Source organism: Leucopleurus acutus (assembly GCF_964270905.1).
Source record: "Leucopleurus acutus genome assembly, chromosome: 10".
Lineage (NCBI taxonomy): Eukaryota > Metazoa > Chordata > Mammalia > Artiodactyla > Delphinidae > Leucopleurus > Leucopleurus acutus.
Window position 1 is genome coordinate 71349137 of NC_139153.1, and position 274647 is coordinate 71623783.

Genomic DNA, 274647 nt, shown 5'->3' on the forward strand with positions numbered 1-274647 from the left:
AGTCCATCCCATACACTCTAATGCCTAGAACACCGCCCACACAAGATAAGCCCTCCATAAAGGGCCATTTAATTAGTGAAATGCAAAAAAAAGAAAGTGAGCATATGTGAGGAAACAGGTTAAACTCAATATAGAGAAAGATGAATATAGAGAAAGATGGATTTTTCTGAGGCTGTTTTCTCACAGATGTAGTTGGGCTCAGTGGGTTCAGATGGGTTGCCACTTACTCCATTGTAAGTGCAAGAAAAGATGAAGGTCCAGATACATGGGACGGACGGTCTCTCCTGGGAGAGAGACCCCAGGAATCCCTCACAACTGTTCACTGCTTATCCTTGGCAAGCTGGCAGAGCTTGTCTGGGGGCAACAAATATGGTGAGAAGTTTCAGAGAAACACATCCAAACAGAAGAGGGAATGGTACGGGACTCACCCCGGAGCCACTATGTAAAACAGAGAGCTGCAAAGACCTCCTCCGTCTTGGCCTTTGATTTAAATCAATAAAGTCAGGAAGCATCTGGATGACTCTCTTGGTTCACTGTGGAGTCCTGACGGCCACCCTGGGGCTTTCCCGTTTATTCACTACCAGCAGCTGGCACTAACTCAGCAGACACGGGGCACAGCCTTGCTCTTTCTGTTGGATCCACCAATCCATTTAGACCAATGGGGATCACTGATCCACCACCCAGTGTCGCTCATGGACCCCAAGGGAGTCGGGATGGTACCTTCTAAAATGCACCCCAATATTGCAGACCAGCCCTCAGCCAAATTACAAGGTCTCCTGAGATTTATCTCTGTGTCCCTCCTGCCTTCTCCAGCACCATTCCTGGCTGTCTTTTGTGGGGCCCTATATGAAATTGTACATTAGCTCAATGTTCACTCTAAATTTCCCCATTAAAAGTCTGCACTCAGAAAAAGTCTTAACATCAGCCAGTGGCATGCTAGTGTGAATTAAAGTCTTTGTCAAGGCTATTTGCTAACTAAATCTCATTGTCCCTAAGGCACCCTTGATGTGTTCATTTTACAAGCTTTGTGTCAGGTCTTAACCATTGTTTTGCACTGTTTCTCTCTTAGTATTATTTCATTTTCATTGATTTCTAGTTCCCCAACTAGACCATAAGTACCTCAAGGACAAAGCTGACATCTTCTACCCATACTTGGGATTCAATTATTTGTTCATTCATTTATTCAACAAACAACTATTGGGTATATCCTAGGTACTGGGCTCTGTGCTAGGTCTGAGGTTTCCAACATGAATAAAGCATAGTCCCTACTTTCAAGCTCTTACAGTCAGTCTATGCGGGGCAGACAGTTAGGTCTTCTCCTCCAAGATGTCCAGGAGTCCAATCCTCCTTATTGCTTCCGCTTTTATCCTTGCCACATCCATCCGTCACCAGCCTGTGTTTGAACAAGTCTGAGTAAGTCTGTTTCTTGCAACCTAGAGAAACCAATTACAACATCCCCTAGGGCAAGAAACGTTTGAACTGCCTCTTAGAGGATCAGTGTAAGGGAAATGAGGGCACGGGGAGGATATTCCTGGCAGAGGGAACAGCACAGATAGGAGCACAAGGCCAAGAACAGCTTGTTGCAGGCAATGCCAAACACATGTGCATTCACTTCTATTTTGGGGGCCTTCATTGTGGAATGGAAGGCTTTGTCCACAGGAAAGCAATCCCAGACATCACAAGCCTGATAGAGGAGGTATTTTGGGACATGCGTAGGGGAGAAAGTCCCTTCCCTGGAGCCTGCGAAAACACACTGGGTAGGCAGCTGTCTCCAAAGACCAATGCTGAAGGCCGATCCTGCTGATTCATAGGAGCTCGTTTGATGGCCAAGGATGCTTAGAGGGGGCAGCCTATCTGTGGCAGCCAAAGTCCTGCAAGAGAGAATCGTTCTCGAAGGGGGAATGGCCAAGCTGAAAGGGACCCTAAGAGATTGTTGCACTCAGCTGATTCCAAGGGCCTCACATCAAGATGGGAGGAATGTGGCACCAGAACCCAGCCTTCCATCCCTTGAGAAATACCATTTCCCCCGCAAGTTGGTGTTTACACATCAGAGGAATTCAGACTCCCGAAGCTCGGGAGTGTAGGAGTTTGGGGAGTATTAATAAGATAAGCTAGGTTTGAGCCACGCTAGCTTCCCAGAAAAGGCTGGCTCCAGCGTACAGAGCCAAGTGACACGGGCACTAAAATAATCCCATGCAGCCAAACAAGGCAATGTCATCCCCCTTCCCCTGCCAGGGCTCCACTGGGCTGCCAGCTAGCCCTTCCTCTCCCAAGCACACCTTCTGGGGAGACTACATCTTGATAAGAGGCTGGTAAGAGTCTACTTAATTCCACAGAAAATTGGAACTAATTGAAGACCTACCATGTAAGGCCCTGTTATTGGAGAAGTGTGAAGAGCTCAGATTTTCTTACTTGGGACCCATCCCAACCATCCAACGCCACAGGATCAGATGTGCTCAACAAGGACATCCTTCCCCCATAAGGACATTCACCCCAAGCTCTGGCTTCCCTCCAGCCCCAAGGATTGTCTTTCCATGACCTAACATGGCATCCTGCTTGCCTTTCATCTATCTGAAGCCACAGACCTCGTTAGCTTTGGTTTTTTAATATAAATTTGTTTATTTATTTTTGGCTGCGCTGGGTCTTTGTTGCTGCGCGTGGGGCTTTCTCTAGTTGCGGTAAGCAGGGGCTGCTCTTTATGGTGGCTTCTCTTGTTGAAAAGCATGGGCTCTAGGCATGCGGGCTTCAGTAGCTGTGGCACATGAGCTCAGTAGTTGTGGCTCGCAGGCTCTAGAGCACAGGCTCGGTAGTTGTGGCGCACAGGCTTAGTTGCTCTGCAGCATGTGGGATCTTCCCGGACCAGAGATCAAACCCGTGTCCCCTGCACTGGCAGGTGGATTCTCAACCACTGCACCACCAGGGCAGCCCCTCATTACCTTTTAAAAAGCAGTGCCCATTTGCTTCCATCCAGCTTTAAAGATGGCTACTTAAGGGCAGAACGTGCCCAATGCCCATTCATATGCAAGTTTAATGAGGGCGGAGTCCTATCTTGTTCATTGTTTAACTTCCAGCACCTAGGACAGTGCCCAGCACACAGTTCAATAAATGTTTGTTGAATGGGTGAAAGAATTTGTTGACTGCCTTTCCCCACTAAGCTGTAACCTTGTTGTTTATTGTGTCCTCTTTGTTCAGAGCAGTACATGGCACATAGTAGTCACTCAATAAACATTTGTTAAATAAATGAATAAGCATGCAGATCACTGATTTTTTTGACAAATAATTTTTCTTACAGTGTCATCAGCATTCATTCAATGAATTATTGAACCTCTTCCACATGTCAAGCCCTGGGCCAGGCTTGAAGATCCAAAGCTGCCCAAGACAGAACCCCTGCTTCTAGGTATTCACCATCTAGTGGAGGAGATAAATATGTAAACAAATAAAGTAGAAGCCCTCCAATCTGGCAGGACTGGGAGTCACTCTTTGTCAACAAATTGAAAATGTCAAGTGGAGAATTATGTTTTAAAAAATGATACCATGCCGGATGTCTTCCTTTTGACCCCTGATCCACTGTCCATTCCCCATTTGCTGCCCACCCTGGGAGTTTTACCTGCATAGACTATACCAATGGACTCCTTTGCCTTCTTTCTCTCTATTGGGTTTGGCCAATGGGAGACACTGGCAGGAGATCGGAGGGAGGGAGAAATTAGAAACCAGGATATTATTCCCTAGCTCCCTCTCTTAACCCCAAACCCAGCTGCTGTCCAGAGGAACCCTGGGTGCCCCTAACCTGTGGCCCTCTCCCTTGTGGTTTCCCTAACTTCTGCTCACAGTTTTATAAACAGTCCTTTTATTAAAATCTCTTCAAAGTATCTCATTTGAGCACACCAATTTTTTCCTGCTGAAACCAACCAACACACTTCCTTTTTTTATCTTAAAACGTACAAATGTACTAATTCTCCTCTTATTCAGTGCAGAAGCCAAGCCCTTTTCTCAGAGTGTGGGTCTGCTGGCTGAAGTTCCACATCATCTTTCATGTATAAACAACATCCATCACATAGAGACTAAGATTTTGCCAGTTTCTTCTTCTTTCAATTGGACCAAGAATTTAAGGACCCTTGTTAAAGCCATCCAAGTGCAGAATCCTTCCAGATTTTTACAGGTCTTTTTCTAATCTATAGTTGTTTCACCCACACTTAATTTTCCAGCAGCTTGTTTTCATGACTCACCTGTAGGGACCCTTGTTTTCCCTTTTAAAACCTCAACATTTATTTCTTCTTCTTCTTTTTTTTTTTTTTTTTTTTTTTGATCAAACTACATTCATTGACTCCTACTCTATCTCAGGTCTTGGGCTGGAACTCAAGGCACAAAGATGGGGTCTCTGCCCTCGAGTTCAGTCTTGGGTGGACACAGATGTGACCAGATAACAGCCTTTCATTAACATCAGTTCATTCAAACCCCTTCAAACATCAGCTTCTTCATATCTTTCTGAAGCTTTCAACATAGACTCTCCCTCCTCTCACACATGTATTTCATTGGTTCGTGTCATACTTGATTAATTCCTGTAACTACTGTAACAAGTAGAATTAGCCTAAGTGGGTTTTGGAGCAAACACAACCAACTCCCGGTGAGTGTGTGAATCAGTAGGCAGAACTAGAGGGTAGCCTCGCAGGCAGATGGGCTCAGGGGGCCTCAGGCACTGATTAGTGTGTGTCACAGAGGGGAGCAAACTCTACTTTAGTCCAGCAGAGATGGTTAAGAGAGGCATCACTATAATTAATGTATAGAGTGAGAGCTATTTGCAGTATAAATGTTAGCTTTTTTTTCTTTTCTATCATGCAAGTGCCTGACTTAAGCTTTGACTGCCTTCAAAGAGGCATCCACTTCAAAGATGATGATCTCAAATAAACACACAACTAGAGATGCAGCATCACAACTAGAAAAAGAGCCAGGCCACCTCCCCGCACTGAGACATTTGTTTGTTTTCTAGATCTTGGTTGATTTTGATAACTGACCACTTGGGCCATTTGTGTTTCCTCTTCCCGTGCTTTAAATTCTGCTCTTAGGTTTTAAATTCACCAATAAAGAGTGAGCCTGCAAAGCCCTAGCCCCCAACCCTCAACCACAATATATGCCATACCTCAGGCCCCATGTGTGTGCTCTCTGCCCCCACTTCTTGCGACCTCACTGTGTGGCCCCAGGTGTGCTGTGGTCCTATAAGTAATAAACCCTTATTTTTTCAAAGTTTCCTGGTGGTTATTGCTGAAGGGTATCTTGCAATCATAATAAGAACCAGAAGGACCCGTCCAACCACAACATGGATTCTTGATAGGCTGAGACCAGCACAAAGCAGCATTTCAGTGGCAGCACAGACAAAGCAATAACATGGAGACTTGGGGAGGAAGATTCGCAAAGAAGATGTGATAGGAGTTGGCCTTAAGTTTAGCAGACAAGAGAAGGGCAGTGAGGAGGAAAGGCCAAGCTCAGGGAAGAGCATATAGAAAGGCCCTGAGTGTGAAAAGGCATGTGGATGATGTGCACACCTATGGCCCTCCTGCAGGTACATGTGCCCCAGGAGACCTGGACAAAATGTTCATGGTGGCCCTGTGTGAACAGGAAATAAAACCAACCAACTGAAGCAACAGCAGGACACTATCCTTAAAAATATGGTGTAATTATACCCTCGAATACTACACAAGAGTGAAAATGAATGAATTATAGCTACATATATTACGGATGAATCTTGGGAATATAAAGTGGATCAAGAGAATAGCAGAAGAATTTGTACAGTATGACTTTACTTATAAGACATTCATAAAATTGTGCAAAACAATGTATTTTATTATTGTGGACGGAAGGAAAATGGTAAAGAGTGAGGAAGCCATTCTCTCTGGACCCGAGAGAATGGCAGTGAGAGAGGAAGAGGTGGCTTGAGGGGCTGATGGGGCAAGCGTGATGAGGCCCACAGGCCTCTAGAGACCTTGGGTTTTCCTCTGAGTGGGGTAGGGAATCGTTGCAGAGTTTTGAGCAGAGGAGTGAAAGGTGTAACACATGCATGCATTCATTCATTCATTTATTCAACAAGTTGATCTACCGTCCACCCTGCGCCTTGTGCCGGTTCTGCGGGAGGGCCGCGGTGCAGTCCCTGAGGCTGTGAAGACCCAGCACTGCAGCGTGATGGATGCAAAAGAGAGGTGGGCATCCAGCGCCCTGGGGCACAGAAGAGGGGTGACTGGTTCAGTCTGAGGAGCCCCAGGAAAGTTTGATAGAGAAGAAATCATTTGATCTGAGATCTGAGGGAGGCATAGGATTATGCTTGATGAAGAACAACGTTCCAGGCAGAGAACGCCTTGTGCAGTAGAGGGCTTGAGAAAAGTCACGGTACACCATACACTTGGATGATACAACACAGAACAGGCTGATCTGATGCAGGACGAGCCGACAAGACGTGTGCGTGTGTATGTGTGTCTGTGATCTCCCTAAGCCTCTCCACACCCCGGGTGTGAGGATGCACAGAGAAAATCTTCGCGGGCTGAACCCTGATGTCGGCAAGCATCGCGTCTGTGGTTCCTAACCGGAGAGCAGTCTATCCTTCTGACCAAATCCACCTGGAAAATGCCAAACAGAAATACTGGGCTCAGAGGTAGACCCAGCCGTGCTTGATTCACTCCGAAATACCTTGAACTGAGGGAAAGAAGACAGGCCACCTCTGCTCTTAAAATACTGTTGTGATGTTTCAGGGCCTGGATCTGAAGAAACAGCTCCCTGCTTTGAAGGAATGACGTTCCCCAACATCACCTCCAAGGCAGAACTCTGACACCAGAACCGTCTTTTTCTGCATTCTCCCACCTTCTGCTTCTTGGGATCCCCCTCTGAAATGGGAACTAAATAGAGATTCAAGCGGTTATGCCCCAGCAGTCCAGATGAAAGACAGATACATTTCGGAAAGACTTGTGGAAGACGTGATGGAAGAGACCCATCTATGCTGGACCTGGGTGGGCAAGAGGGTCTTAGGTATAGTCTAGGAAGAGGACAGCTGGGGACAGGGAGATGACACGAATGAGTGTTAGGAAAGGAGGACAGAAAAGAAGTGGCCCAAAGATGGAAAACAGGGACGCATTTAGTGGGAGAGAAGGTCAAATAGACAGAACTCCCAGACAGAATGAGACAATTTCCAGAGGTGGTATATTTGTTTCCTAGAGCTGCTATAGTAGAGTGCCACAAACTGGTTGGCTTAAAACAATAAAAGTGAATTCTCTCATAGTTCTGGAGCCCAGAAGCCTGAATTCAAGGTGTTGGCAGAGACATGCTCTCTCTGAAGACTTAGGGGAGGATGCATCCTTGCTCCTTTCAATTTCTGGTGGGTTTTGGCAGCCCTTAGTGTCCCTGAGATTGTAGACACTCCAAAAACTCTGCCCTTGTCATCACATGGCAAACCTCTCATATGTCAACATTTCCCTCTTCTTATAAGGACACCAGTCATTGGATTTAGGGCCCACCTTAATCCAATATGACCTCGTCTTAACTACATTTGCAGAGATTCTATTTCCAAATAAAGTCACATTCACAGATACTGGAGGTTAGGACTTCAACACATCTTTTTTGGGGAACACAGTTCAGCTCAAGACCGACGGTAAATAAGATGGAGACCGCAGAGATTTCCTTTCAGGAGAATTCTGGGGCTGCTTCCAAGCTCAGAGGAAAGAAAGGGATCTGCAAGGCCCTCCAGCGTCACGGCAGGGGAATTATGCCAAGTGTCTGCCATGCCTGGTTTAGTCTTGGGACACAAGTAACGGGAAGTGATGGGATGAAATGTGAATTTCATCAAAGGGTAAATCCTGTCCCTTTGGGGACTATTCTTCTGCTGTTCCCAGCTCCAAGAAATCTTCAGCTACCCTCCAACTCAGCCTGCCTTCCCCAGGGCACCTCACCCTGTGCATCTTTTTTCTCCTCCTCCCTCAACCGCCCTCACTTTTCCCATGTGATGTGCCCTCAGGCTTAACTCCCTGATAGAGTAATTGTTGCCAATGGCACAATTGGTTTCATGCCTCGCCTCTGCAACTGGCAATTAGCCTCTTAATAGGAGCTTCCTGGAGATACAATTCCTTGACACAGAGGCGAGATGGAGCCCCCTGGGACTTTACCGTGTTCCTTCCTTCAATCACTGAGCATCTGTGAGAAGTGGGACCTGGTCCTCAGAGGAAACCTGTCCTTTAGGAATTGGCTTCCAAACTCCATGTTGACCGGCTTACCTGGAAAAGTTGCGTTACCTACTCTTGAAAATGGAAAGAATGAGGTGGCCCAGGAATTACCAGGATTCAGCTGCAGCCACCAACTCTGCTCAGTTGCTTTGTGATCTAGGGTCTCTCATGGGCTCTTGTGTCTGCAAACTCACTCTAATAACTCCCCGTGTGGCCAACAGCAGGCCCCATGTCCTCTCTGGAACTCGGTCTCTCCCTCCTTTCAATGGGGGAATAAACAACATCACAAGGTCTCTTTTGACTGTGACACTTATTAGTGGTTTTTACAAGCTGGTTTGACTCAAATTATATTTTTCAAAATCCAATCTGTGTTTGGACACTTCAACTATTTTATTACTAGGTCTACAGTACATAACTCGGTAATTGTGTAATTAAGAGATAATGTTGATGTTGTAGAACAATGTTGACAAGATAATAGCGTTCTGACACCACATAAATGCCAAAGCAAGGGAACACATTTCTAGGTGGAAAAACAGAAAAACAAGTGGCAAACAGCCCGAAGACTCTTTGTGGTCCAAGTTGGTTCATTTGCCTCACAGCCCAGTTTCCACCAGGACATTTGAGGGCTGGCCCACATCATGCCCCCAGGTCCCTGCTGTGTGACCCGCCCCGCCCCGAGCATGGGGGTCAACACTGAAGATGGCAGGGTCATCTGCAGAAGCTGGTCCTCACCACTCCACATGCAGACTCTCGGAAATGTAGTCACATGACTTCCAGTCCTGGTGAGACTCGAGGTCCTTGCGTTCAAACACTAGGAAGTGCCCCACCATCGCCAGATGAAGAGGTTGAGATGCAGATTCAGGAAGATCTTCTCTTGGTAAGGAAGGAGGATGGGAGCTCTGGAGGCTTTTCCCAGTTTGCCACTTTTCCTTGCTCTAGCCCGAATGCCTTACTTAGATCTGGTTTCTCAAGGGAGCAGGGAGATGGAGGCAGAGGAGGGACAAAACACGTGACCTTGAGACCCAGAAGTGGCTCCTCAGAGCAGATGGAAGGGATCAGGCACTGGACTGCCTACAAAGGGGAAGTTGGGGAGGATGGAAGCATGAAGGTTGTGAGTAAGGAGGAGGGCTTGTCTACAACACCTTACAGTGTTGGGAAAGGGCTGCTTGACCTTGAAGTTGAGGAGAGGTAAGAATAGAGCAAGCAGGGAAGTGCTGGTTCACGGGAGGGAAAAGGTTAGGCTGTTCTCCGCAGGAAGGGCGACATGGGTGAAATAAAGAGCACTGGCTTTGGAGCCAGAAGAACCGAATTCAAGCCAGTCAATTGCTAGGTGACTGATACATCACTGACTTCTCCTCCCTGGGCTACAATTTCCTCGCTCCTGAAATGAGGCTGATGAACCTGATCTGTAGCACCCAAACACTCTGAACGGAGGCGAACTTCTATTTCCAACTAGCTTCCTGGGTGATGGGGACGTACAGAGGGTCTAGGAGCTCATGCTCACATCCACAGAGCTTATGAAACTATCAGGTGGATTCACATGATTCTGATAAATTCCTGAATGCCAGGGTTATGATGGGATCCTAAATACAGTTATGGGGTTGAGGCACCCCTGACCCATGAGAGTAATGTCAGGTGGAAGTACAATCCCTTCACTTCCCTGTTGGACCCAGAGCCCAGGAGCCAGTGGACCACAGGTCCAAAGAGATGTGAACCCCATTCTCCCACATCTCCTCGCCTTTGTACATGCTGGTCCCTCCGCCTGGAACCCTCTTCCCCTCCAACTGAACGCTTTCCAATTCAACCAGTGGGTTACCAATTAGGGAAGCTTTGTTGATTCCCCTCAGCAGTTAATTACTTTCCTTGTCACATTGAATAATTTATATTGTGACCTGTCGAGATTATTTGTTTGCAGATTCATCTCTCTGGTTAGACTTCTTGAGGGCAGAAACTGTCTCTTCACCTCTCTAAATTGGGTAATGAGCATAGTGTCTGCACAGTGTAGGAGCTCAGTAAACTGCTGTTGAATGAAAGGAAGCGAAAGATAAGGAAGAAAGGAAGGAAGGAGTGAGGGAGGGAGGGAAGGAGAAAGGAAGGGAAAACAGCAATAAAAGAAGGACAAGGGATGCTACTATATTCCTGTGTCTGTTCATAGGGATGTAGTTTTGATTAGTTGCAATCACTGTGTGATCCACTTGTTTATCCTGTTTTTCCATTTCATATTAATCTATAAGCATTTTCCATCTTGCTACACAATCCTCATAATTATCACTTTAATGGCTGCTTAATATCCCATCAGGTTGATGTACCATAAGTTACTTAACCACGTCCCTCTTTAGAACACAGCCTTTTAAAACATTAAACAGAAAGCTTGACAAGGTTTTAAAATAGACGGGGAAGGTGGTTTCTTGGCAACGCATGTGGCATTTCTGAGGCGCGCGTGCCTGACCAGGGCTTGGAGAAGCAGGGATGGGAGCTGAGGCCTGACTCTGAGTGGGTGAGAGCAGGGAAGGAGAAGGCGAGTGGGGGGTGGTTCTGCTGCCAGCCCCCGCTCTCCCTTAGCTGGCAGTCTGTGCCTTAGCTCTGCCTCTGATGAAGGAAAAGCAGTCACTGGCCATGCTTGGGAAACTATAGTAGTAGCAGTAGTAGTAGTAGTAGTAGTAGTAATGGCTAGCCTAGATGGAGCTCTGCAGCAAAAACTTTACAATATTTCTCACTTAATCTTCACAACCAGCCAATAAAGTAGGTTCCATGATTTGATTCTCCATTTTACAGCGAAAGCAACTGAGACCCAGAGGTCACAGAGCCAGTGGGTGGTGGTCCTGATGCCAGACAGTCTGGCTTCAGACTCCCTCCCAGTCCCTCCCAGTCCCTCTCCTCCCCTCCTCTGTGACTTCTGTCACTCAACGATCCCCACTCCCCAAGCTCTCTCTACCCAGCCTGGTCAGACTTGTCCTTACCAGGTTGGATCTGGAGCCCTGGGGGACTTCAAAACTTTAGGCAGCAACCTGGACGAGGATGAAAGGGACCCACCGAGCCCACTGTTTGTGGGTGACTTACAACTGGTGACAGGGAACATGCGTTGGTGACAGGCACTGACTCTGGCCTCCAGCAGATAGCAAAGAGTGCAGAAACATTTAGATCTGGGTTCGCATCCTGGGCTCTGGGATTCAGCAGCCCTGTAGCCCTGGGCCACTCATATCTCTCAAAGACCCAGTTGTCTAGTCTGTACAATGGAGATAATCATACCTACCTCCCAAGGCTTCTGTACAGATACAAGAGGATGATGGGTAACACATGCACAGTGCTCAATAAAGGGTAGCTGTTTCTGTTATCCCAACAGACCAGATGGGAGCCAGGGAAGAAGAATGTAGACACCAAGGGAAAATAGAAGGCTTTCATTTTCCATTGGCTCCGAAGGCATGGCTAGTAGGATGATGATGGGGATGGATGGGGTTGGGGATGCTGATGATGGCATTGATGGAGCACTTACTGTGTGCCAGGCGCTGTGCTGTGCACTTTACATGGGTTAACTCATTCTACCTTAAAGCATCCCTATGAGGTAGGAACAATTATTATTCCTATTTTATAGAGGAGGAAACTGAGATACAGCAAGGATTTCGTGGCTGCCTGTGGTGTTCCTATGGTCTTGTCTGGGTGGACACCAGCAGAGCATCTAGCATAAGCCCACTCTGCTCTGTGCTGGGCAGAGCCCCTTGGAGGATGGCTCTCAGTGTTCTAGGAGCCATCTAGGGGGTAGAAAGAGGAAGGGAGAGCTTCTGACTGGGCAGGTCTGGAAAAGAACAACCATGATGAGTCCCTCTTCGAAGGGACTCCCAAAAATGAGGGGCTCAGCGTTGTCCCATCAGAGAAGGGGGATTTGGAGAGGGGCTGAATGCCCTCCTCAAGGATTGGGGCCCCATCTTTGCTGCTGGTGCTGTGCCCGAGTCTTATCACTCCCCCAAAAGTCTGCTCCTTACCCAGCCGACAACAGGCATTCAGTAAAAGTGTGCTGAGTGAATGAATGTGAAGGACGAGAGTCTGTGAGGCCCCGAGGGGTAGTATTGTCCCAAGTATAGAAGCTACAGGGAAAGATGTCAACTCCTCATCAGGAGGACGTGTCCATTTGAGTCTCCAGGATGGGCTGCTTCTGTTGATAGGTAGTGAATCTACTGTCTCTGGAATCATTCCAGGAGAGCTTGGCACCACCACCCCACCCAGAGGCTGGCCACAAATGGGAGGCTGAACCTCACGACCTTCACGGCCCCTCCAGTCCTGGGCTCCTGGGCTCATGTCTCCACAGTCTCCCCTTAAAACTTTCTTCTTCATTTCCCATCCTGGAGCTGGAAAGGAACTGAGAAGCTGAGAAGCCGCTTCCTTTGTAGGAGATAATAACAGAAAATTAGCTCTGCGTGTTTAACGGTGAACTCCTAAAGACTGGTAGTGCCTGAGCTTAATCCAGAGTGATACATCTTAAAAGCTGACATAATCCCTGGAGTATACCTCGTATTGGGGCGGAGATAGCGTGGGGCCACAACTGGCCTCGGCCATCTGGTTAAGACCTGAAGACTTCCATTGTAGGGACCAGATTAGCTGTGGACATCAGATCGGAGTTCAGCTCAGGAGGAGACCTCTGATAAGGGGAGACCGCTGATGCCTCACAGGCCCATATGGGGGCCCGGCCTCCCCTCTGTTTGGAAACTCGCAGTCACAAACCGCTCTGGAAACAACACATTCCTGCCCCCCAGGCCCCCCTCGGCACGTGCCACGAGCTTGCAGCCGTGATCTCGGCACAGGTGAGGCTGAGTCGTTCCTTGCCAGCTTCTGCTTTGGCCTCAGCCTCTGTCCTTATAGTGGAAACAAGGGAGAAATCCAAGGGGTATGTTGTCCTGTGTCAGAAGCGCACATGCCAGACAGCTTTCCTGCTTCTGTGCTGTTCTGACCCACTGTGTTCATTTTCTACGCTGCAAATGGCCACAAATGTAGAGGCTTAAGACAGCACCCACTCGTTATCTCACAGTCTCTGTAGGTCAAAATTCTGACGACTTGGCTGGGTTCTCTGCTTAGGGTCTCACAGAGCCAAAGTCAAGGTGCTGGCGAGGCTGGGTTCTTATCTGAAGCTCAGAGGAAGCCATATCACCCAGACAGCAAACTTCCACGTGAAGGTGCCCTCCAGAATCTGCCCAGCCTCCTGCAAGCTCCTCACCTGGGTCCCCAGCACCCCTTCCCAGGGCCTCCTGGTGATATTTCCACCATTGGCCGGGAGCCTGACCACACAGACCCTGGAGCGGTTTGGTCTGCGTCTGGTTATCTCCCACCCTGGGTGTGCTTGACCCACAGGATGGTGCCTCTTGGTGCCCGTGCTCACCTAGCAGCAGAGCATGTGGCCAACTCACCGGTCCTCCATAGTGTTCGGCACTCACCCAATGCCGTAGTTCATCCTCAGTTTTCACCTGCAGAAACTCTGAGAAGCTTCCACTAGACCTTCCTCTGCAGTGGAGGAACGCTGTACCTGCTCCACCTTCCCCATCCCAATCTCCACGCTCCAGCGTCCACAGAGACACTCTAAAACACATCCGTGTAGCCTTTGCTACACTGCGAGCAGCCTGAGAGCAGAGACAGGGCCCTTTTCCTCTCTGCATCTTGAGCACCGGGGACAGTGCCTGGTGTGGGGTAGGAACTCGGAGATTCTGATCAAGTACATGAACCATTCACCTGCAGGATGCAGGAGGGGAAACGGTGGTTCCTAGAAGCCGCCTCTGGACCAGGCTGACAGAATTTGGTAGACCAGTCAGATTCAATGACACACAGGGTACCTCCTTCCATTTCTCCATTTCTACAAAAGGGCAATGGCAGCTGAAAAGGGTAAGGAGAAGCCATGACTCTAATATTTCATGTCCCAGTTCAAAGCAGTGGTGAATTCGTGACTTGCTGCCTTCTTTCTTGTTGAGTCTTTATTTAGAGCCCATATCATGGAAGCCAACAAGACTTATGGTAGAGGAGTTGGAAATTATAAAATTTTGAAGTAGCAGGAGTCTAGCTAACCCTGCCCTTGAGTTCTCTTGGATTGGCTCAGAACCTGGGACGGGAAGGCAGTGATGGAACCATGACCTGGGACCCTGATGTTCCTGAGTGGGGAGAGAAATGCCACACACTACCTCAAGTGTCATCCTTTCAACAGCAAGGGGAAGAAAACCTTTACCCCTCCCTAATTAAGTCCAATTTATAGGGAAGCTGCAGGCAGACAAGCCCGCCTTAACTGAGTGCACCGCCGCTGGTGCCCCTGTGAGAAGTGGTGTCAGAAGTTGGTGGGCTCGTTTCGGCCGCTCACAGCTGCGTCAGCAGCAGGGTGAGTAAAAAGGGTTCTTTAGCTTGTTCTCTCTGGCTTCATCACAAAACGTCTCTTGAAATGCTCCAGGAATCAGGCTGGAATTTATCATACATTCGGGGTAAATAAGTCAACCCAGTGAGAAGATTTGCTGCAACCGCTGAGAGTTACAATCGCACTAGAAATGGCCTCGCAGATACAATGATATAAAACCTGAAGTTTTACAGAGAAAAAATTGTAGGTGAACATATTTACTCAGACCGTGCACGCAAGCTGGAAGATTTGGGTGCCTTAAACACCTCACTTGTCCTCGTCGACTTTCTCGCGATTTTTATTTGTTGCCTGTGTCATTGTCTACTTCAGGCCTCACTCCCCTTCTGACTACAAGCTCCATGAGGGCAGGATGGTTTCTGTCTTTGCAACATCAACTCCACCAGCAAGCTTAGTCCCTTACACAGGAGGCATTTATTAACTAATTGTTGAATAAATAAATATGTGCATAAAGTTTCTTTTAAAGCAGAATGGAAAACCAGAGAACCACTGAGCAGTAATTGATAATGTTTGGAATGGTGGAACACTATCAGTTGCACTTAGATGGGTATTTGTGTTTCCTTAACTCTAGCTCACAGCTATATCACAAATGTTAGTGAATAGGTAGCATTTTTAATCCAAGAATTGATTTCTACAGAAAAAATATATAATAGCTTATAATCAAGGGCTATTAGAGCTGAGATGTTGCTAAGCCTCCTGGGAACCCTGATCATGGGGCCAGGTGAGCACGATCCAGTCCCATAGGCATGGTGCCCAAGGCAAGTGGCAGCGAATGTCAAGCCAACATAGTCTAGCCCTCCAGGCATAGGAAGACCCATCCAGGTTTTGCCAACATGGTCTACCCTCCAGGCATGGGAAGACTCATCCAGGTTTTTGGAAGGAGTACCAGCCTCAAGGGAGCTGACATTTGCTGAAATAGGAACACACTCCCATGAGAGGAGGCTGGCAGTGAGCCTCTTCATTCCTGACTTGTCTGTGAACTGACCCTTGACCTTCTCAGCCTGGCTGGAGAACGTTACTTTGCAGCCTCAAGAAGGAAGTCCGTCCCAACTGATTCAAAAGACATCAAGGACATTGTCCCCTTTCCCTTTTCTAGCTTCTCTTCAAAGAACTTTGAGGGAACTGGAATTTTCAATAGAAGTGGGTGACAGCCAATGCCCAGCCACTTTAAAGACCATAATGATGTACATTCATCTCACTTCCTGACCCTCTTGACAGAGCCAACTAAGTTACTTAATATTCTAGTGTCCTGAATCCCTTGCTCAGAGAACCTCATTGGTTTATATAAAGGGAAACTGAAGCCATACACTAGGCTTCATGAGAAATTGCTAGAGCTCATGAGTTAGATTCGAAGCAGGACACCCACGACCAATACTCCCTCCCCCAACAAATTAAAAACCAACACCGCTCCATGAAAATGAGCTTCCCTGATTCTTCTCACCCGGCACAGAGTGTCAAAAGCATGGCCCTTCACGCTTTCCTCCTCTACTTCCTTACGCCATGTCCACGATAAATTAAGTCCTCTCTGCCTAGTTAGAATCTCCCTTTCAGGCGTGTCACCCACCCCACGAGAAGGTGGTGTAGTACAAGGATTGATAGTGTACCCTCCGGAGTCAGACTGCCAGATGCACTTCTTAGCAGCTGATTGACCTGCAGCTAATTATCTAACCTCTCTCAGCCTCAGTCTCATCTGTAAAATGAGAATAAAAATAGTTGCATCGTCACAGGTTGCTATGGTGATCAGAAGACACAATCCTTAGTAAGCCCTCAATAATTGTTAACTATTATTAATTCCAAAATGACCTGGCCAAAACCTAATTCTTTCTGCTTACAAATAAGCCCGGTTTTTTTTCTGCTTCTATGCCTCTAATTCCACCATTTTTTCCACCTTTTCTTCTTCTTTCAGCTCCTTCACAGAGCAGACTAAATGCTTCCTTTGCCAGGATACCCAAGCTGGTTTCCCCAGATGGAAGTTTGCCTCCCTCCTTGGAAGCCCCCTCTGTGCTGTGTCTTTTCTTCTCTTGGTGCAGAAGAGCCTGGCCTAGGAGCCAGCTTGCCGACCTTGGGATTCTGGCTCCATTTCTGCCCAGCCATAGGGTGTTGGCAAGTTTCCACATCTGTGTAATGGGTATAAGATCAGTAACCACAGGAAGGATTAAATGAGTCACTTAGCAGAGTTGCCTGGTACTTAGAAAAGATATTCTCTCTTTGTATTGGTCTTATCACCATGTCATTGTTTCCCATCTCATTTACAGGTGTCTCTGTGCGGCAGGTAATTATGTCTGTCCTGCATGAAGTCTCGCAGGTGTCACTAAGGTGACTGTACATCTAGGTTTGCCCATTATCCCAGTATAGATATTAACAGTGACCTCTTTCACCCTAAAAAGTGCCACAGTTTGGCTGTAAAATGATCCATGCTCTTACCCGCTTGATGAATGTGTGTTGAGTAAGTAAACGAAGGTAGGAAAGAGGTTTGTTGATCCAGGTTCCATGGCTCTGTTATTCCCCTCATTGCAAACTCAAGGCTGACCTGAAGACTGTTCCTTCACATTCCTCCTGCCCGTGACCTCCAGGCACCCTGATTCTTTGGACCATTCCACTCCATCAGCGTGTCCTGATTAGTCGTCTCCCTTCCTCGGCACCCCCTCCCTCCTCTTGTCATCTGCACACTTGAAAGCCCATAGAAACTCACACTAAGATAATAATATGTGATCATAGTTTAATGTGATGGGTGGAAAGAGCCTTTAGTTTAACATGAAACCGTGCTTTAATTCCAAAAGATGAAAATTCTGGCATCAGAGATAGGCTGTTGTAGGGATGGTCATTTGCCAGGGAGAACCACCATAAGACACCCTTTTAATGGATTTGCATTTATTTTCTGAGATGAGATGTAGATGTCTATCCCTGGCAAACCTGTGCCCCTCCTTAGCTCATCGCTGATGGCGATGGGGTCTTGTAGCCTAATGACATGGTCATGGAGGAACTCCACTCTGAAGAGCAGGATGATAGCCCAGGGAAAAAGGACTTGCTGGGGCACATTCAAGGAGCAGTGACAAATGAAACTCAAGCCTGGGGCTCAGTGATGGAAGAGGGAGCTCTCAGGTGCACACCTGCAGATGGAAAGGTAACACGGGGGAGGGTAAAGACCTGTTCCACTATGATCCCGACTCCTGGTGTAATTCTCATCAGTCGGGAGTAAGATGAGTTTCCAAACACTAATGGCAGAATTAAATGTACACATCCTCTGCTTGTGCAAACTTTTTTTTTTTTTGGCTGCGTGGCTTGTGGGATCTCAGTTCCCCGACCAGGGATTGAACCCCGGGCCACGGCAGAGAAAGTCCAGAATCCTAACCACTAGGCCACCAGGGAACTCCCAGCAAACTTCATATTGAGTGCCAACTATGTACAAAGCACTGGGTGAGGTTCTAGAGTGGGAGAGGGTGATGGACATTAGTGTGGCAAAAAAAATATGGCCCTTTTCTCCAAGGAATTAGCTGTATAGATAGAGCAGAAACAAATAAAACAAAACAAGGGTCTGTTGGTATTATACAGGGAATGAGTATGGAACTAGCAAGCACTAAGATTCCAAGTCACCTGATGAAAGACTGGAAAGGACTTCAGGTACTGTCCCAGGGTTCTCAGTGCTGGTAGGAAGTGAGATCCTCCCAGTTTAGGAGGCAGGAGAGCAAGTGCATTGGATAGGACTTTTGTAAACCCCTTTCTAAAAACAGGCATGAGCACAGAGTATGGTTCAGGGTTGACTCTACCCCAACTTTCGTAGGAAAGATAGGGAGAGGCTATGAAGGTTAAATCTACCATCAGTTTTAGAGGAGGCAAACCCTGTTCCAGAATGAACAGAGCAAATAACCTGCAAAGCTGCAGAAACACACACAACCTGGCAACTTTCAAAACATGTGATTTATCCAATTAAACATTTTAAGCCACTGTCAGCCACAAAGGGTTAGTATCTTAGTAACCCAAAATGTCTCTACTTCCTAGGCCCTTAGGTTATTTAATCTTACTTCCCGGATACATGTGCTTGTATAATTATATCATCCAAAGCATACTATGTGATATTAGTATATGGAATTGTATTTAACTCTTTGTTTCTATTCTATGGCCCATATACTGTTCATAGTTTACATAAGGTGCTTGGAGATGGTGTTCCAGCTTTTAATAAAGCCTCCTTCCTTTCCTTCTCACTCACACACTCTTTAAGTGCATGACACAAGCCCTCTTGTCCATGAAGTTTTCCTTGACCAACCCAGTCCGCAGTGACTCCCGCCAAGATCCTAACCCCGCGTCACTCCTGACAGCTGCCTCACGTTTGTCTTGCACCCAGTAGAGCATAAACTCTTTGAGGGGAAGGATCAAGTCTTCTGTTTCTGTTTATCGCTTATGGCACCTGGCAGAACGCTTGGCGCCTAATGGATCCTCAGTCCACAATAGAGGCTAACCCACTGGGGCCAGCACAGCAGCCTGCAGCTTTGCAAAGAAAGACACAAGGTTGACAACTAAGCACGCTCCTCCCGCCAGCCCAACCCAATCAAATCTGTGCACAAAGAACGGTGTTCGAGTCTGTATCACTTAAGAACTTACAGGTGGCAGAAAACCCAATTCAAATGTCTTAAACAGAAGACAGAATTAATTCTCTCAGATAACCACAAAACCCAGGGATAGCCGGGCTTCAGGGATATTTGGATTCAGAGCTCCAACTGTGTCATTAGAACCGGTCCTCCCCAATCTCAACTCCATCTTCCCACATCCTGGCTTTGCTTCTACTCTCCTCCTGGTGACAAGATGGCCATGGTGGCAGCCTCAGACCTAATGATGTCTAAGCCAAAGGAAAAGAGTATCACCATCTACCCTAAAGTGTCTCATGGGATCTTATCAGCTCTGATTTGCTCACATGCCCATCCCTAGACCCATCATGAGGGCCATGGGAACGCAGTGCACTGGGTGGCTTAAGCCTAGATCCCGTGCTCCACTCCTACAGCCCAGGAATTTGTGCTTTTATCAAGCTATCCAGATTGCTCTAGTGTACATTAAAGCCTGAGAACCACTGGTCTAGGGTCTGGCCACATGAGTAGCTACCCAAGAGAGTGGAGGTGGGAAGCACAGACAGCATATTGTCTGACATCTATAGAGCTATGGAGTTGCTTAAGACAGTATCAGGACTTGGGTGGGGCAGTGGGCAGTGAAACACTATCAGCCAGAGGTGGTCCTGCCTATCAAAGAGTAACTTGCATTTAACAAGACTCAAAGATGCTTTGAGACTTTGGTCTCCCATTTATATCTGTCTGACTCGAAGTCGTGGACTTGGGAAATTTCAGCTTAGAAAAGACCTTAAGGGTCCTTTAATCCAGACCCAATCACCATTTGATCCCCAAGCCCCCTGAACATTATGCCTTACCACCCAGCCACTGCATAAATACGTCCCCCGACAGAGCAGCCCTCACTCCTTGAAGCAGCCAAACCATCTTCTAATGCTCCAGGTGCTTAAAATTTCTTAAGCTATTTGGCAGAAATCTATCTCTTTGTAAATTTCTTCCATCAGTCTTGGTTGTATCTCTTTCGATGATACAGGACATTTCAATTCCCTGTTCCAAAAGGCAGCCCCTTTGCACATGGCATTTGAAGAGAAGTTAATGCCTGCTCTGTTTCCTCTAGCCTCCAGGATAAATAGCCCTGGATCTGTCCGTCCTGCCTCCGATGACGTTGACTCTCACTCCCTTACGCTCCTGGCTGCCCTCCCTCCGGAAGGTACTCTAGTTGGTCTGTGTCCCACCCGCCTCCCCTTAAAGTATAATGCTTGGAACTCAACAGTCCAATGATGATTTGATGAGAGAAGAATAGAACTACTGTTTCCTTCTAGACACTACATTTTCATTACCCTGTCTTAACATTGCTGTAGCTTTTCTAGAACCACCTCTCAGTGTTCTAAGACTCAGCGCTCCCAATGCAGGGGGCCCGGGTTCGATCCCTGGTCAGGGAACTGGATCCCACATGCATGCCGCAAATGAGAGTTCTCATGCCACAACTAAGGAGCCCGCCTGCCGCAACTAAGTCCTGGCACACCAAATAAATAAATAAATATTTTTAAAATAAATAAATAAATAAATAACATCTCAGGATGTAAAAAATAAAATTGAGCCAACGTCAAGCACTTACCATGTACTAATATTGAAAACATGAAGATGAATAAAGGGGGGGAAATTGCTTGCTTTTGGTGGGGCTCACGTTCTGGCCAAGGAAATGGAACTCAACCACCAACCTTAGCGGCAGGTGGCAGGTGCCGTGGTGATGGTGTGCAGAAGCCGTCCTGTGTCTCTGCCCAGGGACTTTGGGGTCTTACCCATGAGCTGACATCAGAGCTGGATTTGAAAGGATGTGATTTCTGCAGTCAGCAAAGGAGAAGCCAGCCATTCCAGGCAGCAGGAACAGCACACAAAGGTCCTGAGTGGCGGGAATCTAGAGAGAGTGGTGAGGGAGTGAGGCTGGAAAGTTAGGTTCCAGCTAGATCATGAGGGCCTGGAATGCTCTACCAAGTCTGAATTTTATCCTGTGGTCAATGGAAAGAGGGTAAACATTCTTGAAGAGGAATTGACAAATGGAGATGGTGGAAACCAGGAGACCCGATAAGAGATAACTGTAGTTAACTGAAGAGTGGCATCTAGAATAGGTATCAATTTCCTGCAGATCAATAAGATAAAAACAGAATAGGAAAATAGCCAAGGCTATGAACAAGCAAGTTGTAGACTGGAAAACATGAGTGGCCCCTAAATATATGTAAACCTCATTAACAATCAAGGAAATTAAAATTAAGACCACAATGTGCTGTCTTTTCACAATTATCAGATTGCTAAGAGTCTGACAATACCAAGCATACACAGAATCCTATAGGCCTGCTTTGGAAAGCAATTTGTCAACATCTAATAAACTTGCAGTGTGTACACCTTTGCATCCAGGACTCTACTTTCCAATATTGGTCCCGAAGAAACTCTCCCATGGGTTCACAGAGACATATACAAAGATGTTTATTACAGAATTGTTTATAAAAGAAATAATAATAGCTGTTTGGGATGAACTGCATCCCACACTCCAAGGTCTGTCATTGAAGCCCTAACCCTCCAGTACCTCAGAATGTAGCCGTATTTGGAGATGGAGTCTTTAAAGAGGCAAATAAGTTACGGTGACGTCAGGAGGGGGGGCCCTTATCCACTGTGACTGGTATCCTTATAAGAGGAGGAGGTAAGGACACAGACAGGCACAGAAGGCCATGTGAAGACACAGGGAGGAGATGGCAGCTGAAAGCCAAGGAGAGAGGCCGCAGAAAAACCCAACGTTGCCGACACCCTTAATCTTAGACTTCTAGCCTCCAGAACTGCAAGGAAATAAATTTCTACTATTTAAGCCACCCAGTCTGCGGTATGTATTATATGCATATAATGTATACAGGTATGTAATGTATACGTATATGTACATATATGTTAAATTGTGGTGGTAAACACATGTTTCGTTTTTGCGCTGTATTTTTTTGTAGTTCAAAATATTTTCATCATCTTAAAAAATCATTTGAGGGGCTTCCCTGGTGGCGCGGTGGTTGCGACTCCGCCTGCCAATGCAGGGGACACGGGTTCGTGCCCCGGTCCGGGAAGATCCCACATGCCGCGGAGCGGCTGGGCCCGTGAGCCATGGCCGCTGAGCCTGCGCGTCCGGAGCCTGTGCTCCGCAACGGGAGAGGCCACAAGAGTGAGAGGCCCGCGTACCGCAAAAAAAAAAAAAAAAAAATCATTTGAAGAGGCAATTCTAAGAGTCTGGGAGAGAAACGATGAAGACCTGAGCTAAGGCAGCAGCTCAGAGAGAAACTCAGCAATCTCACACTTTCAGGGACTATTTTTTCGTCTGCTCTTTTTATATATTCCTTTTCTTCCAGGCGATATTGTAGTTGTCTTGTTCCAAAATGGCTATACTAGCAGCTTTCTTCCCAGTACAAGTCCCAGGAGCTGCAGTTTCCTGAGACCTGGTTCATGTTCTCCTTTTAAGTTCTTCCAGCTCAGGGAAATGGAAACATTTCCTAGGTGTACTTCTAGCTAAAGCCTTTGCCCAGGTGGTCCTTTCTTTAATAAGAACATAGCGTGTCCAGACTGTGGCCTCGGTGTGGAGTTTTTAGGTATCTAGACACGACACGTATACATCCATTTTGCCCAAAATGCCGCAGCACAAGGTCCAGGGACAGACATGAAAAGGCCCAGGTGTACTTCTGGTGGCCTCTAGCCAGATCCCTTTCCCTGGCTGATTTGCCTAGCCCGGAGGCTGTTTCCCCTTCAGTGAAGCCACAGTTTTGGACTAGATCTCGTCCATCCTCTGCCCCTCCCATCTGCTGTGTGGTGGAAGCACAGGTCTCACACAGGCCTGGCAGCCACCGAGGCAGGCTGGGCCCTTCGTCTGCACAGTTGCCCATGAAGTTGTTAAATACTATTTATCTTGTCCTGAAGAGGCAGGTGTGGTGCTCACTGTAGAATCTTAGCGTATCAATCAACACCTCCAACGGAGGCACTGTGAGATCACAGCCAGGAGATCAACCCAGCCTTTACGTCTCAAAGCCTGCTGTGGCTACAAGGACTGTGCAGTTTACTTGCAAAGCAAAGCGCTCAGCTCAGTGCGGATCTCTATTTGGTTCCAGCTTGAAAATTTTTATTACTAAAATCCTAAATCCAGAGAGTCCGGCACCTTGGGTTCTGTTTCTGAAGCTAAAGTAGGATGTGTCAGAGGAAATCAACCAACCAGTCGATCAATATTTGTTGACTCCTTGTCCTGCGCCGTCAGCTAAATTGTGAACTGGGCAGAATTCGCTTTTGGTGGTCCTGCTGTCCCATCCCCCCCACCTCTGCACCACTTCTGGGCCCCCTGCCTTGTTCCAATACCTAGCACGCTCCTCCTCCCTCCCTTGCCTGATCCAAACTGTCTCAGGAAAGAATCCAGCTCAGTCATTGAGCTCTTGAGCCCACCCTGTTTAAAGGACAGCTTTGTCTCTTCCTGGGGGACATACAGGCCTCAGGGAAAAGCACGTGGCCAAGTGTAAGTTTTCTAATCTGCCTTCTTTCCTCCACTCTTCCACCGAATGGCTCTCCATCCATAATGTAGTGGGAATGAATTCTGGCACCAGCACTTTCTAGCTTGAGGCAGTTTGCCCAAAACTCTGAGCCTCAGTGTCCTCATCCATAAAATGGGCAAACAGTGCCTACCTTTCCAGGCACTTTCCCAGATTAATGTATTCATGCACTGTAAGCCCCTAGGGCACTTGGAGGACACTCAGTAACAACAGCTCTCATTAAAGTCATGGGCTTAGTGGTGGGCAGGGCGCCTCCCCAGGGTCTCCCACTCATGTCACTTAACGCATTGGGTTACGCACTGGGAGTTTCAGAGGAAGAAGCCCCAGTTCATGATCACGAGGGCTCCTGGTCTCTGGGGGAGCTAATGCCACATTAGAGAAACAGTGACTAACGGAGGGTAAGCTAACCCCCAAGGATCACAGAACTAGAGATTAGAACTCCAGGAGGTCTGGGACGATTAGCTGTGGAATGAACCCCAAACTGGGGCCCTGAGACTGGGAGCTTCCAATCCCAGCTCTTCATCTAACTGCCAGGGGGCCTCTGGGCCTCCATTTCCCCACATATAAAACAAGAGACATGGACTAGATTAATCTCTAAGGTCCGTTTCTGGTCTTACATTCTAAATTATTTTTAATTCTCTCACTTCAAACAACTGACAGCCTTTCCACCTTTCTTCTTTCCATGACCTTTTTTTAACGTAATAAACAAACTGAAGATTTCTGCCCACACAGAGTACGCATTTAAGGGGGAGGGGGGTAGACAATCACGAGGGGCGAGATGCACAGGTTGCCAGGCGGTTAGGAGCTCTACAGAGAAACGTCAGGCAGGGGATAGGGGCGGGGTGAAGAGGGATGGAATTTTAACCGAGAAAGGCCTCCCCAAGTGGCAACAAATGAGTGAGGGCCAAGAAGAGGAGAGAGAAACAGAGGCGGCAGGAGGTTCAGGGGCCCGGTGGAGGGCGGGCCCCAGAAATGTGGACAGTTCACCTGCAGTAACAGGAGGGCAGGAGGAGAGCTGAAGCACGGGTGCAGGTGGGCAGGTAGATACAGTGGGAACACGTGAAAGCTCCTCGTCCCGTGATTTCTGTGTTCACAGTAAAAGAAGAAGCAAGGTCATCAGCTGAGTGTGAGGAGGGGGATGGAGATGTTAGCACCTGGAGGAGAGGGGAGAAGCTATGAAATATTTATATAGTAGAGGGGAAACGAGAATGGACAAGAGAAATGTATAGTCTTTCCTGTGCCATGAGAAACTGGTTCATGTGTCCTTGCTGGGGTACAGTGTAACATTTTTTTCCCCATTCATACACTCATTTGACAAAATGTGAGTGAACGCTCTTGGCTAGCACCAGGCTAGGCAGTGCCAGGCCAAGAAGCCTTTACCACCATACCTCACTAATGGCCCAGAGGTATGGTGAGGCCACCATACCTCACTAATGGCCCAGAGTTTCCCTGAGACAAAGATTTGAATGCAAATAGTTGATTTGGGAGGTGAAGGTAGGGGAGTGGAGAAATGACACAGCAAGGGAAGAAGTCTATCCAGGGTCTATTAACAAGCAGATTACCGCTTCGGGGAGCCCCACTAGGGGCCTCTGGGTGACTGTGTAAAGGAGAGCCGTCCCAATGGAGGAAGCTGGGTCTCCCTCCACACGCCAACTCCTGTCCATCACTGGCTGTGGGCTGCTTCTGGGTTGTAGGTAAACCCTGGCCTTTCCCGCCTGCTTCAGTGAACAGAGAAAGGCCTCAGGCTCGCAGTCAGAAAATGTCAGCATGTGTAAGAACGGCGAGTGTCAAGAAAATATTAGCAGGCATCGGCAACACCTATACCACTCTTGGAAGCATCTGGGTTTAGATGAAAGATCTATGTCACCTTAAGTATAAGACACAGCCCTTCCTTTCAAAGAAAGAATTTATTGGAGGAGGCTAAGAATAGGTTCAAACCTGAAAGAAATAAAAAAGAAAAGATATCTAAGAGAAGAAACAGCAAGCACAGGCTAAATACCAAGTGAGACTAGTCTTCACAGGGTCACAGGAGGAAGAGACCTAGGCTGGGATGGAAGGCTTTGCGGAGGAGGGCGTGCCCAACTGGGGGGCAAGTGGATGAACAGAAAAAGCAACAGAGGACCTGGATGCGGACCTGCTTTACTGGGATAGGTATATCCTGCCTTCATGGCCAAAGTTGACACAAAGACAGGTGGCTGCTGCTGAGTTGGGGACCCCAAGGTGTGGCAGAGAAAGACTGATGATCGTCCAGAGCCGCCTCTGGCCACCTGCGTCCTGCAGGTGCAAGACTGCCTTGATTTGCAGCCTCGACTGCTGTTTGGGAAGCAGTCGTGGTTCAGAGGCCCTGCTTCAGTGAAATGTAAAACAAAGAAGGAGATTCTCACGGCTTGTTATAAAGCAGCCTCAAAAAGATATCTCTGATATCCAACCTTCCTTCACAGGGCACCTGCTGAAGACACAGCCATGATTCACCACAGCAAATGTGTCCCACATCTTCCTTGCTGCAGTGCCACCGAAGTTTGGAAAGTTTGGCCTAGCAGTTCATCCACCCCTGGTCCCCAAACTCTGGTTGGGGTGGGGGACACTGGGCATCTGGATTGCTCCTTCCAATGAGGATGAATTAATTCGTACAAAAGCACACAATCACAGACAGCCACTTGGGCTTAGATGTTCTAAGGAGGGTGATGATTGGAAGATGCTGAGTCAGGTCAGCATGGCCCGGGGCCTGATTGCTGTTCACTACGCCTGGAGACCAGGACCCGTGGTGCCCCTCAGGTTAACCCCCTCCATTCTTGAGCACCTCTTCCTCCCATCCCCACACCCTGAGTTACAAACTCTCGCCCAGTTTCCACCATCAGCCTCGCGGTCCAACCTCTCTCCCCAGAATTAACAGAGGAACCAGGAACCTATATCCCTGCTTCCAAACTCATCTTCCTGCCCTATAGGCTGATCATCCTCAAACACAGCTGTGTTCATTTTGCCCCTGGGGCTCAGGAATATTCAGTAGTCCCTTATGACCTATAGAATAAAACCCACATTCGAATGGAAGACCCCCATCGACCATCTCCGGCCCCCTTGCCTTCCACCATGTCAGCTCCTCACTTCTCATCAAGGCTTGTCTGCATTAGCCAAATTCCTCCCTTCGAGCCTTGCCATTTCTGGTCCAGATCATCACTTTTCCACTCTCCCCACCTCGAAGACCGTCCTCTCATCAGCGAATCCGTTCCCATGGCTGAAGCAAAAGTACCCACTCTGAACCTTCCCAGACCAAATATCACTGTGATGAGTGATCAGTATGTCCTTCAGGTCAAGACTGAATAAACAAATGAAGGAGCCCATCCTGGTCAGCACCCCCTGAGTCTGATAATCCTCCCTGATGTGGTGGAGGCTTGGCAAGAGCAGGTATAACTTCCTGTTTGAATCATTTGCCCAAATTGGTGGTAATTTGCGATTTTGCAGAACAGATTTTAATACCTTGTGGTGAGGCCGGTGTTTTGGAATTGAATGACTTTCCTGCAGAGAGAACCTGGCAGACCGTCCAACACCCAAATTTAAACTCAGTTTTTATTTCACTCTGCTCATCTGCCACGTATGCAGTGGTCGTCAGGAAGTGTTGTTAAGAAAATGTTATTTCCTACTGAAAATGACCACTTTTCCCCACCAAGGGAAACAGAACACCTTAACGATGGTGCAAACGGCAGTCCCTTTGCAGGGTTGGTGGTGTTGGCCTCCTCCCCAACTTGACTGTAAGCTCTCTGCCTGCTTGGTTCATTCCTGGGTTCCTGGGGCCTAACACGCGGCAGGAGCTCAATAATCAACAAAATTAGATACAAAAGCAAATATTTCAAATAAGAAAAGAAATCGTAACAAATGACAAATTCTAAAGAGCTGACAGATACTACCAATGTCACACAATCCAGAAAAATACATTTGTATGCATTAAATTATTTAATTATTATTATTGATTATAATCATTTAATAAAATAATTTAATTATTCTTATTAACCAAAGAAATTGTCATACCCCTCTGATACTAAACTTTTTTTTTAATTGTGAACAAAACAGCTCTTTTAATTTTGAGATGATTCAGTTTTCTAAAGTAATCAAAGACAACATGAAGCACAGGAAATTATTTTGATAAAATACAAAATCTTTGCTTTCCAAGAAGATTAATTAAAAGGTAAAGAAAATCCTTTTGTAATCTCTTATCAGGAGCTGACCAATAGTTCAAGAAAACTTGCCTTTCAGCAGACGAAGGAAAATTAAGTTTTAGTATTACATACGTACACAGTTGATATTAAAGCTTATTTAAAACAACTATAACAAATTCATCCAGGTTTAGTCAGCTAAAATTACACAAGGTTAAATTATACAAGGTAATATTCTCTATCTCTCTTCCTAACTCTCTATATCCATTTACATCTATTTAATTTGTTTGTTCTTTTTTTCTTTTCTTTTTAAGGTGCTTTATTTTTTTTAATTTTATTTACTTTATTTTTTTAATACAGCAGGTTCTTATTAGTCATCAATTTTATACACATCAGTGTATACACATCAATCCCAATCTCCCAATTCATCACACCACCACCCCCATCCCCCGTGGCTTTCCCCGCTTTGTGTCCATACATTTGTTCTCTACATCTGTGTCTCAATTTCTGCCCTGCAAACCGGTTCATCTGTACCATTTTCCTAGGTTCCACGTATATGCGTTAATATATGTTATTTGTTTTTCTCTTTCTAACTTACTTCACTCTGTATGACAGTCTCTAGATCCATCCACGTCTCAACAAATGACCCAATTTCGTACCTTTTTATGGCTGAGCAATATTCCATTGTATATATGTACCACATCTTCTTTATCCATTCATCTGTTGATGGGCATTTAGGTGGCTTCCATGACCTGGCTATTGTAAATAGTGCTGCAATGAATATTGGGGTGCATGTGTATTTTTCAATTATGGTTTTCTCTGGGTATATGCCCAGTAGTGGTATTGTCGTATCATATGGTAATTTTATTTTTAGTTTTTTAAGGAACCTCCATACTCTCCTCCATAGTGGCTGTATCAATTTACATTCCCACCAACAGTGCAAGAGGGTTCCCTTCTCTCCACACCCTCTCCAGCATTTGTTGTTTGTAAATTTTCTGATGATGCCCATTCTAACTGCTGTGAGGTGATACGTCATTGTAGTTTTGATTTGCATTTCTCTAATAATTAGTGATGTTGAGCAGCTTTTGATGTGCTTCTTGGCCATCTGTATGTCTTCTTTGGAGAAATGTCTATTTAGGTCTTCTGCCCATTTTTGGATTGGGTTGTTTGTTTACTTAATATTGAGCTGCATGAGCTGTTTATATATTTTGTAGATTAATCCTTTGTCCGTTGATTCATTTGCAAATATTTTCTCCCATTCTGAGGGTTGCCTTTTTGTCTTGTTTATGGTTTCCTTTGCTGTGTAAAAGCTTTGAAGTTTCATTAGGTCCCATTTGTTTATTTTTGTTTTTATTTCCATTACTCTAAGAAGTGGATTAAAAAAGATCTTGCTGTGATTTATGTCACATATGTGATTTATGTCAAAGAGTGTTCTTCCTCTAACAGTTTTATAGTGTCCGGTCTTACACTTAGGTCTCTAATCCATTTGGAGTTTATTTTTGTTTATGGTGTTAGGGCATGTTCTAATTTCATTCTTTTATATGAAGCTGTCCAGTTTTCCCAGCACCACTTATTGAAGAGACTGTCTTTTCTCCATTGTATATCCTTGCCTCCTTTGTCGTAGATTAGTTGACCATAAGTGCATGGGTTTATATCTGGGCTTTCTATCTTGTTCCATTGATCTACATTTCTGTTTCTGTGCCAGTACCATATTGTCTTGATTACTGTAGCTTTGTAGTATAGTCTGAAGTCAGGGAGTCTGATTCCTCAGCTCCGTTTTGTTCCCTCAAGACTGCTTTGACTATTCAGGATCTTTTGTGTCTCCATACAAATTTTAAGATTTTTTGTTCCAGTTCTGTAAAAAATGCCATTGGTAATTTGATAGGGATTGCATTGAATCTGTAGATCGCTTTGAGTAATATAGTCATTTTCACAATATTGATTCTTCCAATCCAAGAACATGGTATATCTCTCCATCTGTTGGTATCATCTTTAATTTCTTTCATCAGTGTCTTATAGTTTTCTGCATACAGGTCTTTTGTCTCCGAGGTAGGTTTATTCCTAGGTATTTTATTCTTTTTGTTACAGTGGTAAGTGGGAGTGTTTCCTTAATTTCTCTTTCAGATTCTTCATCATTAGTGTATAGGAATGCAAGAGATTTCTGTGCATTCATTTTGTATCCTGCAACTTTACCAAATTCATTCATCAGCTCTAGTAGTTTTCTGGTGGCATCTTTAGGATTCTCTGTGTACAATATCATGTCATCTGGAAACAGTGACAGTTTTACTTTTTCTTTTGCAATTTGTATTTCTTTTTCTTCTCTGATTGCCATGGACTTCCAAAGCTATGTTGAATAATAGTGGTAAGATTGGACGTCCTTGTCTTGTTCCTGATCTTAGAGGATAAGCTTTCAGTTTTTCATCACTGAGAATGATGTTTGTTGTGTGTTTGTCATATATGGCCTTTATTATGTTGAGGTAGGTTCCCTCTATGCCCAGTTTCTGGAGAGTTTTTATCATAAATCGGTGTTGAATTTTATCAAAATCTTTTTCGGCATCTATTGAGATGATCATATGGTTTTTCTTCTTCAATTTGTTAATATGGTGTATCACATTGATTGATTTGCATATATTGAAGAATCCTTGCATCCATGGAATAAATTCCACTTGATCATGGTGTATGATCCTTTTAATGTGTTGTTGGATTCCATTTGCTAGTATTTTGTTGAGTATTTTTGCATCTATATTCATCAGTGATATTGGTCTGTAATTTTCTTTTTTTGTAGTATCTTTGTCTGGTTTTGAGATCAGGGTGATGGTGGCCTCATAGAATGAGTTTGGGAGTGTTCCTTCCTCTGCAGTTTTTTGGAGGAGTTTGAGAAGGATGGGTGTTAGCTCTTCTCTAAATGTTTGATAGAATTCACCTGTGAAGCCATCTGGTCCTGGACTTTTGTTTGTTGGAAGACTTTTAATCACAGTTTCAGTTTCATTACTTGTGATTGGTCTGTTCATATTTTCTATTTCCTCCTGGCTCAGTCTTGGAAGGTTATACCTTTCTAAGAATTTGTCCGTTTCTTCCAGGTTGTCCATTTTACTGGCATAGAGTTGCCTGTAGTAGTCTCTTAGGATGCTTTGTATTTCTGCCGTGTCTGTTGTAACTTCTCCTTTTTCATTCCTAACTTTATTGATTTGAGTCCTCTCCCTCTTTTTCTTGATGAGTCTGGATAATGGTTTATCAATTTTGTTTATCTTCTCAAAGAACCAGCTTTTAGTTTATTGATCTTTGTTATTGTTTTCTTTGTTTCTATTTCATTTATTTCTGCTCTGATCTTTATGATTTCTTTCCTTCTGCTAACTTTCCTCTGCTAACTTTCCTTCTGCTAACTTTCCTTCTGCTAACTTCTTTCTCTAGTTCCTTTAGGTGTAAGGTTAGATTGTTTATTTGAGTTTTTTCTTGTTTCTTGAGGTAGACTTGTATACCTATAAACTTCCCTCTTAGAACTGCTTTTGCTGCATCCCATAGGTATTGGATAGTCGTGTTTTCATTGTCAGATTTCCCCTTTGATTTCTTCAGTGATCTCTTGGTTATTTATTAACATATTGTTTAGCCTCCATGTGTTTGTGTTTTTTACGTTTTTTCCCTGTAATTCATTTCTACTCTCATAGCGTTGTGGTCAGAAAAGATGTTTGATATGATTTCAATTTTCTTAAATATACTGAGGCTTGATTTGTGACCCAAGATGTGATCTATCCTGGGAATGTTCCACGCACACTTGAGAAGAAAGTGTTATCTGCTGTTTCTGGATGGAATGTCCTATAAATATCAACTAAATCTATCTGGTCTGTTGTGTCATTTAAAGCTTCTGTTTCCTTATTTGATTTCATTTTGTATGATCTGTCCATTGGTGTAATTGAGGTGTTAAAGTCCCCCACTATTATTGTGTTACTGTTGACTTCTTCTTTCATAGCTGTTAGCATTTGCCTAATGTATTGAGGTGCTCCTATGTTGGGTGCATATATATATATATATATTTATAATTGTTATATCTTCTTCTTGGATTGATCCCTTGATCATTATGTAGTGTCCTTCCTTGTCTCTTGTAACATTCTTTATTTTAAAGTCTATTTTATCTGATATGAGTATTGCTACTCCAGCTTTCTTTTGATTTCCATTGGCATGGAATATCTTTTTCCATCCCCTCACTTTCAGTCTGTATGTGTCCCTAGGTCTGAAGTGGGTCTCTTGCAGACAACATATATATGGGTCTTGTTTCTGTATCCATTCAGCAAGCCTGTACTTTTGGTTGGAGCATTTAAGCCATTCATGTTTAAGATAATTATCAATATTCCTAATTAATGTTCCTATTACCATTTTCTTGTTTGGGGTTTGCTTTTGTAGGTCCTTTTCTTCTCTTGTGTTTCCCACTTAGAGAAGTTCCTTTAGCATTTGTTGTAGAGCTGGTTTGGTGGTGCTGAATTCTCTTAGCTTTTGCTTGTCTGTAAAGCTTTTGATTTCTCCATTAAATCTGAATGAGATCCTTGCTGGGTAGAGTAATCTTGGTTGTAGGTTCTTCCTTTTCATCACTTTAATCATATCATGCCACTCCCTCTGGCTTGTAGAGTTTCTTCTGAGAAATCAGCTGTTAACCTTATGGGAGTTCCCTTTTATGTTATTTGTCGTTTTTCCCTTGCTGCTTTCAATAATTTTTCTTTGTCTTTAATTTTTGCCAATTTGATCACTGTGTGTCTCTGCATGTTTCTCATTGGATTTATCCTGTATGAGACTCTCTGTGCTTCCTGGACTTGGGTGGCTATTTTCTTTCCCATGTTAGGGAAGTTTTCAATTATAATCTCTTCAAATATTTTCTCTGGTCCTTTCTCTCTTCTCCTTCTGGGACTCCTATAATGCGAATGTTGTTGGGTTTAATGTTGTCCCAGATGTCTCTTAGGCTGTCTTCATTTCTTTTCATTCTTTTTTCTTTATTCTGTTCCACAGCAGTGAATTCCACCATTCTGTCTTCCAGGTCAGTTATGCGTTCTTCTGCCTCATTTATTCTGCTATTGATTCGTTCTAGTGTAGTTTTCATTTCAGTTATTGTACTGTTCATCTCTGTTTGTTTGTTCTTTAATTCTTCTAGGTCTTTGTTAGACATTTCTTGCATCTTGTCAATCTTTGCCTCCATTCTTTTTCCGAGGTCCTGGATCATCTTCACTATCATTATTCTGAATTATTTTTCTGGAAGTTTGCCTATCTCCACTTCATTTAGTTGTTTTTCTGGGCTTTTATCTTGTTCCTTCATCTGGTACATAGCCCTCTGCCTTTTCATCTTGTCTATCTTTCTGTGAATGTGTTTTTTTTTTTCCACAGGCTGCAGGATTGTAGTTGTTCTTGCTTCTGCTGTCTGCCCTCTGGTGGATGAGGCTATCTAAGAGGCTTGTGCAAGTTTCCTGATGGGTGGGACTGGTGGTGGGTAGAGCTGACTGTTGCTCTGGTGGGCAGAGCTCAGTAAAACTTTAATCCGCTTGACTGCTAATGGGTGGGGCTGGGTTCCCTCCTTGTTGGTTGTTTGGCCTGAGGCAACCCAACACTGGAGCCTACCTGGGCTCTTTGACAGACTCTGGGAGGGCTCACACCAAGGAGTACTTCCCAGAACTTCTGCTGCCAGTGTCCTTGTCCCCATGGTGAGCCACAGCCACCCCCACCTCTGCAGGAGACCCTCCAACACTAGCAGGTAGGTCTGGTTCATTCTCCCCTCGGGTCACTGCTCCTTCCCCTGGGTCCCAGTGCACACACTACTTTGTGTGTGCCGTCCAAGAGTGGAGTCTCTGTTTCCCCCAGTCCTGCCAAAGTCCTGCAATCAAATCCCACTAGCCTTCAAAGTCTGATTCTCTAGGAATTCCTCCTCCCGTTGCTGAACCCCCAGGTTGGGAAGCCTGACATGGGGCTCAGAACCTTCACTCCAGTGGGTGGACTTCTGTGGTATACGTGTTCTCCAGTCTGTGAGTCACCCACCCAGCAGTTATGGGATTTGATTTTACTGTGATTGCGCCCCTCCTACTGTCTCATTGTGGCTTCTCCTTTGTCTCTGGATATGGGGTATCTTTTCTATTGAGTTCCAGTGTCTTCCTGTTGATGATTGTCCAGCAGCTAGCTGTGATTCTGGTGTTCCCACAAGAGGGAGAGAGAACACATCCTTCTCCTCCACCATCTTGGTTCAGGATCCAATACTAAACTTTTAAGGACTAATAATTTTATGCATTTGATGAGTGGAAGAATTTCCATAGACCAACTTCTGGCTCCACGTTTCAAACCTGAGTTTTCTCCACTCCCCACACACTTCTGGTGCTGGTTGCCATGGGCTCTCTTCACGCAGTGACCTGACTTTGGCCTACACTTTTGTGTCCCATTACAAGGTGAATGGACACAGAGGGCAGTAGTAGCATCCCTGGAAGCCATTCCTCCACTGGGGTGACTAGCAAAATTTAATTATAGGTGGGAGTGGCCACAAACCATACATGTATCCCACTGAACCCCAACTATCTACATTGTCAACTCAAATGCCCTTTATCCAGGTCTAAGAATGCCGTGTGGCCACCCGAAGGCCACATGACGTGATGGAAAGTGTGCTGGCTGGGAAGCTGCCATGAAGAGTCAGTAGTCATAACCCATAAGCATCATTTGCTCATTTTACAGAAACATGTGACTATGTGGAGACATCACAGACGGTCCTGCCAGGGTTCTGGAAGGGCCGGTGTAGCTGAAGGCCCTGAATAAGCCTCACCAGCTTCACAGGAAATCTTCACCTTCTTTGCCCTCCCCTACCTCAGGAAGGAGAATGACCAACTGAGATAACACAGAAGCAAACCACTTTAAATGTGTGTGTATTAGTTTGCTGGGACTGCTGTAACAAAGTGCCATAGACTGGGTGGCTTAAACAATAGCAATGTATTGTCTCACTGTTCTGGAGGCTGGAATTCCAATATCAAGGTGTCAGTAGGGTTGGTTCCTTCTGAGGGCTGTGAGGAAGGGATCTGTTCCAGGCCTCTCTCCTTGGCTTGTAGTTGATGGCTTCTCTGTGTCTCCTTATATCATCTTCCCTCTATGCATGCTTCTCTCTATGTCCAAATTGTCCCCTCTTCATAAGGGCACCAATCATACTGGATTAGGGCTCACCCTAATGACCTCATTTTAACTCGACCACCTCTGAAAAGACCCCATCTCCAAATAAGGCCACATTCTGGGCATTAGGACTCCCAGCATATCATTCTGAGGGGACACATTTCAACTCGTAAAGGTATAAAATACAAGCTGGTATGTGCATCTCTGCAGAAAATTGAAAGAAAGGGAGAGAAACCCAGAGAGACTCAGAGAGAGGGAGGGAGCTGTTATCTTGTTTACACTTTGCATTTAGAAAAATTACCTCATTAGCTGTCTGTCTGCATCCAGGCCCAGCTGCAACCACTAAATCAATCATTTGGGGATCCGTTTGGCTTTCTTGGACACCATGAATGGCACGTTTTTGAATCTGCTTTGACTTCAGTGGCTGTCTCAAATGTCAAAAATGATGGAGGGGGTAGAAAGGCTGAAGTCTGAGGACAGAGAAGATGGGTCCTCATCTGGCTGAAGGATGAAACTGAGAAGAAGGTCAAGCATCCCAGAGAGGCTGGGACAGGGAATAAGGACAGGTGCCTAGTCCTGGAGTAGCCTGTGATAGTTGCCCACTTTGCACTTGAAAGAGTTAGGGACAAGCAAGCCCTACTTATACAGAAGGCAATAAATCTAGGGAACTTCTCAGTCCAAGAAGTGATGTAAGATGAAAATACAAATTCAAGACAAAGTTAGTTAAATTATTGGATAACACCATCTTCTCCAATTTGTTTCTGGGAGTCCTGAGAGGTGCCTCTTAGGTCTTTAGAGCAGCTGGATGTTGGAGAAGCTCTGCCCTTGCAGGAGGTGCACACAGCCCTTCGTAGATACCATTCATGGACTTGGAACTCCAGTTCCTGCTTCCTGAGGACTCAGGAACAACCATCATGGGGAAAAAGCAGAGGTTAGCTGTCACAGCCCTGCCCTATGTCCTTCTCCCAGCAACCAAAAGCTCCCAGAGTTACTGGTTCTTGCAAACTGAGCCCTGGAGGGAGCCCCAGGCCCTGATTCAGCTGCACCCTGAGTCCCAGCCTAGGCTGAGCTGGAGACCCGACAATGACAAAGAGGAATGTGGTTAAGTAAGTGCTATGTGAATATAAGCCCTGGTAGCAGTAGAATCAGAAGGCACATTGGAAAAAGATGGAGACCAGGCTTGCAACTCCAAACAATCATTATTACAGCAAAACTCTGGAGAATCTGCCATGTCTACTGGATAGACACATAGCCTGCTTAGGCCAGGCTTATTACTAATGGTACAGTGTGACCCACTGGTGAATCATAAAATCAGTTTAATGAGTTACTATCAGCCTTTGAAAAACAATAAAACAGTATAGAAAATTCAAAGTGCAGCCTACATCAACGGTAGAGTCTGATGAAACTTCTGTTTCCTCTACAGATTCATATGTGTGTGTAGGAACAGAATGTGAACATATTTCTTACTATGACTTGAGGCAGGAAAGGCTGAAATGCACTGATCCAGACCATAGCCCCTAGAATAGTTAAACCTATAGGTCCATGTTCAGCAGAACTGGCTGGGGACCTCATAAAAATGCATATTTCCAGGTACCACTCTCCAGGGATTTTTTTTGAGCTCATATCACTTAGTTGGGCCTGGGAATCTGCATTTAACAGGCTCCCCTGGTGGTCCTGATATTTTTGTTCTGTGGAATATGATGCAGGGATTGCTGTATTTGGGGGGAAAACAAGTAAGTGGCAGGACTGTGTTATAAGAAGCTTTAATGACATAGGACATGCTTGCTTCATCTTAACCCAGAGTCTTGAGAAATAGAGGGCCTAGGATGGGGATATGGGGCAGGGGTTGGGGGAGTGATATCCATCCTCCCTTTGTAGTGAAAACTTTAGTATCTTGGGTACCAGTAGACCATGCTTGGTTGTAAACTGTGCTTGCAGGATTCAGAGCCAGGCATACAAAAGGGCTAAATAATTCCTGAGTAAAATTATCTACTGAATAGAATTGTCTACCTGGAGACCCAGATGGCTTTAGGGGCAGCCCTTTGTGAGACACAGCCCTGGACTGGGTGACATCTTGAGATTACCTCTCATCTCTTTTATGTCACAGATGCTAAGAGCAGCAGGATAGAGGGAGAGGTTGGAAAACAGATTGTCTCAAACACATCTGCCATTGATTAGAGCAGCACTTTTCAAATTGTGGATCATGACTCATTAGTAAGTCATGAAATCAATTTACCATCTTGACAAATAAGATAGTATTGAATACAATAGAAACTACCACTGTGCACTGCGTGTAGTTAGAATGTTACCTATGGCTGCATAACAAACCTAACCCAAAACTTGGCGGGCTTGAAGCAACATTTATTTGTTCATAATTCTGGAATTTAGGCAGGGCTCAGTGAAGACAGCTCTTCTCTGCTCCATGGGCACCAGTTGTTGTGGCTCAACTGAGGCTGGAGGACCCACTTTCAAGATGCGTCATTTACATTGTTGGCAAGCTGAGGCTGGCTATTGGCTGGGAGCTCAGATTGGGTGTCAGCTAGGGCCTCAGTGCTCCAACCAGTGGCCTCTCCGTACTGCTAATTTGGGCAGCCACAGTATGATTTCTGGGTTCCAAGGGAGTACATCACAAGAGCAAAATTCCAAGAGGACAGGCCCCATTGTGCAAGAGCTTAGCAAGCCTCCCCTTGCATCACCCTTGCTAATGTCTTGCTAGTTGAAGCCAGTCACTGGGGGAGGGACATGAATACTGGTAAATGTGGCTCATGGGGGACCGTAAGGTAAGCATTAGTCCCTGAAAAAAAAAAAAGGTTTTTTCCAGTTATATATGTGTATAAGTAGTGAGTAACAATGGAAAATATATTCCTAATAGTTAATCACATTTTGAGAAACACAGTAGCAGAGAGCCTTGGGAAACGAGTAGAAGACAAACTTACTTTATGCCAATTGGTTTCTATTTTCAAGATACTTCTCTGTATATTTACCCCTATCTGTCCATTTTTCTAATACCTCCCCCCAGCTTTTTTTTTCTTCTTTGTTTCTTTCTCTTTTATTTCTCCTTCTCCCCTTATCTCTTCCCTTCCCAGCCTTAGTATCTCTGCCACTGAATCATATTTTTACACCTTATCTTTCACATTCAAACATCTTCACTTTAAAACACATGCGTACATAGCCTTCATATAAAATGGGGTCCCATGTAACCCATTTTCTGCACAGCATCACATACAAATGAGCACAGTTCAGCAGCCAAAAGTAATTTTACATTTGTGTCAATGTTCCCTGCATCTCTTTAAGAATAGTAAGAGAGATCCAATTTAAATCCAGAGACAAACTCTGTGAAATCCCACTCTCTTTCTTCTCCCAGTTCCCACCCGGCAGCTGCTCTGGGGTCTCCCACTTGCCAAACCCACAAAACTTTCAACACTCAGCCCAGAAGGCATTCCCCAACCACCTCCCCTCCACTTACTACTCCCTCTTCTGAATGTAACTCAGCTTCGCCTCTGGTTCCAACACTCTTCCAAGTACCTTGATTCTGTGTCACAAAGGATTGAAAACCTGGATTGAAAAAACTGAACACAGAGAGAGGAGTCAAGACAGAATCTGAAAGGACCAAAAAAAAATTCTCTTAAAAAGAGTTACAACTGCTTGAATAGTTATAAATTTCACCCCAGCTGCACACCCAAAATATGTGTAACTGTGTCTTCCGAGTCCTGAATGGGGAGTCAGGAGAAATTGATTTTAGTTTTGGCTCTGCTGCTAATTAAATGCACAACCTTTGACAAATCATTCAGCTTCTCAGCCCCAAGCTTCCTGATCCACATGATAAGTAATAATACCAATTTCTGCGGGTTGTTGTGAGGTCTAGATGAGCATCTTTATGGAATGTGTCTGGAACACAGCAGGCAAGGAAAAACGTTAATTCCCCTTGTGATTCCTCCTCTGTAACATGGGGTGATGATATATGCCTTGCTCACCTCCCAGGGTCTCTCTAAGGATCAAAGTAGAAAATGCATGTGGAAGCCCTTTATAAACTACAAAGCGCTGTGCTAATAATATATAGTATTTTTCGTACTTTATTGAACCCAGCAATCTCATCCCAGTCATATTTCACAATGCCTTGTTCATTATAACGCTCATAAAGAGCTAACTTTTTTGTGTGCAACTATAATAAGAATGTGAGGAAGCTTCCCTTCTCCACTCCATCCCTCTCCCCAACCCAACGCAAGCTTTGCAGTCAAGAGAATCCTGACCCCAAGTTTGAAGAAGAGGATTTTGTGGCTGGGGGAGGGGCTCAGTGGTTCTCAAAATGTGGTTCCCGGACCAGCAGCATCAGCATCACCTAGAAAGTGTAAGATGCAAATGTTAGGCCCCACCTCAGACCTACTGACTCAGAAATTCAGAGCCCAGCGATTTATGTTTTAACAAGCCCTCCAGATGATTCTGAGGCACATTCAATTTGAAGCATAATAAAGTCAGAGTAATGGCAGCAGGGGGAATGTGAATCTCCCACGTAGACCTGATCATGGTTTTTGGCAGAGAAATCAGCCCTTGTGGTGCAAGATGGTCTACGTGTATTTAGACACTTGAGGACAAGAAAAAAATTCCAACTATAGCACAATATGAAGGATAGCCAGAAGGGTTTCCTTCCTGTCTGCCATGGACCAAGTGTTTGTGTCCCCCCAGAACTCATCTGTTGAAATCTTAACCCTAATGTGATGGTTTCAGGAGGTGAGGCCTTTGGGAGGTAATTAGGTCATGAGGGTGGAGCCCTACTGAATGGAATTTGTGCCCTCAGGAGAAGAGGCAAAAGAGCTTGCTTCTCTTCTCTCCGTTCTGCTCTCTGTCGTGTGAGGATACATTTAGAAGAGAACCATCTGAAACCAAGAAGAGAGTCCCCACTAGACACCAGATTTACTGGCACCTTGATCTTGAAACTTCCAGCCTCCAGTACCTGTTGTTTAAGCTACCCAGTCTACAGTGTATTTGTTATAGCAGCCCAAACTGACAGAGACACACTTTTTCTTTGGGGCTCAATGCTCTCCCCACTTTCCTTGGCTGGGGAGAAACCAACTGTTGCCTAAAAAATGTCAAGAAGTGAAGGAACAACGTTGATTCACAAATCAAGACAGTTGGTGAATATATGCCAGCCAGAAGTGAGGTCAGAAATAGGGTGAGGCATCTAGGGCACAAAATTTTAAAAGGCACTCACTTTGATGTCACAGAAGTACAGATTCATCAGAAAAGGGAACTTCTTCCTAATAGGTTAGAGGCCCCTAAAACCTGGGAGGTTGACCCTGGGGAAGAGTGGTTGCATGAGGAAAGAAGGGGGTGTATTTATGGGGCACTCAGAAAACCTAGGGAATGTTCATCATGGGCTGTCCCAAAAGAATGGACACCAAGGCTCCCCCTGCATGGTGCAGGGAGATAAGTCCACTAGATCATAGGGCCAACACCCAGTTACCCCTGTGTGTTTGCATTCATCATTGGATCCCCTGAGTAAAGAGCAGATGGTTCTTCTCTGAGTATGTGTCTGTAGATGTGTTTCATTTCAGCCCAGGCCATCATGGCAGCAGGCTCGGTTCCTGGGTCACGGATGGGCAATAGAGACACCTTCCTTGAGACAAAACAGTCCATACTGCTGTGACCCCCCCAGAGTCATCACTCGGCTCTGAAAAACTCAACTTCCCACCAACACTACAACCACACCCTATGGGTCAGAGGGGAAGGAGGATAGCACTCTTTACGCAATAATAATAATAGTGATGATAATAAAACAACTCTCAAGATTGCCACTTAAGTGCTTATTAAGTGCCCAGTTCTAAGTGTATGTTCTAGGAATTTTACACATGTTATATTATAGTCATCCACCCAGTAGTATTACCACCTTCATGGGAGGAACCTGAGGCAGGTCACTGCATTGCTCAATCCAAGAACGCCATGGGACAGGCTGCATAGTCTGTAGTTGTGCAGTGCCCAGCCTGGGGGCCCTGGGTGGTCTCCCTGAGGCTGAGACTCAGAGAGCTTAGGTGACTTGCCCAAGGTTACAGAGCCAGTAGGTGACAGAACACCAACTGCATCTGCTACAGAGCCGTGCAGAAGAGAGGCCATGCAACTCTTTGGGTGGGGTGGGGCTTGGGAAGGAAGGGAGAGGAGCCACCAGCTCTCTGAGGATGGGTGAGTCAGGAGGAGGAAGATAGAGCGGGTTTTGCAGTGGCTTTGTACAGAGAGGTAAGAAGCAGCAGGCAGCCTGCAGCTCTCGGGTGGAAGCTGGAGAGGGGACTGGAGGGTCCACCCTGGCCACTTCCACCCACAGCAGGCCGAAAATGGAGAGAGGGAAAGTAGGTTCACATCTTGGACCCTGAGAGGTTGGGTTTCTCCATTCATTTTATAGACACGTGGGTGCACATACGCACGCGCGCACACACACACACACACACACACACACACACACACACACTGAGCTCTACTCACAGTGCCAAGTGTCAAAGGTTCAAAATATATATAGCCCAACCCCTGCCTTTGAGGAGCTCATGGTCCAGAGGGGGAGGCAGGTGATTACAATGTAGTGTGACTCGTGAATTGTGCTGGGAGAGGCTAACAGGTGCCTCAGGGCGGCACAGAGGAGCAGAGGAGGGAGGCCTGATGCTGCCCCACAAGGGACAGGAGGATGGAGAGGCTGGGAGGCAGCCAAGGGCCGGCTCATGAAAGGCCTTGTGTGCCAAACTGATGCTACAGAGATTGGGTTTTTGTCTTAAGAGCCATGGGGAACAAGGGAGGAGTTTCAAGCAGGACAGCGACATTACTGACTTTTTAGTAGTCAGGGTTTTCCACAGAAACAGAACCAAGTACATATATATTATATATTTATATATATATATATTTAGAACGTGACTCATTATAAGGAATTGACTCACATGATTACAGAAGTCCCACGATCTGCCGTCTGCAAGCTGGAGACCCAGGAAGGAAAGCCGGTGGTATAGTTTGAAGGTCTGAGAGCCAGGGAGCCCATGGTAGAGACTCCAGGCTGAGAACAAGGACATGAAGGGCAGGAGAAGATGGATGTCCCAGCTCAGCAGTCAGCCAGAGACAATTCAACCTTCCTCCACCTTTTCGTTCTATTCAGGCCCCGGATGTATTTGTTGGACAGTGCCCACCCAGTGGGAAGAGTCATCTGCTTTACTCATTCCCCATTGCAAATGCTAACCTCTTCCAGAAACGCCCTCAGAGACACACCCAGAAATAACATTTCACCAGCCATCTGGGCATCCCTTCCCTGGCCCTGTCAAGTTGACACGTAAAATTAACCATCCCAGAGTATTATTTGGAAACGCCATTCCGGCTGCTGTGTGGATGACGGATTAGGGGTGGATGGCCAGTAAGGGCTCGGCAGTTATCACTCAGCCAGTTCAGCCAGAACAAGGGGAAAGGAGGCCAGACCCACCTCGTCCCCAGACATGCCCTACTATAATGGGGAGACACTTCCTGTCCTAAACAAACTACTTCACTCTCAGTTCAGCCCCTCACCTGGCAAGTTCAGCCTCCATTCAGACCCCCAGGCAGCCCCCGCGACAGCGTCCAAGAGAAAGGGGTGCACATGGGAGGGTAGGACATGGACTTGGGATGGACACAGGTGGCACAGCTGCCCCGGTGTCAGAGTCACAGAAAGAGGGGCCACCCAGCGGAGGAGGCAGGTGAGGGGCACAGACCCCCGGCTGTGGGAAGAGGGGTCAGAACACCTGAAATGGCTGGAGGCCACAGGTCTGGGAGAAGGCTGGGGGATTGCGGTTGCATTTTGCTTTCTTGCTGCCATTGTTACATTGACTCCCACTCCCGGGTCCTTACTCATTAGGTTAGTGGGTCCTTACACACACACACACACACACACACAGACACACACACATACGTGCATGCACGCGCCTTCCTGGGGCGCAAAGAAAACTATTATAGACACTTAAAACTTCAACTCCAGGGTTAGAGCAAAATAGATAGAGGCCAGTGGGCACAGACTTCAGGGGTGCCTATTGGATCGTAGGAATCCCAGCTTCTATCCATTCCAACAGATGATCAGGGCAAATACAGCTCTGACCCTGGCCACATTTTCTTCCCAGTAAGTGATCCCTCAGCTGAGAAAGCCAGAAGCTCCATCCTTTCATGGCTGACAAAGGCTGGGGATGTCCCAGGTCTTAGAACAGCTTCTCAGAGGGACCTCTTCATGATGCCAGAGATCAAGGGCAGGAACAGGACCTTGCAAATCACTCAGTGTGGCTTCTCCCTGATACTGAGGACCAGAGAAGTTGAATGGCTCCCTCACAACCACATCCTATCGTACGTGTATTTATCCTTCCGCAAATACCTACCACCTGCCAAGCTTTGTTGTGATGGTGGGGATATAACAGTGAACAAGAACGGTCCCTGCTCTCAAGGAGCTTCAGTTCTAGTTAGTTATAACCAAGTAAAGTACATGGATGCCAGGTGGCAATAAGTGTCAGAGAGAAAAACAAGGCAGGAGAGAGGGATAGAGAGTGCTTTGGAGGCGAGGAAAGTAGGAAAACATTTGAGTAGAGACCTGAAGGAGGTGAGGGAGCCTCTTCTGGGGCAAGAATGTTCCAGGCAAAGGGGACCACGAGTGCAAAGTCCCTAAGGCAGGGGCACAGCTGAATGTTTGAAGAGAAGCAAGGAGGACAGTATAGCTAGAATAGAGCTAATCAGGAAAGGAACAGGCGTAGTTGAAGTCAGAGGTACAGAGAGGTTTGGGGGCAGTTCTGACGGGGCCTGGAGGCCATCGTAAGGCCATTGTAAGGACGTGGTCTTTACTCGAGTGGGATGGGAGCCACTGGAGGGCTCCAGGCAGGGAAAGACCTGCTCTGACTTGGGTTTTCATTGGCTGCTGTGTTGTGAGTAGAGAGAAGGGTAGCAAGGGTGAGACTGGGGGACCAGTGTAAGAGATTTTGCTACTGCACAAATCTAGGCCACAAAGAAAGATGGCTCAGAAGAGAGAGGCAGCAGTGGAGGTGGGAGATGTAATCAGACAGAGATTGGAGGGTTAAGGCAATAGTATCTACTGAAAGATGGGATGGGCGTGTGAGAGGAAGACGGGAATCAAAGTGACCCTAAGGGTTTTGTCTCAAGCTACTAGAAGAAGGAGCTGCCACTAACCATGATGGAGGAGACTGAGGGAGAGCAGGTTTGGGCCAGCGTGTTACGCAAGGTGCCCTTAGACATCAGGTGACAGTGGACAGGAGGTAGCAGATACAGGAGTCAGTGTAGAGATGAGGTCACGGGGCAGAGCCAGGCCTTGAACCCAAGAATCCACAGACCACACAGCTTCTGAGGGAAGTGCCAATTCCCCGAGCTCCAAAATGAAAACTCCATCATTTAGAATCATAACTGAATACAGTATTAAGCTTTCAAATAGGTTTCAAAAATTCTAATAAATGCTAGTTTATCTGGCATCTTTCGAACCAGAAATTCTCTTAGCTAAGACTTTCCTATTTATTCCTTCAAGAATGAACAAAAAGAAAGAAAGAAAGAAAAGTCTATCACTTGAGAAAGGCTGGGCTGGTGATGAAGAACCGCCACGCGGTCCTTGGGGCAAAACTGCACAGAGGGATCACAGCCACGGAAGAGCTAGCACGCTAGAGCACTGACATTCAACTTGAGCCCATGCTGTGTCCAGAAAAAAGTGAAGGTAAATTCCCCCCCAAGGTGCATCCATCCTCAAAGACCCCCAGGAGCTCACAGGAGAACTTGCTTTGCAATGAGTGATACGGGTTTGCTTAAGCCTCGCTCAGACAGCAGGACGAGCACATTCGACTAATATTCTCTAGATCCACAAATCCCAAAGGCCCGAGCTACAGAGAGGAGAGACGAGCTAAGGAGGAAAGCTGCCTGCTGGTATTTGCAAAGCATCACCCAATCCATCAGCAGGTACACAAGGGCCGCTGGGTTGAGAGGGAAGAATATTTTAAGGGAGGTCTTAGTGGGATTCCCCAGAAGCAGACACAGAGATAAGGATGTGGCTGGAAGTAGTTTATTTGGGAAGTGAGCCCAGGAAGCAGCAGCAGGAGAGTGGGGAGGTAAGACAGGGACGGAGTGTTTTAGTGAACTCGGTTCCAATGGGTACCCTCCAGGACACTGCATAGAACATGTCACAGGTCTGTCCCACCTGAGAGGCAAGGAACTGGGCTATTTATCCTCTAACTCTCATTTGTTATTGGTTGAGAGCTCCTCCCATAGACTTTAACTCCCCACCACTTCTGGTCTGTCCCCTACCTGAGTCGCCTACTCTCTAGCAGCCAGAGAATTCCCTGGAGCAGAGAGCAGCAGTGTTTGCAATAGGAAGCTGTAGGTGTGAGCTGAAACCAGAGTACCAGGGTGAGTGGGCACCACGGTGGGTTCCACAGGGACTGCCTGGGCTCTCCATCCTTAGTTCAGACTCCGAGAACCGTCTTCATTCCAGAAAACAGGACTGAGATGAATGATTCTTCTCATTCTTGTAAGAAGAGCTAGAAAACAGAGCAGAACAGAGTCTCACTGGTCCCAACAGAGAGAAGGCACCCTTGGGGCCTGTCAGATTGGAGATCAGGGCCGTGGCAATGCCCAAACAGAGTCAGAATTTTGCAGTGTGTTGGGGAGAGGCAACCCTCCCCCGGAAATAGATTGAGATCCAGTTCTCTGGGCTCTTAGTGGAGCGTTTTAAGAAAGTGCATAAGCAGTGGCTGAGGCTCAGGAAGGAGGGTTCTGGAGCACAGAGCTGCAAGCCAGACCACGGAGTTAGCATTCTAGCGTTCTAGTTAAGGATTACCCCGTTCCTTAGTGTAGGGACCCGGAGACTGACATCACACCCTCTGTATCCTTGTCAGTTTATCCTATGTGCATGTGTACTATACATCTGCCTGCATCCTTGAGAAAACACAGACATTCACATCAACAACTCATTTTGTCATCTTCATAAAGTCCCAAGTTTAAGAGCCCACCCTAAGTATTGTCATTCACAGACCTCTGGATGGATAGATCCTATATGACTACTGGACCCCATTTTCTCTTGCCCATATTGGATAAAACTAGATAAACAGCACCCAACCCTCCCTCCCCAAAATTCAATCTGAATGAGCAGTCCCTTATGAAACAGCTCAAACTTGTACGGCTGACCATTTGTCAGGAAACTGTTACTTGTAAGGTGGTTACAAGATAAATGAGAGAGGATCCCTGCCTTTCAAGAGCTTCCAGGTCCTGCAAACAAATACCTGCTCTTTAGTCAGGTACGTGCTGAAATAGTTCCATAAATAGAATGTCAGAACGGCAGTGGCTCCACACACAGCCCAGAGCTTTGGGGACTGGATTTTTAGACCCCTGGAGCTCCCTCCATTGGAGGCCCTCTCCTTCCCTCCTCTTCAGATCAGCCTCCCAGGTGCTCATACACTGACCACTTTTCAGCCATCAGTATCGGCCACCCCATTCAACTTGCATTTGCAGCCTATGTTTGCATGGTTTTGTGGGGGGTTTTGTTTTTCTGACGACGCTGCGAGGTGTAAAATAGGCTTTGGAATTGTATGGCCCTGGTCTGACCCAAGTACCTCTACCTGTAACAGGCTGTGTGACCTTGAGACAGCTGCTTAACCCCTCTGACCTGGTCATTAGAAAAATGGAGATGATAATAATAACCTTAGGGTGAACCCTATGAAAAAGCCTTTTTTGTAGGTTAAAGATGGTTGAATATTGGCACTTTCATATTAGGTTCCACCTAATACCTACCTTGTAGGACTGTAGGAACAGTTTAGTGAGAAGAGTATATGTGTCACTGCTGTGGCCCCATAACTAACTAGCTTAGGACCACAGAGGAAGGTCACCTTCCCCTTAGTACCCGAATCACTACTCCTCTCAAATATCTGCAGGATGAGGGTCCAAAGTCTGTTCTTCTATAGAACTCCCAGTGATTTCTGGAAATTCTTGTGCTCCCTTGTTCCCTCCACCGTGTTCCCTCCATAGTGAAGGTTGATGTTAATTACACATTTACTCTCTGCCAGGTATTGTGCCCAGCACTTTGCACGAATACACCCATCTAGCCCTCCTCTCCACCCATGTGAGCTAGGTACTGCTACCATCATCCCTTCACAGATAGGGAAACTGAAATGTGGAGAAGCAAAGTATTTTGCCAAGGTCACGCAACCGGGAAGTGGGAGCGTCAAAACCCAGCCATCAGCTCCAGCCACCTGCCTTCACCTGCTGGCATCCTGCCACTGCTGCCATCAGGAATTGTTCCATGCCAGCATCCTGCAGGCGTCCCTCTCCATGAACCTATGGGTTCCGGGCGGGGGCACTGGCCTTTCTATTTCTCCAAAGTACTGAGATCAGGCAAATTTGTTAGGAGACTGATTAAAGGGAAAGAAAGAGAACAAAATCAAGCAGAATTAAGAATGAGAAAGGAGACATAAACCTAGATGCACTCGGGATTAAAAGGTTACAAAGGAAATCTACATCAACTCAGCAGAAACAAAATAGGAAATCTAGAAGTGGATATTTACCTAGAAAAATACAAATTACCTAAATTGACCCGAGGAGAAGTAGGAAATGAGAAGGCCAGTTACCACAGAAGAGACTAGGAAGGTGATTAAAGATCTACCATTATAAAAGGCACCAGGAACAGATGGTTTCACAGCTGAGTTCTAGGTAACCTTTAAAGAACAAATAATTCCAATGTTATTTAAACTCTTCCAGATCATAGGAAAAGATAAAGCACTGCAATTCACTTTATGAAGCCCACTTCGCCTTAGTACGAAAACCTGATGCAGAGTGCTTAGAAAAAGGAAACTCTAGACCGATTATTCTTCTGAAGAGAAACGTAAAAATTTGAAATAAAACACTAGTAAATGAAATCTGGCAAAATGTCCTTATGATCAAGTGGGATTTATCCTAGTAACACAGATTTATAACAGGAAATCAATTAACATAATTCATTACACTAACAAATCCAAGGGAAAAATATGATCATATCAATAAATGATGAAAGCGTTTGATGAAATATAAACTCCAAGGAAAATCAAAATAGAAGAAATTCATTCATTCTTTCAATGAGTATGTACTGAGCGCTACTATGCATCTAACTGGGTTCCAGGGATTGTAGCCGTGACCATATCAGACAAAGATTCCCTGCCATCAGGGAGCTCATATTCTAGTAAGAGAGACAGGCAACATACAGGGTGTATAAGGAAAGAATATACGATGTTAGGGATATATGCAAAATAGAAAAATTATAGCAAGGGTAGGAAGTTAGACTGTCAGACAGGACGGTCAGGGAAAATGTTACTAAGAAATGACAGCTGAAAAAAAGAGCCAGGAAGGACATTCTAGGCATAGGGAGCAGCAGTGTGACAACCATGGGGTGGGCACCTGTGTCCTGGAGAAACAGCTCAAGAAGGCCAGTGTTCCATGGAGTGATGGAGGATAAGACGTTAATTAGCCGGTTGCTGCGACCAGATTAGAGGCGTCCAGCAAAGCTTCACTGAACACCTGTGGCCTAACAAGGACAACACAGGAGGTGACTTACGCTGCTGCCCTAGATTGCTACTCTTGTGCTCACAGGCCTGGCCCTCAGCTCAGGGTTTCTGCCCGCCCTTGGCAGGCACCATATGGTGGGCTAGCTGAGCACCCTTGCATCAGAATCACTGGACTCCACCTTCCCCTGAGTTCCCAACAGAACCTTCAGACCCAGTGAAAGCTGAGATGATGTCATTTTTCAAGGGAAACCCCACACCTGAACCCACAGGGCTGGGCTGACTCCCAAGACCAGACAAAGCCATCACAATAGCTGATAGATCCTCTCCCACAATCCGGATTATTCAGCCTGAAACCACACTATGTCAGGAACTCCAAAGGTCTGTGTAATTAGAGAAACACGTTTTCTAATTCCTCAAGGACACAGACTGGTGAAACACATCAAAATTCCATGACTAGACAGAACACACCCTCTGTCTGTTGAAAGAATGGATGTCCAAACTTGGGTGACATCACCATTTTCTCCAGGAACAATGGCTGGGTGCTTGGTCTCCATTTCTCTACCCAATGGCCCAGCCTGCTGGTTCTCCTAAAACAAGGGAAGCAGGTCTGTTGAACCCTCCTTGGGGAATGACTAGGGGTAACATTTCCTGGAAAAAGCTGGGAATAGACACAATATAGAATATACAAACAAATCACCCTTGGGTCAGGGGGCACTTGAGTTCTCTAGAGGTTAATACCTACGATTGTATGATTGTATATTGAGAATGAAAAAGAAAAATAGTTTAGACACCTGGCTTGGCCACTACTAGGTTGGCCCTGGGCCCTAGTTGTTCTTTATTTTATTTTATTATTATTTTTTTTTTGTGGTATGCGGGCCTGTCACTGTTGTGGCCTCTCCCGTTGCGGAGCACAGGCTCCAGACGCGCAGGCTCAGCGGCCATGGCTCACGGGTCCAGCCGCTCCGCGGCATGTGGGATCCTCCCGGACCGGGGCACGAACCCGTGTCCCCTGCATCGGCAGGCGGACTCTCAACCACTGCGCCACCAGGGAAGCCCCCTAGTTGTTCTTGTTGAAATAAACAACTTCACACAATATCAGCATGAGACAAGGCCTCTCTGTGACCGTGATAAACACAAGCATGTTATGCAAAGGATGCGCGGATATCCTTTTCTTTCAGCGGACCAAGGTGACTCCTCTTTCTTTACCACTGACAGCTCTGGCCTTGCTTTATTCCTGTTGTCTCCTAGATAAGAATGATGATGATACCCAACTGGCAAAATGCTCCTACCTCCTGACAGCACCCACTCAAGGACAACTCTTGTTTCCTCAACCCTCTCTAAAATCATGCAAAACAAACCCTACAACGGCCTCTTACTGAGGCTGCTGCACGGTTGCCCATGGCCCACACTCTACCTCGTGGCAGCAAGTTCAGAAACCGAACTTTATTTGACTCTGTGAGGGATCCTGGTGATGTCTGGGCAACAGGCTTTATCAACGTATTTATCGGTATTGAAACATGGATGAGCGAAGTGGAGAGAGAAGTGTCAGGTGATGAGGTGGGAAGGGGGAGAAACACAAGAAAACCAAGCCCTGAGTCCCATGGAGACTCAGACGCTTTTAATGTGATACGTGGCTCTTTAAGGTGGGCCCTGCCGTGGGCACTATTTCATTTTCTCCTCTTAATAACCCTGGTGGAATATTAACATTCCAGACCAGAATATGGAGGCTTCTAGCAGCTAGCGAGGAGACAAGGCTGGGAACGAGCTGGTCTCAGGTGCCTGGATAGACAGAAGGGTCTCCAAAGCTTGTGTCTGGACGGGAGGAGGCTGGCCTCAGTCTCTGCTCTTCCCACCTGTGTTTGCCAGACCCAGGCAGTAAAGAGAAATCCCTTCCTGGATAATCAGATAAGTTGCTTTTCTGCATCTCCGTTTCCTCATCTGTAAAATGGGCTCCTCCGGGGAATTTGGCGAGCTAGTATATGCATGCATGAAATACCAGCCCCGAAGCAGTTTCTTGATAAGGGTTAATTGCTAACCGTGTGATGAAAATTATGACTGATTCCTACAAGACCACTGAGGGCGGGACAGGGACCTTTATGCCCCCTTCATGGGGGGCAGGGGAGGGGGTGTGGAACCCAGGCACAGGGAGAGGAAATGGTTTGCCCAGAGTTTCAGGAAGAGTGAGGCAGAGCCCAGGTCGTCTGGTTGAGGCCTCCCCTCCCCCACCCCTCCAATCAATCCCGGCCCTGGTCCTCATTTGTTTTCTCTGGTGTGTGGAGCTTCCTGTCTGTGTTTGTGAGTTTTCGGCATCTGTAAGTACACACAGCCGCACAGAACTCGCTGGCACAGACATTTGTCAAAGATGACAAGCCAGTCATCCATGCCACCAGAGGCAGGGACAGATGTGCTCTCTGGTGCCGCTGTCCAGGAAGCCGAGGATGGATGGGGTCCTGGCACCCGTTCAGTCCGCCTGTGCAGGGAGCCGCAGACCAGGCCAGCGACAAATTGCAGCCTGGTCGGCGGTTGGGCGAGGAGGTTCAGAGCCTGCCTCCCCGCTCTGCTCCGAGCCAGAAACCCTTCCGGGCCCTCCCTGCTCTCTCCCTGACCCTCCCGCACCGCACACACACGCCTGTCAGACCTGACACGCACTTAGGGCTTGTGTGGGGTCGTAGAGAAGGAGGAGGATGCTCATGAGATTTTGGTCCTTTTCATAATAATTATAATAGTAGCCTGCACTCATATATGCTGCACTGTCCTAAATTTGAACATTTGTCCTCAGCCATCCCCTAGTGCAGGTACAGGACACTGAGACCAGAAAGGTTAGGAGACTCCTCCAAGGTCACACAGCAAATGGCAGAGGCAGGATATGAGTCCAGATAGTCTGGCTCCACCGTCCCCTGCCCCTCGGGACTTCTATTTGAGGGTCTAGGGTGGAGGGGAACTCACTGTGGGCCCAGGACAGACAACAGGAAGAAGAGACAAAGGATCCAGCTGCCCCACCAGGCTCACCACTAACTTGCTGATCAGTCAGAAACTACCATCCTGTCTCAGGTTTCCACCTGCAAAATAAGTAGCTGCTGCTGCTGCCCCTGCAGGGTCTTGTGGAGCCAGAGCCGCTTTGAGGCCGGCCCCTCTCTTCTTCTGGGAACCCCAGGCCCTGGTTCCTCTGCCTCCACACTCTTGCTACTGCCGCCCCATAACTTCAACCCCGATTCCCCCCCTGCAATACCATCTTACAGCTCTTTAAACTGTCACCTCTGTGTCCCTGAGGCAAGCTCACAGTCCTCTGAGATTTTGTAGGGATGTTTATGGCTAGTGACGGCCAAAGGGAACAGACCACATAAAACAAAAAGAAGAGAAACAGAAGAGAGCTCTAAAAAACTTTCCAAAGTCTTGCTCTACATCTCCCCATGGGAATTTCATACACACAGGATGACCAGCTTCCTTCTCCTTCTGGATGAGGTTTAGAAAGACCACAATCTGGGGTCTGGTTCAGACCATCCCTTGCTGTGGGGCCTTGCAGAAGCACCTTCCTTTCTCTGAGCCTTAGTTTCCTCATCTGTAAAATGGGGACAATGATAGCACCTATCTCATTAAAATGATTGCAAGGATTATAACCCCCAAAAATACTGAGAACAAAGCCTGATACAGAGTGAGTGCTCAACAAATGCCAACTGTTGTTATTCCCCGGTTTTCAGTTTCCTCAATGGGAAAATGAGGGTGGTGGGTATCACGCTGGGTATGGACTTCCAGCTGGAACTTTCTGTGATTTAGTGACATACCTGTGATGCTTCCTTATCTCCTCCTACTCACAGTTCTACTTGGTATCTATTGAGCCCCAGGCAACTGCTTGACATAAATGAGAGGCATTACACTCTTACTTACTCACGGTGGGAAATTGTTCCAACTGCAACTTTGCCATCAAATGAGCCACCTCCATGGGTTGACGCAGCTGGGGAATCTGAGCTATGTGGCCAGGTCCCTGCTGACCACACCCTGCAATGACGGACCACAGGACCTGTCCCAAAGCTGTGGGGAAAGAGTCCCCACCATCCCGCCTGTGTAGACCCGGCCCCATCAACACAATGTTTGCAGAAATAAGTAGTTACAGTTTCCCTAGGATTCATGCAGAGTTCACCCAAGCTGGGAGAGAATTTCTCTTGCTGTTCAAGCTCCGTAAAAACTTGAAGAGTCATTTTATTTTTCAATCTGTGGGCAGGATGCCACCAAATCAGGAAGCATCATTGAAGGATTTTTTTTCAGCGTTTTGGGGGGGATGGGGTGGGGTTTGGTGATGGGTTTTTTTCTCGCTGATGCTTTTTGGATAAACACATAAATCAGCATCATCTATATTTATTAGATAACGTGGCTTGTTCAATACGAAATTATCCCTGTTTTGCATGATTCCCCCCCACCTTGTGATTAATATAAATGACTTAAGTTAATTATGTTTCTCTTCACGGAAAAATGTATTTGTCAAAGTGCTGAAACATCAATAAAAAATAAGCAGTGTCGTTTGCAGAAGGGCAGGATTGCAAACGAGCAGTCAGGGTGTGGGGAAGGGAACGAACTCGCTGTCTGGGGAGTGTCATTCTGATTGAGTGGGCATACTTTATATTTACTAATAGTGACATAAGCATTTTTCTTAGTTAAGCACTTGTGGGTCTGATGAGGTAGATTGATGTCATCATTATTAACAATAATGACACTTCAGATGTAGAGAAAACGGCTTTCTCCAGGTTCCCAATGAATGCTGCATGGATTAAGCCTCACCTCTCATTACCAGGGACAGCTAAAGCTGGGTATCTTACCAGCCAGCCCCCCAAAACTGGCCCAGCATGCGGACTTAGAGAGAGAGAGACAGGGAGGCAAATGCAGATGATTAAAATGAATGAGGGGGAGAGAAATGAAGAAAAGCAAACCGTGAGGCTGGAGTCCCAGAGCAAGAAGGAAGCTTCAGCCCAACCATTTCATTGGGCCAGTGACTAGACTAAGGTCCAGAGAGGGAAAGGGACTTTGCCAAGGGCACACAGCATGTTAGTAGCAGATCTGAGACAGAGCCCAGGACCCTTGACACCCGGACTTTTGCCTTTTCCCTGCATTCTGCTGCTCCCTGCCCCACCCCCAACTCTACCTCCCTACCAGGGATCAAGGGCAATGGTGCCAGCATATTGCTGGAGAGTCAGGACCGCAGGAAAATCTCTGGGTTACTGACTTTTTCTATAGTATTGGAAATGCCTCTATCCCACCCTGCCTACCTTGGTTTTGGTTTCCTGAAAGCAGACCCAGAGACCAGATCGTGGGTGCTGGAGGTCTATTTGAGAGGTGATCCCCAAGACACCAAGTGAGGCAGAGGGGAAATGAGATGAGGAGGGGAAGAAAACCCACCGTGGCTGGGGGCAGGGGCTGCTAACGAGGGGGTTACTGCTGCAGGTACCTGCGCTCATAGCTCATACCCACCAGGAGACACTGTAGAGAATTATGCCGTCCAGTGCTGAACAGGAAGGCAGAAAAATACGCATTCACTCACTCCCAGGGGCTTTCACCTCCAGCCCCACTGGGTCACTCTGTACCCAGGCTGAGCAAACTCCCATGGTACCTGAAAAACCCAGAGAAGTGGACTGGGCGTGTGAGAAGGGAGAGCCAGTGTGCCTGGTCACGGTCTACCCCAAATGCAGGTGAAATGTATCTAACCAAAACAGCACCGGCAGGAGATAGTAACATTTTCAAATTAAGGACACTTTGAAGTTGCACAGCATTAACACATAGCACAGGCCGTTTGGACATCAGAAGTTTCAAAGTGGGGCTTCCCTGGTGGCACAGTGGTTAAGAATCCACCTTCCAATGCAGGGGATACAGGTTTGAGCCCTGGTCCGGGAAGATCCCACATGCCGTGGAGCAACTAAGCCACAACTGCACCACAACTACTGAGCCTGTGGTCTAGAGCCCGTGAGCCACAACTACTGAGCCTGTGTGCCACAACTACTGAAGTCCATGCGCCTAGAGCCTGTGCTCCGCAATAAGAGAAGCCACCGCAGTGAGAAGCCCATGCACTGCAACGAAGAGTAGCCCCCGCTCGCCACAACTAGAGAAAGCCCATGCGCAGCAACGAAGACCCAATGCAGCCAAAAATAAATAAATAATTTTTTTAAAAAAGAAGGTTCAAAGAGAGCTCTTAAAAACTTGTTTGTTTTAATAGATGAGTTGTGCATGTACACACGCACAGACACACACACACACACAGACACACACACACACACACACCTGAGAGCACTCGGCTCTCACACAGTCCTCTGCCTCTGGTGCTGACTCCTTTATCACCATCTGTCCTTTTCGGTGCCAGAAAGCCGTCGGATGCTGTTGCTGGGGCAACAGGAAATCTTGGGTACGAGCTGCATCGTTAGCCTGGCCCCAGCCTCCCCTCCTCCTGATTAACCCCAGCTGACAGAACATGCCCTTCTCCATCTTCCTCACCTTACTGGATTCCAACTCCCTTTTCACTTTCTAGCTCAGGTTACTTGCTGCCTGCCTCTGGCCATTTTCCAAGTGTGGGAACTCACTCTCCATCCAAATGCACTCCAAGCTTCCCACAGTGGGAGGGACCAGGTCTCTCATTTCTTGTGTCTGAGCCGCTTTCTTGTAGCTCTTCATTCTGTGGGTGAGCTCATCCAATCCCATGGGTTAAGTCCCACCTGTGTGAGGACAGTTCCCACATTTCCATCTGTAGCCAGAGCCTCTCTGCTGAGCTCCGTTATCACAGAGCCAGAGGCCTGGTTGGCTGACCATGTCTCTCTCAAGCTTCACGTGGCCAGAATGCAGCTCTGGTCCTCCGTGTCCTGTTGTATCCCTCAGGTCTTAACTTAGGCATCACTTCCCCAGAATTTTATATATATTTTTATATATATTTTAAGTATCATATTTTATTTGTATAAAGGAGGGGTCCTTTTATATCTACATCAAGGAGTAGTATATATATACTCTCTTTTATAAACACCCCAGATTTTCCTTCACAAACCTTGTCACCCATCATCAGGGTATCTTTTCCATATGGATATTTCATTAACAGTTACCTGTCTTGCTGGAATTTAAGTCCCACGGGGCCTAGATCAGCCCCATTTGCTCACCACTGTCTCCTGAATGCTCAGCACTGGGCCCTGTATACAGTAGACCCTCAGTAAATATTTGCTAAGGGCAGGAATGGCTTCCCCCCAACCCCATCCTGGTGCGGGATCTGTCTGTGCGTGCACCCGGCGTACAACGTACGGCAAGGGGGCTGCATGGTGACGAAAGCTTGAACACTTTCTTCGTGTCAGGTTCTGAGTTAAGCCCTTTTCTCACATTACATCGTCTAATTCTTGCTACCACCTGGGAAGGTAGGTTTTATTGCTGCTCCTATTGAAAATTTGACCGGAGGGAAGCCACTTGTCCGAGATCACACACACATCCTGGGCCGGGGGGTGGGGGGCGGCGGGGAGGGAGGGCAGAATGCTAACCAGCCCCTCATTTCACAAAGGACACCCAGGGTGCTAATACTGAGGGTCTCTCAGCAAAAGGCCCCTGGCCTGGTGTCAGAAAACCTGAGGTGAGTCTCAGCCCTGTGTTGCATACGTAGCTTTGGACTTTAAGCCACCTCCCGATTCCTCCAAGCCTCAGCTCCCTCGTTCTTGTCATTCTACTTCCACAACCAGGTGTGAAATGCTACAGGTAAAAGCCCCTGGAACAATTCTACACACAGGGGCCGACGGCTGCTGCCCTGGGCTGCCTCATCTGAACTTGAACTACCTCCCTACCTTCTGGCAGAACCAGATAGTAGAGGCTGCAGACCGAATGGGGACACAGAGGTATTTTGTTTGACTTGCAGAGCGCTTACAACACGTTTTCCATTTGTTGTGTGAACATTACGAGGTTCCATCTAAGAGTCCAGATGTCTACCTTCTCTGGAAAACTCGGAAGCTCCTGCCATGTTGGTCCCACGGTTCTGTGCAGCACCCGCTGGCGTCAGTTGGCTGGAGCTGCCATCTCTCCAGGGTGCCAACCCTGGGAGGCTGGGAGCCAGGCGTCAGGTGTTGCCTTTGTTCTTCCAACAGTGAGGACACGTGTTTCTGTGTCGGTGTCTGTATCAGCACCAGGAACACCAAGCCTGGACCACAGGACAGCACAGTATGAGATCATATGAGTGAGTGCAGTTCTTGGTGGAAGAGAAGGATAATTGCAGGGGTTTAATAGGCTATGTGTGTTTCAAAACAATACAGGTCAAATAAGGGTCAGCAAAAATACAACCCCTCCCCCAGCGCTACCCTTTATGTTACCTCTCCGGCCCTTAGGAGATTTTGTGTTTCAAATGCCTGCTTTGGTTAAACAAGGAGTTTTCTGACCAAAAGTATGCACTTAGTCTACAACACTCTGCCACTGCCTCTTCTCTCTCAACTGATCTATGTGTTCAAGACCTTGCCCAGTGACTACTAGTGGATGGGTCCCAAGACCCTAAACATCTTGACAGAAAGCATCAGATCAATGAACCAGACCCAAGGTGTTCTGTACCCTCCCATTTCTGAGCTACAGGAGACTCCCCGAAAGAAACTGAGAGATGACAACTAGTAATAGATAATAATTCTGCCAGACTCCTGGGTTGCAGTTATCAGTTTGCAAAGCACTCTCATTCACTCAGCATTTACTTGATAAATATATGTTAAAGCTCTGTTACAGACCAGGCACAGAGGTAGGCACCGCAGGCATGACGTTATACCAGGTAGTCGAGATCCCGCCCTTAGAAATCTTCCAGTCTGGCAAAGAAACATTTTTAGAACCAACATTTCCATAGCATTTTACCATGAACCAGTTGCTGTTCTAGGTGCTCTACCTAGAGTAACTCATTTACTCTTCAGAGTAATTCTATGAGGTAAGTACTGCTTTCGTCCCTATTTCACAGATGTGGAAACTGAGGCTACAGAACTTAAGTACCTTGTTCAAGGTTAGTGATGGAGCCAGCTGTCTGATTCACAGCAGCACGTTGGTAGAGGGAGCCCTTTGTGACCATAGATTGGGAAGCTGAGACCCTCACTAGTGGAGATTGCCAAGGCCAAGACCACAAGGCTGGATCACCCCACCCCATGGCCCTGGACACTCCTCCCACTCCACTGCAAAACTCAGAGACACCTATTCATAGGAGAAGAAATCACTACACTGGTTGGTCTGGTCTGAGAATGTCAGGGCTGTGCTAGCAGGATTTGTAGGTCCCGAGGCAATTTGCATCTCCTGTTGGAAGTTTTCCTCATCAAAGCAGCAGAAATCAGTGCAATAAATATAGTTAGAATGAAGTGGCCTTCTCACACTCCCCGCGTCTTCCTAAGGAAGAGAATCGTGAGAGACGCATATTGGCTCCCGCTCTATCACATCCTTCCCACCTCACCCAGTCCTCCCACTGGGGATCTTCCTTGCTCCTGTCGACAGCATTTGAGATGTTGGGGGGCTTTTACTGGATGTTCTTTGTCACTGCATCTGTGAGGATTCAGCACAGCTAAGATTTAAGAGCCAGAAAGAGTTTAACTTCTTCCAAGCATCAAAAGGGAAAAAGTTCTGTCTCATAAGCAAAGAAATGTAAAACAAAGCCGTGAGATTTTGGTTCTCATCCATAATATTAACTATGAGCTTGAAATATAATATTCAATGTTAGCAAGGGTGTGGTAAGATAGACACAAATGCATACTTCTTGTTGGAATAAAAGCTGGTGCATCTGTGGAATGCAGTTGAACAATATGCTCTTTAGCCCAGCCGTTCCACCCTTATGCTTAGAACAGAGCCTCAGACAGGTGTTTATGGTATAAAGTTGTCCATTTAACGTTTTTTGTATGCGCCAAAAATGGAAACAACTTCCAGGTCCTTGAAGAGGGGAATTGTTACATAAATTATGGTATAGCCATAGGCTAGAATACATTTTTTTTTTTTTTTTTTTTGGCGGTACGCAGGCCTCTCACTGCTGTGGCCTCTCCCGTTGCGGAGCACAGGCTCCGGACGCACAGGCTCAGCGGCCATGGCTCACAGGCCCAGTCGCTCCGCCGCATGTGGGATCCTCCCGGACCGGGGCACGAACCCGTGTCCCCTGCAAGGGCAGGCGGACTCTCAACCACTGCGCCACCAGGGAAGCTCTAGAATACATTTTGAAGTAGTTGACTGGTGTGGGAAAATGCTCACAATCTGTTACAATTAAAAATCAGAGTCCAACATCAAGATGTAGTTAGTTTCTAATTATATAGTCTTTACCAATTCATAGAAATATGGCTGGAAAGAAATACCACGAGTGCTGTCAGTAGTAGTTTCTAGACTAGGCTGGCCAGTAATGTATGTTTCCTTCTTTATTCTTTCCTAGAATTTCCAAATTTCCTCAAATGGTCACGGATTGGGTTTTTTTTTTCTTTTTGCAGTATGATTATAAAAAAAGAAAGCAGTCAAAGGCATTAAGTCACCCTGAATTCTGTTTATTACCAGCCAAGTCTTCAGAGGCTTGGTTTGTAAAATGAGGACAACTGTACCTAAACTGCTTCACAGAATTGCTGTGAAGATAAAATAAGAAAACATATGTGACATGCTTTGTAAATTGTAAAGCGCTGTACAAATGTTAGCTGTTGTTAACACAAAATTAACTCCAACAATGTAAGAGAAAAGAAATCCATAATAAGATACCTCAGGCTTTGACAGAGGAGCGAGGAAAATACAAGAAGGAGCTAAGAATGGAAAGAAGGAAAAGGCCACAGGAATCCTGAATAATGTTCACCAACATCTCTCGGGAAGCCCAGGGAAAAAGTTTAACAAGAAGCCAAAAAAAACCCTTACAAGGCAACCAAATGCTAACAGCACTGCTTGACTAGCAAGCCACATAAGATGTTCTGTCTTCATTTAAAAAAAAGAAAAATGAAAACAGAGAAATGTTCCAATCAGGAGAATTGGGGAGCTCACTCATTGTGACAGGCAGGTGAAAATCAGACTTGACTCAGGTCACAATGTATTGGAAAAGTGTCTTGTAGGATCTGACTTAACTTCAAAAGTAAAAATAAGCACCCCAAGGGAGAAAACTGGAGAGAGGGAGAGGAGACTTAATTATCACAGGGCCAGGGCTGGATGCAGAAATGATAAGGACCCAGAGAAAGGACTCAAATTCTTTACCTTGTGAAGGAAGACACTTGGGGTCTGCCACTACTGGCCATTCCCTCCTGTTTGAAACACTCTCCTCTTCTAGTTTCTGAGCCCCTTGACATGTCCTGTAGCTCCTTCTCCAACTTTCCTTCCTCTTCCCGACCTCCACACAGCGCCTGCTCCAAGGGTCCTTTATTTCTCTCTGCTCTTTCCTACCCACACTTTCTCCCCATTCCCAGCTAACACCTACAAAGTTCCACCTCCACAGGGGGTCTTTCCTTAACTCTCACTCCATCTCTCCCACTGCCTCGTGGACACACCTCTGAGTAGAAGCCCTTCCTACTAAGATGGCCTAAAGCCAAATGCAGCTTCTTAAAAACCAAACAAACAAACATTGTTTCAGTGGATCCTCATCTGCTGTTCCTGATAATATATCTGAATATATCTGCTAGAAACACTGGCTTCCTCTTGTGCTTCTTCCTCTCTTCCCAAACTAACGCATCATGTCTCAAATCCTATTGACACACCCTTTCATATTTTTCTTTTATCCAACTGTTCCCCTGCCCCCACCCAGTCCAGATCTTTATAGGCTACTCCAGCAGCCTCCTGACTGGTCTGGTCATCCTTGTATCCCCTCTCCCCAATCCCTTCTAAATGCCACTGTCAAAGAGAGCTTCCCAAGACCACACCCCCTCCTGACTTGGATTCTCCCAACTGAGGTTCTCAATGACTACCTTGTGTCTATTACATAAAGAGCAAATGCTTTGCCTGAAATTCAAAGCTCTTGAGCCCTCGCGAAGGGCTGGATGAATGGCTTGGCCAAGTCCAGTTGAACGGTTGGGCCAAGATGGTAGCCAAGATTAGATTTCAAGCGTGAAGTTAGGTTACCAGTTGCCAAGAGGTAACTGAGTGTGGGCAGGGTTTTCAATGGTCAAAAAAGGTCGAGACTGAGGAGGGAGTGTAATTGCCAACATCTGAGCACAAGGGGCAACATCCCAAAGTGGGTCAAGACAACAGAATCATTCTAGAGATAGAAAGTAGTACCGAGAGGAGAAGCAAGAGACTGGGTCCCAGAAACAAGGACCACATGGGCAGAAGTGCTGGAGTTGGCGCCCAAAAGGCCCTTCGGCATGAGCTGTGAGAAGCGTGTTCGCTCCGAGTCCAAGAGGCTGATGCTGGGCAACATGACGCATCTGAAGCCACCTTTGCTGGGCACTTGCTCCCCACGCAGTGCTTACTCTTCTCCATGCGTGTAAGGCAAGCTGCAGCCTCTGACAAAGGCAAGAGTGCAGCTCCTTGAAAATTAACCAAAATTAGTTCTTTTGGTATGTTCTCTGTGTGAGTCCACCATTCCATGCTCACTGTCCTTCAAAACAACTATGTATCCCCATCTCTAGTCCTTTCCGTCATTTCCCCAGCCTAGAATGTCCTTGACCCAACCACGTTTAATTCTCATCCAACCTTTCTGGCACAGCTCAAGTCCCACGTCTACACCCAGTTCATGAGAAATTTCCTTCTTTCTGAATTCCATGTAAAAAAGAAACCAGGGGAATAAAGGATTTGCTGGACCTGGATCTGTGCTACTCCTTTGTCAGTGAAACTGCCTTAGGTTGTCAGTGACCTTTGAATGTTTTTGGCTTCCCTTCTGAGGCAGATGCTGTCAGCTGGCTAACTACCACCCATTTCCAACCTTGTCTACCTCCACCACAGAGGCCAGAAAGCCTAAACATTCATGTTCCCAGCCTCTTTTAATGCTAGGATGCCCATGTGACCCTGTTGTAGCCAATGATAGATAATCTCAAGTCTTACACCATGGGGTTGGTGGGAGTGGGATAGGTAGGGGTAAGGGGTGCTTCTGAAAAGCATTTTTCCCAATAAAAGAGACAGGAAAATTTGGTATCCTACCTTTCCTTTCTGTTCTTGCCTCAAACATTGGCATGATGCTTGGGGCTGCAGCAGCAATTTTGTGACCATGAGGAAACAAGCACAAGGATGAGAAGCCAGTTGCAACAAATGGACCTATAGGGCCTGGTCCCTAAGGACATGTTAAGCAGCTAAACCAACATCAACATTCACTCACCTTCAGACTACTTATTATAAAAAAAAATTTTTTAGGGGCTTCCTTGGTGACGCAGTGGTTGAGAGTCCACCTGCCATTGCAGGGGACGTGGGTTCGTGCCCCGGTCCGGGAAGATCCCACATGCTGCGGAGCAGCTGGGCCTGTGAACCATGGCCGCTGAGCCTAAGCGTCCGGAGCCTATGCTCCGCAACAGGAGAGGCCACAGCAGTGAGAGGCCCGCGTACCACAAAAAAAAAAAAGAAAAAAAATTTAATCTTACTTGTTTAATCTACTTTTAGCTAATTTTTCTGTTACTTGCATCTAAAAAGGATTCCTAACTCAAATCATCTTCCTTACCAGACTGAGAGCTTTCTAGTGGCAGGGACCATATCTTCTACATCTTTGCTTCCTCCAGCATGTAATATAGGGCATAGCCTATAATCAACCTTAATAACCATCTGCTAGCAGTTGGGAAAGGACCGAGGGAGTTTTCTACCCCTCAAAGTGTCTATTGAAGCAGACAAGACATGGGATGAAATAGATGAAATAGTGGTAAACTAATGAGATGCTCTAGACCTAACTGAAAATTTTGATGTAAATAAATCCTGCCTACCAGATGGCATCCACCCAAGAGCTCTGAAGGGTGTAATTGCAGAAATGTTGGCCAAAATGTGTGACCTATTAATATAAAAGGCCTCAGGTCCCAGAAGCCTGGAGGATGGTTAAAGTCCTTCCCACCTACAAAACTGCCTGCAGAGAAGCCTGAGAACCAGAGAGCAATAGGTCTGCATTCTATTCCAAACATGCTGATAGAATCTGTAAGCGAGATCACAGGACACCTATAGAACATGAACTTGGTGGAAAGCTGGCAGGGTTCTTCCTAAAGGAGACTCAGGAAAGGCTAATCTGCAAATTCTCTTTTCAAAGGGAGCAGTTAGAGAGGCCTGACGGGAGGGAGAAGGAGGGGACCAGTGGACAGGTCATATGTGGAATTCCAAAAAATCTGTGGTGTGGTTTTAAAACACAGGCTCATAAACATACATCTACTCTGGGATCGGTGAGACTGTGGCCTCAAAACTGGAGGTAAGATTAAATACGCACATGACTTAATAGAGACTTGCTGATGGTGGGCTCCCTCAGTAATGTCACTGAGACCAACAGGAAGTGAACAGTTCGGGCACTGTTTAGAAGAGGGAGTATTCACACAGCAACCCTTCATCTACATACGACCCCAAGCTCAGAAAACAGGGATAGGGTTGCCAGATAAAACACAGGACTGCAGTTATATTTGCATTTCAGAGAGACAACAGACAGTTGTGTCGTGTAAGTAGATCTCAAGTATAAGTATGCCCCATGCAATAGTGGGGACATACTTACACTACAGAAGTATTCACTGGTTCTCTGAAATGGAACTGATACTGGGTGTTCTGGTTTTCTGTGGGTTTTGTTTGTTTGCTTTGATGTTTTTTGTGTATCTTTAATTTTGGTTTTTGCTAAGTCTTATAACCTGAGACAGGGAGATACAGAGGGAAGCTGGAAGAGCCATGTGAGAAGGCCGAGGGGCGGCAGAGAGGGACACTGGAGGAGGAGGAATCTCACCTAAATCTATGAGACAACGTGCCCTGGGTCCTCAAGACTTTGGGGGGTGAGGCGGGGGGGGGGGCAGAGAGCAGGGAACAACAGTTAAGAGACAACAGTACAGCCTAGCAGCGAAAAGCACCAACTCTGGAACCAGACTGTCTAGGTTCCAATTCCTCGCTCTGGCATTTACCAGCCAGGTATTTTGGAGCAGTTGCTTTACCACCCTGTGCCTCAGTAGCCTCGTCTGCGAACTAGCATGAAAAGAGAATCCACCTCGTATGTTACTGAGGATTAAATGGATGGACACACGTAAGGTGCCTAGCAGAGTGCCTGGCACCTACGAATGTCAGTTCCCGTCCTGTGCAGCGGTGAGCCAGATCGGGTCCGCATGTTGGTGTTTACCTTTATCTAGTGGCTTCTCAAAGGCCACGCTGGCCGGAGCCACGGGGTTTGCCACTTCTCTGTCAGTCGGTGTCCTGTTGGATAGCCACACAGCACGCCTGGGGGCTGATTGCCTGGGGCGGAGGTGCAGGAATGTGGCATGGGGTCTCTTGGGGACAACCATTCTCCCCAGCAGTCACACTTCTCCATCCCCGACACCCCAGGTCCCCTCCCTCTGCCCCTGCCAGTAGCAACAAGAGGCTTCCTTCCCAACATCTGCATCCCCAAACCCAGCAGCCCACAGCTGGGTGTTTAATCAAGTCGGGCTCCAGGGCCAGCAGCCTCTGTGAAGTACTCTGCTGGGGCGGCACGGGCCTGCCCGGCCTCCCCGGTGTAGACCATGGCCTGACCTTGCTCTTTCCTGGCTCCAGGTTTCTGGCTTGCTGCTGACCACAGGGCAGCACATCCTTTGGCCCCTCCAGACACTGCCTGGCCTCCATGTCTGTCCTGGCTTGATCTTGAATGATTACGAGGTCCTCAACCTTCTGCTTGCCTGCCCAGTTCACCCTCTCCTGCCCACTGGACTCACCCAGAGTGGACTCTGTCTACCATTGAGCAAGAAGGAACCAGTCACTCCTCTGGGGCCAAAGAGGAAGCTCAGTACAGCTACTGGATAGACCCCCCCTCCCTTTCTCTGCTTTCTAAGGTCTTTCCTTCTGCTCTCCAGAAGTGAGTACTGGCGCGGTGGCCTGTGGATAACACATTTAAAGTTTAAAAATAGACACATTTTAAGACTTCTGTCCAGGCCTGCTACCAGACAAGTAGCAGCTGAGGCCTGGGTGACTTCAGGAGGATCACAAGTCCAGGGGCAGCAGAGTGATGAGCTAAGTGGGTGATTCCAGGATGAGCATCTTGGGGGAAAGTCTAATTTTAAAAGCAGGAAGATGAGAAATTGAAGCCCTCATACACTGCTGGTAGGATTGCAAAATGGTGCAGCCACTGTGGAAAACAATTTGGTGGTTCCTTAATAAGTTAAATATAGAATTAGCATATGACTCAGCAAGTCCACTCCCAGGTAGACACCCAAAGGAATTAAAGACAAGTTTTCAAACAAAAACCCGTACATGAATGTTTGCAGCAGCTCTGTTCACAATAGTCAAAACATGGAAACCACCCAAATGTCATCAACGGATGAATGGATAAGCAAAATGTGGTGTATCCACACAATGGAATATTATCTGGCCATAAAAAGAGAGGAAGTACTGATCTGTGTTACAACATGGATAAACCTTGAAAACATTATGTGAAATGAGAGGAGCCAGACGCAAAAGGTCACATATTGTATGATTCCATTTAAATGAAATGTTTGGAATAGACAAATCTATAGAGACAGAAAGTAGATTAGTCACTGCCAGGGGCTAAGAGGATGGGGACATTGGTGAGTGGCAACTAAGAGGTGTGAAGTTTCCCCTTGGGATAATGAAAATGTTCTAACATTGGTTATGATGTTAATGCACAACTCTATGAATATACGAAAAGATATTGAACTGTACACTTTAAATGGTGAATTGTGTGGTATGTGAATTATATCTCAATAAAGCTCTTTTTTTAAAAAAGTTGGCAGATTGTCCAATATGGACTTCGAATCTTTGAAACCAGGCTAATAGAAAGAATCAAAAAATAATTCACTAAGGAAGAAGTGAATTCTATAATACCCCCATCCTCGTGGGTGTGGACTGCTAAAAAGGTGGGTTATGGACCCTTTTCTGTCTCCACTGCTAGGTTATCTCCTTCTCTCCACCCCTTGGTGTTACCGCTGCACCCCACACATATCTCTATTTCTCCTTTAATAAAACCAGATTATAACTGCTGGCCCACCTGGCTGCTCCCCTGCTAGACCGTGGGATCTCAGAGAGCTGAGACCATTCCCATTGGTTTTCCTATCCCCAGCGCTTGGCATCTAACTGATGCTCAATAAAGAACTGTTGAACTGATATACATTTCATAACTCCTGGTCCCGTTTATGTAAAGATTTTACTATTGCCTAAGAAACTGGTAGCACTAATCGTCTGGGGGAGAAGAACCAGGTGGTTGGGGAAAGGGATGGTAGAGACATTTTTCACATGCCCTTTCGTACCTTTTTGTTTTTTGAATGTTACACATGCCAACACATCACCCATTCCTAACAGCTATAATTTGAAAAGAAATTAATTTGATTTTTAAACCTTGTTTTAAATTGCAACATCTTTTAGCAAAGACACAGGATTCAAGCATTTGACAAAATGGAGAAGAGTAGAATATGACAGAGGTCTCAGGTGGGCAGGCTCAGGCAGCAAACCCCTCAGTGGGAGGCTCAGGGGAGGGGCTCAAAGCCCCTGGGAGAGAGTAGTGTGAGATTTCTGGTTCCCTTCCCATAACTCTAAGGAGGCCATCGTATCTCTTCATTTCCTCTTGGAAATGACATAAGGTGTCCCTGGGCACTGCCAGTCTCAGCCAGCAGACCACTGTCAGTCCCAGTGTCAGCAAAGGTTCACCAGGATCGTGTGGCGTTCACAGACTCACCATCACACCCTCCTGCCCACTTGAGAGACCCACCAGAGCTGCAGTGGCCAGAAACCAGGAGAGAAGACCTCACCACTGCGCCTATTATGACCCAACCAGTACAGGATGTGAGGTCCAGCCCTCATCACCCCAGGGGACCTTGGGACAGAAGCAAACCTCATCTCCCATGCCCTCCCCACCTTCCCTTGTAGGTTTTGCCCCTCTCTCAGGCCCCCTCCCACACAAAGCTCCTGGACCCTCATGCTACGCCCCCTTAGACCTGGGCAGTGACCCCTGTGGCTGTGAGAAATTAAGAAGCAATGAGACTCTGATATCCCGAAGGACCCCAGCCCTCACAGTGCGCCAGCACCTGGTCAAGGGATGCTTTGAAGGGGCCTGTCAACGTCCCAGCCTCCCTGCCTTCCCAATAAGTGCGCTTGAGGCGGGTGGGTGTCTCTGAATCATCCGTCACCAGCACAGACCTGTGTTAAAAGACAAACTGATATGAAAACTTCAGAAATGTATTTGAGCAAACACCGATTCAAATAGGGCAACGCCAAGCTGGAAGTAGTTGGAAGTGCTCTGTTGGGGGAAGCTGGGGGAAAACTTAATTTAGAGAAAAGGTGGGAGAAAAGTAGGAAATTCCTGATAGCCTAGAGCTTAAATCCTAGCTGGCTATTTGTGATTGGCTCTGCCTGGGCTTCAGTTTCATAACCCTAAGGTATTGACAGGCTTAGATTTTGGTTGGCTTATGTAGATGCCAGGGCATCGGAGCCACCTCAGTCTAAGGGCCTCCTTGTTTGATTAACATTCCCCCCCCTTTTGGTCATCCTCTCGTACATGAAAGATTGACCAAAAATGTGGTATTGATGCCACTCTCAGTCACTATGAGAGTCAAATGCTCTCGTTTCATTGTGAAACTCATAGGTTATGATGTCAGACCTGTGGAAGAATTGCTTGCGCTGTTTATCCCATTGTTCATCTTCTTTCTGTTTCTCCAAGTGCAGTGAGACCATCTGATGTGCTGCTGATGGCCACAAACGTGCATTTAGGATCTTTGAGAGAACACAGCACACCAGGGAGACTATAATGATGACTATTAGAAGGATAAAACCAAGAAAACCAAGTATACTCCTTAGCCAGGCCCCCATGAACCAAATCAGCTGGTATCAAAGAAATCAAAGGGTGCCCCGGATGAGGTATCAACCTGTTTTAGCCAAGTAGCTTGTGTGTTAGTTTCTTGTATTTGAGTGTCTGCAATACCAAGGTGCTGATCCAGGTAGAGCAGGAAGTATTTGCTACGGCAAGACTCTTCCTTGTTCAGCCAACAAGGAATCTAAAGCACTTCTATGATCTACAGCCATCTTAGCAGGAGAGCTTAGGGACTTTTGTTGTGCAGCCATGGCCTTAGCAGTAGATTCAGCAATGGTTGCCAGAGTTAAGGATAAGTTTCCAGTCATACGTTCATCTGTACTAACTCCAAGCCAAGGAAGAAGGGATGGTCCAAATGACACCCATCCAGAGATGTTATCATCTGCTGGTAAACTTCTTATTAATTGATAGTGTACATTCAAGGGATTGGACCAATGTTGAGTTTCTGAGGTAGTGTGAAGGCACAATGGAACAGTAAATACAGCAAGAGCACATTGTCCTTTCATCCTCTAGCTGTCAAGACAGTGAGTTGCCCAAGCATAGGAACCATTGCCAAACCCTCAGCATAGAAAGGAGTAGCCAGGAGGTGTACAGAGGGCTCCCTCATAAATATTACATTCATGGACCCATCCATTGGTATAGAATTCTTAGCATCATTCAATCCAAACTTAAATACTGTGTTGTTACATATTGAAAAACCACCTAAATATATGAGCCTGACAGCAAGCCTACGAATGGTCTGATTTGCTCTACAGTGTCTTTTATATATATATTCAGTGGATCTCGTTTTCCCATCCCAGGGGTGGGTTAAATTGAGGCAAGGAACGGGGATATGAGGGTTTAGTATTTGAACTTTACAAAAGGAAACTATAATTTAGGCATACTAAATGGCATTTGGTATTCCAGTGAAATTGGAATTACTTATAGGGTGAACCATGAGGTCTCTCCATTCACATACTGACTTTGGTCTAGCATGACAAATCCAGCAGTTACTTAAGTTTCCTGCAGCAGCTATTGTTTGTAAAATCCTAATTATAGCGTTGTCTTCCTATGCAGTAACAGAGAGAAAAAGCAGCTAGCAAATAGGCTAAGGAGGTAAAGATTTCATATTAGAGATGATCTCGATTCATCGTCTTGGGAGAACTGTTCACCTCAAGATGTTGCCTGCTTCTGGGGCGGAATCTCCCTGGTCAATCTTAACTTTAGATCTCCAGCAGGTATGCAATTCCAAGAATTTAGAGGAACACTTTCAATTGGAAGATATGGACCCAAAGTTCAGGTCCCTAAAGTTTTGCTGCCTCCTGGGTAGCGAGGAGAGCATGGTATGGTCCCTTCCAAAGAGATTTCAGGGATAGCCTTTCTTAAGTGTCATTTCAGAAGACTCACTCTCCAGGTTCTAAGTTGTGGAAGGTTCGACCATCTGCAGGAGGGTCACAGAAAGATTCCTTTACCTGGTGGAAATACACTTTGGCATAATGCATTAAAGCTTTACAAAACTTTACAATGAGTACAGGAGACACATGTGACTCTATCATCAAAGGCATAGGTCTTCCTGTTACTATTTCATAAGGTGTTAATTTATGCTTTCTCATAAGTGTTGCTCTACGCTTTCCCCTAAGTGGTGATCTGTCATCAAAACCAAAGGTAGAACTTTTGGCCTTGGCAGTCCAGTTGATTCTTTTAATTTAAATAGCTTTAGTTTTAAGTTACCATTTGTCCATTTGACTTTACCAGATGACTGAGGATGGTAAAGACAATGGTAATGCCATTGTGTCAGCAGCACCTTATTTAATTGCTTAATTATTTGTCCAGTGAAATGAGTTCCCTTATCACTGGAGATTTCTCTGGGGATGTCCCATAAAGGAAATATATTTTCTAAAAGTTCTTTAGCCATGACTGTGGCGTCAGTCTTTCTGCACGGGAAGGCTTCAATCCATCCTGAGAACACACAATTACAAGAATGTATCGGTAACCCATTGCAGGAGGAAATTGAATGAAATCTGTTTGTAAGTGTTCAAATGACCCAGTAGGTGGTGGGAATGCTCCATCTAACACCTTACTGGTCTTTCCAGGGTTATGGGCTTGACAAATCAGACATTGGTCATAAACCAATTTTGCAACCTTGAAGCAGTCACTGCACCAATACTTTTTCATAATTTGGATGATTTTATCTGTGCCGTGATGCACTGCAGAATATAGAGCTTTTAGTAGTCGCATTTTTAAGGACTCAGGAAGAACCAGGTGGCTGTCTGGGCCTTCGGTGTCTCCATTTAATATTAAATTTCCACCCTCACTGGTCTCAATATTGTTGCTCCAGCTAGGCTGCCTGATTTTGTCTTTTATATAAAAGACCATAAATAATTTGATTAGAATCAGTCTTATGGAATTCATTCAAGTTGCATATTGGAACAGTGTAAGTGCTGGCTGATTTAGCATGAAAGTCTGCTACAGCATCTCCCTGATGCTCGGGTTCTGTCTTTCTAGTATGAGCTTCCGTTTTAATAATTGCAATTCAGTTAGGCAATAGGGTGGCAGAGGGCTATTCATTTATTTGTGGCCCATTTTTGATTTGGGTCCTGTCAGAAGTGAGGAGCCCTCTCTGTTTCCACAGCATACCAAAGTCATGGACCCACCCAAAGGCAGATCTGCTATCGGTATAAATGTTTACTGAGTTTGCTCTGGATAGCTGACAAGCCCAAGTGAGGGCATGTAGTTCCGCGGGTTGAGCAGTCTTAAACTGGGGCAGGAGTCCCCTTTCCAATAGTTCATATTGAGCTGTAACCTCACATCCTGTCTGATATTTCCCTTCTGCATTCTTAGCATCAACTAAGAGTATCACATCTGGGTTTTCTAATAGTGTCTCCTATAAGTCAATGCTGGGGGTCAATAGCCATGACACCACGTCTATAAAGTTACAGTGATCCATACCATCATCAGGCTAGGGCTAGGGCAGCAGGGTTGAGCACGTTACAGCGCTTAAGATGAAGGTTAACTGGTGAAAGAAGGATCTCATAAGATGTTGGTCTGTTTGCTGAAAAATGTTGGGTCTGATCAGAATTTAATGGACTCAACAGTATGAGGTACTTGTAAATATAAGTCATATCCTAATAACCAACTCAGCTGAGGCTTCCACCAGTTTAGCTGTTGCAGCTACTGCTTTCAAACAGTTTGGATGTGCTCTGGCTACTGGGTCTAACTGTAAGCTACACGAATAAGCAATAGGTCTATGCTTTCCTCCACGCTCCTCTGTTACAATTCCTAGAGCCTGGTTACCACGCATGTGGACAAATAAGGTGAAAGGCTGAGTGTATTTTGGGAGCTCTAGGGCTGGAGTTTGTTGCAGGGCTAATTTTACGTGGCTGAAGGCTGGCCTATGATTATCTTCCCAGGGTAAAGGCTCTGGAATTGAGTTCCTTGTAAGTTCATACAGGGGAGTTACAATCGGAGAACAATTTGGAACTCAAGATCTACAACGTCTTGAAAGTCCAAGATAACTCCTTAGCTGTTATCTAGTTGTAGGTCTGTGGAAGTTTTGGAGTGTCTTTCTTCTTTCAGGTGAGAGGGAAATGCCTTCTGCAGTCAAATCATGTCCTAAGCATTCTTTTTTGAAAATTAAAGTGTTTCCTTGGAGGCCTTATGGCCTTTACAAGCTAATAGCTAGAATAGATAAATCACATCTACTTCTGAGTCCTACCCTGTAGGGGAACATAGAAATAAGTCATCTACATATTGAATGAGTATAGAGTCCTTAGGGAACTGTAAGTTTGCCAAGTCTTGATGTAAAATCTGTGAAAAATAGGATGGGGCTTCAGTGAACCCTTGTGGCTTTAGAGCCAGGTATATTGTTGGTTTTTCCAACTGGAAGTGAATAAATATTGATTCTCCTTGTCAACTGGAATACTAAAGAAAGCAAAGATCCCCCACTGTGAGTCATTTTGAGTCTGTAGGTACATCAGATAACAAAGTAGTGGGATTTGGACCTACAGGGAAACTTGGTATCACAAGTTTCTTTTTTTCTTTCTTTCTTTCTTTCTTTTTTTTTTTGGCAGTCCTTCGTGGCACGTGGGATCTTAGTTCCCCAGCCAGGGATGGAACCCAAACCCCCTGCAGTGGAAGCGCAGCATCTTAAATACTGGACCACCAGGGAAGTTCCAGTATCACAATTTTCTTAATTGCGCTTAGATCATGGACAAATCTACAACCTCATTCATTTGGTTTTATCATGGGTAAGATCAGAGTGTTATAGGGACTAGTGCATGGGATTATAAGTCCTTGCTTAATTAAGTCAACTAAGTCTTCTACAGTTGGTAGCTTCTGGAGAGTGGATTGGTAACTTCTAGTGTAGCTTATGGTTTTAGTGGATATGAAGGCAATTTAGGCTGGGGTTTGTAATGATCTATTTGGATTTTTATGCATTCAGCACTCTTACTTTCCTCTGTCAGATGAGGAAGAAGCCCATAGGCATTCAGGACCCTTGGAGAGATTAGGGCTTTCATGCATTAGAGCCTCAGTTTCATCAAGTCCTGTTTGCTGAGAGCAGAGCAGCTCAGGTTCAGGAGGGTCAGGAAATTCTACTCCTGACCTGTTGGCACAGTGGTTGAGAATCCGCCTGCCAATTCAGGGGACCCGGGTTCGAGCCCTGGTCTGGGAAGATCCCACATGCTGCAGAGCAGCTAAGCTCGTGTACCACAACTACTGAGCCTGTGCTCTAGAGCCTGTGAGCCACAACTACTGAGCCCGTGTACCACAACTACTGAAGCCCGCGTGCCTAGAGCCCGTGCTCTGCAACAAGAGAAGCCACGGCAATGAGAAGCCCTCACACCGCAACGGAGTAGCCCCCACTCGCTGCAACTAGAGAAAAAGCCCACGCGCAGCAATGAAGACCCAACACAGCCAAAAATAAATAAATAAATTTACTTATTTATTAAAAAAAAAATACAGGAAATTTAACTCAGATAATTTTCCCTCTGAGTTAAATTTTATATGACTCCTCAATTTAGAAAGCAAACTTCATCCTCACAGGTTTACTGGGGCAGGGTCACACAGAAGGAAAGTACAGTTTCCCCAAAATGGCCCTCGTGTCATCCTGACTGGTTTAGACACAGGTACACTCAAAATGCCATTAGAAACCCGCCCCCCCACTACAGAAACATTCTCTTTACTCTTAGGGATTTGCTATTTTATGAAAATGGGGCTTAAAGTAGATAAATTGGCTCCAGTATTCACCAATACGGTACAGGATCCCCTATGGGTTGTTGTTGGTTTTTTTTTGTTTTTTTTTTTTTTTTGCAGTACGCGGGCCTCTCACTGTTGTGGCCTCTCCCGTTGCGGGGCACAGGCTCCGGACGTGCAGGCTCAGCGGCCATGGCTCACGGGCCCAGCTGCTCCGCGGCATGTGGGATCTTCCCGGACCAGGGCACAAACCCGTGTCCCCTGCATCGGCAGGTGGACTCTCAACCACTGCGCCACCAAGGAAGCCCCCCTATGGTTTTTTTTTAAGTATTCTTTTTATATTTATTTATTTATTTATTCGTTCATTCATTCATTTATTTATTTTTGGCTGTGTTGGGTCTTCATTGTGGTGTGCGGGCCTCTCGCTGCAGTGGCCTCTCTCATTGCAGAGCAGGGGCTCCAGGAACGCAGGCTCAGTAGTTGTGGCGCACGGGCTTAGTTACACCACGGCGTGTGGGATCCTCCCGGACCAGGGCCCGAACCCGCGTCCCCTGCATTGTCAGGCAGATTCTCAACCACTGCGCTACCAGAAAGTCCCCCTATTATTTTTTATTGTAGTTTCCCTCTGCTCCTTTAGAGATATCATGAGGAGCAATTTACCAGAGGATCCCTGAGTCCCATTAATGCTTCTTATTATTTCAGTAATCAAATTTTTTAAGACTTCCCCCCAAAGACAAACAGTCTGGATTAGTAGGTGGAAGTCTATTAATGTCCCATTCAGCAGGGGGCGTTCCTTTTTTCCAGTGCCCTCGTTGTTTACAGTGAAGGCAGACATTTCGGGGTGCAGGATTCCTGATTGGAGGACCTCTGTGTTCTGGGTGGAAAAGTGTACCTGAAGGTCCTCCCAGCTCTTAGAGCTGCTATAACTGCAGAGCCATATGTTTGTTGGCTTTTGAATTTTATCTTGCTCCAAAGTTTTTTCAACATGCTCAGCGAGGGCTGTTAATTCAGCAAGAGGGGTGGCTTCCCAGCCCTGCTGTGTCACTTTCTCAGGCTCCTTATTTTGGTCCAGAGGCCACTCATGAATAAGGACTTCAGGGCATCTTCTGTGCCGGCATCTAATAAAGAAAGCCTAGAATGTTTCACAAAAAGGGTTTCCGACCTCGTCTTACAGTCTGACTGGTTGGTCCTTTTTTTGTTTGCAAGATTGAAGGATAGACCAGTCAGTCTTTTGAGGAAATGCCTTATCAATACTTTCAAGTAGATGTTGGGCTACTTTTTCTAGTGCACTTTGGGCCATCCTTGGCAGAGCGATTATTATGTGGGTCGTTAATATCATTCCCTGGATCTTCCCATTTGGCTTCAGCCATCGGTGTACAGGCATCACCAGATCCTAACGCCATATGAATGCATTGGGAAAGATCCAGGAGCCCCAGATCATAAGCTCCAATTAGAATTCTAAATTCCTCATAAAATCTTTGAGGATTCTCTTTAGGGTTTGAAAAATATCAGATTGAACCTAAGATCAGCCTTTGACCATGGAGAAGAGATGGTTACATCTGATATTCCAGGCTCATCGAAGGGCCTCATTTTAAAAGCCATTTGTTTAACATCTGGCTCATCTTCAGCATGAAAGGCAGTGAGTAAAGGGGTTAGTAGATTCTGAATATTTTAGGGAGAGGAAAGGAAGGAGCAGTCGACGGAGGGAAGTTGGTCAGTGTACATGTCTTTTTAGATTCACCCATGGTAAGCTTTTCATTTGCCTTTTGTAAAGAATCTTTAAAGAGGCAATTTTTAATTCATTTGGTTTCTTAGAAGCTTTTGCATACCAATAAAAAATGCATCCCGGGCTTCCCTGGTGGCGCAGTGGTTGAGAGTCCGCCTGCCGATGCAGGGGTCACGGGTTCGTGCCCCGGTCCGGGAAGATCCCACATGCCGCAGAGCGGCTGGGCCCGTGAGCCATGGCCACTGAACCTGCGCGTCTGGAGCCTGTTGCTCCGCAACGGGAGAGGCCACAACAGTGAGAGGCCCGCGTACCACAAAAAAAAAAGGATCCCATTGTTTTGGGGAAATTCAGGATGGTTTTCTTTTCTAGAACACCTCATAAATAGATAAGCTTATCTAGGTTAAAAACTTCCCCACTGTGGCCACTGTAATTCAAGGTTATCTTTGGTGAAGGTGGGCAGGGGTAGAAGAAAGATAGAGAAAGAAGAAGAAAAAATGGAAGGAGGGATGGAAGGTGGAGGGAATACAGAAGGTCCCTAGGTCCCAGGCATTTGCTCTCCACTTGGAAAGGCAGCAGCTCTATCTGGTCAGTGCCTTAGAGGTCAGAGGTCAGAGACTGACCCAGGCTGTGTAAACTCTCAATAGACTGATGAATAAGTCAGAACATCATTTCATTAGTTCCAGAGAAAACCATAACTTCTGAGAAAACCAGAACCTCGTGTCCACTGGTGGGAGGCCAACGTACAAGAGAAATGAATTATTCTCATCAGAAGGCCGCATGGTAAGCAAGGACTTCACGCCTAACAGCAGCGAGATGATCTTAATGGCTCGTGTCTGTGAGTTATGATTGCCTGATGCTCCCGGCATCTCTCGGGCCCGCCTGTCAAGCAGAGCGGATGTTTCTGTCAGCCAGACGGGCACCCTTGCTCTGAACCACGCTGGAAAAACACTGACAAATCACTGTTCCTTAGGGTCCTCTTCCTCGAGACAATGCACAGACCACCCCCCCTTTAGTTAACACATTTGTTTCCCAGACAAGGCACATTGTGATCGATTATATTTCACAATTGGTTAGGTTTCACAATCACAGATGCTAAACTCTATTATGCGTGGATTCTTCTTACTAGTTTTTCTCTCAGAGGACAGCCAAGTTCTGAGAAAAAAAAAAAAAAAAGAGAGAGAGAGAAAAAGAGAAAAAAAAAAAACACTACTCTGACCTATGGGTTGATTATACCTTATTCTCAGGCCTGTCACTGCTTTTGGCCCCCAAGTAAGCTGTGACTCCCCGTCCCAGAAAAAGGTCTCATTTGTGTCCTCACAGTGTGAATATACTAGCCCTGGTTGGAAGTGGAGAGTAATGGGATGGGGTCGAAACCGTGCCCGGAGTGAACAGGCAGGTGCTGATGCCAGTGCAAAAGAATGAACTGTAATTTAAAATATATAAATGACTCCACTTAAGCAAGTCTGATTTAATCTCGGCTGCACATGAAGGCCATTGATCGTCTGCCTAGCTTAGAGATTTTCTATGTATAGGACAAGACCCCCTTACCAATGGCAGAATTTTCCGATACCACTGCTAAGAGAAATATTTAAATTTACTGAGCATCTTCTATGTTCTAGGTGCTGTGTCAAGCTGCTGCATGCATGTATTTGTATCCATTTCTGTGTAACAAATTACCCAAGGACTTAGCAACTTAAAACAAAACACATTTATTGTCTCACAGTTTCTGTGGGTCCAGGCACAATTTCGCTGGGTCCACTAGCTCTCATAAGCCTGCAGTCTCATCTCAAGCCTCGACTGGATGGACCTACTGCCAAGCTCACTCACGTGGTTGTCATCAAGACTTTACTTCTTCTTGAGCTGTTGGATCCCGTTCCTCCTGGAGCTCTCACTGCTGGGATCCCCACAGTCCTTTACCATGTGGACCTCTCCATAAAACATCTCATAACATGGCAGCTTGTTTCATCAGAACAAGCAAGTGAGAGGGCAGGAGAGAGCCCTAGCATGATGGAAGTCACAGCCTTTTATAATCGGATCATGGAAGTGAGGTCCTATCACTTTGCCGTATTCTATTGGTTAGAATCATGTCACTAGGTCCACACTCGCTCAAAAGGAGGGGATACACAAAGGTGAACACCCAGAGGCAGGGATAATTGGGAGCTCTGTCAGAAGCACATGATCTCTTAAAGACATGGTCTCAATACATGATCTCCTATGGTAACCGTATGAGATAAATGCTATTGTAACTCTCTGCATTTCACAGATGGCAGAAGCTGAAAGGTTAAGGAAGTTGTCCAAAGTTATACAGCTCATTGACGGTGGAAGCAGAATTCAAACACAAGCATATTTCTAGAACTATTCACTGGAATTCAGCATGCTCAGGGAGGTTTCTGGAGTGAAGTGATTTGCTTATAGTGGTCCCAAGATCCTACCCTCCAAAAGAAGACCAGCCATTCTATCATTGGGTAAAGTTGGTTGCCTCTAATTTGAAGGGAACACAAATATTAGTGGCTATAGCATTAAGACCATCTGAACCTTTCCCATTCTAGGCTTTTTACCCCAGGCTTGCTGCAGAGACAGCGCATGCTCTTTCCCCCCAGCTTTGTCGGCACAAGGCAGCACCTCAGTTTTGGTCACCGCCTGGTTCCCTAGCCTGTCATTATAGCTTGTGATTGTTTTTCAGTTTATTGTCCTTGGCAACCTGTCCAATGACCTGACTTAGCTCAATAATATTTCATAAACATTTCTTAAACACTACTCTGTGCCCAGTACTGAGTGACGCAGAGAAAAACCAGACACTGTGCAATGCGTATCCTCAAGAAGTTCACGGAATCTCTTGAACCTAGCGCTGCGCTGTTCAGGACAGTAGCTACTGGCCACAGATAGCAACTGAGCACTTGAGTTGTGATTAGTCTAAAATAAGATGTGCTCTTACTATAAACTAACAGTGGGTTTCAAATGCTTATATGAAAAAAATAAAAATAGCTCATTAATAATTTGTATATTGATTAAATGTTAGAAGGTATTTGGAGTATATTGAATTAAATAGAACATACTATTGAAATTAACTTCACTTCTTTTTACCTTTTTAATGTGGCCATAAGAAAATTAAAAATTGCATATGCGGCTCACTTTTGTGGCTTGTGTTCTGTTTCCATTGGGCAGTGCTGGTCTAGAGATAGCAAGTCAGATGATAATAACTACCACGCGTGTAGCATGCTCTACGCATGGTCTACGCTGGACACACATCATTTCATTCAATCCTCATAATAAACTCACGCAGCGGGTATCATTATCCCTTTTACAGCTAAGGCGGTGACCCACAGGACTGAAGCAACCTGCCCGAAGTCTCACGGTAAGTGAGTGAGCAAAGTCCCGGAGAGAGAGGAATACATATCTGTACCATTGGTGATGGGGGCTGTAAGGGCAGAACAGGACCAGGTGAGGGCGCCCAAGAGAAAGCACTCACTCCACCCTGGAAGGCCGAAGAGACCCTCCAGATGGAGATGAGCTCTTAGGCTGAGTGAGCCTGGAATAAAGACATCCAAGTAACCAACATGCAGAAGGGGCTTCCCGAGCACAGCAAGAGCGGTGTGAAGTCGCAGAAGCATGAAACTGCATGGAGTGTTCAGGGAATGGCAGAGGAGGAGACGGCTTGAGCTCCGGGAGCAAGCAGGGGGAGATAAGTCGGGCGAGATAAACAGGAGCTTTGCAGGGAGAGAGGCCTGCACGCCATGCGCAAGAGTTTGGACTTCATCCTGTGGGTCGGCAGTCTCAACTCTGGCCACACACCGGAAGCGCATTTTAAAGGTAACCAATGCTCTCCTGGGTCCGGAAGGAGAGTTCAAACAAGTGGTTCCCTGTTGCCTCTTAATCTCATCCCATTCTTCACCCTGCCTCTGACTTATACGTCCCTGTACTATCCCTGGGCAGTCTATACCCTCTTCCTGTTTCCTGGCCTACAAAGTTTTCTCCACCCCATTTGTTGTTTTTGCCCCTTTAGCCTTTAACCCATATTCCTCACCGGGCCTGGAATGCACTCTTCCAGCCCTCTCTACTCCTGGGGAAACCCTGTCCCTCCCTCAGGCCCATGTGAAATGACACGACTTTGGAGGAACTTCGGAGGATTCTCTCCCAGCTGGACAGACGCTGTGCCTCCTTTCAACCCCACAGGGGCTGTGAGCCTCTCTTCCAGTTCTCATCTTTCTGGCCTTCTGTTACCGTTCTCCCAGGCTTGTCTGGTCCCTGCTACTAGAATAAAAGCTCACAAAAGCAGGGACCACCTGAGACTCCCTTTTGTCTCCCTTTCAGACCCGAGCACTGTTACTCACTGTAGCCGTCATGATGGCTTTCCGCCCCCTAAATGTATTTGAACATCCCGGCTGCTTTTTCCAGGCCAAGGAAGATGAGCTGGCCCTGCTGTGAACTGCACCACCACCCAACTATTCCATTTTGTTGCTATCTTAGATGCCAGAAGAAGAATGAGGTTTTCATGTCACTGGAACGGATGTCATTTGTTGAATCAGCCAAAGGGCAAATAGGCAACACACAACTCTACCGGGAGAACGTGTTTGATTGGGAGTGTGCAAAATCCTGTAGTCCTTTGCAGAACCTCCAAAACAGAGTTCTGAGGATGGATTTCAGCTTTGCCTGGATACCTTGGTCCATGGGGTAGTTAGGTTGGTGCCTGGATTAGGCTGGAGCTCTCGACCCTACTGGGCAGTACAAATATCATTTTCTATGTATTCACAACAATAAAGGGCTGAAATGCCCTGCTTTAGGGATGTCAAATTCCTAGACCCCTAAGGTCTAGTGTCTTGAGACTTTGATCCTATAAAGGCTTAGACTGTCATAGGGATGAGCGCCTAATAAAGAGATTTGTAAACGAAATGAGAGAGGATGAAAAGGAGTCGAGATGGGAATGGGCTGGTTGAAAATTGGGATGAAAGGTTGTGCTGGATTGGGACTCGGTGGCATGGATGAGAGGGGATGAGCATGGAGGCAGGTCCAGCATGAATTGTGCCGAGAACAGGGGGCGATGGGTTAGAGAGAGTGTGGATGGGATTCGTGTGTGCTGAGAACAGGGTGGATGGGGTAGGGAAGCCAGGTTCTTTCCAAAAGCCCATGTGGCTTCCTCTGTGTTTCCTTTCCTCCATCCTCCCAGCATCCATCTGTGGCCAAGCACAAATGAGCCTTATTCCAGGTCCATGTTCAAACAACATGACAAAATCAGTCCTGGCCGGTTGACTCTGTTTAAGGCCGTGTTTGTGACAGATCCAGCTCTGGGAAAGCCCATTTATCATGAAGAGTCAATGCTTCATGGCCTACTCTCTATTTTCTTTTCTTTTTTTTTTTTTTGCTTTATTCCCCAGCACTAAATATGACTCCAGGCTCCCTCTGCTTTGAAATGGCCAATGTCCTGTTATATTTCCACACACTGAGTTTGTCCCTGCTCTCTCAGCCTTCCTAGGCTGCAGGGAGCCACGTGGCTCTTTTTGTCAGTTCTTTTTTTGTTCCTGTTACCATGGGCCCTTCTGCCTTCCCATCTCCCTCTCTCAGCAGCTCAACGTCCTTTCCAATTTAAGCTGAAATCAGACTCCTTCTCCCCTGCCTTTGCTTCCCCACCTCCAGTGGCCTCTCTTGTCATTTATTATTTAACTCAATCACCTTATTATATATGCACAGGAGCCATTTCTGCTGGCTGCTGTGAAAAAAATTTCTGCTGGCTCCTGTGCATATTATATATGCACAGGAGCCATTTCTGCTGGCTGCTATGAAAAAAATTAGGATCCAAACCGGAAGCAAACTCACCTCTTTTCTCAACCTTCCTCCTAATTCCACTGTCATTCTGCACCAGTCCCGGGCCAAGGCCCCGAGAGGGGGCAACCAGTGAGCATGGACCTGGCAGATAAACCTTCACGCCCAGTTAACAACTACTCAGATTGGACACAATGGAAAATTTCCAGACGGCTACTTAACAGATAGCCCTCAGTTTATGTAAGCGATGTCTTCCTGAAGGTGGTTATTTGAATGAAATTTCGTACATAATTCCAAATATAATAAGGTAAGTGAAAAGCACAGAGGATGATTGGCTCAGGGGCCCAGGTTCTATTCTTTAGTTAATGCCCATCATTATATTACTCCTGGACCTTTAGCCTCTCTAAACCTCAGTTTCCCTAGCTGTAAAACAAGGGAGTTAGACCAAGGTTCCTCAAGTTTCCATCAGTGTGAAAATTCTAACGATCATGTCTACCCAGTGATTCACATGATTCAATTGGAGAGCCATTCCTATAATTAAAATTCAGCTCACTCGGAATCAATAGATAACAAGGAGCACTCGCTCTGCTGCTGCTCCTCATGAGAAGGGACTTCAGATTCACCTGGAGAACCCCTCCCAGTGTATAGATGAAGAAGCCAGAGCACAGAGAGGAGAAGCAGCTAACCCAAGGTCACACAGCAAGTGAGGGGCAGAGTCAGACAAGAAGTTAGAAATCTTAGCTCCTTGTAGGGTGATTTCAGCATGACTGCAAATATTTTGACCCTCTTTCCCTTGAGAGGTGGGTCTATGTCCCCTACTCTTCATCCGGGTGGGTCCTTGATGCATAGGGTGTTTGGAAGTGATGCTATGTGACTCCCAAGGCGAGGGCAAAAAAGGCCATGCGGTTTCTGCCTCGCCCTCAGAGACCATCTACTTGCTCTTAGAGCCCTGAGCCTCCAATCCAACAATCCTGAGAACTCCATGCTGAAGAGGCCACATGGAGACATTAGCCCAGTCCAGCCCAGCTGCCAGATGTATGAGTGAAGAAACTAGATTCGAAGTGGTCCAGCCCCCGCAGTTGAAGGTACCCCCCAACCATTCAAGTCCTCACCCGAGGCTCCAGACACCATGGAGCAAAGAAGAGCCTCTGCCTGTGCTCTTCCGACTCCTGACCCACAGAATGCAAGAGCATGATGAAACGGCGGGATTTTATACCCTTAAGCTTTGGGGTGGTTTTTTTACAGAGCCATAGGCAACGCCAAGAGTCAGTCGGCCCTCACACCGGCTAATAACTGAGCTTGGGGCTTCCTGCCCCTGAGCGGCCAATGCCAGGAGTTTGGGAGTTCGGGACTCACAGCACACTTGCTGCAGGTGGAGAGAGGTAGCCCCCATCTCCTCACCCTCCCCACCCCCCATCCTGCCTCCAGTGCAGTCACTCGCGTGGGCTTTCACCCCACTCCCAGGCCAAGTTCTCTTCTGTCCTCCAGGAGTCCTTGTTTACATCGTGAATGTCAGACTGAGCACACTGGATGGTAAGTGATTTATTGATGTCTCTTCACTAGACTGTGAGCTCTACAGGGCACGGCTGTGTTCTGTGCATTTCTCCAGCCAGCGCCTCACAAATACTGGGCACGAAATCGATGTGTGAGGAGTGAAACTGGAGAAGACCACGTGATCAGTCACGCTAGGGACCTCCTCCACCTTGTCCTCCTCCAGGGAGGGCATGGTCGTTTCCTCTCCAGGCAGGCTCCCTCTACTTCACATCAGCCCAGGAGCAGAAATGGGGAAATGCCTTGCACTGCAGCAGAGGATAAAGAGAACTCAGCCAGCTGGGACTGGGACCAGGGGAGACATTCCAGAGAGCCCGACGTGTGTTTCGTCAGTTGTCGCCTTAAGGAACGTACATGTTCTGAAACCCCGGTTAATTTTCTTGTTCAAACATTGGTTTAACATAGTTGGCTCTGGGAGAGATACTGTCCTTCAGCAGGTTCTGCTCTAAACTTTGCAACTCCAAGGTCTGATTCAGTGGCGAGCTGGAAAAGTTCCTGGTTGCTAAGAGACCAGAGAACAAATTACCTGCTCACAAAAGACCCAGCTAAGGCCGGTAAGACAAAACAAAACGAAGTAGGAAATAGACCTCCTCAAATCAAACATAAGGTAAATATACTGGCTGGGGAAATGTCTGATTGGAAAAGACAATTATAAATATTCTTCATGCTGAAATGTAACGAGGCACTGTTGGTTATGCTTTTTGTGCTTTGTCACTTCAAGGAAACAGCAGGGGAGCCCCTTTCCAGTCCTGAAATTCTGAATCTTTGAGTCAGAGGGAAAAACAAACTCTCCCAGCTGATAAGGAGGCAAAGAAAAACATGAATAAGGCTGTCTTTTTCATGAGCTCTCCCCACTAGGTGGGTGAACGGGCTGCCTGTGGCCGTGGTCCAGAAACATCTCTGCAAGAAAACAAAACCTTCCCCCCAGGAGAGCTTTCTGGTCGCCGCTGGTGAAGGGTCCCAGAGCCACGACACAGGCTGGTCCCTCGGGAGTAGGACAGACACTTGAGGATTCAATCTGGGCGTACATCCAGGGTGGGCGTTAGATGGGACTGGCCCAAAGAACAGTGACGAAACACCAAACGGGTCCCAGGTATTTCTTTCCTTAAGGTGCTTTGACAACTATGATTTTTAGTCATTGCTTTTCTGACCAGATGATTTAATAAAATCTTAAAATTGTTGGTAATGATGATGAAGAGCAAAAAGCATGCTAATCTCTCTCAGTGAATCACGTCTATAGTGGAAATTCAGCTCCTCAGACAGAAAGACTTCCTAAGACTCCACTGTTCTGCTGGACAAATAGTAGGAAAATCCCATAAGTGGAAATTACCAGCCTCTTGAGAGAGGAGTTTGAAATTCTTAGGTGATCTCAGAGGAGTCACAGTCATCTAGGTTTTGGAGCTCAGAGAAGACATAAAGTGGGCCCAAAAGGTAGGGGATCAGGGAGATAGAAATTAGGAGGAATTTCAGCCAGCCAGTAAATGTATGCCAGGGAGTTCTGGAGAGATATGGCTAATAGCTGTGTGACCAAACAGTTTCTACTTATCAATACTTGCTGGACGACAAAAGGATTTCAGAATATGATGGATCCAACAAGCATGAAATAATCTTTAGGGAGAAAAAATACAATTCCCCACATGGCAGCCTCCTTCAGATCTTTTCTGACAATCTTTTTTGTCAGATTTCGAACAGCATGCAACTGCTGTTTTAGGCAGAATTAGAAAAGACTGTATTATTGTCCCAAATACTCAGTGCCCCACCCTGTGGGAGAAACATACACCTCCACTCTGTTGTACATAGACGTGACCATATGACTTGTAGCCCCGGAAATTGAGCAGAAGTCCCATGTGTCAATTTTGGGTACGTTTTAAGAGCTAGCATGTGGCCATCTGGCTTTGCTTTCCCCTGCTATCATGATGACCATTAATATTCTAGAAAGGGCCTTATCCAACAGCCATCGTCCCCAAGAGGAGAAAACATGGAACAGAGCTGCAACTGGATTGCAGTGGACATGTAGTACTGGTGAGAAAATAAGGCTTCATCGTAAGCCGCAGAGTTGTGGTTATTTGTGCTGTGATTCCAGCAAAACTTAGTCTATCTGACTAATGCGTCTCCCATGGGACTAAAATGTGGCAGAGTCTTCCTTACCCAGACTTTCTCACTACAGGGACGCAGTCTTACCAGGAGGAGAAAGTCATTGGGAATTCCCCAGTGGTCCAGTGGTTAAGACTCAGCTTTCATTGCCGAGGGCGTGGGTTTGATGCCTAAGATCCCGCAAGCTGCGTGGTGTGGTCAAAAAAAAAAAAGTCATCACCCTCCTGATAGCCCACTTAGAGTTCAGACATGGTAACCAGCTGATTCTCTTTTCTAGGGAGTCAGGGCTGGAGGCTCTGAGACCCTAATGCTTAGTGTGATTCAGAAACCACACTGTGCCAGAAAACGGCACGGTGTCTGGAGCCAAGCGGGAAGAACATGAACTTCATGTCTCAAAATGCCACATTGGAGCAGGCTCGCTAGTTCCAGTTTAACCCAAAACTAAACGAAACAACAAAATTAGACCTTCTTGTTCATCTACCTTTAGGACTCTAGAGGTTCCTGATTTAAAAAAAAAAAAAAAAAAAAAAAAAGTCTGGCTCCCAAAGACATAGGAAATAACAAAAGGTTTTATTGAAGAAACTTGGATTCTTCCCCGAAAGCCTCTTCATCCCTCCATAGCCCACAACATCCCACTCATCAGGGCTGCTCTCCTTGCCCAAGCTCTCTCTTCTCTCTCTTTCCCCAGAACTCCATCCTATGTCTCAAACCCCCAGCATCTATTTTCCCAGCTCGTTTCTTGTCATTCTCTTCCATATGATACTACATTCACCTTCTTCCCATCCTCCTCACCTATCCTCCCAATCAGCAGGTGAGGTCGCAGGAACTGGGCTGGTCCAACATACATCCCCCTTTAGAGGACACCAGAGAGGATAAGCTCTGAACTCTTCTAGAATTTTGCTCCTAACAAACTTGGTAGGCACAGGAAAATGGGGAAACCCAGGTAGGAAATTTTCCTTAATAGCAGCAGAGAGGGAGTGATGAGAGACGCTTCCTGAGAAACCGTGGAAAGGCAGGGTCAGGAGCAATCCCTAACCCCGGGAGCAGCCGTGGCCACAGCTCTTTATCTGGTTCCTGTGGCCACTGGAGAGGGCTGTCCCGAGCCAGGGGTTGGCCTTGGCCTTGTTATGGTTATGCCTTGGCAAGCAGGTCCTGGGTTCCCCCAGACAAAGAGGAAGTTTGAACACTTAGTGGGGTGTTGAATGGGAATTTTCCCGCACTAGGAATTTCTGCTAACACCCCAGCGAGGAGTTAGCAGAAGGCAAAAGTGCTCCCACATTCTAAAGAGGAAGTGATCTGAACATACCTGAAGAGTTTATTCAAGGGTGCATCAGGCAGCCCTGTCACCTCCACCTCCAGCACCCCAAGAAAAGTTGAGGAGTGTAGGCAGAATCCCCTGAACTAGGGGCATTTCTAAGAGTAGGGAGTCATCAGCCTAGCAGTGAGAAAGGCTGGGATGTTTCCCCATCCCTCCCCTCCCCACGAGGCTTCTGCCAGCCTTCAGGAGAGGAAAGGGGGTCCGGGAGAGCAGCTCGGATGCTGGGACGCCTTCAAAGCGGAGAGAGTGAGTCCAACACCGAAGTGGATGCTGGTTGAGCCACAGAAACCATTAGTCTGACACAGTGTTCCCACTGGACAGGGCTTGGGGAGCATCCTTGTCCTTGCCCTCCAGGCTCTGGAACAGGGAGGCTGGCAGCCGCTTTGTGCCCAGAGAGCTATGAAGGGATTGGGGGGTGGGGGGGCTGGCCAGAGTGGCCTGCGGTGGCAGAGATGCAGAGAGGACATGGGGGCGGCTCTCCTCTGATCATCTGTTGTGACACCTGGGCCACGTGGCCTCTGCAGAATGTATCCCTCCTCTGGGAGTGTGATGAGTCCTCCACCCAAAGGGGAAGCCCAGAAGGTGGGGAACAGGGTGGCAAAGAGCAGAATATCCTGCCTCTCCAAGGCAGGTCCCCAGCTCGGGCACGAGCTGAAGGATGGGGAGGGGAGAAGCCTTGAGTTGGGTGTGAGACTGAAGTTTTTATTTAGCCTGGGCTGAAACTTTCAATGCCTGAGAGAAAGTTGAAACAGCCAAAATAAGGCTAGTTATTATAACTGAAGGTGGCCAAAAAGTTGTAGCCTCTGCCTGAGACTATATCAAGGGCTGAGGAAGGGAACTGCAACAGAAAGCTTGAAAACAGGAGGTGGGGAAGAAAAACAAACAAAAAATGAAGCCATTTCCTAATTGTACCTCATTGAGTCAAACTGGTAAAAAAAAAAAAAAAAACAACAACAGGACTTCCCTGGTGGCGCAGTGGTTGAGAGTCTGCCTGCCAATGCAGGGGACGCGGGTTCGTGCCCCGGTCCAGGAAGATCTCACATGCTGCGGAGCGGTTGGGCCCATGAGCCATGGCCGCTGAGCCTGCGCATCCGGAGCCTGTGCTCCGCGACGGGAGAGGCCACAAGAGTGAGAGGCCCGCGTACCGCAAAAAAAAAAAAAAAAAAAAAAAAAAAAAAAACACCACCAGGAGGGGAAATGCACCTAAGAGAGAAATGTACACCTTGAGCAATTATTACTGAGGAGAACTGCCATAGGGCATGCCATCCTCCATCCCATTAAAGCATGCATTCTCAGGAACAGTAGAACACCCCCAAGAGGGTGAAAATTGGCTCTTAGAGGGGGACACCAAAAAAACTTAGATATTTAAAAGTTTTATGATTCTCCAAAGGTCAATTCTACCCAGCAAAAAGTTTTTGAAACATTGAATTTGAGAGATAGACTGCATCCCACCCCAACTCAGAGTTGGCGCTTAGACATTTTTCTGACCCCGAGTAGAATTGCTTTCACTGAATTTGCTTTGATACCCTGGCTTTTTGAGGTCTTCATCCCCTGCTTCATAAGGTGTTCTTTTCGTAAGCACGCAGGGGAGAACTTTCTTTCAGGTTTCGTTATAAAGAAAACCATGCTTCTACTGGATAAATGGTTTCTATGTCCTTTATGTATACTAAAAACTCTCAAATTAGATCAAGTTTCCCTGTTTGCTTCAGCCACAAGGGAGCTCAGGGGCCCTCTTGTAACATCTGCGGAACTGGGTGATACACATGTTTCGGATTTCATCTTAACTGTGCTGTTAGTATTTTTCTACTTTTAATTCTGCCTCAATTCTCTCAGCTATGTTTTAACTCTTTTCCACTTCACGAAATTTTATAATCCCCCTGAAATCCTTTGTGGAATAAGTGAGGTATAAATATAGAAAGAGGAATACTTTTTCCGTCTTCTTCCAAAGTGTTTTCTCCACCCACTGGCATTTTTTTCTTAACTCAAGGTAGAACTGATGTATTTCAATAAGTTTTATTTTCATCCTAGTTTTCCAGGATATCAGGATCCTCTTGCAAACTGATTCTGTGACCTGATGCATTTTCCAGCCCTCTCAGCTTTGTGTTTTCCACAGCATCAAGAAGCACGCCTTCTATGTTTTCGTCCAAGTCATTGATAACAATGTTGAGTGGACAGAGCTAACGCAGATCCCTGTGGTATGCCACTAGAGTCACCTTTTTCCTTTGATGTGGTCGAATCCGTGGAGAGTCCATCACATTCCTGACATCTGTCCACTGGAATAGCCAAGAGACTTGATCAAATGCCTCTCTGGACTCCAAAGAATCTCTGCCCACAACATTCCTCAGACCTGTCACTCTTAATGCCTTTCCACGAAAGGAAATAGATGGGTACTGAACGCCAGGAACTCAACTCTCCTGCAGCTGTGCTATTGCCACCTATGCCTTAGGAATTTGGCATTGTATCCCAAAAGCGAGAAGCCTAGGCTGCCAGCAACACCAGTAAAGCAATGCTCCCCCCAGAGCTTTGTATTTGTTTCTGAGTGGAAGTCTCGTGTAGGTTCTCCTGACTGGTGCAGCCTGAGTCGCATGCCTGGCCCCAGCTACAAGGGATGCTAGAATTCCCAGTTCTCTGGGTTCTGCCTTGGGAATTCCAGCAAGCATTAGAACAGTATTCGATAGGTGCCACGTGGTCAGACAACATGACAAATGTCCCTGGAGCCCGAATAGTGGAGCATGGCTGTCGCACAGAGCCCAGACTCCACCCTGCAGATCTCAGGCTCTGCTCCAAGTTCCCAGGAGAGGGAAGCTGATTGGCTGAACCTGGCCGACCTTGGATGGGTGCTCTCCCCAGGCTCGGCTCGTCCAGCCAGGGCTGTGGGGCCAGGCAGTGTGTGAAGGCTGTCGGCGCCCCACCCACGTCCCCTCAGAACCCTTGTCCAGCTCCTGGCATGCAGCCACCTGAGTCAGCCAGCACCTGAGTCTCAGTCAGGGGCTGATCTCAAGCCGCCTCATGCCTGGGAATTTACATCCTCCTGGGGCATCCCTTCATCACTAAGTGACAGTATGAGGAGTAAACATACTGCTGCCTCCTTCCCAATAAAGACAACTCCAAAGTGAGACTTTCACTGTCCAAAGTTACCCTTGGGACTTGCTGTATACTGCCTTCTCTTCCCCGTCCCCTTCCCCACACCCTTACTGATTTTTCCTGGGGACACTTCCTGACACTTTTACACAAACCCTCATCTCAGGGTCTGCTTCTGGGGAACCCAGACTGAGACAGACAAACATGGCTGCCAGAGGTCCACAGCGGTAAGTCAGGTATCACTAAAGAAGGAGCAGTGAGAAAACCTCAAAGCATCCACCTTCCCCCTGGTTTGACCCTTTTCAGACCATCCTGGTCCTGTTCTTTTTTTTTTTTTTTTTTTTTTTTTTTTGGTCCATGCTGCGCGGTTTGCAGGATCTTAGTTCCCAACCAGGGATTGAACCTGCACCCTCGGCAGTGAAAGCACAGAGTCCTAACCACTGGACCGCCAGGGAATTCCCCCATCCTGGTCCTAAACGTGGGGATATAACCTCCAAATTTCTTCCCCAGCCCTGCCCTAGGCCAGGAGCAGAGCTGGAACTCAAAACCAACTCTCTGGAAGGCACACACATCTTCTCATAACCCTGAGGTGAGAACGTCCCAGCCCACGTGCTATGACTTCCAGAATCCACTCTTTTCCACTTCTCGAATGTCAAGAGCACATATGCCCATCTCTTGTCTTTGAGCACAAATCTCCTCCTCTATAATTTATCAAAGATTAATGACAGTGGCTCTGAAATTGCTTGTCAAGTCCCTCCAGGACCGCAGGACATAATTCACCAGGCTCAGAGCCCCGAGTTCATCACAGCTGCTGTGCCCGGCTTTCCAGCCTCCTCACCTGTCCTTGATTTCAATCCCCTCTTTGCAATGCTTTTCCCACCCTTTCCGATTGGAAGACTTCTTCCCCCCCTGGAGAAAGAGGAGGTAAAATAGGAAATCAGCAGCACAGCACTCACTTTGTCTTCAGCCCCAAACATTACATCATTTTCTCTAAGCAACGCCTGCCCTTAATCTTTGCATGCTCAACAGAGATAAATAGGATTCTTCATAGAGTTCATAACTCTTAGCTCATTCAAGGCATCAGACTTCCCACCTTGGTTCTTACAGATGGGGATGCACTGCTGGATTCAGCCCTCCCCCTGTGTCATCAGGGGACCCTGTGGACCCTTTTCCACAAACCTAACCTCCATGGCCGCTTCTGAATCCCAGGCCAACTGTTTTGGGACCCAGCCTGCTGCTTCTTTTGCTGACAGCTGTTCCTCCTTCTTTATTCCTTGTCATCTCCCTCCTTAAGAGCCTGACTAAAAAGTTCTCAGTCATCTTCCTTGGCCCATACTTCCAATCTTTTTGCTTTTATTCCTGAGGGCAGAGCTCATGACATTGCCCCCTTCCATCACTTTGAGAGGAGACCCATGTGACCTGCCCTCAGGAAGCATGCACTTCTTGCAAGGCTGGCCCCCAGGCAATTGTCTTTAGGGTCCTCTGAATGTTTGAGACTTTCTAGCCCGAGTGACCCCCTGGTTCCCAGCTTCGGCCTTATGAGTTCCCCCATTTCCTACTACTATTTTTCCTTCCATTTTTGTACTATTCTCTTTTAACCTAGACACTAAGAGATTCACCTAGTTCTTTAGCTAAAGTCCCCTTTTCCTCTTCAGCTGGATCATTGCTATTTTAAAACAACGATGCCAGGAAGAGTAAATGAGAATCTAACGAAAACAGTTATCTGCAGGAAGTGGGTAGAAATGCAGTGGAACTGGTAAGGATGAGACTTCGCCACATTTACACTTCTTTATGTATTTTTGAGTTTTCAATTAGTTAAATGTTTTACATGTTTCAAAAATAAAATTAAAAATCAACAACTAACTCTATATTAAGTCATATAGGAACAAAACATAATTCAAGTAATTTTGGACACAGTATTCTGACTATACATCCTTATTAGATATTTCTAAAGTGAAAAAGACCTACACAGGAGCCTCAAACCTAGGCTGATTTGGTAGGTTTGTTGTTAGTAGTATTTCTGTGGTAGTAATTCTAAAATGACTTTGTGTGTATTTTAGAATAGAGAAAATTAGTAAATAAATATATTGATATTGCTGAGAAGCAGGTTCTCACTGTGAGAGAAAGGAAACATCAATATGGAATGCAGGAAGCGGAGGAAGAGCCCGTGGTGTTGGATCTGATTGGAAATATCAAAGTTAATTCAAGATTTGTTTTAGAAAAACAAGAGTATTTCCTAGCACTGAAAAGGCCTAGAAATAACAATACCCCCAACAATAATGAGCATACCAAGTCCCCAGATCTTGGTTTTTAAATACCATTCTCCATTAAAAGAAAGCAGGCAGGGCTCTTTGGAGAAATGACTAATTCAATTCTGCAGCAGAGTACAAGATGAGCCTAGAATATCAGGCTATACTAAAAATCAAGAAAGTGCTTAAATTCTAATTTAAGACATGTCACAGGAACACAGGAACCAATCTGAAAGGGGCTCCCATTGGCCAAATTTGGGACAATTTGAGCTTTAATATTTGTAATGAATTATGATACACTGAATTTTTTTTAAGTCCTTGAGTTCATGGTGATATTCAAAAGAGCGGAGAAACTCTACAGAAGAAAGTCTGTTAATGAAGTAGAAGGAATAATCAAATTAGGAAGATTACCATTCACCCTATCACAGTGTAGTAATCACTCCACTAGCGGTCATCAGTGTACTCTCTTACGACCGGGTAAGAGGTTGGTAGGATATTCAGACAATCTAAGTACAAGTCCCTCAGATTAATTATTAATTAGAAAGGTACAATGGAGAAATATGATGGACACCACTTGACCAAAGGATCATCTAAGCATGACTAAGGGCAGGACCAACTGACATGAAGCGGCCCCCAATGTGCTACAGTGGGAAGCACACCCCATCCTGGCAGTGTTCTTACCCAAGTTTTCACCTGAATTCAATCAGAGGAAACAATCAGAGAAACCCATACTGAGGGACACTCCACAATAGAAGTTACATGGATTCTTCAAAAATGTCAATGTCAAGAAGGACCAGAAAGTTGGAGGAAACTATTCTCTATTCAAGAATAATAAAAAAAAAACCACGATCCTTGCTTTGGCAGGAAAAGGCTATAGAGGACACTCTGGGGACAATAGGGGAAACATGAATATGGATGATACATTAAATAATGTTATATCAATATTACATTTCTTGGGTGTAATAAGGTATTGTGGTTTAGAGTATCTTTAGGAGACATGCTGAAGTATTTAAGAGGAAGTATGATGATGTCTACAACTTATACTCAACAATTTCAGATTTTTTTTCAGTACATACATAGGAAGTATATATGTAGATATATGTATATAAAAATATATGTGCATATAAGTGAAAGGTACTAAGTGTTCATTGTACTCGTCTTTCAACTTATCTACAGATTTGAAGTTTTTGAAAGTTACAAGTTGAAGTAGGGGTTGCCTGGGTCCCACCTCAAACCGTTTAAATCACAATCTAGTTCTGCAGAAGCTTTTACTGTGCGGCCATGGTTGAGGACCTGCTGACCTACATGATTCATGATGGCATCTTTCACCCCCACCATCTGCCCTCAGCCTCCAAGGACTCTAGAAATAAAGTCACAGGGGCATCTTAAGGACCTTAAAGGTCACAGGGGCATCTCAGTCTCCAGCTGGCCTCGGCAGCTCTGACTCAGAAGCTCAGTCGGAGGAGGAGAGAGTGAAGAAGTAGAACTTCCTTCAATTTTGTTGAAGTTTCCACTTAACACAGGAACCCTGACCACTTTTAGGTCCTTCTGGTTCCCTCTAGCAGGACGGCCTATCCCGTCTAGGGCCCCCTGCCCAGCACCTCTGCCCTCTGAGGCACAGGCTCACCCTGCCCTTCAGCTCTGCCTTCGAGAACCCCTAGGCCAGAGGCCGTGTCTTCCTACACTGTGCTCCCGTGGCCTCCAGCAAGGGCTTTGCCTCCTGGTTACAGCTTCTGCCAACATCTGCCAGGTGGGCTCACTCACACTGTGTCCCCCACAGTCACCCTCAGTGGGAGAGATGAAAAAGCACATGATCTCAAAGAAAGGATTTCCCTTTGCCAAGAAAAGCCCAGAGGCAGAAGATCAAAGAAGAAAAGAGAGGAAGCGGGAAGGAAGACGGTCTTTCACAGAGAGCAGGGTCACACTCGCTCACACGGGGCCTTTCTAGGTGCAGGCGCTGCAGTTGTGCTGCACCCACTGTATCTCATGAAATCTACCCAACAGCCCAGCCTCATGAGGCAGGTGCTACTGTTGTCCTCATTTTATGCCATGACATATGAGGCCCAGAAAGGTTGATTAACTTGTCCAGTATCACACAGCTTGAACCCTAGTAATCTGGGATCAAAGCCCACAGTCTTAACCACTGTGCTGTACCTTACTGCCTACTTGGGGGCTCGAAGGAAAGGGAAGGGAAGCAAGAGCTAATATTTATCAAGTACCTACAAAGATGTTATCTTGTTGAATTCTTTCTGCAGCCCCATGAAGTAGATCTTATCTTCTCCTCTAGACGAAGCTCAGCAAACGGACTCTGAGATAAAGTGATTCTGTTCCATCATGTTGTCCAAGGCTCAAAGGCACACCATCTGCATTGTGTTCTGTGTGAATGGCGCCCAGAGTCTGTTGAGACCGAGACCACCCCCCCAGAGTTATGCAATATAGGACCCGGAGTGATGTGCCCAGGGTTATACTGCCAGGACGTGATGGCCCCAGGATTTGAAACCGGAGACTCTCGGACCAGAGCCCCTTTCCGCTGCACTGCCTCCCCAGGAAAGCCCTGCTGCCCCTCAGCCTCCAAGGAGGCTAGACATCTCCTGGCAAGAAACAGAGCCTCCCTTTGTGCAAGGCGAACAGTACGCGCCCCCCAGGGTGGTGTCAGCGGCCCGAGCTCTTCTACACAGATCTCTGCTACAGAGGCAGAGGCTTCCTGAACTAACACCTGACTGTGTCAGTAGCCTCTCAGACAAGCTTCTCACAGTGGCAGCTGCTCAGTGTGATTTAAGAGGACAGAAAACACACACACACACACACAATCACAAAACGACCTCTCCCCAACCCACTGGCTCATCTCAGTACCTGAAATTCCCCAGGCTTAAGTCCAGTGGAGACCGATGTAGTTGTTATTATTTGTATCAATATAAACATGGCCCCTCTGGGAAGCTGGGGGTTGGGACAAAGAAGAGATCAATTGTGTTGGAAAAGGGAGAGGGAGGTGGGAAGCTGAGTCTTGCCAGAGAAGAGGCAGCCTTGGGGAGGGTGGGGTGTCTCTTGAAAAGATGGAAACTAAGCATGGAAGAGGGGAAGATTCTGAAAGGTCATCCTCTGCTCTCCTGCGTTGTGCTTTGGGGCAGTGATTGAGAGTGAAATCAAACAACCAGGGCTCAAACCCCAGCGGTGTCATTGCTAACTATGTGGTCTTGGGAAACGTACTCAATCCCGTTATCTCCATTTAGTTATCCTTAAAACAGGGATGATGACAGTACCGTCTTGCAGTGTTATCTGGAGGCTTCAACGAGGTAATCCATGTAAGGTGTTTCGCACAGTTCCCAGCCCTGAATTAAGGCACAGTAAATGTTTAATATTATTATTAATATTTAAATTAAGCCTGTAGCCTACCTCCACCACCAGCGTCTCTAGCCGTGAGCTTCCTTTGGAGTTGGCCAAGGGTCTTAGGGTTCACTGATACTCTGGGTGTGAATCGCTTGTAAACTGCAACTGTAGAAAAATAAGAAGAAATTTCTATAAACTGATTGCGAAAAGGTCTCAAGATCCATTGTCAAGTGAAAAAGAAAAGCGGAGTATGGAAGAATATGGGAAAAGTGAGAAAAAGTAATATACTCCCACATCTAGTTAACATGCTTAGAATAACTCTGGAAGAAAACTCAAGAAATGGTAATATTTTCTCTGAGGAAGCAAACCAAGGGTCCAAAAGACAAGACAGTCACTGAGTTCCCTTTTACACATTTTGAATTTTAAACTGTTAAAAATATATAGACTTTTGCTTAAGAGCACTGGACTTGGAGTCAGACAGACCTGCGTTCAGACAAACCCAAATCCACTGGTTGTGTGATGTTGGGTAGGTCGCTTCAATCTCTGAGCCTTGGTTTCCCCATATATAAAGCAAGGGTGAGAATAATACCTATATGGCAGGGTTATTGTTAGCACTCACTGAGAATGTGTTAAAAAAAAAAAAACAGTGTGGAAGTGGCTACAACAAAGACGGTTTTCAATCATGTACGGTGAATCTGAATGTATTTCTTCCTGTGTGCCTAGGAGAGCATTGCAGGTGAGGTTAGGGACAGGAGACGGAATAAAAGGGTTGTAAAAGTAGGGAGTGTCTCTCCTACAAGTAGTGGAGGATGGCAGGTCCCTTCACGCATGCATCCTGTTCACTGTGCCATGGTTTTCAGTGGGCTGTTCCCAACACCTGTCATTGGATCCTCACTAAGGGTCCTGTGACATAAACAAGACAGAGACGCATAGCACCATTTCACAGACATCACTATCCAAGGAAGCTGCGTGAGGAGTTTCACGTTATTAGTCAAGCAGACATGGAGGGAGAGGCAGCCTGTCAAAGTGGAGAGTGCATCGGTTCTGGGGAGAAAACAGAACAAGCTCTGGCTGGTCATTGAATCATGCTGAGCCTCAGTTTCTGCATCCACAGAATGGAGATCATCCCAATACCTACTTTGCAGGATGTTAAATGAATTAGAACTTTAAGCACCATGACAAGGACATAGTAGGGGTTCAATGAATGGAAGCTACCGTTATTTGTGTGGGATTATTATTTGGGAGGTTAGTGTTCATGGGCGCCTGATATGTGCCTGAACAACTCAAAGAATCTTTGCCTTCAAAGAGCTCACAGTCTAATGAGAGTGAGAGTGAGAGAGAGTGAGAGAGAGAGAGAGAGATCCATATGGGTATAGGAATCTCTCTCCAGCCAAGTTCCCCTTAAATAAAATCCTGGTTTGCATATGTGTATTTCTATATGTGATGTCTCATAAATACAATGTAAGTTGCTCCCATTGGCCGTGATTTAAAAATCAGGAGGTGAGGGTAAGGATGGGGGAAAAGGTAGTAAGGCAGATGCAAAGCAGAGGAGAGGTTTTGCAAAGATACTTGGAAGGATAAAGGAAGATGGGGGAGAGTCAAACAGGGCTTCTGAGGAGCTTCCCTTATGGGGCATCTGTGAGGAGGGGGTAGAGTGGGATGTGTGACAGTGAGGCTGATGCCAGGGACCCTGGCATAGGGTTGTCACAGGCAAGAGTCTTAAGGAGGGGATTTGAGAAGTGTAGCCCCAGTGGGCTGAGTATGTCACATGCAGCTTCAATTTTTTTTTTTTTGTCTTATGAACTAAATTATTCTAGAAGCTGAGTCAACAGCCCTGAGTCATAAAGTCAAAAGACATTGACACCGGGATACTGATAATAGAAGAACATATACATGTGCTCTGCTGGGATCTCATTTCATCTTTAAGACGATCCAGAGAGCAGGTACTATTTTTATCATCCCCATTCTACAGATGGGAAAACAGGCTCAGGAAGATTGAGTTACCACCCCTGCCCGAGGTCGCACAACTGCCCAGTGGAGAAGCCAGGATTCGAAATCACGTCTGTCTGTTGACAAAACTTCTGCTGTTCCTCACTGCATTGTAGGTTTTTAACACACCTGTTGCTGCTATGAAGCAAAAGGTATTTAGATGTGGCGGTGGTGGTCTAGGAATCTATACATGTGATAAACTAACATAGAATTATGCCCAAAGACATACCCAAAACATGCGTACTTGCAAAAACTGGTGAAATCTGGGGAAGGCCTGTTATCTAATACATCTGTGGGTTGTACTGTGCCAATGTTAGTTTTCTAATTTTAATGATGCCCGATAATTAGTAACATGCCACCATTGGGGGGAGTGGGTGATGACTTTATGGGAGTTTTCTGGACTCTTCATGCAACTTCTGATAAGTCTATAATTTGTTAAAAATGAAAGTCTAAAAACATGTATACATATATAGAAACATCCTCTTGAAGATATAGGGCCAGGGGTGGGGGTGGGGAAATTCTAAATAGCTCCTAGCAAGTAAGAAACAGCCCAAGAATATTAAGAGTGCAGTACTGGCCCTCATTCTAAACACAAGTATAAAACATGATAGCTTCCCCTTTACTTAGCAGACTCTTTCATTTTAGGGTAATTTTATTTTAGGGTAACCCAAGTTTTCCAGTCTTACCTGTCTACCCAGGGACTCACAATTACATATGTTGCCCATGTTTCACCAGTTTTTGCCCCTACTTACTATTACAGAGCTTCTACCCCAAGCCAGATCTCACCCGGTCATTGCTGGGAATCTCTGGAGGTTCTCCCACGAGCCCACTAGTCTTCCACTGTCTTCTGCTTCTCACTCCCATCCCATCTGCAGCTGTGCCTCATTGGGGCCCCTCTAGCAGGCATAGAGGTCACCAGGGCCTGGGTTCAAGAAGCTACCTCCTGATATCAGCAAACCCAGAAGCTACCTCCTGATATCAGCAAACCCAGCTAAGTTCACTGGACTCCCCTTGCCTGAAGCTTCTCAATGTTCCACGTGGTATGAAGGAAGATGCCACTCCAGGCCACATTTGGTCACCTGGCACTAGCGCAGGGCAGCCAGGTCCAGCAGAGCCCTTGTGAAAACCACTCCTGAATTCTCCACTCAGAGACTCAGAGATGAATGCAAAGTTCTGAAACTCAAATAGCGTCATAGGCAGAGCTAACATTTACTATGTTCCGGGCCCCATGCCAAGCATTTCATGTGGGTAAACACATCTAATTCTGACAGATAGGTAGGCTGCTGTAACAAAGAGATCCAACAATAGCCCAGTGGCTTAAAAAAGTCAGAAGTTTATTTCTCTTTCACGTAACATCTGAGGGAGTCTTCCTGGTCAGCGGGATGTTCTACTTCAGTCAGAGAGTCAGTGACCCTGGCCCTTTCCGACTCGTTTCTCTGCCATCCCTCAAGACATGGTCATCCTCCCAGTGGAAGCTGGCTCGTTGCCAGGTCTGTCTGCAGCCAGTGGGGAGGAGAAAGGGGGCAGGGAAGAGGCATGCTGATTGCCCTAAGGACCCGGGCCTGGGAGTCTCATGCCCCACCCCACTCACATTCTGCTGGTGAGAACTTTGTCACCCAGCCTCACCTAATCGCAGGGAGGCTGGGAAGTGTGTGCCCAGGGCAGTTCTTTTACAGTGAAGAAGAGGGAGACGTGTTCTGAGAGACAGCTGTCAGCCTCCACTCAGTTACGCTCAGAGATGCTTATATGGATAAATGTTCACTCTAAGTAACAGCTATCCAATCTGACAAACTAATTCTAGCCATCGAGGTAGAGCTGGGTCCCCTTCAGATAAAATGTGTGTTTGCATGTTTTACTAACAGGGATCTAATGCAGGTGCAAGACTTAACCCAGAAGTATAGCTCTAACGGGGGTGGGGATTTGGGCAGACCTTTCTGAGCAACATTATAATCCAGGTTTTAGCATGAGGAGGCTTGGGTTTGAGTCCAGGGCCTTCACTTAGGAAAAATCACTAAACCCCTCAGCCTTCAGTTCTCTGTAGAAGACAATCCAGGGAGACAATGGGTGTCACATGGCCTCTTAAGCTGAGAGTTGCTGTCACATGTCTGGGATTATTTTTGGTCTGAGGGGACCTGTGCATTCTACCACCAAAGCTGCCTGTGGAAACCCTGTCCAGGGTCTGGGCTTCAGATGAGTAGATTTCCAAAGGTGAGCCTGGAGGAGCATGGCAGGAACACCTCTGCCTCTGTGTGTGGGTGTGGGCGTGCGTGTGTGTTTGTGCAGGCGCGCATGTGCGCTGCTTCAGCCAGCTGGACAGCTAGTCGTTTATCCACATGGATGACTTGATTTTTGATTGAGTTAACAAGTACTTATTGAACACAGTTTCCTGAAAGCCTGCAGTAAATTGGATGCTATACAGGAACCCTATAAATTTTTACAACGCCGCATTCTTCAAATATTGGAATAGTACAAAAGATAACTGAGGAGGAAGGGGAAGAAAGAGCAAACACTAGAGAAGGGAGAGGCTTCTTGTTCCAAGCGTCAGTGAGTGTGTTCACAGTGAGATGAACCAATCCACTGTGCAAGTTACTAAAATATATAATCTGTCTAGATGAAGCTGATACTCGTTACAAGAGCTCACGTTTGGTGAGGGCTTACTGAGTGCCAGGCACAAAGCTGAGTGTTTTCTATATGCTATCTCATTTAACCCTGAAAACCGTGCACACTGGCGCTATTACTGTGGCACTGCTGTTAGTCCCATTTCACAGATGAGAAAATGGAATCAGATGGATGTTAATCAACTCACTCCAGGTCACACAGCTAGTAAACAGCAGAGTCAGGCCATATTTCCAGTCTTCCAAGACTTGGCCTCAAGGGAATGGAACCACATTATGCTTTGATAAAAATCGAATAACATTAAAAGTTCATTAAGGGAGAGAAACAAAGGCTGAAGTAAAAAAGGTCACCTGATCTTCTCCCCAGGATGGAATGTACCTTCTGACCATATCTGACCAGCTTGGCCCAGAAAGCAGAGGGTAGTCGTCGGCAGAAAGGACAGCACAGACACACAAAGAAGGAGAGTTTCCAGAAATTGAAACTTCCCAAGGGCTCAGGTTGTGTGCACTGAAAGCAGTCCGCTTCTGCCACCTAGCCACAGATGGCCTCCTCAGCCAGAGCTCAAGAGCCCCAACTTTGGGGAAGCCCCGTGGATGGGCACAAGCAAGATGTGAAGGTTTTCCTGATAGATCTCCAAGATGACCAATGCCACTGGGTCCCCTTCTCTGTCACACACTCTCCTTATGTTTTTCTGGGATTCCCAGGGGCAGGATGGCCAGCTCCTCCCTGGATCAAGTGTTAGACTCTTCCCTATTCCCATCTCTACTCTCTACCCAACTAAGGAATTTTCTACAATCCCATCTTCACCCACTTCAGCATTTCATAAATATTATTCTAATTTTTGGAGTGCATCTTTCCTAGTTTATTTGGAAAACAAATCCATTCCCACCTGAGGGTTGATAGCTAGTATGAAGCATATTCCTGTCCTCAGGCTAATGTCTATATGACATGACACTAACCAGCTAGTACGGATGATAGCTTTTTGCTGGCCAGGAGCCATAACATCTCTACCAATAAGAAACTAGCATAGATTAGAACAAAGCCAGTGCCAGAAAGATTACCTGAAGATAAGGAAATAAATGAGCGATTCTAAGCACATAATAAATAGTCAAAAATGTGCTGAGTAGATGAATAAACATACCTGTGTAAGGCTTTAAAAAGGGTGAATAAGGATGACAGTTCTCATAAAAGAATATTCCCAGGCTTTTGAATTTCAAAGACCAATAAATTTATTTGTTTTGTTTTTTAACTTGGGAAGAGCAAAATAAACATAGGATCACTACCTTCTTATTTTGACAAGTAAGGGCATTTTAATAAAACTATCATCTCCATTGCTATTCTTTCATAAGCTAATAGGCCCTTTTACACCAGCAAAGAAGAAAGGGTATGATCACAGAACAAAGGACAGTCTTTCCAGAGAAAGACTCATGGGCACATTGGATAGGGGTCTTAGCTGTACATGATAGATTCTCTCTCGAGCTAGTTTAACAGAAAGCAATATATTATGGAGTCTAGATACTTCACAGAATCATTGGAAGGGCTAAAGGAATAGACTCTAAGTAGGACTTCCAGTATTGAGTCCCCAAACCACACCACAGAACCACGCCACCGAGAAAGCTGCCACGTCAGGAAGGTGTAGCCACAGCTGCTGGTTCCTGGACCGCTTCCATCCACTCCTCAAAACAGGCACCAGCCTCTTGCCCTGTTCAACTCCCCCCATTATTCAATGCCAAGTCAGAGTCCGACCTGAGTTCAGCTGACTGGAAGAACCTAAACACATCTAGGTCCCCATCTGCCAGGGAGTCTGGGAAATGTAGGTTTAGTTTTCAGCCTCTGCAGTATAGGAAGGCGAGTGGGGCTGGAGAAGGCAATGAGTAAATCAGTTCACTACTGCTGGTGAGCTTTTGCTGTGTGCTCATGAAACGTGTCCAAGTCTGATCCTGGATTGTGCAGGGATCGGAGGGATGTATGCAGTTGTGCTTTATTGAGAAGATTCTGCAAGTCAGGGAATAGGGCCGACACCTGCTGAGGGCATTTTGCTCCCTGGAACCACAGCATTAACCACACCTTAGCTATGGTGGACATCTATCATATTCACAGCTGTCCATCACCTTTTGAGTAGTTTCTTCCATATTTGGGGATATCTGCAGGTAATGAGTCCCATCTTCCCAGTATTAAAGTCAGAATTCAAATTTCCAGACTCCCTTGCAGCTAGGATTCACCATGTGATCTGGGCTCTGACTCTCTGATGTTCTCCCCCTCCACTTGAGGTTTGATTCAGAAATGGGTAGTATGAAAATGTGGGCAGTGCCTGGAGCTTCCATTTCGGCCGACATGGATGACAGCAGAGGCCTCAGCTTTCAGAGGTGGTGGTGAGGTCTGGTTCCCAACTCAGAAGTGGCAGAGGTGGTGGCAGGAGGGGCTGCAGTAAAGTTGAGGCCCTGCTCTCCAGAGCCTGGTAGCAGCAGCCACAGTAATACCAGTTTCCCCCCTTGGGATGATGCTACCACACAGTTTAGGGCATCATTCTGGAAACTTTAGCTCAGTCCTGTTTCTCAGCCCTCCAAATTATTCTTTATTCTTCAGGGTAAGATCTCCTGTCTGTAATCCCCAGCAAGAGTGGATTCTGTTGTCAGCAACTGAGAACCCACCTGGTGTGCTGGGTGAGCCAGGAACACCTGACTCTAAATCCATGCCTCAGTACCACGCTGCCGTCTGAGCCATTTCTGCAGCACAGAGCGTCTGCCTGGGCCTCATCCCCTATTTCCTTCTTAAGTCAGGTGCAGAGAGGGATGGAAGGCAAGTGCTCTTCTCTGACTCCCACCATCCCAGGAGCTTCTAACAGAACAAGAATGCTCTTCTTCATTGAAGTTTTATAACCAACACTTTTTGCAGGGCAGGTGTTCAGTAAATGTTTGATGAATGAATAGGCGAGTATACTATAAAGTTATACCCAACTGGGTCCATAATCCAGACTTGCACTGTCTATCACGGTACCCACTAGCCAGACATGCCTACTGACGACTTAAAATGTGGCTAGTGCCACTGAGGGACTGAATTTTTATTTTATTTCAATTGATTTAAATTTTTAAATTCATACCTCATTTCATTTTTGGAAAACTTTCAGCTTGCTTAATTTGTGTATGTAAATGTACTTTTTCAGCTATAAATTTTATGAAGGCTAAGTACAGATCAAATATTTCCAATGAAAATTTAGCACATTTTTGATACAAATCGAGATGTGCTGTAATTGTAAAATACACACCAGATTCCAAATACTTTATGAAAAAAGAATGTAAAATACGCTATTAATAAATTTTACATTGGTTACATGTGGAAATTATAATATTCTGGATATATTAGGTTAAGCAAAATATATCATAACCTGACTTCACCTGTTTCTTTTTACATTTTTTGATGTGACTACTAGAAACTGTAGGCTTCACTATGTGGCTTTCACTGTATTCTGATGGACAGCTTGGATCTGACATTGGCATGAATGTCACTCGCAGGCAGATGAGGTCCCAAGTACATGTGTTACCTCTGGGCACTGGAGCCTCTAACCTTGCAGACCTGGACACAACCTTTACTGTTCATTCTCCTCCCGGCTCTAAACACAACAGGTGGAAGTTTAGGCATGGGCTTCTGCAACATGCATAAGAGAAGTCACAAATTTGGTGTCTTTAGGGACCAGGGAGGTAACCTACTGGGGAAAGGGCTGGAGGTAAGGCCACAAGCAGTGACCAATTGCTCTATTTAAAGGCAATACACAAAGAAAACTCCCCAAGTGGATCATCTGTGTCCCATCTCTGCACAGGCCCATAAGACCAAAAGAGGCCCTTGGAGAGCCTTGAACATGGTCCCTTCATCCCAAAGTAGAGACTGAAGCCAGAAGGGAAGAGCCAGGCTAATTAGCACTACAGTCAGGGCTGACCACTAAGTGTCCCGATGCCCCCGGAACACGCCATCTCTTGGCTTTAGGTGCTGGCAAATGTGTGCCAATCAGGTTTGATTTGAGAAAGGAAAGATCCACCTTACAGGCATCAGGGAGCTTGCCACCTACCTCAAGATATCCAAGACTTCCTTTCCCTGCACTGTGAGCCCATTCTGACGGATTAAGGTGGGGGGCAGAAGGTAGTCCCTCCCATCCTAGAACCCCCCTTCCTCCATGGCTTTTTTTGGCCGCGTTGGGTCTTCACTGCTGCGTGCGGGCTTTCTCTAGTTGCAGCGAGCAGGGACTACTCTTCGTTGCGGTGCGCAGTTTTCTCACTGCGGTGGCTTCTCTTGTTGCAGAGCACGGGCTCTAGGCGCACGGGCTTCAGAAGTTGTGGCATGCGGGCTCAGTAGTTGTGGCGCACAGGCTAGTTGCTCCGCGGCATGTGGGATCTTCCCAGACCAGGGATCGAACTCATGTCCCCTACGTGGGCAGGCAGATTCTTAACCACTGCGCCACCAGGGAAGTCCCTCCTTCATGGCTTTTATTTACAATTCCAAAAGACTTGAAACTCTTAAAGTGATTTGTTCCAGGGTAGGGAGTAACACAAAATAAAGATGACTCTCGCTGGCATGGAAAGCAAGGAAGAGACAATAGGAGAAAAGGGGAAAACTGTACCAGACTCCAGGGGAGAACGATGCTCTTAGTAGTTCAATCTTGAGCTAAATGAAGAGGGAGAAGGCCAAGGTACCAGCCTGGAGGGACTGGCAGCCCCCGATGCGGTGGGAGGACTAACAGAGAATGGATGGGGTTAGGGGAAGAGGGGAGGGTGAGAGGGCCCCACCCCGAAGGCTTGCTTCTAACAGAAAGGGAAGAGAACCTCCCTGATTTACCACTCTGGAAGCACAATCTACAAAATGCTTCTCTCCAGCCGGCCCCCATCGGTACAATTTTACCACATAAAACCATTCATACCCACGTTCAAATGTATCCGTCTGAGCAAAATACAGCTAGTAACAAAGAAAGGCAGTTTTCATATTTTATTATACAATGTTGTTCATCATAGAAAAAGCTTTAATATTTTTAATTAAATACAGAAGACATTGTTAGTGTTGCCAGAGAGATCATTTGTCTGCCCTTGAAAAAATTAACAACACCTGTTTGCAAACAAAAGGATTGCTTAAATTGAGTCAAATCCTTTGTTCTCTTTTCAGGACCCAGCCTACTGATTTATTTTCTATACAGTGTCTAACAGGCAGTAGGTACTGAATGAAGAGTTGACTGAATGGGATGTTCTTTAATCCCTATCCTCTATTTCCTGACCCTCAAGTGGATCTTGACTCATGGGGTAAAATCCCCGCCCATCCATTCCTAGGGGAGACGGGTGTCTTTCAATAGCCTTTGATACTTAACCGTGGTTTAGAGACACTTACCTGAGGGAAATGACTGAGGATTTCAGAGAAAGAAAGAAACACACAAGGGCAGGTACAGCAAGTAGGTAGAGACAAAAAGATGCTAAGACAAAAAGATGCTAAGGCATCTCATCTAAAAGAGAGACAGATTCAGGGATGGAGCCACTGCAGGGGCCAGCGACAGCAAAATGAAGTCAGAGAGACTTAAAACTCACACAGTTCAAGATAAAGAGATTAAAAGGTTGGACAACAATAATAATCTTGAAGTTTCTTTTCAGCTTTGATGTTTTATGACAGAGATAATGGCACAGAGAGAGGAAGACAAGGCAAGGATGGGAGGATAAAGAGACAAAGGAAGTCAAAGGAGACAGGTGGACAGCCAGCTATGACTGTCCATCTTTAGATCTGGCCTTGAACCCCTGTCCTGCTCTCACCTCACACCCAGCACGCTGGGCTCCTTGATGACTCAGCACCCCATGCTCACCGGGCTCCTACTGTAAGTCCAGTCACATCCCCGCCTTCCCCCACCTTAAGATCTCACTCTCTGTAAATCATTTCTCCTACATCCTCCATGATGGTTTCTCACTGCTCCAGCCCGTACTCAGCTCCCTCCCTTCCCAACTCCTAATGCAGGTGTAATTCATACCACATCCACATCCCCTAACCACAGGGCACGTGCTGCTGGTTTAGCGTTTGTCCTCAGCTCCTACGAGGGCATCTTGGTTCCCACAAGAGAACTGTGGTTTCCACAAGGCTCCAAACCCGACCTCATATATTCCAGGAGTCCCCATGATACCCAGTCCAGTGCCAGGTATCACTAAGTGCTCAGTGAATACTCGTGGACTAACCAGTCCCCAAGGAGTGCCAACAGGGCAGCCTAACAGTCCATTGGTCTATTAAATAGCTTCCCGGAGGCTGGCCACGTTGGGGCCATCTCCTGGGCTCCTGCGCCCCCTGCCGGCCAGGAAGGGATCTGCACGCAGGACGACGCGGGCCGAAAGGGTGGTCCTGACGCGAGGAGGCGTCTGGACTCGCGGTGGCCCCAGGCACCGTCCAAGGGTCCTGATGAGGTCGGTGGGCACAGCCAGGAACTGCAGCTGTTTTCTTCCTAGGTGTAGGGGTACATCCCGGTAGACAGAGCTCCACCCTGCCCCATAGCGGGGCTCTCAGAGCTTCTCATCCAGCTCCAGGCCCTGGTTCTCCTGGGCGACCCAGCAGACCCGGGGTGGGCTGCCGCTCTGCGTCCCCTTCAGGTAGTTCTGGATGACGGAGGCGCAGTCCAGCCGCTCCATGGTGGTCATGAGGTAGTGCAGCTCCTGTAGGCTGCCGTTCTGCTCCTCAAACAGCTCCAGGATGGCTGCCGCGGGGCTGCGCTGGCAGGACAGGAACCTGGCCGGGAGCGTGCGGGGAGGAGGTGAGGGGGAGGAGGGGCTCTGCAGGGAGATCCACCCCCTCCCCCAGCTCTGGTCCTCATCCTGCTCTTAACTGCCTTCCAGGACACTCTGGGATGCTGGGAGGGCCCAGGACTTGAAATCGGAGATAGCCCTGGCTCAAAGCCTACTCCCCTCTAGGCCTCAGTTTGCTCTTCTTACACGAGGGCTTGGGTGAGAGGACCTCTAAGCTCGCTTCCAGCTCTGATGTTCTGTATTTGCCTTCTCAACCCCCCACCCCCAGCCCAAACACACTCTCCCCTTCCCCCCATCCCAGGCCCCATCCTGCCCACCACTAAGGAAACAGTTGCTCCCAGGCAGGACCCTCCCCTGCTCAAAAACCTTCCAGAGTCTCTTTCACCTACTAACCAAGCCCCCTCCCCTGACTTTCTTGCTTACCCACCACCTGGCCTTGCCCTGTTTTTTCTGACCTCTTCTCTCTGCTCCCATCGCGCAGCTTCCTTCTCACCTTAAACACACCAGACCCACCACCTCCTCTGCTCCTCCCCCAAAACAGGAAGGTGGATCCCCTACTTCCCCAACACCTGTTTCTGAAGCCCTCCTTCCCACCTCCCAGGTGGAGGAGACCATTCTGCATCCCTCAGTTCAGATTTCCGGTCATAGCTCCCACAAGTCTTTATTATTATTTTTTATTTAATTGAGATATATAGTTGACCCTTGAACAACACCACTTTGAACTATGTGGGTCCACTTATATGTAGCGTTTTTCAACAGTAAATACTACACTGCTACATGGTCCCTGGTTGGTTAAATCTGTGGAGGCACAACCGTGGATACGGAGGGCCGACTATAAGTTATACTACGATTTTCGACTGCATGGAGGGTCACACCTCTAACTCCCACATTGTTCAGGGGTCAACTGTAATTGACGTAAGTCTTCATTATTCTTGCTTCAGCCATTTCGTGTCTCTGTTTTCAACTTGCTATGCAATATGGGATACATACAGTAAGGTCAAAGGAGCACTTGCCTTGATTTTTTTTAAGCTTTCTGTATCCCTTACTAGAGGGTGACCTCCTTGGTTCTGGGACCATGTCTCATTCATCCTGTGTACCAATGATTAGCATAGTTTTTCCAGGACTTAGAAGGTGATTTTAAAGTCTACCCTGTTTTCCAGATCCAACTCTAGTCCCATCTCCTGGGCGAAGTCTTCCCTGACCACCCGTCATCCTCCGGGCGCTAAGGCTTAGCTCAGAATTGGTTTACTGATCTCTCTTGGGACCATGGCTGCGCTGTCCCCACTAGTGCCAGGCACTCAGCTACATGTTTTATACACATTATCCTATAGTCCGCCGTTCTGCCCCTCAGGGCACAGCATGTCAAGCACTCAGTATGTACCAATGACTTACATGTCAACCGATCCATTTTTGAATATTTATTGAACCAATATTTATGTATTGAACACCAGCCATGAGCCAGGCATCATTCTAGGTACCAAGAACAGTGATAAAATAGAAAGATGTCCAAAGCCTTCCTGTGGAGTCCCTTTCACTTCCCCTGCTCCTCTCCCCTGGCCTCTTCCTCTCTCACCTGCCGTTTCCTCTCCTCTTTGTAGCCATGAGAACGAGGACTGCTCGGCCCAAACCAATGAGATCATTGTCAATGAAATCAACCCTGTTCTGAGAAATAGGGTGGGGAGTAGCCACTCCCTGACTTTTAAGTCACTCTTTTGTGAATGGTCCAGTCTCCAAGCGGTCCTGAGAACACCCATCCCGGTCCACCCTCCCCCACCCACCCGTGCACACCTCATCCCTCTTACCGGATTTTCATACCACAGAGCCCCAGGTGGGAGGCCAGTCGTCGCCAGTCATTGCCAGTGATGCTGTTTGGCTCCAACAACATCTGCAGCCGCTCGAAGAGCTCTGGGGGCAGCCTGAGGCAGGGGGAAAGCGTGGCCTTGGAGGCGAGGATCAAGAGACCCAGCCTGGTTCCACAGACACCTCAATGCCATGCTCGCCCTGCAAGCCCAGGGGCAGGAATCCCAAACATGCCCCGGGCAGCAGCTCAAGCAACCACCACCTCACCTGTTGCATGGGGGTGGCTGGGTCACAGCGGGTGGCGCTGTCCAGGATTCTTCCTCCGATGCCTGGAATCTGAGGATTTCCATGTACTTGGTCTCCAAGCCCTGAGCCAACAGAGGGGCAGGGAACACACTTAGGGATCATGAGACACCCCTCTGAACAAGAAGCTGGGGCACCCATCTCCATGCCTCGTGTTTCTCCTTCAGCCTGTCACCGGAGACACTTAACCAGGAGACACAGTCCCACCCCAATCAACACCCTCTACCCTCTGCTTCCCCAACCTCACAGCCTTCAGCCTTAAGTTTGCTCAGAGCTCTTTGGGACCTGGGACATGAAGACCAAACAAGGTACATCCTAAGACACCAGGAGAAGTCCTGGGTGGGGTCAAGGGCAGGGGAGGTCATCTAATAATAGAGACACTAAACTTGGGCATACGTGCCCCCTTCCTCCATTCCTCCTCTCCTTGGTTCCTCCTCCCCAAGTGATACCCCGAGGGGTATCTGCCTACTCTCCAGTAAGATGCCACATGGTTCCCCAAAGACTCTCCAATCCTGATTTCTTCATGTCTTCCCTCGGGAGAGTGGGAGCTCTAACTCCCATCCCACCTACTCAAGACCCCCTTCCTGGGTCACTCTCCACCTGAAGATACACAGCACCATCTCTCAGATGTAGACAATCTGTCCAGAAAGAAACCACTTCTCTTTGATGCCCAATTTCCTCCAGGTTGGAAGAAAGGGTTCATGTAGGGTTTGGTTCTTCTACCCTCCTGCTAGATTCATCCAGGGATAGACAGGAGAGTCAAAGATGGAGGGTAACTTGGAGGCCAGGCAGTCCCTGCCCCTGGAAGAATGCCCTCCTCACCTGCTTGGTTATGTGATTAGAGCCATACTTCCTAGGCCCCAGACCCTCGCCCACTTTGCCCAGGACTCCCCCAGGGCCTGCCCTTCCTCTGCCCCTCAGCTCCAACTCACATCCTGGAAGGTGTGCATGGTGACAATGATCTCATTGGTCAGTGCTGAGCAGTCCTTGTTCTCATTGGCTACAAAGAGGAGACGTAGAAGGTGAGAGAGGAAAAGGCCCAGGAGAAGACAGCAGGAGAGCAAAAGGGACTCCAATGTAAGGCTTTGGAAATCTGAAGCAGCTGCGTAGCCCCCCATCTTTCTCTCTGTAGAGATCTGCTGCAGCCCCTAACCTTTAAGAGAGGGTCTGCAGGCATGGCCAAATGAGGAGCTGTAGGGCTCCAGGGTGACCAGGAGGGGAGAGGAGAGGGCAGGAGGTAGACACGGGGCTCCTGGGCTACCTGCTTTTCTCCGGAAGCAGAAGGAGCGGAAGGGGCACTTTCCGTGCCAGATGTGCAGATGGGGAACCAGCTGGCAACTGCTGTCGTCCACGTTCTCCCAACCTGGGGAGGGGGCAGAGAGACAGAGGGCCTCAAGAGGGGAGACTTCCACAAGGGCTTAAGGAGGTCACCCTGTGGCAGGCACTGTGCAGGGCGCTGAGGGGAGGGATGGGGAGGGAGCAAAGGCAGGAGGGTGACTCAAGTGGATGGGAGGCCCCAGAGCCTGGGTGGGGACCCTGGGAGCGGTCCTACTTCTACCGGCACACAGACTCCTCCCCCCACCTCTCCACCCTCCCCTTCACCCCTCTCCCTCCCATCCACTAGCCCAGATGCAGCCACGCATGCGCCCCTGTCCGACACCCCACAAACACCCTTAGCCCCACTGTCAATTCCCGCAGCCGACCCACAAAGGAACGAGGGAAGAGAAGACTGGGCCTCCCCCTCCGACACCGGCTCCATCCAGGTGGGACAAGAGAAGCCCCTCGCTCTCTCCCTGCCCCTGCTGGTGCAACGCCTCTCCTCTCACCACCCACCTGACTCGGCTGGCCTCCCACGGAAGGACCGGGGCTCCGTGGGCAGCAGAGGGAGGAAGTGGGAAAGCCGGGGTCTCCAAGAGGCAGCAGCAAGAGCCAGAGGGCCCCCTGGAAGCTGCTGCCTGCCCAGGAATCTCAAAAAGAAACTCAACGCCCCAGGTTTCCACCACGGGGGAGGCGCAGACCCTTCCCTCCAACGGGCTCCCCGACGCGCCATGCCAGGCCCTGTCCCCCTCACCCTCGGAGATGTATTTGAGTTTCAGGCACTGGTCCCCTCGGGCCCCGGTGAAGTCGAAGAGCTGGCAGGGCCCACGCAGGCGCCCGCCGTGCGGCTGCTCATTGGTCACAGCCCACCGCAGGGCACAGGGCGTGTTGTTGAGGAAGTAGACGCGCAGCTGCAGGTGAGACTGCCCGGCGGCCAGCGGCGAGCAGAACACGGCCAGCTGCAGCCACTTCCGGGCTTCCCGGTGCACAGCTGCCTCCAGCACACAGGTGTAGAGGCTGCGGGGAGAGACGGTGGCAGGGACCGCGCACAGTGGGGCAAGGGAGGCTGGGAGACCAGCCCACCTTCCCCCGGGCTCCCACCGCACCAGGGGCCTCTGTGTGGGCTCCCAGGCGAGGAGAACATCCCAGGGCATGTAGGGAAGAACTGGGATGGAGGGGTGAGCTAGGGGGAAGGAACGTGAGTCATGGCACAGTGACTGTCACTGGGTCCGGAGAAGAGCCAGCGTGGGAAAGAAGGACGCCGGGCTCAGGGCCACCCTGCATCGCCCTGCTCTGGTCAGTGGGTGGCAAGGAGACTGGGAGGCAGAGGGACCTAAGACCCTAGAGAGACATAGCTAAGGACAGATGTGCCATGGGCTAGAGTCTCAGAGAACTGGAGGGGCAAAGTGCCCTAGACAGCTTGGGGACAGTCCTGAACTGGGCCACAGGGAAGAGACAGACAACTTTAGAGACAGAGGTGGAGATGGGACAGGCCCCATCTAGACACAGGACCAGGGTTGGGCCAGACCCTTCTAGACAGGCAGAGGGACCACGGTGGGACACACGGTCCTGGATGGGGTTGGAGCAAGATAAGCTGCCATAGGCACCAGGACAGAGGGACTGGGGAAGGACAGGGGGACACGGGGTTTGCAGGCCTTCTTGGACAGATAAAGGGGCACTCCCCTGCAGAGAGGTGAGGGTCAGGCAGGCAGAGAAAGGGGGCAGGAAGTACAGGCTGACGGGCTGGTGCCTACCTGAAGTGGGAGAGGTGGATGCGGCATTCATCCCGGGAGATGTGGTCTCCCGGCCGCCCCAGCGGCTTCCAGGCCTTGGCATCCAGCAGGGTCGTGTTGCTGCTGTAGGTACGGGCCTGACTGGGCTGCTGGGCACAGTGCTTGAAGGTGAGGGTGCAGGGCTTCAGGAAGGAGGCCCCATGGGGGCCACACGCCACCACGGGGCTCACCAGCCCCTGGGCTCGGGACAGCGACGGGGCGTCTGACAGATCCCACACCAGGATCAGTGCCACCCGCTCCTGGCGGCCCACAGACACAGCACCTGGGGAGGGGGAGAGCTGAGATGGGCCCAGCAGGCAGGCACAGCCCTGCAGCAGAGGAGGCCAGGCCAGAGTGGGAGGGGAGGTGGGGCGGGAGCCCAGGAGCGGGCGTGCAGCAGGGCACGTGGAGAGGCAGTGCGGGAGAACAAGGTGACTGTGACTGACTTGGGACGTGGCCCTGAGCAAGTCGCCCCCTCCTCCAAGGGCTGCTGCCAGCTCACTCAGGGCCTTGTGTGAATTTGCAAAAGGTGCTCTTCCTCCAGACATTTTACTTCCCTTTATGGGAGAATCGTCATAACACACTGTTCACTAAAACAAGGCCGTTTACCTCCACCTGCCACAAAACTGTCATAAAAAATATGTAATGTATCCATCTTTGGAGTCAAAAACGTCATACTAAACATAGAAGCAATTTTCAAAATTATGAAGATGTCTCTGAATGGTGCTCCCTTGGAGTTGGTGCCCTTGTCCAATGTGCAATGTGAACAACTGTATGCTAAGAAGGAAGCCGGGTGCCGTTACCTGGCGGGATGAGCAGGGAAATGCCCGTATCCTGGAGTATCAGGCAGCCACCGCGGTGGTCCACCTCTCGAGCCGAAAACACCAACAGCTTGTGCATCAGCTGTCGGATGACAGTCTGGCCTTGGGTGGGCGTGTGCAGTTCCTGGTAGAAGGCGGCCATCTCCTGCAGCGAGGCTGGGGGCGCCTCCCCGGAGGACTCACTTTCAGGTAGGGGAGTGGGATGGGACGCTGGCTCCTCTTGGCTTTCCAGCTTCCAGCAAGCGCCCAGCAGCCGGCGGGGACAGCGCCATTGAAGGCACTGGGCCAGAAGGACAGCACTTGCCACTGGAACCCCCACCAGCAGTAGGAACTGGGCGAGTTGGAAGGAACCCTCATAGGAGCACATCCGCCTGGTCACTTGATGCTGCCAGTTCCCCTGCACCCCTGTGCCAGCCGAGGCCAAGGGCCTGGGGGAAAAGGAGGTCAGTGTCAGGTAAGCCTTTTCAAGGTCGTGGAGGCTAAGACTTGACTTCTAAGCGGCTGCAATGAGGGATCGAATTGTCTTCATCCCAGTGCACCCATGCACCTCGGTCAGATCAATTTCTTTAACAGAAATTAAAGAAATTAATTTCTTTAGTAATTTCTCTCCCTCTCTCCCTTCCTTAAGAAACTGCCAGGCTCCCCATGACCTAGTACATCAAATTTCTCTCTCATGAGACAGAAAGAGCTTGGGTTTGGAGTTAGAGAATGTGAGTCACCTTGGTCACTGCCTGAGTGAGCTTGTCCTATTGTTTAATGTGCTTCAGTTTCCTCATCTGTCAAAACAACTCCCTTGATCTACATGGGCTGACATAGGAAAATCTTAAAGTAGAAAAGCAAGTCACAAAGAGCTAGAAATCCTCTGATCTCATTAATGTAAACAACAAGACTATATACAACTGTAGCTACGTATTTATGGGTGTATAGATGTAAATGATAGAGAAAGGTCTGGAGCAGTGCTCTGTAATAAAAATATAACGTGAGCCACAGATGTGGCTTTCTTTTTAAACTTTCTAGGGGCCACATTAAAAAAGTAAAAAGAGGAGCTTCCCTGGTGGCGCAGTGGTTGAGAGTCCGCCTGCCGATGCAGGGGACATGGGTTCGTGCCCCGGTCTGGGAAGATCCCACATTCCGCGGAGCGGCTGGGCCCGTGAGCCATGGCCGCTGAGCCTGAGCGTCCGGAGCCTGTGCTCCGCGGGAGAGGCCGCAACAGTGAGAGGCCCGCGTACCGCAAAAAAAAAAAAAAAAAAAAGTAAAAAGAAACAGGAGAAATTCATTTTGGTAATATATTTTATGTTACCCAATATATTCAAAATATTATCATGTCAACAGGTAATCAATATAAAATTACTGGGATATTTCACATTCTGTTTTCTTACTAAGTCTTCGAAATCCATGTGTATTTTACACTCACAGCACATCGCAATTGGGATTCTCTTTACTTCAAGGACTCAGTAGCCACGTGTACTAGTGATTCCCGCCTTGGACGTGCAGGTCCAGGAGGACACACCCCAAACTATTCCCATTGGTCATTACTGAAAGATGAAAAATTAGGGGACTGGAAGGTGTGAAAGAGGACATTCTATTTTCTTAAACTCTTTTTTCTGTACTCTTTGAATCCCCCCACCAAGCGTGTCTGTATATTAACTTTGTAATTCTTTTTAAAAACGAATAAAAGTGAAAAAAAAAAAAAACCCCAGCCTCTCAGAGTGATGGTGAAGATGGCATGAGGTCATGTGGAAATCATTCTGTAGATGATAAAACCCTGTCCAAATATGTTTGTTTATTTATGCCCCTCCTTTTGCCAGAAAAGTTGGAGCGTAGTTCACAGGGATATGTAAAATACAAGAGTAACAAAAGTTAAAAGTGGAAGCAAAAAGAGAAAGAAAACCAAAGGTGGGGGCCTCCAGTGAGGCTCACCCAGTTCCCAGCATCAGACTGGGGCCTTCCAGCAACTTTCCCGTGAAGATGTCAGCTCTTCCCCAGGCCCTCTGGGATCCACTGCCTCCCCCTCCTACTTTCCCTCTTCCTCCCTTAATTTCCAATATCCCCACCCTCGGGCAAGACCAGGCTCCTCACAGCTCATTAATTCTAGCCTCTGGCCTTTGGTCCTGCTGTTCTCTGTTTCATGCTCTCCTCACCTGCCTCATCTACCTGCCTGGACCCCTCCTGCTCGGGAGTAACTGCCACCCACCGTCCCGGCCCCCATTCACCAGCCCGTGACAGTCTCGCCCTCTGAAATCTCTCACTGCTGCCTCCCACCATACTAAGTAACTCTTTTTTTTTTTTTTTTTTTTTTGCGGTACGAGGGCCTCTCACTGTTGTGGCCTCTCCCGTTGCGGAGCACAGGCTCTGGACACACAGGCTCAGTGGCCATGGCTCACGGGCCCAGCCGCTACGCGGCATGTGGGATCTTCCCGGACTGGGGCACGAACCCGTGTCCCCTGCATCGGCAGGCAGACTCTCAACCATTGCACCACCAGGGAAGCCCCTAAGTAACTCTTGACCATATGCTGTCACGTGTGGCTTTCCCACTCAAATGAATAATTTCTGAGCACCAGCTGTGGACCAGGAACTGTGGGAAGTTCAGTCCTGCCAACAATGATGTCTTATTCGGCTCTCACGGAGCTTCTGAGGGCATGGGGTTCATTTACTCCGAGGCTGATTTCTGTGAGACACCATATCCTCCTTCAAAGTCCCCAGGGTCCCCATGGTTGATTCACTAGGATCTGCACTAGTGAATCATCCCTTCACTTATGCCACCCACCAGGAGCTGAGGCTTTGCCCCACACCCCTTGGTCCTTCCTTGCCCAACTTCTTCCTTCCTTCTCAGGACCCATGAAACCTAAGCCCCCTTCCCATCTCCCCCGCCAATCCCCAACAGGGGTCACAGCTCCTCTGTATCGTCAGGATGGAGCACTGAGGCGGGATCTGTTTCCCCCATGTCCTCATTGAAAATGTAGAAGAGAAGGGAAGGCGTGGCATTGCTCGCTTGGCCTTAGCATGCAACCCTGCAGACTGTGCCCCTGGCTGGGGACACAAGTGAAGTAAGTGAGCCGGTGACGCCTGAATCTGGTGGGGATGGGGGTCGGAGCCACAGACTTCCCTTTACGTCCCATCCAATCCTTTCGGTCCTTCCATAGTAAAGACAATTGGAATTATAACTGTAGTAATAATAGCTAACGTTCACGGAGATTTGCTGAGCCAGTGTGTTAAAGCGCTCTGCGTGGCTAGCTCATTTGATCCTCACAGCAGCTTTATGAGCTAGCTTTTATTTTTATGTCCATTTCCCAGATAAGGAAACCAAGTTTTCTCCCCCAGGGAGGACAGAGGGTAGATTATTAAGCTACAACTGAAAGCAGAAGGGGAGGATGAGTGAAGATGACAAGAGCTTCCAGAAACACTCCCTTTCTCTCCCTGCCCCTTCTTTTTCCCCAGGGTCTCTTCGTTTCCACTTCTAGAGGAAATGAAGTTGGAAGAGAAAGAAACAAAAATAAATACGAGGAAAAATAAACATAAGGAACTAAAGGCACATCCTTGGTGCTACAACGAGTGATGCTTCCCCCCACCCCCTGCCCACCAAGGCACCAGCCGCAGGGGATGGGCTACCTATTGGGAAAGAAAGGAGGGGCTTGCCCTATTTCTACAGCAACAATCTTTCCAGGGCTTCCAAAGACCAGAGTCCAAATCTCCTCCACCCCATTGGGTGGCCCAGAAGAGTTCCCTTGCCCAACCTTCCAATCTGGAGGGCCTCTCACAGGGGCCCATTCATTACCTAACCAGAAGCAGGTTAACTCCTCCCCCAGCTCAGCCCCCTTTCTCCCAGGTTGACAGCTCTCCAGGCTGCGTTGGCCCTCACTCCATTCTCCCCTTTGCCCCAGGAAGGGGAAGGATCCCAAATCTATTAGCACAGCAACTAGGTAAATGCTGACGGAAGCCTCCCAACCCCATGGCTGACCCTTTATTACCCAGGCCTCTGGTTTGTCTTGCCCCAGACCCTTGATCATGCTGGGTAGCACTTCCCCAAGATGAGGGTCTTTTAGGATGCTGCCATCACTTGTCCCTAGGGAGTTGCCTCCTCCAGCACAAGGATCCAGGCTCCTGCTGCAAAGCTCTGCTCATATCCTTTAAGGAAACTCTCAACCCTTCTCCCACGTCACTGGTTCTTATTGTGTCTACTCCTTGAAAGATCTCCAGTTACTGAAGCACATAAAAGGTACCAGGATGCATGCGTCCAAACCTAAGTCATGGGCAGCATTCATGAGCATAGTTTATATTTCCATAGTGCCTCCCCTTGGTCCTCACACCCGCTGGGCAGTGGCCCTCTCCCAAGCCCCTTCCGCCTCTCCTCCTCCAGCACAGGGTCTCCACACTCCGCCAGGCCCAGCTCAGCTGGGCCTGGCTCCTCCCCTGAGCCCCAGGTGGCCCCATCGCAACACTCACCCCACCCCCAGCTGCCCCAGAGGGTGTTCACATTACCGTGTAGGTGCTCCCAGAGGCTGCCGGCTTGTCCAGGAACAGTAGTTCCTTCTCTGAGAAACAGAGAGGTCAACCAGACCCCGTCGCCAAGCCAGCAGGCAAGTGGAGGTGGGCGGGGAGTCCAGGCAGGAGTGACCTGGCACTTCCGTTTCCCGGCAAAGTCCTGCCTCTCAGCTGCCCTAAGGAGGGGTGGGGAGTCTGTCCCTGTCTATTGGCAAAGTCCAGCCAAGGTGAGGGAGGATCGCAGGAGTCAGTGGACTAGGTCTAGGACTAGTAGTCTAGGTCTGGAAGGGAGGGGACAGAGGGAGACAACCTGGGTACAGGTGAGACCTCTCTAGAGTGCCCTCTGCTGGTCAGTGGCTGTCCCCCACCAGAGACTATTAAAACGGAACAAGGTAAGAGGAACCCTAACCAGGGCTCCTCAAACTATAACGTGCACGAACCGCCTGAGCGACCTTGTTAGAATGCAGGTTCTGATCCCGTTGGTCTGGGGCGGGGCCTAAGGTTCTACATCTTAGAAGCCCCCAGGTGTTGCCATTGCGGCCCGTCCAGGGGGCTTAGACAATACCTAGTTCTACACCCTTCCTGCACAGATATGACGGTGGAGGTACCGAGTTAATGGCCCACAGCTGCTGGCGGCATTGGGGCACAGCCATATCTGCTCCCTACCCGGTGCCCTTTCCACTGCCCACAGGGATGCTGCCACTTGGGGGAGAGTTGAACTTCAGGCCGTTTGCCAGCCTGGTCCTTCCTTTGACACTCTGCCCCTGGAATGAAAGCTCCCTGTGCAGGAGGATGTTTTTTCAGCCATTCGCTCTGTATCCTTAGCTCTCAGTACAGCCCGATCCAAAGTAGGTGTTCAATAAAGACTCGAATGAATGAATGGGCCAGCTGAGAGAAAAGGGGAGGCATTTTGAATCCAGACTGCCAACACTGAAACCAGCGACCCACCTGCTGGCTGTGTAATCATAGGCTAGTTTCTCAACCCCTCTGAGCCTCACTCCCCTTGTCTATCAAATGCACATAATAATATTTACTTTGCGAGGGATAATGATGGTCATTATTGAGCTAACAAATACAAAGTGCACACCGCGAAATGGTTACTCAGTAAGTGGTAACTTGTCCCTGTGCTCTGGCCTCCTGCAGCGGAGGTCACTCCCCCAGGCCCGAAGTGATCGTCTACCATGGAAAATAAGTAACTGCTGCTGCTTTCGTCTCAGTTAATGATTCTCTAGCCTCTTGTCCCGGAATGCACTCCCTTCCCCTGGGCTGCCTTCCCCGGGAGGAGGGGATAAACACCTCCCAGGGGTGCCCAGGTCCCCAACGTGGAAAGATGGGGCAAAGGAGTGGTGGAGAGCAGCCAGCCTGGGGAGAGGACCTCATGTCTAAAGGACAAGCAAGGAAGAGGTGCTCAGAACTTTGATAGGAATGAAGAGCAGACGTGTTGGACTTTGCTGGACAAAGCTCTGTCTGAGTCACACAGGAGGTTGGCTGCCTTTTCCCCTGAGTCATGAGGTTCTAGGGGTTTGTGAAACAACTGTCAAGCTCAACTCCAAGCCAACTAGCAGGCAATAACTAGGGGCTGTGTCCATGTCTCATGAGATCATTTCTGAAGCTGGTGCTTGCCTCACTGGGGACAGCCCCAGTTACAGCCCCAGTTCTGGGGAAATCTGAGGGTCCCCACCACTGCCACGGACACAAAGCTGGTTCATGGGATGCAGTGACTACAGGCATGAGTAGCCTGGCAGCCTGGGGCTCAGCCGTCGCAAGAGGTCCGGGTCTCACAGCACCAACACCTCAACAGTTCCACCAAGGGGACTTCTCCAGATGCCGGGTCTAGCAGACCAGGGCCTGCCCTGCTGAGACGAACGCTTCCGGGCCATGCAGGCAGCAGCCTGGACTCCCCAGCCAGTGTCACCACCCTTGTCACTGGAGAAGGGCAGGCCAGCTAGGAGCCCCCCTCCACCCTCCTCCCATCCCCAAGCCTCCTCTGCCCTCCACACATCTTACATCCCCGGCACTCCGTCTGCGAGGTATGCTGCCTGAGGTAAGGAGAACACAGGCCTGGGAATACATAAAGGGGCGCCAGGAGTGGGGAGGACAGGAAAAAGGAAGGGGGGTCGGGGGGACCTCCAACACTGGGTAGAAAAGTAGAAAACACAGACATAGAGACACAGGAAGGCAGAAGGTGAAGAAATGGACGGTGAAAAGCAGAGAAAGAGAAAGATGCAGAGGCAGACAGGGTGGTTCTCCCTGTCTCCAGAACCTCCAGGACATGTTCATGGACCCTTGACAGGAAAGGATGGAGTAAGCAGTCACTCCAGACACTGAGAATAACCACATTTTCTTTCCTTCTAATCCTGTCAATCATGGGGTGGAGGCTGAAATATCACGGGCGAATGAGAAGCATGGTATTGGGTGGGGGCCTTGGTTGGAGGAGGGTCTGTGCATCATCCCACATGCAAAGGACATGCAAAGCTACATGCAAATGAGTATGGCAGTGTTTTAATCAAAGACCAAGCGGTGGTTTCCTTGAGAAGTCAGGCCACAAAAAAATCTGGGTGGTTGTGTTTGTGGCCCTGACCCTCTGGAAGCAGAGGGATGGAGGGGGAACCTCCCCCAGCTCCTGAGGGGAAGATGAGAACTTTGGAGAAAGGAATCTACAGTGTCACTCGGCTGAGTTTGCATTTGGGCGGGAGCTCGGGTAGGGTGGGCCCCTGGGGTTTGCTGGTCTGGTATAGCGAGATAAGCCCGGGGCAGTTGGGCAGGCCAGTTCTGGACTAGAAAAGACCCCCAAGGATCTCTGGCTCCTGCCTTCCAAATGTGGTTCTTCCAGGTTGGTTATGCCAGCTTGGTTGAGTTCAGTCTGAGACACTGTCCCCATCGAGGGACTGCTATGCACCTGGCCAAGTGCCACCCACTGAGAGAGGCAGAAAAGACGGGCCTACCTGGACCTGAGATCCAGGAGCCAGACACACGCTGGGGGAGAGGAGCCCTTCACTGAGAAGCAGTTATCAATACTAGACAGTACACTCCCAGTGCCAAATAAGCAGTGTGGAGAAAGGAAGTCCATGGAGGGTGGAAAAGGGGGAAGGCAGTGTGGGCTCAGAGGAGGAGGGTGTTTGCTCACCCAGTGGGGCTTCTATGAAACATAAAGAGAAAGACACACAGGCAGACAGGGTGGTTCTCCCTGTCTCCAGCACCTCCAGGACATGTTCATGGACACTTGACAGGAAAGGATGGTGTAGGCAGTCACTCCGGACACTGAGAATAACCACATTTTTTTTTTCCTTCTAATCCTGTCAATCATAGGGAGGAGGCCCAGGACAGGCCTATGAGGGGCCCAGGCCAGGGAAGAGTGGCAGGTAGGAGGAGACAGACGGGCAGACACGGGGAAAGGACTAGGAGAAGGCCACCGTCAGTGTGTTCTCTCCCTCCCCAGGCTGTACCTCCTCAAGGAGAATGTGGCCTCAAGGGGCCGCCTTTGTGGCCCTGCCCCTCCTGGGGCCCACCCTGGTCTGGCTGCTCACCCATCATTGGATGTCTGGTTGGTGTGACAGCCTGAGAAAGCTGCCCTGGTGCCCATCCCACAGAGTCTTGTTGCTGGTGTGGACAGCCATCTACTCTATCACGGGGTGAGTGTCTGTTTCTCATGCCCTGGGGTGGGAACAAGTCTCCTATCCCTGAACTGCTGCCGTACACTGACCTCTAAAGGGATGGTACCTCATCTTGCCTCTTCTGGGGTGTCCCCTCTGTGCCTGCCTCGGGTTCCAACCCCTCCCTCTTCCTCTACCCTCTCCCAGTATCCCCATCCCTTCCCCCACCTCCCCACCCCCGGCCCTCAAATGATGCCTAGACCCACTTACCCCGATTTCAGCCCATAAGGATTCCCTCTTGGTAACCAAAAGGCCCTAAGCCAGAGGGCTTTCTCCTTTTACCACAGAACACCCTCCTCTGAGCGTTTCTGCCACCATCTCTCCACAGATATGCCTCCTACCTTGTGTGGAAGGACCTGGGAGGGGGCTTTGGGCGACCCCTGGCCCTGCCCCTCGGCCTCTATGCTGTGCAGCTCGCCATCAGCTGGACTGTCCTGATTCTCTTGTTCACAGCCCACACCCCCGGTCTGGTAAGGCGCCAGTGCTCAGCAGTGGAATAGGGTAGGGGAAGATGAGGCCACCAGGCCCCAGAAGCTGATAGCACAGCAGGTCAATGAGGTGTGGGCAGGTAACGGTTGGGCAGACTTCTCTGAGCTTCCGTGGCATGCACAGAGCGCTGGGAACTTGGCTCGCTAGGTCCAGGGTGCTGCAGAAAGGTCGAGGGCCGGTTCCCAGGGCAGCCTGCCTGACCGCCCTGCCCCTGCCCAGGCCCTGCTGCACCTGCTGCTGCTCTTCGGGCTGGTGGTGAGCACGGCACTGATCTGGCACCCCATCAACAAGCTGGCTTCCCTGCTCCTGCTACCCTACCTGGCCTGGCTCACCGTGGTTTCTTCCATCACCTATCGCCTGTGGAGGGACAGCCTTTGTCCAGGACACCAGCCCCAGCCCACATGGGAGAAGAGTGACTGAGGCAGGGGGCAGGGGAGACGAGAGAGGGCCAGGGTGGGGATAGAGGAGACCTCAGGCAGGGCTGTGGAGCTAGGGTGGGGACGGGGGGCGGGGGGGGAGGTGGCAGGGCTTGATGAGTCCCTGAAGGTGACTCGCTCCAATGTGGCCACTGTCCTGGGTCCCCTGGTGCCACTTTCCATTAGGATTCAGAGACATGGGAAAGGAGGGAAACTTATTTCACACTTAATATAAAATAATAAATTCTGTGTTAAAAAGAATTAATTTAGTAGAATCAATAAATAAAATCCTAACTATCTTTGAGGGTATGATGTGAAATGTATACTTGAGTGTATGAGGTCCAGGGCTGCAGGGTGGGAATAGACGTGTCTGTACATCTGTGTGCATGTGCACATGTGAATGAAGGTGTGAGCGCACGTGTGGAAAGAGTGGGCACACCATTTCCGCTCACATGCCCTCACAAACCTGACCCCAAAATTTAGGACTCGGATTTTTTTTAACAGATTTTTTTTTTGGTCACACTGCAAGGCTTGTGGGATCTTAGTTCCCCAACCAGGAATCGAACCCTAGGCCCCTGGCACAGAAAGTGGCAAGTCCTAACCACTAGACCACCAGGGAATTCCCAGGACTTAAATTTTTAATTACCTGAAAAGTAAAGTGTTTTTGAAAAGTTACAGAATATCAAAACCAAAAAGTAGATAAAGTAAAAAGGATACCAATTATACTTGTCAAGCTATATATTATATTGATTATATATTTTGTATTATGTATCATATATAAATATAAATATATATTATGTATCACATATAAAATATTATATAGTCTACAGTATATAAATTTTATTTAATTAATTTATTTTAATTACTATTAAATATTAATTTTTAATTAATTAATTAATTAATTTTAATTTAATAAATTGATTTTAATAATTAATTATTAATTTCACTAATAACAGTATCATAGTATATATTATGGTTCTATGATATATTATACATTATATTTGTCATATTAAGACCTTCTGTCATTATCTCTGATAAGATTATAGATCTTTTTTATTTTTGTTTTCATATACTCATACTATTAGTTTTTTACATCAATTAATTATTATTGTAATAAGAAAAAATGTTGAAAAAGGAGAGCTGTAAGCCTCGGTGCTGGCTGGTGAATTCAGAAGGAGCTTCTTGTCCAGCCTTCTCTCTTACTTCTCTTTCTAAACTTTCTTATTGGCTTTTTTTATTTTCCTCGCTGCCCTCCTCTTGTTTTCCTCTCCTCTTGTCTGAAAGCCCTGATGGTGGCAAGAAGTGACTGCCCCGGGGCTGGCTCCCCAAATCTTAAACAAGGCCAGCTGGAAGACCCAGGCGCCTTGCGGAAGGAGCTTTTAAAAATACCAACCAGACTCTCTAGGGAGGGGCTTGGGCATCAGTGTTTTTAAAACTGCCAGGAACCCCTCATGTGCAACCCACTTGAGAAACACTGCTGAGGGTGTCCCAGAGCCATCTGGGAGCTTATTAAAAATGCGTATTCCTCGGACCTCACCCAAGACCTAGGAATCAAAACTTTGGGGGTGGGCTCCAGGCATCTTTAGATTTAACAAGCTCCCAGCACTTCAGTCAGCTGCTCGGTGAAATCTCAGAGCTCCAGGCATGGATGGTCTTTCAGGGCCTTTTTTGCTTTGACAACCTTTGGTTCTGTGAGCTGAGTTCTGGGTCTGGAACCAAGAACTACACAGCGGGAAGAGACAGAGGACATCATCATTTGAGAAGGAGATTGGCTGTTCCTGGAGCTCACCAAGTGAGGACAAGCGAGAAGGAATCTGCAATCTCCCCGCCTCCACTAAGGGTGTGTTCTGCCCAACTGGGCACATTGGTAACCGGCGTTCCTGGAGGGCACACACAGTGTCCCACCCACCTCTGTGTCCCCAGCTCCAGAGCAGCACAGAGCACAGAGCACAGAGAAGGTGTTCATACATCTATGCTGATTGGTCGATTGAATAAATGAACACATGATCCCATTAAAAGACAATGCTGACCAGCACCCCACCAACACCTACACCCCACTCTGGACCAATTGAAAAAGCCTCTCTCTTGGGGGAGGGAAAGGCATTAATAGTTGTTGAAATTTCTCAGGTGGTTCTAATGTGCGGGCAGATTGAGAACAGCTGCCGTGGGGCGTTGCTTCTCAAAGTGCGGCCCAGTGATCTCCTGGGGCCCTTGTTGATGGCCTGGACTCCAGCCTGGCTCCAGACTCACGGAATCAGATCAACTTGAGGAATGCGGGCCATAAGGTACGGTGGTTTGCAGTTCCAGCCTTGGAGACAGAGCGACTTGGGCTCGGATATTGACCCTGTCAGTAACTGGTAACTGGGTACAACTTACTTCACTGTGCTTCATTTTCCTCATCTGTAAAGTGGGGACCTCAGAGAATTTGGGGTAAGAGTAAACGTGTCTGGCACAGAGGAGGTGCTCAATAAATGTTAGCTGTCCTAGGAGGGGACCCCGGGAGGCCACCTGTTTAATGAGCACCCATGGTTCTTTTTTTTTTTTTTTTTTTTTTTGACTGATGAGTCTTTTAATAGAAAAACACACGTGTTAACAGTAGCAACACAGTCTCTCGCGATCCTGATGGCGCTGGGCTTCAGTTCTTCACCTTGGGGGGTGGCCTGTACACACCCACGACCACAGCGTGGTCTCTTTTGTATGGCTCTAGCGTCAACTGCTCCTGCACCCATGGTTCTGATTCACACTGCAATGGGGACCCACCCTGCTCTGAGACCCCGGAAGTACTTCCCAGACTTACTAAGGGCCGGGAGAGTAAGTGACTTTCCCCGCAGGTCTGTGGGCCAGCCTGACCAGTGTTACACACACAAAATGATGGGCTCTTTTTCTTACACATTCACGTGGATTTTGACTTCCCCTCAATCAGATTTTTTAAAGCTTTCAGTTAAATTGATAACTCCATTGATCCAGGTAACTGTTTTAAATTTATAAATGTAATCTATAAATACTGATCGAGGACAGGCTCGGGAGCCACACTGCATGGGTCCTTATCCTAGTTCCACTTAAACAAGTCTACACCCAGAAGTATTTGTCATTGTCATTACCATCACCATCTCATGTAGGCATTGCAGATACTTGCTACCACATTTTATTCATGTTGCCAACTAATTCTAGAAATTAAACTGGCCCTCCGAGAGGATGCACCATGCCTGTCACGTGACTGTGACCTCCGCAGGGCAAGCTGATACCACAAGTCCAGGGGTCCAGATGCCTCTAGTTTTGGATATTGGCCCTAGAAGGAAGCTTGATTTGGGCAGTGTCCCAAGCCCTGGGATAGCATGACTGCCCGGTACAGCTTCCTGGCTTTGTGCAAAAACAGCTGGAAAGGGCAGGATCTCCAACCCCAAACTCATAACCTCTGACCCCAAAGTCATCCTTAAAATCCCCCTCAGCCCCAGCTCCTTGGTTCCTGAGTGGGAGCCTCTAATCCTCCAGCCTCCCCACCTGCCTGGCCTCTTGCCCTTCCTCTACCCCACCTCCCAGTTCTGAGCCCGGTCTGGAGCACACACTGCCCTCAGCCCCTCCTCTCTTGTTACCTAGAGTTGTGCCCAAATCGAATGGGAGCTGCCTTCTCTCTTTGCCAGATGTGTCCCGGGATTCCACCATCCAAATCACATGTGTGTGCTTCTGTGTCCTTGGGCAGTGTTTTTCCATTTGCCTCTGAGTGGGCACCTGGTGTCTGAATATGATTCACTCGGTGGGTAGGGGAGAGGCAAGGCCTTCACCAGTGTCTGGAGAGGTGGGGAGCAGCTCCAGGTGAAAAAACAACCCCAGGAGGCAGTGTGATGTCTCATTCTACTGTATCCTAGTTCCCTCTCTTCTCCCCTGATCCCTTCATTCTTCTTCCTTTTGCCAATGTCTGCAGAATGGGGATACATAGGGGCAGGTGAGGTGGGGCAGAACGGTAGGTGTATGTCCAGTGGATAAATGTCGGTTGGCTGGGCTGGGAGGCGGGCAGAGTGCAGGAAGTGTTTTCTCTGTGCATCTCTGGTCCCTCCTACCTACGGGCAGGTAGAGGTGATGCCCTAGTGGAGGCGTAACTGTCAGGCCCGGGCCAGGGCTCCAAAGTCTTGCTTCCCTTGTGGTGGCCACCATCCATTCTATTTCCTGGGGTTTCCCTGCACTCCAAGCCCAGTTTCAGAGTCTTCCCAGAGATCCCTTTTCCCGTTGTTCCAGAAAACAAGCACAAGACTCTTTTGTTTTAAAGACTTATTGCTGATCCTCGTCAGTGACGAACTAGTTACCCATCCAAACAAAGCCTGACTTTGGGGGGATCCACTCAGATCTGGCACCCCTGCCACTTCCATCCTCAAGCAGAGTCCACCGAGGCCCCTCCCCCCTACCTAGATTTCAAGGACCCTTCGTAACAGACGTCCCCTCTTCTGGCGTGGGAGTTAAGAGAAGCCCTCTTTGTCACGCCAGGAGCCTCAGTGGTATGTAATCAACCCCATTTGTCCCTCTAGTGTCTATACCTCTGAGGTCCCTCAGCCTGCCCAGAAATGATCTGCTCAGAGGAGCACCCGAAAAAGCCCCTCCCCCTCCACCTTCACCTACCCCAACACATTTCTAAGGGCTGAAAGTCTCCTCTCAAACGTTGATTGTTAAGTTTATCGCTTTCTCCCAGTAGGTTCTTCAAACACCCTTTCAAAGGGGGACACTATTAGTCACCTTAATGGGCATGATTCTTATCAGATCGCTCTCCTCAGAGACTCAAAGCACCAGCTGCGGGAGCCAGGCAGTGCCAGGAGTGGCCACTGGAATGGAAGACCGCGCGGTGACCGGGAATAAAGTCCCAGGTGTCACCATTTTCCCCAGGGTGGTGTGTCCTGCATGGCCAGCCAACCGTGATGTCCCGCACAGGAGGAAACTGGAAACTCCCGCCGGCCCTGTGACCCTAGAGCCTCCTCCCTTCCTGGCCTCAGACTCTGGAGGCCCTTGGCCCCCATCCCACACCCTGCCAAGGCTCTTGGACACCCCTGTGTTTATGTCAACAGAGCGGTTGCTAGTGGGGTCAGGCTCCTGCCCGCCAGGGCTGTGCCTGGTGCCCGTGGCCCGTTGTTTGTGTACCTCGTCTTGGCAGTGACCGAGGGGCAGGCACGCCAGGGCTGGGTCTCTGAGGCAACGCATTGTTGGGGTCCCAGCTGTCCCTGCACATAAAGCACCCACTCTGTCAACGGGCTTGCAAGGTATCTTCCTTCGCAGAGTGAGAATGTAAACCTTCCCCTGGTGAGGCCGCTATTTTCCTCCAGCCCACCACCCCATCCCGGCCTCTCTACCCCCTTCCCCGTGATGGCAGCTCGGCAGCCCGCCGAGACCCAAGGAATAGCCGTGCCTGACCCTGTCTCCTCCTCTCAGCCACCTCCTAGAACCTTGGAATATTTTCTGAAATGACCGTGGGAAATGGGGCAGGGAGAGGCAGGCCGCAGCCTACCCTGGGCCTAACCCAGCTCCTCCCAGACACAGAGAGGGGCTGGGGCCTACGGAGACAGATTGGGAGAATTCCCTTTTGGGTTTCCATCCCCACTCACCCGCTGTCTGGTGTCTCTATACCTATACCCCCTACACACACACACACACACACACACACACACACACACACACACACACACACACACACACACACACACACACACACACCTCATATACTAATTGCTTCCAGAGCCCAATCTCCCTGCAAGAACTCCTTCTGCCCCTAGTCCCCTTCTTGCCCCTCGTCCCTGAGAGCCTGGCCTCAGGGGTCCTGGTAGCAGTAGGGACTCAATGGTAAAGGAGTTAAGACTCTGGAACCACAAAGCTCTGCTCTCACTAGCTATGTGACTTTGGGGGCAAGTCACTTAACCTCTCTGATCTCAATTTCTTCACCAATAAAATGAGGATAATAATAGTACCTACTCCAACATCCTTATGAGGAGTAAATGAGTTCATTTACGTGACCTGCTTAGAGCCACGTCAAGCCCCAGGGAGGGTTGGGCCCGTGTCAGCTCTCATGTTACTGAATTCCAGGCAGCATAACCCAGTGGGAAAAGCATGGAACTCGGAGGCTGACAGACTTGGGTTCAAATCCCAGCACTCCACTGACTCCACTGAAATAAACAGATACCTTATTTCCCAGTTTCCTCTTCTGCAAAAGGGGTGTATTGATAGAAACGTACCCAGCAGTGTTAACACAGGGTGGTGGGGGGGAAATGCCTGCACTAAAAAGAGTATAGTGGCAGCTGCAGGAGCAGGAATCCGGCTCCTGGCACCTGATCCCACAGATTAGCTACTGCGCTCTGGGGCCAGCAGGGGAGACTGGACTAACTTGGAAAGGAGAGCCACGGACCAGGCAGGAATTTGTGCCCCCAAGAGATGCCATAAATAGTCAGAGGGAGTCAGAGGGCCTCCAGGGAAGGAGGGTTGGAAAGGAGCAGTGGAAAAGGAAACTGTCAGTCATCAGTCCAGGGAGCGTCCAGGGCACTCTCCCAAATGTCAAAGGTAAAAGTGTATGGATGTGGTAGGAGTAAGTGGTCACATCTTCAGAGAGGACCAGCTTGGGGACCATCTCCCAACATCACTCAGAGTCAGAAAATTTCCACACTGTTCATCTCCACCCTGCAGGTCTTTAGGAGCCAGCCCTGCTTCCTCATTTTCATCCCTTTACCATCCTGGAATAGAGAGCAATAACTCAGCCTGCATCGCAGGTGGGAACACTGAGGCCCACCCAGAGATGCTAAGTGATTTGGCCAAGATCACACAGTGAATCAAGGATTGAGATGTGGATATGAACATGGATTTTTTTTTTTTTTTTACTCCCAATCTAGGGTATACACTACAGCCAAAATATAAGAACCTGTCCTCAGGGAGGAAGTCTTCCCCACGAGGGAACAGTGAGCTGAAAGGATCCCTTCTCCCCACTTTCCTCCCTGCAAGACATTTTACTCTTCCTCAGTTGATCCAAGCACATCATTGTAGCTGCAGCTGGAATGCTTTAAAGATGTATTCATCAGAACTAGCTGGGTGCAGCCCCGGAAATAAGAAGGTAGGCTCAGAAGACCTGGACTTAAATCTTTGTGTGATCTTATACAAATCACCTTTCTGAGCTGCAGGGCCCTGACCTGCAAAATGAACACAATAATACACACTGCGTGAGACTGGCATGAGGACCAAAGGCGATAATGAGAGCCTGAGTGCCTGAATGACCCCAAACGCTATAAAAGCTGGGAGCTGCTCCTGGTGAGGCAGCACCTTATTCCTCTCTGGATTCTTGGTGTTTACTACAGTAGTGCCTGGCATGTAGGAGCCCTAGATAAGTGTTGATAAAATAAAAGAACAGAGTAAACTCTTTGCATTTAAATGCTGTATGTTTGTGTGATGATAATAATAATGTGTGTTTGCTATTTATCAGTTATCACTGCCTTTCTTTGTGGGCACAGGCACTACTACGGCTACCCTGTGCTTTACATCCCTGGAAAAATGACTGAATTAAAAAAAATAACTTCTGGATAAGAATGCTTTTAGTAATAAGCCTAATAGGTAGGGTGACCATATAGTTCACCTATACTGGGGCACTTTGGGAGTGAAAGGGAAGGCAGTAGTAATTATGCCTGGACAACAGATATAAACTATGATTATCCTGGGCAAACCAAATTGCTTGGACATCTTACTCATAGGACGCAATGCTGCTCAGAACTCTCCGGAGGGGAGAGCCCCAAATCCTCCAAATCATCCTAACTCCTATTCTCTACCCCGATCACGGAAGGGGTCCCCTACCTTCTCATTCCCACCACCCACCTGCACTGGGAGCTGTGTTCAGATCAGGTCCCCAGCGTTCTTAGGTTCCTCATTTTCAGCATCTAGGTGACTCTGACCCACACTTCTGCTGCCCTGAGAATGTCCTAGAATGTTTGCACTGCCCCAGACACGAAAACCCATGGCCCCAGCTAAGCACCCACCGTGTCAACTGCAAAAATCATCCAGCCCCTCCCGATGCTGTCCCAGCTCAGGGATTATTCCAGGGGCAACAGTCATCTCTCATTAGTTTCAATAGTCTTAAAACCAGTTCTTCTGCTTCTGCTCTTTCTCACCTTTGCTCTGTTCTCAACAAAGCAGCCTGGGTGATCCTACAGAAATATGTCAGACCATGTGTCCCATCTTTTCAAAGATAATGGCTTCCTATCTCACTCAGAGAAAAAGCCAAGGTCCTTATAACAGTCCCTAAGGCCCCAGCCTACTTAGCCTTTGTTTATCTCTCTGACCTCATCTCCTAGGACTCTCCAGCCATGTGTATGTCCTTACTTGTTCCCCAAACACACCAGGAAAGCTTCCACCTCAGGACCTTTGCACCTGCTTTGCCCCTCCCTTGGAACACTTTCCCCTTAGATAACCCTATGACTATTTCCTTCACCTTCTTCAGATCTTTTCTCAATTATTTCCTTCTTCAAAGTTCTTCTCTGGCCACCCTATAAAAACATGTCACTCTGTCCCCCTTCCCTGCCTTTTCTCCTTAGCACCACCAAATAGACCATATATATTACTTATCCTGTATATTATTCAACCCCCTCAAGCTCCGTGAGGGCAAGGATTTTCATTTGTTTTGTTCTTTGCCATACCCCAGTACCTGAAACAGCCCCTAGCATATAGTAGATGCTCAATAAATATTTGTTAAATGAATAAAGGACCAACTGAGAGGGAACATACATGGCAGTTGGACATTTGGCCTCAGGAGTGAAAAGGCCTGGTTTTAATCCTGGCCCTGCCATTTTGGGGCTTATGACCGTAAAAAGGCCCTTAACCCTTCTGTGCATCTTAGTTTCCTCATGTGTAACATGGGATAATCCACATTGCCTCCCAGGACTATTGAGAGCATTAAGTCCAATTTCACATATAAAACACTAAACTCACTGCCTGGCCTCTTTCCAAAACTAAGCTTAGTAAATGGCAATAGTGTTACTTCTGGAGGCGCCCAGTCGATGTGACATTGCTTATGCATCATAACAGGTAAATCAGCATCTACTCCCTTTGAGTAACAACTCACAGTTTCTTTCCCAATTTGCACTACTCATCACCCCCTGTCTCAGGACCCTCTTTCCCTGAACCCAAGTCTCCCCAACAAGCTGGCCTGGGTCTCTTTGCAAATGCCCCTTTCAACACAAGCCTTGTCCTGCTTAAACATCTGAGAGAGCTTCCCTCCGAAAACTCACCCACCCTAGGTCCCTTCCACGATCTCCCCAGGCGAGCTGGGTGGGAAAGAAAGGTGAGGGATACATGGTGAGGGAGGGTGAGAACAAAGAGAATATGCATACATGTGTGACCTGGTGTGGGGAGGGAGAGCAGGCCAAGCCATCCCCACCTGCCAGCTTCCTGTCTGCTGCTGATAAATAGGGGATACCGATGGCCAGATTTTCCATTCCCCCCATCCCGGCACCCGCCATCACTCAATTAAAAAAAGACAGAGCGAGAGAGCCTGGGGGAGGGGCCTCTGGTTATAAAGCCTGTGGGCCAGCGGGTGAGCACACTCCCGGACGGCCAGATCCTTTTCCTGTCACCCCCAGGCAGATTTAGCTGCTGACAGCTGCTTGGGACTCTGCCTCCAGGCCTTGGCCCAGACCGCCGTCTCTCCTCTCTCTCAGACTCCCAAGCTTCAGCCCCTCCATGGCCCAGAAAGAAGAGACAGCCGCGGCCACGGCGCCTACCTCGCAGGATGGCGAGGATCTGGAGAACCTGGAGGACCCCAAGAAGCTGAAGGAACTGGAGGAGCTGCCGCCCTTTGAGATCGTCACAGGGTGAGAGCTGGGTGTGCGCTGGGTTCCTCCTCCCTAGAAGAGCACCAGCTGGGGACAGGCTGGGGGGACTTAGGATGGTAAGAGTAGGGATTGGGGTCACCATGCTGCAGCCATGAGAGTGCACAAGTGTGCACAGCAGGGGCTGCAGGGGACGCAGCAGCAAATCTCTCTTGGCTTCTCAGACACCTCCAGTCAGGGGAGGTGGGGAAACTCCGTGGAGGCCAGGGCCCAGAGGAGGAAACTACCCCGGAGGCATCCCTTGCCTCTCTGGGTAGAGGTTGTTTAGTCCCAGGGAATTTGGTAAAAACATGGGATGCCACCGGTACATTTCAATATGGTCCCGAAGTAGCCCCTCCCTCAACGTCTCTCTCTGCTTCCGAGTGGGCCTCTCCTCTACCTGTATGTCTCTCACTCTTTCTTTAGAGCTTCTCCCTGGAGTAGAAGATCCTAAGACAGGAAAGACAGATCCATCCTTTCCCAAGCTAGAGTGAGAAGCGTGTTTTTTTTTGCTTGCTGAATCATTTCTGAGTCTCCCCAGGGGCTGCCTACATCCGCCCCCCAGGGAAACAGAGAAGTAACAGGCCAGGCCCAGAGCTTCTGGGCAGAGGAGGGGTTCCAACACCCTCAGCCACAGCCTGCAGGAAGCAGGATCTAGAGCAAAGAGCGTTGAGGCTCCAAAGAGGGGGCTGCACACAGGGTCCCCCTGTCTTCTCCAGATTATGCCACTTCCAGGAATGAAACCAAGCTGTCTTCCTCCTCTTCCCTCTCTGTCCCTTTGGCAGAAGATTCTGCTAAGTTCCTAATCAAAGAATAAGAAGGGAGTACGTGGGACCACTAGGATTCCTTCACGGGAGTCTCCAACAATGCCCACAGCAGATGAAGGGCCACAGGAAGAGAAACTTCAGGAAGAACGGAGGCCTGATGCCTTCAAGGGGCAGAAGGGCCCTGGGAGGCCATTTGGACTTGCTGTTTGAAGCTGGGCAAGTGCTTTTCCAGTCCTGGCTGCAGTTTTTTCATTCGTAACATGAGGAAGTTATGCTAGTTGATTCCCAAGGTCCCTTCCAACTCAGATATTCTCCGATTTCTAACAGAATCTGAGGGAAATGCATCCTAGTTCCTGAGGCAAGGCTTAAGGAAAGAGCCCTGGAACTTGCACTCACCCATGGCCAACCAAGTAATGTCCCCTTCAGCCCAGGATTAAAGGAGCAATGGGGCACAGATTAATACATTCACAGGGAGAGCCTAGGGCCACCGGGACAGGAGAATCCTTGATTCCGGTGGCTCTCTGTGGAAGGAGATCCTTCTTCTAACACCTCAACATGCTGGTCCATGCTGGCCTCGGTCACATACACACACACACAGGCACATGCACACCCACTCTGCGCAGTGTCGTGATCTTGTGATCTCCCCGGCACAGGGGCAGGGTTGCTTCAGAACAGAATTAGAGTTTGTTTGTTGAGTTGAACATGCTTTGAGGTCTCAGCGTGGTTGGTTTTGAAAGGTTAAATCCTCTGATGTCACTTACATGTGTCTGGAGCTTTATAATCTCGGCACACTTCCATAGGCCTGAGTGCCTTCAAGCCTCGGCACAAGGCCAGGAGAGGAGCTATATCATTGCCACTCTACAGATGGAGAAGCTGAGAGTAGGGGAGATCCAGTCACGGCTCCAAGACCACAGAACCAGTAAGTGGCAAGTTTTCTGACTCCACCCTAGCATCCTTTCCACTGATCTCCCAAACAGAGCTCCAGCTCTCTCCATCCTCGAGATGGTGATGCTCAGAGGCTTCCCTGACCCAAGGCTCAGAAAAAAAGGCACAGTAGGGCAGCTTTCTGGGTGCTCTGAGAGCAGTTCAGGAGGGATGTGGAGCCCTTCGTGTTTCCCAGCCACAAGGAACAACTGTGGCGATCTGTCTCCTGGGCCCCTCCAAGTAAACAGACAGCTTAAAATAGCCTAGAGGTGTGGCTGTGTCTGTGCTGGGACAGGAAGAGGGAACAGCTCTCCTCTCTCGCTCTCCAGGCGCCCTGGCATCAAAGGACCAGCAGAGCCTGGACTTCCACGGGGGAGAGGTCTAGCCACACTGACCCTTAGAACAGGGCCCCAGACTAGAACCGCAGATGGCTTTTCAGGAAACAGTCTGAGGGGAGGAGGGGGTACTGGGTAGGAATAAGGAGAGACATGCCCACTTATCGTGATTCTTGTTTGAATACGGCACTCGGGATAGAAAGCAGATCTAAAGGAATTCCCTGGTGGTCTAGTGGCTAGGACTTGGAGCTTTCACTGCCGAGGGCCCAGGTTCAAACCCTAGTCAGGGAACTAAGATCCCACAAGCCTCGTGGCATGGCCAAAAAAAAAAAAATAGAAAGCAGACCTAAGAACATTAAAAATAATGTGGTAGGGCTTCCCTGGTGGCGCAGTGGTTGAGAGTCCGCCTGCCGATGCAGGGGACATGGGTTCGTGTCCCGGTCCGGGAAGATCCCACATGCCGCAGAGCGGCTGGGCCCGTGAGCCATGGCCGCTGAGTCTGTGCGTCCGGGGCCTGTGCTCCGCAACGGGAGAGGCCACAGCGGTGAGAGGCCCGCGTACCGCAAAAAAAAAAAAAAACACACACACACACAAATAATGTGGTAGAAAGTGCTAGAGAAAGGTCTGTAACTGTGGCAGTGTGCCCAGGCCCGCTCATGCCTCTCAGCTGAGAGTCAGTCGGGTGCATCTCTTACCAAGTCTGTGTTCACTAAATCCTGCTGGTTTCCTGAAATCTATATAATGGGTGTGTTTACAGGAATCAGCAAATGTTAGAAATCAGGGCTTTAAAAAAAATTTTCTTTCAGAGAGCTGTTAAACCAGCACAGCACTGAAAGAGAGAACCCTCTGAACAGGAGGAGAGCAGAGGAGGGATGTGCCTAAGGGGTAAGATCTGAGGCCCGGAGAAGGTACCATCCATCGGTACCAGGTTTAATTTCTCGAGTGTCGACTGCTGTCCAAAATCTGAGAGGTTGGATTACTCAACCTATCTTTCAGATGAGGAAACCAGTCCTCAGAGGGAGAAATAATTTGCCCAAAGCTAGTGGATGGAGTAGGGTGTGAACCCCAAGACTCTCTGATTTGCATCAGACAGTGATGCAAGTGCATCTTAAAAGGCCATAAAGAAGAGTCTTTTATATTCAACAAATATTTTCTGAATAGGAGACATTTGTTTACTGCCTGTTTCCCCCAGAAATATTTAACCTCCATGAGGACGGGGACTCTGCCTTTTAGATGCTTTCCCTAGCACCAAGAATGGTACCCAGCTCCTAACTGGTACTCAATAAACATTTGCTGAATAAGTGAGTGAACTCATGATCGAGCACCTATTGTGTGGTAGGCTCTCTGCCAGACATTCGGGTAGGGAATTAATTGCAGGGAGGGCTTCTTGAGGAGAGAAGTTCAGGAAATATATACGAAGATCCAGCAGCGCTAGGCTCACAAGAGAATTCCACTGGATCATGCCTGCCTCTTAACTCAGCATGCTTGAGGGGAGCTCTGGGGCACCGGAACGGGTTGGCTCCCCATGTCTCCACCCCAGCTGCAGCCCTGCCTGGCAGCTCCCCTTGCTGTGTGTTTGTCTTTATCTCTAGTTATGTTGCGTACGATTTTACATAAGCTGAACCTGCTATCAAAGGGATTATTCTAGAATGGAGATAAATGGCACAGGCGACGAGTCTCCTTCCAACCACTTCTCTAGCCCCCAGGAGTTTACTCCACCCATGTGAGGAATGGAGAGGAGAAGCAGGGTTCAGAGAAGGACCAGGCAAAGAGTGAGGGGCCTTCGACACCACTGTTAATGCCATGGCCCCTCACCCCTCACCTGGAGTCTGGAGCAGGCTGGGAAAGTTTGTTCTATAAAGAACAGAAGACGGCCACTGACTCTGGCCACCCTGGCCTCCACTGAGGGTTGGGGGAAGGTGGAAGCTCATGTGCAGAGATGGTGTTTCCCCGGGAAACAGGGCGGGCCCAGGGCTTTGGGAATCCTGTCCAGAACTGTCAGTCAGGAGCCAGCAGTTCCTCAAACCCCTTCTTAGCTCTAGGAAGTCGGGCTGTTAGAACTCTCTGCTTCCCTACACTCCTCCTCTGACGATGCCCACTCCTAGCATCTTCTTTGAAAAGTGGTCTGGAAAAGGGAAAAGGAAACTGAAACTGGCAATTCTGCCTCTTTCAAGTAGGTCACGAAAGGTCTCGTGAGCAAAGCGGAAACGAGTCAACACTCAATTACCTGTGAGTAGATTTTCTGCTCCATGGATTATTTGGGGGCAAATGTTTAAACTTGGAGTAGCTTCCACTGCCCTCCAGGTTGCTTCCTTTCACTGTCTAGATTTATGCTTAGGAAATGCAAATGTTTTTTAATGTGAAAGTGAGTATATATATATATATATATATATATATATATATATATTGCATTGACTCACATCTCTTCTCCCTCCATCAAGCAGACCTTTGTCCCACTTTTTCCTAGATATAAGGATCCTCCACTTCCTGCCTAGAGAATTGCCCAGAAACCGGGGTCTAAGCAGATGAAGTATGAATGGCCTTGTCTGCAGAAAGTATGAGGAAGTGGTGCCGAAAGAGGTGCTGAAGTTGGCAGGAGGGGGTAGGAATCATGCTGTTGGTTTCTGTGCTTGAAGAAGGGACTGAGTCCAGGTGAAGGAATCTACCATCAGCATCTCTCTCCTGACCACCACTCCAACACACACACACACACACACACACACACACACACACACACACACACACACACTTTAGCAGTAAAATATCTGCTGGGGTTGACAGCAACGGGCTATAATATAAGTAAGTGTGGTACTTGGGCATATCATGCTACTAGAAAATAAAACATGTTTGTGATTATCTACGAAATCACTGTCACTATTTCCTTCCTTCCACTAGTGGGCATAATACTGTTATGTGATTCTATAATATAACCCAAGATGGCCATGTTGGCTAGCTCTCTGGAGAAATTTCAGACCTCTGCTGCCTCTATTCTCCTGGTAGCCCTCCAGGGCCGAGCTGTTTCAGTCTGTGGGAAGCCCAAAGAACCTCATTCAACCTTTATGCTCCTTCTAGAAGACCAAGAATCCCACTGGGAAGCCAAGCACGCTCAATCTCTGAGCGAGCCCAAGGAAAGACGGGGAGCCAGGACCTTCCGTGACTTTCCCTTTTGCCCCTTGGATGCACTTCCGTTCCTGAGGTCCCTAGTCCAGAAGGCCCTGCTGAGGGACAGGGTAGACCATGGGGCTGTTGGCCCACGGCGGTGGAAACTGATATTTACAGAGAGGTGAACATTCTTCCTCTCCCTTGGGTTTCCAGTTTCTCTGGGTCCTCTCCTCTTGCCTAAAGAAGAGGAGGATGGGCTGAGAGAAGCATCAGTTGTAGACCATCCAGCCAACCTGCAACTGCACACTGGGCCACACATGTCCTCTCGGCTGGGCTGTACTTGGCAGAGTTGGAGCAATACTTCGGGGTTTCCAGAAGGAAACCTGAGGGACCAACAGGCAGCTATTGTGGAAGCCCCCAAGCCAACCAAGCAGCCATGAATCCTTCCAAAAGTTTTTACCTGAGAATCCATCCTACAAGTAGCTCTGGATTGGACTTGGGGAAGTGGTCTGGCAAAAGGCCTTGAAGAAAGGAAATCCAAAAAAGAGGGGATATATGTATACATATAGCTGATTCACTTCGCTGTACAGCAGAAACTAACACAATATTGTAAAGCAACTATACTCCAATTAAAAAACAAACAAACAAAAACAGTTTCAGCAAGGAAGGTAAGCTCTGTGCTTCTCGGGAGAAAAAAAAAAGCCACTCTAGGAAGTGAAGGGATCATTTAGCAACTGGCTGAGTTCAGGAGTGGTCTGGTGGGGTGGGTTTAATGGGGGAAAGCCCAGTGTAAGTGAATTCCCAGCAGGGATTGAAAGAGGACAGGGGAATCATCTGGCCGTCCATCCTCCCCAAATGTTAAGTAAATATAAACACATTCAACCAGGGACAGAGGGACTTAGGGAGCTAAAGATAGTACCCGAAGGAATCCCAGGGCTGGGTCCCCAAACACATCCATCTCCACAATGGAAACTTAACCTGACAGCAGGGGACATGGAAAGCTGGCTGGAGAAAATGTGGTGATGGGGGACGGAAGGACTGCAGGAAAATAGCTCAAGTTTCCTCAGCTCTTTGGCACCTGCTACTTACCCCTAAGAAGCCAAGACCCTGGGATACCAGGGATCCCTCTGCAGCCCAGGGAGTTGGGTGACCTCTCTGGGGGAAGGGAAGTGGTGTAGAGAAGCAAGAGCAGAGTTAATGGTTGCCATAGGGTATCTTCTGGGGCAACCACAGAGATTACATTTTTTAAAAGAAAACATTCAGCCTCTCCAGCTGGTCCTCATCCACTCCCCTCCTTCTGACCTTTTCAATCTCTCCTGTTGCAGCCTCTTCATTCTCCTTGGACTTTGAACCTGCACAAATGGTCCCTATTTTAGAAAAACATGCACATACACGTAAAGATGAAACCAATCTTCACCTCTGATGCTTTCTTTAGGCCCTCTCCTTTTTTCTCCCCTTATTACTACTAAACTTTTCAAAACACCTGGGCTTTTTATGCTGCTTTCATTTCCTAATCATCCATCTCCCCTTGGACATATTCATTACCAAGTCTGGGGCTCTAAGACACCAAATGGGCTTTCTAAATTTCACGCTTTTCCCCCAGCTTCCCTCTCTCTGCCTAATGCCACCCCGGTACTCCTCCATGGACCTCACTTTCATTATACCTTTCTTTCCTCAGGAACCTGTAACAATTCTCTATTGGCTACTGAGTCAAGGCTAAACTCTCAAGAACCTTCATCACATGTCCTCCACCCTACCTCTTCATTTTTAGTAGTCCTTTACTGTTCTCAGCTGTCTTCTTTACATCTTTTCTTTCCAGCTATAATCTAGCTGCTAGATTACAAGCATCTGGAAGGCAGAGGCCAAGTCTTTTATGGTTTTGAAATGTGTCAATACTATACAAGTTAATTCATATCAAGGTACCCTTAGGTAGTCTGGCCTCAAAGATAAACATTCTTGGACACTTACATGACAACCCTTCTTTCACCTGAGGGAAAAGACAGACTTGAGAAAAACAGTCCTTGGGAGAGCCTGGGACTGCAAGTTTTAGGCCATCCTGTACCTAAGATGCAATATCCGTGACTGACAAGGAGAGATATGAAAGCATGAAATGTTCTTGCTCTGTCATGAGATATTTTACAGGCTTGCTACTTTGTAAAATTACTATTTGAACACTGCTTTTCAAACCTGGCCACATAGAATCATCTGGAGCACTTTTTTTTTTTTTTTTTTTTGGCGGTATGCGGGCCTCTCACTGCTGTGGCTTCTCCCATTGCGGAGCACAGGCTCCAGACACGCAGGCTCAGCGGCCATGGCTCACGGGCCCAGCCACTCCACAGCATGTGGGATCTTCCCGAACCGGGGCACGAACCCGTGTACCCCTGTATCGGCAGGCGGGCTCCCACCCACTGCGCCACCAGGGAAGCCCTGGAGCACTTAAAAAATGCTGATGCCTGGGCCTCCTCCAAATGTTCTCATTTAATTGGCTTGGCGTGGGGCCTGGGCATGGACATTTGTAGCTCCTCAAGCGGATTCTAACGTACAGCCAGGTTAAAGAGTCACTGATTTAGAAATGTGAGCGTGTGCTGTGTGCTGGGAGTGAAGGTGGAGTGTTTGGAGACCTGTGCTAATGAGATGTCCAGGATGCACACCTCACTCCAAATTCTCTCCTCTCCTTTAGATAAACATTTGAATTCCTTCGTGTCTTTTTGTCACTGCTGTCAGCGTAGGCAAGTCCTGTTTCGGTATTGAGAGTGAATGCGTCTCAGAGGTACTTATCTTGGAGAGCCATCCACTCCATGCTAGTCCTAGAACAAGAACTCATCATTCTCTCTCCTTCCCTGTGCCTTTGCCTCCTTGACCCACAGGGAGCGGCTGCCTGCCAACTTCTTTAAGTTTCAGTTCCGGAATGTGGAGTACAGCTCTGGGCGGAACAAGACCTTCCTCTGCTATGTGGTTGAAGCGCAGAGCAAGGGAGGCCAAGTGCAGGCCTCGAAGGGATACCTAGAGGACGAGCATGTCGCCGCCCACGCGGAGGAAGCCTTCTTCAACACCATCATGCCAGCCTTCGACCCGGCCCTGCGCTACCTGGTCACCTGGTACGTGTCCTCCAGCCCCTGCGCGGCTTGCGCGGACCGCATCGTCAGGACCCTCAACAAGACCAAGAACCTGCGCCTGCTCCTCCTGGCGGGGCGGCTCTTCATGTGGGAGGAGCCTGAGATCCAGGCGGCTCTCAGGAAGCTGAAGGAGGCTGGCTGCAAACTGCGCATCATGAAGCCCCAAGACTTCGAGTACGTCTGGCAGAATTTCGTGGAGCAAGAAGAGGGTGAATCCAAGGCCTTTGAGCCCTGGGAGGACATTCAGGAGAACTTCCTGTACTATGACGAGAAGTTGGCCGACATCCTGAAGTAGGCGAGTGGGCTCAGCCTCACGTGAGTCTTTTCACTGTTAACTTGGGTAGAAGGTCAGGTGGAACGAGTGGTCTCTTTGATTTTCCTTTGATAGGATTTCATCTCTGTTTTTGGTTGGTTGTAAAAACATTCTTAGAAGATCCCTCCTTCTTTTCTCTTTCTTCTCAATTCCTCTCCCTAAATCCTTTTCTCTCCTACTCTTTTATATCAAACTGATTTTCCCCATAACTTGGAGTGCTCAAGGGTGACAGGAATCCAGAAGCTTTGATGAGACAGAATGACTTTCATAGTAAGATTTAGACGGTGCAAGGACCTGTTACTGAACAGCAAAGATATTTCAGCCCCCTAAGCATGTCCCCATGTCCACCTGTTCAGACTTACTAACTCTGGACACCTTCTAGACGCCCTGCCGCCACCCCATTTGCAATCTTACCATTCCATTTTTCTCTAATGTAGGTTCTGCATTCCTACAGGGGCTTTTTTTTTTTTCCATTTTTGGTACTTTTGAAAGTCCCCGAATGGATCTGTATTCAACTTTTTGGGGGCCAGAGAAGCTTTCATGTTTTCAGACAAATGGTTCTGCTTTGAGGGAGACCAATAATTGCTGTTTGAATGTACAATACAAGAACATTTCCCTAATGTTGAGAAGACCTCATCAGAACTCGCAGAATAATGATGAATGCGGGGAATGAGGATAATATAGCAACAAGTTCTGCTATACAGCAATGTTTAAAGGTTTAAAAGATGTTTGTAAATGAGGCAGCAGCTCAGAAGTAGCCTCCTACAGATATCAAGATGTGATAGGAGAACTGGAAGTAAAGATTAGCTATTTAAGCAAATAATTAGGACACGATTAAGGCAAATTTGGCCTCTTGCTGAGGGTAAATTAGACTCTTAGAGAAACAGGCCGATTGCCCTCAGGAAAGAGGGTAAAGGATCCTTTACTACCTCCTTTTGAATTTCATCTGATCTAGTTTGCTCCCATAGAAGTGCAATGACTAAGTCTCTTTACAAGACCTGAGTTACCGATCAAAATTTTCCCATAACAGAGAAAGGGTCTTCACCACCCTCTTATCCAACTTTAATTCTGGAACACCTCACTTATTAATAAAACATGAAAGCAGCATGCTTCCATGAAGATATTAAACTTATTTTTGGTGTCTCTCACTCGTAATAGTCTAAAGAGATGTCGCTTCATGGACACGTTTTGGAAACGTAAGTGTTCCAGGGCTTGATGTTGGCAGGTGTTTGCTATTAGACATGCAGACAGGGTGCCTGATCATTCTCCAGCTGAGCGTTCACCAATCCATGAAGACAGTTTTTGGCCATTTCTTACAAAAAGCAGGACCCATTCACTGAATTCAGTGAGACTATGGTCAGGTAATGCCACATGGTACTTTGCTCACACAAAATAAGACCACTCTGAGTGGTGGTGAGTAGTAATACAAACAGATTTCTAAGGATGGCCTCTGCAAATACAAAATTAACTTAAATTCCTCGAAGATTTTATTAGTATAGGGACTGTCACTCGTAATTATAAACCCTACATAGATTATGTAGAATGATGACTGGTAGCCTAATTTTAACTCGTGTACTTTCTTCTTAAGCATCTTTCAGAGTCACAGGCCACTTCTTCCAGCTGCCCAACTAACCAGACGTCAGAGATGGGTGTGTGTGAGATGGGTGTGTGTGTGTGTGTGTGTGTGTGTGTGTGTGTGTGTGTGTGTGTGTGTGTGTGTGTGTTGTCCATTAAGTCAAATAATTAAATAGCTAGGGCTTTCCTGGTGGCGCAGTGGTTGAGAGCCCGCCTGCTGATGCAGGGGACACGGGTTCGTGCCCCGGTCCGGGAGGATCCCACATGCCGCGGAGCAGCTGGGCCCATGAGCCACGGCCACTGAGTCTGCGCGTCCGGAGCCTGTGCTCCGCGACAGGAGAGGCCACAACAGTGAGAGGCCCGCGTGCCGCAAAAAATAATAATAATAATAATAATTAAATAGCTAAACCTGCTATAAAAATTAAGCATTTCAAGGAGGATTAAAAAGAGCCTTTAATTTTGGATAACTGAGAGTTATATCTTTTGCTAATCTAAATAAACAAGTAAAATAGATAAATCACTTTGAGGGAAAAGTCCATTTCTAAGTCAAATTATTTTTAAATAAAATATTATTGGACATGTTCCACATTATAAGCCTCCTTCCATTAGTGTACATAACCGTATTATCTGGACCCATTAACATGCTTCCCTGTACTCTACTTTAGTTGCTCATATTCCTGAAGGGAAAGGTTAAAATGTACCAAGTTAAAAAAAAAATTGGCATGAAATCAAGTTGTCATCTAAAAGCAAAGAACTCTGCTTAATTAAAATACTCTCAAGAAATGAGCATTTGTTAAAGAAAATTTGTCTCATATTTCTTATTTCGTCTTTTTGAAAAATGACAGAATAGGATTTAACCATATATTTAACTCAAGATAACATATTTAAAGCAGATCTCTTCTGGGGCTTTCTCTGTGCGAACCACACCAAAACATGAATGAAACAAATCCAGTCCTGAGTAAACCGGAAATCACAGGAGACTATGGAGAAATTCAGGCACTTGCTGGCGAGGGCACAAAGAAACCCTAACTCAAAAAGAAAACCCTTCACTGCTTAGGGCCAGCAAGGCTCTCAGTAACATGCTTTCTGTTTTCTCACTAAGGTCTGTCTGCTGCCACCAAGAGACAGCAATGACACATGTGGCCATCTGGGACATGCCTGACTTCCCAATACCACTTGGAGCTGGACAACATTTGACACGAACCAATCCTACTGCACAACGCCCTCCGAGGACTCAAAATACACTTATGCTGTAAATCATTTAAGCTGTGCCTCTCTCTCTAAGGCTGCTCTTGGGAAAGAGGAAAATGAGCTGCGAAGAGAGAAACGGCAACCATATACGGGCACCAGGCATCCACGGGGCTGAAGGTCCGCATTTCCCTCAACTGGGCTGCTTAGGTCGAAGAGCCTCAGACCCAAAGTCTGCACAGATCTTTGAAATATGTCCAAAAATGCATCTTAAGTTGGGTTCTTTTTTTAAGAAAAACAGCAACATTAATAAAAGAGGTGGTGTGGTCTTTCTGTGACCAAGTTTTTTAAGGAACTTGGACATTTAGAAGTTATTATGGACAGTAAGCAAGTCCCAGGAATAGGGATGTCCCAGGCTATGAACCAAGCCATGACAATATATAAAGTGGGAGGAAGGCTTAAACCAGAACTTGCCTAGGCAACACGGAATGTACTAACTCTCCCATGCAGACTTCACACCTCGGTCTTGACCTTCATGAAATATTTTCTTCTGAGATTAGCTGTAAATGAGTATCTTTTCCCTCCTCTGAAGACAAGGAGTATGGCAGAGGATGAAACAAAAGGCACAAGAAATGTTTCTAAGGTATATAAACATCCCAAGTGCCAATTCATAGGCAATTAGCACCTTGATTAAAGAGCAAAGGACAAGAAGTAGGATTTCAATGTTCAGATACACATAATGTAAGAATAGTCAGTATGTGGTACTCGATGGCAACGGCAGGATGGTGTCAAAAGTCTCATTTCTTAAAAGGCTTGTTTGAGTCCTATGTAGAAGCAAAATTTCACATGTGAATTTCTGGGTGTCTCCCAAACTCTAACTAGGTTTCCAGGAATAATGTGTCCATTCTGAGTATCAGGCCATGCCTCCTTTCCCCAGGCTTCAAGTGTGGTAAGTCATTGGAATTTGACCCCAAGACTATCTGCAAATGACAAAGCACTTTATCACATCCCTGCTGAATTCCACTCACAGCCAGACCGCCACAAGACTAGTTTTGTTAAAGAAATATGAACGAGGCTCATACTCCATGAAAAAAATTAACCCTAATCCCTTAAAATGTAGAAGCAGCCTAGAAAATCAATGTTTTGACCCAGTGATAAGATTTATTTGCATAGTTAGGCAAAATACTTGAATTCTGAGTTTCCTCTTATCACTCCACTCTCATTTTGTTTTGTATAGACATTCTCTCCCTTTTTTTTCCCCTTCAATTTTACTGTGTGTATGTGGACAGAAACAAAGCTCCAAAAAAGTCTTAGTCTAAAAGTTTGACAGTGAACTTGCCCCCGGCACTGCCCCTACCCCCAACAACATGGAGAACTTGTCTGTTACACATAGATACAAAAGAAGTGAAATACTTTTTGAAACTGCTGCCTCATTCAGGCTGAGATGCAATAAAAACACAAGTCTAAGGTACAAAGACTATATTTAACCAGTGCTTTCCTGGTGTTTAACAAGCCGCTTCTAAAATCCAGTTCTTTTACACTTGGGAAAGCAGCGAGTCCTATGACAGACCCAGAATTCACTCTAGGGAGAAAATCAATAGTAGGTCTGTCTCTTTGAACTCAACACCACAGTAAGGGGGTGGAGGGTTGAAATACTCTACTAGTTTTCCCCATACCTCTGATACTGAACCACTGGCTAAATCCATGAACCTTATTCTTCCACCATCGAAATCAAGAGTGGACAAAGCACTGCTCTCTTAGCTTAGAAGAAAAGGGGACTAATATTTACTGTTTTCGATCCCAGGTGGCTACACATCAGAATCCTCTGGAGCTTAAAAATACAAAGAAACCTGGCCACTCTCCCCCGCCCCCCCACTACCAAATTAGAATTCTTTTTGGAGGAAGTGGACCTTTATTTTTTTTTAAGGAGATTCATATGGGTTTTGTTGAGAACTACTGATTTATTGACTCATTACTCCACACTAAGAACTTTGCCACATATTTCATAGTATTTTATTTGTTTCATGGCTGAATTCAAACAGGTTCAATCAATCACAGAACCTATGTGGTGGACAAAAGAGAGCAGGAGTTCACCACGGGGAGATTCTAAAAGCCTGCCTTTCCAGTGTGCTGACCCACAGTTCTTGCCCATTCTGATGTCTTATTTCTCACCTTGCTGCTCTTTGTACTGGACCCTCTATCTGACTCCTCCGGATTAAGTTACAGGTGAATCCTCCATTACCCAAGTCCAGAACAACACAGACATGTGCACAGAACCTCACTGCCCGCCCCCCCCACAAGAATTTATTTTTCCATTCTTGTCACCACAAATTCCTTGTTAACAACATAAAACTCTTTCTTGTAATTTAAACAAAACTGAACCCATAATTCTCTCCTAGGATGAATATTATGACATAAGGATAATACCAGGTAAGTGCACAAATGACAAAAGATGCAAAATTAACTGAAATGTTCATCCTTCCTGAAATTTCTCTTAAACAGCAGAAGTAGAAGCAATGCTGACACCTAGTGGCAACCCAAACAAATCAAGTAGCATCCCTAGCAAAACAGGGGTCATAGGCCCAACATTTGGCTTCCCCACCTAGTATCAGGCCATCTAGGCCTTACCTTCCTGGAAAAAAAAAAATTCCCAGCAACACTTCCCAAGCAATCCCTCCTCCAAATTCCCAGCCCAATCGTGAGAATACAGCAACCAAAGTCTGGCCTGTGAAACAGACTACTTCACGTGAAACTTTCCTCTGACCATTTTAAGGTCAGTTTGCTCAGTCCTAAGGCCCAGATGACACAGAAGGTAGACGTATCCAAAATGCTCATCTGATCAGAGTGTGTACACAGTAATTCTGATGTCTGTTGCCTCAAAGATCTCCTCAATCATCGCAGATACATTTTCCCATTGCAGACGATCAAGACCACATCCAATCCTGAAAAAGACAAAACATCCCCACTGGTTGTGACGAAGGTATCTGGGAAAACACTCCTTCCCTCTTCCTCCAGGCTGCATCCACCCAAAGCCTAAGGTATCATCTGGTCTCACACCTATAGGCAGCCATGGTGGGAGCTGGGAAGTTAACTCCTATTGTGAGTCACCTAAGGCTGTTTCCTAGGGCGCCCTAACATCCAACAACTGTCACTTCTCTTTTGCCTAATAAAGTACCACTTCCCAGTTACTTCAGGCTACGTTTAGAAATGTATAACTGCCGTGAGATGGAAGAACTTACTTTCCTTCTATTTCTACTGATGAAAACTAGCTGTTGGTGGATGGCAAAAGGTTGGTATTTTTAAAATACACTTATGATAATGAAATGTTAGGAAGATAAAAAGGAGAATGACAAAGGACAGGATCTCTGCACACAGGAAGTCAAGAGGGAATGTTGGGAAATGCCAAGCTGATTGTAATTCGGATCTTTGCAGCACTCTGGTGAGAAACCCCAATCGGCCCACAAAACTCTTACTACCTGGCACCTTTCTTCCAAGATGTTACTTAACTGATCCTCAATATCCCTAGGGAAAAGAGATGCTTAAAATTGATAATTTTCTATAAATGTGGTTAAGTACCTGACAAAATTGTGATTAAAAAAAAGTTTCTGGTACATAAGCGATGAACATATTAAAGACCAGCATAAGATAAGGGACCATGTAGCCACGCTCGTAAGTAACTTGGACCTTGGAATAAACCTGCATGCATGCTCAGCACTGACAAAACTAGTCGGACAAGAAGAGAAGAAGGGACCCCAAGCCTATTTCCTGAAAAGGAAACAAAGGGGATATTGAACCCCTAACGTCAGTCCCTTAAATTCCCAATATCTAGGGTCTAAGACATTACACAAGGGACCTATCCTCTGGCTATTGTCCACACTGAACACAAACAAGCATGCAGTTTAAAAAGCAGTGGTAACTTACAACTTTCTTCACACAGAATTAACAGGTTTGGGACACCTGAAGTGGCCCAGAGAGAAATCACAATTGCTCAGTCTTTGTTCTTTAGCTGTATTGCTTCAGAAATAGAGGCCAAGCTTCAGGTAGAGGATGCCCAGAATTCAACTAATGTCTGTGAACAATGGTTCCTCCCTACTAAGTAGGCTGAGGCAGGTCTGTGGTTTAATCATCCTGATTCATTCAGCCCAGGCTAAAAGATGAGCACACCTTAGGCTAAGATCTGACAACTTATTTACTGATGATTTTTAAATGTTTTGAAATTTTTCCACCTTTAAGTCTGTATTTTAGGTTACATTAAGCTTTTAAGTCACTTGTCTTTGGGTAAGACAGTAAACCCCACTAATCAAGTCTTCATTTAGGGCCCTGGATTTCCTTGCCTTGGCATGGAGAGGTCGGTGACTCCATTCTTCAGACAGTGGGACTTCATGGCCTCTAAACTCTTCTGTAAGTTTTCATAAGTTGGCTTGTGTGAAGCCCTTTTCTTTGTAATCTAAGTACAAAGAACGAATTCAAATTTCCATTAGTCCAAAATGAGAGCCAAAGAAAAGTCATCATATTCTCCCAACATCCTGATAATTAAAATAATAAGTATATTTTTATAGAATAGTCTAAATGACAAATGTCATACTGTCCCTTCCAGTTACGGGAGCTCCTCAGGAATCCACTACATAGAGCCTGAGAAACCCAGACACTGCCATATAATAAGCTTTCCTTTTCCCAAGAAAACCAGATTAGCAGGTATGCCTATTGTCTACTGTTTTTAAGCAAAGTAGGTGAAAGTTTCTGTGCCACTTCCAAGAGATAAGCCGCATATCTGTAACAAGGAAGAATCCATAACAGCTAAAAATTTCCTGTTAGGTTTATTTATTTAAAAACTGTGCTTGCCTTTTATTTCCCTATAAAAGAACAGAGACAAACTGGTAGCATTCCAAACAAGACTGGAAGTCACAGTAGCATTAAGGACATTCAAAGAGGATAGGACATGTCCCCACTCAGTGTGCTGTCCAAATCAGGCTTGTAGTGACTTGGCTATAAGTCATCCAGCACCATCGCCAAAAAGCTGCACTCTTTCTGAGGCCAAAGACCTTTTGGATAGTGGAAGAATCCCACACTGAGGAAGCAGGCAGGAAAGGAGATGAGTATTACTTGGCACTGCATTTGATTGGGAAGACTGAGAGAAAAACTCCTTTGGGCAATCTATCTCTTGAGACTTTATTGTCTCTATCTTACTATGATTAGGAAGGAATTAAACTATGGGAGGCATCCCTAACTTTTCCAAGTCTCACAGCAGAGGTCTTTGGTGAATATCACTACTCTTTCCCATGGAGCTGGGATGCAGCCTCATGTTCCTTTCTAATCCAGTGCACCAAATGGCCACCACTTCCGGATCTGAGTTGGCATGAGGTCAGCTTTTTGACATCTCTGGTTGTCTGGAATGAAACACTGTGATCGACATAAATGCAGGACAGCCCACTGGTTTACCAATCCTTAGAACTTACTGAGAATTGGCCCCATCTTACCAGGTAATATATATATCGCCCATCTCTCTTCAGAACAGCCACTTCTCCAGACTTTTTTTCTAAGAAAAACAGTTATTTAATAGTAAAAAAGAAAAAGAAAACCGAAACACTGATCTCCATTCTTAGATTTTTAAAAAATCTTTATAAATTTGAGGCTACTTCAGAACTAGAATCAATTTTCAACCCTGAAGAACACTTTGATCCTTATCAGCCTTCCTAAATACTGTATTCCTTAACTTCCAGCTTTCTTCTTAACGTTTTCTGAATCATGTTTTCCTCACACCCCATCTTTGGTCCTGCTGCATTTTCAAATATACCCTTACTTGTTCACTTAAAAAACTTTAATGTCTATTGCCGTGAAATGTTTTAGAATGCACAGCACTTTTTACTTGCCAAATGTGCGTTTAATAATAATCCTTTTACATACAAAAAGAGCTAATGCGTTAAGCATTAAGGGGAACACAGATGTATTAAAAAGTTCTTAATTATTAAAGAGATTTCAATCAGGAAAACATGTCACGTTTATAAATAAATATAATACAAAGCAGTAAGAAGTTGCTTTCTTAAAGGCTGGGAGTAGAATCACCAGTGGAAACTTTGATTCAGTAAAAGCCCGGACTGTGCTTGAGCAACTGTTTCAGGAGCCCACGTGTGATTCTGATACACATCTCTGGTTTAAAATCACTGGTAGAAAGTGATGGGAGGAGTCTGTAAGGAAAAGGTTCTAAACTCTTTGAAGCATAGCACAATATGGGTAAACAGAGGATCTTGAATGTCAAGCTAAAATCTGTGGACTTTGCTAAGCACTTCCGAGTTATTAAAGGTTTCAGAGAAACGGAGTAATATTATCAAGAAAGATTTATAAAAGACGGGGAAGAAATTTAAAACTTTTACAAGAATTCAGGTTTCTTGTGATCAGGACCCAAACTAGAGGCCATTTTTGGAGAGGAAAAACTTAATCTGCAGAGTTAAAAGGACTCAGTAGTTAGGAACCCCATCTGTGCATGTATATCTTGTTTAATCATTAAGTATAACAAGAGCATCAAAAGATGCTCTAGCCAGGGCAGATAAGTTCAGCTGTTTTCAAAACTCACGTTGATTTAACAGTTCCTGCACCCCTCCAAATTTCTTCTTGAAGTGGACAGCTATCCCAGCGCCCATTCGACAGTCCTCACTGATACAGTGGGCTAAGGAGTCTGTTTTCGGGCATGCAAAAAGGTCTCCTTTCACATAAGTAATCTAAAATGTGCAAAGGGAAAGAAAAGTTTCATTAGTGACAGAAAAATACTAAGCTATTTCTTTTCCTTTACTATGCCCACCACCACTTCTCCGTCCCTCCTTCATTTAAAGACAAATCCTCAGAATTTAAGGGGTTATCTAAAGCGAATTAAAGCATGTGCATAAGAAAGTGATGGGTGGTTTCTGCCTAGGACTGTATCAGCCTTTCTAAAGTAAATCAGCAGGAAAGAGAAAGACAATTCAATTATTGGTTTAATTAAAAAGTGTTCACGCTTTTGACTTCAATTATTCTGAATTTCAGTTCACCAGTAAATTAATAGTTGTTACGCACTCTGCTTCCTTCTGAATCTTCATTAGGGCTGCCAGCCATGATACTGAGTCGCTATTTCCAGAATTTAAGTGTTTCTTCAACTATAAAAAGGGGAAAGGAAGTAAAAATACTTAGGCAACCTGAATATATTACGTTCAGACTGCCCTGACCACCCACGTACAAACATTTCCCCTCCACCGTTTATCGCTGAAAGTATGTTCGCCTCTAGGAAGTAATGCAAAACTCTTCTGGGGTTAAGAAAAAGAAAGAATGCCTGGTTTCGGAGGCGGACGGGGCCCGCTCGCATTTCGCGCTTTCCTGGAGCGGAAGAAAGGCGGTCCTAGGACCCGCCTCCTCCTTTCCCCGCGCCCGCGCCGAGTAAGGCTGATTCAAGACAGTCTCCTTTTCCCTGCAAGATGCAAACGTATTTCCCCATAGGATTTGGCCCAGAAGCAAAAAGGTGGAACTTGGCCACAGTCCCATTAAGCCGCATCTAGGGAGTATACAGGCCTGGGGGCGTGTACTGCCGAGGCGTGGGCAGGTGGAGAGGGAAGGCGGCCTCTCAAGGAAGGCTCACCCCCATCTTTTGGGGGGAGCTGCGGGAAGAAGTCTAGAGAGGCCTCCCATTCTCTGTTTCCTACCCTAGGGCGGATCAGCGAGGGCGTGGGGCCTGTCCCGGGGTCCCGTGGTAGGGAGCGGGGAGGCTCGTGCAAAGCCCCAACGTACCGGGGTTACCCTTCACCTGGAAAGGAGTCGGCCGTTAGGAGGTCCCGCCCCGCGAGGAAAGGCTCTGGTAGGTGGGGAGCAGGAGAAGAGCCCAGATGTGGAGCCAATCCCGCCAAAGCTCTTAATTGCACGCACCTAAGATGGCCGCCCACCACCTGGGAGCGGGGCGGAAACGAGCCCCTCTAGCTAGCTAGCCGAACCTGCACTCTTTGGTGATGGCCGCCGAACTTCCGTTGGTAAATTCCATAGAGTAACCCGCCGCCGCCCGGGCATGCGTAACGAGACAGCGAGTTGGGTAGAACGGCGCTTGCGCATTAGCCCCAGGAGCGTGTCTCCAGGGGCCGCATAGACGGGGGAGGGCAGTTGGCAAAGGAGTAACTTAGCGCCTGCGTGGTACTATGCTCAGGGCGGTGTTTGAAGGTTGAAGGGTTGAAGGGTCTGGCGTGTCTAGAAGGCGCCTGCGTATTCCTTCGGCCGGGGGGTGTGATCCAATCAGGGAAGTGGGCGTGGCTTCAGGGGACGCCTGAGCAGTGCTCCTTCAACTGGGGGTGGGGCGAGCCCGAGCTCGGGTTAGGGGGCGTGATCTCAGAGGCGCCTGCGCGGAGGCAGTTGGAGGGAGGCCCGATTCCCCTTTGTTCGGCTTCGCCATTTTGCTAGGCAGCGGCAGTGGCGGCGGCAGCGGCGGCTGGAGCCTCTGATTGGGTTTCGGGGTCCGGTACTGGAGCCAATCAGCGCGGGCAGCGAACCGGGGGAGCGAGGCACGGTGAGTGTGAGGAGCCAATATCCAGCGGCCCAGAGCCGGCCCCAGCGCCCCGATTGGCGGGTCTCGCTGACCACTCAGGAGAGGCCCAGGCGCCCGTCGAGCCCGGGGAGTCAAGCTGAGCCTAGCCGAGCTGGGCTCCCGACGGCCCAGGCTGGAGCCTGCGAGCGCCCCAGGGCTCTCCCGGCCGAGGCCTGCAGGGGGCCGCCCCGCGCGGGGATGGCGCCCTCGGGAGCAGGCATCTCGGGGTCCAGAGCCTCGCAGGGTGCCAGAGCCAGTTGGGGATGCGATGCGTCCCCGTCCCCCCGACCCTTAGGCACAGCTTCTCAGGCCCCAGGGTGTTGGGTTTGCCTGCCACCAAGGCCCCTAAGCTCAGGTATACACACACACGTGGGCCCGGGGCCTTGGCGGTTTCCTCCTGGTCCTTCCGGCCTCACAGTTAAGCCCGCCCTTGCACTCAACACGCTCTGGCCCTCGGGACGGGAAGTCTCCCCCCGCGGGGCCCGCGCACCCCACCCCTCCGTGAGCGGGTCTGTCTGTCTGCAGCCCTTCTGGGTCGGGAGGCAGGCCCGGGGAAGACGCGCGCCGCAGCCATCGGGCCCCGCGTGCAGCGCGGAGAGGGGGTGGGCCGAAAGGGGGGCCCCGCCCACCCCGCCGTCCCCGCTGTCCCCCTGATCGGTGGAGGGGATCCATTAGTGCACCCACTCCCCGGCCCCGCTGCGCCCCACCTCCCAGCACGCTCGTCCCGGGTCTCCGGCCCGGCGCCGTTACCGCCCCCTTTTGGCTCGTCATTTCCTCTCTTCCCCGCCCCGATCGCCGGGCAGAACTGCACACCTCCGTCTTGGAGCGCAACCAGGCGGTCACCCGTCCTTGCCCGGGCTGTAAGGCCTGTCCATTCGGTGCCTGGAACCTCACTATAGAAGGTGGCGAGCCCTGTGCATTCCTTTTCCCGGAGGCTGCACAATTTGCTTTCATTAGTCTTATCTGTTGTTTTTCATCTTGTGAACTCTCGCTCCCTTGGGAATGCACAATTATTTTCTTTTAACCTTTCTGTGTCACTTTGAACGTGTCAGGTTTCACTCATTAGCTCAGTCCTCAGCCATCTCTTGGTTTGTTTTTTTCCAGTATGTTGATGTTTTCTCAGCAGGTATTTATAGAAACGTAACAGTCTTGTGGGGTTTTGGTTAGGGTGAAAGGAAATCTCCGTTGACAACCAAGTATCGAACAGTTAGTATGTACCAGGCGTCCATCTGTGTGCTGGGGAGGGAGTGGTTAGAGGTCGGTAAGAACCTTCCCAGCCTGGTGGAGATTGACAGGTGAACAGTAATTAATATCTCACGGTTAGTGCTGTAACAGGGCCAAGTTCAGTTCTGTGGTGCACTGATGTGTGAGCTACCAACAGCCCCGGTGGAAGGCCAGCATTGCCACACTTTTGATTGGCCTTGAAGGATAATGGGATTTCTTCGGACAAGAAAGAATGGAAGGGCATTGCTCACAAAGCGAAAAGCAAGTGCAGAGGCACCAAGCTTTGCTGTGTGTTCAAGGGGGAAGAAAGTACAGGGCAGTGGGCAGTTGCCGTGAGAGTTTAGGCTGGAAAGCCCAGTTGGTAACAACACTTGTATATCTTGCTAAGGAATTTTTCGGAAGCAGTTATTTTGTGGAAATTCGGATAGGAGAAATCTAGAAACACACTTTTTTCTAAGATTGGAAAAATAAGTTTCTGGCTTATGGGGTTCTGCTCCACAATAGCAGCTGACTTTGGGGGAAAAAGGAAGATTTTTCTCCTAGGACTTTAAAAGTTTTTACTCATGTGAAGCACCGAGTGCAGCAGTCCTTGCCACATAGAGTAGGCCTTTAGTATAATCACAGTCACTAAGGTCATACAATTGGTAGGTTGCAGAAAACTACTCCTGAGGAGTAGTGCTCTTTCCACTACTAAAAATTTGAGGACAGTTTTTGTTTTCACTTTTTGTAATGAGTTTTTCATTGTTTAAGTCATTTTTAAATTTTATTAAATTCTTAAAATATCTAACAGATGGAGCACTGGTTTAGATATTTTTTAGAATGTTTACATTTGCCTTTGGACTGGATGAATACCTTGGTCCTTAAAAATGGTTATATCTAGTCACTAAAACACCAGCAAACATTTTTGCTAGACTTCTTTCTAAGCGACAGTTATAGTCTGGTCACTTTTTTGCTAAACCCTTCTAGAGACTCCACCTATCTGCAGAAAAATTTAGCCTGGAATGTTGAGATACAGTATCTGGCCTTAGCTTTCTCTTGACATATGGCCTTGTATATACTGTTCATATGTGGAAATTTTTCTCTCCTTGTTTTTATGCTCTATCCTCATTTGGAGCACTCCATTCCCTCCCACTTCATCACATATATAAATCCTGCTCATGCTTAAGACCAGGTCAGATGCCCCATTTTTCTAAAGCCTTTTTATCGATCCCCAATTGGAAGAACTCTGTGTCCTCCATACTCCCATATTTGTTTTTCTCTTAGGGGTTCAGTACAGATTTTTACTCCTTTACTAAATTTAAAGACTCTTTGAAGTTAAAATCTTAGCCACAGTTTTACTTTTATTTCTAAAACCTTCAGGACGGTGTCTGACAGGTGGTACATCATTAGTGGAGATTAAGAAGCAAGTTAGGAACTGCAATCCAGAACCTTTTGGATGATGGGGAAGCTGGACAGCCCTTTGTTCTCTAGTCTTTTATCAAACACAGATCAGAACCTGTTTGTTGAGTTGTGAAGTCAATTTAGTGGGCCAATGCTGGTAATTTTTTACAATAGAATAGAAACTATCACAGTTCATCTTATGTTATGAAGGTAAGTATTCATGAAACTTTTGTTTTAGTTACTTTTTTAATATGTTGCATGTGCATTTGTGATGTGAAATGTTTTTCTTACTGTGAGTTGTCAACAAAGTTTGAAAGCTGCCATTCTAGTTTTTACCTGGTAGTGATTGTCAAATATGATAATTCTGTGGGGTTTTTCACTTGCTTATAGTTGAGTTTCTGGAAGTTTTAGCTTTAAAATAAAAATGTGTGTGGTTCCACAATGAATGGATTCCTGAGTAGGTAGCTGCATTTCAGGTTCTGCAGCTTGAAGTGAAGAGGAAGGGAAATTTTCTTGCTAACCGGAATAAACATACTCACTTTCTCTCTTTGAGGAAAAAACATTCAAACTTTGAGTTAGGAGTGAGAGCTAGACACACTGAAGCTGGCTGGTTTAATTCTGTCAGAATGTGGCCGAAAGGCACTTGAGGAAAGACGACGATGTTTGCAGTTCTGCTAATTGAAGCTCACAGTAATGGGAACACGTGGCTTCATAGAAGCCAGTTGCGTCCAGCCTTCACCATTAGCAGTCTCAATATCATGCTCCCTGCTGAATCGCTCCCTCGTTAATATGACAGAGAATTGCTGTTAGACTTGAAGCTGCTTCCTTTTGACCCTTCAAAGTATAGTGGATTTAAGTGTTTTTAAATTGCAGCATTTGTATTACCAGGATAAACTAGTTAAGAAGAAAATCTGCATGACGTTTTATTAGTCATTTCCCTGCACTTCCAGTGCGATGTAAACTTCTGGAAATTAGCGGTCAAGGAAAAAATCTTATACAGGAAGGGGATTTGGGGTGGGGTGGGTTGTTAAAATATAGAGGACATTCCTTCCTGATCCTTATCTTTTTTAATCAACTCTTTTGAGATATAGTTTAGACATAAAGGATAATCATTTTAAGTGTACATTTTGATGAATTTTGACAAATTTACACACCTATGCAACCACCAGCACAGTGAAAATATAAAACATTTTATCGCCCCAGAAAAGTTCCAGATGCTCTATTCCAGTCAACTTCCCACCTTCCCCTCTTCCCCCTTTTCCATTTCCAGGAAACCACTGATCTGCTCTCTGTCTCTAGATTACTGTTACCTTTTCAGGGTTTCATATAAATGCAATCACACCACTGTTTTGTGTCATGACCCTTAATTTTTAATTTTATTAGTTTAGAAATATAAATGTATTGTGTGTATTGCAGTTAGAGACAAGATAGAGTTCAGGGAAGACCATTCGCTTCCCTGGAAGAGCCACTTCGTCTGGCTGCAAATCTGATTTTCTGTACTGTTCCCAGAATCTCTCAGGAGCCAACTGAGTCACCCAATTGAGAAGAGACATAAAAATCAGAAAGCCAGTTTTTCAGTATGCAATGAGAAATAACTATCAAGTTTACTTGTGTTTCTGATCGTATCTGCTCCCTGTCGGCTACTGTATACGTAAATCCAAATTATAGCTAGGTGTGTGCTTGGTGAGTATTCCATTAGAGCAAGGGTAGTGAGTTGAAGAACCACATCGCCACACACCATCATGCTGTGATGACATAGTCATCCTGTCACTTGTTTATAACTCTTACACTCTTATACTACATACCAATTTGGTTATGAGTAATAGGCTCAATCGATTTTTATTAGATTTTCCTATCAACATTTTAGTATAAAAATTTTCAAACATACAGTAAAGTTGAAACTGTTTTACAATAAACACCTGTATACCCTTCATCTAGAGTCTACTGTTAATGTACTATACTTGCCTTTTCAGAGAGATACCTATATATGTCTATCTCTCCATCTATTCATCCATCGATATACTTCTTCCTAATATTTGGGCCCGCACTTGAATATGTTTTGATTTCTTCACATCACATTGAGACACCTGACAATCATGCTGGGTGATTCATATCCTCCACCATGTGTGGATTTGTGGAGAGTGGTGCACTGCTTTGCTGCTGTGATGCGCAGACCATGTAACTCACATAACTTTGTCATTCAAATTTTAGAATTCATGAAGGCCTGGAGAAAAGTTTGGGGAAAGATTTATCTACATTTTGCTTATATACAGCTGTACCTCCCCCATGTTTCCAAGGTGAATTACCCTTTGATAATTTATATAATTTTAAATTTTTGAATCAGGTCTTCATTCAAGGTTCTCAAATATCACTTCAGTTTATCTAATTGTGTGCTTATTTCAAAAAGGAGCTTTCAGCTGTTAAAGTGTATGAGAATAGTAAATTTGGGCATTGACTGCATATTTGATATTAAGAGCTTACAAATTTTTTAATGTTTTGAAGTAATTGTAGAGGCACAATGTCATTGTGATAAAACGATAAAGAAAAGAATCTACTCTTTGGACATAGATGCTGACGTATTTTTGGAGTTTGGAATAATAAAGTGTCTGGGATTTGCTTCAGAATAATGCAGGGGTGGGTGGAAAGTGGATAAGATATATGTGGAATAAGATTGACCATGGGTTGAAAATTGTTGAAGTTGGGTAATGGCCATAGGGGTTCATTATAATGTTCTCACTATTTTGATACATTTTTGAAAATTATCATAGTAAAAGTTAAAATTATACAATAAAGGGTGGGGTATTATTAGGCATTCAGATTCATGACTGAGGAAAACTTAAACTCTTCAGAGAAAATCATAGTCTGCTGTTTCTGTAATTCCTTTTTATTCCTTGCTCTGGATTAAAACACAAACTCCTAAACCTTTGCTCGGTCTTTCTTACTTAACACTACTTAATGGAGATTTTGATAAGCAACGTGTTTGACTTCAGGTCTGGGTAATTACTTACTAAATAATAAATCCTGAAATTTTAAATTGCTTGCCATATGTAGTGCAAATGTGTTACAAATTAAAGAAACTGTTCTCTAAAGTACATGTGCAGACCTGAAAATCAGTGTTAAATAGGCCTTGTAACAAAGTGATGTTGTAGCTTAATGAGAATTTCTTAAGTGTTGCTCTGGTAGTTTTGAAAGGAAAGTTTGCTGATGAGAAATGACAAAGCATTTTTTACATATGTTAAATAGCGTTATCAAGGTTAAGCATCTGGTGAAGCCTTTATTAACAATCTCACTTTACTTTTCCTACCTTTCTAATAGGAGTGCATCCTGAAGTCTTCTAGGATCTCCAGAGTGAAAATCACTGTGGTCAAGACTCTAACTTGGAGGGACGATGGAACAGTATACAGCAAACAGCAATAGTTCAACAGAGCAGATTGTTGTACAGGCTGGACAGATTCAGCAGCAGGTATGGAAGTAAAACTGCTTTAAACATCACAGCAAAAGAGCTGATAATAGCACTGCTCAGTAGCGGAATTGAGAGGTCTCAGATCTTATAAGAGTGTGCTGAAGTGCTTTTCAAAGATTGGATGTTTTGCAGTTTCTCTCATTTTCTCTGTTCAGAAGTCTATATCCAGTCCCTAACCACTTAGAATTTGATTTCATGGGAGCCTGGTTTAATAGTAAATTGCCCCCTTTTATCGTATTAGAAATCAAACACCTAGTCTGTTTTCAGATGGAATTATGCAGGGGTTTTTTTGTTCTTCCTGGATTCAATTTGGTTGTTTCTCTTATTGATTAAGCTACCTTGTGGTCTAGTACGCCTTTGGCCACAATAAACAAACCAAGATAGCTTCTAAGAAATCCACTGTCCTTTGATTTGATCCATCACAGTGCTTATTTTGAAAAGCTCTAGTTTAACATGAGGATAATATTTAGATAGCCACACTTATGGATAAGCACATATTAGAAAGGAATGCCCTGCTGCTGGTTTATCCTAATTAATATAGGTTGCCTTCTTGAATTTATACACAGATTACATTTTCTGATGATTTATACCTGGCTTTATTTTAGGAAAACTTCACTGGTTTTTTCTCCCTGGAAGAAAAGAAATTTATTATGCCTTGATTTAACCTTAGGCCAAGATTGGGAATGTTTTATTTCCAAAATGGAACTTAGATAATATAGAAAAGTAGTTAGTAGGGAGGGCAGAAGATGTTTTGATGGTGAGTTGTTCCATCTAATGATCAAAGAAAGGAGCTACCCTTGATTAAAAGAGATTAATTATCGAAATTCCTTTGCTGGCTTTTCCTTCCACGTAACCGCAGCTTCCTTCAACTGCCTTGGTAGAAAAGGGGATTCCACAGAGGACCCTCCATTCATACCAATGCCCTGGTGGGTGAATTCTTGTTCTGTCAGAACTTACTATTCGGAGTAATAAAAATTAGGTTGAATCTGTGAAAACATTGCTTCTAAGGTAGTCTAGCTGAGTAGGAGTAATCCTAGTTTGGGGACACAAGAGCAGTGACCTCTTGAAGATGATTTTTGGCTCTAGTGATTACCTTCATTCTTCCTTTCTGGGGATTGCATTTCAGTTCCAGAAATTCTTCATTGTAGCTTCAAAGCTGCTAAAACCTGATTAACTTTTTGTTCTTGTGAATTCAATTGAGGAAATAAAAAGAGCTTTAAAATAACTTCACGAAGAAGGATCAAATACCTATTTTTGGAGGGAAGGACTGTGTTAAAAATGTTTTTGTTAATGATGTCAGCTATATTGGGTTTTTTGAGTCATGGAAGTGTGTTTTGAGTTCCACTGTGGGGACAAAGGGCTAATATCTGTAATCTGTTACTTCAACAAAACAGCTTCAGTATAGGGAGTCTACAGTTTGAAAGTCCTGTGTAGGGTGGGGCTATTGAAAGAAGACCCTCCCTCTCCCATAAGAGGTAAGGTGACCTCATGTCTTGAACTATACATTTCCTTCCTGACACATTTCAAGCTCTTCCTGTTCCTGTTCTCAGCAGCAGGGTGGTGTTACTGCTGTCCAGTTGCAGACTGAGGCCCAGGTGGCATCCGCCTCAGGCCAGCAAGTCCAGACCCTCCAGGTAGTGGTGCCCTCTCTGATTCTCTGTAAGCACTGCATGAACTTCTCCTCTCCTCATGTTTGGTGCTGTTTGTGGTAGGATCTCATGGAGAAATGGCAAAGTCAGTTGCATGTCTTTGATGCTGCTAACTTGTCTTTGAAGCTTAGAAGATGCCAGTTTCCTAATGTTTCATGCTAAATCATGTAGTGACCCCAGTATCAATTTTCAGAAAAGTGCCGTTTGGCTAATGTTTCTTTGGGAATGTCTGGGAAAGAATCAGTATAAGGGACAGGAAGAAATTCTTACAAGTGGCTTTAGAACCTATTTAGAGATCAAACTGTAATAAGATTGCATGGTAACTTTTCTTGAGTTTGTATTATGATAGTGGAGAAGAAAATATGTACATTTTACTAGGGTAGATTGTGCTTTATTTTTATTAAAAGGACAACTTGGCTGTCCTGTCCTGCAATAATGATTGCACTTGACAAGATTGATCTAATCTCTGAATCTTGTTAATCTCTTAACTGCTATCTTTTCATTACCTTTCTTGGGGAAATAATGACTTGTCTTATTGTTAGATCTGCAGAGATTGCCCCATAGCTCTTGGACAGAGGTGGAATATGCTTTCTGTAAGTCTTAAGTATTATAGCCACCATTAGAATTCCTACTTAAACAATGCAGTTTCCTAACATTATGTATGACCAAGTTAAATATGTAAATTGGGGTTATATTTTGGCCGGTTCCTATATAAAGATAAGTGAAGAAGCATAAGTCTTTTCTGAGTTTATAGGTTACTTTAACTAAAATGACCATATTTTTGAGAAATTGACAAGATTTGAGTACCCTGCCTTTTTCCCTCCATTGAATGGAAATGATTCAGAGTAGGACCTAGAATGTAAAACTGGCATCTCACTTTATTATTAGTGCTGCTTAGCAAGTATCCTGCAGTGAACTACCCCTTATTGTAATCATTTCACTTTACCCTTTCAGCCCCACTCCCAAACCTGCCACTAATAGTGTTTGATGATGATGTACAGCCAATTCCGCACATAAATTAAGCTGAAATAAGCTGAGCTCATAGGTACTCCCAAACTATATTCAAATCTCAGTTCAGCAGTTTGTTATTCATGTTTCTCATGCTTGCTTCATCTTATTGAAATATAAAACAGTACTGTCATTAACCACTTGTGGAATGGGAATGTAACCTGCTCTTAATTGTATGGCTTCTTGTCTGATGCATGTATGCTTGTATTCATTCACATGTTGTAAAAACAGTGGGTTCCTTGGAGTCTCAAATAGTTCATCGTGTGCATATATAGGGAAAAGTGTGTCAATGAAGGGAAAAGTTAAGATGATGGATAGCCAGAAAATTACTAATAGCTGTGCCTTAAAACTTGTGTTTCCTACTTAGGCAGATTTTATTTAAAGAAAGGGAGGTACTTTATGAAAATAATGGAAACCTTTCCTCTAGCACTCTCATTATTTTGGAGAATTTTAAATACTTCTTTCAGTTAGTCATGCAATAAATATTCTGGAAAGTCTTTCCTCATAGAGCATATGCAAGTCTTTAAAAAGTAAAGTGGAATTTCTCAATGAACAGTTTAACAAAATACAGGATTTGAATGTTCCTGAAGATTATGATATGCTTGGGGGTCGGGGGAGGCTTAATATCCAATCTACTAATCTAGGACAGATCGGTCTTTTAACTAATTCCTCTTATTTGAACATACTTTCACTAGCATTAAGAATGATTATTTCAAATATACGGATTTTCTTTTGATCTGTTACAAATAATTCCTCAAAACAAAGATAGAAAGTTTGGACTTTTAGCTATTCTGTTGAACTAAAGTGGCTTATTTTTTGGCTTTCAGAATGCAGTTGGCTAGATATTTTTATATTGAGACTCAAGATGTCACAGAGCACTTACAATGCCCCAGCTTCTGGAGTAATCCATTTACTCATTGGAGCTTGAAAGTTGGGAGTTTTTGGTGCACTTGAGCGCTTTGTATAATTTTCATATTTGTTAAAGCTAAAATAACTATGCAGGTATTGCAGGGTCCAGTGTGAGAAGTTCCACCACAGAGACTGCAAACTGACCAGCAATATATTTCTAGGCATTTTTGCTAGTGGGCTCCTTGAGCAACCACAGGATTAGAATTCTTAGTGAGGTGAAGAGGGTAAAAGATATATGTTTCATTTATGCTTGAGAAACTGTAGGGAGGAAGGGCATTCTATAAAAGCTCCCAGAGCTGCCCACTACCCAACCTGGAGTGGTTGCTAGGTTCAGTTTGATTTACTCCTTACAAGTTACTTAGAATTTATTTGCAGTGAACCACCATCCCCACCATCAGCCCTCCCTCTCATTGCCTCCTCTCCAGCCTTCACTAGAGAGTATTCCTGGATATTGGTCTAAAAACAAAAATAATAGCCTTGATGATTTGATTAAATACTTCTCATGGGTTTAGCCTGTATTTGATGATAAATGCCTTGTATCTATTGAGACTTCCCAAAGACTGCTTATTCTCCATTATATCTGACCTTAAAGTATTCAGCTTGGCATTTAGTCAAAGATACTGTATTTTCAAAGAAGACTACTTGAGGATGAGGACTTGAGACTTATTTTCTTAGTGTCTCTCCTACCTTCTCCTCCTCTAGCAAGGCAGCAGAGTAGATGCAGTGATTGTCTTTTGGTAAAAACCATTTTGTGTCTTATGTTATTTCATTGTTCTTATTTTACTTTATTTTAGGTCCAGGGGCAGCCATTAATGGTACAAGTCAGTGGAGGCCAGTTAATCACATCAACTGGCCAACCCATCATGGTCCAGGCTGTTCCTGGTGGACAAGGTCAAACCATCATGCAAGTACCTGTATCTGGGACACAGGGCTTGCAGCAGGTGAGTGGTATTTTTAAAAATGTTTAGACAGAATAATAGGATACAGGTTTTAAGAAATAGGTTGTTGCAAACTGAAAATTGATATTGCACTTAATTGTTTCTTACCTTCTGTTCGCATTTAGTCGATTTCCCACCTTTGTAGTGTCAGTGATATAAAGCAGAGCTATACAAAAATTGGACATCTCTGGTAAGGACTAAGGTATTAGATGTGATCTCAAATCAATGTAAAGAATATAAAAAGAATCTAGTTTAATAAAAGTAATTCATTGGTGTGATCTCAGTTGGCACTTCTGGGCACTGGGGGAGGGAATTTTATAGTCTTCATTTCCTTCCATGTAATCTATAACTTGAGTTATCTAGGAAGTGATGGAAATATTTGAGTTCAGACCTGTCGCACACACCTCAAGCTGTACTTAGAGCAAAATTTATAAACTTAAATATTTCAAAAGAACTGCAAATAAACAATGGTATTTCTCTTAGAAAGTTAGGAAAAGAACAAAATGAGCAAAAGATTGGTTAAAATTAATGAAGTAGAAAACCAACAAATGTAGAAAAGTAAATAAAAGCTGATTCCTTAAACAGACATATAGTTAGGTAAATCCACTGGGAAGACTGATTTGGAAACAGAAAACAAAAGTAAACAGGACACACAACTCTGTGGCATCAAATTTTTAGAGGGATTTTTATCTTGTTGGCAAAAATTTTAAACAGTAATTATATCCAGTGCTAGAATGGGTGTGAAGAAAATGAAACACTCATTATTTTTGGTAATTTTCAAATTCTAAAGTCATTTTGGAAAGGTATCTCACTCTTAAATACATAAGCCTTTTGATCTACCTGTCCTGCTTCTGAGAATCTATTCTATAGGAACAAAAGCATCAATATGTAGGGAAAAATATACAAAGACATTTGTACATGCAGCATTCTAGTAGCAAAAAAATAAATAAAAAATTGTAGCCTGAGTGTCTGTTAATAAGGATAAAGAAATGGTTGAATACATCATACTCTATTCATATGGAGTGTTATGTCCTTGTTAAAAAGGATGAACTGTTGACTTTGGGTGAGGGGTTAATATTGAAGTATTGTTAGTGAGAAATAATTTTCAGAGACGTATATACTTAAGTCGTGAGAAATAATTTTCAGAGACGTATATACTTAAGTCATCTCACCTTTGTAATTAATAGCTAAATCCCAATGAGTATATATGTTTATGAACTTTTTACTAAAATTTTCTAAAGCTGTTTACATCTTTAATTTGTTTTAACAGTTACAATTATTTCATTAATGTCTTCATTTTTCTGGAGGAATGTAATATAAGTTTAAAAAATTTGGCTATGCTTGATAAATCAAACTTTTAAGTTTTGCATATTCCCTTGTAGTCTCGTGCACACCTTTCAGACATAGTTATACACATGCATATAGTTTCCATTGTTGTGTGTTTGGTGTTTTTGTTTGTTTTACTTTGCTTTTTTTTATCCCCCACATGATTTTCTTATCATTTTTAATTCCTTCATAATGGTCAATTTGATGAATCAGAATTTCTGATTTACAAAGTGTATTTAGGGATTTTTGTTTTATTTTTCTTTTTTTGCTTTTATAGGTAAGATTACTATAAATGTATTTGAATTTTATAGCTTTATTTTTTCAGTTGAATTTAATCTTATGGTAATTTCTTTGGATTGGAAGAATTGGTTGGGCAAAGGGTAAGACCATTTTTAATGCTATTGGCATATTTTTGCCAAGATAGAGTTTTAGTTAGGATTAAAAATAGTTTCCATGTTTCTCCATGCATAAATGTGTGAGCCTTTAAATATATTTTAGTGTGTGTACTTGCCTCAGTTTCACACTGCTGTTTCATTTCTGTCCTTGCTGTCATTGCCTCGTCTCCAACCCCCCCTTGCCACTCCCTCTTCTCTGTTGAATAGAAATAGTGTGATTCAGTGCTAGGAACATTGTACCACGAGTGCGATGACCTGACTTCATTCACAGGTCTGCCATTAAACAAACTTTCTGATCTTGGCCAAGTCATTTGAGTGTCAGTTTTCTCATTTGAAAATGCAGTTTATATCAGGTGATTGCTAGGGTTCATTTAGCTCTAAATTCTGTGATTTTTCAGCTCTAAATTTTGAGATTTTTTTTTTTTTGGCCTTTAAGAGACATTGAAATGGTTATTTTATTCCCCTCCCTCCAAGCAGGACTGTAACTAATCAAACCATCTTGGAAAATTTATTTTCTGTTAATGTTATATAATATGGCTCTAGGTAAGATCCCATAGCCTCCCTTAGAATGCTTAAAATTTCGATCCATTTTTATTAGAGGTTGCTTTAGTGTTTTTTGAATAACTGTCTTTTAGAAGTGTACTTAACCTCTTTTTTGGATTGCATCTTCTGTTTTAGAATTCCAGTGAAATCTATGCTCTCAGATTAATATCCCTGGCTTGATATAGACAATGGAACTAAAGTAGAGAGCCAAAAAATAGATGCAAGAATATTGGAAATTGGTATATAACAAAAATAGTATAAAGTATCAGTGAAGAAATGGTTTAAGAATGATATCAAAAAAGAAAATTATTCTGTACCTCATGCTATATCAAAAATACTTGCTAGATAGATTACAAATCTAAATGGAAAAAAGCATACTTGGAAACATTTATATTCTCTTTACAGGAATATTTTCTTTATGCTGTGGGGTAGAGAAGGATTTCTTAAAGACAAAAAAAATTGATTTGACTACTTTAAAATAAAAACTTGTATACATCAAAATATATCATAAAACAAAGGTAGAAGACAAAATTTGGAGAAGGTATTTTTAACACTTAACTGGGTTCGTATCCAGAATACATTAAAAAAAAATTTTATGTATTGATATGAAAATAACAATCCAGTAGAAAAATGGGCAAAGAATATGAATAGATAGAAGAGGAAACCCTATTGACCAGTAACACGTATTCCTTGCTATCCAAAACAGGTAGAAAAAGATCCAGATAACCAGATAAATTTCTTTACTTGTTTATTTACCAACACTTTCTAATTTAATTTGTTAAATCTCAGTTTTGACTGCAGGGATGTCTGATATGATAGTCTCAACCTTTCTATACAAAATCTTTTAAGGATTTTATATATGCATATTTATAGACTCCCAGTTGGGAAAATTAGGAATTACTTAATTTTTTTTCAATATGTTATTATAAAAAACTTCAAACAGACAAAAACAAAGAGAATGGTATGGTGAATCCTCATCACCCATTTTAACACACAAACTAGTATTATGTTTAAGTAAATCCATTTTCATCTGTATTCCCCTACTCAAGGGTTATTTTGAATATATGTAGTACCATTTCATCTATTAAAAATATGGTATATTAGGTATATTTAGTGTATATTTTTAAATGAACATGCTTTTAAAAATATATACACATGCCAGCCTATCATCGTTTTAAAAACTGACGTTGATTCCTTAATATCATCCAGTATCTAGACAGTGTTCAAAATTCCCCCATTGTTTCATAAATAGAAAACAAGTTATCTCTAATTCATAATAGAGCAAAACAGGACTTCTTTTTTTTCCTCTTTAGGGCATTCCCTGCCTTCTAGAGGAATTTGGGTAACTAACACTCCAGAACCATAGGAGGCCAGTGTCAGCAGGATACTAATCTTTTATGTTCTGTTCTGCAGATACAGTTGGTCCCACCTGGACAGATCCAGATCCAGGGTGGGCAGGCTGTGCAGGTACAGGGCCAGCAGGGCCAGACCCAGCAGATCATCATCCAGCAGCCCCAGACAGCCGTCACTGCTGGCCAGACGCAGGTAATTCCACTGTCCACTGTGTCAACACAGGAGCACAGCTGCTTTGGGAGGGTTAGACAACTGAGTCAGATATTTCACATGTAGTAGAAATGGGGAAGAAAAATTTCTTTTTCTTAAAGAGGACTACATAGTCCTTTTCTTTGTGGTGTCTTTGGAATGCGTTCAATTGTGGCCTTATTTATTTCCTACAGACGCAACAGCAGATTGCTGTCCAGGGGCAGCAAGTGGCACAGACTGCCGAGGGGCAGACCATCGTCTATCAGCCAGTTAACGCAGATGGCACCATTCTCCAGCAAGGTACGTGTGCCCGTCATTTCTGTGGCACTTTGGGGGCATCCTTCTTATCCTGAGCAAATGACTGCTTTCGAAATTTTGTGGCGACCTCTATACGACATATTTTTGAAAAACAACAAAATTTCCTCTAAGTCTCCATTGATTGTTAGTTCCTTGTCACCAATATGCGACCAATGTTGATTCCATTTGTAGAACTACAGTGGTTGTTAAAGACAACCACTAGGACCCTACGGATTGTATAAGCTTTTTATTCTTTCTGGGGAGAAATGTTTTCTAAATAGAAGATTAGAAATATGGAGTTTCTTCAGTGGTAGAGACATACATCATAAGTCAAGTTGGCATTTATTGCTATTGCTGCTTTTTTTTTTTTCTGGGCCACTCTTCATTATTAATTTATTCCAAGAAGACTTATATGCCCACTGTGTATATGTAGCACATTACTGAAGTAGTTTTCTTCTCAAAGACCCTCTAGTCTAGTCAGTGAGACATGCATGTGACCAAATAAACACAGTGCATAGCCCTTATTAGAGGTCTGTATTCTATGACTAAAGGTTTGACCTGTGATTAAAATTTGGCAGTATACAAGATCCAGTGAGTGCAGTAAGCGTGCTCTCCCATGACTCGGGCCTGAACTGGCCGGAGCTCAGAGAATGATGAACAAATTCTCAAGTGCTGCTGTTGATAGCTTGGGGGCTTGGAGTACCTGGTTTAATTGGAAGTTTTAGTCCTGCAGCTGTTTGACTCATTGTCAATTTAGGGTAGACAAATTAAAAGTTTATAAAAATCTTCATCCTGAAGCAGATTATTCATATATATAAGAACGGTTGATATAGCTGGAGTCATACTGACCCATAGAAAGGGAAGCCTCCAAACTTTCTGGTCACCCATTGAAAACTATTATTGGAATACCCAGTGAAGTATCCACTTCAAGGGTAGTTTTATTCAGAACTGGAACCCAGATAGTTGATAGAATTTCTAAGATTGTGATTACTTGGATTATATACAGCAAACCAGGGAGAGAATGGAGGAGAGCTTCTTTTCCCCTTGTGCTATTGAGTATGTTTTTCCAGGGTGCATAAGTGTGGGCCACATAGAAGAGGGACTAACTGTGTTCCCTCCTTTCTGTGTACCTGTTTTTTGTTTGTTTTATGTTTTATTTTCTTAAAGTTACAGTCCCTGTTTCAGGCATGATCACCATCCCTGCAGCCAGTTTGGCAGGAGCACAGATTGTTCAGACCGGAGCCAATACCAACACAACCAGCAGTGGGCAAGGGACTGTCACTGTGACACTACCAGTGGCAGGCAATGTGGTCAACTCAGGAGGGATGGTCATGGTAAGAAAATTGATTTTCATTTCACTGTTCTCACCTGTAATTTGTTTTTCCATGTATCTTTGTCTTTGAAAATTTCTTCAACTTGCAATTTGATATCTCTCATAAAGCTTGTTTATAATGCTGACCTCTTGGGATTGCAATTAATCCCTTAAGACACTTACAGAGATCTACTTTTACAATAAACATTACAACAAACCATAATTCATTCTGGGCACCTACTATGTGCCAGAGACTATTCTAGGTGCTAGAGATATAGCAGAAGATAAACAGATGTATTTGCTTTTCTGTAATCTTATTCATAATTCAAATAATGAAGGGAGATACAAACTACTGCTCTTCGGGAAGTGGAAAGTATATTGCCCAGCGTGGGTAAGACAAGAAGTAAGTTCAAAATTAGAAAGATTGTAATCAATAGAGAAACCAAAAACTGTGGTGTAGATATATTGGGAAAATAGGGAAGGAGAGTTGGGTGGTGTGAGTGAAAGCTAAATCCTCATATATGTCAAAATAGGGTGTCAGTATACAGTACCTAAAATGGATAAATTAAGAATGAGTAGTAGAAACCTGCACAGAAGTAGAGGAACTACCAGAAAAAACAATACAACCATTCAAAGTTGTTATAGTTGGGAAGATAGTGGGGCACGGGAGCCCGTTACTTGTTTCCTCATACATTTAGTACAGTGTTTTGTTTTTGTTTGTTTAGGAAAATATGGGTTGAATTATATAGTAAGTTAACAATTTAATTAAATTATTTATATAACTAAAAGCATTTAGTAGCACTTGGTCAATCTGAACCTATGTTCCTTTGTGTTTTCCTTGTGCTCTTTTATTGCCTTACGATTACCATTTATGACCATTAGATGGCAGCAGACATTCCTAGAAAATGGAGCAGTTGTGTGGACAAAAATTTGGTCATGGTTGTGTCATTTCTCAGTATGGCTCCTTGGCCCCTATTACAGAATCATCTGGAATGTTTGTTGAAAATGTAGGCCTTCATCATCAAAAAATCTATAAACTAAATGCTGGATGGGGAGAAAAGGGAACCCTCTTGCACTATTGGTGGGAATGTAAATTGGTACAGCCACTATGGAGAATAGTATGGAGGTTCCTTAAAAAACTAAAAATAGAACTACCATACCACCCAGCAGTCCCACTACTGGGCATATACCCTGAGAAAACCATAATTCAAAAAAGAGTCATGTACCACAATGTTGATTGCAGCTCTATTTATAATAGCTAGGACATGGAAGCAACCTAACTGTCCATCAACAGATGAATGGATAAAGAAGATGTGGCACATATATACAATGGAATATTACTCAGCCATAAAAGGACATGAAATTGAGTTATTTGTAGTGAGGTGGATGGACCTAGAGTCTGTCATACAGAGTGAAGTAAGTCAGAAAGAGAAAAACAAATACCGTATGCTAACACATATATATGGAATCTAAGAGAGAAAGAAAAAGGTCATGAAGAACCTAGGGGTAAGACGGGAATAAAGACACAGACCTACTAAAGCATGGACTTGAGGATGTGGGAGGGGGAATGGTAAGCTGTGACAAAGTGAGAGAGTGGCACGGACATATATACACTACCAAACGTAAAATAGATAGCTAGTGGGAAGTAGCCGCATAGCACAGGGAGATCAGCTAGGTGGTTTGTGACCACCTAGATGGGTGGGAGGGAGGGACACGCAAGAGGGAAGAGATAGGGGAACATGTATATGTATAACTGATTCACTTTGTTATAAAGCAGAAACTGACACACCATTGTAAAGCAATTATACTCCAATAAAGATGTTAAAAAAAGATACCATATGTTAACACATATATATGGAATCTAAAAAATAAGGTCATGAACCTAGGGGCAGGACGGGAATAAAGATGCAGACCTACTAGAGAATGGACTTGCGGACGTGGGGAGGGGGAAGGGTAAGCTGAGACGAAGTGAGAGAGTGGCATGTACATACATACACTACCAAATGTAAACCGATAGCCAGTGGGAAGCAGCTGCATAGCACAGGGAGATCAGCTCGGTGCTTTGTGACCACCTAGAGGGGTGGGATAGGGAGGGTGGGAGGGAGACGCAAGAGGGAAGAGATATGGGGATATATGTATATGTATAGCTGATTCACTTTGTTATAAAGCAGAAACTAACACCATTATAAAGCAATTTGACTCCAATAAAGATGTTAAAAAAAATAAAATGCAGGCCTTTGGTGTAAATGTTCTCCAAGAATCTGCATTTAACTAAGTGTCCTATAAAAGCTGCTTTTTGTAGCATTCAGAAGAAAACTAACAGGGACCAATAAACTGTCTCCCATGTCCATACTTCATGTCACTAGTTAATAAGCTCTGATTTTCTTTTCACACAGATGGTACCTGGTGCTGGCTCTGTGCCTGCTATCCAGAGAATCCCTCTCCCTGGGGCAGAGATGCTTGAAGAAGAGCCTCTCTATGTGAATGCCAAACAGTACCACCGTATACTTAAGAGGAGGCAAGCCCGGGCTAAATTAGAGGCAGAAGGGAAAATTCCAAAGGAAAGAAGGGTATGTATAACATTGGGAAGGATACAGGATGAGAACGGCAGGGTTCTACTTTTGAAATTACCTTTTATGTAGTTTGTTTCCTTGAGTACCTTCCAAACATTGAAGTTAGATAGCTGTTACCTTTTGTAAAAGCATTTATTATTGCTATATGGAGCTGCAACTGCAATATTTAAAAAATATGACATGAATAGGGTGTTTTTTTTATCTTACGTAAAAGAAGTCCAGAGATAAATTGTCTTGGGCTGTGGTAGCACATTGCCAGTCCTCAAGACCCATTCTCCTCCTTTCTTACTGTCCTGATATTCTTAGTATGCTGTCCATAGTCCAAGATGACTGTCTGGGCTCTAGCCTCGGAGCAAAGGGAATAAGAAAGGCATTCTTTCACGGAAACATTCAAGAAGTTCCATACATCTCACTAGCCAAAATTTAATTACATGGCCACACCTAACTGCAAATAAGTATAGGAAATGCAGTCTTTTTACTGAGCAGCCAACTAAAATTTGGTTTGTTATTAAAGTGAAAGAGAGGATATATATTGGGAGGTAGGTAGTGATCTCTCTCATATCTTTGGGGAATCTTTGTTTAGTTATTACTCTTTTGGCATTTACATTCTTATGATAGTTAGATATGGTTAGCTGCTGTTTATGTTTTCTCCAAAGATTTCTCCATAATACAAGGTCATAATTGCCCCCGGTGGCTTTGATCACAGCTGTCCTAAACTTTTGAGCATTAGACAGCTATGCTAGTTTCAGCTAGTAGTTTTATTTTTCTTATTTTAGAAATACCTGCATGAGTCTCGGCACCGTCATGCCATGGCACGGAAGCGTGGTGAAGGTGGACGATTTTTCTCTCCAAAGGAAAAAGATAGTCCCCATATGCAGGTAAGAAGATTTATACCATTTATTCTTGTCTTTACTGCCTTGTATTTTCTTGGGTGGAAGCCTTCGCATTGTCCTCCTGATATTTTCAAACTAGGTACTGATCAGTCTCTAAACTAGATGCAACATTGTGTGTCTTAGAGCCCTTTTCACCTTAAAAGAACTAAGGTCTTTAATCAGTGGCCTTTTTTCCTTCCAGTCTTTGCCAGTTATTACTATTAATTCCTTCTTGAAATTCTCACTTTTCTTGATTTTCAAAGAACAAGTTTGTTTCTTAGTGTAGTAGTAGCAGCAGCAGCAGCAGCTAACACTTAACTGCTATGTGCCAGCCGTTATGTTAAGCACTTTTCTTTTGTAAGCATTTTTTCATTGAATCTTTACAACAAGCTCAAGCCCCATGAGGTAAGAATTATAGTTTCCATTTTACATTTGAATCTGAGGTTTAGAGGGGTTAAGTCATTTGCCTAAGGTAAAATATTTAATAAAATGGTGCAACTGAAATTCATACCTAGGCAGTGTAATTCCAGAACTTAGTCTGTAACCATACTGGTTCTTACATCTAATTTCACTGATTATATCTTATTGGCATTTCTAGTCAGTGTGTCCAAAATAGAACTGTTGGTTTTTATTTTATTTTTTTATGACTAAACCAAACACTCATCTCAACAAGTGACATGTCCATTCACCCAGTTATTAAAGCTACAATTGTCCAATTCTTGAAGTCTTCTTGGTTTTAACTCTAAAATATACTCTGAATCAGCTTACTTTTTTCCCTGGTAACTGCTGTCAGCCTGGTCTAACCTGCTCTTCTTTGCTTCAGTTACAGCAGCTGCCTCGTCTCCCTTCCCCTCTTGTGCCCCTCTAGTTCACTCTCCACATCTTAGTGTGATCTTTCTAAACGTGTATCATATCACCTCACCATCCTGCTTAAATCCCTTCTACTCCCACCCTTTTCCATTTGCACTTAGTCTAAAATACAGAGTTCTTACCATGGCCAGCAAGGCCCTGCATGATCTCGCTCCTGGCCACTTCTGGCTTTATTTCCTCCTGCTGCTTGGTCTTTATGCTCTTGCTATAGTGTTCAGGAACCTTTGACTTCAAAATAGTAGCTGGTCTGTAAAGCTTTTCACGCCATCCTTTCGCTTGGCTATCTCCTTTTAGGTCTTGGTTTAAATCTGAGAGGCCATATCCAGAGGTCTCTTCTACCCCATTATTTTCTCACATCTTCCTTTTCTTTTGAGTGCAGTATTGATAATAATCATATTGTTTTATCTGTGTGATCGTGCAGTAGTTGTCTCCTTCACTAGACTGTAAGCTGTGTAGAAAGTCGAGCATTGTTGTTCTCGATTGTACTTAGCGTGATGCCCACTTAAGAACAAGCACTCAGTAAATGTTTGTTGAATTAATGGGTTCCTCCCATTTACTGATGCTTTATTCTGTATACCCATCACATCCCACCTGCACTACTGTCAAATCTGTCTTTATAAGATGGTGCTTTCTTAATCATGTCAGTCCCGTGCTCAAGGATGCATGCTAGTTGCTCATTGCTTTCTGCAGCAGATCTTAAACTATTTCTGTAAGTTACTTAGCCTCACTTTCTTCACCAGTAAAATGGGATGCTGTTGATACTTTATAGGAATGTTGGGATTTCATGCAGTAAGTCACATTAGGCACCTGTTTAGCACAGTGCTTAGCGCATGGTGAGAGCTCAGTAGAGGCTGGTTATTGTTCATGCTCACTGATCAAGACCCAGCCTCTGGTCCTACCACCTCCAGAAATGTTTCAGCTTTTTCTTGGATCACACCAGTTGAGGCTTCAGAGTGTTGGTGTGGAGGAACTGAAGGTGGTTATTGTGGAGTGTTGCAAAAAGCTTCCAAGGACTGATCCCCTCCCCCCTTTTTTTGCCACACTGCACGGCTTACAGGATCTTAGTTCCCCGACCAGGGATTGAACCCAGGCCATGGCAGTGAAAGCGCCAGATCCTAGCCACTGGACCGCCAGGGAACTCCCAAGGGCTGTTCCTTGTCTGAACACTGCAGGTGTTTTGTAAAAGGCAGGCAGTAGGCAGAGTTTAATGGAAAGAAGATTAAATCGGAGCCAAGAGATTTGGGAGTTAGTTCTTGCTGGGCTCCTCACTAACTTTTTGACTCTAGTCCAGGCAAATCACTTCACCCATCCAAGCTTCAGGTTTATCTACAAAATGAGTGCATTAAAGTAAATAAATTCCAGCGTCCTCTCCAGCCCTGCTAAGTGCTCAGTATTTAAATATGATGATCAGAAAATATACAACATGACTTGGTTTCTCTGGGTCTTTTACTTAGCCGCCTAAGGACCCTTAATCCTTAAGCATAGAGCACAGCATAGGTGCTTAGAAAAGAGAGATACTCTCAACTCTGGAGTGTTTATTAATGGAATGCCAGGCCAGACTTGGAATCTTTTTAAGAATAAGGTGTATTGTCTCTTCTTTGCTAATGGAGCTGCGTTTCAATCCGTGTATGCAGACTTAGATACATCACAAGCCTTTGGTTTACTTAGTTTGTGTATTTCCCTTGGTGATTAGTAGTGAGAGCCATGAGTTCCCAGTTCTTTTGCAAAGGACTTTAATTGTTATGCTTTCTTTGTAGGATCCAAATCAAGCAGATGAAGAGGCTATGACACAGATCATCCGAGTGTCCTAACCCCAGGCCATGTGACGGAACTGATTAAGGTCATGTTCCTCGCACTGTTTCCCACTGTTCCAAGGAAACTGATCACCTCTTCCAATGGGACACTGACGATTACATTCTGCCCTTTTCTACAGGACAGAAACCACTTAGTTTTTAATAAGTGGCTTAGTATTATAATGGCAAGGATGTCTGGCAAATTGAAGTTGCAAGCCTTTGACTCACCCTTTCAGTCAGGACTTATTTCAGACTGTTGGTGACATTGACATTTCATGGATTGGGATGATGCCGGGGACCCATGCCAGCCCAGCAGTACCACACCTAGCACTTAATGTTGACTGGTAATGCCAGCCAGCCATCTCAGCAGAGGAGAACGACCTTCTCAACCTAAACTGCAGTCAGGGAAGCTGCAGCCCACTTCTTCCCATGGATTCCAAACAGCACCCATCCCTCTGATGGGGGATCTCAGGCTGACTAATGGACACTTTGTATTCAGAGATGGTTTCCAGGCAAGGAAGCTTCATCTCATGATATGGAAACAATAAATTCTCTGAGATACATGCATCTAATCTGTGGTAATAATAAGAATCCCTTCTACCCAGATGATAGGTTGGTATTTTTGGACTCCAGCCAAGAAGAAACTAACTCTGGGGATAGACTGATAAAAGACTCAAGCACTAAAAATATAGATGAATCTCTTAGCTTTGACAAGTTGTGGTCTGCTTGTCTGTCGACAGGTCATATGGACTGTAGTTCTTGCTGTGGTTACTTTTAAGACAACTTAGAGTGTGCTGGGCCTTGACACTGCCTTTCCTAAGTAGAGAACAAAATTATAGAACTTCTGTGCCGAAGTGCTGAGGACATTTGTGGTAACTCCTTAACAGAGCAGAACTAGAGATTTTCAATCACAGGCTTTGTGACAGCATTTGGGGAATAGAAAGGTTCATGTTTGTTTCCGTCTAGAAGGACAAAGGGTAGTATATATACTCTGATGTTGTCATAGCACGATTCACCAGTGGATGGATACCTAGGATGGATCATTAAGATGAAGAGAATAATTTACATTTATACTATAACCTTTTAACAAGCACGGAAAGGGAAAAGTCTGAGATTTGGTCCTTGACAATTTCTGGAAAGCACTGTTCAATCAAGCTATCCTGGACATAGTCCAGGTTTGCCTACTAGAGCTCGAGATGTATGTTGGCTTCACTCCTGCGCTTTGTGCTGGCCCTGGAGAGCGAGCATTCTCATTCTTCCCATGGCAGCTGATTCTTTGGTGCCAGTTTCCGTTTGTTTCCCCTTTTCTCCGTAGGCATTGTGCGGAAAGGTTTTCACATTGCATCCATGTTCTGGGGATAAACTGCGGACTGGAAATAGAGATTCCTGCAGGGTCAGGAACAGGACCACAACTCCCAGAGTGGATTGTGCCTCAGTAATCTGTTTCTTTTCTAAACGTGGAACCCTGGGAGAACTAAGATGATATTTCAGAAGAGTTGCTGTTTTCTTGGAAACAAAGAAGGAAAACAATCCTTTTGAAGAACATTTGGGTTTGATTTAAATACCAAGAGTAGAGATTGGCTCTTTCTTTGATTTCACTCTAGCTGTATTAAGAAGGACAAGAAATTAAACCCTCTAAAGAAAACATCACAAAGGGAAATCACTGTAGTGGTACAAAATAGAGGTACAGAGCTATGCAAAGAAAGCAGGAAGTGAAGTATCTCCCTAGTCCCTTGAATCTAGTCATCTGTCCTGGCTTGCGGATGTTAGGCAGGGTTGACCTGTGGGCTCACTAGAAACTTCTGACTCTTTATGTGAGTTTCAGGTGTTAACTTTATTCAGTAAGCCCCAAGTTCTTCAGATGATAGATTACTAAAAACAATGAAGAGTTTATATCCTTTGGTTTGTTTAGGAACCGTCAAGATGCAGAGTTCAGAAAGAAATTCCTCAGACCTAATTTCTAGTACTTAAGCCAACAACAGTTCTAAAATGCTATTTATTTGTGTCTGTAAGTTTGTACATAGTAATACCAACCTCACATTGTTGCGGATTTTTGTTTTCACGAGTTTGAGTTTGGTTTTATTTGAAATGCTTCAGTTGTCATTTTGTCATTGCCATTTCAGGTAGCTCATGGCCCTTTTATTGTGGTCATTTTAGCACATAATAACCCACAAAGTGGGGGTGAGGTTTGGATTCTTTTGTTACTAGAAGTTCTTTTATTCATTTGTCCTTGTGACTAGTGATGGCTTCATAGATGCAAAAAGAGTGAATGGATGAGTGAATAACTGGTTTAATGCATAGTTCACTTCTTGAGTGCTTTTTTTCGCAGGATAATTGTAAATATATATTTTAATTGCACTGGTACATTGAACATGTCAGTGTCTATACCACTGGACCAACAGCATTTTTCTGGCTAATGGGTGCCTGGTAATAATGTCTTGATTTTCCTTTGGGACTCAACTATACAGAAGGTTTTTTCCCTCAGCTGTAGGGGGAGCACAGGTGATTGATCATTGATGTCATTTCAATTGTTATTTTTTAAAATAAATTTATGAAATGATTTAAAAGTGTCTTGAATTTTGAGGAGTCTACATCCCCTGGGTTCTGGGTTGTGTTTATAATGCTGATATTGTGAACTCTGTAAACACGCATGTAAGCTCTGTGGACAGTGTGTCAAACTTGAGAGTGTCCAGCCTTTCAGCTGTGTCTCCCCTTGATCTCTTTTCCTTCCCTTTTGGCCCTCCCACCCTACTGAGGAAATATCTTCTGTCGCCTGTGGACTGATCATACATTTGGTCTTCCCACTGTAAGTGTTCATGAAAACACGATGAATTAATTCCATGAGTAAAATTAGCCCTTCAGTTACCAACAAAACAGCATTGTTATATGATATATTGTAGAACTAAGAATAGTAAAGATGTAATTTTTAGATTTATTTATGCAGAAAAACATAGATGCATTTCTGATTGTTAAAAATCCACAACACCAATCTGAGCCACAGACCAGCAGCCTCAAATGGGCCATTACCACACGAAGTGTGAGAAAAAGGGCGCAGGGGGAGTACTCCCATGAGACCAAATGACCTGTCCTGGCAGACAACAGAAGTGGAATAAGTTCCCTAACAAGGAAAAAGACTTCCTGTGTTAAACGGCCTTAGTCTAACGGTGTTAAATTTAAAAACCATCCAGAGTTTGCTTTAGTCAGATGCCAATGGAACTTGTCCTTAGAAACTAATACGAGGAAAAGATCACCCTATTGATATTTATCCCAGGTGATCAGTTTTATCGTAAAAGCAGCTTCACGTTTGAAAGAGATTTTAAAACGTCAGGCTTTGCTCCTTCGAACGCGCCGCCCTGCCCTCCTTCCGCCCCTCCGCCCCCGGAATCCAGAGCAAGCGCAAAAGCTTTGAAAACAGGTGGGCGGGGCCCCAAGGAAGCCCGCACTGATTGGTTGGCGGGAGGGACCCGTCAGGGCCGTCGTTGCGGATTGGCTACTACGCGAAGAAACGCTGTTACAGGTCGTTCGGCGAAAAATTTCGCCGCTGCCGTCGCCGCTATGGCGACGGGCAAGGGGGTGGCGACGCCGCCTCTGTGGCCAGTAGAGGCCCGGCTGGCGGCGCTGCTTCCAGACCTGCTGGTCTTCAGAAAGCCCCGGGGATCGGAACACGAGCTTGCCACGGCCCAGGGCGTCCTCCTTGGCGTCCACGTGACGGGTGAGGGCGAGGGGAGGTGCGTCGCTCTCCCGACCTGCCGGAGGGGCGGCCGTTGGGCCACAGCTGGTAGAGGCCGCGGCGGTTACGGGCCTGGCCCCGGGGCGAGCTAAAGGCACGGTTTCATCCCAGTCGCCGCCGCCGCCGCCGCCGGAACCTGAGGGTCATTTTCCGAGCAGGAGGACGCCTTTTCGGACGACCTGTCGTAGCCCTGGAGTTCACTTCAGCGATGATGAAAATTGAGACTCAGAAAGGGGAAAGGGCTTTTTCGGGGCCATATGGCAGGCTTTGAACCCAAGTTTTTCCCCAGTCCCGAGCATTTTCCAGTAAGCATTCTGCTTCATCCAATGATTTTGTTTAGTTATTTCCTTCTTTGGGCCCATAAGTAGGTGCCCGCCATTGTCCTAGGAGTTGAGACCTAGCAGCTACTATGAGAGTCGTTCCTTTAACAGGTATTTGTGGAGTTTACGTGTCACGGATATGAAGATGAGTGATTCGGGTGCCTGTCCTCGGAGGAGCTCGCCATATGAGTTCTCCACAAAGCTTTCATCCATTCTCCTTGTCAGTGGTTTCTCTATCCCTCACGTGGGTGGGGAGAGGGGAATCCTACAGGTTGCCTTGGCCAGGGAGCCTTAAGAGAGTATGATGGGAAAGCAGTAGTAGCTGGATTGCAATGAAAAGGGCACTTGTGGGTGAATCTTCACCATCTGCAGCTTCTAGAAACATGGGGAAGGTAGCCCCCTGGACTCCCAGAGGCGGCGGCAGCCAGCCTGGCCCTGAGTGCTTGCTAAGTAACACCACGTTAAAGGATAATGAAATTACTCATCTTGAAGAGATCTGCTTCTGTTCCACTGGCCTGATGTGTGGAGGGAATAGAGCCTAAAAGTTTAGGATTTGCAGCTAACATAGTAATTTTTTCTTTGTTGGTCAGGGTTTACAGCATTAATGGACAGGTTCAGCCTGAGCTGCAAGTCGGAACATGACATGGACACATTGGCCCACATCTTCAGTTATTACATTAGTGACATCGTGGAGCGTGAGTGACCGTTGTAGGGGAGCAAGGAGGTGTGGTGATGGGCTCTTGAGGGTTTGTAGCAGAAGGGGGCTCGGGGGCACTTTAAAACATACTAAAGTGACATCCCTTTAGTGTCACTCATCCTTTATTTCTTCAGGTTGCCTCTGACGAGCTAGATCTTTGCCTGTATCTGCCATTCTACGCAGTCGCACATCCTGTTGACTCGGTGTTCAGAAAGGGGGGGAAATGCTGATTTTTACTTTGCATGTTTGTGTTTTATTTCAAAATAAAGTATTCCTCAGGTTGTGTCTTCTAACAGTAATATAATGTGCCTCGTGTGTATACCAGATATAATTTACAGAACACCTTCCCATTGTATTACTGCATTTTGATCCTGTGAAGTAGGACTGAGTTTTATTTTCTGCCATGTATCAATACTAAGCTTGTGGATATTTGCCTAATCTGAGGAGAAAAAAAAAAAAAACACCTTTTCATTTGTACAGTAAACATGTTTTGAGTACCTACTCTGTGACATAACAGTGTAATAGGTGCAGGGAGTGCAAAAACCTATTCTTCGAGGAGTTTTCAGTCTAGTTAGGTCTACCTAACAGAAATTACTCTGGCCCTATACCCTTTAGTACTAATATAACATTCCCTTCATGTACTGACAGTATCCTGTTGAGTTATGTCCATCATGCTGAGATTCACCAGAATGATTACTTTGTGGCATCTTCTTTAGCCACATAAAGTGTCTATGTGACTCACCCCTTGCCCCTGAGGAACAAGTATAAAAAATATTTTGGGAATTCCCTGACGTTCCTCTGGTTAGGACTCTGCGCTTCCAATGCCGGGGCCAGGGTTTAATCCCTGGGCCAGGGTTCAAACTAAGATCCTGTAAGCCAAATGGCACTGCCAAAACTTTTTTTTTTAATTTAAAAATAAAAAGTCTTTCAATTGATCTCATCAAGTGTAGATGAAAGAAATAGAAATTATGTATCGTGTGTATGATACATAATCATGTGTATGATAACACCAGGAGTTGCTGGGTACTAGAAATACATGGAAAAATAAGAAAGACACAGTGTCTGCCCTCATGGAGATTGTATTATTGTGATCTGATGGAGGGTAGGTGGTAAGAATGAAAGCTGGAAGAGGCATTTGGAGCAGCTGTGGAGAGATGATGGAAATTTCATCTAGGTTAGTGATTCTCAACCTTGGCAGCACATTAGATAACCACTTAGGAAGCTTTTAAAAGTCCTGAGGTCTAGGCTTCACCCCAGTTAAATCAGAATGTCTTGGGTTTGCCCCAGGAATAAGGATGTTTACAGTTTCATAGGTGATTTCAGTGTGCAGTAAAAGTTGAAACCATTGGTCTAGATACATGCAATGAAGGGAGCTGTATAGAGATGAATTGATTTGGAATACATTTTGCAGTTCAGCAGACGGGATTTTCTAATGTGTTGGATTTCAGTGGGAAGTGGTGAGGAAAGGGACCCTCAAGTTTTTTGCCTTTCATAACTGAATTTATGGTGATGTCACTTATCAAGATGGGAAAGATGGCTTTGAGAGAAAATCAAGGGTTCTGTTTTAAGTATGTTGAGTTTAAGATGTTAATAAGTCAGTCAACTGGAGAAATGAAGTTAGTAGGTATGATTGAGCCTGGAGCTCAGAGAATAGATCTGTTAGAGATGAAAAGTGAATTGATGGCATAAAGAGGTTACTTAAAGAACTGATTGAGTCCACGTGGAGAGAGTGTAAATGAAGAAAAAGAACCTAAGACTGAGGAACTCCAGGGGAAGATTATGATTAGGAAGAAAGAACCTACAAAAGAGACTATAAAGCAGCCAGTCAGGTAGGATTCTGTGGTATTCCTGAAGCCAAAGGGGAGATAGTGTCTAGAAGAAGAGGGCCATTCTAGCTGGGTTGAAAATGAAAAGTGTCAAATATAGTGATGTCTGAAAAATACTGAATTTAGCAAAATGAATGCTGTGATGATTTTGATCATTTTAGTGAAGTGGTGGAAATGGAAGTCAGATTGGAATAAACTGAGAAGAGAATGGTAGAGGAAAAAAAAAAAAAGCATGAATTTGATAGGAGGAGAAACTTGTAGATCGCCAGCTCTTTTGAGTATTGTTTTGCTGGGAATGTAACAAAAATTGAGCTGGTAACTAGAGAAGAAGGCAGAGTCCAGACTAGGTGGGTTAATTTTGATGTGTTTTGTTTTCTTTTTTTAAAAAAAAGATATTAATGGGAATGATGGAGTAGAGAGAAGATAAGGAAAGGAGTGAAGTTCTTGGGAGGGTGAGAGGGACTAAGATGCAGAGCACCAATAGGGGGATGGCTTTGAAGATAACAGGAGGACTTCTCTTACATTTTAGAGAAGATGGATAAAGGAACAGACAGATTTGAGGAGAAGCTAGGGGAAAGGAAGAAGGAGTCTAAGCCTTGGAGTGAATAAATTGACCAGAAAAGATATGAGGAAAAACTCTGTAGGCCATTCTTTTCATCATATATTATTCTGCCATGATCTGGCATGTCTCTGATTTCGACTCATTTTCCTCTCTCTCCCTTACTTGATTTCAGATGTGCTCTGTTTTGGAGGGGATATCCTAAATATCACAGGTATTTTTCTTTTTTTCCTGAATATTTAAAGCACTGTAAGCAAGGAAGACTATAGGTGGAATTTGGCATGTTTGTTTATTCAGCATTGTTTGATTATTTAGTATGTGCTGGGCCCTGGGGAAACAAAGATGAGGAAGACACAGTCTCTGCCTCACATGATCTCCCAGTCTAATGGAAAAGCCTTGTCCATATTAAGCTCCCAAGTACTTTACATTTTGTTCACATTGAATGACAGGAAAATAAGTGCCTATAAAGCATTCATGAGAAAACTAATGAGAAACTTGGTCATTAATAGCAGAAGCTAAGTAGGGAAGAAGTCTAGCTTGTCTCCTATCTGGAAAACTCTTAGGATTATTAACAGCTATATGCCATAGAGTTGGCCTATCTCTTCATTTAAACGTAAACCACTTAAAATCTTAAAATTCAACTTGAATGTAAACCTACACTTTGTGAACCTCTTAGATCTGTTAGTATACTGATGGAGAGAAGAGTACCAAAAATAGCCCTAGGTTTTAGGAACATTTCAGCTTCTACTTAGTTATGTTTTTATATGCTGAATAGTTTTAAGGATCTAAGGCCGTATTTTAACCTAGTATGATGTATAGGGCCAAGATACCTTGTCTGACACCTTGCATGATATCTTCTGCATTATTGGGGGCTTTGCTCTGGCAAGTGAATCCAGATGTTTGATCTCTGTCAGCCTATATTGTGTCTCTACAGGGAATGTGCTCCTGGCACTCTGGACAGTGGAACAGGATCAACTGAGTGACATCATTACCCTGGTGGCAAAATGCAGTCTGGAGATACAGGAGAAATTTGGGATCTACCATACCAGAGAAGGCCAGGACCTGCAGCTAAAGATAGGTATTAGCTACTAAAAGAGTGATCAGTTGGAAAAACAAAAAACAAAAAAAAACAGTATAAACAATTCAAAAGATAAATGACAACCTGGAAAAAAATATTTGCAACTTATATCACGTAGACAACAGGTGAATTTTCCTAACATAGAAAAAACACCTAGAAATCAAGAAAAGACTAACATTCTAACAGAAAAGTGAGCAAAGCACATGAATAAATAACACATAAACAAAGAAATCATCCCTTGTAACTTGGGAAAAACTGGTCAACTTCATAATAAGAAAAATGCCAATTGAAAGTACCAATTGAGATCATTTCTTACCTAGAGCTATGGAAAAATTCAGATGCTGAACACACTGTTGATAAGGTTGTGAGGAATAAGCCTTCTCACACAGTGCTGGTGGGAGTCAAGTGGTACAACTTCCCTGGAGGGTGATTCAGTAATCTCTACCAAGATTACAAATGCATTTTTTCTTCAACCCAGCAATCAACATTTATCCTTCAACCCCAACGTTTATCCTATAGGTATACCTGAGTATTTATAAAATATCATATGTATAAGACTATTGATTGCAATATAGATTGTGATAAAAGGTTGAAAATTATCTGTAGGAGACTGGTTAAATAAACAATAATAGGTCTACCCAATGAGATTCTCTGCCACTTTACAAAAAGTTGTTTTGATATAGCAATATCTCCAAAATATAGATGAGAAAAACCAAGATGCAGAGCACTGTGTTTAGTATGCTACCTTTTGAGTAAGGAGGAAAAATAAGAATTTTTCTTATTTGTTTATATTTGTATAAAGAAACACTGGAAAGATATGTAAGAAACTAATAAAAGTTACCTATTGGGGGAAAATAGTGTAGATAGGTATATAGGTGGAATCAAGACTTTTCAATGTATATCCTTTATATAGTTTGGTTTTTTCATTATGTTACTGTATTACATTATCAAAAATATAATGCCATAGAAATTTAAAAGCTGTACACAGAGGCCATAGTTTCAACAGGGTCAGGATTGAAGGCGAAGCTCTATACGAAAAACTGCTTCACAGGAGTCCAGAAACCTCAAGGGGTTTCTGAAGTTAGGGCAAAAGTTGGCTCTAGCTATTCATTTGTATTTTGAGGAACAGAAGTGAAGAATCATATTGTGAGTTATATGGCATCTCTCCTATCCTACCATCTTTTTTTTGTTCTGGTTTTTGTTTTATTGATAGGTAATTCATAATTGATACTGTACATAGACATATTTATATACTTTTGAAACCATCACCACAATCAAGATAACGAACATATTCAACACTCACTAAAGTTTCCTGTGCCCCTTTATAAACTCTCCATCCCACTACTCCCCTCCCCATCCCCAAGCAACCACAGATCTTTCTATCATTGCTTTTTTTTTTGGCCAGCTTGCGGGATCTTAGTTCTCTGACTAGGGTTATTTGTACACTTTTTGATCTACAATAGGATTATTGTCAATTTTTGGCTATTACAAATAAGGCTGCTATGAACATCTGTATACAAGTCTTTGTGTAGACTTATGCATTTATTTCTCTTGGTTAAATACCTAGGAGTGAAAGGGCTGAGTCATAACGGTAGATGCATGTTTAACTTTTTGAGAAATTGCTTATCTTTTTTCCAAAGTGGTTGTACCATTTTACATTTCCACCAGCAGTGTGTAAAGGTCCCACTTTCTCCATGTCCTAGTCAACATTTATTATTGTCTGTTTGTAGAACTTCCTTTGACATTTCTCATAGTGTGGGTTTGCAGGAGATGGGTTAGTTTAGCTTTTGTGTGTCTGAAAAAAACCTTTATTTCACCTCTGGTTTTGAAAGGTATTTTCCCTGGGTATAGAATTCTAGATTGACAGGAATTTTTTCCTCTTACATGAAAGCTGTTGTTCTGCTGTCTTCTAGCCTGCAGTATGTCCAACAGGAAATCTGCTTTCATCTATATTTTTGTTTCTTTGTATATAATGTCTCTCCCCTTCCACCCCAGCTGCTTTTTGATTTTTTCTTTATCACTGGTTTTAGGTAATCGGATTGTGATGTACCTTGGTACAGTTTTCTTCATTTTTCTTCTACTTGGGACTCATTGAGATTCTTGGATCTCTAGGTTTCTAGTTTTTATAAAATTTAGAAAATGTTCTGCCATTATTTCTTCAAATAATTTTTTCTCTCTTCCTCCTCCTCTGTGTAGTTACACACATATTAAGCTGCTTGAAATTGTCCCACGACTCACTGATGCTGTGTTCATTGTTTTTCTATCTTTTTTCTCCCTGTGTTTCATTTCGGATGGTTTCTGTTGCTATGTTTTAAAGATTACAGATCTTTTATTTTGAAAAGTCTAATTTGCCTTTGATCTAATATATTTTCTTGTGTACTTTTGTAGTGTATTTTTCATCTCAGGCCTTGTGGTTTTCATCCATATGAAGATACCATATCCTCCATGTCCCTACTTGTTTAGTATCTCTCTAGTTCTTGAATATATGGAATATAGTTATAACTTTTAATGTCCTGTCTGCTAATTCTTTCGTCTATGTTATTCTACATTGGGCTTGATTGATTGATTTTTCTTCTCATTGTGGGTATATTTTCCTTTTTCTTGGCATACCTGGTAATTTCTGGCGGGTGCCAGGTGTGAATTTAACCTTGTTGAGTGCTGGATTTTTAAATATTTCTGTAAATATTCTTGAACTTAGTTCTGAGATGTGGTTAGCTTAATAGGTTTTGCTTTCAAATTTTGTTGGATAGGACCAGAGCAGTGTTTAGTCCAGAGCTAGTTTTGCCCCATTGTTGAGGCAGACCACTTCCGAGTACTGTACCTAATGTCCTGTGAAGTATGAAGTTTAATACACTGGCTAGTGGAAATGGGAACTATTCCCAGCCCTGTGTGGTACTAAGATTGTTCCCTCTAATCTTTTCCGGGGGCTCTTTCCCTAGCCTCAAGTTGTTTCCTCACACTGATGCACTTAAAGACCTGAGGGGGACTCAGTTCTCTGGAGTTCTGTGCCGTTTTCTCTCTACACACTCTCCTCTCCAGCACTCACAGTGCCCTGTGAGCTCTAGCTAGCTTGGCCTTCTCAGACTCCTACCTCTGTCTCCTCAACTCAGGGAGTCCTCCGGGCTGCACCTGGGCTCACCCTCCCTGAGATGTGTACTGGAAACTCTCTCTAGGCGGTGAGCTGGGGTATCAGAGGGTTTGCCTTGTTTCTCATCTCTCAAGCATACTGTCCGTAATTACCTAATGTCCAATATCTTGAAAACTGTTGTTTCTGTTGTTTTGTGTATTTTTCCAGTTCCTTGGTTGTTCCAGGCATTAAAGTAAATTCACTGCCTGTTGCTGCACATTGGCCAAAAGTATATGTCTCTGCCATTCTTTTAAAACTGATTTTTCCCTTGTTTTTAGTGTGGATTGGGTGACTTACCTAAGGGCATACTTCTCCTGGTTATAGTAATTTCTTCCCTGGCAAGCAAACCCATTTTTCAGCTGTTATTAGCAGTAAGAAATCCCCCAGGACAAGAAAAACAGGAGGCAGAAATAAAGGATATGGCGAAGCCCGTGTGTGGTAAAGTACTGATTGTCTACTCACTGAGCCCTGGTTACATGTGAGGAGAGCTGGTGTGGTCATGGTGGCAGCAGCTTCTGAGCATAATCATTTGGTCTCTGCCATCAGGACCTAGCTGTCCATTAGAAGAGCAATTTAGAGACAAGACTCTTGGATGCCTAGGATCCAGGAGTTTCTTCCCTCATACAACTCAGGCTTGTCTGAATGTCTGTCTCTAGGTGTGTTTAAGACAGAAGGAAATCTGGGGCAAGGTATTCTTTTTGAGGGGGAGCTCACCTAATATTTCTGCAACTGTGGGTAATAACGAGATACGGCGTGATGCATAAAGCAGTGTGAGGATTCCAGACCCCAACCTTTGCGTAGTTTTCCAGCTGAGTTTGTCTATTCACCACTTGTCTCCTTTTCTCTGGATAGGTCTGTCTGCAGGTCGGATTTCCCAGGTTATTGTTGGAGACGAGCAGCGACAGTACCTCTTGGTGATTGGGCGTGATGTAGATGGTGTCCAGTTAGCTCAGCGGTTGGCTCAGGCAAATGAGATTGTCTTGTCCTGGAACTGCTGGAAGCTCTGTGAGCAGTACATGTTTGAAGTGGAAATCATGAGGGAGGATGAAGCTGTGAAGGTAGGAGGTTGGTCACATCCACTGAACGTCCTGAAAAGGCCTTCCTACTGCATAGGGCAGTGCTCTGGTGGTGCTCAACACCAGACCAGACCAACCACTGGAACTTTATTTTGGAGGGAGGTGAGGGATCTTCTCCCAGGAGGACAGACGAGGCAGAATAGTAAGGCTGAAAAGATAAGTGATAAACAAGGGAGATGGCATCCTTAGCCCCTCTATTAAGGAACCAAAGGTAATCCAGTTGGTGGGTGGGCATAGAATTGAGCAGTTTCCTTTCTATAGTTAAGAGATTTGCGGATCATTGACCCATTTGATTTTGATGAGCATTTTTACAAGTGCCTCGATTACCTGCCACATTACCGGACAAGTGCTGGTAAGTTATTTTGTCCTTTATTATACCCATGCCCAAAATTTCAAAGATTAATTTTCCACATGGCTGGAGACATTTTGTTTGCTTTCCTTCTCTCAGACATTCTAAGAACTGCCCTGGAGTTGGATCCAGACTCTGCACTTGAGCAAACCCTGCGGAAGCACATAATGAAAAACCTTTTGAAGAAGGTTATTTCCTAGCTCTTGAGTCATTGTGTGTAGACTGTGTGTGTGTTTGTGTAAACAAGTGTACATGTACAAATGTGACAACCATTTGATTGATCCAGTTCATCTCCCGCTCCCCATTGTAATACCAGCAGATTTTCCCATCTGCACCAGTTACTGTGATGACATGTCCTATAAGTTTAGATTTCTCAGTCCTAGAAAATAGAAACCATATTTGATTTTTGTTTGTTTGTCCCTCTAGAAACTAGTACACTGTAAGCAGGGTATAGAGTATGTGCTTGGTAATTAAGTGTTGACTGATTGTTTATATGTGAATCCCTTAGTAAGTGATATAATGACTAATAGAACTGGACATATCAAACTGTGTCTTAGAGAGGAAATATAAAAGCTTGGCAAATTTCATCAGTGAATTAGGTTTAAAGTCAAACGATTTTAACTCCAAGTGCACTGGTTGTATATCTTCTATACCTCTTGAACCTGAATTTTAAGTTTTTTGTCTGGCATCTATAAGTCATTTTCTCATGTTTACCATGGAATATAGAATTTAAATGCCTAAACATGATACTGTAAGTTGAAGTTACAGTCAAGGTAACTCACTGTGTCTTTGTAGATTGATGAAGGCCAACCTATGGAGTATATATCCGAATTCCGTACTGTGACTATGGTTTTGGTCAGCCTAGAATTCCACAAGACAGCATGGATGTTGCATTTGTGTCATCTTATCCAGGAGGCTGCCTTATACATCTCGACAGTGATAGAGAAAGGGGGTGGCCAGCTGAGCCGGATCTTTATGTCTGAGACAGTAAGTACAAGGGAACTTGACATATCAACATTAAAGGTGAGTGAGGAATAATAGTCTTAAGACAATTATAATAGTCTTATGTTATTATTATAACATCTTATGTTATCTCTCACATAACACAGGCATAAGTCAGACTCTCTGCTTCTTATTTTGTAATAAGCTATGTTACATTAAAACTTCAAGTAATAATATTTAAGGAACGGGATGTTCTAGGTAGTTTAATTTTCAGGGTAACTGAGTGTTATCCTCCATATCTTTTTTATTCTCTTCTTGTTGAAAAATCCTTATGAAAGCATGAAGAATGTTTTTCTGGCTCTATTAGTAAAGTAAGTATAATCAGATCCTTCTGAGGTAATTTAGGAGCTTGAAAAAGAGCAGTATCATACTTGACATTATAGGTAAACAAAATATAGGCAGATGGACTTAGCTGAAGGTAGACACTAGAAATTGAATTTTTGAAAAGTTCTTAACATCGATTTTTCTTATGTTTTAGATTTCAGTTCTTTAAATAGTTAAATCAAGATTTTTTTTCTTTTTTTTTTTAAATGTCCATGTTGATGTGGCCTAGAACGTCCATTTCATGAATCTTATAGAATCCTCCATTCCTAATAGAAAACCAGCCAGGAAGGGGTCTGGCTTCATTTAGGGAAGTTGGTTCAGTTGAGGCGAGCCATATTTCTTTCCCAGGTCAATTTCCCTTTTCTTTCTTTGTCACCTATCTCAGAGCTGCATGTTCCTCTGTGTTTTCGGCCTTCCTGGGGATAAGAAGCCAGATGAGTGTGCACATGCCCTGGAGAGCTCCTTCAGCATATTCAGCTTCTGCTGGGAGAATCTTGCTGAGACCAAGTGAGGAGGAAGGTGGGGCAGAGAGGAGCTTCTCAGGCCCAGGGGGCTTTTCAGGCAGGGTAGGAAGCAGTAACAAGTAGCAGGGGTTGAGGGCGTCCAGAGTCTGCCTATAGGGGTGAGAACATGCTGAGGGAAGTCAGAAAACAAGATATATTAAGAAATTACTAGGTACAGAACTATGTACTAGATACCCAGGGGAAATGGATATAAGTTTCTGTCCAGTGGGGTGGGAGAGGGGGAAGTATAGAATACGCATAGCAAGATTCAAGCAACAAGCAAACATATAAATTAATATGCACATAATACATCTGTATGTGAAGAGACGGCTGCCTGTCTATGGGGAGGGTAGGCGTGGGAAGAGATGTTGTGGGACAGTTGCCTAGATAGGAAGGGACCACAGCTGGTTAGTGCTCCCCTTGGCTTTCACTCTTGGTCTTTCCCAGTCCTGTTGATTTTTTTGGAATTCACACTGAACTGATCTCCTGCCTCCATATTCACCCCACCCTCCCACCTACAAAAGCCTAGCCCTAATGAAGTTATAGAAAATTCCATTTTCTGTAGTGCAACTATGACATGATTTGGTTGGAATTTTTCAAATGCCCTTTTTTCTTTTTTCACTAGAAAGCTATGAGGAAAGCATGTACATGAACAGATTTGAAAAATGCTCATTCCTCATGTCAACACTGAGTCAAAGATTTGTTTGCTTGCCATACTTATTCAAGATGAATACAAATTATATCACATATTTACATAATGCTTTAACATTTTTAGAATACTTTAGTATATGCTACCAGTGTGAACAGTTATTTGTATCTGTTACACATGAGGAAACTAAGACCACAGAAGAGTAGTTAGTAGCATGTAGCAAAGCTGGTAATGAAACCCAGAACTTCTGTCCTCAAATCCTGTGTTATTTTCATTACCTCACAGCTGCCTCTTTTAAACTACAAATATTCCCCAAAAGGGATAGCATATATTACTATTGTGATACCATTGTAGAGGCATACTCATAGGACATTAGTACTGAAAAGGAACTTAGAGATTATCTGATCCAACTCCTTATTTTATAGATAATAAAGATGCTACAGTTGCTTCATAGATACTCAAACTTTTAGTCCAAAGCAGATACGTGGTGGCACTTCTTTCAGGCTCAGTGAGATCTGCAGATACTCCTACAGCCTACTTTCCAGTCGTATCTCCAGTGTGAGTGTGGCTAAGCCATTCCTTTCAGTGCTGGTCTATTCTGTTTTCAAATTTTGCCTTGACCTCTGGTCTTCAAGAGTCCTGCTGTTAGCCCTTACTCCTGAATAAGATAGTCATTTCTTGGTCATTAGAGGCTATCTTACAGTGCCTTTAAGGATGCCTTCTATAACTCTTAGACCATAACTTGGTCTTTTTTAGTTGAGAATATAGTAGATGTTAGGCACTAGATAGGATCTTAAGAGTTCATCTCATTTGGCCTCCTTAACTTAAGGAAAGTAAGATCCAGAGGTTACGTTGGAAAGCCAAATAGTTTGACAGTGTTAGATCCTAAAAGCTAGTTTCCAGGTCAGTGTTTTTTTCCTTGAAGATAATGACTAATTTAGTAATTTCCCGAAGTGTGTTTGGTAGAACATTAGTCCCTTAAAAAATCCTGAAAAAAATATTTTCATGGCCAAATATGTTTGGGAATTGATGCAACTATATTTCCTTCTTAAAGATTCACAATATACATTAACATCAAAGTTTCTGAGCAGTCTTACAGTAAAGAAATTTGTTATATTTGGTTTTATTCAACATTTCCCAAATTTACTTGATCACCAAACACCAAGACCTGTAAACACCCAGAAGAATGAATGTTCTAAGGAGCATATTTTGGGAAATGCTGCACTAACCAGATGCTGAAGCTTGCCTTCTTCACCTGTAATTCAAGTTTAGAGACAGAGTCTCAGAGGTGCCTGTGTGGCGTTGGTAGCAGATACTGTTGCATCAGCCTCACCCAGACCCAAAACCACATCCATGTCTCCTTTCTCAATGACCCTGTTCACCTTGGGTCATCTTCTAAGTTCCTCTTTCTAGTCTAGGAAATAACCTTCAGTTTTCAGTTCATTCACAGAAGAAAGATGATTCCCTGTGTCCAGTGATTGATCAGGCTTTTCTGGTTTGTGACTATTTCTCCAGGATATTTTTGAGACCCAGGGAGTGCAGTCTCCATATCTCATCATAACAGTTTGGCAGCACCAGAAATACTTTACATATATGAGTAAATAATATATATTTCCTCAATGAAGAACCCTTTTTAAAATATTTTTTGGAAAGGATAGAACATGGACCACCAGGAAGAGCAAGGGGGAATTATAAAGTACAACAGAAAGAAATAAGAAATAACCAAGTGGAAAAAAGTATTACTTGTTTCATTATCTTAGTCTTGCTAACAGCTGAGTTTCTGGCATGCATAAATGCATTCATTCAACAAGCATTCATTGAATAAGCCTCAAGCCAGGCACTGTGCTAGGTGTGGTGGACATAAAGAGAAATAAGACACTACCTCCTCAGCTCTGTAAACAACTCATTTTAATACAGTGAAACTTAAATGTAGGAATAAAACGCCATAGGAGCTACAAAAAAGTGCTATGGGAAGAAATAGTTCTCCCCAGAGGTACTAGAGAAGTCTTGACTATAGAGATGATTTTTGAGCCAGTTGTGAAGGAAAGGCGCTCAGCAGGTGGAGAAAGTGGGGAAGAGTATTTTAGACAAGGAAACATTGTGAAACATTAGCAGATTTTCAGTCATTCTTGGGGTGGTAGCAGGACCAACTGCCTAGTTCTTGTCTTGAGTGTCTCTGATTCACTCTGGGCAGTGGGCCCAGTGAGTGAATATAAGAGTCCTCAATCCTGTCCTTAGAGGAAGACAGGAAAATTTGGATGGTCTGGGAGACATCAGTGTTAGGATTGTTGCCACTTTTTGTGCTCTCCGTGAACAACTGAAAGTTGTTCATTTGTAAATTTAGCTTGAAATTAATTATGCTTCATTGCACCTTCTCTCTCCAGATGTATATCTTGTTACCTGTCACATGAAATTTTCACGTCAGTCAAGTAAATCTGCTTATTCTGTTATGCATGAATTGTTCATTGCCATCTTTGAGCCTTTGCCTCACCTGGAATAGTATATGCCCTTTTTAAAAATAATTTGTATTTCTAGTGCTTTTCCATCCATGGCCTAGGTAGGACCACTTTTCCTTCTGCCTCTTCCTATTTCAAACACCTTCTGTGTTCTAGCCATCTTGAACTACTTAGTTTTGCACAAATACACCAGGATTGCTAAAGCCTGTGCCTTTTCCCACTGGACAAAATGCTGTTGCCTCACTTTGGCAGTACTCCAGGTTTCAAGGTCTGATCATATGTCCTCTCCTTTATGAATACTTTATTTCTAATCTCCAGTATCAGTTAATGCATCCCTTTGTTTGCTCTGTTAATTGCTGTATTGATCTCTAATATGTAGTATTTTCTTGCTAACTTATGAATATATCTCTTCTCCTCCCTCAATCTCCACCACCAGCCCAGACTGAACTTCTCCAGGACAGGGTATTATAAACATCTAGCCCAGTACTTGGTACTGTACATGCTTCTCAGAGCTTATTAAGTGAGTGAATGTATGCATGTGTGAATGGATGAATGAAAAAATATTACTCCTTTTAAAAAATTTATTTCAAAGACTAATTTGCTTCAGCAAGCCTTCCATCAGCAGCCTGACATTCTGAGTATTCCTTTACTCTCACACTCTGGCATTATTTGATCCATTAACCCTGTATAGATCTGTTGATCTACTTTTCATTTTGGGGTTTCATGTGAAGCAGCATGGTGTGGTGGAAATAACATTGGTCTGGGAGTCAGGAGGCCTGGATTCTCATTCTGGCACTAATATTAACTCTTGTATAACTCTGGGAAAGTTAATTAACTCCTTCAGTTTTTTTTTTCTTTTGTTAAATGGGTTTTAAATATTTGCCCTACGTACCTCACATGTTTGTTGTTAATTATCCCTCAGAGAATCAGATGAGGTAATGAATTTGAAAATACTTCAAAAAGCACATAAAGAGTATCTGACAGATATAAGGTGTTTTTAGTGTTTTTACTAATAATAGCTCCTCAACTATAATTCCTAGAGTAGGGGGACCATTTTGTTCCTTTTGACTATTTCCCTAATATTCAGTACTTTGTACTCACCATGTGATGCAAACTGACAGCAGCCTCTGGCCTTTTGCATTCTGAGCTCTAAAACTAGACTTCTGGATCTAGGGAGTGGCAGATCTAGTGCTGGACTTGGTGGCTTCTGAGTGCATATTTACCCACTGTTGCTTTTCTGATCCCCAGGCTTGTTTCCATCAGTATCACCAGTGGACCAGTATTCTGTGGCATGGTTGGGGCAGTAGCAAGACACGAATATGCAGGTAGAATAGGACATTGGACTGTTCGCTCTGTGACTTAGGGGGTGATGGTAAAGGAGGTGATCTAAAAATTCTCCATCCTTTTCTTCTCTGTCTCCCTGATACAGTTATTGGCCCAAAAGTAAGCCTTGTGGCAAGAATGATAACTGCTTATCCAGGTTTGGTGTCCTGTGATGAGGTAACATATCTAAGATCTATGCTACCTGCTTACAACTTTAAGAAACTCCCAGAGAAAATGATGAAAAACATCTCCAACCCAGGGAAGATGTATGAATACCTTGGCCATAGAAGATGTATGTGAGTGTCATTATGTGATAGTTCAGTCCCATCTCTTTTATAGAATCAGGGCATAGGAATAATGAATGCTTGATTATATGAAATTAGAAAGAAAGATGCTTCTAGTACTGGCCTGCTGGAATAAGAGACATAAGAGGAGGGTTTCATATCTGAGATCTTTAGCTTTTATGTTTAGCTTTTAGCTAGTTCCTCAGGGAACAACTTCTGTCCTACAGGAAGAGAATAGCAATAGGTCACTAGTCTAGATGTTCTTTTTTCTATGTGTACTTCACAATTTATTTACTTCCCTGAGCCTGGAACAATAAATAGTTTGTCTCCCCTTCCAAAATTTTTTAGTTTTTTTAAAACTCTTTGATACAGAACTCTGGACCTCTTTAGTTGTCTGAAAGTACTTATTTATAAGGACAAATCCTCTATCTATTTAAAAACATATTATCTGTCTATCCCAATCTATTTTTAATTAACACATTTCCCTTTGTCCTTTTTCCCAGAATGTTTGGGAAGAGACATCTGGCCAGAGAGAGAAATAAAAATCACTCTTTGCTAGGTAAGTTTTCTTTTTTACCTTAAATCATATCGTTTTCAGCTGTAGATGGTTAAATGTGATTTAAAAAGCAAAATTTGAGACTAAATGCTTCTAAGCTTGTATTAAAAAATAGAGAGCAACCTTCTTAGTGAATGTGTGTTAATTTTGAAGAGGACTTGCCATTTCTTTTCCATGTTGAATGTTTAAATTTCAGGTTCCAACATTTAGTAAGAATCTTTGTAAGGGTTCTCATCTTTAGAGAGAAATCTTTAGAGGGAAATTCCTCATCCTGAGATAGTGACAGTAGCACCGAGACTGTTCCACCCACGCTATATATTCCCTATCTTTATATTTGTTTTATCTAGATCCATTAGTCCATTATTTTCACATAGCAGTGACAGACTTTGAACACTTAATTGTTATAATGGAAATTTTTACAAAAAGCTAAGAAGATGTAGTAGCCCCCATGTCCATGTGGTGCCTAGTTGTTCTAAATGTTATTACGTAGGCTCTGGAGCAAGCCCCCAAGCCCAGCATACATTTCTTTATAGTCCGGAGTTGATTTTCTGGAAAAAGATGTGAAGGCTTATCAAATAATGGAATTCTGTCAAGGATTCTGGGGAAAAAGCCGTTCTGAGAATTACCTTTACAAATTAATTCAAATAAATAAGTGTCTGCTAAAAAGCACAGGAGTGTTAGGTTCTCCTTGTCTCTTCACAGACCGGGAGAAAGAACTGGAAGCCTTCCGAATGGCACAGCAGGGAAGTTTGCAACAAAAGAAGGGCCAGGCAGTTCTGTATGAAGGTGGAAAAGGCTGTGGAAAAAGTCAGCTGTTGGCTGAAATAAACTTCCTGGCCCAGAAAGAAGGGCACAGGTAAAGACTCCTGCTTTCTGACTTGGCGTCTGTTTCTCTTGGGGCTCCTTTCCCTTGTTGGTGAGACTCTTGTATCGTTAGATTCAGCATCCTTGGGCTGGCGGACTGAGTAACCTCTCTGGATCAGGGGACTCCCAGTGACCATAGTAATGTTTACCAGGGTGTTGCCATTGAAGCTGAAGGAAGCAGATTCCAAGCAGTGCTTCTATGCCATCCAGACCCTCATGGCCATCTTCTTTGAGATTGATATGTGCCCAGCCTATTACCGGCAAGAGCGCCTCCACAAACAGCTCCATGGGATGGTGGAGGAATCGCTTCACTGCCTGTTTAATGACCTCTTCTTTGTGAAGGTAACAAAGGCAGTGGCTTTCTGAACTGGATTACTGATATTTTTGGTGGCTAGTTGGACCCAGGATTGTCTTCGAATCTAAAACACACACACACATATACATATACATATACGTATACATATATGGCCTAAGAATACACAGTCAGCAGTGGCAGGATTGAGATTTGAAAAGTCTTTGACACCAGACCCCAGGCTTTCTCCTATTTGAGGAGAGTGGATTCTAGGACTGACTCTGAAACTTGCTAGTTGTATATCTTGGTACAAATCACTTGGCCTCTCCGAGCCTCAATTTTTTTCACCTGTGAAATGACAGTAGTAGTACTTTATATGGGTTTAGCATGGATTTTAGAGGATGTAGTATATAAGAGACTGCATCGTAAATGTGAAAGTACTAAAATCTGTCACTGTGATATTGACCAGATGTGCATATCCAGCAATTATAAGCATGTGTTCTTGAGTTGGTTGCAGCATTTTATTCTTTAACCTTACCTTTCCATTCCTGGGTCATGGAGTATGTCACTTGAACCAGCATCTGAATCTCAGACACTTCCAGTGGTCTAGGATTTATGTGGTACCCAATAGCGAGTAGGCTAAGAATTCCCTGGTCCACAGCTCCATTTGTCCATCCTCCATCACTTCTCCTAATCTACCCAGCATGCAGGGCATTGTATCTAATGAAAAATAGAGAAAACAAAAATCTGTCCAGTCCCTCAGCATAGCCCTGTCTTAAGACAGGCCTTACCTGGGGCCCTGGACAAAGTGGTCAAGGAGTAGCCTCACTTTGGCTCTCAGGTCCATCGTAGCTCATGTGCCTTAGCCTAGCACAGTGTTGCAGATGTCCATTGCAGTTCTTTCTCACAAGTCTCATGCACACATTCATTCTGGTATACTTGGAATAACTGGGGTACTGGAGTTGTCCAAAGTGACATTGCTAACTCTGACCTGTCACTTTATTCCTTAGTCATGATCCTTTAAGAGTTTGCCAGAGTCCAGTATGGAAAGGAGCTATCTCTCTCTAACCACCAGTGGACTTTCAGTCTCACCCTCTGAACTGTATATTGACGTTGGATTGGTATTTGTAACCCTATGCCTAATCCTGTAGAAATCCATTCTCACTCAAAATAGAATAATTTTCTGTTCCCTTTTGAGAACCTGTATATTTTTATTAGATTGTCATTTTGAATGATAATATATGAATAATTTTCCCGGTCAGTTTCCCTTATCCTTCGAAGTTTCGCACATGGATGACCTGACCAGACAAAAGAAGGTTAAAGCATGTTTTTTTCAAGTGCTGCAGAAGGTGGGTACTTTTGCTACATACCATTAACTCTTAATATGTGGAGATGGTTTATGCTCATTTCAATCTATCCACATCTTACCTTCACTTGGGCATTTCTCGGCCTGCCTATTTATTGATATCTTCATTGTTTCTATCTACCTTTAAGCTTGAATCCATCCTACAGCACAGCATACAAGGAAAGGTCTTTGCTCTTTCCTGATCCTGTTTCTTAATGAAATTTTAGTAACCTAGAACAGTAGCTTCTGGATGCAGGTTGATAGCTACTTTACCTCCTATTTATTAAAAATACAGATACTCAGGCCCCAACCTAGGATTACAGAGTCAATAATCTGTACGAGGAGATGCTGATGTAGCCATTCGGGAAAGCTATCTTGAAGTAACTAGTCAAATTTTAATAACATTCATCCTCTATACCTAGCACTTCCACTCCTAGATATATATTGCAGGGAGTCTGTTCATTGCAGCGTTTGTTTGTGGAGGTTAGGGAGGTGTTGGCATGAATTCATAGATGAACACTATGGAGTGTTTATAGTGCAGAAGTTAGAAGTAAGGCAGTAGATGAAAACATAGCAACATGGAGTAATCTAAAAACAATCCTGAATATTTTATCTTTTCTTGTGGCTCAGTAATATTCCATTGTGTATATATATACACCACATCTTCTTTATCCATTCATCCATCAACTGGCACTTAGGTTGTTTCCGTATCTTGGCTCTCCTAAGTAACGCTGCAATGAACACAAGGGTGCGTATATCTTTCTGAATTAGGATTTTTATATTCTTCCAATGAATATCCAGTAGTGGAATAGCTGGATAAAAAAAAGATGAAATCTTGCCATTTGTGACAACATGGATGGACCTTGAGGGTACCATGCTAAGTGAAATAAATCAGATGGAGAAAGACAAATACCATATAATTTCACTCATATGTGGAATATTAGTAAATAAATAATCAAACAGGGACTTCCCTGGTGGTCCAGTGGTTAAGACTTCACCTTCCAATGCAGGGGGTACAGGTTTCCCTGGTCAGGGAGCTAAGATCCCACATGCCTCATGGCCAAAAAACAAAAATATAAAAGTATTATTGTAACAAATTCAATAAAGACTTAAAGAAAAAAATAGTCCACATCAAAAAAAAAAAAAATTCAAACAAACCAAACAAAAACAAACACATAGTTACAGAGAACTAAGTATTGGTTACCAGAGGGGATGGGGGGTGGGGGGAGGGCAAAATGGGTAAAGGGGGTCAACTGTATGGTGATGGATGGAAACTATACCTTTTGTGGTATAATGTAATGTATACAGAAGTTGAAATATAATATTGTACACATAAAAAGTATATAATGTTATAAACCAATTTTTTAAATCCTGAGTAAAAAGAGAAATAATGAGACCTGTTATACAGTACCATTTACATAAAAACAATTTACATGACAAAACAGCAATGCACATTTTATAAGAACATAATACAGGCAGAAGGTAATATGATAAACACATTGGCATGGTTACCTGTGGCAGTGAGGAATGGAATGGGAGTAGGGAATGTGGATAAAAGAGAATACATTTTTTTTAAAGTCTACATGAGCAGGCATTATAACTGGTAGCTTTAGCTATAGCACTCCCAGGTATTTCTGATGTGCAGCCTGGTTTGGAAATTACTGGTTTAAAAATACTGTGAATTCCCACACAGTTTGAATCTTTTGCTAAAATGAAATATTTGCAAGCTTCAAGTTTGATTTGGAGAATATTTTGATGCTTATTTCATATTTCAGTTAGAGTATTTTCTTGTTCAAAGAAACTCAGTACATTTCTTTAGGAATTAGATATATAAGCTGTGTTTTATATTTATAAAGTAAAATATTACCTGGACTAAGAATACATTTTACTCTGAAAATCCCAGCCTTTGTTGACATTTTATTTAAATTGTTGATGGGAAATTCATGGTAGATTTGAAAATCAGATGACTTCATTTCTAATCAGAGCTTGTCATTGTTTCTTTACTGTTATTTCCAGGCAATGAGGGAAACACCACTGATTTTCCTCATTGATGAGGCCCAGTATATGGATGCAGACTCCTGGGAGTTTTTGGGAACTTTGCTCTCCAGTGTGCCCATCATCATGGTGATGACATTGACCCCTACCTTCACCCTTTGTGGCTGGGCCCAGCACTTCCTGCAGAGCCCTCAGGCTATCTTTGTGCCCATTTCGAAGTTGGCAGCGACCTCACTGTTGAGAATGGCATGTTGGGAACTGGGGGTGGTGAGCATCCCCCAAGAGCTGCAGATGTGAGTGGCTAGGACTAGCTGGGCACTTCATTAAGGGAGGAGCCAGTGCCATAGTATAAGAGAAGGCTCAGGTCTCACACCGGAGTTGGGGGAGAGTATGGCATTAGAAACCATGATGAGGCCCAAAACTAGGATTTAAGAGTAGACAGTCTCCTAGTAACCCAGTAAAGGACTGTCTCCCCTGGGCTCTTCACCCAGGTTTTCACAGGACAGTTAGGACTTGGATGGCTTTCTTAATAGGTCCAGTATGTGCGGTCAGGCCAACTTCTGCCGGACCCTTTAGCAAGGGGATGCTAGTTCCTTTTAACATCAACAGAAGCAAAATAGTTGAGAGAAAAGTTACTGCCAAAACCAATCAGAAACTTCTTTTTACATTTCTGTGCTGCTGCTTCCCTCTGTTAGTGTATATCATCAAGAATTGACTTTAACAAAAGAAGAAATATTCCTCAGTATGAAATACCTTTATGCTTGGCTCTCTTCAAGTGGGCATCTTTAGTCAGCAATCCCCTGCTTACCTCTCCACAGCTACCTTCTCCGCAGGTGCTTTGGAAACCCCCTTTACTGTGAGATCTTATGCCAGGACCTTCTCTCTAAGAACATATTGCTCTTTCATGACCTCCAAAAGGAGGAGGGGGAGAACAGCAAGTGGGAGACCCTGTCAGGTAAGCTGAGCTTCCCAGGGTTATACCCTGATCCCACTGCTGGAGTTCATTCTTGAACATGGCATCACCTGGTCCTAATTAGGCATGTGCCTCTTCCCTGCTGCCATCATAAGCAAGATTCGGCCTTCCTGGCTAAGTGTACTATACAAATAATATGCAACTGTGTTGAAAACACTAAATACGTGCCTCAGATAAAGTAATTGAGTCAATCTACTTTAGTTCCTTTTTGAGCAGCCTAGGAGGCGGGGATAGGAAAATAGGATTTATAAACATCAGAGAGGATTGATAAACATGACAGTCTAATAGAGAATTGCACATTACTGATGAGAAAGATGACTTGAGGGTTTGAGTGGGGGAGGGGAGAAGGGAGGAGGAAAGAGATAGAAGTATGTGTAAATCCAGAAAGGCATCCTAGAGCTGTGATGTAATAGAAGAGAGGGCTATTGAAAGGTAAACAGGAAGAGTGAGAATGTTAGGTACCGTGTGGTACAGGAAATGTTCGTTCCTAAGAGAAAATGAGAGGACAGGCAGGATGGGTGGGGTAAACCACTTTAAACGTGTATGCTCCATTTATCTTAATCCTTTCAGTTTCTTGACTAAATGTGTTTTTGTGCCTTTAAAACTACAGTCACTGAGCATGGTGTTTTCCTCAGTCATAGTCTTCTTTCTCTACAGCCAATGCCATGAAATCCACAATGTATAGTATTTCTCCTGCCAGCTCTGAAGACCAGGAGCTTTATGTCTGCACAGTCAAGGATGATGTGAACTTGGATACAGTGCTTCTTCCACCGTTATTAAAAGGCAGGTCCCTTGAAGACCTCAAGTGAATCAATTACAGGTGTCATTGCACTTAGTAATTTGGTGGATGATTGCGTATAGATCCCTCATTATCATGCTAGCTTCATTTCTTCAAAAAAGAAATCTGCCTTCCAGAAATAAATTCTGGCACTGCCCGAAGAGTTCTTAAAGACTTGTAATGCTACTTGAGTAATGTTTTATGTAAGTGAGCCCACTGTTCTCTTTGAGGCTGACTGATAACCTGGGAAAGTTTTCTAGTTGTTTAATAAAAACTATGACCTGAGTTTCCCTTTGTGCATATCCCTGTGCTGGAGGAGACAGTAAGCAAGGGAGATAATGCTGCTGAGATTTAGGAAAATCCATGGTGCTGGTGAAGAGACAGTATTAGGGACATAGCAGGGGTTTAATAAAAAGAGTGCAAAGTAAGCTTATAATGACTGATGAGATAGAGAATAAAGTCGTCAGAATTGGGTAGGCATAATTAGATAGGCGGTGTTCTTTTTAGAGATGAGGATGGTTTTTTTAATGTTCTGTTCAAATGTTTGGTGGCCAGGGTACTTTATTAACCCTTCTTGAGGAATGTTATGATGGATAAGCATGCCTTCAAGTCAAGCATGGTCTTACTGAGAATATAAGACACGCATGTGAAACAGCAGTACAGAACACATTGGTAATTAAGAGCCAGGGCTCTGGCATCAGAAAAATCTGGGTACCATTGCTTCCTCCACTTAGTAGCTGTGAAACGTTAGATAAACTTATCTAAGCCTTAGTCTTCTCATACTCAGATGAGGATAATGATAGCCCCTACCTCATGGGGGTAGTTGAAGATTAAATGAAATAAATCATGGTATATAATTAATAGTCAATGACTGTTAGCTATTATAAGCTGTCCACTCTGGTGGTTTTAGGTCCACCTGGACAGTTCATATTCCTACAACTGTGATAGGCCACACTTGGCATTGGCTTTACTAACTTAGAAGCGTATAGGTCAGGAAACACAGCACTGTAGCAGGACAGGAGCAAGTGGTTTTCTTCAGTGGGGGTCCTCACGGCAGTTCCCACTGCTATTCTCTGGAGCCTCAAGGAATAGCTTACATGTGATGGGATGAGACCATGATGGATGGGTGCTTAGATGCCCCATTTCCCAACAAGGAACTGGTATCTCTTAGAATAGTCCTGGAGGCATCGTTTCTAGGCACTGTGACCTGTTACAAGAATTACTACACTCAAGGAACCCCAAAGCTGTGGCTTACCACCAGGTATTTGTAGCTTATTCACAGTTTTCCTAGTCCAAATTCAGTTTCCAATCAGGGATCACTCTTTGCATAAGCAGTGTTACCTGGTAACTCAGCTGATATTCTAATTTTATAAGGATCCTAGGAAACAGCTAGAAAGTTAACCCAAGATCAGTATTGTCCACAGGGAAGGAAAAAGGATTTAACTCATAAGTTAAAATGAACAGTCCAGTCAGCAAGGCCTTGGTCTAAATGAAAGGCCAAAGCTACATGGTAAAAGGCCATGTAAGTTATACAAGTATTTAAGAAGGGGGCTGACATGACTATATTTGTACTTTAGGTGTGCAGTTCTACCACTAGTTAATGTGTTATTGAGATAAGAATGAGAGGAAATTGGAGATGTTCAGAACAGGGTAGCATAGTGATCCAGGTGAAAATGACTACTTATACTAAAATTGTTTAGGAGGAAATATATTCAAGAACATTTAGAAAGAGAATGAGTGGGTGACAAGTTGGTTGTGAGGGAGAGGGAAAAGTTTAGAATTATTCCTAGATTTTGGGCTTGGTGACTTACTGGTTCAATACCAACTGCTTTAATACATGGGTCAGAATATGGAGAGATTTACTAAAATGCTTGGAGTTAAGATCTTTATACTAATTAGAGTTCTGGGACCAGGAAGCCCAGCCTCCATGTTTAGTTGAAAGTAAGAAGAAAATGGACCTACCAGCAAAAGGTTTTGGTGACCATGAGGAACAGTTTCAGTGTTGTGCTGAAAACCTGATTGTTGGTTGAATAATGAATGGGGAATGGGGACAAAAGAGGACATGGAGATACGGCTCTTTCAAGAGATTTGGCTGAGTGGAGAACAGATGCACAAAAAAGCAAACGCTTTTTTTTTTTTTTTTGAATGAACGGATTGTTAACACAGTGTATTCTATGTTAGTAGAAAGCCTGTTCATTGCAGATTTTTTTTTTTCTTCAGAAATAGCAGTGAACCAACTGGATCAACTGAGCCCAGAGGAACAGTTGCTGGTTAAGTGTGCTGCAGTCATTGGTCACTCCTTCCACATAGATCTGCTGCAGCACCTCCTGCCTGGCTGGGGTAAAAATAAGCTACTTCAGGTACTGAGGGCTCTTGTGGATATACATGTGCTCCGCTGGTGCAACAAGAGCCAAGAGCTTCCTGCTGAGCCAATATTAATGCCTTCCTCTATTGAGATTATTGAACAAACCAAAGAGGAGAGAAAGTCAGGTGAGGCAGAGCTGCTCCCTTGTTCTCAGGACTGAATAGAGAGCTTTGGGTGAGGGTATCTGTGTTCAGAAAGAGTATCAATATCATATATCATGGGCCTCAGTCTCTTAAAGCTTATGTCTAAGAGATGGGGGAAATTAATTATTTTAACCATGGAAGACCCATGGTTATAGTGAATGAAGAGCCTGTATTTTTCAGAATTGTCTTAATTTCAAGAATTCTGGCTCCATGTTAACCCCATGTGTTAAGTATTTGTATTTTGATTTTTGGTTCAGAAAATATTGCCATAGTCTTTTATTGGCTTCTTAGGATAAATAATAAGAAAATAGGATAAACTGTTTCTAATTTTAGAAATTCACAAGGATGTTAAACACATGATATTTAAACATATGAACAAAGCAAGATATAAATTACATAGCTGCAATCTCATATTCTCCACAAAAAAGAATAAAATTGTGACATAGGCTACCCAAAGCATATATAATCCACAAATAATTTGACTTTGAAATATATTTGGACCTTATATTTGAGCAGAGCCTTTCTGTTATTTGATGTTTATAATAATTTGCAGTAAAAAAAGCTCAATTTAGGAGGAAAAACTAAGAAATCTATCCAGTGTAGTTCTCTACCACTAGACATTTCTTCCCTGTTGTACTTTATACTAGATACAGTCAATATCACTCTCAGATTGGTATAAAATTTTTTATACAAAGGAAGCCATAATACCAAATAGGAATTATAAATAAAATTTTCTTATACACTAGCAGCATGTGCTTGGGAGTTTGCTACCTGGTAGCATAAAAGGACTTTAAGGGAGACTCTCATTTAGGTTTTCCTATATTTCAGATGCTGGCTCTCCTCTCAGGCTACAAGAGAAACTATCCCTACCTCAAACCGAGGTGCTAGAATTTGGAGTGCCTCTATTGCAGGAAGCGGCTTGGGAGCTGTGGCCCAAGGCACAACAGACAGCCCTACACCTTGAATGTGCCTGGTTTCTTCGAGATTTGGCCTGCCGCTGTGGGAGCTGTCATGGGGGGGACTTTGTCCCCTTCCACCGTTTTGCCATCTGTTCTACTAAGAGCTCCAGTGGGACCTCCCGATTCTGTAGCTACAAAGATACTGGCTCGATACTAACACAAGTGATCCCAGACAAATTGCAGCTGCCTTCTCCCCAAGGTAAATCCAGGGGGCAGAAAGAAGACACGTGGGCAGCACTTCTCTTTATTCGTGTACTTGGAGCTCTTTATTCAAAAGGTTAAATCAGATTAAAAGAGAAAAATAGGTGGAGAGAGCCATCTCTCACTGAAGTACCAGAAATAAGAAAAGTGTGATCTCAGAGTTAAAAGGAACTTTAGAGATTATTCTTGGTTTGGTTGGCAATCTTGGGCAAGTTACATAACCTCAGTTAATTGAGGAAAATAACAATACACACTTCATAGGTTGTTGTGAGGATTAAATGAGTTAAAATATATAATGTGCTTTGAATAGTGCCAGGCACGTGGTTAGTGCTCAATACGTTTTAGCTATTGTTTTTATTATTATAATTATTCAGCTCAGTAATTATTCAGCTCAGTACACATATATGGAGCCCTTATGTGTATCAGATGCTGCAGTTAGGTGTTAATAATGCAAAATGAAATTATCAGTTTTGGGGGGGGTAATACAGACATATAAATAGAGAATTCCAATATGGCATGATAAAGGTGATGAAAACGGACTACATAGGAGTTGGGGTACCTAGAGAAGGGGCCATTAGCCCAGCCTGAGAAAGGAGTAAGATAAGACTCCCTTGAGTGAGATTTGAGGGATAAGTAGGAGTTAGCTACTTAAAGAAGTTTGGATTAGTGGATAGATGTTCCCCAAAGCCTATAGCCCTCTACCACATCCCAGATAAAGAGTTCACCCTCGGGAATTCCCTGTGGTCCAGTGGTTAGGACTCCATGATTTCACTGCTGAGGGCCAAGAGTTCACCCTCTTAGTTTTAACATTTTCAGTTAGCTTACCTTGTAGGGCATCCCATTTCATTCTCAGTAGCTGTTAGAAAGATTCTTTCATCAAGGCGAACTCTACCTTCCTGCAACTTTTTCACTCATTTTTCAGAGTTGTGCCTTCTTTCATATTTGAAGACAGCTGTCAAGACCCAGGCAAATCTTCTCTTTTTCTACTTTGATAAAAGAGAAGTTGGTGTTGGTGTTAGCAGGGGAGAGGGATATGGGAGAGATGGTGAATTGGTGGTGGTAAAAGACTAAAATGAAGATGTTGATCTATGATCCTACCTCTTCTGGCCAGAACATTCTTATGACTCTATGAAGGTGGACCAGTGACTTGGAGAAATTGGTCACTGGCTGATGAGCTCTACAGTCATTTGCACTTTTGTACTTTCTGAGGGGAAAGAGGAAAGTAGTAGTGAATGTCCTGGTTGGTATTATGAAGAAATCACACTGTCATTCATATTTCCTATATGGCCTTTTGTTTTTGAGAGGTCACTGTCAGCTGTAGATTCGACAGCCTGGTCAGTCTAGCTGTGAGAGAGGCCCAAGACCTTTCCAGCACATCCGAACCCTGAGTAGGCTTCTCAGACCCAGGGCCGTTGTGCATGACCATGTAGAACAGAGGGTGTTATTCACACGGGCTATGCTATGATGATGCCCTGAGAATTGTGCATTGCAGTAGTGCTGCCAAATTCCAGTTTCCTTAGTTACCTTAGCCTTGCTTTACCTTACCTCAGGTGACGTAATTAAATAATCAATAATAAACTTGTGTTTACTTAACAAACACAAGTCCTCCCTATAATTATTCTCTTAGACTTCTTTTCAATCCCACCACCTGTGCTCCTGAGCCCAAATAGGTAACATCCCCACATCCTTCCCAGTCTTTTCTTTTTGGTCAGAAGACAGCTGCAGAGAAAAAGGCAAATCTAGAGGATAAAGGTTATTTAAGGCCAGCTAGGTAAAGCTGAAAATCTCTGCTGGTCGTTGTGACTCTGGTGGGATGTGACATCTTGTGCCCTCATGATTTTCTTCACTAGGTCTTAGGATCTGTGGTTCGCTCCCATCTAGTCGTAAATCTGATCTAGATATATTCTTGGATTTTTACTATTAGAATTAGTCATCAAACCAGATGGACACATTCTTTATTCATTTCTTTTGCAAACAGAATTAGGAATTGGTTTGGGAAGTTTGAGAATGAAAGGAGTTACTATTTGAATCACAAATAGTTGCATTTAAGGAAAAAATTAGCACCCTAATCTTGTGTGTAAGGCTAATTTTAAACCTAAACTTATCATTTTTATAATGGGGGAGGCAATTAGGTCATGAACTAAGCTGCAGTGGAAAAGTAGTCAGGAATTTTAAATATTCTCAGTTAATACAAATATGGGCAATTAAAGATAATCATCTCTTTCTCCCTACAGACAGTTTTCAGTTCCAGACAAAATCACCCAGAAGTCAGGAGGCCTTCACAAGGGAACACTGCAGGTAGGTGGAGATGCTGAGAGTGGGCATGGAGGAGGCCAGGAAGTGAGACACAGATAACCATTAAACTAGGGCACTCACCTTACCTGCAGACAAGGAAGGCATCTGACCACCCAGGAGCAGTGACTCTTGTACTCAGCCCAAAATTCAAGTTAACAGAGAATCAGAAAGGCAATTTTTGATTGTTTGTAGGGAAATTATTTTTTAGTGATTAAGAAAAACTTTATTTAATAGCTCTCAAATGTATTGTACATGTAGCAGATTGTTTTCAGCTAGAAATTTGCCTTCTCAATTACTTTTGAGCCCAGATGATATTAAAATGATTTTACATTTCATAACTATGTACCTCCTGGCTTTCTAATGCCTGTCTTAACAATTTTACATGTTCATACCTTGAATTCATCAGCCACTCTCGTTTCCTATTATACTTATCCAACCTGATTTCCTTCATTTTTCAAACAAAAATCTATATTCTACATGAATCACCCCCATACTTATTGTGTCTCTGCTCACACAGTTCTCCCTTTTAAACATACTCAGTGGCATCCACATCCTTCCAGTTAACAGAATGGTCACCATCCTTCAAAGCCCTCCTCAGTTCCCACTTTTTTCAATCATTCTATCTCAGAGAGATCAGACCTCTTTTGAACTCGTGGTGCCTGTAGAAAGTGCATTGGACTAGTAGTCAGTAAGGTGAACTCTAGTTTTTGTTCTCCTCAGTAGCTGTGAGGTCATACATAAGTCACTTAACCTCTCTGAGCTTCAGTTTCCTCATCTGTAAGAGGGAGGTAATTTTTGCCTACCTGAATGGCAGGGTTATTGTAGGATAAGGTGGTGGTATTGTATAAAATAATATTCAAATATGCCATGATGGAGTTCAAATGTGCTAATAGATAAAGGTATTATTACTTACTGCTTTGTATCATTTTTATGTTTGCATGTAACAGTGTTAGTTTACTCTTCAGGTGTGGTCGTTTCCTTTAGTTTGTGAGGTACTTTGGCTTTAGGTTTTTAAAACTCCCTAATAGGGCTTTGCCATTATAGACCAGGTCCCTGACTTTCAAAACCTATGGAGCAATGGAGGAGAAAGATAGACATAGAATTAATGAATTATAAAGGAAAGCTTCCTGGACAAAGTGGCTTTGAGACCTGGTAATGCCTCAGCAAGAGTTGCTACTGGGTGGCCACTCTCAGCTCTTCATCTTCTCTCCACAAAGAACAGAGGAAGAGTTCCTGGATCAAGTGAACAGGAAACTGGCTCAGACCAGCCCTGAGAAAGACATGTTAACCACGAAGCCCTGCCACTGTAAGGAAGTCCTGAAGTTAGTGCTGTCACCTCTCACCCAGCACTGCCTGGTCATTGGAGAAACCACTTGTGCGTTTTATTACCTGCTGGAGGCTGCCGCTGCCTCCTTGGACCTGTCATATAATTACATGGTGAGCAAGCTCTGCTCTCTGCCCCTGAGCTGAGCCCTATGACTAGGGGAATTTTATAGGGATTTCTTACCATCAAGTAACTTGCAATGAAAAGTGGAGGAAAGTGGGAGAGAGAGGAGCTGTAAGTGGTCTAGGAGAAAATATGAAGTGAGAGTGAAGGAGCACCATGTGCTGCCAGCCCTGCCCCAACTCCTGCACACACAGTCCAGCTCCCCATTTCTAACTAAATCCTGCCCCAGTTCAAATTCATCATAACCTTGATCTAGCCCTCGCCCCAGTCACACGCTTAGCAACATCCAAATCCTAATCCAGTTTCTCCATCCCTTGTCTTGTTTGGAGGCCTTCCTTTATCTGAGGAAGGCAAGCAGCCTTCTGGGCCAGCCCTCAGCATTCTCGTTTTATAAACAGCACAAGGTGAAGATCTGTCAGTTTGAGGAGGCCACTTTCTGCTGTCTTCGGTCAGAGGTGAGGGCAGGGGTAACCTTGAAGTTTGGGTTGTTTCTCCTTGAGGAATATCCTGTTATTTCCTTTAAAAATCTCTTTTTTTGTGTGCAATTATAAATGTGATTCAAATTCAAAACAGAAATACATGTAGGAGGTGAAAGAGCGCTTGCTAATCCCATGTCACGCCCAGCATAGTTAATAATTGGTGTGAATTCCACCAGCTATACACACATAGTCATATCATTATTGTTATCCATTATTTTTAAAATAGAATCATAATTCTACATTGTCTTTTTTCTGCATCTGGTTTTTATTCTTAAAAATACAGATTGAACATATTTGCATATTGACATACATCCAATCATAGTTACAGGTGCCAAGTACTACGTTATATCCATATATCAAATTTACTTAGCCATTTCCTTCTTCATGTACATTTAGATTGTCTCTAAGTTGGGGTTATCATAAACATTTCTACAGTGAATATTTTTGTAAATATCTCTTTACTCCCTTGTGAGAGTGTTTCTGTAAGAGAAATTTTCAGAGGTGGAAATGCTGAGGCAGACAATATGAATGATTTTACAATTAATAAATATAATGCCAAATTGTCCACTACAGTATTATATGAATTTGAGTTTTTCTCACTTCTTCACATCCTTACCAACATCAGATATTATAAGTCTTCTTTAAATGTTTATTGGTCATTTATTTCTGTGAATTGCCTGTCATGTCCTTTGCTCACTGGAGTGTATATAAACTAATTCAGGGGGATGCGGGGGTGAACAAAATGGGTGAAGGTAGTCAAAAGGTATAAGTCCTGAGGATGTGATGCACAGCATGGGACGGTAGTTAACAATACTGTATTGTATATTTGAAATTTACTAAGAGAGTAGACCTTAAAAGTTCTCGTCACAAGGAAAAAAATTGTAACTATATGTGGTGATGGATGTTAATCAAACTTACTGTAGTGATCATTTTCCAGTATATACATATATTGAATCATTATGTTATACACCTAAAACTAACACAATGTTGTATGTCAGTTATCCCTCAATTAAAAAAATCATCCCATTGTACACCTTAAAGTTACACAATGTTATATGTCAAATATATCTCAATAAAGCTAGAAGGAAGAAAAGAACATACGTTTCAAAGTCTCTCCCCGCAATCCTACCACTGAGCCACTGTGTCCTCTCTTTATGTATTCTACCAGAGGGGCTCAGCACACATAAATGTATATAATCTTTCCCCTTCCTTTGTTATATACAAATAGGAGCTCACTATACTCCATTCCACATCTTGTTTTAAAATAAATAAATAAATATACCTTGTAGATCATTCTATATCATTTATAACAAATTTCCCCAGGGAATGAGATTTGTATATCAAATAGGAACTCTGGGGAAAGCATGCCATGAGACATTCCATTTTCAAAGGACAAGTAGGGGTAAACTTACTTATTCTGGATGAATAACTCATAACAGCAACTTCTCCCGGCCTCATTACTGTTAAATCCAACAGAACAAAGTATGTTGGAATGATTATTTATCAAGTTATAAATGATGACTTCATAAAACCATGGGGGATGTTTTGTTAGAGAGCCGAGCTTTCAAATAAAATACATAAATAAAAACTAGTTTCAGTGTGAACCTTAAGATACCTTGATTAAGAGAGTAAACCTAATGTGTATAAATGCCTTTGAATACCAAAGGGAATATTAGAGTTGTCCAAGGTATTGCATTATTTGTGTTTCAACCAAAAGGTCTTTGGAGCAAAGTTAAATAATTATTTCTTTCCCTTTAAAAGAAAGAATTATTGTGCAGTCTTCCTAAGCTTGTTCAGAAATTACCATAGACTTTATCATTTTCTTGGAGGATTTAGCCATAGAACAGGCAGGTATATGATAACCTCAAGGTAGTTCCTCAGATCCTACCCTCAAATGCACTATGGTGGTACAACTTGTTTATGAAGAGGGATACGGGATTTGGTGATATCTCAGATGCTTTCCATGGCATCTGAAGCATCTCAGTTTCTGCCCAAATGATAATCCCATCTGAGTCTAGCAGCATCACTTTCTAAATCACAGCCTTCCTCTACTACTCACTGGCAAATGTGTGGGAGATGAGAAAGGAGAGTGCTTTCTCCGTAATTCTGTTTTCTCACTCCTTTACTTGGCTCGTGGCCCTACTGGTGCCTGGTAGTGTGGCCAGGCTCTGCTCCAACTCAGCTCACTCTAGTACCTCAAGGGCCCCAAGTACACATTCCAAAATAAAAGCCAGTGTGTTATATGCAGAACCTTGTCCTTAATAATCTTCCCACATTTACATTACTGTTTCTCATTTTACCATCTCCAGGTCTGTTTCAACATGGGACAGATCACCTTGGCCAAAAAATTGGCTAGGCAAGCCCTTCGTCTGCTGAAAAGGAATTTCCCTTGGACCTGGTTTGGTGTCATTTTCCAAACATTCCTAGAGAAATGCTGGCGTTCCTGTTCCCTGAGCCAGCCCCCAGACAATCCTAGTGAGAAGTGAGAAGCCTAGCCAACTTGTCCTGTTTCCATTTAGGGCCACAGAGAAGTAAACTAGGACCCAGCCTGGGGTTTTGCCTATTTGACTATAAAGACTGCTCTTTTTACAGCCAATTCAGTGTAGCTGAATGAGGACTTCTTTCGTTTTTGGAGTATGGTATTATCCTGTCTCTTTCAAATAAAGATACATATATGTGTATTGTGTGTACACATACACATATATGGCAATTTAATATCAATATTATTTCTCTGATATATATACACATAATACTAAGTTGCTACCTGGTTATTGAGCTATAATAATTTATAGGAAATGTATTCAACCAAAAGAGCAATTCAAAGAATGAAACCTTTTTTAAAAAACATCTCTGAAAACTTTTTTTTCTGGTTGAGAGGGATGAATTTAAAAGGCATATTGGGTTAGAAGTAGTGGGATCCCAGGAACCTTTCTGAGTCTGAAAGTCTGGGTGAGTAGACTCAGATTTCTTGTGGGGAAGGATAGCGGACACTGGTGAAGAATAAGGGCATGCTAACCACCCTTTGCTTCACACCAGTAAGAAGAAGCTGGCAATCCTGCAGCAGCAGGTGCAATGCCTCTCCCTGCTCTGGCAGCTCTACAACCTGGAGGCCACGGCCAGCAGCCGCAGGTTTGCCTGCCTGGCCACTCTTATGCAGGAGAATTCAGCCAAGGAGTCTGCCAGTGAAGCCCAGGTAAGCCACCCTTGGTTTACCTCTGTCCTCACTCAGAAACTTAAAATGCTAGGGGGAGAGACCCTGCCAAGTCCCTGGTTAAGTGTGGTTCCACGGTAACCCAGACTTAACGGGACACCACTGATCTTGTGTTTGAGCAGGGTTCTCAATTTGCAGTTTATAGATGGGCTTCCAGGTACGAAGCTATCTGTGAACTCTCTTAACTGAATGTTGACTTGTGTGTGTATGTTCAAAAGAGCATTTGGGGAGTGATAGGAAGTAGGGAAGGGATCATAGCTTTCATCAGATTCTCAAAGCCAGTGGTCTAAAAAAAGGATCAGAATTGCTGACTTAGGAAAAAAGAAGAAAGGCTTCCTAATTTTAGTGTCCATCTGTCGATATCTCTCTTTTATCCATCTGTTCAACAAATATTTGACGAACACCTATTCTGTGCTAGGCACTGATCTTGGTTCCAGGGAAACAGATAAGTGAAATATGTCGTATGTTAGGTGATAATAAATACAATGAAGAAAAATTACATGAAGACCAGAGGACATGGAGTTCTGGGAACTGGGTGCGGGGCGGGGCGGGGGGGGGATGCAATTTTAATAAGATGGTAGGGAAAGCCTTACTGAGCAGTTGGCTTGTGGGCAACTATCTGAAGGAGATGAGAAAGTAAGCCACATGGCTATCTGGGAGAAGAGTGGAGAGGAAGAGGGCATAGCGAATGCACAACGCATGCCCTCTGTGTTTGAGGAACAGTGTGACTAGAGGGGAGGGAGGAGAGGTGGAAGAGCCAGGAGATGAGTCAGAGAGTCTAGGGAGGGGGATGGGAGATGGTGCCGGCCTTGTAGGCCACTGTAGGGGTTTTAGCTTTTACCCTAAAGAAGGTGGGAAGCTGTTAGTGGCTTCTTAGAAGTGGAGTAACCGAGTCTGCTTATATTTTAATAAGATTATTCTATTGGAAACCTAACGAACACGGTGTTTCAAGAGTGTCATCAATGATGTCAAATGTGCACGCAACTGATAACAGAGATCTAGGCAGCAGTTCTGAAGAGTTCTAAGGGGCAAGAATCAGAGGACTTAATTAGAGAAAACATAGAAGAGGTGCAGTTTGGCCAGCGTTTTGAAGGGGAAAGTCTCGGATTGGGGAGAAACAAGAGGTGCAGATGGAGAAAGTGGTTTGTTTCAAGAACAGGCAGTGAGAATGACCAAATTAGAAGTGTAGGAGTGAGAAGGAGTGTGTTTTCATAGCTGGAGTTGAGGTGAGTGGTGGGGCCCCCAGGAGTGCTGACTGAGTGAGCAGCAAAGCATACAGGGGGCTCTTATGCAGGAAAAGGACGAGATGGAGATGCATGCAGCCTGACTGTACAGCCAGAATATTTACCCCATGTTTGTTGCCCTGCAGGTTGTCTCTACCTACGTGGCCCTCTCCCAGTTCTCCCAGAACATGGGTGACAAGGAGAAGTGGCTGCATTGTGAGCAGATGGCCATTCAGAAAAACAGCCTGTGTTGGTTCTCCAGGGAGGGATTGTTGGCCACAGCCCAGCTCATGCAGGCCTTGGCCTACACCAAGCTCTGCCTCGGCCATCTTGACTTCTCCATCAGGCTGGGTAATGGGGCCTGACACTGGTGGGCCTAGGGCTTTTAGAGAGGCCAGGTTCACCTCTAGACCTCACATGATGCTCTTTAACCTCCTTAGGTTTTCAAGCTCGTGAGATATGCAGACACCTCAAGAAACCAGCTCTGGAGAATCTGGTTCTCTCAGTTCTCTTCAGATCTGCATTTCTGAAGAAAAAGTATTAAGATCATTTTCTGTCCTTTGTATTTGTTGCCTTAGAAGGGAGGGTATGATCTTCCAGAGAAGCTTAGAGTGGAGAGGGAGAAACTGTTCCCTCTCCACAGCCAGGACTGTCCCTTCTCTAGTCACTCCAGGAAGCATTGTCTTAAGTTTGAGGGGTCAGGAGTAGAAATGCAGAGTCTGAGCTACCAAATATTCCTTTTTTCCCCCATTTTTCTGCAGGGAGGTAGGTAATTGATCAAGACCCTGGAAATTGTCTCAGAGTCATTTTCCCACTTCCTTTGCCTTAGAGACAGGTCTGATCCCAGGCACAGATGCTCTCTATATAAATAGAGTTATGGAGAGGAGATTTAGGGGTTATTAGGCTGCTTTGAAGGTGTAAGATCCCCTCCTCTCCTATACCGTCCTCCCCATTCTCTAGCTGGTCCCAGTGGCTCTGTCTCTCGGCAGATTTGATCTGTGTGTCCATGTGCTGGAGAGTCAGTGGGCGCTCATTTCCCAGGGTCATGATGTCCTTGGCCTGGCCTGCTTCTATTCTGCTTGCTTAGATCTGCTGCTCTATGGAAAAGGTAAATTTGTGCCGGACTCTGCTGTACTCCTGAGGGATTCAGACCTCAGGTGGGGCCCTGGGTTTGGAACATAGGCAGTCATGAGCCTGTCCCTTAGGCATGGCCTCTGCTCCTGGCCTCTGGTTCCTTAAGGTCTAGGAACCACGTTGTGATTCAGGGATGTCTGCCTTTCAGGTGCTGTCTCCTCCCCTGTACCACACACCTTCTATACCACTTCCTACGTGGACAACTTATACTAACCTGGTTACTTTCTCTCTCCACAGGATGGCTGTGTCGGCCCTTTGGGGAATGTCTGCATTTCATTCAACATTACGAGCACAGCTGCATTCTAAATTCTCAGAGCAATGTCATGCTGGGGGTCCACTCCTCTCTGGCCATGTGGTAATGTGGGGTACCAGCATGTTACTCAGGGCTGTGGGAAAGGGTAGAAATTTGAAGACACCATGAACTCATTGAAACTATTGCCTTTTGCCCTTCCAGGCAGGACTGTTCCACATCTCCAACCCACTTCTTTGTTTTTGTTTTTTTTTTAATACATTTATTTATTTTTTTAATTTGTTTTTGGCTGTGTTGGGTCTTCGTTGCTGCACGCGGGCTTTCTCTAGTTGCACCGAGCGGGGCTACTCTTCTTTGCAGTGTGTGGGCTTCTCATTGTGGCGGCTTCTCTCATCCAACCCACTTCTAAAGACCACCTCCCATTTACCCCCCATCTTATTTGTAGGGTTCTTCTTGTCCCTTAACAGGTTTGGGCTTATAGATTAAGGGTTCGGTTTAGAGTTACATTTAAGTGCAAGATAACCCATGGCAAGACTGAATATCATTGGTTTCCTTTTAAGTCTCCTTACATATGAGTTAGTAGCCTTGGCCACTTACCAGAATCACAATTCTGACTGTCCAGGAGATCTTAGAGCCTTAAAAAGTGACAGTTCTGTGAGAGAGCCATGGTTGGTAAGCAGGGGAGAGAGCTGAGAGCTGTGATTCTTCCCTTTCAGGTTTGCCCAGGACTCACAGTGGAAGCTATTTGAGCACCACTTCTCCAAGGCTCACCAGTTGGTGAAAAGAACCAATGCCTCACTGTTTGGTTCACATGGCTTTGTCCGATTCCTAGAGTGCCATGTGCTAATGTTACAGAAGATGCCAGAGGGTGTCTTCGCACATACTGCCTCAGAGACTCCCCGCCAAACCCTCAAGGTACCTGTCTCCATTACCCCTCAACTAACACCTAAGTTATGGTACTCTTTCTGCCACCTGCATCTCTCCCTTACTCTTCTCCTTGCTGCCTCTGTCTCTTTTTCCCCCTTGAACCCTTTTTTTACTCTGCCTAGAAAGTCTTTCCACCTACCTCATGTATCCTCCCAGATATTCTTGCATGGTCAGGACTGGATTCCTTAACTTTCTGGATTTGCACAGCTACTACCCAGTACCATTAAAATGTTAACACTTAGCCCTTCTCAGTGGACCACTCTGGCTCAGTCTATACTGTCCTCCCTGCATCCCTGCCTTCTGAGTTTGACACATCTCCCTGCATCCCTGCCTTCTGAGTCTGAAACATTCCAGTCCCTCTGTATCTCAAAACAGACTTTCTGGGCCTACTTTACCATCTGGGCCTACTTTAGTCCTTTCTGTTACCCCAGCCCTGAGTGAGTATGCTGAGTGGGGACTGCTGTAAGTTCTGATGGAGTGGAGGAAAGAAGGTACTAATCCCTGAGCTAACGGACCTTCGCTTCCTTTCAGTACTTTAAGGAGTTCTTCTCTCGATGTGTGACCTGCCCTGTCTATCACCAGTGGGTCTCTGAGCTTAAAGCCTCTGTAATGAGATGTGGAAAGAGAGAGTCCATGTCCTTGACTAACGTCATCAGACCTTTTGACACCTGCTTGACCAGGATTTGGATAGAGGGAGAATTCCTGGAGGAAAATAACTCCTTTGAAGGAAATTTGCAGAGTAAGCATTCCTTCCTGGAACCCTTGTCTGAGAGACATAAAGAACAGTCTCAAATTCTTACTCACAAGCAGTCAAAGACTGTACCTCCAAGTAAGAAGGGACATGCAGATAATTAGGATTAGTCCTTGCTCCAGAGGTAATTGTCCTTCTCTCACAGTGCCGGACCCACCCTAGACAGAGACCCCTTATATTGTTGAACAGTGTAAGAGCCTCTCTTGGCCCTTTGTTTCAGCATCTATAACCCTGAGGCATAGGAAGTTCCTCCCTGGTCCCAGCTTAAACAAATAGATTGTTCCCTTGGAGTAGCTGGATGGTTACTAAGGGAGAAAGAAGGCCTTAGAAACCACAATGTAATGTCTGTGAAGGTAAATGATAAGATATGGGCAAGTAAAAGAGAGGAAAGAATATAGTTTCTTGCTTTAGGGCCCAGCAAATCTCCTCCTCCAGGCCATGAGTTAAATTTGTAATTGCTGAGGAAATTCTTTGTGTTTGTATTATTCTTTATGTTCCTATTTTCAGGATTTGTCAGAGTGGCTGATGTCAAGGAGAATAAAGATGAAGAAGAAATTCAAGAGTGTATATGTTAAAACAAACAAACAAAAATCATCTGAAGGGACCATGATTCTTTCATTACATGTAATACAAAGATATGCCCCCAAGTCTCCTTTTTAAGATACTGTATAGTATACATATTAAATATGCTAGCCTTTATCTATATCTTTGTCAAAATAAAAGCCTGTGTTTCTAAAGCATGAAACTTAGATCTTTCTTAACTCTTAACAGTCGTTAATGCAACTATGGCAGAAATTAGAATCAGAGCTAGACCGGAGGCCAGGGAGGCTTTGAGATGAACTGATTCCATCTTATATAATAAGGTAAGATCCATTAACATAATCTTTTCAAGGTTCTTCCATGTTGTAGAATTCCTTTTTGTGGCTGAATAACATTCCTTTTTATGTATATGCCACAGTTTATCCATTTATGAGCTAATGGATATTTGGGTTGTTTCCACTTTTTGGTTATTATGAATAATGCTATGATAAACATTTGTGTACAGGTTTTTGTATGAACATATGTTTTCAGTTCTCTTCAGTATATACCTAGGAATGGTATACCCATTTCTGTATGACAATGGGTCATACAGAAACTCTCTGTTTAGCTCTTTAAGGAACTGTCAAATTGTTCTCCAAAGTTGCTGTACCATTTACATTCCCACCAGCAATGTGTAAGCATTCCAGTTTTTCACAAACAATTGTTATTATTTGTTTTTTTGATTATAGCCATTCTAGTGATTGTGAAGTGGTATCTCATTGTGGTGTTGATTAGCATTTCCTTAATGACTAATGATGTTGATCATTTTTTTATGAGCTTATTGGCCACTTGTATATCTTCTTGGAGAAATGTCTATTCAAATCCTCTGTCCATTTGTTGTTGGAATATTTGCATTTTTGTTGAGCTTGAAGAGTTTCTTATATATTCTGGATACTAGACCCTTATCAGATTTGATTTACAAATATTTTCTCTCATTCTATAAATTGTCTTTTCACATTCATGATGGTACTGTTTTGCAGCACAAAAGTGTTTTGTTTTGATGAAGTCCAGTTTATCTGTTTTGTTTTTGTTTTTTGGTTGCTTGTGCTTTGGTATCATATCTTAGAAACCATTGCCAATCTTAGGCCACAAAGATGTTTTTTCTCTGTTCTCTTCTAAGCGTTTTATAGTTTTAGCTTTTATTTAGGTCTTTGATTATTTTGAGTTAATTTTTGCATATATTGAATGGTAAGTTTCCAAAGTCATTCTTTTGCATGTGGATATACACTTTCTCAGCACCACTTATTGAAAAGACTATTCTTTCCCCCATTTAAATGACTGAACACTCTTGTTGATTTGTGGTTTTATGAGATGTATGGGTTTATTTCTGAACTCTCAGTTTTATTCCGTTGGCCTGTATGTCTATCCTTATGCCAATACATACAGTCCTGATTATTGCAGCTTTGTAAGTTTTAAAATGAGGAGGTGTGAGTCTTCCAACTTTATTATTCATTTTCAAGATCGTTTTGGCTATTCTGGGTCCCTTGCATTTCCATATGACTTTTAGATCAGCTTGTCAGTTTCCAGTTTCCACAAAAAGGAGAGCTGTAATTTTGATAGAGATTATGTTGAATCTATAAATCAATTTGCAGAGAATTGCTGTCTTAGCAATATTAAGTTTTCTGATCCATGAAAGTGGCATATCTTTTCCATATATGTAGGTCTTTTTTAATTTCTTTCAGTGATGTTTGTAGTTTTTAATGCACAAGTCCTACACCTCTTTTGTTAAGTTTATACCTAAATAATTTTATTATTCTTGGTACTATTATAAATGGAATTGTTTTCTTAATTTCATTTTGGGTTGTTCATTGCTAGGGTATAGAAATAAAACTGATTTTTGCATATTGGTTTTGTATCCTGAAACTTTGCTGAATTCATTTGTTAGCTCTAAGTTTTTTTGGTTTGGGTGCCCTCCTTAGTATTTTCTATATACAAGATCATGTTATCTGCGAATAGAGATAACTTTACTTCTTCCTTTCCAATCTGGATGCCTTTTATTTCTTTTTCTTGCCTAATTGCACTTGCTAGACCCTACAGTACAATGTTGAATAAAAGTGACAAGAGTGGACATGCTTTTCTTGTTCTCAACTGTAGGGGAAAAGTTTTTAGTTTTTTACCTTTAAGTATGATGTTAGCTGTGAATTTTTTATAGATGCTCTTTATCAGGTTGACGAAATCCCGTACTATTCCTAGTTTGTTGAGTGTTTTATCATGATAGAGTGTTGGGTTTTGTCAAATGCTTTTTCTGTCACCTGTTGAAGTGATCATGTGGTTTGCGGGGGGGGGGGGGTTCTGTTAATATGGTGTATCATATTGATTTTCAAATGTAGAACCAACCTTGCATTCCTAGAATAAATCACGCTTTGTCATGGTGTATAATCCTTTCTGTTTGTTCCTAGGTTCTATTTGCTAGTGTTTTGTTGAAGATTTTTGCATCTACATTCATAAGGAATGTTGATCTGCAGTTTTCTTGTGATCTCTTTGTCTGGTTTTTGTATCAAAGTAAAACTGGCCTCATAGAATGAGTTGGGAAGTATTCCTTCCTCTTCTGTTTTTTGGAAGAGTTTGTGAAGGATTGGTTTTAAAATTCTTTCAGCATTTGGTAGAACTCACCAGTGAAGCCATCTGGGCATGGGCTTCTCTTTTGGGAAGTTTTTTGATTACTAATTAAACCTCTTTACTTGATATTCGTCTATTCAGATTTTCTATTTCTTCCTAAGTCAGTGTCAGTAGTTTGTGTCTTTCTAGGAATTTGTCCATTTCATCTGAGTTATCTAATTTGTTGGTATACAGTTGTTCATAATATTTCTTATAATCCTTTTTATTTCATAAGGTCAGTAGTTCTCCTTCCACTTTCATTATTCCTGATTTAGTAATTTGAGTCGTCTTCTCTTTGTTTCTTGTCCAGTCTAGCTAAGGTTTGTAAATTTTGTTGATCTGGTCAAAGAACAGCTCTTGGTTTTGCTGATTTTTTTCTATTGTTTTTCTTTTCTCTATTTCATTTATTTCTGCTCTAATTTTTATTATTTCCTTCCTTCTACTTGCTTTGAGTTTAGTTTGCTCTTCTGTTTCCAGTTTCTTCAGGTGGAAAGTTAGGTTATTAATTTGAGATCGATCTTTCTTCTTTTTTTTTTTAAATACAGGTATTTACTACTATAAATTTCCCTCTAAGCACTGACTTTGCTGAATCACCTAAGTTTTGGTATGTTGTGTAATTATATTCATTCATTTCAAAGTATTTCTAATTTCTCTTGAGATTCCTTTTTCCTGTTTGTTATTTAGGAGTGAGTTGTTTAATTTCCACATATTTGTGAGTTTCCAAATTTTACTTCTGTTATTGATTTCTAATTTCATACTGTTATGGTCAGAAAACATACTTTGTATGATTTCAATCCTTTTAAATTTATTTAGACTTGATTATGGTCAAATATATGGTCTGTCCTGGAGACTGTTACATGTATACTTGAGAAGAATGTGTATTCTGCTGTTGTTGGGTGGAGTGTTCTATAGGTATCTGTGAGGTCTAGTTGGTTTATAGTGTTGTTCGTGTCTACTCTTTCCTTGCTAATCTTCCACCTACTTGTCCTATCATTTTTGAAAGTGGAATATTGAAGTCTACAACCATTACTCTTTGTTTATTTCTCCTTCAGTTCTATCAGTTTTTGCTGTATTTTGAAACTCCGTTGTTAGGTACCCATATGTTTATCATCATTATATCTTCTTAATGGGTTGAGTCTTTTATCATTATAGAATGTCCTTTCTTTATCACTAGTAACAATTTTTGTCCTAAAGTCTATTTTGTCTGATATTAGTATAGCTACTCCAGTGTTTTATAGCTAGTTTGCATGATTTATGTTTTCCCATTCTTTTACTTTCAGCCAACTTGTGTTTTTCAATCCAAAGTTTGTCTCCTAGAGACAGCATATAGTTGGATCATGTGTTTTTTTAATCATTCTGCCAATCTCTGCCTTTTAATTGGAATGTTTAATCTGTTTACATTCAGTATAATTACTGGTAAGGTAAGATTTATGTCTTCCATCTTGTTATTTGTCTTCTACTTGTCTTATGTCTTTTTTTCTCCTCTATTCCTTCACTGTCTTTTGTTATATTAAATGAGTTAAGTTTAATTCCCTTGTCATCTCTTTTACTATATAATTTGTGTTATTTTCTTGTTGTAGGGATTACAGTTAGCATTTTAGTTTAAAACAATATAGTTCAGATTAATACCAACTTAATTTCAATAATATATAAAAACTGATTCTATATAGCCCCATTCCCTCCCACCTTCTTCATATTGTTATTGTCATAAAAGTTACATCTTAATAAATGGTGTACCCGTCAACACAGGCATATAATTATTGCTTAATGAAGTTGTCTTCTAAATCAAATAGGGGCAGGGGAAAGCCATTTTTCTTGAGTAAATACTCCTTGGATTGATGCAAGCCATTGGTTAATTTCCAGAGTTCTGAAAAAGTTGATTCTATTTTTGCCAGTTTTCTTGTTTCTTTTATGGAGGAGAGAATTTTCAGAGTTCTCTAACCACTTTCTTTTAAAATCACTCTCAATGTACTTTTAACTTGTATTTCCCTTAGATGAAGTTAAACATCTTTATTATGTTTATATTTCTTTTTGTGTGGGCTATAGGTATGTATTCTGTGGCTGTATTCTATTAAGTATTTGTTTTCTAGTTGATTTGTAGGGGTTAGGGAAATGAGCCATCTGCCTTTGTATGAGCTGCAAAATTTTTCTTCATTTTGTGTTTTGACTTTTGTTTATGGTGTTTTTGTCATAAAGGGAAAAGTATCAGTCTTTTCTTAATTTATCCTAACGTGTCAGTTTTAATGTATCTATGAATTCTTTTATGGCTGCTGAGTTTTGTGTAATACTTCAAAAATTTTTTTCCTCTAAGATTATTTTAACTATTCCCCAATGACCTTTCAAGTATTTTTTAAAATAAATTTTATCAAAATATAATTTACATGCAGTAAAGTACACCTATTTAAATGATGAGTTTTGACAAATGTAACCCATGTAACCACTACCACAAACATGATAGAGAACATTTAATCACCCCCAAAAGTTCTTTCAGGCCCCTTTAGAGTCATTCCCACTCTACCACCACCACCCGCGCAAAATACTCTTGTTATTTTTTTTCCTTGTGTTTATATCTGTGATGATTTTCCCCTTGTCATTTATTTCATCCATCTTCTTGAGTAAAGTTAGCTAACACTTTATTTCATTTTACTTCAGAGAATAAGCTCTTTTATTTATGTATTAGTTATGTCATTTTTCTCCTTTAAAATTAACTAGCTATTTGAGTTAGATGCTTAATTCTTGATAAGGGTGTGAATTTTCCTCTGAGAACTTCTTTAACTGAATTCCAAAGGTTCTGATATGAAGCAGTCACCTCACCGTGTCACCTGTATTTTCTTTGCTTTGTTTTTGTGCTTCTTATAATGAAATTTAGTTTAGTATTTTCATCTTAGCAGTTACTTTTATACCTATGACTCTGGTTGGAAGTCTATGAATACCAACCAAAGCAATGATGGAATTAATATATTTCTCCTTCCCTCTTCTCTTCCAGCCAATTGATTATCTTAGTATTTTCTTTTGTATTGTTAAATATACCTTTACTTCTCTCACGTTCTAAAAAGTTCAGACTACATTCAGACCAGGTTAAGTTTCTCCCAGAGGGGTGCTTTTTAGACCTAGTCTGCCCTTCCCCCACATTCTCCTGCCCTCCCCCCCCCCCAACCTTGCCTTCCCACCAGGCAAGTCCCCAGTCATCTTAGCCAGGGGAAATGAGGGCTTAGTTGATTGGTGGGCAGCTCCTGCCTCCCTAAGGGACAGAGTAAATTTAGGTTCTGTCACAGGCTGAGACTCTATCAGAGGAAGCTCAAAACATCCTGCCAGAGCTTCCTGAAAATAGCATCACTAGACTTACACAGTCCCTGCCTGTTCCTTCTCCTCAGATATCTAGACCAAGCTTAGGGCCCTTCCAGATGGTCCAGATGGCCAAAATCTCTTTTTGCTTAGTTCTCCGTGGTTATAAAAGACTGGGTTCCTGAGCACCTCATCTTCTCCATTTAAGTCTCTCATCTCAGTATGGGCAAATATTTTCAAACTGAACAGTTGAGAAGAAATCATGGCAGAAACCTTAAAGGGCCTCCTATCCCCAGGCTGGACTAGCTTTCATTTACACTTAACCATGGCCATACCCTTACCATTTATTCCTCCTCCCCTCACCCCCATGCCCTTTTTCCACTGGACTCGTCCCAGGCTCAGAGTTCAGGCCAAAGGGAACAGAACTACCAGATGATCACCCAGTTGAGAAAGAGCCAGCTCTGGTAAAACTGATGTCTGCAAAGTTCTTTCATTTCCTGGTGCTTGAAAATCCTTTGTCCTGCCAAGGATTAAGCTTGGTATTTATTTCAGTTTCTGATCTTACTCCTGTTTCTTTTCAACTTCATCTCTCATACCCCATCTTTTCTGAATCTCCTTTAACTAATTATTATCCCCCTTCTCCCACCATATGTTGTTACATCATAAGATGTCACTTGTTTACAAGGTATAGAGCAGAAAGCAGAAGAGATTTCTAGACTCGAGCAAATGACTCTATACTTTCAGGTATCCTGATAAAGGCAGGAAATACTTTTGAAGAAGTCTTCTTGATGCCCCTTAATTCAAACTGTGTGCAGTATTCTGACCAGGGAGGGAAACCACTTCCCCGCTAGCAGAACAGGCAGGAGATCATACAACACAAACTCTGGACCAGTGTTTTCAGTTCTTGGACCATGTGAAGTCAAACTTGGGCCCTTTCCTTCCCCCTCAAGCATCAAGAGCTCATATATTATCATGTAGAGTTTATTTAGCCCTGTGGTGGAATGGCAGAGGAACTAGCATGGGGGGGGCTTCCCCAGACACCTCAATCGTTCCAAGTATCACTTACCAGGTGAGAAAAGTCAAGATATTAGATCAGATCCTAAAGACCCTAGTTGCTCTGATATCCTAAGGATCTAGGGCACAGACTGCGTGGATGGCTGCACAGAACCCTGGGGATGATCTCTGTGAGTTTACAGGATGGTGAACAGCTTAGCTAGGTGGAATCTCACTATTAGGTGGATCCTGGGCTGGCTCGAAGGAGGCTCCTCCACTCTTGTCCCCTCCAGGGAAGGTGACTGTGGCGTATGTCACAGGCTTGGAGCAGATCTCAGCCTTAGCAGGCAGAGGGGGCAAACAGGATGGGGCTGGGGGTGGGTGTTTCCCTGACAGGGAATCAAGAGGAAGGTTGGTGTAGGTGTTATTGTCAAAGGAAGGTGGCGAGTCGAGCCTAACATATGGTACATCCGATGGCAAGTCAGCAGCCAGTCCAGAGTCACTGATGTGGTGGACCACTGAGGAGGGGGCCTGTAACAAAAGCAGGCAAATCAGGCAAAGAGAAAATGCCTCCCTCTGCCCCAGTTCCCTTAGATGGGAAGCCTAGGACCAGACTGGATCTGTCTCTTCAATCCTGAGTATGTCAGTGGGCAAGAAGGCTTCACTTTGAAGATTTTCAAGCCCCGAGTTTCTCTACAAATCTGGGAAGGTGGATAGCAAGGTGGGAAGGTAGGAGACCATTGTTGCCAAGTTTACAGCGTTTGGGAAGAGGGTTTGGACCTCTACTGGGTCACAGTCTTTTCTCTACCTCATCATCCTGGGACTTCTCAGTGATTGTGGCAGAGGGAGGGTCTGGGGAATTTGGCTGGGGTCCTGCGGAGATCTCTTACCGAGCCTGAGACTCCACTGCTCTGAAATCGTCCACAGGCAGAAAGCCTGTTCCCTGGCAGGACAGAGGACAGAAGCACAGTCTGCTTCTTGTGCTGACTCAGTGCCCGCCTCACGCCCTTCAGAAACTTTGGAAACCTCTGTCCTAGCCTCCACCTTCCCCACTCCCACCAGCAAAGTTTTCCCCTTCCATCTCCCCAGCCCCCACCCCCAGCCAGCCCTAACTCTCCCCCCACCCACTTACTGCTTCCACAGCTCCCCTCAACCTGCCTCAACACTCAATCCATCTCCCGAAATCCCCCACCTCCTCCAGTCACCTGTCCCCAATCCCACTGTCTCACCCTCTCCAATTCCTGTTTCTCCCCAGGCCGCCTCCCACTGAATCTCTTTGCTCTCCTCTACCCCTCAGCCATGGGAATTCTAGGGTCTGGGGACCCTTACTGAAGCACATCTGTAGGGGGAGCAGACCTAGATTCTCAGCCTTGAATTCAAGACTGGCTGATACAGGACCAGGGGGCCATTCTGAGATAGGCAGGTGGACAGCTACGTACCTTTCCTTTTGGCCATCACAGCAAACAGCACCACCGCCAGCACCAGCAGGCCCAGCAGGAGCACAGCACCCCAAATCAAGGGTCTGCTGAGAGACACAAAGGAGTAGGTGAGCTTAGCCCTGGACCTGGCACGGAGCTGCTTGCCAGGAATCCTAGAGAAGTGGCACAGAGGTGCAGTTCTTGGTGAGCCACGGTTGGAGAAAGATTTTTGGAATGGAATGAGGAGGACAGACTCAGGCAGGGCAGAGAGAGACACTATCAGGGTATCCTGGCTGGAGATCTGGGATGAAGGGGTCAGTGCTGAACTGGGAGAGAAGTATGTCTGTCTGTCTGTCTGTCTGCCTGGTCAGAAATTCCCCAGGAGTGGAAAGAATCATAAAGTTTCTTTTCAGTTTAGTCTGGGGCTCTAAACAAGCCGTATCTTCACCACCACCCCTTCCCAGCTACCCAAATAACAGTTCTTGTCAGTACCTCTTCTTATCTCGGCTGGGATCCAAAGGGCTGGCACTGCCTACAGGATCTGAAGAGGAGATGTCAGCCAGACTCCCGACCTGATGGGTCTCCTCGTCCTCCTCTTTCAGGCCAGGAGCTGAGTCAGAAGGAAATACTTGATGAGAACATACCCATTGTGGGCAGGGTTCAAGGGCCTATTGAGATCTGAGGGACTGGGGGAGTAGAGCTGAGGAAGGAGAAGTCCCAAGTAAGGAACACAAAGAAGCGGTGCTTGGGATATTCCTTAGGGGCCTCTCATTCTGGAGGTCAGGGAATGGCCTCTTTATGTCTTTATCTGGTTGTGAATATGCTCACTTTCCCCTTTACCACCAGCTCCCAACCCTCCCCCCCTGCATTTCTTCTCCACCTGCTCCCCCTGTACCCAGGCTGCTCAGACTATGCAGAAACCCTACTGGGTAATCTGTGCCCACCTCCCTACCCAACCTCACTCATCTCATTGGAGACCTTGCTCCTGGCTCTCATCACTTGTTCTCCAAAGGGGCCTCAGCCCAGCCTGCTAGACCTCTCCACATACCTGCAACCCTGTGACCGCCCCTGCAGGCTGGCTGAGCCCCACCCCAAGCTCTGCGCTCAGGAGCTAAGGAACTTAGGGTCAGTCCTGATGTGACACAATGCCAACTGATCCTTGCTGAGAGCCTTGCTTGGACCCTGAGACTTAGTTTTGTGACAGGGTTTCTGTCATCCCAACAACATGCTTAACTTCTGTCTGTGGGACTCAGGGTTGGTTTCTCTGGGCCTGAGGATCTGCCTTGGGAACCCGGGCAAGTCCTTCTAGACCCTCTGAGAGGAGAGTCTTGCCATGTTCTCAGAGATTCACCATTCCCACTACCCAACCCATTCCAATCCAGGAACTGGAGACACTATGGCCCCAATCTTGCTGCATATGTCCTGATCTCCTGGAGTTTTTTAAATCACCCACATCCTCCCTGGATACTGTGCTCTACCTGCCTGCCTGAACATCCAATCTCTACAGCTGTTGGGGTTCTCAGCACCTGCCCCACTGCAGGCACCTGTCTCCCTGCCACCTATTCCCAGTGCATTGTCTTGTCACAGCTTGCCATTTAGGGAGTTGTAATCTTGAGTTACTAAACCTTAGTGTCAAGGAAGAAGGAGAACAAAGGATGACTAGGGTTAACAGAAGTATATTTATAATATAAATAATAATTGTGGACTCAAGAGGGATTCTAATGAGAGCTTAGTCCATCCTCGTAATTAAAAGATGGAGAAAAAACTGAGAGAAGGAAAAATGCCTTTCTTAATTTCATTATTTTGGGCATTTGGCACAAATTACTTGAAAAAGGAAGACCTGAAAATGAAAACAATGTCAGCATCCACAAGTGCAAGGTAGGACAGTTTCTGCTTCCTCAGGTAGCTGACCGCGTTCCCGACAGAGCACTTCTTTTTTTACAATATCCTATGTTTATGGAAAATATTTACTACTTTGAAATGTACTTTCAATAAATACTTAGACATGAGAAAGTTATAGCCTGTGAAAATGAAACCTGTGAACATAGTTTCTATATTGAAAATAGGGTTGAGAATATTAACTGTTCTCAACCCTATAATATTAACTGTTGCTGACACTATTTTCTGTTTGTAAAACTGAATGAGTTGAAGGAATTCAGGCATTGAATGTACCCTGCCTGTAGGTGAGGCACATACTAGATGCTCAGTGAAGACCTATAAAATTAAATAAGATATAAATTCAATAGTTTTTAAGCCATCAGACTTGTTATTACAGCAGTAAAAACCTGGAAGATGTAAAAAACTTAATTCCAGTTGATATGTCTGAATTAAAACTTTGTTTAAAACATTTCTAAGCAAAATAATAGCATCAAGTATGTTGAAAATGCTGGACAAGGAGGCCAAGGCCCTGAGTGGGGAAAGAGAATTTGCCTTCCTCTGGGGAGACCCACTTGTGCGGGAGGGGAAAGGGGACTGCTGTGTGGCTGGTTTATCTCAGACTTCTCACCCAGTTTGGTTTCCGTTCCCTGCAGAGCTGTCAAAAGGATATCTGCTCCCAATTCCTCCCCCACAAGGGCCCCTACCCACCAAGGACCCAAGAGCAGCTGGTGGGGCAGGAAGGCAGGTTAGAGCAGTGGTGGCCAGGCTGGGATAACTCACCTGCAGGGAGCACATCCAGACTGATTCTGTGCACAGTCTGGGGCCCTGAGATTCCCTCTACCACGCAGCCGTACTCTCCGGAATCATCCTCCTGTAGGGTAACCATCTCCACCTGGAGCAGGCCACCCCCCAGGTCAGTGAGAAATATGCGGCTGCTGGCTGGGGCCCTGCGATCCACAGCTGACGACACCAAGGGCTGGCATCCCTCTGGCAGGAACCGGCACCACACCTTTCGAGCCTTGACATCCTGGAGTCGGTAGTGGCACTGCACCAGGATGGAGCTCCCCACAGGCGCCTGCAGCACCTCAGGGAGGCTGCCAGCCAAGCCCCGGCCTAGGGAAGGAAAGTTGCAGGGATGTTGGACAGGGCACCTCCTGGCCCACCCACTGCATAGGGGCACAGGGATCTAGAGGTCCACCTTGTGGGCCTACATGTTATTGTTGCCATGGTAATGCCCGTTATTCCTGGGCGTGGAGCGGGGTATGTGGGGACCCAGAGTGCAGCTCCTTCTGAAGCTTACCTGCTAGTCCCAGGAACAGCAGCAGGAGCAGGTTGGGGCCCATGGCTGGGCAGGGAGATGTCAGCTCTGGGGCTTGCCTGGGCACTGACACAGCATTCCCCTGGGGGCAGGAAACTTTTGCCTCAGACGGTCACGTGGGGTTCTCAGTGACCATGGGCTGGGAAGCAGGCACTGGTGGGCCCCTCCATGGGTGGGGAGAAGGAGCTCTTCCAAGCCCTGGTTGGTTCAGTGCTCAGGAACAATCCCTGAGGGTAAGAATGGGCAAGGTAGGGTGAGAAGACCCAAGGAAAAACAGAAGGCTGGGAGCCTGCCCACCCCTAAGGAATGAAGAGGGGGAGGAGGATTGTGACAACCAGAGAGCATTAGAGAAAGGGGAAGATGGTCCTCAGGGTATTCCAAATGTAGAATCCGATGAGGCAGAGCTGTGAAGGAGGGAAGTATAGTGTCCTTCTCATGGCCCGAGGCCATCTTGATTTTAAATTCTGTGTGAGTGCCCCACCCAAGTTCTCAGGAGATCGTCCAGGAAGCCCCACCTTGACCGTGCGCCCTGGGCTGGCCTGTCTTCATTCCCTCAGGTGCGCGCTCCCTAGACACTTTGAGTGTGGACCACGTGCTCCAGTTCTAGGATTTGCGTTATTGCTTTGATAATTAGTTGGATATTGAACCTCATGTATTCATCTCATCTTCATAGCTTTTCTCTCTCAGTTTCCATCTTTTTGTTCTGATTCCTAGAAGGTATCCTCATCTTTTTCTTCCATCCCTTCTCTCCTTGTCCTTCAGATTTTTATCCCTTAGTGCTTTTAATTTACAAGACTTGTTATTCTCCAAGCATTTCTTATTTATAGCATATTATTTTTGTTTCATGAATGCATTATCCTCTTTGTTAGGAGACAGTTCTCTATGAACATTTTCGGGCCTTCCCAGGAAAGGGCACTCACCAAGCTTTGTTCCAGGGCGATTGAAGAGCAAACATGCCTTGGGAGTTAGAGACAGTGTGTCAGCTCCAGAGAGATTTGCTTCCATCCTTCCCCTCCCTCCCTGGAGAAGATTAGTTCATGTTCCAGAGTGAAGACCTCTCTGTCTCTCTCTCTGTCTCTCTCTCTCCAGAGAGGAAGAAGGGCCAACATGCCAGATGTTCTATATAAGCTCCAAGTCTCATAATTTGGGGTTCCTGTCCTATGACACAAACCCACTCCCTGCACAGGGACCATCTGGCCCTCATTCACGTCACCTGGTGCAGAACTGGGGTTTGGGGATCCTGCATGGAATGTGAGTAATAAACCTGCTGACACCGGGGGAGCACCAGTGCTCAGAGAGACAGGAGCAGTCAAGGTGGGGATGGCTGGGAGGACACACTGCTCTGACCTAGATGGTCACACCTGGAAAGGGGCATGAAAAAGCCACCCTCCCTCCCTCTCTGCCCTCTTTTCTCTCCTCCTCCCCTCTGTCTTCCTCTCTCCTTTCTCCAGGAGCAAGGGAGCTGAGGATGGGAAACTGGGAGCAGGATCCCGAGAAAGCCGGCTTCTGCGTTAAGCTGAGCCTCATGGACAGGGTGATGGGTGACCAGCTGTCCCTGTTTACCTGACACTGGGGGTCTTTCCAGGAGACAGGACCTTCAGTGCTAACACTGGCAAAGTCTCCGGCTAACTGGACAGATGGGTCTCCCCAGTGAGTGATATGGAAGTACGTATATCTGTCCTGCCAGCATGTATCAAGCTTTCTTTGATTTCCTTACAAGAAAATTATTTTCACACTAACAAGCCATGTGGGAGCATTGTGTGAGGAGGAGACCTCTCTTCAATATTTACTGAGTGCCTAAAACAGATACGGTAGGTGCTGGGTGCCTAGGACAGAGGTGGCCAGGATCCAGGGAGGTGTCCTATCATTGGGCATTAGAGAAGAGGAAGGAAGCCAGCGCTTATCCAGGACCTACTATGTGCCAGACATCTGGCCAGGACTTTAATGTTATTCCTTTCAATCGCATAAAAACCCACCAAAGTAGAGTTGTTTTGTTTTGGTTTGCTGTTGGGTTTTTTGTTTATTTTTACATGCGAGGACCCTAGGCTCAGAGGAGTTAAGGAATTTGCTTAAGTTTTCTTAGTAGGAGGCAAACTTGAAATTGGAAAACCCCTTCTGTTCAGTGTGCACTCCAGAGAGTCCAAGGCAGGGGATCCCGATGGCGATCTGAATCCCAGGGTAGATGTCTCTGACATGGCAGAGCAGGCAGGAGAAAAGGCTGAGTTCCCCAGGGGAGGAAAGTTCCAGCGGCACTCCACCACCAGGCACATCCTGGAGCCTCCCCTTCCATCTCATCACTCTCGGTGCCCAGACGGGGCGGGAGCGAGGGAGGTGCAGGGGGCTCAGTTTGGGCTCTGCTCAGCCTTGGCTCCTAGACTGTGCCTGTGTCTGCAGGAAGGAGACGACTGCCCCAGGACCCGATGGGGAAGTTTCATGTGCCGCTGAGTCAGGGACACCAGGGAAACACAGACTGGACCGGAGTCCTGGAGCTGGGGACAGAGACAGCGGAGCAGCCTAAGCAGGGAGTGGGTGAGGCAGGGCTGGGGCAGGACTGCAATTAGGGGAGTGATGTGTTGACATGAGGCTGGAACACAGGACTGCATCAGGGGCTCCTTCCCAGTGATTCAAAACCCCAGGTATCCACACCCAGTTTAGGGGGCAACGCAGCCCCGTGTGGCCATGGCCACAGGGGCTCCTGGGATTCCACCTCCCTGAGGCCCAGGACAGAGAACCTGAGGATGTGGCCAACTTGCTTCCTCCTCTTCGGGGCAACCCACTCTCAGGGTAGTGTCCATCCCATTCTCCTCACTCCACCTCAGGTGGCGTGTGTGTGTTGAAGAGAGAGAGAAGGTTCCCTGACCTGCCTGGCACTCTTCCCCCCTTGCTTCCTCAAAGCGTTTCTCAAACGGTTCCTTCTGACTGCTCTTCAGAATTGCATCATCCCCCGCGCCTTCTGCACTCCCCGTACTCCTAACCATCTGACTGACTGACTTACTCTGTTTGTCTGCTCTCTTCCCACTAGAACACGGCTCTGTGTGGGCAGAAATCTTTGCTTGTTTTGTTCACTGTTATGTCCCCAATGCCTAGACTAGTACCTGGCACAGAAAATATTTATTGAATAAATATACAAATAAATGAGTAGGATTGAGCTAGAGGGAAGGACATCTTGAACGCCAAGTGAAAGTAGGATTTCCAGGCTCTACGAGGGACTTTGGGTAAATCCTTTCCCTTTTGAGTCGCAGTTTCCCTTCCACAGGATAAGGGGCTTGCACCAGTAGTCCCCAGCTCTGGTTCGCTGCACTCTGCAACACAGTCCCTTGCCATTTCTCCGGAGGCGGAGTAACATGATAAAAGCAAACCTCTAGGTTTGCTAGAGGTTTGAGTCAGCTGGGAATTGGATGGACTTGAGGGGGGTGGAGGGAGGAAGGGGGCCTGGGGCAGGGGGCCCAGCAGTAATCCTAGGAAACTGATGGACAGGAGGCAGGAGGAGGAGAGGAGAGGATGCTAGAGAAATTCCACAGGAGGAGGCAGGGCTTGGTAATCAGATCTCTGGGAGGGAGAGAGAAGAATAAAAAGATTGGCCAGTTTGGAGCCTGTGGGAATGGAGGGACATGATATTCTAAAACCCTAGGCCCCAAGGAGCCAGACCTTTTATCTTTTCCTCATCTGAATTCTCTCTCCTAGCCCTGTAGCAAAAGAGACCTTCATGACGCCCTAAACCATCAGTTAAGCATGAAGTCTTGGATTTATTTGTGAGAGTGTTTAATGTCCAATGTCCAGAAGTTGGTAGATGTCCTTCCCACCTCCCATGCACACACGCACACACACACGCACACACACACACATGCACACACGCACAAATCCCTGCTTCCAGGGGCCAAGAGAAGCAGGGTACAGGCAGAGTGGCCTTTTGCGAAAGCAGAACCAGGAGACTTGGTGGCCAAGGGGTGGGTGTGCAGCAGGCTGGGGTCGTCCGTGCAGACCTCTCCTGGGCCTCTCCTCCACCGTGGGTCCTCCTGTCACGTGTCTCTCAGCTCTGCAACAGAGAGAGTACTCACTTGGCCCCTCTCAGCACCACCTCACCAGCCCCCAGTGGCCACCGTGCTCTCCAAGCTCACCTGTCAAGGTTTGGAGCTGGTAACCTGGGTCATGGCCACAGTCCAGCCCACTGGCATGGGGTGTCCTCCGTTTCTGCCCATGCCAGGCTGCAGCCCAGAGAGCGCTGGCTGCCAGAAGCTTGCTGAGAAAGATGCAGGCCAGGAGGAAAAGGATGGAAATGGGTGGGAAGGGGCTCTCCTCTTCAGAAAGGTTCCTTGGAGAAAAAAAAGAGGACATGTGGGAGGCCATGAGGGGACCCACAGACTGGAATCTGCCCTCATAGAAGGAATGGGGAGACACGAGGAGCTCCGGGGGCTGAGGATATCTCCCCATCCAGCACCATCCCTGGATGAGGCTTTGCGGGGCTTGGGGGAACCTGTAGTCAGGAGACCTGAGTTCCAGGCATGGATCTACCTGCTGACTGCTTTTAAACAATTACCTCCCTTGCTGAGCAGTTTTCTGCATGATGGTGTGGTATGGTGTGTGTGTGTCTGCATGCACATGTGCACTTCATGGTTATACTCACAGTGTTTAAACACCAATCAAGAACCAGTCGTAACTGATTCTGGTCCCATCAGGGAAGCAGGGGTCTGAGGGTACCAGTTTTGTACTAAAATACTCAAAGTTTCATTGTTGCTGAATTGTGGAGATGTCTGAGGGCTGCCAGGGGAGGGGGTGGGAGGCCGACCACTCAGCAGTCTTGGAGCAGCAGCTACTTACAAACTGTTAGGGAAGTTTTGCAATATTTTAACAACTGGCACAGTCATACCAACACACACTGGCTGGTTGGAGGGGTGTTTAGACAAGATCACATGCAGACACTTTAGTGTCTCATTGCCTTGGAATTTGTACTTCTGGCACATGCCACCCCCCAGCTGCCACCCCATGCCTTGGCTCTGCAGGGTGGAGGTCTGCCCAGGGATTTTAGGAAAGACTTGTCACTATACCTGGAGATGCTGTGCTCCACCTGGGCATCCTCAAAGCGCTCGGACTCCTCAGGGATCCAGAGATCTCCAGGGTCCTGGTAATCAAGGGGGTCTGTGGGAGACAGAGCCTGTGAGCTTCTAGCCCCCCTCCTTGATGCCACAGTGGGGAGAACCTCTCTGGGTGGGGGGGAGGCTCTCTGGGACATGGCCCTGGGTGGATCAAGTTGTTAACCTCTCTGAGCCTCAGTTTCCTCACCTGTAAAGTGGGGCAGTTAGGAACACCTTCTTAATAATAGTGTTGCAGGATACAGTGAAAGCATCCTGTGTAATGCCCATCCCCTCACAGGAGCTCAGTAACTGCAGCTCCCACCCTCCCATCACACAGGGTCTTTAGGAAGATCAAACGAAATAATGGGTGTTTTTGAAAGTCCTGTGTAAACAGTCGAGCTGCCTATACCAGCTACGGATTATTGTTGTTGTTGTTGTTGTTGTTATTCTTCTCCTGCTATTCTCTTGGGAGTCAGCTGAGCCTTAGACCCTGATAGGGCTGAAAATCTGTGTGTCCTCGCCCCCTACTCTCATGGGGGTAGGGTTTGGGGTCTAAGGCAGGTGGTGTCCCCTACCCTCCCCACCTTAGACAAATGTTACTTTCAACCTTCATTTCCATGATAAGGGGCCATGCTGGAGAGAGGAGTTGGACAAGGGGAGAGTCAGAAAAGGGATACGTAACCTCAGATTTGTTCTCCTTTGGGACACAATCACGTTCCGGAGACACAGACAGAAAGCTTTCCTGAAGGGCATCCCCTGTGCAAACTCAGGGATGAGAAGGACCCCACCACTGCGCATCTCACCTAGTCAAGCCTGAAATGAGGATCCCGAGCAGTTAGCAGCAGGAGGCTGGGGCAACGACTGTCACTGACTCCCAAGCAATTTTAACTCTGTCATGTCATTTGTGTCTCATGGGAGCCCTGTGGGGTCAGCAGCACAGGCACCACGACCTCCATTTCAAGATGGGGAAATGGAGGCCCAGAGAGGAGAAGCACGTTGCCCAGGGTCACAGCAGTGTTCCTTTCTAGGGTTGTTTCTCTGTACCAGGTTGGTGCTTAATCTATGTTGGTAGGTCCGTTGGGTGGTTGGGTGAAGGAATAGGTGAATGTCCTCCTACTCCTTAAGGACCACCTCAGTGCTCACATCCTAACCAGATGCCAAATGGATAAAGCTGTTTGGGGGAAGCAGGACCACAGCTAGCTCATAAGGTGCCTTGGGCAAATTAGAGAACTGTACCCTTCCTGCAAGTGATGCAGTCCTCCACCAGGGAGCACAGCCTGGAGAGAGACAGCAGGGCTGGATTGTGACCCCCTTGTGCAGTTAGCAACCTGCACAACTATCCACAGTGACCCTGAGTTGTGGGGTGGGGAGGGACAAGATCCACACTGGGGGATTTCCCAGGGTCCCCAGAAGCCCTGAGGGTGGTCCTGTGCTCAGATACTAAAGACGACCCCAGGCCCAAGGGCAGGCCAGGGTGCAGTCAGCTGCCCACTCACCAGCCAGCACCTCCACCAGGACCTTCCTGAGGGTGTCGGCCTCGCTACCATGGAGACTCTGGCACTGATAGAGGCCAGCGTCGTGGGCTTGAAGATTCCGCAGAGTAATGGTGAGTGTGCCACCCAGGGCATCATCCGTGATGGCCGTGCTCCCATTGCGCCTCTTCAGGAAGGACAGCAGCCACGAGGGGTGAGTGCTGACCACCTGCTGGCACAGGCCCTCTTCACCCAGCTGGCGGCACCAGGCTTTGCGTCTCCCCCAGTGCTTCAAGGAGTTGTAGGGGCAGGAGACCCTCAGGGACCGGCCTGCCATGCCCTGGAACACCGTGGTGTTGTGGGCTCGGGATAGCTCTGGGGAGGAGACATTCATTCACTTACCAAGTGTTTATTGAACACCTACTATGTTCAATGAACAGAAGAGACAGAAATCCCACACTTAAGGAACTCAGGCCTTTACACAGGTTGGGAGAAGGTGGTATAACCCAGGTATGTGTTTATAGGAAGCTGGAAACCAGGAAACCCGGGTCCTGGATCTGGCTTTATCACCATTGGACTTGCTGGACATCTTTAGAGAAATAACTGACCCTCTCTGGGCCTATTTCCAGAGACATTTGGTCTTGAAGTTCCCTCCAGTCCTAGTCTACTCATGTTCTTCCTGTCACATGAAATCAAGCCCTCCCCTCTCCCACTCCATCTCAAGAGAGCAGGGCCAGTGGCCCTCTCAGGCCTGGGACTGGTCCCACGTGGGGCTGGGCACCCCCTCCCCACGCCCTCCATCCTTGCTTCCTTTGCAGCTGCCCACGCTCATACCAGCACTGCATTCTCCTCTTTCTGACCTTTAGCTTCCAGCTTCCCTATTTCTGTGCCTTTGTTCCCCTTTCAGGAGGGATGCGTCTCAGAACTATTTTGGGAGAGACATGAGGCTGCTATTTTAGGGACCCTCCTTGGGGTGGGCTTAGAGTGCCAGTCTATTGCCAGGGCAGGGGCTATAAGAGAACCACCCAGTGCCCTCTGCCTCAGCCTCCCCTCTCTTCAACCACATGGTGACAGAAACTTGTAAAAAGGATTGGGGAGCTGGTGGCCTGTCTTTTGGAACCAGAAAGACCTGGTGAGCAGTGGCCCCTCCATACTACCCAGTCCATCCCTCTGCCTTTGGGCAGGCCAGCGCATCCCCCTCCCTTACTCCACCTCCAGCCAAGAAGCTCCAGCTCCATTGGAACAGTCTCTCCTCTCACCCAGGTATGCCTATTGCTCTGGGGGAGCAAGAGGCACCCTTCCCCAACGAGAAAAGGCCGTCATGTGCAAGAATCTGGGATGCCAGTCTCCCCAGCTCAATCACAAAATCTTCAGCCCCTTCACCTCCCATCCAGGGCTGAGGACAAGAGGACCTTCAGAGCACAGGAGGGGCACCCCAAAAATGCAGATTGCCAGTACCAGGTTCTTTTCTCCCTCCCACGCTGCTACTCTTCTGGGGCTAGTTAAGTGGTTCATAATTTTAGGGGCTCTTACCAGTGCCCCCCAAAACTTCCCCCAACTACTAGCTAGTGCCTGAGATGCCACCATTAGAACTCCTTCCCTTTCTAGGTGTCCGAATCCACCAGCCTCTGACACTTCCACGTACATGAAGAATCTGATGCTGGGGAGAGAGGGAGATGATGAAGAATATGGGGCACAGTGAGAAGAGGGGGTGCGGGACATGCCGAGAATTTCAGCCATCTTCACACTTTGGCTCAGTGCTCCCTACCCACCCACCCACTTGCCATATACTCAAGGAAGGAGAGGGAAAGAAGGCAGCGGAGGGAGGGAATCCTACCTGTGACAAAGAGCAAGATGAGCAGCTCAAGAGGCTCCATGTCACCCTTCCCTTGTGGAGGACAGACGCAGGGTGCCTTGTGCAAGATCTCTCTTTCCCTTGAACTGCAGAAAGGAGAGGGTCAGGCTCGTCAGGCGCTGCCCACAGGAACCGGCTCCTGGAGGTTGAGTAATCATCAGAACTGGGACCTGGCTTTATGATTCAAGGAGGGGGAGTGGGGTGGGGGAGGGGAGGAGAGGAGGAGCCACCACTGCAGCCCAGCAGCGCGGTGCTGAGGATCCCAGACCTCCAAGAGGACAGCCCACTGTCCTGCCTGTACCAGCCTTCTCATGGTTTAGAAGACTACCCTTTCTCCATTCAGTTGCCTTAGTATCTTCATTGAAAATCCCTTGACATGCAGGTCTACTTCTTGACTGTCTGCTCTGTTCCATTGATCTATGTGTCTATCCTTTTACCAATATCACCCCATCTTGACTACTCTCTGTAGCTTTATAACAAGTCTTGAAATCAGGTGATGTGAGTAATCCAACTACACTGTTCCTTTCCAAAATGGTTTTAGCTGTTCTAGTAATTTTGTTATGTAAATTTTAGACACTGTGTGTCATTTTCTCCCCCCTACACTCTCCCCAAAGCCTGCTAGGCTTTTGATGGGATTACACTGAATCTGTAGCTCGATTTGGAGGGAACTAGACATCTTAACACTATTGAGTCTTCCAATCCGTGGACATATTTCTTCTATGGTTTCTCTCACCAATGTTTTATAGTTTTCAGCATACAAATCTTGCACATATTTTGTTAAATGTCTATCTAAGTATTTCATGATTTTGGTGCTATTTTAAATGTTTCTAGCTTTCTGTATCTTAGGCAGAAGCAGAACTCAGAAATCCCATGAATCTTTATCTTACTTTCTGTCCCACTTATGCCCCATTCTGACCTCTTCTTCTCACATCCTTCCTATCTGAGAAAAGCATATTTTTTATTCCTCTAAGCCTCATAGCAAAGGGCAGGTACCAAGAAATCTTTGCCAATTCATGCATATGAATTCACAGCATGTGCACATCAAACCCTCTCTTCTCTTAGCTTGTGCTGATTTGTAGTTCAATCCCCTAATTCTCATGTCTGAGCATAGGAACATTTCTGCACCACCCCACTCCCAAGCACAGGGTCCTTCCTTTCCTTTTGCTAAATCTGAGTTCAAAGATACCTGCCACTTCACACTTGGGCACAGAGCTCTTTTCCCCTCTATTACATCATTCCAGCTGAATGCCGTCATTCACGTATGCATGCATTATTCAACTACCATGTATGTGCTGGAGAACTCAGGTCTCTTGGAGCCTCAGTGCTCCTGGATACAGTGGTGACCATTGCTGAGGGAAGCCCTAGAACCAGAGGCATGACTGGAAACATGACATACTCCTGATGTCTAACTTTGGCTAAGACTTCACAGCTGCTGCGTAATCCCTTTCAGAATTTCTGGAAGTTTCCTAGTAAACTGCCTATAGCAGCTCTTCCAAATCGTCACTATCCTCAAATACACAGCTCTACTCCCCCTCCTTCCCTAGAAATAAATCAACATATGTGAACATCCTCACCCTCTTTCAGATTCTGTTATCCTCCTATCCCCACTCTCGCCCACCTGGGCGGCCAGAGAAGTACAAGAGCCCTGTCAGGACCATGACCAGCACCCAGACAGGCCCTGGGATGGGAAGGGGTGTGGCTGCCAACAACTGGCAGGAAAACAAGCTTCTCGGAACTGAAACAACTCAAACTCTATCCAGGCACACCATCAGCCCAACCTGGGAAATCCCTTGCCCAGCCCTGCCTGAGAAGTGGGCTTGAGAGAGTGACTTGGTACCCACTCCACCCTTAGCTGGCACCACCAACCACAGACATTAGAGCCTACAAACATCATCTGCTGCTAAGCAGCCACTTAAGATTTCCTTTTCCCACTTCCCTCTTTGGTCCCGTCCTGCTTTTGCTCGATCTCATCTTCCTGGATCCAAACCCCTGCCTTCCACCCCCAAACTCTCTCTCACTTCTGATCCCTCACAGACTTGACGTGCTCCCACCTCTCTCTTTGTATTTGCATTGTCACTCTCCGCCACTTCCAGCTGAGGCCATTCTCCCATTATTAAGATATATTTTCTAAGCTGAAGATCTCAACCCCTGTCCAGGGGCCATAGTGAGGCAGGATGTCCAGCCAAAGGGAAGATCTGGTTGAGAACACCAGAGCTTAGAAGAAGGGACCCAGGCACTGAACCTGGTGAAAGGCATCATAGGTGTAGGGAATCTCACCTGCCACTTGATTGGATCAGGAGTGATCCAGATCTGGCAGGGGCAGGGGAAGATGTCTAGCCTGAGCATGGGGCAGAGTGTAGGATTGGTAGGCTAAGTGGGACAGAAATTGAAACTACAGAGTAGGGGTTAAGCACACAGGCTCTGCTTCTTATGGTGAGTAAGCCCAGCTCTGTTATTTACTAGCTATTGGGCAGGTTTCCTAACTCTCTAGTTGGCTTCACTATCTGGATATGTAAATGTGTATGGCACATTGTCAAGTGCTCAAAAAAAGTAGCTGGCATTATTTTCCTCCCTCTTCAATGTATTTTTCTCTAAATTCTTTCTTTCTTCCTCCTGTCTATGTCCATCCCAGATTTCCATTTTCCTTTTCCAAGATGACTGCGCGCTCTCTCTCTCTCTCTCTCTCTCTCTCTCTCTCTCTTTCTCTCTTTCTGTCTCTCTCTCCCCCGCTCCCTGCCTTTGATAATCCCCAGGAACTTGCTTTCTCACCTATGTCCTCTCTCTTCCAGTATCTTTAAGTTCTACCGCCCTCCCACCCCCAGAGCCATTTTTTCCTCCATGTTCACATGGGCACAGTCTCACCTGTCCTGAAAACCCCTCGTTTGTCTCTGCTGCCCCTTCAATTGGTGTTCTTTTATTATCTTGTATTTTTTTTGAATTTTATTTTATTTATTTTTATACAGTAGGTTCTTATTAGTCATCCACTTTATACACATCAGTGTATACATGTCAATCCCAATCTCCCAGTTCATCCCACCACCATGCCCCGCCGCTTCCCCCCGTTAGTGTCCATACATTTGTTCTCTACATCTATGTCTCTGTTTCTGCCCTGCAAACCAGTTCATCTGTACCATTTTTCTAGTTTCCGCATATAGGGAATTTGTTTTTCTCTTTCTGACTTACTTCACTCTGTATGACAGTCTCTGGATCCATCCACGTCTCCACAAATGACCCAGTTTCGTTCCTTCTTATGGCTGAGTAATATTCCATTGTATATATGTACCACATCTTCTTTATCCATTCGTCTGTCGATGGGCATTTAGGTGGCTTCCATGACCTGGCTGTTGTAATAAGTGCTGCAATGAACACTGAGGTGCATGTGTCTTTTTGAATTATGGTTTTCTCTGGGTATATGCCCAGTAGTGGGATTGCTGTGTCATATGGTAATTCTATTTTTAGTTTTTTAAGGAACCTCCATACTGTTCTCCATAGTGGCTGTATCAATTTACATTCCTACCTACAGTGCAAGAGAATTCCCTTTTCTCCACACTCTATCCAGCATTTATTGTTTGTAGATTTTCTGATGATGCCCATTCTAACTGGTGTGAGGTGATACCTCATTGTAGTTTTGATTTGCATTTCTCTAATAATTAGTGATGTTGAGCAGCTTTTCATGTGCTTTTTGGCAATCTGTATGTCTTCTTTGGAGAAATGTCTATTTAGGTCTTCCGCCCATTTTTTGACTGGGTTGTTTGTTTTTTGATATTGAGCTCCATGAACTGCTTGTATATTTTGGAGATTAATCCTTTGTCCATTGCTTCATTTGCAAATATTTTCTCCCATTCTGAGGGTTGTCTTTTTGTCTTGTTTATGGTTTCCTTTGCTGTGCAAAAGCTTTTAAGTTTTATTAGGTCCCATTCGTTTATTTTTGTTTTTATTTCCATTACTCTAGGAAGTGGATCAAAAAAGATCTTGCTGTGATTTATGTCAAAGAATGTTCTTCCTATGTTTTCCTCTAAGAGTTTTATAGTGTCCGGTCTTACATTTGGTTCTCTAATCCATTTGGAGTTTATTTTTGTGTATGATGTTAGGGCGTGTTCTGATTTCATTCTTTTACATGTAGCTGTCCAGTTTTCCCAGCACCACTTATTGAAGAGACTGTCTTTTCTCCATTGTATATCCTTGCCTCCTTTGTCATAGACTAGTTGACCATAGGTACATGGATTTATCTCTGGGCTTTCTATCCTGTTCCATTGATCTATATTTCTGTTTTTGTGCCAGTAGCATATAGTCTTATTACTGTAGTTCTGTAGTATAGTCTGAAGTCAGGGAGTCTGATTCCTCCAGCTCGGTTTTTTTCCCTCAAGACTGCTTTGGCTATTCGGGATCTTTTGTGTCTCCATACAAATTTTAAGACTTTTTGTTCGAGTTCTGTAAAAAATGCCATTGGTAATTTGATAGGGATTGCATTGAATCTGTAGATTGCTTTGGGTAGTATAGTCATTTTCACAATATTGATTCTCTCAATCCAAGAACATGGTATATCTCTCCATCTGTTGGTATCATCTTTAATTTCTTTCATCAGTGTCTTATAATTTTCTGCATACAGGTCTTTTGTCTCCCTAGGTAGGTTTATTCCTAGGTATTCTATTCTTTTTGTTGCCATGGTAAATGGGAGTATTTCCTTAATTTCTCTTTCATATTTTTCATCATTAGTGTATAGGAATGCAAGAAATATCTGTGCATTAATTTTGTATCCTGCAACTTTACCAGATTCATTGATTAGCTCTAGTAGTTTTCTGGTGGCATCTTTAGGTTTCTCTATGTATAGGATCATGTCATCTGCAAACAGTGACAGTTTTATTTCTTCTTTTCCAATTTGTATTCCTTTTGTTTCTTTTTCTTCTCTGATTGCTGTGGCTAAAACTTCCAGAACTATGTTGAATAATAGTGGCAAGAGTGGACACCCTTGTCTTGTTCCTGATCTTAGAGGAAATGCTTTCAGTTTTTCACCATTGAGAACGATGTTTGCTGTGGGTTTGTTGTATATGGCCTTTATTATGTTGAGGTAGGTTCCCTCTATGCCCACTTTCTGGAGAGTTTTTCATCAAAAATGGGTGTTGAATTTTGTCAAAAGCTTTTTCTGTATCTATTGAGATAATCATATGGTTTTTCTTCTTCAATTTGTTAATATGGTGTATCACATTGATTGATTTGCGTATATTAAAGAATCCTTGCATCCCTGGGATAAATCCCACTTGATCATGGTGTATGATCCTTTTAATGTGTTGTTGGATTTCTGTTTGCTAGTATTTTGTTGAGGAGTTTTGCATCTATATTCATCAGTGATATTGGTCTGTAATTTTCTTTTTTTGTAGTATCTTTGTCTGGTTTTGGTATCAGGGTGATGGTGGCCTCGTAGAATGAGTTTGGGAGTGTTCCTTCCTCTGCAATTTTTTGGAAGAGTTTGAGAAGGATGGGTGTTAGCTCTTCTCTAAATGTTTGATAGAATTAACCTGTGAAGCCATCTGGTCCTGGACTTCTGTTTGTTGGAAGATTTTTAATCACAGTTTCAATTTCATTATTTGTGATTGGTCTGTTCATATTTTCTATTTCTTCCTTGTTCAGTCTTGGAGGGTTATACCTTTCTAAGAATTTGTCCATTTCTTCCAGGTTGTCCATTTTATTGGCATAGAGTTCCTTGTAGTAGTCTCTTAGGATGCTTTGTATTTCTGCCGTGTCTGTTGTAACTTCTCCTTTTTCATTTCTAATTTTATTGATTTGAGTCCTCTCCCTCTTTTTCTTGATGCATCTGGCTAAAAGTTTATCAATTTTGTTTATCTTCTCAAAGAACCAGCTTTTAGTTTTATTGATCTTTGCTATTGTTTTCTTTGTTTCTATTTGATTTATTTCTGCTCTGATCTTTATGATTTCTTTCCTTTTACTAACTTTGGGGTTTGTTTGTTCTTCTTTGTCTAGTTCCTTTAGGTGTAAGTTTAGATTGTTTATTTGAGATTTTTCTTATTTCTTAGGTAGGCTTATATTCCTATAAACTTCCCTCTTAGAACTGCTCTTGCTGCATCCCATAGGTTTTGGATCGTCGTGTTTTCATTGTAATTTGTCTCTAGGTAATTTTTGATATCCTCTGATTTCTTCAGTGATCTCTTGGTTATTTAGTAACATATTGTTTAGCCTCCATGTGTTTGTGTTTTTTACCTTTTTTTCCCTGTAATTGATTTCTAATCTCATAGCGTTGTGGTCAGAAAAGATGCTTGATATGATTTCAGTTTTCTTAAATTTACCAAGGCTTGATTTGTGACCCAAGATGTGATCTATCCTGGAGAATATTCCATGTGCACTTGAGAAGAAAGTGTAATCTGCTGGTTTTGAATGGAATGTCCTATAAATATCAATTAAATCTATCTGGTCTGTTGTGTCATTTAAAGCTTGTGTTTCCTCATTAATTTTCTGTCTGGATGATCTGTCCATTGGTGTAAATGAGATATTAAAGTCCCCCACTATTATTGTGTTACTGTTGATTTCCTCTTTTATAGCTATTAGCAGTTGCCTTATGTATTGAGGCGCTCCTATGTTGGGTGCATATATATTTATAATTTTTATATCTTCTTGGATTGATCCCTTGATCATTATGTAGTGTCCTTTCTTGTCTCTTGTAACATTCTTTATTTTAAAGCCTATTTTATCTGATATGAATATTGCTACTCCAGCTTTCTTTTGATTTCCATTGGCATGGAATATCTTTTTCCATCCCCTCACTTTCAGTCTGTATGTGTCCCTAGGTCTGAAGTGGGTCTCTTGTAGACAGCATATATATGGGTCTTGTTTTTGTATCCATTCAGAGAGCCTGTGTCTTTTGGTTGGAGCATTTAATCCATTCACATTTAAGGTGATTATCGATATGTATGTTCCTATTACCATTTTCTTAATTGTTATGGGTTTGTTTTTGTAGGTCCTTTCCTTCTCTGTTTCCCACTTAGAGAAGTTCCTTTAGCATTGTTGTAGAGCTGGTTTGGTGGTGCTGAATTCTCTTAGCTTTTGCTTGTCTGTAAAGCTTTTGATTTCTCTGTCTAATCTGAATGAGATCCTTGCCAGGTAATCTTTGTTGTAGATTCTTCCCTTTCATCACTTAAAAAATATCATACCACTCCTTTCTGGCTTGTAGAGTTTCTGCTGAGAAATCAACTGTTAACCTTATGGGAGTTCCCTTGTATGTTATTTGTCATTTTTCCCTTGTTGCTTTTAATAATTTTTCTTTGTCTTTAATTTTTGTCAGTTTGATTACTATGTGTCTTGGCATGTTTCTCCTTGGGTTTATCCTGCCTGGAACTCTCTGTGCTTCCTGGACTTGGGTGGCTATTTCCTTTCCCATGTTAGGGAAGTTTTCGACTATAATCACTTCAATATTTTCTCGGGTCCTTTCTCTCTCTCTTCTCCTTCTGGGACCCCTATAATGCGAATGTTGTAGGGTTTAATGTTGTCCCAGAGGTCTTTTAGGCTGTCTTCAATTCTTTTCATTCTTTTTTCTTTATTCTTTTCCATGGCAGTGAATTCCACCATTCTGTCTTCCAGGTCATTTATCTGTTCTTCTGCCTCAGTTATTCTGCTATTGATTCCTTCTAGTGTATTTTTCATTTCGGTTATTGTGTTGTTCATCTCTGTTTGTTTGTTCTTTAATTCTTCTAGGTGTTTGTTCTTTAATTCTTCTAGGTCTTCGTTGAACATTTCTTGCATCTTCTTTTTTTTTTTTTTTTTTTTCTTTTTTGTGGTACATGGGCCTCTCACTGTTGTGGCCTCTCCCGTTGTGGAGCACAGGCTCTGGATGCGCAAGCTTAGCGGCCACGGCTCACAGGCCCAGCCACTCCGTGGCATGCGGGATCTTCCCAGACTGGGGCAAGAACCCATGTCCCCTGCATCGGCAGGCGGACTCTCAACCACTGTGCCACCAGGAAAGCCCTCTTGCATCTTCTTGATCTTTGCCTCTATTCTTTTTCCGAGGTCCTGGATCACCTTCACTATCATTATTCTGAATTCTTTTCTGGAAGGTTGCCTATCTCCACTTCATTTAATTGTTTTTCTGGGGTTTTATCTTGTTCCTTCATCTGGTACAAAGTCCTCTGCCTTTTCATTTTGTCTCTCTTTCTGTGAATGTGATTTTTCTTCCACAGGCTGCAGAATTGTAGTCCTTCTTGCTTCTCTATCTTGTATTTCTGTTATTTAAAAAAAATTTTAGAGATGGCTTTGCTGTTCATGCCTTTGAATTTGATCCTTAGAAGTCACAAGTGGCCTCCTCCCAGTCCTCCCCTTCTTGGCTTTTCTGCTGCCTTTGACATCCTTGACCACTGTGCTGGTTATTCTCCTCTCCTGCCCCCTCCACCAACCCATGTTCTTTCTGCTTAGTCCTGCTCTGTCCCAAGGAGACTGACCCCCTCTGGACTGTATCACCCAGGCTCCCAGCTTACTGACTTACTGATGGGTTGAGTCAAGGGAAGATATTGGCAAGAGTTTGGAGGCCAGGAGGAGAAATAAGTTGGGGTCTTTACTTCCTCCTACTCCCTCCTCATCTGCCGTGATTTAAACAGGGGCTGCTTTCCTCTGTAGCTACAACTCTTATTGGTGGTCCCTCTTCCATGGCTCTGGTGCTCACTCAGTTCCAATAACACAATTCTTTCTCCTTGCTCTTTCAAGTGTGGGGGTGTTAACAGCTCCCAGTTTTTGGATGCATCACGATCCCTTCCCTTACTGGTTCCCTTATCCTTGCCCACTCCTCTGTAAAGAACCCTGTTAAAATGATTGATAATTCAGCCCTTTTGTGTAAGCCATTTGTTCCTGGAAGGAAACTTGGCCTTCAAATGCCCCCTCCTTCTTGACATTCCTTTCCGTCTTATAGAAGGGAATGGGAGAGGCTGTAGCACTCTTCTCAGGGGCACATTCATTTATTCTGCAAATATTTTCCAAGCACCTACCATATGCCAAGCACCATGCCAGGTGCTAGGGAGATGCAATAAACAAGAGGCAGTTCCTCTTTGTTGCTAGATGTGGAAGTGATGTTGATATTGTAAAATCTGTAGTGGCTGGATTCTAGAAGGTTCATACCTGGGTTTGGGGAGTGAAGTAAAGCCCTCAAATGAGTCATCAGAGAAAGTCTGGGACATATCTGGCCATCTCATCCAGAAAGGCACACTTGGGCTTCTGGTCCAAGATCGAGTTGAGAAGTCAGAATGCCCATCAGGGTAGAAATCAGGCCAGGCTTTGACCACAGAGATCTGCCAGCTGAAATTGGTCTTGCCATAGTCGGATGCATAATGCCTTAACAATGAAAGAGAATTATTAGAGAATTGCAGCCTTTCTGAAAAGAAAGAAAAAGTTTCTCCAGGGAGGGGCTGATTCCCACCTCTAGCACAGACTGGACCCCACACGGTGGCACTATTTCCCTGTGATGCCCTGGTCTAAGCTAGGTCACAAGTCCTTCCCTCTATACCCAGAGTGTGTTGGGCAATCAGGGATCAACAAGGAAATAAATCTTGAGACCAATGTGCATCCAGCATCAGCCCTTCCTAACATTATCTGGCCATGAGACCCTTTTAAAGTTACTCTAAATTTCAAGACATTCACAGGAGTTCTAGAGCAATAATTTGTGCCTTAATTAGAGTAGAAAGCAAAAATAGTCCTAAAGACAAATTAGTTGCTGTGAAATTTGCTTGTTTCGAAAAAAAAATTTTAGCAGAACTTTTGAAGTCTCAATTTAGAAAAATTAGATAATTTTTAAAGACCTAGTATTGAAATTATAAGACTCAAGATTTAATCGTGCTTACTAAGTAGATGACATAGAGCAAATGATATCAACAGTTACTTGGTAAATACTTCTTGTGCAGTTGAAACATCATACCTTCAAACCACAAGCAATTTCCTCCAGGATCAGCTGCCACACTTAGGTGGTGCCCAGCTTTAAAGGGAGATTATGGCTATTACAAGAATAACTATGTAAAATGTATTCAGCATTTATAAAATCTTTTAAAAACTATATTCAGTTAATCTTTATCAGAAAAATATATGAAAATTCACTCTAAAAAGGTGAAAGTTGTCCATAATCCCACCACTTAAAACACACGAACAGTTATTGAGTGCTTACTATGTGCTAGGCAAACACATACTTTCCATGTGTTACCTTATTACCCATCAGGTAGATAGTATTATTGTTCCAGGTAACTGGGATCCAGAGAAATTAAATAACTTACCCAGGATCACACAGCTCATATAAGGTAGAAGTTAGATTTAGATCCACGTAATCTGGCTCCAGAGCCAGTCCTTCATTTTATTGAGTGGAATTTTCCTTCCCTCCTCTAATCCCATTGCCCAGAGATAATCGTAGTGATATTTTGATGTATGTTCACCTATTCTTTTTTCTATGGTCACACACAGAGACAGAAGTGCCCCCAAGGAATGACTCAGAACTCTGGGAACTCCAGGCCATGTGGGCAGAAGGGTGATGTCCTGCCACATCATGGGAAAGATTACTTGGAACTGCAGATTCATCACTTCTCCAGGGTGATATAAAAGGTCATCGAATCCAGCTGCCAACCAGATGCTAGAGCCCCCTGGGCAAAATCCCAGTGAGTCACGCAGCCTCTGCTGCGATCTCACTGCCTCCTGCTCAGACAGCTCGTTTGGGAATGTTTTTGTTAGACAGGACCTTGCTTGCCCTCAGCCATAATGAGATGTCAGCCTTGCTCATAGGACCTGTGTCATGGCCAGAAATGGAGTGAGGGGTTGGAGAGGAGAAGGGAGGGTGGTCTGAGGTCCGGTGGGCAGGTGTGTAAGGATGAGGTCTTCCTCCAGGAGGAAGGCGGGGTGAGTGACTCTCACTTGTGCCACCCCCGCTGTCATCATCCACCTGGAAACCATCAGGTGGGGTTAGAGAAGAAATCCGGCCATGGGTGGTAGTAACCACAGAGTGTGCCCTTTCCCTAGACCCCTGCAGATCCGGGATAGCTCCCCTGCTTGTATTGAAAGATAGAGAAGGGCTGGAATGGGAAGGAGGAGAAAGAAGCAGCCCTGATCACATGCCTGGCACTGGGCCCTCTGAGTCCATGATCTCATTTAATCTTCACAACAACCCTGTAAAATGGTGGTTCCCAACTGGGGGAGGTTGTGTCCCACAAGACGAACTTGCCAATGTCTGGAGACATTTTTGGTTGCCACAACTGTGCAGTCTGGGGGTATTTGTGCTGTTGCTGTCTAACGGGTAGAGGCCTGGGATGCTGCTAAATATCCTGCAATGTACAGGATGGGCCCTCACAACAAAGAACTGTTCAGAATAATATCCAACTGTCACAGTGCCAAAGGTAAGTACCCAGGTGAAAGTGGGGATGTTATTGGTCCCATTCTGCAGTTGAGAAAACTGAGGCTCAAAGAGGTGAAGTGACCGGAAGCGAACTGTCTGACTCCGTGTCATCCCAAGAGCCAGGTATCTGTGGGAATGTGGTAGTTGGAGGCATTTGGCACAGTCAGCAGTGTGTGGGAGGAAATGAAGGGCTGAGAGGACAGGGGTGAGGGGACAGTGCCTGTCAGTGACAGGGCTGATGGCAGCAGTGGTCCTCCTGGTGCTCCTGGTGGTGATCAGTGTTGAAGCTGGAGGAGGTGACAGGGAGGGGAGCACTCCTATCTATTTGCCCCACACTCCAGGGCTCCCCACTTCTAGCCCCCAGGCCTGGGTAAGCGGAGGCCACACATGGCCCTGCAGATGAATGGAGGTGTCATGCTCAGTAGTGTTGGATTTCCTTCACTGTGAAGTGCCACAATTTTAGATTAGGCATCACACTGTCACTTGTATATTGGATGTGTTCTATAGTCTCTTCTGTTTTCATTTGAACATGTCATACACTTTCAACGTTTAATGGCTCCCTCCACCCTCCCAACCTGTGTTGTCTCCCCTGGATAAATTCCTGCTCAACCAACGAGGCCCAGGTGGTGTCACCTCCTCTGGGGAGTCCCCCAGGAAAGTCCAAACCCTGGCTTTCTCCATCAACCTGTTCCTCTCTTCACTGGACCTCCACCCAACATGCTTCTATGATGTTACCTTCCACCCTGCATCATAATCCTTAATTTACTTGTCTGTCTCCCTGGCTGGGCTGTGGGCTCCTCCAGCTGAGGATGGGGTCTCAAAGTTTTTGATTCCCCTCCCGGAGCCTAGCCCCATGCCCTACATGGAGAAGGGAACGAGCCAAGGCTTGGGCAGTGAATGACCCAGCCACCGATCTGGGTCCTCAGGCATCCAAACGGCTGGACAGGCTCCCATAGGGCAGGAGTCTGGGAAGCTGTCACTCAAGCCCTGACCATTGCAGAGAATGCAGGGGATGCTTTGCAACTCTGAAGTTTGCAAGAGGAATACTGAGGGCCTTGGGTTAGGGATGACCCCAAAGTTCCCACTCTGACAGGTAAGGTCTCTTACTATCAGGGGCAAGTTCAGGCCCTTTGAGGCCTCGGCTGCTATGCCTCTCAGCTCCACCCCCAGGGCCTCATGTCTGCCTCGCTACCTGGCTGTCTCCTGTGTCCACCTTTCTTGACCCTCACCCAGTTACCTGTGACCCATCTCGAGCACAGCCCTTTGAGAGAAAGTTGGGGGTCAGGGTCGGGGTAGGGATGCCTGGGAATGGACCAATAGCCAGTCTTGTTCAAGCCTGAGGAAGCTCTGCAATCATCACGCATCAATGGAGGAGTCCTGCTGGCAGCAACAAAAAGGGTCAGAGAAATGCGTGTGACGGGAAAGCTAGCAGGCCTAAGTTCTGTGCTGGTTCTGCCCCTGACCAGCCAAAGACCTTGGGAAGGGGCCCTAGTTTTCAGCTATGAAACGGTTGAAGGAAGTGATTTTGAGGGTCCTTTCCAGCCCTAACATCTTGTGATTCAGGAAGTCTGAGAGGCACACAAAAGGAGGAAAGGAACTCACCCTGGGATATACCAGACAGATGGTTCTGAGACCAGAGTTCCTGGAAGACTCATAGATTCCACACCAATAGAACCCCCTGAGTTCAGCCATGATGAAGAAGCCCAAGCTGAGGTCATCCTGGCTAGAGAATCAAAGCCACTGGGGCTTGTCCAGAGCCTGGAACGTGGTTAATACAGTACAGCTATGTGCTGCTATTTCCCTGTGTGGGTTTTCATCTTTAAGCCTTGCTGGGGTGGATACCAGCATTGCACGGAGTTGTCCTGTCCTCTAGTTTACACAGCAACTCTGGCCTCTGTTCCCTCAGGTCAGGGAGCCCCGCCAACCGCCACTGCAGGGCTGTGAGATGAGGGCTTCCCCCCTGCAGGGAGCCACCCTCTTTGTGTCTACACTCAGAATGAGCCCCAGAGCCGGCCTCTGGCCACAATGCCACCCTGTCCCTGCCCTCTCCTCCCCAGAGCCCCCTTCATACCTATCTCACTTAGCCATCTCCCCCTCCTCTTGCCCTGATCCCTCTGCCCTCCTTGCCTGCCCCTCATCTGAGGCCAAGAGCACCAGCAGGACAGGTGGCAGCAGGTATGTGGCCTCCCAGGCCACGGGCCCTCTTCTTGAGTTGGGTTGGGGGAAGGAAAGCAGGGGAGCAGGGAAGCCCCTGAGGAGAAAAACCCAGAGCCAGGGGATTCAGCCCATCCACTGAAGCCTGCCTGGAGAAGAGGGGGAGACCTTGGCCTATAGGTGGGACCCTCAGCTGCAGGTGCTACATCTGAGACTAGATAGAGACTCCAGGGGACTCTGGCTCTCCTGTGCCCAGCCTCTTCCCCGTCAGCCTGTCTCACTCCCTCTGGGGTGGAGAAAGCCATAAAAGCCCAGGAGGAAACCATGGTGAAATTGTAATACTGAAGAACAAATCTGACTCCATATCGGATCTGTTTCTTTGATTTTCACCTTTGTATTCTATTGCTTTTGCTTGGAGTTAAGAATGTTGTTTATAGCCTGAAATATACATAATAGCCCATTCTCAAGGCTCTGACCTTTAAAGGTATAACACTTTTCCATTCATATAGAGATCAAAGTTGCACAACAGAGAACCACATTTGTCTTGTTGGAGATTTACAGGAACATGGTGACCTGACCTGCGTAGACAACTACAAGAACAAAGGATTATCACATCCCCTCCAGGGTCTGGCTGGCACCAAGAAGGTTGCAGCCACCAGCCACACCCCCTCCCCTTTTAGTATAAAGCAAGCCTGAATTCTAACTGGGCTAGGATGGTTCTTCGAGTCACTAGTCCACCATCTTCTCTGTCTGCTGGCTTTCCAAATGAAATCGCTATTCCTTGTCCCAACAGCTTGTCTCTCCATGGATTGGCCTGTCGTGTGGCAAGAAGTACGAGCTTGGACTTGGTAACAAATTAAGAACCTATCTTTCCTCCTTCCTTCTCCCTTCTCTCCTACCACTTCCTCCCAAGCCTCAACTTTCTCCTCCCCACCGAAGAAAAGCAGGGGCTGAAGGTGAATGACAGAGTTAGGGGACACTTGCAAGGTCTCCAGGGGTCAGAGACTTCCCACCCAGGCCTGCCTGGGAATTGGGAAGTTCCGTGGGGACTGAGGGAAGAGGGGAAGGGAGATGGAGAATCATTTCCAGGAATGGAGGTGCAGGGAGGGTCCCTGGCAAGGGTGGGAGAGAACAAAGCTGGGGTCAGGAACATCAGAGGGGAGGGGAAGGGGGAGATGGGTGCAGAAGGAGGGGGAGGGAGAGGAGGAGAAAGGATCTCTGCCCCTCGGGTCATCCCTGTGCCCCAGCTCCCAGCCTGCCGTAGTCACTCCATAGTGTTTGCTGAAAGGCCACACTAATCAAACACATTTTTTTAAATTGTCTTTATATGAGCTACAGAAAAACAATTGTCACAGGCCGTTTATGGTTAATAGAGAAACAACAAAGAAAAGAATCAACCCTGTAAACAAGCAGAGGGGCAGATTGGGCTTGTGGGTAGCAGACTCCGGGGCAGCGATTAGTACCAGGAAGTTTAAAGTGCTCGGGGACCAGGCTGGGGAAGAGAAGGGCAGGGGAAGCAGGACAAGCAGGAGAAGTCAGGCTGCCCTTGGGCCACAGGAAGCTCAGGTCACTTTGGGAGCCATTCTGGAGATGGGATACTCTTCAGAACTTGCCAAGGTGGCAGGGGGTGCCGGGGCTTCAGACCCCCTGCGTCAATCAGTGGGGGTCGGGGAGCTGCCCTGGGAAGGGTCTGCCCCAGGCGTGAGGCTGCCTTCCGCCTTCACTACTCCCAGCACAGGGGCAAGAAGACCATCAGCCCGAAGGAGGAGCCGCACAGAGCGGCGTCCACCCACGCAGGGTGATGCAGAGTGAAAAGCACATTTGCAGCCATTGGGACTGTGAACCTCAGGCTTGCCTGCTGGCCTCACAGCAAGAACACGTGTGTCCTGTGGGATCAGATCAGGGCTCACAGAGTGAACATTCCATGGGTGCTGGGCTTCCTGTATTTGTTCCTTCCCTTGGCCACAACAGGAAGCCCTTCACAGGTATGTCCTGTAGTCTCAGTCCATTGCTCAGGAAGACTCCTCGTCTCGTCCACCAAAGGCAATAGCAGCTCTGGCCTGACACCCGCCCCTGCCCTGCACCTGCCCGCCCTGGATCTGCCAGGGGTCTGGATACCCCTGGAGCTCCGGGGAGAAGGGCAAACAGAAGGAGCATGTGAGGGGCCAGGGTTTGAGTAAAATGTCCTGGAGCCTGAAGGTCCAAAGAGGCCACCCTGGCCCATAAGAGCTAGGAAGCTGGGTATGGAGTCTGCACCTCCTTCTCAGCACCCTGTGTCCTTCCTTACCATGGATTCACATGGGAGCAGGCTCCACGGGTGGGAGGTGTGCCCGGTTCCAGGAGCCCCTCATCCTGGGCAAATAAGGATGGTCGGTCCACCTAACAGCTACCCGGCATGACATCAGGTAACAAAGGCCTCTGCCTGGGCCCAGACCATGTCCCCCTACACCCTCCCTAGCCCCTTCCCGTCAAGTACAAATTTTCATCCTGAAAACAGTCTTGAGAGGTAGGAATTAGTGTCCCCTTTCACAAGAGAGGAAAAATGAGGCCCAATACGGTTAGTGACTTGCACAGGGTCCCACAGTGACAGGTGGCATCCCTGAGTCCCGGTCCTGAGCCTCTGCACCCACCAACATCCCGCTCTCAGCCGGCGCAGGGCTGCCAGCGTGTGGTTTTAGGGTGGAGAATAAACACCGTCCTAGTTACACACCAGGGTCAGGAGGACGGTTGTCACCGTGTGTGTGTGTGTGTGTGTGTGTGTGTGTGTGTGTGTGTGTGTGTGTGTGTGTGTGTGTGTGTGTGTGTGTGTGTGTGTGTGTGTGTGTGTGTGTGTGTGTGTGTGTGTGTCCTGGCACCAGGACTGTCAGTTCCTCAGTCTGAGTCTCCCCTCTAGTGCCTTCTCCTGGACATAGGAAAGAGGAGCTGCCTCCCTGCTGTCCCCCAGGATTGCCCCCTGCCCCTTCCTCCCTCCCCACTTCCATCCTGGAGTGGCACCTGCAGGCTGGCTGCGCACCAAGGCCCCAGCTGTGTCACTCCCCTGACTATGACATTTGATCTCCCACCTGGGAGAGCTGTGTCCCAAGGCCAAGGGTGGACAGGCCACATCTCCCCGCAGTCTCTCATTCCAGTGGCTCCAGGCTGGTGGATACCCCTCCCTAGGGGAGGAATGCAGTCCATATTCTTCAGCCTTCGCCGCAGAAGAAGCCAACTCTGAGGCACGAGCCAGTGAGGCAGGGGCAGACGCCCCCTGCCATTGGGCCCCTGGCCCAGGCTCCTTAGCTCCATCCTCCCTGCCCCTCCCAGCCCAGGCAATCCTCCAGGCTCTGGTCAGCTCTGAGTTGTCTTTGCTGTGTCACCAGTGGGTCCTCTCTTCTCAGGAGACAATGAGTCCCCAGAGGGAAGGTGACCCCCCCTTCTCTGAGCCATGGCCTCCCTCCAGTGGACTCTCAAGGGCCCCCTGTTCTCTTCAGGAGCCCAGACCTGGAGCCTGGGTGTGGGAACTGGGGGAGAGAACCCTGATCAGCCTCTGCATGCAAGTCGAGGGACAGGCTGGTCCTGCGGGTGAGGGTTTCTCAGCTGCGCGGTCACAGCTTTCCCTGGAGGGGCCGGCCAGCAGGCAGCAGCAGGGGGAGTGTGGGCTCTGCTGGCTCCCAGGACTCGATGGACAAGCAGCCACAGTTAGATCCAGAGGCCCCGTAGAGGACACTTGGCCCAGGGGGTGGGGGGCTTGGACAGCTCTGGGATCCCCAACACCTTTGGTGACCCCCAACTCTTAGTCACTGTTCCTTCTTCTCTTCCAGGGTGGGACCCTTGGAACATGGGCTGTTTCTGGACTCTTTCTTCCCCCAAGGGCATGGGGACGCTTGAAAAGAGCAGAGGGAAACTGAGGACAGAGCCCCGGGTGGGGAGAGGGCAGCCCTAGCTGTCCACCCCTCCCCCCATCAGCTTGATAGTAAGAGGTTCCAAGGCCGATGGGAGCTGAGGTCTCTGCAAACAGCACACCTGGGGCTTCTCTGCCATCCAGCCAGGGCCCAGGAGTCTGTGGCTCTCAGCAGAATCACCTCAGTGGCTCCCCCCCTACCCCCAGGGACTTCCCACCTGGTGCCCCCTGGTCTGCCCCCTGTCCCCCGCCAGGTTCCGGGCAGCCCAGGGGAACTGAGAGGATGCAGTGCGGCCTCCGGTTCTGGGGAGGCCTGAGTCCAGCATTGCACAGTCCTCATCCCCAGCCTGGCTCCAATCCAGACAGGTCCCCATCTTCACTCCTCCTCTGGTCTCCCGGGACCCCTCTGGGAGAAGCTCCCCCCCACCGTACAGTTAAGTGGCTTCAGACCAAGCAGGCTTCCACGGAGGCTCTGGTCTTGTGGATGGGTCCCTCCAGGATCTGGCAGGATCACGGCACATGCTGTAGCCTGCGAGGATGGGGACAGAGATGAAGAGGGCGGTCCTCCTGCCCACCACCCACAGCTCCTGGACCAGCCCAGCCCCTCTGCCTCTGCCCTCCGCTTGCTGTTGGCTCAGCCCCAGAAGGCTACGCTGAGCTGTCGCCGCCTGCCCACCCACCTCCCTCACCTGGGTGCTGTATGGTCCTCCTGACTGGACACAGGTGAGGACACACCGTCTGGGAACCGAGGGGAGTCAGGCACTTTGGAAAGGGTGTCAAACCCCCCAGCGCTCTGTCCTCAGGGGGCCAGGAGGGTGGGCTCTACTCACTTCCCATGTGTCTCTTCTTCCAGAACCCATAGACCACGATCAGCATCACAGGCACTGGGAGCAAGGCCAGCACCGCCACGAGCACAGCAGGATAGAAGTCCTGGTGCCTGCGGAGACAGGACAGAGTGCGGAGGAGGTGAGTACCAGGGTGCCCCACCCTGGCCCACGTCTTTCTGCGCACCACGGGAGAGGAGTGGGACCAGGGGAAACCTGCCAGTCCCCGCGGGGAGTGATGGCCTCTCTTCCTTGGGGACCCAGCTGTGGGAGAAGGAAGTGAGGTGCTCAGAAGTCAGGGGATGAAGCCCCCTGCCCCCAGCGAAGGGAAGCGTCTCTCCACTTTAGTACCTCTCCTCCATTATTCCCCCAAATCTGCTGAGGACAAGGCTCTAAGAGACCCGCATTTGTGACAGGAGAGACCAACGTTCGTACTGTCCTCGTGGCAACTGAGGATGGTACTTGCCACCTTTGTCCTCTGGAACAGATGCTGTGGGCGCCCTGCCTATATTCCAATAACCAACAGAGTGGGTGTATAAATACCCCAGCTCCCTTGCCCTCCAGGTGGCTGCTAGACACTGGACCCTAGAGTCTCCCCAATGGGATTGAGCTCTTGCTGCCCACAGTGATAACCAGCCTCAGTAAGTTCTCTATCTGCTGCCTTCCCTTCCCTGTCTCACTTCCCCATGCTCTTTCCAGTGTTCCAAATACAATGTGAATCCTGGTCTCAGAGTCCACTCCTCTGGGAACCCAAATTAAAGTGTCCCCATTTCCCACTTCCTACTGCCCAGGCTGCTCCCCTTGTCTGGTCCCTACCCTCCCCTCTTCATCCACAGACTCCTTTGCTGACCCAGCCCCTGCCCTCCTTTCCCACTGCCATCATTTCTGTCCCATGTCCATCCCAGCTTCCCTCTCCCACCTCCCATTCAGCAACAGGCCAAACTGAGTTCCCGGTGGGTGAAAGGGGCTGGTCTGCTGCAACATTTCGCCTTGGGGTCTGTCCAGGCACCAAGAACTGTTGCCATATCTGGGAAAATGGCATTCAACCCAGGCCCCCCGGGTACCTGCTGGGGGATAATAGGTTCAGGAGAGACCTGCCAGTGGGGCACATTCCCGTGGTGGGCGATCCCATGGTGCACAGGTGCCCAGCCTTAGTGGGGGTGGAGGCTGGGCCAGCAGCGGAGGCTCCGGCATTGCTGGGAGACGCAGTCACTGTCTGGGACCCCATGGTCCTACTGGGCCCCATGGTGGAGGGGCTGGTGCCAGTGAAGCCGTAGCCCGTCACAGAGGTCAGTCTGATGCTCCCTGAGGCAGGGAAGGGCAAGAGTCTAGCCAAGGTGAGAAGTCCAGGTGTGAACACCGTCGTGCTGGTGGTGAAAGGGGCATCAGGGCCTGAGGTGAGGGCTGGGCCTGCTGTGACGACAGTTCCACTCTGGAGGATGGTGGGCAGCTTCGTAAGAGGAGTGCTTTTCTTGGTTGTGGAGGCTGAGGGACCAGAGAGGGAGGAAGGTGAGACTGAGTCGGGGGCCTTGGTGCTGGAAGCAGCTCCCGGCAGCCCACACACTTGTCTGGGTCGGACCTGTCCTTGTCTTTTGCTCCTTGACCTTGGACCTAGGATTCTGCTCTGCTGAGGGACCAGGTGCGTGCTTGTTCAGAGGGTGAGGTCAGGGAGGAGGAAGTAGGCACAGGAAAGAAGGAAGAGCCTTTCACAAAATTTTTAGTGTCCCCTGTCAGGCCACCTGGGCCAAGAGGACACTTCCCTCCCCACCGCCATCTCTCTTGTCACTTCCTGGACCTTCCTCATTCCTGTAAGTCAGAGATTTCTCTGCTCTGATGTTGAACATGAACTTTCCCAGTTGCTCCACGATTGGTGACTGGGATCCAGAGATGAAGACAAGGAAGCATCAAAGGCCCAGATCCCAAAGAGCGCCATGAGCAGCGGGGCCAGGTGCCTTCCTTGGGGGCTTATTAAGGGACACAGGAACTGGTCCTGCCACCTTCATGCATCAGTTCAGGCCTTTATCATCCCATTTTCTAGAAGAAGGTTGGACTTTGGATGGTGGAAGAGGAGGGAGTGGTAGGAGCTGTGAGGGCTCAGTCTAGAAGGCAGTGTTGACTCTTTCTCATCAGGGAACAGGAAAATAAAGAGAGAGGGGTGGTGAGGGGGAGAGGGATGGTGAAGGGGAGAGGGCTGCTGCTGGCTGCTCCTGCATCCCACTGCTATGCATGCAAGGATGCACTCCTGAGAGCCAGATGGTCACCGTGGAAGGCGCCCATTTTTCTGGGCAAGGGAACCAGAACGAGTGGCATTGGTGAGGGTGGGGATGGGGGAAGGGGCTGATCTGGAGCCAGATCTCCCACATCATCCTACTCAGCAGTGTGAAGAGACCCCCAAAGGACCTTTCAAAGAACTCATACACAGGTGCCTTGGGAGAGCCGGCATTTGGCCACAGAGGATCTAAGAGTGGGCAGAAAAGGAGTGACATCCAACAGAGAGAGACCTCCTACAAGGGCCAGTGAAGTCACACAACCGTTTCCCTCTCCTTCATCCCTGCCTCAGTATACCAAGGGGTTGGGAGGGGCAGGGCCAGGAGGAGGTGATGGAGAGGGGTACCCCTTCCCTACCTCCTGAGATCAAGGAGGGGGAGCTGGACAGCAGCAGTCCCCCTTCTCCACTTCAAGTGCCTGGGGCCATAAACCTGGTTTTCAAAGGGGACTGGAAGAGCATATATTGCTAGAAGATTCGCCTTTTTAATTGCCTGTGCATTTTTTATTTCCTAATAATTGAAAAGGTCTGCAAAGTTGGAATCTCCCCAAACTGTGGTTAAGCGGTGGAAAGTGAGATCTGACATAGTACAACAGAGGGATACACTAAGGGAAAAATAAAACCATTTCATGTTTGTATCCCTGCAAATTAAGACTTCAATAAATTGGTTTCGACTACTTCCCTAGGGCTAAATCAGAACCCGGAGAGGGAAGGAATGAGATTTGCTCCATATCTTAGAGACAGCAGTTACCCTAGCTCAGACCCAACAGAAGATGGGGATGCAGTTGGGTTAGGGGAACAGGGAAGGGTGGATAATAAGTTTCACAGTCACTGGCTGCTCTTTGTCTGGCTCCTCACCCTTTCCCATCTTATAAATGTGGAAGGAGCACAGGGCTACATTCTTGGCCCTCCTCTCTTTTTCTACACTCAAGGGAGAGTTTTGATAACCTTAAAGACAAGGCACCATATCACCTCCTCTAAACTCTCCCATAGCTTCCTATTCTACCTAGGATAAAACTCAAACCCCAAATCAGGGACTGTAGGGCTGCTGTTTGCCTGTCCAGCCTCATCCACCCTCAATATGGACCAGCTTCTTCTCACCTCAGGGACTTTGCACATGCAGTTCTGCCCGCCTGGAAAGCCCTTTGAATCACCCACTTTCACATGCAGGCTCTGCTTGATGTCATCTGCTCAGGGAGGTCTTCTCTGATTCCCCACTAATTCAGTAGCTCCCCCCACCACTGAACTTTCTAGTTCATCACATTGTTTTATTTTCTTAAGAACATTTATTGCTATCTGCAACTGTTTATCTGACAATGTGCTATTGCCTGTCACCTCTCATCGGGTAGGAATGGGTCCGGTTTTGCTCACCACTGTATCCTCAGAGCCTAGAATAGTGCCTGGCACAGAATCAGGGCTCAGTGAATATATATGGAACAGATGATTGAATAAAACAAGCACAGAGAGTCCTGAGATCTAATCTCATCTCGTCCACTTGCTAGTTCTGTGACCCTGGACAAAGTCAGAGCCGCAAGGACTTTTTAGATCTCATTTCCTTCATCTGTAAAAGGGTGACAAGCATGCCCATGAAGCTGTCTGTAAAGGAGCTGTGAAAACCCCACTGTACATCATGCCTATTGATGGCTTATTATTATTGTTATTTGATGCCAGTGGAGTACAGGGCGGGGAGGACACCCCCCCCCCCCAGCATCCCAGTGCCCAGCAGGCCTGCTCACCTGGAGACACTTCCAGCAGGAAGCCCATCAGAGGGTAGAGGACGCCAGAGCTGTTGCGCATGCACCAGTACCGGCCCGAGTCCTGGCGCCTCAGGGCCGCCATGGTGATACTGACCACCTTGGCCTGGGTATCGTCCTGCAGCAAATAGCGCGGCCCCTGCACCCCAACACGGGTGAACACAGTCTCGCACTTCTTCCTCCTGATTTTGCACCAAACCTTACCCTCTGTGTGGTTTTTGCGGCTCTTGTAGGAGCACTGCACAGACAGAGTCTCCCCTTCAAAGTGCCGCACTTTGGAGTACACGCTCTCGACAGGGGCACCTGGGGAGACACGACTTGTTGAGAAAGGAGGAAGGAAGCATCTTGAAACTCAAAGCTCATGGTGAAGGGAGAGGAGATGGATATTGCTCTGCTGTCATGGAACTCAAGAGTGTGAAGAAGAAATACAGCCCAACTCCAATGGAGGGGGACACAGGCTCCTCCCCCAGGGAGCTCTTGGTCTGTTGGAGGAGACACTAGCCCTGCCCTGTAGTTCCCAGACTGATGGGGGAGACAGTAGTCCTGTGCTCTTGGGGAATCCTAAAATGATGAGGAAGATACAGGGCTAGCGCTATGGGGACGCCCAGTCTGATGGTGGAGACACAGGCCTAGCCCACAGGGAACCCCTAGTCTACTGAAGGAAACTCAGCCCTTACACTCAGGGGACTTCAGCAGACGCAGCGTTTTCTTTGCGGCATTTTCTAGTCTGATGGGAGAGTAATAAGCCCTGTCTTCAGGGTCTTGTGGGAAAGAGTCGGGTCCTGCCCTCAATAAGACAGAGACACAGACACAAACGCAAGTCATCATTCTGAAATTCCAGAGCACAACGAACTTAGGTAGATAAGAAAATTCAATCTTTGAAAATATTAAGAGTAGTTATTTGTTTCAAAAACAGGTTTACTCTAGTCACCTTTTAAATAGCAAGTTGTCTGAGTTCATTCTAGGTGATGTTTAATTTTAAAATATTCTATGGGCTTCCCTAGTGGCGCAGTGGTTGAGAGTCCACCTGCCGATGCAGGGGACACAGGTTCGTGCCCTGGTCCGGGAAGATCCCACATGCCGCGGAGCGGCTGGGCCTGTGAGCCATGGCCGCTGAACCTGCGCATCTGGAGCTTGTGCTCCGCAATGGGAGAGGCCACAACAGTGAGAGGCCTGCGTACCACAAAAAAAAGAAAAAATAAAATAAAATATTCTAGTTACCTAAAACCCATAGATCCGATATGCCCAGACATTTATATACACTCCCAATGGAGTGCAAACCAAAGAATTCTACAGTTATTCACTGTTCATATGTTGCCTTCTATGCCTAGGAAGAAGATGTGGTCAGTGAGCTTCATAACCCGTGGTCTGATGGGGAGGGGGTAAAACTAAGGCTGGGGTGGTGAATCAGGGGACAGGGAGAGAGAGAAAGCTGCAGTGAGGGTCCTCCAGCCCTCCACCCACCCTCAGCTTGGCAATTCCTCCTCTAACACCCTCCGAGCCTTCTGCAAACACGCACACAGTTCTCCCCAGTAGGACAGAGTGGACAGCATTTTGGAGTCTAAATAAACATAGGTTAAAACTCGGGTTCTACCACTGACTAACCATGTGAGCAGATCACTTAATGTCTCTGTTTCTTATCTGTCTCTGGCTGGCTCTGAGAACTGTGCCCCAGGACAGTGCCTTGAATGTAGTACATGCTCAGTGCACGTCTCCTTCTCCCAAATGCAGGTTGCTCCAGACTTTCCCAATGGAAGCCAGAGCTGTGACAGCCAAGGGCCCAGCACCCCAGACATCCACCTTAGTTTCCAACCCAGCTGCCACTAGAGTTGAGGCTTGGAGTAAGGTAACGCCCTCTCTCGTATCACTTTGTCCCATGCAAGTTAAACAGAATGATCCAACTCAATTATTTGGCAGGTGGCAGGTTTGGGGGACCCCAGGGGACACTCTTCTGCCCTGGAAAAGCGGGTCTCTCTGGGAGAGGCGTACAGATAGGGTGACCTTGGAATGGGTCTCCAGGGCACTGTGTTTACATGTGCCCACCTTCCACCCCTCACACAGGAGGTGCCCAGAACTGAACAGGAAATGGTAACTTGGTTGTCATGGCAGCAAGCAAGGCAGGATTGGGTGAGGCCCCCTCAAGGAGCATTTAGTAGATGTGGGGTGGGAGAGATTGCTTCAGGGATTGCTTCCCTACCCCCACCCCCAGGACAGGGGGTAAGGACAGAGGGTGTGGCATCAACATTCCAAGAAAAAGCAAATTCAAAGCGCACACGCGTAAGGTAATGATTCCCATAGGCACCAAACAGGGCTCTCCCGACAGAGGCCAAGGGATGAGGGCTTGTTGTGTGTGAGGAAGTGGGGTGGCCCTGGTCAGAGGTCCTGAGGAAGACAGGCAGATAAAGGGGCCCATGCAGAGAGGGTCCAGAGCTTTATCTTAGTTTGTGAGGCCTGGGTTAGCTTTGCCCGGGGCCAGATACTAGGAGGGCACCTTCTCACCGGTCTCTGCTGGGGAGCTACGAGGTCAGCCAGACCGTCTCCTCCTCCTCCAGCCCCACAAGATCACTGAGCAAAGGAAAAGCAGGAAGGGGGTCCAGGAGCAGACCATTCCCTCCCCCGTAAGCCACCCGTCCACCCTCTCACCTGCGACAGGGCCCTGGAGCCACAGCAGCAGCAGCAAGGCGGGAGCCATGGCTCCAAGCAGTGGGGACGGGCACAAGTCCAGCAGGGGGCAGGGATCCGAGGTTAGGGCCCCAGGCCTATGCTGGACGCACCACTCGGGGCTGCCAGGGAAGACCTGGGGTTCTAAATATGAAGTTGTCCATTTAGGGAAGTGAGGAAGTTGTGGGACCCACTGTGACCGGCAGACCGCAGGGGCCCGCAGGGCCTGCGCGAGGGCGGTGCTGGTGCAGTTTCCACCCCCTCTTACTCAAAACTTCAGGCAGGTGTGGCTGCTCCACCCGGCCGGGGCCTCCCAGTCCAGGGAGGGCTCTCGGGGTCAGAAGACTGCTCACCCTCTTTGGATTCCCTCCTGGAATCTGGTCCATTAGGAATGCCGTCCTTTGAAGCCAGTTATTCATCTAGAGGGCTAGTGTGAGGTTCTAGAACCTCAGGCACAGACGTCCCTGGAATTCTCTGTGCTCAGAGACCCAGAGATATAGGCTATGGGGCTTGGGTGGGGCATCTCAGACCCAACGTTTTTCACGAACCCACATTCACGGGGAGCTTCTTGTAAACGCCCGTTTGCTTATTCATGCACTCATTCGTGCATATGTGTGTTCGTTCTGGCACTCTGCCTCTCTCTCTCCCAGGCTCCTGGCTGGTCAGAACAGTCACTCATGCTCACACTTGCAAATAACCCCTTACATGCTCAGATGCAACCTTATTTTTGTCATGGTTAGAGTGACAGGAGAAAAGAAGATGCGAATTGTAAGACTCGGAGCATAAAGTTTGGGTTCAGGGACGAGCCCCTGTGCTCTCACGTATGCCTGCGCACGCGCACACACACACACATACACACACTCTCTCATACACACATACACTCACACACTCTCTCATACATGCACACACACACACACACACACACACTCATGCACTGTCTCATACTTAACACAAGCGGCAGCTGCCTCTCCTTTTCAATGCTCACATCTCCTTACCTTTATCCCTCTCTCTGCCTCTCCTACCAACACCTCTAATCACCCATCAGCTCTGTCCAGACTCCGGCTCCCTGCTGCAGCCTTCCTAAAGCAGCCCCAATGTTCCCCTCCCCCACCTCTTCTCCAGAAACCACGCCCCCTGCCCCTTCTTCCCCTGCTCCAGCCCCCAGCCAGCACACAGGCATGCGCACTCAACTTCCTCTCAACCAACCCTATCTCTCCTATACAGCCGCCCAGCTCCAGCTGAAATGACCCAGCATTTGGCCCAAGACCCCACCCTTCACTCAGTCCCCAGGGCTGAGAATCAGAAAGATAGACTTCTGACATCCAGGAGTTGTGTCGTAGGCTCCTATGCGCGTGGGGACCCAGGTGGACCCTCATGACTCTGTGCCCTCCCCCTACTCACCTATGCTGACTTTCTTCTCCTTAGATAGGACTCAGAGTAAAACGTCCTCAAGTTTGCATGGCCACATCTTAAACTGAGCTTGAACCCCTAATTCCCAAAGCAAGGAAGTTTTATCTTTGCTGATCCCAAATTTTAGTCTCAACATTCATTCATTCGCTCATCAGTTTGTTTGTTCTTACAGCCTTATGTGCTATGCCTGGTGCTGGGCACCAGCATATAGAAATGAGATACAGTTGTCACTTCAGACCTCTCAGCCCCCATAAGACATAGTATGCTTTCCTTATTCACCCTTCCTTTTTCATATTCTCCCCCAGTTTAACACTGCTCCTCAGACCCCTGAGTTCAGAGGCTGTCTCTCCTCCCAACACACATGGTATCTTCCTTCCTTTCTTTCCTCCATCAGAACAGTAAATGGCTTCAGGACTCAGGGAAAATCTCATTTATCTCTTGTGGGGACTTCATGTGCTTGGAATAAATGTTTCTATTAAATCCCTGCTGTGTCCCTAGCCCTGAGTGAGGCCTTGTGAAAAGTGCAATCACTGATAGTTGTGCTGACAAGGATATAAAAACCCAAATGCTCTCATTCCATTGACAGACAGGTATAAACTGGATCCAATGTTTCTGAGGGAAATTTGGAAGGATTTATCAAAATCTCTAAAAATGTGTATACGTTAATTAGGCTTTTATGTACAAAATAATTTAACATAGCAGGATATTTTTGTGTCTTTCTATTTTGGATTTTAAAAAATTAAGTTCTAATTTACATAGAGTAAAATTCACCCTTTTCAGTAGAAAGTTCTGGGAGTTTGAGAAACCCATGGGAACTTGTAACCACCACCATAATCAAGATATAGAAGTGTTTCATTACCCGCCAAAGTTTCCTCGTGTCCTTTCTTAGTTCTCCCCTTGCTCCACCTTCAGTTCCTAGGAAGCCGATCTGGGTTTTTTTTCCCTCTATAGTTTTGCCCTTTCCAGAATGTTATAAAAATGGACTGGTACAGTGTGTAGCATATATTTTTTATTGAAGTATAGTTGATTTACAATGTTGTGTTAATTTCTACTGTGTAGCAAAGTGATTCAGTTATACATATATACATTTTTTATATTCTTTTCCATTATGGTTTATCACAGGATATTAAATATAGTTCCCTGTGCTATACAGTAAGACCTTGTTGTTTATCCATTCTATATATAATAGCTTACATCTGCTAATCCCGAACTCCCAATCCATCCCTCCCCCAACCCCCTCTCCCTTGGCAACCACAAGTCTGTTCTCTGTCTGTGAGTCTGTTTCTGTTTGGTTGATAAGTTCATTTGTGTCATATTTTAGATTCCACATATAAGTGATATATGGTATTTGTCTTTCTGACTTACTTCACTTAGTATGATAATCTCTAGTTCCATCCATGTTGCTGCAAATGGCATTATTTCATTCTTTTTTATGGCTGAGTAATATTCTATTGTATATATGTACCACACCTTCTTTATCCATTCATCTGTCAGTGGACATTTAGGTTGTTTCCATGTCCTGGCTATTGTAAATAGTGCTACTATGAACATAGGGGTGCATGTATCTTTTTGAATTATAGTTTTGTCCAGATATATGCCCAGGAGTGGGATTGCTGGATCATGTAGCAACTCTAGTTTTCTGAGGACCCTCCATACTGTTTTCCATAATGGCTGCACCAACTTACATTCCCACCAACAGTGTAGGAGGGTTCCCTTTTCTCCAGCCAAGCATATTAAGTTGGCTTCTTTCACTTAGTATGAGGCATTTGAGATGTTGTGTGTTGAGTATATCAGTACTTTGTTTCTTTTTACTTCAAAGCAGGACCCCATTGTATGGATGTATCACAATTGTTTATACATACCCCTCCCAGGTCAGGGACAATCAGATTTGGTTTCCAGTTTGGGGTTATTCCAAATAAGTTAGAAAGAGAAAAAGAAATATCATATATTAACGCATATATGTGGAATCTAGAAAAATGGTACAGATGAACTGGTTTGCAAGGCAGAAGTAGAGACACAGATGTAGAGAACAAATGTATGGACACCACAGGGGGAAAGCAGGGGGGTGGGGGGGGGATGGATTTGGAGACTGGGATTGACACTAACATGTATAAAATAGATAACTAATAAGAACCTGCTGTGTAATAAATAAATAAATAAATAATTTTTTTTAACTACTACAAATATTTATACACAGGTTTTTGTGTGAACATAGGTTTACATTTCACTTGGGTAAATACCTACAGTGAAATTGCTGCGTTGTATGGTAAGATTATGTTTAATTTTAAAGAAACTGACTAATTGTTTCTCAAAGTGGCTGCACCGTTTTGCATTTGCATTGATGTTCCTGTTGCTCCGTGTCCTTCCTAGCACTTTACTGTTGCCAGGTATGTTTTCTCCCATTCTAATAGTGTGCAGTAGTATTCGTTGTGATTTTATTTTGCATTTCCCCAATAACTAACGATACTGAGTATATTTTATTGTATCTATTTGCCATCAACATATCTTCTTTGAGATGGGTCTCTTCAGAGTTTTTTCATTTTTATTTGTTTGTTTTCTTCTTAATGAGTTTGAGGGCTCTTTAGTCTAATATGTCTTTTTTAAATAAATTTATTTACTTATTTATTTTTGGCTGCGTTGGGTCTCCGTTGCTGCACGCAGGCTTTCTCTAGTTGCGGCGCGTGGGCTTCTCATCGCGGTGGCTTCTCTTGTAGAGCACAGGCTCTAGGCGCATGGGCTTCAGCAGTTATGGCACACAGCCTCCGTAGTTGTGGCTCACGGGCTCTAGAGCGCAGGCTCAGTAGTTGTGGCACACAGGCTTAGTTGCTCTGCGGCATGTGGGATCTTATCGGACCAGAGACCGAACCCGTGTCCCCTGAATTGGCAGGCGAATTCTTAACCCCTGCACCACCAGGGGAGTCCCCACAAACATCGTATATCAGCCTTATTGAGATATAATTCACATAATATAAAACTGACCCATTTAAAGTATACGCTTCAGTGTATCACAGTCCAGTTTTAGAACATTTCGTCACCACAGTCCAGTTTTAGAACATTTCGTCACCCCAAAATGAAGCCCCATGCCCATTAGCAGTCACATCCTGCATTAGTTTCCTATTACTGCAAATGTGGTGGCTTAAGACAATAGAAATGTATTCTCTCACAGTTCTGGAGGCCAGAAGTCTGAAGTCAGTATCACTGATCCAGGATCAAGGTATTGGCAAGGCTGTGATCCCTTCAGAGACTCTAGGGAAGAATCTAGTCCTTGCTTCCTCCAGCTTCCAGTGGGTGCCAACGTTCTTTGGCTTGTGACTGTATCACTCCAGTCTTCAAAGCCAGCATCTTCAAATCTCTCTGTTCCATCTCCGCATCACCTTCTCTTCTGTGTGTGTTCAGACCTCCCTCTGTCTCCTGTTATAAGGGTACATGTGAATGCGTTTAGTGCCAGCCACATAATCCAGGATAATCTCCCCACCTCAAAATCCTTAACTTACCACATCTGCAAAGACCCTTGGTTTGCCATATGAGGTAACATTCACAGGTTCTGGGGATTAGGATGTGGATATCCTTGGGGAGGCCACTTTCCAGCTTATCACTCTCCCTTTTCCTGCCTCTCCCCACACTGCAGCCCCAGGTGACCACTACTTTCTATCTTTATAGATTTGCCTCTTCTGGACAATTCAAGAAAACGAAATCATACAGTATTGGTGCTTTGTGATCAGCTCCTTTAAGGTAGTGTTTTTGAGATTTGGCCATGTTGTAGCAGTACTTTCTGCAACGTTATATCAGTACTTCACTCCTTTAAATAGCTGAATAATATTCCATTGTATGGATATACATTTTGTTTATCCACTCATCAGTCAATAGACATTTTATTTGTTGAAATTAACAATATGATCCTAAAATTTATACAGAGATGCAAAGGTTATGGAATAGCCAAAACAATCTTGAAAAAGAAAAACAGGTTGAAATACTTACATTATCTGATGTAAATATTTGCTACAGTAATCAAGACAGCGTGGTATTCGTGTAAGGACAAATAGATCAATAGAATAAAATAGAGGATCCAGAAATAGGCCCACATATACAGTAAATCAATGTTTGCTAAAGGTAATTAAATAAGAAAAAAAGTCTTTTTAAAAAATTGATGCTTAAACAACTGGATCAAGGACAAAAGTGAACCTCAAGTCTTGCCTCATATAATATATGAAAATTAGTTTAAAATGGACCATAAACCTAAATGTAAAGACTAAAACGATAAAGCTTCTAGAATGTCATTGTAGAGGAAAATAAGAGGCTGTTCCTCTTTTAAAAAATTTAAAAAAAGAAAAAAGCCTCACATTAGAGAGTATCTTCATGACTTTGGGCTAGTCAAATGTTTTCTAGTAGGACACAAAAAACACTAAGCACAAAATTTCAAATTTTGATTAGCTAGACTTAATGAGAAATTAAAATTTTGCCCATCAAACACCTATTTAAGGAAACAAAAAGGCAAGCTACGGACTGGGAGAAAGAACTTGAATCCAGCATATATAAATAACTTTGCTGTATACCTGACACTAACACAACATTGTAAATCAACTATACTTCAAAAAATATATGCTTTTGAAGCAAAAAGCTGGGCCCTCCCTGGGGGTCCAGAGGTTAAGACTCCACGCTTCCACTGCAGAGAGTGCAGGTTCAATCCCTGGTCGGGGAGCCAAGATCTCACACGCCACGTGGCGTGACCAAAAAATTTAAAAAAAGAAAAAAGCCTCACTTGCTCCCTGTGGCCCAGCTCCTCCCCATCTCCACAGCTCACACCTTCCACCCCGTCACACTCCTTCACTGTTGCTGAGAATGCCCAAAATGAAACCGTGGTGAAGTAAGAGGCTGTTCCTCTTTTCTTTCACTTTGTGTTCTGCCTGTGAGTGGTCAGGGGGCCCTCTGTGGCCTGAGCTGGGTCCTGAGTTCCAGGCATGGGGGAGGTCAATGATGTGTTTCCACCCTGGGAGGTTTGGGGGTGGGGGCAAGGTTTTAATTCAAGGAACTGTAAAGATGGTTCCTAGGAAATGATTGAATAAATAAATAAATGGGGGAGAACAGACAAATCTCCCATGCAGAAGAATTCCAAATAATTTATGTAGATACTCTGCCCTCAAGGAGGGAAAGCATAACTCCCCACCCCCTAAGTGTGGGCCATCCATAGTGTCCAAAGAGGACAGCATGGAGAAGGGGGGAAGAGTAACTTTATGGTAGACGAGACTGACGGTCACCACCTCAGCCTGGTGATCAAGGTTAAGATCAAGAGTGATAATCACATTGATACCATGAACCCTTGATCAGATGTGATGAAAACAGCATTTTACCCCTGTAGTCTTCCTCCCCCAAACCCCTAACCCCATGAGAAAAAACATCAAACAACTCTCAAATGAAAGACTTTATGAAATACCTGGCCAGTACTCCTCAAAACTGTCAAAACCATCAAAAATAAGGAAATTTTAAGAAATGGTCACAGCCAAGAAGAATCTAAGGAGACTTGCAGACTCAATGTGATGAGGTGTCCTGGGTGGGACCCTGGAGAAGAAAAAGGACATTAGGTAAAAGCTAAGGAAATAATGAATGAAGTAGGAACTTTAGTCAATAATAATATATCATTATTGGTTCAGTAATTATGACTAATGTACCATATTAATGTAAGATATTAGCAATAAGGGAAACTGGGTGTGGGATATATGGGAATTCTGTGTAATATCCTCATTTTTCTGAACCCTAAAACTACTCTAAAACAAAAAATTTCACTTAAAAAGGGAGAGAGACTATTTGCACAAAATATTTATAAGTACTTGATAACTAACAAAGAAAACGTTTTCAAAACACTTAGTTTGATTAGGCTTAAAGAACACCGAGTAGGGTCATTTTAAGTGACTAGTTTACCTGAGGTGGGTTTGCTGCACTGCACACCGGTCAGGCATACATTCCAGTGGGTGTTGAATTCACTGTTTTTCCCAGTTGGTTATAACCCAGCTCTCCCTGGGTGTGTTTGGTATTCACAGTGTCCTGTTCAGGTAACGTAATTATCTCAGCTCCCTAAAATGAGCAGAAGTCTCCCTGCCCTGGTCCTGCTGCGGAGCTGGGCCTCCAGGAGCCCCAAGGAGAAGGGTGACAACAGGAGAGAGGAGTTGGGAAGCTGGAGTTTCTGAGGAAAGTAACGAAGAGACCTGGAGGCCAAGTGGTCACTAGGCAGCCCAGAGAAGAGGGGACAAATTGGGGAGGGGTCTACAGCTACTTGTCCCTGACTGTGTGTCTTGCTTACTGAGCTCACGAGAGTGCTCAGCTCCCCTACATTAACTGGACTTCACTGCTCAGTTAGAGGCCTGGGTCTGCGTTAAGACCCCATTATCTGTGCCCACCCTGTCTCTAGCCCCCGGGGTGTCCAGTCCCCTTATGGTACCACTCCATGCTGGTCGCGCCTCAGGCTGCTGGAGCTTGTCCCCTTCCCCAGCCCCTGGAATGCCTCTCCCCAACTAGCCTCACTTGTGTTGGGCCACAAGGGGGCCCTCTTGCAAGAAGCTGGTGCAGAGGACTCCAGCCTGCAGCCACCATCTGACCCTGCCCTGAGCACGTAGCGTCTGGCTGCACTCTGGCCCTGATTCTGTGCTGTGTTCTGTCACCACCCTGTTGTGGACATTCTTCCATCCTCTCTAGACAGCCTGCGAGTCCCCCGAGGGCCAAGGGGGCTTAACTTAACCGCGTGAGCCCTGCTTTGCTCAACTCTGCATCGCTGTTCACGCATGTGCCTTGATCGCGTGCAGAGGGGACCCCAGAGCGGGTCTCCAGCCTTTTTTCTTTTGGAGGCTGAGCTGAAGAGCAGGCCAGTGACTTGCCCACGTTTCACAGACTTCACAGACAGATATCAAAGCCGAGCTGGTCATTTGGACCCTGTCCTCCAACACCTGGCCCCCCAGCGCTTTGCCCACTGCCGAGCAGCCCCCATGCACCCTGGCTTCCGACAGTGTATCCCCCTCATCCATCCAAATGGGCCGCACTTGCACTTGCTTTGTGCGAGGGCAAGAAGGCTTTGGAGGAGACTTGGGGGGAATAGGGCAAAAGGACTGAAGCACCAAAATAATATAAACCCTTTCTCTGAGAAAGGAAAGTACAAAATCAGAAGTGTGATTCTCTAAGAGGAAAATCTGCTTTAGTTAAATGGAAATGCTAAAGCAAACTACCCAGGTGTGAAAGTACAGTGTGCTATAAAAAGTTTTCATCTGTATTAGTAAGACACTAAATTTATAACAAGGAACTGAAAGCTTTGTTAGCCGGCCAGTTATGTTGAAACAGAAATACAGAAAGCAGTGCTGTCTGACACAATTTCCTGCAATAATGGAGATGCTCTGTACCTGCCCATCCAGCACAGTAGCCGCTCGCCACGTGTGGTTATTCAGCTCTGACATGAGGCAATTGCAACTGAGGAGCTGAATTCTTATTTTTCGTTGAATTTTCATTAACTTAAATGCAAACAGGCACATGAGGTTAATGGCTAGAGTACTAGCACAGCTCTAAATGACGGAGGTGGACTTTAACAAGACCCTGCCACCATCCTAAGGGGCAGATTTCTTTGTTGTGTCCTGTTTGTGTCAAAACTGTAAAGCTAATAGAAGATAATGTGTGAGAATATCTTCATACATTGTCTAAAAGACAATATTCAGAATATGATTGTGCTTCAGATTGGGAAGGACATCTTAAATAAGATCCCAAAGCATAAGTCATAAGGGGGAAATGGATGGATTTAATTACATTGTCCAGTGCTGGCTTCTCAAATATCCCCAGCACAACGTGTTAATAAGAGAAAGCTGAGCTTATTGGAGGTCAAGGAGAACTCAGCCTCAACACAGCTCTGAGAGCGGCTTAGATAAGGCAAGGTCCGAGGGTACTGGGAAGTTTGGTTCAAGGCAAGTCTTTCAAAGACGGGGCTGGATTAAGATTGAGGAAGGATCCCAATATAATAGCCCCAATTGGTAGAAACAGCAACCCCTACCCCAAAAGACCTGCACTTGGTTCCTAAAGTACTCGTTTCTGATTTTATGAAGTTCTGAAAACTCTCAATTTACAGGATGCTAAAGTGGAACTATTTTTACTTTCGTGACTGCCGTGGAAGGTGAATTTTCCAAATGTCACTGCACAATGAGTGATCATGTCAGTATCCCAGGAATAGAATAAAGTAGATGGATGGGAAATAGGATTCATTTTTTAGAACACACTGAAGTTTCCAAGAAAAGTACCATAAATTTTGGAATTTGTTCTCTGGGTCTGTATCTTTTTATGGCTTGAGGGTGATATATAGCATATAATAATATCCAAAATATTATTTTTGGTGAATAGGAACTTGCTGTTATAACATAACTCTATAATAGATCAAAGAATGTATTTGCCATAACACAACAAAGAGTGGGTGTTTGTTTTCCACTCAATTTGTCTTTCACTGACAGCAAGAAAGAAAATCTTTAAAATTTGAACTATTTTCATCTCAGTTTTCGCTGAGATTGTTTGGGCAGATGGTGTGGAATGAAATTCCATTCCCACCTCCTTCTCGTGGGCCTCTTTATTATGAAAGGTCTGCACAATCATTTCTCAGGTTTTTGGCAGCTAGGCCTCCAGAGATAATTTAGGCTTTACCAATCAAAGGCATTTGTATGAAACAAATTTGGAACTGAGTTAAGTAGGAAAAAAGGCATCCACTTTGGTGGTATAGAGTGTGGCCGACATGGGGTGGGTCTGGAGAAACTATGCCAGTAGCTTCCTGATTTGCAAAGTTTGCTAATTCTTCAGAGTCCTGACTGTGGGAAGAGCAGTGGCCCCTTAATCTCCCCACCCTGTAGTGTGGCTTTGACAGTCATTCCCAGAAGCTCAGAGTAGGATCTGATTCCGTAAACCATTTAATATTCTATTTTAAAAGGATCCCTTTCTACTTAACATAGGTACATTGGATTTTGTTGTCTGCAACTGAACCTTGACTAATGCAAGTCCCAAGGAAATAGATGCCCCATTCCAGAGTGAGCTGGGAGACCAGTGTAACACACGCAAAAAGGTATCTAAACCTTACCCATATCAAGGATATAAAGTTGTGGGGATTTTGAAGATTAGGAGAGGATTTTTGGAGACAGTTTTGGTGTCCTGTGACCCTGGGCGCAGAAGGGAGTGGACACCTGCCCCTTACCACAAGCTTCGGGAGAGGGGCTTCAGGGTCACAACTTGGAGAGCTTGTTAAGCGTCCCCTGGAGTTTGGGAGACACAGCAGACTGGAGTCTGACTCAAACCTGAGAACTACAATGGGCAGAGACTGCCAATGACTAGCTGTCCCCACGGTAGAGTCAAGAAAAGATGGCTGTATGGGGATCCACCAGGGCTCCATGAGTTTGCTGGGGTGAATGAAATGGGTACGTCCCATGGACCAGATGTGGGCTGCACATATGTGAAACCACCAGCATAGGTTTCATAGATCTGGTCCAAAAAGCCTGCCTGAAGTTGGAGAGACCTCAGTGGAGGAAGGAAGCTAGAGGTTGACAGATGTAGGGGAGGAAAAATCATTTTCCCTCTACCCTCTGAGTTCTCAGCTGAGATCCCTGTAATAAAAGAAGATTAATAAGAGAAAAGCAAACAAGCTTTTAAACGTGTATCCCTCATGTGTATGTGGGAAATACCCAGGGTAAAATGAGGAGCTCCCCAAGGAAGTTTAGAACTCTGGCTTAAATACCATATTCAGATACAGACAGAAGAAAAGCACGGGGAGTCTACTGAACAGGTCCGCTGGCACTAATCCCTTTCTCCTCTCAACCCTCAATACCACTGATCACCCTACACCTGGGTACATCATCACCATCCACTATAACTTTTACTGGGCACCGACTGTGCTGTAAGTCCTGAGCCAGTAGTTTCCATCAGTCTGCTTTTAAACTCTCAGGACACCCTCTGAAGTAGGTACCATTTACAAATGAATATTTCTGAGTAGGTACTCCTTACAAATGACGAAAATGAAGCTCAAAGAGGAGAGAGGACTTCCTAAGGTCACATAGGTAGAAAATGGCAGAGATAGGATCTGAACCCAGCTCTGTCTGCCCTTACCTTCTTTCCACATCCCCTCTCTGTGGCTTGCTAGAGTGACCACCGTAGTTGTGCCTTCACGTTGCTGCTTGACCCTTTTGTCGTCATTTGCCTTTTCCTCTATTAATGCTCCTATGCCTTAGCGCCTGAGTCCTTTAAGGGGAGACTGCCTTACACTTCTTGACATCTCCCAGGATATCAGCACAGCGATGAGAGATTGTTTGTTTGACTTCACATAATTTTCTCAACCTCAAGATGCTCTAGAAGAACCTCCACCTTCTATTTCATCATCCAGTCCCTGATGGGACGGGATCAACCAGCACAGTCCGCATTCATGACCTTCCTTTCTTGCTTCCTGTCTCTAACATGTACATACCCTGATCTCATTCCAGTCCCTCCTTAAGAAATGAGAGAAAACCCCTCTTAGTAGGTACCTCCCCTTGGCCATCTACATCCCTCTCCCTGCCTCTCCTTACCTGAGACCTAGAGCAGCAGCGGTAGCCACGGCCACCCCCAGAGCCCTTCCCCTCACTCCATCCTGCTCCCTGGACCCACTGTGTGCCAGTCGCTTCCGTGCCTTTTCCATTTACTGGAGGATGTTGCCCCACTTGGGTGTTTTCCATCTTCCCTGAGAGGGTTGGTTGTCAGTTTGCAGTTGAGAAACCCTGAGGAAAATGTGATGAGAGGGGGCAGCTCAGGAAAATGCAGAAGAAGAAGGAGAAAAGAGAGCTCACTGCCCTTGTGACACCTTCCTTCCTGCTTTCATTTTGTCACAGCCCAATTGGGCAACACTCAGTAGCTCCCCATTCTCCACCGGAGCAAGTCTAGACCCACCCATCTGATGTCCCACCTCTGCTCCACTCACTTCCTCAGGCCACCAAGACATTCTCATCATTGACCACTGACCGCTACATTCCACAACCCCTCCCACCATTATCCCTGCCTGCCTGACACTGTGCATCCAGATGTGACTTGCCTTTTGAGGCCCGAGTCAAGCCTTCCTGATGACCCACCATCTTTCACGTTATGCCACACCACAGTTCTCAAGGATGGGCGTGTGGCTGAATCACTCGGGGAGCTTAGCAAACATACACGTGCCTGGGCTCCACCCCAGACATACTGATCTGGTAAGTCTGGAGAGGGCCCAGGAGCCTGCACTTTAACAAGCAGCCCAGGTGATTCTGAAGCAAGTGGTTCAAACAGAGGATACCTGTAAAAGCTGTGTATGAGTCAGGTGGGCCCCAAAGCATTCCTCAGGTGCTCTCCCTATGTCTGAGGTGTGTGCTTCCCTGAGCTCCTAGTCTAGGCATGAGCTTGGAGACCACAATTATAACAGCACTAGGAGTGACCTCCATGGATTGAAGTTCTACTGTGTTCCAGGTGCTTTACGCAGGTTATCTCGTTTAATTCTGTCAGCTTTGGGATTGTGTAATGAATACTTGTCATCTTTTGGCTCTCCAGCACCCAATAGCTTTCCCGTTTGGGGGATATGCCCCAGTGTGTGGGTCTCACGAGGCCCCCTTCCCTTGAGCATGGAGGCAGATACTTCTTCTGCCCCTTCTCCCCAGCACCTATGGTACAGACATGTGACTTGACCTAAGTATGGGCAAATGCATGATTCTGCCCAGGATTCTGGATCCTAGGGGTGCGATACAAGATACAGGGCCAGTTGTAAGTGACTTAGAGGCAATTGAAGCACTGAGAGTCCAGGAATAGTATGGTGGCAAGTACTTGGTGGCTTCAAGTGTACAGGGGCAGTGACAACGGCAACACCACTGGACTGTCTCAAGTTATAACTTGGTTTCTGCCATTTTCTAAAACGGGTCCTTCAGCCTTCTCATCGACTCTGTGAGCTACCAATATCTTTCTAAATTCCTTTGCTAGCCAGGACTGGATTCAGTTGGTAGCATCAAGAATCATGACTCGTATTGGTTACTATGACCTTTTTTTTTTTGCGGTATGTGGGCCTCTCACTGCTGTGGCCTCTCCCGTTGCGGAGCACAGGCTCCGGACATGCAGGCTCAGCGGCCATGGCTCACGGGCCCAGCCGCTCCGCGGCATGTGGGATCTTCCCAGACCGGGGCATGAACCCGTGTCCCCTGCATCGGCAGGCGGACTCTCAACCACCACGCCACCAGGGAAGCCCTGGTTATTATGCCCTTTGAGGCAGTGAGGACCTAGCAAGATTAACTGAGTTACTCAAGATCAGACATACATCAAGGATGTGACAGAGCTGAGATTCAAACCTGGGTCCTGTTTAATTCCAAGGCCTGTGTAATTAACCACATAACACTGTTGTGTAGGTCAAGGTCCCAGCAAGAAAGAGGTGGCTCACTGAAACAGGTGACTGAGAAGTGTTTAATGAAAGTGTGGGTAGAATTCGGGGAAACCACTAAGGGAGGCTGCAGTACCCTGGGGCTGGAGCAGTGGTGAGTGACTACTTGCCGTGGCCTAAAATCAAGGGACCGGAGCAGTTGCCCAAACTTGAAGATAACAGCTGTTTGATGCAAGGCTTGAAGGGGCCTTGAGGGCCCCTTGTGCCTCTCCACGGAGAAGGAACCCAGAGGATAAAAACTCTGACCTTATTCTCTTTCCATCCCCTGCCCTTCTTTCTTGCTGCCTACTGGCCAAACCCAGCCAGAAGCTGGTGGGAAAGGGAGCCTGATCAGTTCCCAGGAACAGACCAGGGAGGAAAAGGATGGAGAGTGGGCCTGATGGTGCAAGTGGGAGAGCGTCCAGTACAACCATTTGCCTTCCAATTTAGTGTGTGTAATTCCTCAGGCGAGTTTAATATATTGAACTGAAGTATTATTTCATCTATAATTAGATTAATCACACAAGCACACCAAATCATGCAGTTGGTTAACTCAGGATGAATATATAAATGTGTCGTGGTGTTTGGAAAGGAGCACGATGACTCCTTAGAACCCTATCTCCCAAACAAGCTTGAGAACCACCAAGAGACAGCCCGTGCTATGATTCAGTGGGTGTCTGGCGGGGGAGGACCCCAGGCATCTGCATTTTAAACAAATGCTCCAGGAGTATCTGATGCGGGTGGCCTAAGGACTACAGTTTGAAAGAGACTGCCCTAAAGTGCTCTGCCTCTCCTAGAGAGCATTTAACGGTGGTTCCTCCCTTGCCCTCGCCTTTTTTGTCAACTTCACAAACAGAGGAAACATTGAAACTGCTGAAATGCGGGTCCCAAACAAGCCACCTGAGAAAGCAAACACTGCATGCCATGCACTTACAGCCTCCGTGTGGCTGGGTTCTCTTGGCCAGGAAAGTATCAATAGATGTGCTGAGCAGAACAGCTTCTGGATCCAGTGCCTCTCAGAAGACTCTCACCACGGCACCAGGATGACATGAATTCCCTTCATCACCTTCTAATGGACTCAGCTGGATGATCAGAGATAATCTGTATGGGGTCAGTGCCATCCTCTTGGAGGGTTCAGGCCCCAGGTTGGTGAGGAAGTCCTCATATGATGACAGTGGGGCCAGGGAGGGGAAGACTGTACCTTAGCTCACAGGAGTAGGGGAAGGGCAACCTGATGGTAAGGATGTGTTTTCCTAACACGAGGTGGATTGTGGGTGATAGAGTGTGTTTTCTCTTGGGGAATTTAGGATGACATTGGCCTTGGCCGTTCCTGAATGGGAATGGAAGGACCTATCAGCTCTTCCCCACTAATGAGACCCCTTCCCCTTTAGAGTCAGAAGAGGTAGAAAATCAGAAACTAGTGATTTAAATCTGTTGGTGGCCCTGGATGCCTATTATATGGAAGCGCTTGGGAGTGAAAGGGGAGTTAAAGGAACAGAGAGAGAGGAGGGGGAAAGTGCACATGGGGGACAGCCTTCAGGAGCCTAACTGGTGGGAGCCAGTCACCCACCATCCCTGCCCCTCGTGTGGTACAAGGAAGAAACATTTAGATAGAGCAGGCTCCCGGTTATTCCATTCTATATGGCTTTTAGGTGCGTGGTCTTCAGTAAAGGAGCTCTAGTTTTTGTTCCTGCCAGTAAGAGGAGATTTACTTCCCACGTGGTCTCCTTCCAGCCACGTACTTCTCTGCCTTCATGGGGCTGTTCTGAGGATCCAGTGGCAAAATGCATCCCTGATGATGCACACAATAAACGCACGCAGTAGTCAAATGATGATATCCTCCTTTCCGTCCTGTGCCCTGGATCCCAGCTCATCCTCCCAAATGTGGAATCCTCACCGTGGATCTCATCTTCTCTTCGTTCCGTGGTTTTCAACAGTCTTTTCTGGGAGTGTTGGAAAGGGCCATAAATTAAGGGGAGAAACGTAAACATCTGATTGTAGAGGAGAGGACGGCCCTGGCAGTCGGGCGAACAGGATGCTCTCTAGTGGGAATTCTGTCCAATTCAGGCCAAAATGTTGTGGTCCAGGGCAAGGACCAGGGCAGAGTGAGCAGCTGTGCCCCCTGTGCCTCACGACCCCCATAAGACATTGACAGTGAAAAGCACTGGACAGTGTATTTAATGCACACCCTGAGCTGCTGGTGGAATGGCACGTTTGGGGCAGTAGCTTCT

General features: G+C 45.6%; 9 protein-coding genes across 14 annotated transcripts; 4 read left to right on the forward strand and 5 right to left on the reverse strand.

Annotated features, from left to right (window-relative positions):
* Positions 1 to 103149: 103149 nt before the first annotated feature.
* On the reverse strand, positions 103150 to 115503 carry UNC5CL (unc-5 family C-terminal like). Its single transcript, XM_082849189.1, has 9 exons — positions 115427 to 115503; positions 110930 to 111375; positions 110109 to 110409; positions 109109 to 109371; positions 108299 to 108400; positions 107970 to 108037; positions 107002 to 107102; positions 106737 to 106850; positions 103150 to 104917 (listed from the first exon to the last, which is right to left on the reverse strand). Exons 2-9 carry the CDS (start codon positions 111312 to 111314, stop codon positions 104695 to 104697), a joined length of 1557 nt encoding a protein of 518 aa, XP_082705315.1. The 5' UTR covers positions 111315 to 111375; positions 115427 to 115503; the 3' UTR covers positions 103150 to 104694.
* Positions 115504 to 116745: 1242 nt separating this feature from the next.
* Positions 116746 to 120027, forward strand: TSPO2 (translocator protein 2). Its single transcript, XM_082847395.1, has 4 exons — positions 116746 to 117473; positions 118869 to 119061; positions 119411 to 119552; positions 119791 to 120027. The coding sequence occupies exons 2-4, from the start codon at positions 118889 to 118891 to the stop codon at positions 119989 to 119991; spliced, it is 516 nt and encodes a 171-aa protein (XP_082703521.1). The 5' UTR covers positions 116746 to 117473; positions 118869 to 118888; the 3' UTR covers positions 119992 to 120027.
* A 9647-nt stretch (positions 120028 to 129674) lies between these two features.
* APOBEC2 (apolipoprotein B mRNA editing enzyme catalytic subunit 2) lies at positions 129675 to 141278 on the forward strand (the record flags this gene model as incomplete). The annotated part of the gene is made up of 3 exons (XM_082847927.1): positions 129675 to 129805; positions 137798 to 138361; positions 141037 to 141278. 2 exons carry the CDS (start codon positions 129675 to 129677, stop codon positions 138339 to 138341), a joined length of 675 nt encoding a protein of 224 aa, XP_082704053.1. The 3' UTR covers positions 138342 to 138361; positions 141037 to 141278.
* A 1436-nt stretch (positions 141279 to 142714) lies between these two features.
* OARD1 (O-acyl-ADP-ribose deacylase 1) lies at positions 142715 to 149272 on the reverse strand. 6 transcript variants are annotated; one of them, XM_082848127.1, is made up of 6 exons: positions 149010 to 149272; positions 148170 to 148249; positions 147694 to 147838; positions 146600 to 146658; positions 145457 to 145569; positions 142715 to 144064 (listed from the first exon to the last, which is right to left on the reverse strand). In XM_082848127.1, exons 2-6 carry the CDS (start codon positions 148206 to 148208, stop codon positions 143962 to 143964), a joined length of 459 nt encoding a protein of 152 aa, XP_082704253.1. In that variant the 5' UTR covers positions 148209 to 148249; positions 149010 to 149272; the 3' UTR covers positions 142715 to 143961. The 6 variants fall into 6 exon arrangements, with proteins under 6 accessions (XP_082704253.1, XP_082704250.1, XP_082704252.1 ...); XM_082848124.1 differs by having other exon boundaries at positions 149075 to 149271; XM_082848126.1 differs by lacking the exon at positions 149010 to 149272 and adding an exon at positions 148891 to 148980.
* A 268-nt stretch (positions 149273 to 149540) lies between these two features.
* NFYA (nuclear transcription factor Y subunit alpha) lies at positions 149541 to 173348 on the forward strand. The gene is made up of 10 exons (XM_082847105.1): positions 149541 to 149637; positions 155575 to 155722; positions 157273 to 157356; positions 160083 to 160229; positions 163904 to 164035; positions 164227 to 164332; positions 165515 to 165663; positions 168038 to 168211; positions 168991 to 169092; positions 171714 to 173348. Exons 2-10 carry the CDS (start codon positions 155648 to 155650, stop codon positions 171765 to 171767), a joined length of 1023 nt encoding a protein of 340 aa, XP_082703231.1. The 5' UTR covers positions 149541 to 149637; positions 155575 to 155647; the 3' UTR covers positions 171768 to 173348.
* A 1938-nt stretch (positions 173349 to 175286) lies between these two features.
* Positions 175287 to 213928, forward strand: LOC309967057 (adenylate cyclase type 10-like). Its single transcript, XM_082847533.1, has 32 exons — positions 175287 to 175461; positions 176390 to 176494; positions 179057 to 179095; positions 179816 to 179959; positions 183939 to 184144; positions 184424 to 184514; positions 184611 to 184699; positions 185307 to 185498; positions 186223 to 186344; positions 190694 to 190770; positions 190875 to 191064; positions 191556 to 191611; positions 192311 to 192464; positions 192625 to 192814; positions 194027 to 194113; positions 196126 to 196397; positions 196923 to 197059; positions 197735 to 197860; positions 200076 to 200345; positions 201192 to 201521; positions 203758 to 203821; positions 205036 to 205255; positions 205595 to 205720; positions 208054 to 208226; positions 208781 to 208937; positions 210325 to 210529; positions 210619 to 210715; positions 211168 to 211286; positions 211550 to 211667; positions 212279 to 212477; positions 213021 to 213228; positions 213748 to 213928. Exons 1-32 carry the CDS (start codon positions 175305 to 175307, stop codon positions 213813 to 213815), a joined length of 4788 nt encoding a protein of 1595 aa, XP_082703659.1. The 5' UTR covers positions 175287 to 175304; the 3' UTR covers positions 213816 to 213928.
* Positions 213929 to 220911: 6983 nt separating this feature from the next.
* On the reverse strand, positions 220912 to 225334 carry TREML1 (triggering receptor expressed on myeloid cells like 1; the record flags this gene model as incomplete). Its single annotated transcript, XM_082847345.1, has 6 exons — positions 220912 to 221226; positions 221586 to 221638; positions 222135 to 222220; positions 222606 to 222708; positions 224772 to 225104; positions 225292 to 225334. The coding sequence occupies 6 exons, from the start codon at positions 225332 to 225334 to the stop codon at positions 220912 to 220914; spliced, it is 933 nt and encodes a 310-aa protein (XP_082703471.1).
* Positions 225335 to 229328: 3994 nt separating this feature from the next.
* LOC309967632 (triggering receptor expressed on myeloid cells 2-like) lies at positions 229329 to 233730 on the reverse strand (the record flags this gene model as incomplete). The annotated part of the gene is made up of 5 exons (XM_082848406.1): positions 229329 to 229345; positions 229428 to 229621; positions 230355 to 230445; positions 231878 to 232228; positions 233691 to 233730. 5 exons carry the CDS (start codon positions 233728 to 233730, stop codon positions 229329 to 229331), a joined length of 693 nt encoding a protein of 230 aa, XP_082704532.1.
* Positions 233731 to 251538: 17808 nt separating this feature from the next.
* Positions 251539 to 258640, reverse strand: LOC309967255 (trem-like transcript 2 protein; the record flags this gene model as incomplete). The annotated part of the gene is made up of 5 exons (XM_082847823.1): positions 251539 to 251633; positions 251935 to 252041; positions 252993 to 253413; positions 255931 to 256251; positions 258592 to 258640. 5 exons carry the CDS (start codon positions 258638 to 258640, stop codon positions 251539 to 251541), a joined length of 993 nt encoding a protein of 330 aa, XP_082703949.1.
* Between the last annotated feature and the right edge of the window lie 16007 nt (positions 258641 to 274647).

Coding starts and splice junctions, on each gene's coding strand:
- UNC5CL (XM_082849189.1), bottom strand. CDS start 111,314: ATGTGCTCCTATGAGGGTTCCTTCCAACTCGCCCAGTTCCTACTGCTG. Junction 107,103..107,969: donor CCATGCACACCTTCCAGGAT/GTGAGTTGGAGC, acceptor CTGTTGGCTCAG/GGCTTGGAGACCAAGTACAT. Junction 104,918..106,736: donor CTCTGTGGTATGAAAATCCG/GTAAGAGGGATG, acceptor GCTCCCGGCCAG/GTTCCTGTCCTGCCAGCGCA.
- TSPO2 (XM_082847395.1), top strand. CDS start 118,889: ATGTGGCCTCAAGGGGCCGCCTTTGTGGCCCTGCCCCTCCTGGGGCCC. Junction 119,062..119,410: donor GCCATCTACTCTATCACGGG/GTGAGTGTCTGT, acceptor ATCTCTCCACAG/ATATGCCTCCTACCTTGTGT. Junction 119,553..119,790: donor CAGCCCACACCCCCGGTCTG/GTAAGGCGCCAG, acceptor GCCCCTGCCCAG/GCCCTGCTGCACCTGCTGCT.
- OARD1 (XM_082848127.1), bottom strand. CDS start 148,208: ATGGCTGGCAGCCCTAATGAAGATTCAGAAGGAAGCAGA. Junction 145,570..146,599: donor GGCGATATATATATTACCTG/GTAAGATGGGGC, acceptor CTTTGTACTTAG/ATTACAAAGAAAAGGGCTTC. Junction 144,065..145,456: donor ACCGACCTCTCCATGCCAAG/GCAAGGAAATCC, acceptor TGTCTTTTTCAG/GATTGGATGTGGTCTTGATC.
- NFYA (XM_082847105.1), top strand. CDS start 155,648: ATGGAACAGTATACAGCAAACAGCAATAGTTCAACAGAGCAGATTGTT. Junction 155,723..157,272: donor CTGGACAGATTCAGCAGCAG/GTATGGAAGTAA, acceptor TCCTGTTCTCAG/CAGCAGGGTGGTGTTACTGC. Junction 165,664..168,037: donor ACTCAGGAGGGATGGTCATG/GTAAGAAAATTG, acceptor CTTTTCACACAG/ATGGTACCTGGTGCTGGCTC.
- LOC309967057 (XM_082847533.1), top strand. CDS start 175,305: ATGGCGACGGGCAAGGGGGTGGCGACGCCGCCTCTGTGGCCAGTAGAG. Junction 194,114..196,125: donor TTTTTCAAGTGCTGCAGAAG/GTGGGTACTTTT, acceptor TGTTATTTCCAG/GCAATGAGGGAAACACCACT. Junction 201,522..203,757: donor GCAGCTGCCTTCTCCCCAAG/GTAAATCCAGGG, acceptor TTCTCCCTACAG/ACAGTTTTCAGTTCCAGACA.